The sequence below is a fragment of the Ascaphus truei genome, chromosome 19 (assembly GCF_040206685.1).
Source record: "Ascaphus truei isolate aAscTru1 chromosome 19, aAscTru1.hap1, whole genome shotgun sequence".
NCBI lineage: Eukaryota > Metazoa > Chordata > Amphibia > Anura > Ascaphidae > Ascaphus > Ascaphus truei.
The window spans coordinates 30,964,696-31,253,053 of NC_134501.1; the positions used below are offsets into that span (position 1 = coordinate 30,964,696).

At 47.3% G+C, this 288,358-nt stretch overlaps 4 protein-coding genes and 1 long non-coding RNA gene across 11 annotated transcripts; 3 read left to right on the plus strand and 2 right to left on the minus strand.

Annotated features, from left to right (window-relative positions):
* Positions 1–20,611: 20,611 nt before the first annotated feature.
* On the minus strand, positions 20,612–45,859 carry E2F4 (E2F transcription factor 4). The gene is made up of 10 exons (XM_075577072.1): positions 45,586–45,859; positions 37,170–37,279; positions 32,342–32,499; positions 31,477–31,524; positions 28,898–28,959; positions 28,376–28,643; positions 27,835–28,005; positions 27,530–27,577; positions 23,814–23,858; positions 20,612–21,642 (listed from the first exon to the last, which is right to left on the minus strand). The coding sequence occupies exons 1-10, from the start codon at positions 45,706–45,708 to the stop codon at positions 21,530–21,532; spliced, it is 1,146 nt and encodes a 381-aa protein (XP_075433187.1). The 5' UTR covers positions 45,709–45,859; the 3' UTR covers positions 20,612–21,529.
* Positions 45,860–48,097: 2,238 nt separating this feature from the next.
* Positions 48,098–105,712, plus strand: LOC142470129 (uncharacterized). Of its 3 annotated transcripts, none has more exons than XR_012789175.1 (3): positions 48,098–48,370; positions 102,428–102,548; positions 103,982–105,712. It is a non-coding gene; the product is annotated as an uncharacterized LOC142470129 (long non-coding RNA). The 3 variants fall into 3 exon arrangements; XR_012789174.1 differs by lacking the exon at positions 48,098–48,370 and adding an exon at positions 54,787–54,886; XR_012789173.1 differs by lacking the exon at positions 48,098–48,370 and adding an exon at positions 100,835–101,051.
* Positions 52,528–152,831, minus strand: LDHD (lactate dehydrogenase D). 4 transcript variants are annotated; one of them, XM_075577074.1, is made up of 13 exons: positions 152,763–152,831; positions 146,653–146,776; positions 139,104–139,340; positions 106,642–106,736; positions 106,401–106,542; positions 105,020–105,161; positions 103,035–103,194; positions 82,769–82,968; positions 74,729–74,857; positions 74,183–74,310; positions 69,600–69,690; positions 66,890–67,001; positions 52,528–54,832 (listed from the first exon to the last, which is right to left on the minus strand). In XM_075577074.1, the coding sequence occupies exons 3-13, from the start codon at positions 139,194–139,196 to the stop codon at positions 54,625–54,627; spliced, it is 1,500 nt and encodes a 499-aa protein (XP_075433189.1). In that variant the 5' UTR covers positions 139,197–139,340; positions 146,653–146,776; positions 152,763–152,831; the 3' UTR covers positions 52,528–54,624. The 4 variants fall into 4 exon arrangements, with proteins under 4 accessions (XP_075433189.1, XP_075433190.1, XP_075433191.1 ...); XM_075577075.1 differs by lacking the exon at positions 152,763–152,831 and adding an exon at positions 147,384–147,471; XM_075577076.1 differs by lacking the exons at positions 146,653–146,776; positions 152,763–152,831 and adding an exon at positions 137,337–137,399 and having other exon boundaries at positions 139,104–139,481.
* A 151-nt stretch (positions 152,832–152,982) lies between these two features.
* On the plus strand, positions 152,983–212,781 carry LOC142470136 (uncharacterized). Its single transcript, XM_075577091.1, has 3 exons — positions 152,983–153,024; positions 185,596–185,689; positions 210,582–212,781. Exons 1-3 carry the CDS (start codon positions 152,985–152,987, stop codon positions 211,507–211,509), a joined length of 1,062 nt encoding a protein of 353 aa, XP_075433206.1. The 5' UTR covers positions 152,983–152,984; the 3' UTR covers positions 211,510–212,781.
* Positions 212,782–247,742: 34,961 nt separating this feature from the next.
* LOC142470131 (uncharacterized) lies at positions 247,743–262,561 on the plus strand. 2 transcript variants are annotated; one of them, XM_075577079.1, is made up of 4 exons: positions 247,743–247,870; positions 249,198–249,324; positions 255,192–255,278; positions 255,604–262,559. In XM_075577079.1, the coding sequence occupies exons 1-4, from the start codon at positions 247,856–247,858 to the stop codon at positions 259,125–259,127; spliced, it is 3,753 nt and encodes a 1,250-aa protein (XP_075433194.1). In that variant the 5' UTR covers positions 247,743–247,855; the 3' UTR covers positions 259,128–262,559. The 2 variants fall into 2 exon arrangements, with proteins under 2 accessions (XP_075433194.1, XP_075433195.1); XM_075577080.1 differs by lacking the exons at positions 247,743–247,870; positions 249,198–249,324 and adding an exon at positions 252,572–252,673 and having other exon boundaries at positions 255,604–262,561.
* Positions 262,562–288,358: the final 25,797 nt, after the last annotated feature.

A 288,358-nucleotide genomic window follows, 5' to 3' on the forward strand; every position in this document is an offset into this window, starting at 1 on the left:
TGCCCCCCTGCCGGATCACCCACGGGTCGGGTGACCGAGGAGGCGAACACCACGGGAGCAGAATAAAAGTGAGTGGCCAAAAAGGCAGGGACATTGCGGGACCACCGAGCTCCCAGTACCTCCTAACACACGCGGCCGATCCTACAAAATGGCTGCTGGGCACCAATAAAGAAGATAAGAGCTAGCGGCTATAGGCGGAGCGGTCTATGGCTATATGCGCCACCGGGGCTATCAGACTTGCCTCCCATCTAAGGGCTGGACTGTCAACGGGATTTGCGGTGGTGGTGCGGGGCTCTGGTTCGGCTGTGTGGCATCTAAAATGGCCACCATTGCCCTGTGACAGAGAGGGAGCTGTGTGCCGGGCTTACCTTCAGCCCTGCCCATGCCCCCCTCCGCCTTCTTGCGCCGCCTTCCTGCGCCCCCGCTGTGAGGAGGGGGACAGAGCAGAGCAGCTGATTGACTGAGCTGTCTTGCTCCATGCATTCCAGCCTGCGTTTCAGCCGGATCCAAGATGGCCACCACCAGTTTGAATTAAAGGCACAGCTTCCCCAGGAAAATAAATAAATAAACAAACACAATTTTTTTTTTAAAAAACAGCCTGATCCTAACCAAGGTGCTGCTGAAGCATAATAGTAACATTCAAAAGCAGCTATACATGCCTTTGCCACTAGGCAACACCCACGCCTGAAAACCAAATCGCAGTTTTATTAAAGTGGCTCGTCTACAGAGGAGTGACACAGCAGTCACCTGCAATATTTTGACGGTTCAGGGGATTCCTTCCCCTACTTTCACCCCCTCTGTCCCTTACCCTGCCAACCTCCCTTCGCTTACCCACTCCTGTACCGCTCCGGCAACCTCTGATGCTGTCCCTTTGCCTCAGCGCACTCCCCGCAAGTCTCGCGCACCCGCACGGTCCCCGAGCCCCTGCGGCGACACTTCCCGCTCCCAGACCTCCTCAGTGCCCGCTGCCATTCCCTCACCTCCGGTGGCGGTCTTCTCTGTTCCTCCGTTTCCCTCTGCTGGTATGCCCGCGGCGCGGCGCTCCGCGCGTCTCGTGACACAGCCTGTGCGCGCACACTCTCAGTTTACAGAGGGTGCATGCACACGCTCCTCTTCTAAGGCCTGTCAATCTCTTGACTCCTCCCATGCCCTGCAAGAAATCTCTCTGTCTGACCCCTTTGTCTCCTCCTCCTCTCCTTCTGACCTATCCCTGTTGTTTCCCACTTCTCCCTCTGCTGCTCCTCTCTCTCCCATTGGTGTTCCCTCCTTTATAATCCCTGTCTGTCCTCTCTATCATTGCTCTGCATAGTTCCTGTTATCCCTGTGTGTGCAGTCCTATGCTTTGCGCTCTCTGTGTTCCAGCCTGTACCTGCTCTTGCGTATCTTTGGATTCCCCTGGCTTTGACCCCTGCTCGTCCTGGACTACCCTGGTCTCTGTAACCCTTGAACCTTGCTACGAACTCTACTTTGCTGACCTCTGGAACCCTTGGATTTGGCTTACGAACTTGACTACTCTGCTTTCTGTACCCCTGGACTTTGGCGAACGGACACAACCATTCTTACGTTTAACCATCAAGACGGTTATAGCAAGTATACTAACTATTTTCCAACATGCCCAGCAACGCCATACCACACTCCGGGCTTGCCCCCACTGCTGTGGGTGTGTGGTAATACCGTTCCCACCTCAGTATTGGGGTCTTGCCAGGTCTGCGGGCATACAGGCGTGCCATTATGCAGAGCCCAACAAACGCAGACCCCCCTGAGGTGGGTACAGGTATTACTATAGAGGCCTTACAATTTGTGAGCAATCAGTTGTCCACAGTCTCCCAGCAATTGGCCAAACTCTCCCCTCAGGAGATTCCCATGGCTCCAGCACCCCCGGTTGCCACAACCTATGCCAGCTCTGGACCCCATATTCCTTCACCTAATCGCTACGATGGGGACCCCCTCGCCTGCCGCGGTTTCTTAAACCAATGCGAGGTGCAATTTGAGATGTCCCCCTCCCTGTTTCCCACTGGTCGTTCGAAGGTAGCGTACATCTACGCCTTGCTCACCGGAGACGCCCTTGCCTGGGCCTCCCCCCTCTGGGAGCGTAAAAGCGAATTAACTCAAGATTACCCTTTGTTCAGACGCGAGTTTGAACAAGTGTTTGATACTCCTGCCCGGTGCGAGACAGCCGCATTCTCTCTTTTCCATATTTCTTAGGCCCGAAGTTCTGCTGCCAAATACGCCATTGAGTTCCGTACGCTTGCCGCTGAAACCCAATGGAATGATGAGGCACTCGCCGCCGCATACTGGCACGGACTCTCAGATACCTTGAAAGACGATCTTGCTACTCATGCCCGGCCTTCGTCCCTGGAGGAGTTGATTACCTTGACCGTACGCATGGATCAGCGTACTCAGGAGCGACGGCACGAGAGGCACTGTTCTCGCTCTCTTTATTCCTCTGTTGTCTCTCACAGGTCGCCTACAACACCCCTCCTGGCACTAGAGGCTCCGGAGCCGATGCAGGTCGGCAGTCAGCAACTTAGGGCCACGGAGAGAGCGCGACATTGTCTGAATAGACTCTGCTTCTCCGGAACACCGTCTCCAGAATTGTCCCCTGAAACCGGGAAAAGGGCACACCCAGTAAAGGTAGAAGGGCTTCTGCTGGGTACTGTCGCTCCTTGCCCCTCTCTCCCCGAAACTCTCCCAAATAAGTTTTTGCTTCCTGCCACTCTGGAGGGGCCTAACCTTTTCCTGCAGGTAAAAGCTTTCATCGATTCTGTATCTGGTGGTAACTTCCTGGACCAGAGGTTCGCTTCGGAGAATCAAATTCCTATGGTCAGAATGAAAACTCCCATTGGTCTCGAGGCCATCGATGGCCGACCACTCCAGCCAGCGTTTATCATTTGGGAGTCTATTCCTCTCACACTGACCATGGCCGATGGTCATAAGGAGGTAATAATCTTCGATATTTTTCAATGTCCTATTGTCCAATTTATTTTAGGATTGCCTTGGCTTCAACTCCACAATCTGCGCATTGATTGGACCGGTACTCTGCCCATCCAGTGGCCTTCATCTGAGGATTCTGCTCCTGTGGTGTCTCCTGTTGCGGTGCTTGCCGGCCTGGATTCCGTTCCTTCTAATCTATCGATCCTGCCAACCGTGTATCATGAGTACTTGGATGTGTTCAACAAGGTACAAGCTGAGGTTCTGCCTCCCCATCGCCCGTACGATTATCCTATCGATCTGATTCCTGGGACCATCCTGCCTAAGTCTAAGTCATACCCCCTCTCCGTTCCGGAAACCGAGGCCATGACGTCCTACATTCAAGAAAATTTGGAACAAGGATTCATCCGCAACTCTACCTCCCCTGCCGGGGCTGGCTTCTTCTTTGTGAAGAAGAAGGATGGATCACTTAGGCCGTACATCGACTTTCGCAGACTCAATAAGATCACGGTAAAGAATCGGTATCCCCTTCCGCTTATCTCTGAACTGTTCGATCGTCTTCTGGGGGCCTATATCTTCTCAAAGCTCGACTTAAGAGGTGCCTATAATCTCATTCGCATAAGGGAGGGGGACGAGTGGAAAACAGCATTTAATACACGATCAGGACACTGAATATCTTGTTATGCCCTTTGGTTTATGCAATGCTCCTGCCGTCTTTCAAGAGTTCATGAACGACATCTTCCGCGATGTGTTGGGAACATTTGTCATAGTATATCTGGATGACATTCTCATTTTCTTTAAAAACCTGGAGGAACACATTCAACATAGCAAACTAGTGCTCTCTAGGCTCTGTTCTAACCACCTATATGCCAAGATGGAGACATTTTTGTTCCACCAAACCTCTATTGCCTTCTTAGGCTACATCATCTCCAGCCATGGCTTCTCCATGGATCCAGAAAAACTAAAAGCTGTTCTCGATTGGCCGCTGCCTAATTCACTCAAGGCTGTGCAGCGTTTTCTCGGCTTTGCCAACTATTACAGGAAATTCATCAAAAAAAATTCTGCTATTGCTCTTCCCATCACCGCATTGACCAAGAAGCCGATACCACTTCCTGGCCCCCAGAGGCTATTCTTGCTTTTGAGGGGCTCAAGAAAGCTTTTGTGTCTGTACCCATCCTACGCCATCCGGACACCTCCCTCCCCTTCACTTTGGAGGTCGACGCCTCAGACGTGGAAGCTGGTGCTGTTCTTTCCCAGAGGGCTTCTCCCCAAGAAAAACTCCACCCCTGTGGTTTTTTTTCACAGAAATTTTCGTCTGCCGAAAGGAATTATGATGTTAGTAATCGTGAACTTTTGTCCATTAAACTGGCTCTCCAAGAATGGAGGCACCTTTTGGAGGGTACCAAGGAACCAGTTGCTATCCTCACTGACCACAAAAATTTGCTGTATATCGAGGGGGTCTGATGTCTGGGATCCCGCCAAGCTCGGTGGTCTCTCTTCTTTTCCAGCTTTAACTATACCATTTCATACATTCCTGGTACCACAAATGTCAAAGCAGACGCTCTCTCGTCAGTTCGCCACGAAAACCGAAGCTAATGAAACCACGGAACCTATCCTTCCTGCCAAATGTATAATTTCCGCTAACGACTTCGATGTGTTGGACGAAATCAACAAAGCTCAAGCTCACATTCCCAGCAGGTTCAGGGTACAAGAAGGGCGCTTATACGCAGCTCCACGCTTTCGCCATAAAATTTTACTTTGGGGTCACTCTTCTAGAGCAGCCGGTCATCCAGGCTTCAAAAGGACAGCAGATCTCATTAAACGGACATTTTGGTGGCCGAAGATGAACAAAGACATTTTCGACTTTACTAGTGCCTGTCCTGTATGTGCCCAGAGTAAAACGCTCCACCACAAACCATCTGGACTCCTCTTACCTCTTCCCATTCCGGAACAACCCTGGAAACATATCTCGATGGATTTCATTGTCGAATTGCCCAATTCCAAAGGAATGAACACCATTCTGGTCGTAGTAGACAGATTCTCTAAACATTCACACTTTATTCCCCTCAGGGGCCTTCCTAATTCTGCTACTCTGGCTGATGTGTTTTCCAAAGAAATTTTCAGATTACATGGTGTTCCCATTTCTTTTGTCTCTGACCGTGGATCTCAATTCATCTCTAAGTTCTGGCGTGCATTTCCCCAGAGACTCTGAATCTCTTTCTTGTTCTCCTCGGGATACCATCCTCAAACAAATGGTCAGACCGAAAGGATGAATCAAACCCTACAGCAATATCTAAGATGCTTTGTATCTGACTCACAGGACAACTGGGTGGATCTTTTGCCATGGGCCGAATTTGCAATCAATTCTCTCAAAAATGAGTCTACCCCGGAGTCTCCCTTTTTTATTAATTTCGGCTTCCACCCCAGTAGTCTTCCTCTCTCTTCTTCACCTTCGGGCGTTCCTGCGGCCGACTCTCATGTTACTACTCTACACGAATCTTGGAAAAGGATCCTCAAAACCCTACAATCTGCGGTTGCCAAACAAAAGACCAAGGCGGATCGTCATCGTCAACCTGGGCCTTCCTTCAAACCTGGTGACAGGGTGTGGTTATCCTCAAGGAATATCAGGCTCAAGACGCCATCGCCTAAACTATCTCCAAGATTTCTGGGCCCATTCAAGATCTTAGAGAAAATCAGCCCTCTCCTTGATAAAAGAAATCTATTTGCCGAAACGTTGGACCTTTGGTGGAACAATAAACTGCACCTTTAGAAAGACAGTGTGCCTGCTTCCATTCCTTTGCTCAAGTACCTCTGGGCTGTCTGGACCTCCCTGGATACAGTGCACCGGCAGATAAGTACCCCCCTCCAGCACCTACCAGCGGTGTGCATGTGCTTCTACATATGACTTAGAGAAAATCAACCCAGTCGCTTATCGTCTTGACCTACCCCCCACCATGAGAATTCCTTCCGTGATTCACGCTTCCCTCCTTAAACCCTTTGTACACAGTTCTCATTTTCCAGATCCCTCTCAGAAACCTAACCCAGTCTCCACCCTAGGACAACAGGAGTACGAGGTCCAATCCCTCATTGATTCTCGCTGGTCTAAAAACAAACTCCAGTTCCTTGTCCACTGGAAGAGCTATGGTCCGGAGGAACGTTCATGGGTACCATCACGTCACATCCATGCCCCAAGATTACTCCAACAAGTCCACCAAAAATTTCCGCAAAAACCATGGCTGGATCGCTCAGAGATCGATCCTCAAAAGGGGGGGATACTTTGACGGTTCAGGGGATTCCTTCCCCTTCTTTCACCCCCTCCGTCACTTTCCCTGCCAACCTCCCTTCGCTTACCCACTCCTGTCCCGCTCCGGCAACCTCTGATGCTGTCCCTTTGCCTCAGCGCACGCCCCGCAAGTCTTGCGCACCCGCACGGTCCCTGAGCCCCTGCGGTGACGCTTCCCGCTCCCAGACCTCCTCAGTGCCCGCTGCCATTCCCTCACCTCCGGTGGCGGTCCTCTCTGTTCCTCCGTTTCCCTCTGCTGGTGTGCCCGTGGCGCTCCGCGCGTCTCGTGACGCAGCCTGTGCGCGCACACTCTCAGTTTACAGAGGGTGCGCGCACACGCTCCTCTTCTAAGGCCTGTCAATCTCTTGACTCCTCCTCCCAAGCCCTGCAAGCAATCTCTCTGTCTGAGCCCCTTGTCTCCTCCTCCTCTCCTTCTGACCTATCCCTGTTGTCTCCCACTTCTCCCTCTGCTCCTCCTCTCTCTCAAATTGGTGTTCCCTCCTTTATAATCCGTCTGTCCACTCTATCATTGCTCTGCATAGTTCCTGTTATCCCTGTGTGTGCAGTCCTATGCTTTGCTCTCTCTGTGTTCCAGCCTGTACCTGCTCCTGCGTATCTTTGGATTCCCCTGGCTATGACCCCTGCTCGTTGTGGACTACCCTGCTCTCTGTAACCCTTGAACCTTGCTATGAACTCTACTTTGCTGACCTCTGGAACCCTTGGATTTGGCTTACGAACTTGACTACTCTGCTTTCTGTACCCCTAGACTTTGGCGCACGGACACGACCCTTCTTACGTTTAACCGTCAAGACGTTGCAAGTATACTAACTATTTTCCAACAGGCCCAGCAACGCCATACCACACTCCGGGCTTGCCCCCACTGCTGTGGGTGTGTGGTAATACCATTCCCACCTCAGTATTGGGGTCTTGCCAGGTCTGCGGGCATACAGGCGTGACAAATATTGAGTGACTTTGCTCTTTTAAAAATGTTCTAAGGGGAGCGCATGCGCGTCGGCAAGGTGAATAGTTGCCTAAAACTTGGGCTCCGCCCCCACCGGCAGTAAAAAGAATCTAAAGCGGCGGATAAATATCGCAAATCCGACAGCAGCGGCAAAATCAAGCATAGGAACATCCAAACAGGCCAAAAGGGGGACCCCGGTACTAACGGACTATTTTAATAGATCGGAGATAGCTAAGGCGGGAAGTTCAGAGTCACGGAACGCAGGCTACGATTCTGAAAGTGAGCGCAAATCAGGATCTACCACGGCCAACCCAAAACTAATAGTGGAGGAATTTAAAAAAAATTATGAAGATCTATATGATGGTATAGCATAGCCTCCCGGCCGCTATGTCTTTTCCTGGGCCCTACCAATGTAAGCCCTGTTAGGTGCTGGAAGTGGAGGGGATAATTCCTTCCTAAGGCCTTGTGTGGTTTTCAATCCTTGGATTGTAACAGAGTATCCAAGGGCGGGCCTTAGAAACAGCCAGAGAGTGCCAACCTGAGGGGTGGGTACTGATTGGACCACACACTGGATGTGAGGGCCTATCAGTATCCAGATCTGGTTTGTTATGAGTCAGAGTTACAGCCACTCCCCAAAGGATATAAATAATGGCACTGACCAGGGATTTGCAAAGAGAGAGAAGATTCCCTTGGTACACAAGAAACACCCAGTAAACCTGGAGGCCATCGACAGCTGTCCTCTACCACTTGCTTTTATTTCTCTACAAACCATACCATTCCAGTTGCGGACAGGAGATGTTCACACCAAGATGATCCAATGGGACGTCATCCATACTCCCACGGTCGACGTCATCCTTGGACTTTCATGGCTCCAATTACATAACCCTCGCATAGACTGGACCGATGCAGAGTCCTTCCAATGGAGTCCTCAATGCTTAAAGAACTGCTTCAGTTCCTCTAAAAAAAATATGCAGGATTTCTCTACCTGAACAGGTAAATATCCTCTTACCTGAAATCTACTCCGATTTCCGGGATGTCTTTAATAAAGCACAAGCGGAGGAACTACCACACCACCACCCATTCGATTGCCCCATCGATTTACTGCCTGGCTCAGTTCCCCGCGAGTGGCTTCTTACCTGTTGTCTTCCCCTGAGACGAAGGCCATGAAAGAATACATCTCTGAGAACCTCCCGAGGGGGTTTATCCGGAAATCCTCTTCTCCCGCATGGGCCAGGTTTTTCTTTGTAAAGAAAAAAGATGGGGCCCTCAGACCCTGCATCGATTATCGGGGCCTTAACAAAATCACTATAAAAAAAATCAGTACCCCTTTGCAGTTAAATTCCTAAACTCTTTCACAAACTGCAGGGGTCCACAATCTTCGCCAAGATGGATTTACGAGGAGCTTACAGTCTAGTAAGAATCCATCAGGGGGACGAATGGAAGACTGCCTTCAACACCCGGGACGGACACTACAAATACCTTGTGATGCCATTCGGCCTTTCTAATGCTCCAGCAGTATTCCAGGACTTTGTTATTGAAATTTTCAGGGACCTCTTTGGCCAATTTGTCATTGTCTATCTTGATGATATCCTAATTTTCTCCAAGTCCGTACAGGAACATCCGGTTCAGGTTAAACAGGGACTTCTACGTCTGCGAAAGAATCACTTATTCGTTAAGTTGGAGAAATGTCAGTTTCATCAGACAACGACGACCTTTCTAGGTTACATCATATCGGATATAGGCATTGCCATGAATCCAGCCAAGGTAAAAGCAGTCGTGGACACCGAAGGCCATACAATGTTCCTGGGCTTTGCCAACTACTACTGAAGATTCATATTGAACTTCTCCTCTGTAGTGGCGCCCATTACAGCCTTGGAAAGGAGGTAGTGGACGCACTCAAACATATACGTGATGGGGGGGTACTTAACTGCCGGTGCGCTGGTTCTGGGGAGCCCATTACAGCCTTAACATAGAAAGGTGCCAACCCCGCCTTATGGTGTTCTGCTGCGAATAAAGCATTCGAGAGATTGAAGTCAGGCTTCGTGTCAGCTCCTATCCTCATACATCTGGACCATAGTTTACCCTTCACCCTGGACGTGGACGCTTCTGATGTCGGGGCTGGAGCAGTACTTTCTCAGAGAAAGACACCTCAGGCCAAACTTCATCCATGTGTGTCCTTCTCCAAGACATTTTCACGGACCGAACAAAATTCTGATGTAGGCAATCGAGAACTCCTGGCCATCAAAATGGCTCTTGAAGAATGGAGGCACCTGTATGAGAGGACTGAAACCCCTTTCAACATGCTGACGGATCATAAAAACCTCCCATACATTAAAAGCCCTCGTCGGTTGGGGTCACGGCAAGCTCGATGGTCACTTTTTTTTTCTTGGTTCAATTTTATCATTTCATATCTACCTGGCTCTAAGAACATCAAGGCAGACACACTCTCCAGTCAGTTCCTGCTGGATGACAAGGCTGAAGACAGAGAAAATACTATACTGCCTCCAGCATGCATAATCTCAGCGAACACCTTCGAATCTTTGTAGAACATCGTTCAAGGCCAGTCCAACATCCCTGAGGGTCTCAACATTCCAGAGGGTCGCCTTTTTACCACACCTCCATATCTGTCACGGTAGACCAGGTCTCATCAACACATTAATATTGGGATTCTGGATTGAGCACAACAAGGGCAAAATAAATTTTTATTTATTTCTTTTCAGACAAACACACACGTCTTCACAATTACACTGGATAAACACTTACTGGGATGAGGAAACTAAATAAAATGTCCACGTAAAGAATGACTTGCAAACAAAGTCTCTGGACACCCCTGCACGCATGCAAGTGGGTGCGCGATTTGAGCCGTGTGACAATCCTTGGCTAGGGGCGCAACTTGCCACCCCTATACCTCCGCCAAAAGGAATATTTTCGTAAAGTCCTTACAGGATTCATTCTGGAATCCTCAGCTCAAACGAATTCTGGAAGAAGGGTGCTAATCTTCGTTACAATGTAGTTAACCCCTAACACTCCGGAACCGCTGACTTTGTAACTTGGACGTTTCTTGGTTGAATCAGGTGAATCTGACTAGGACTGGGCTGCAGGCATTTTTATAGGGTTAAGGGTCCTATCTTTAACATACCTAGCCAATCCTCCTGTGGGAAGTAGACATACAGTTAGGTTGCAGCCTTCTGTTTTTATGTCCTCATAAGGTTGCAGCCTTCTGTTTTTATGTCCTCATAGGTTGCAGCCTTCTGTTTTTATGTCCTCATAATAAAGAAATATTTTTGCCAGACCTGCTATCACCGTTTTTGCTGTGCGTTGCACCTACCTACATTGCATTGGATTTCTCCTGTGGGAACAACTTTTCCCACCTATCCCCGACTTGCCAGGAGCTTACAAAAAGGGCAGAAGTTGTATCCTGGTCTGCAAAGAGCATGCGCTAAGGTGGCACCTAAGCTGCTTAGCATACCGGGCCCAACCTCTTACCTGGCTACAAAGTGTGAATAGCCCATACTTTGCACCGGTATCTGGTACTTAGCTATATCCCGGCCACCCTAACACCTAGGGTCTCTCAGGCTTTTCAACTCCGGACTTCTCTAGACACTGGGACACCAATTTAGCAGGGAGCCCTTTGAAGTACGGAGATTAAAAAATCCCTCAGCTCCTTCATCCATAACATATTGACATGTTAATGGAATCATTGCCGGACTGGCAGGAAAGGGTTCCTGCCTTTACATTTTAAAACCCCACTGAAACACATGATATTTTTATATATACTTTCTGTATGTGTGAGGGACATAAAATCAATATGTAGGTGCATGTTACATTTGCAACTAACTACATTCCAACAATTAGAGTGCTAGCTCCTTCCAAGCGCAAGTTATCCACTTAATTGAATGGGCTCTGTGATGTGGGTTGCGGTTTGACCTATAATCGTTCTGGGTTACAAGCCGGCATACAATGTATCCGTGCTGGCTTTGATCGGTAACCGCAGACGCACTTCACCAATTCACATTAAGTGTATAACAAGACGGCTGGATACATTGTAGCGTTCAGGTATTTCAGCTAGACCGCAGACCACTTATTCAATTGACTTTGCGGTTTAGACGTCGGTCTACCTAATGCTTTAAATCCAGGGGATCCTTTGCGGTTTATCGTAGAACTACCAATATCTGATGAAGCGTAATCGCGTGAAATGCATTACAGTAGTCTCTCCCGCTACTGGACGATGAGTTTTATTGCATTGCTACGGTAGACCAATAAATTATTTTTTTGACACTCAAGCCAGCCTCCATCCGGTTTTGTTGCTGTGCACCGCCATCGTCTTTCCCCCATGGGATTTCTTCTAGTTACCTGCTCTACACAGACAAGTGCACGCTGACACCAGGGATCTGTGGCAAGTACTGCAATAAGGTCGTGCGTAAAATCAATACTTATTTACAGTATACTCCAGGTTACATCGACCCCTAACCCATTGGGATCCACCCGTGCACCACGGCTGTTGTTGCACCGTCGTTTTCCCCAGTTTTGAGCATATTATGGGACTCGTGTTTTTTCCTTACTAGGAGTCACATGCATTGTTCACCACGACAACACCACTATTTCCATGGCATACATCAAACCTTTAAAAATCCTCAAAAAAGCATAATATTGCTGTGGGTAGGATAATTCATCCCTGCTACCTATATTACGTTGCTGTTCTTCTGAAGCACTGATGCTGGACTCTTTGTTTACGATTAGCTACATATTGGATTCCGAGTATGCCGTGTCCCCTCTGTGCTGGAGGAACTATTTTCCTGGTTGCTAGAGGAACCAGTCTCCCGCAGACTTGCCATTCCTGCCCTAATGCCAATATCTTCACTCAATTTGGCAAATCTATTTGGATGGGTCAGGATAGAACTGGCCTGCCTCTTCTAACTGTTATAAACTACGTACCTCTTCCTGGTCCCTCAGTCACCGCTCCATCAATAGTATCAGCCAGGAACTGCTCAGTGAGAACTAAACTACTTTCAAGATTGTGAGACATTGACAATGTTCCACATTGCCTCTTCAGAACAATTTGAGATTTAAGAGACCACTTGCGCACACTTTCTACAGAGGTATGCAACCGGAACAACTGCCCCAAGTGCACATTTATGTTGCAAGATGTGCATCAAGTGGCATTCTTAATCCTGCTCATTGTTGCAACTATGGAATGTTAAGTGCAAACAATTAACTGTACTGTATTGTACCTTGTTTCACACCTTCCTTGTTTTAACTTCTTCTGGTTATAACTCCGCACTTAATCCAACTGCACTTGATCCACACATCTCAGTGCCTGCAGGCTGAAGGATTCATAACAAGCCTCGGTTTAAAGATATGCAAGACTGACAGTTAACAAATAGATAACTTGAAAAACGAACTGGGAAAAGGGTTTAGAGCTATTTATATAAAGCAGTGGTTCCCAACCTCTTTTTTTTACATTGGTGCATCCCGATGGGGGTATTTTCTCATTTTCAATCCTATTCCCTACTCATGAATCTGTTGCTAACAATAAGGTTTGCCCAATCCCAGGCAGTATTGCCATGAGCTTATGGAGTGTGTAGAGAGCATGGGTGGTATAGCGGTCACTGTTCAACCTTCCAAAGTTATGCCCCACAATGCCTTCCTGCTGTGGGTGAAAAGCATTTTGAGAAACGACTTCGGAAGCTCCTGCTGTAGTTGACAGCTTACACCCCCACGGTGCATTTTGGAGCTTTACCAAGTCTTCCCACGGGCTCAGGAACCCAGTATGCTGCCTGAGATCCACTAGTACATTTTTGTTTTGAAAAACTCCTCGGCGACTGTCACGGTAGACCAGGTATCATCAACACATTAATACCGGGATTCTGGATTGAGCGCAGCAAGGAGGGCAAAATAAATTGTCATTTATTTATTTTCAGACAAACACACAAATCTTCACAATTACACTGGATAAACACGTACTGGGATGGGGAAACAAAATAAAATGTCCACGGAACTAATGACTTGAAACAAAGTTTCTGGACACCCCTGTACGCATGCAAGCGATTTGAGCTGTGTGACAATCCTTGGCTACGGGCGCAACTTGCCACCCCTATATCTCCACCGAAAGGAATATTTCCATAAAGTCCTTACAGGATTCGTTCGGGAATCCTCAGCTCAGACGAATTCTGGAAGAGGGGTGTGAATCTTCGTTACGATGTAGTTAACCCCACACACTCCGGAACCGCTGACGCTGTAACTTGGGCGTTTCTTGGTTGAATCAGGTGAATCTGACTAGGACTGGGCTGCAGGCATTTTTATAGGGTTAAGGGTCCGTACTTTAACATATATAGCCAATACTTCCGTGGGAACAACTTTTCCCACCTATCCCCGACTTGCCAGGAGCTCACAAAAAGGGCAGAAGTTGCATCACGGTTTGCAAAGAGCATGCGCTAAGGTGACACCTAAGCTGCTTAGCATACCGGGCCCAACCTCTTACCTGGCGACAGCAAGTCTGAGGTTTGGCTACCACGTGTGAATAGCCCATACTTTGTACTGGTATCTGGTACTTAGCAATATCCTGGCCACCCTAACACCTAGGGTCTCTGAGGCTTTTCAACTCTGGACTTCTCTAGACACTGGGGCACCAATTTAGCAGGGTGCCCTTTGAAGTGCGGAGATGAAAAATCCCTCAGCTCATTCATCCATAACATATTGACATGTTAATGGATTCATTGCCGGACTGGCAGGAAAGGGTTCCTGCCTTTACATTTTAAACCACACTGGGATACATGGAATTTTTATATATACTTTCTGTATGTGTGGGGGACATAAAAACAATATGTAGGTGCATGTTACATTTGCAACTAACTGCATTCCAGCAATTAGAGTGCTAGCTCCTTCCTAGCGCAAGTTATCCACTTCATTGAATGGGCTCTGTGATGTGGGTTGCGGTTTGACCTATAATTGTTCTGGGTTACAAGACGGCATACAATGTATCCATGCTGTCTTTGATCGGTAACTGCAGACGCACTTCAATTCACATTAAGTGGATAACAAGACGGCTGGATACATTGTAGCGCTCAGGTACTTCAGCTAGACCGCAGACCACTTATTCAATAGACTTTGCGGTTTAGACATCTGCGGTTTGGAAAATGATACCCATCTTCAATGCAGCCACTTACTCGCAGGCACACTTATGCAATTAGCGCTTGGCACAGCACTAGAAGCTCCCCATTGTGTCACGAATACAGTTTGCACATTTACCATTCATTCATAACACTGCAGCTAGTTTCTGAGCTGCAATACAGGGGCAATAAAGATATGGTAGAGGAGAAACATGGCATTTTGGTGGTCACCCAATTAACCCCTTCAGTCCCAACAAGGTTTAGAGTTAACCAGCCGGGTATAATACCTTTATAATTGGCCTGGTTAACCCCTTCACCGCCACAGGATGATCTGTGCATGTGTCCTGCTGGTCTGAGAACAGAACCCTATGCTGTCCTGACCTAGCCCTGGCTACTGCTCCTGCTGCCTAGTCACCTGGCACCCTAAGTCCGCTAGCACCCTTCTAGGCGAACCTGTCCTAGCAAAGATCCCTAGCACTGCCGTAGCTACTCCCTGAAACAGTTCCCCCATTCCTGGTAACAGGTTCAGGAGCATCCGCACACAATCACCCCGCATTACCCTCTGGATGGAAGGCATCACGGGGGTTGCAAAACTTTGCCCCTGCCCCTGATGCCTCCAGCCAGGAGTAAGGTTGCAACAGCTGGGTTCTCGTCTGAGTGACCCCCTGATACTCCATTAGGGGACTGGAGTATGCTACCTGCAATACCTGCTGCATACACTCCCTGGGTCCCACTAACTTTCTTCTACCTGTCCAGACCCTGGCTAACCCGGTAGGTCCTGGTTCCCTACCCCAGAGCCCATGGTGCCACAGCAAGTGGTCTGACCCCCTGCTTTCCTGAGACTCGGACGCCCGCAGTCCCATACCTTCTAAGCTGTGGTCAGCTTTAACCGCATCCCTAAATTCTTTCCCTATTACTAACCGCCCACCCTTAGTCTCTAAGTCAGGGGAAACAGGAATAGGTAAAGGGAACAGTAAGTCAGTCACTGGTCGCGACTCAGTAGTCTGGCTTACCTGTCTGGTCTCTGAAGAGACTGCTGGAACCGTTGGTCCAAACGCAGGGAGATAGGGGTGATTCAGTGGTGATCCCTGATAGCTGGCTCCTGGGGATCGCTGCAACGGGAGCCAGCTCTGCTTTAAACACACAGGTTACATGCCCCAGGTTGCCGAGCAAAACTGTGGCATCTAACCCAGGCAATACCCCCACCTCTCTCATGCCACGTCCGGTACCCCAATCCAAAAAGACCCGGGCAACCTGGAGTGACTGCGTTCCTCCATCTGGCATGGTCACTTGCATCCCGGTGCCCAGGAGCAAATCCTTTGGCCACACCATATCTGGGCGTACCAGGGTAACGGTGGCACCGGAGTCCAGCAAGCCGGTCCCCGATGGTCACCCTCCGCAGATGGTTCTTCCAGACATCGTTGCGCTGCCACCCGACTGATGCAACCTGATGTCCTCCAATCTCCGCTGCTGGTTCCGAGGTGGCAAGTGCAGGTTCTCCCGTGGCCGTCCCTCTGTGGGTGGATTCCACAGCTGTGCTTGGCTCCTGTGTGTGCCAGTCGCACACGGGCGACCGGCCTCGCAGCTTGTGATCGTGGCCCCTGATGGGGTCCCCCGGACCGGTCCCAGTCCGGGCAGTCTGGCCTGAGGTGACCGACCTTATTGCAGGAAAAACACCGCCTCTCATGTCTAAACTCTGCAGCTTGGGGTGCGTCGCCTTCTGCTGCAGGCTTGTGGGACCACTGAGGGGTGGTTTTGGCTCCCTTGACCGGGCTGGCTGCATCTTTGGGAGCCGCTTTCTTGTTCATCAAAGCCCTTCTGGCCACATACTCATCCGTCATCGTCGCAGCTTCTACATGGGTTTTGGGTTTATGGTCAGACCATGCCCTCACGTCCGAGGGGAGCTGCTGCAGCAGTTGCTCCTGGAATATCAAGTCCAGTAGGGTATGGAACTTGGTAAGCCTATAACCCTCCACCCACTGGGTCCCATGCAAAGCCACGCGGGCTCTATAATCCACATAGGATTCCCGGGGGTACCTTTCCCCAGTCCGGAACTTGCCCCAGTATGCTTCTGGGGTGAGGGCGTACTGGGTGAGCAACATACTTTTTATATGACCGTAATCATCGGCATCCACGCGTAGAATGCCCTGCACAGTTCGTTTGGCTTTACCGGACAGCAAGGGATGCAATTGCAGCACCATGTCCCGAATGACTTTGAGACGCAGTGTCACCGATAGATTCGCGAATCTTCATTATGATGTAGTTAACCCCCTCACCTTCTGGAACCGCTGATGCTGTAACTTGGACGTTTCTTGGTTGAATCCGGTGAATCTGACTAGGACTGGGCTGCAGGCATTTTTATAGGGTTAAGGGTCCTATCTTTAACATACCTAGCCAATACTTCCGTGGGATCAACTTTTCCCACCTATCCCCGACTTGCCAGGAGCTCACAAAAAGGGCAGAAGTTGCTTCCCGATCTGCTAAGAGCATGTGCTAAGGCAGGCCTGCACAACTTGTTAAGTGAGAAGGGCCAAACTGCTCCAATGAAAAAAGATTTGGGCCGCACGGGTAAAATAATCAGCTCTCCTCTAGCACCTATCATCATCATATCTCCCCCAGCACCCATCATCATATATCTCTCCCAGCACCCCTCATCATATATCTCCCCCAGAACCCCTCATTATCAACCTTTGTGAGACTCCTCATTTCTCCCTCACCCACAAATAATACTCCCCCTCCACATCAAACACACAATACCCCCTGCATCTCACATCCCTCTCCCCCCTGCACCTCACATCCCTCCCCCCCTGCACCTCAAATCCCTCTCCCCCCTGCACCTCACATCCCTCTCCCCCCTGCACCTCACATCCCTCTCCCCCCTGCACCTCACATCCCTCTCCCCCCTGCACCTCACATCCCTCTCCCCCCTGCACCTCACATCCCTCTCCCCCCTGCACCTCACATCCCTCTCCCCCCTGCACCTCACATCCCTCTCCCCCCCCGGGCTCGCAGAGTGGGACGGGCTCGTGGGAGAGCGGACTCGGGAGGGGGAGAGCAGAAAGCTCCCGCGGGCTGCATTGTGCAGGCCTGTGCTAAGGTGACACCTAAGCTGCTTAGCATACCGGGCCCAACCTCTTACCTGGCGACAGCAAGTCTGGGGTTTGGCTATCACGTGTGAATAGCCATACTTCGCACCTGTAACTGGTACTTAGCAATATCCCGGCCACCCTAACACCTAGGGTCTCTGAAGCTTTTCAACTCCAGACTTCTCTAGACACTGGGGCACCAATTTAGCAGGGTGCCCTTTGAAGTGCGGAGATGAAAAATCCCTCAGCTCATTCATCCATAACATATTGACATGTTAATGGATTCATTGCCGAACTGGCAGGAAAGGGTTCCTGTCTTTACATTTTAAAACCACTCGAATACATGGTATTTTTTATATATACTTTCTGTATGTGTGGGGGACATAAAATCAACATGTAGGTGCATGTTACATTTGCAACTAACTGCATTCCAACAATTACAGTGCTAGCTCCTTCCTAGCACAAGTTATCCACTTAATTGGATGGGCTCTGTGATGTGGGTTGCGGTTTGACCTATTCGTTCTGGGTTACAAGCCGGCATACAAAATATCCGTGCTGGCTTTGATCGGTAACCGCAGACGCACTTCACCAGTTCACATTAAGTGCATAACAAGATGGCTGGATACATTGTAGCGCTCAGGTACTTCAGCTAGACCACAGACCACTTATTCAATTGACTTTGCGGTTTAGACGTCTGCGGTTTGAAAAATGATACCCACCTTCAATGCAGCCACTTACTCGCAGGCACACTTATGCAATTAGCACTTGGCACCGCGCTAGAAGCTCCCCTTTGTGTCGCGAATACAGTTTGCACATTTCCCATTCATTCAGAACATTGCAGCTAGCTCCCAAGCTGCAAAACAGGGGCAATAAAGATATTGTAGAGGGGAAACATGGCATTTTGGTGTCCACATAATTAACCCCTTCAGTCCCAATAAGGTTTAGGGTTAACCAGCCAGGTATACTACCTTTATTATTGGCCTGGTTAACCCCTTTACTGCCACAGCGTCCTCACCTAGGTGTTCACAATCCCACTGTTGGGCATCACCGATATAGAAGGACATAACTCCTCCTCCCTTATCTCCCACTGACTATTGGGATACGCATGGCCTCACACATTGATAATTTAACCCATGGTTAACCATGACAAAATTAACCACTTGGTAGCAAAGCAGGAAAGGGAAGCTGCATATAAAACTCCTCATATCACAGACTGTGCACATGGGGCAAACAGAAACGAAGGCTACGGTCATCTGACTTATGTTTTAAATGTCACATTACGCATGAATTTGAATGCAAACACATTTATCGTCCCAAGCCATTTACTTGCATTCATATTCGTAGCATTTTACGCCAGTATTTTGCAGGTAGTGTGCTACATTGGGCACAATATCCGCAGTAACGTTTTGTTACCATCCAATGTTACCGGTATTCCGGCAACTAAGGGCTTACAGCAAATGTCGGCAGCAGATGTGTACTAAGAGCACGAACACTTCCATGGTCTGTCGGTCCTATATTCCTGTTTAGAGCAATGTTTTCTTAAAGCAGTTCCCCATGACATTTATTTTAGCACCATACTGTAATGCCAGTTTTCACCTGAACCTAAATACCAACTTCAGGTGGCTAATGTGACACGCAGTGACACCACTTGAATTTAAAAAGCCTCATGCAAGATGCTGGGGATAAAACATTATGTTGTGTTTGCATAGGAAAGCGCTGTAGAGGGTGCAAGAAAGTGAGAACAAACCGCATATCTTGCCATGTCAACACTATTGTAAGCTTTTGGCTCTCATGACTAAACATAACATTAAAAGCCTTAAGAAAAAATACAATAAAGTTTATAACCAACTTTAAAGGGCATGACCATGAGCTCAATTGGGGAGAATTTTGTGTCTGTTGCGGATATTTGTTGATAGCAACAACTGTAATGGGTGGGGGTGGCTATATTAGCTGGGTCACTGCTTAGTTAGGAACAGATAAAATTGTGTATTTAAACAAATTGTAATAGACCTATAAACTGGCAAATTAATTTTGAAGAGCAGTATAACAAAATGCTCTATTCACTTGAAGGGCGATTTAATCTTTCAAAGGAAGTCAATGGCATTGAAAAATTGTTAAATACTTTTGTCCTTAATATGGGAGTACTTTACAAATGTCTTTCATTCATGTTTCTGGTGTAAAAATAAAATAAAAACTACACCGTACATTTGTAATTAGTTCTGCTTTTTCCAACTTATGTTTTTGTGTCTGCATCGAACAACTTCTCCACCATTTATTGTATACCCACTGTACTATTTGAAATGGAGGCGGTGGGACATCTTGGAAAAGTGTAGGTTAATTATATATATATATATATATATATATATATATATATATATATATATATATATATATATATATAATATATATATATATATATATATATATATAATTTTAGAACAGTAGTGTTGTGTGTTCAACTGCATTGGTGTGTCTGTATGTGAACCAGTGCATGATACTGAATTTTTTGACCATAGTTAACCTTTAGGCACCAGCGTGCCAAGAGAACTCAAGCAATTTACTGGGTCATGTACTTGTTAAGACATGACCAGATCCTGGCTTACGGAAGTGGATTGAGTGCGTTTCGACGTGGCTGGCCATTACACCCAGCCACCCTCTAGAAAACGAGTGTCTAGCATACCTGGTGGACCCAGACTATGCTGAAACAGGAACATCATTATGTCACTGTAAAAGGTTGCACCGCATCCTTTGGCTGTACTAGCTGGGCCAGCAGCTATAAATGGCAACGGGCACTCACAAAATAATTACCCTTCGAGTCCCTTGCTAGCTTTAAACAACTTGCAAATCAGCTGCCCGTAGCGTAGCGCATTGGGTGGAAAACTCCAGTCCTCAAGGGCCACCAACAGGTCAGGGTTTCAGGATATCCCTGCTTCAGTGACAGTCGTTGACAACCACATTTGCTGAAGCAGGGATCTTTAAAACCAGGTTGGCCCCTCTGTAGTAGGGCTACACCTTCTACGATGCTTTACTCTCTCCACTCTGTCACAACTTGCTGCATCAGTCAGGAAACCCCTCATGCTTTTCCACTGCCTGCGACCCCTGGTGCAGGGAGGAACACTGTACTCTGCCTCCAACGCCCCGTAACATAATGCTCATCCTCTGTACCCTGGCGAGTGCCCCTCCCCACTAAGGAATATCACTCAACAGTGCAAGTGCCGCTGGCTTTACTTCCCTAAAGTGCTAATGGCAAATAATTGGGTTTATTTTGTACAAAAAAATAAAATAAAAAATACAAATATAACAATGTAGCACAGCGAGAACAAACGTAGAAAAATAATTTTATATCAACATATTTTTTCCCCGATAAATGTTAACTGTCTAACCAGTGACTGGCAGGTAATGAGTGAGGTAGGCCAGGGCGCAGCACTCACGGAGACCCTACCTTATATCCCACCGCTATTGCATTGGATGATCGTGGTAAGCAGGTGGATGGTCTTGCTCCACACAGAGTCAAACTAAATGCAACCATATGAGCTGCATTGAAGTACTGTTAAACCCGGGCTGGCCAACTCCAGTCCTCAAGGGCCACCAACAGGTCAGGTTAAGGATATCCCTACTTCAGCACATATGGCTCAATCAACAACTGAAGCAGGGATATCCTTAAAACCTGACCTGTTGGTGGCCGCTTGAGGACTGAAGTTGGCCATCCCTATGCTAATCAAAACCATTCCCCTCCCCAAGCAGAGGCAGACGAGCTCACCGCAGGGAGTTTCAAGCGAAGAATACTCGGCAGAGTCAGCTTGTGTGTCCATGGGTAGAAAAGTTAAGTGCTTTAAACTTCCAGCAAAGCTCCATTCCTACAAGAAAAAGCCTTGTGTCTGGTAACAGTGGTCATACCAGTACAACGCTGAACCCTCTGTATATGTTTTGAAATAGGTGTGAGGGTATCAAATGGGGAAGGAGGAGACGGCAGATAAAGAACAGTACTCTCATTGCAGTTCTTGACGCAGTGGTATGATTCTGTGTCATCTTGCATTTAAGTGTCTCAGGTCTTATTTCTGTCACAACACAACCAGGAATCCAAAAATAGGCAACATTTCTTCATAAAGGAAAAAAAACAGTCCATATTCACAATAAGCCAGAAGGCCAAGTTCTAAGATCAGAGGTTGATGGGAACATCATAGAGGTCACATACTCCTTCACTCTCATCCAAGTTGTAGATGTAATCATGATCACCGGGAGGAGGGGAGAGTCGCAGCAGGGGAGCAAAAACTGAGAAGATAGAAACAGAAGCAGTGGTTAGACAAGAACAGAAAGCCGAGACACTGTTGTAGAGTAAGTACAGCAAGGCACATTTATCAGTAACTCGATTCTGATTTTTTTTTTTTTTAAATTTAAATGTTTTTCTTAATCTGGAAGAAAATGTAAAAACCCAATACTAAAAGTATGATTGAATATGGGGGGGGGGGGGGGGGGGGGGGGAGAAACATACAAATAATATAAAATGTTCACATCCTTGGGCTTCAGGTAGGATTTTTTTTAATGTTTTCTTTTATGTTGGATACATTTACTGCATTAAATCGGTATGCCATGGTCTTATTTGCAGTTTTACATACATGGCTGGCACGATAGAAGTTACAGCACTAATACCCACCCTCCAAAATGAATTATTTTAAGCTTAGCAGGACCTGGGGGTCTATTGGAGCTTAACTGTAGTCCCCAACCAATAATTGTATTTTTTTAATGCCAGTTTAAAAAACTCTCCACAAACCTGACCACAAGGGCACGAATTGCAACTTCCGATTGGATGGCAGTGCAAGACTTGGCCACAGGGCTTATTGTGTCCATTCTTGCAAGCTACAAAACAAAAACAATCCCCGAACTACGAGCACCATTGGACTGGTGTTTTAAAACATACACACATGAATATTTATGAGATAGGAGGCTGATTTTCAATGTGGACAAAAAAAAAGTAGCAAACAAATACCTTCAGGGAACTCTAGAACAGTGTTTTTCAACCAGTAACACTTGGGTTCCCCGGGCATCCCTACAATTGTCAGGTCATTTGAACATTTTATCAAATACGGAAGAATTTACAATGCATCTGATCACAGACGCGCTATTAGCGGGGGTTGGCGGTACCTCAGGATATTACATAGTTACATAATAGATGAGGTTGAAAAAAGACGTATGTCCATCAAGTTAATAATAATAATAATAGCATGTTCTTGTATAGCGCTGCTAATTGTACGCAGCGCTTTACAGAGACATTTTGCAGGCACAGGTCCCTGCCCCGTAGAGCTTACAATTTATGTTTTTTTTTTTTTTTGGTGCCTTAGGCACAGGGAGATAAAGTGACTTGCCCAAGGTCACAAGGAGCCGACATCAGGAATTGAACCAGGCTCTCCTGCAGCAATCTCAGTGTCAGTCAGTGTCTTTACTCACTGAGCCACTCCTTCTCCTATGCTAATTTAGACAATAGATACTTTATCCTATATCTATACAAACTTATGGATCCAGAGGAAGGCAAACAAAAAAACCCCAGTGTCATATCATCCAATGATCTCTCATAAGGGGAAAAAGAAATTCCTTCCTGACTCCAAGAATTGGCAATCGGATAAATCCCTGGATCAACATCCTTCCCATGTATACTTATTTGGTATATCCCTGTATGTATGCCTTTCCTTTCTAAAAAGATGTCCAACCTTTTTTTGAACAAATCTATTGTATCTGCCATCACAGTCTCCATGGGTAATGAATTCCACATTTTAACTGCCCTAACTGTAAAGAACCCTTTCCTTTGTTGCTGGTGAAATCTCCTTTCCTCCGACCTTAAGGGATGACCCCAAGTCCTTTGTACTGCCCTTGGGATGAATAGTTCTTTTGAAAGCTCCTTGTATTGTCCCCGAATATATTTGTATATAGTTATCATATCCTCTCTTAGACGCCTCTTTTCTAATGTAAGTAAATCTAATTTAGCTAGCCTCTCCTAAGTTAGATTGTCCATCCCCTTTATTAAATTTGGTGGCTCTTCTCTGCATGCTCTCTAGTTCCATAATGTCTTTTCTTAGGATTGCTGCCTAATATCACTTAGGGTTCCTTAACCAAAAAAAGGTTGGAAACCACTGCTCTAGGGACTGTCCGGAAGATTAATGTAATGGGTTTAGGAGAATTGTGGCGCTAGTAGGATTTTCAACAAACACATTTAAAGCTCGATTGATGTCTTCCTGTTTGCTAAAGCACTTTTCCCATTATATCTCCTTGTATTTTGTCAAGTGTATTTATTACTGCTGTAATGCAACATCTACATGGATGGCGCTATACAAAGCAAGATGTACACATATGTCTCTGTATCATATTTATGTGTTCAGAACACCAGTTTCATAGAAAGGGTGCCCTCAAACCAATTCGTTTAGGAAGTGTGAGATCAGCAACAAACTCACCTTCTGATGACATTAATTCTTCCAGCAGGTCAGAGGTCATGCATTCTATAACAGAAAGGGGATTTAAGGATTGTAGCATAGCGCAATGTGTCGTGCTTGGTGGATTGTGGCATGAGTAGGAGCAAAGAGTAAACACAGTACATTGTATTTGGTGTGCGTATGCAATAAACAGATTTACTTATGGATTATATAGGAGTGCTGGTCTTGTATAGTGTGACGGTAGGGGGTCTACAGAATACCAGGCTACACAATAAAGGTTAAGCCCTCTGGTTAGCCCTGACACCGTGGGGTCCCTGGTAGCTACATAAACCAGGGATAATACATGTAGAAAGTAAAGTGAACTCTGCTTTTTTCTGTTTTCATGTTCCATTGGCTCTAGAACTGAGATTTCTTGGGTGTCAGTTTTAGGGGGGATATTTGAATAGAAATGCAATTATTTTGTTTGTAGGAGTTTGGGGGATGAAGTCCTTTAATTCTCCCCTGTGAGCAGGCATGATTTGCTGGTAAGCGGGGTGAATTACACCGAGGGCAACCCAGTGCCCCCATGTAGCGGGGAAGGGGGCTTGGCCCGTTAATAAAGGGGTTACACCCCAGCTGGCCACCCTCTACGCTCGTATGGGAGGCGAGGGGTTAACTGGAATGATGTTCAGTACTGTTTTTATGCCCCTGCTTCAGCACCAAATGTGTGTCCCCAAGTAAATGTGTATTTTCCCCATTTCAGTGTTTGCACCAACACATACACTGGGATCCGGTCGGGAGGGGAAGGGTTGATGGTATTTTTGTGTTTATGGCCCTTTGTTCCCTTTCCCGCCTTTTCCGTCTCCATTTTGCAGTATCTCCTAGGTCGCCATTGGAGCCCCATGTAATCCTATGGATATTTCACAGATTTGGGCACGATACCTGAGAAGACCTGCAGGTGGCGCCCGAGAGGAGGAGCAGAGCTTCCCCATTGAAAGTGAATGGAGTAATGTACTTCAATGGGGATTCCTCGAGTCCGACCTCCGGAGACAAGCTGGCAGCCAGCCAGACTGCAAATCTCGAAAGCGGATATATTTTCAATAAAAAGCTTTGATCACTCAATTGGCGTGGGAACTTGGTCACGGCCAAGTTCAATCATATTAAAAATTGTATCTCCGGTCCTAGGGCAGCTAGCGGGTTAATTCTTTTTGCCCTTGCTCAAGGGGACCCCCTTACTCGACCCCAACAGGGTCCGAGGGTCAATGACGCTGAGAAAGGGTCGCGCCGGACATGAGGGTCCCAGCATTGCCCGCAATGGCAGAGAAAAGAAGCGTGGCGTTTTAACACAAAGTCCAAAAGTGTGAAAAGTGTAAACCCAGATCTCCGGTTCTGTACGGACCAGAGGGCTGAGATTTGGCCAGCATGTAGTCACTGCTCCGACATGAGTGCATGGCAAATTCCAGCCCTCTCCGATCAACAGAACGGAGTATGGGGCAATGGTTAATATGTGATTCAGCCATTGACTTCAATGTCAGAGAAATGCAATTTCCAATCCCTGTTTAAAGTGTATTTCTGTAACTCCGGCTCGGTGGGTCCCAGCGAGCTGAAAATTGGCCACTATGTAGAATCCCCTCCAGCATGAGGGTCTGGCAATTTGTAGCCCGCTTGGCCCAGCCGAACGGATTATTTTAATAGATGTGTAGAAATATACTGTATTTTATGCCTAGCATAAAGCCCGCGAAACCTACTAGCCCCTGCAGTATGTTAATGGTCGGGGGCGACACTATGGCTACAACAAGACCGCTGATCAAAGGCTCCCCCACCCCGATTGTATATGCTAGGGCGGGGAAGGGCAGGACTTGAGTAGTTCTATAGGTGTTATAAATCACACTTGCAGACAAAGGTTTTCCTGTCCAGATCTTCTTCTAGCAGACTCAGAGGCGCCAATTCTTTAGTGTGGGGTTAAGAAAATGAGACCCAAAGTAAGGAATTGTGCGCATGTGCCAGTTACCTGGGGGCAGGTATCAAAGTGCTTCCCACGTTAGCTGGCAAAGGGTCATTGGGTGCAGGTAATTGTTAACCAATACCGGACAGCCAATGTTAAGGGATAGGGCTTAAATCCCATATAAACGAGTATAAGCCCTATGCCCAGTGTCTTTGTTACAACATCTGAATGATACACGATTGCCTGATGAATGGCTTATCCAGATCCAGATTACTTCATTGCCCATTCCCCAAAGTAAGTGTATATATCCTGTGTGTTATTTGTATATTCTGTGTGTTCCCCTTTTTCAAGGAATAAACTTTCTTTATTATATTACGGTCGCATTCAATTCAACCCAGTTATTTTGTGTATATTATAACCCTGCACAAGCTCCCGTGACAGCTCAGACTCCTGGATTTCGAGCCGAAATATCCCAAATCCATTTCCCTTATAAGTATACGGTTCCCCAATGCGTATATTTTATTAAAGTGTACTTTATGTTTTATACATTTGCTATAAGGCAGCCAGGGCATCAGCATAGACGCCGGCATGTCTGTATAGAGTCCGTAGTTCAAAGAGGAGAGGATGTCCGGAGTTGAGAAGACCGTTTGGTGGGCTCGGAAGGGCAAATTGCCAAGTCCGGAGAACAAAGGGCACCCTGTGGGGACACCTTTTGTATCTGCCAGACTGGGTGGAGCCTGCCCAGTGGGTGGCAATTAGTTAGCTGGGAGAGATACCGCTCGTAGGCACTTCTCCCATTGGCTAAATCATATTTCCGGCTCGCCCGACTTTAAGCCGGCTTGGCACGCTGCCTCCTCTGATGTCAGCCCAGAGATGAGCCCCTATTTCTATTGGCTGGTGGGGAGGAATTCCCATGCTCTGATTGGTCGCTCCTCCTTCCTCCATGCTGAACATAGCTCAGCGGAGGGTAAGGAGAAGCCCCAGTCAGGGAACCAGATGATTTTGTGGCTTGAGTCGATGAAGCTAGGACGGGCTTTTCAAAGTTGCTCTGTTCCAAATAGCAGAGCAACCGGCTTAGTTTTGAAGCTAGGAAAGTCTGCCCTGCAGAGACTAAGTCAGACGCGGGGACCAAGTTCTCATTTGAGAATGTAGCAGCCACGGTCAGGAGTTCCTACCAAGAACAGTTCCAGGACGATCTGGACTAGGTCCCAGTTAGGAGTTTCTGCCGAATCTCGGTCCAGGATGTCAGAACAAGGCTACGATCAGGGTAAGCCCTAGCAAGCGAGCGCCCTGCACCTAGGAAAGGCTAGATCTCAATCCCCAGACCCCAGTAAGTGTGTATATTCCTGTATTTTGTTGTATTTCCGAGATTTTATCCAAATAAACTTTTATTTTTTTCACTGCCTTGTTTCACCTACTCAATGATCCCTAAAATATGTGTGTTAAAAGACCTGGTTTACTGTGACATATTCCTAGATATCTTCAGCACAAACCTGGCTTGGCATGGATGAGACATGCCTCGTTCAATTCCACTTTTTCTACGTTTTTAGCAGGATAACCTCAGCAAAGCATTATTGAAATAATATATTAATGTGGGCAGCCCGTATGGACAAAGCAATATGCAAGTACATTGTGTCCAGAGTAGAGACCTCCCAACTATAGGTATTGTGCAGCAGGAGTATTGGTTAGAATGGCTCAAACAGAAACTGGTAGCAGTTTAAAGCCCTCGTGCTAAACTGCTCGCCAAACGGTGACAAAAATTAACCAAAAGAACAAAGCTAACAAGGAAATAAAATGCTATGAAGCGACATACCTTTTGTTGGATCAAATAATTCTGAGAGCTCTGTGGGAAATTCCAGCACTGGAAGAAAGAAGTAACCTTGATGTATAAATACAATCACAATACTTAATAATGAACACTGTAGTTAAAGCAATGTGTTCTTGTTAGCGCAAGAGATATATAGTTATAGATATGAGAGAAAGAGATATAGAGATATACACACACATTGTTTCATTCTTTACTTAACTCAACCCCCATGTAGAATGTATTGAGGGTGAAATGTATGTTTCGCAATATTGTATTCTATGAAAGAACAGAGACGGTTCAGGAATACTCACTGTCTGAGGGTTCAGTCTTAACTGGCTGGAATGAGGTAGAGGGACTTGGCATGTCAGCACTGCTGTCCAATGAGGCAGATGACTGAAGGGGGCAAGTGTCTATGCTTGGAAGACGATTGGTTGGGGTGCTTTCCAGGCTGAGGCTTTGGTGACCAGCACAGTCCTTTGACTCTGTAACAATAAGGGGAAACAAAAAGACAAATCTTGATCCCGCTACAGTAGCTCCCATCTCACACGTCATTTTTTTTGTTCCCAATACTGGTTGGCTTCCCAATTTGGATGACTTTTTATTAAATCTCTCATCACCGGTTACATTGCATCATTAAATTACACGTATTTTGTTCACATTGAAACTAAAATGCACTGAACACCATTGAACAGGAACTGCATCACAACCAGGCTGGTTACGGTAACTTTCTTCTCTCTTGTACTGTGATTTCACATAACTAAATCTGAAACCTTCACGACACACAGCCACTCTGCCTAGTGCATACACAGGGCTCAGCTTAACACGAAAACAGAACTGGGACTGACTACACACCTCCACTCACACCAGGACTGCTTGAGACAGTAGTAGCCGGGGTGGTGGGCTGTGTGCTGCTGGGGGTGGGTGCATCATGCTGCTGAGTCAACGCTGGTCTCTTGGGCGTGCTGGGTACTGCGGGAGGACTCTGGATTAGGTCTTCTGGAGGGGGCACAGGGACAACCACAGGAGGAGAGCTTGACGTGTCTTTGTTAACCAAAAGTACCTCGATTGGACCGATTGAACTTTTCAGGTGGATCTGAAACTTCTTCTGCCCATTGACACCCTGACAAGAACACAACAATACTCCCCGTGAGCCTTCTGGATCTGGAGTAGCTTCAAACTGTAGAGCAGGGGAGGCCAATTCCAGCCCTGAAAAGCCACTAACAGGTCAGGTTTTCAGGAATTCCCAGCTTCAGCAGATGGCTCAGTCGTTACGACTGAGCCACCTGTGCGGAGGCCAAGATATCCTGAAAATCTGCCCCCCCTCCAAGGACAGGAGTTGGCCAACACTGCTGTAGCCGTAAAAATGTAACATACCTCTGGAATTGGGACTTCTAAACGTGTGCCCGATGGTGCTCGGATTGCGAGCAAGGTGTCTCCTGGAAAACAAAACCCAGAGTATATGCAACCTTATAACAAGGCTTCAGATGCAGTAATGCAACAGGTGGTGCTGTGCCCACATGCAAATAAAATAAAAAAACAAGTAACATGCAATAGACACTATGTATGTAGCGTGTGACATTGCTCCCCCAGAAAACATGACATATCTGTAATGCTAAATATTCAATGGCAGTGTTGGTGCAGAATGTCCCAATAAATTCCACATGAATGCACCAGGAGACGACAATGAAGCCTCCTACATATTGCAGCATATTGGGGAATGGAGGGATAAATTCCTTACTGTATGCAGCTAGGGAAAAGGTGTACGAGTGCTTTAAAGAGGACGTTCTTTTTAATTTGTTTACATTGGATTGAAGTAGGGGGTCTCCGGAGCTGAACCCCATTAACTTTAGCTCTGGGGACCCGTGTCCGCAGATACTTACCTCCGTAAGGGGTGCCAGTAGCCGTTCCACTAGCAGGGTTCACGTTATGGCAAAGTTTCAAAACTCCCGCGCCCTGCGAGACAATAGGAAGCCGTGACGTTATCAGGTTCGGCTTTCTATTGGTCCATGTGACGCGGTATCTTTAAACTTCAGTTGGAGCGGCTACCGACACCCCCTTCGGAGGCAACTATCTCCAGAAGCAGGGGGTCCTCAGAGCTTAAATTAATGGAGTTCAGCTCCAGAAACCACCTGCTTCAATGTCATGTTAAAAAAGTTTGCTTCTTTTTATCTGCTTGAATTGCTCCTTTAATACTACATAATATTCAAAACGTGACCATGTTCTATCACCTGTATGCTTACTGTGTATACAATGTACAGATCAGTTTACGAATATATATGGTTCCAACACAGATAATAATAATAAAAAAAAGTTCCCCACAGACTCTTCCCAGGCTATTATCATTAGTGTTATTCCTGCCAATTCAAAATATTTCTCATAAACTAGTAGGAAGGCAGCAGGTATTCAAGTTGAAGAAAAGGTTTCTTTATTGAATATACATAATCCTCCCACGTGTTTCGGTCCCAGCTGGGACCATCGTCAGGCTTCAAACTGGCACTGAAACGTGTAGGTGGAATATGTAAATTCAAAAAACCTTTTCTTCTACTTGAGTGCCCGCTGACTTCATTCAAAAACCAGATCTACCCCAGGATCAGACCCCCGTCAGCATACGGTGCAGTGCAATTCTTTTGTTGCGGTACAATGAGTATTATAATGAGTGCGACCTCTAAACTTCTCTCTCCTACATTAAAGACAGGACAGCAAAGTACTCGCAGAATCACAGAGAATGTAATCAGGTGATTCTGAACCGTTGCAATATAAAAAGGGATAGCAAGTCAATTGCACGGAGCAAAAAAAGGGTTACCAAAAAGGGGCTCACTAAATTAAGGATTGCACCTTTAAAAGGGTCTCTCCTATGATTAAAGAGAGGTAAGGTATGATTGACCTTATTGGAGCCGATAGGTACAGATGCAGCGGCCGTTATTCGAACACTTCACGCGTTATATACCTTGCAATACCCATGTCATGGCGTGTGATATCTCCAACTTTACCGCCTTCAGACGCGAGTGCAGAAAATGGCATTTTAGTGTTCTAGTTTTTAAACACATGAAATTGACACAGTAGCACAGTACTGTGCACATTACAATTCATTGCACACAAAGAAATAGAATCTATGAAATTCAAACAAAGCAACCGCGATAAACACGAGTGCCTGGGGAGATTGGCCACGTTAATGCCGCGTTAATGCCGCGTTAATGCCGCGTGGAGTACAGCAGCGCACACGAAAACAGCGCCGTGATTTGTTCGAATAACGGCCGCTGCATCTGTATATACAATCTGAAATAACATTTTAAAAATACATCAAAAATTCAACTTCAAAATGTTCTAGTAACAAATGCTTGAGATGGTTTTTAGACTTTGCCTTATATCTTTGGTGATGTCTACAATCCTCAAATCTATAGGCAATTTGCATTTTTTGATTTTCTCTTTGTTAACCAATTATGTTGATAATCAAATGAACAATTGGCTGATATTCATGAATTCAGCAGACCTCGAGGGAAAGCATTTATTTAATAAATAAAGTTAGCATAAGGTTCGCTAAGGAAGCGGAAAAATAATTTTGACTCTCTAACTGGGATTGTCCCTTTAAAACATACAAGTGTTGTGGCGCTTCACAGCGCTTGATTGATTGCATCTCAGCCATGGAAACATGCTGGCTTATATATAATTAGAATATTGTAAAATAAATCTGTGAACATTGAAGATGTGTATGTAATTGGACCAGGAGCTCCACCCACACACTTAGATTGCCCCAAAAGATGAGCACGAAACGTTGATCCCACCAATATACTGATGTGGCCAACATTATTGCAACCGCCGGCGCACTGTAGCGACACATACAACACACCCGAAGGAAAAAAGTGTCCAGTGGGTGCAATTGTGTTGCCTACATCGGTATATCCCATTGACCTATGCCGTAAGCCCATCAATATCAACAACGCCCCTGGACTAACCTCGGAAACAGCGGCAGATATCCTCGTGAGTGAGATACGCTAGCGTTTCTCAGGTCAAAGAAAACAGCAGCTTCAGTAACAGTAGATGCCAAGGAAGAGATGTTCAGATTTACCTGGATTACTTACACTTTCTCATGTAGATAGCCTGATATATATTTATATATACATAAGGGATAGGCTCACCATAAATATGCAAAATGTTTTCTTTTATTGGCCTAACGTTTCAGCTACCAACAGGCGTCTTTATCAAGGCTCCAGCAGGAACCAAAACGCTGTGTCAATAAAATACATTTGTGGCATATTTATGGTGTGCCTATTCTAGTTATTTTTGTACAGTACCTTATAGCAGCACTCTCTCCAGTAATCTGGCTTATACAAGTTACACACACTTTGTGTGCGTGCATAAGTGTACATACACATATACGCAAAATATTATACATCAATATGTCTCTGAAACAAGACGATTACTGGAGGATTCTACAATGAAGGACGTGGACAGGACACACAATTTGCACATTTGGTTTGTCTAAGCAGGACGGGACACCATCTCCTTGAAACAGACACTTTTGCATGAAGTATCTGGTATATAGCAATTATTTTTTTTACTGCAAAGCCAAGCCCAGAATATGTAGACAGTTACATGATGTATATAGACAAAGGGTGTAATTGAGGTATAGGAGTGACAGGACAAACAATGGTTGCGTTGGAAGTTTATATGGGGATATAAAGTGTGACTTTTGCCAAAGAATTGGAGTAAGTTGCACAGTTAAGATACTGTAGGGAGGGCTGGAGCAGAGCAGTATAGTGCTGCAAGTTATGAATGTGCAAGGGGACCCAGCATGGACTTCAGGAAAAGGATATCCACTGTTCTGTACATCGTCTGTGACGTTTTTGATGCTCTGTTGGACCCACACGCGCTGCTGGTCCAATTCCTGTTCTCGCTGATCCAGGTCAGCAAGCTCTGCCTTCAGATCAATGAGTTTGTCTGCAATCTCTCGTGTATTACACCCAGGACCTACCCCCCTGTGGGCACAAACCAAAGGGTTAGACAAGGGAAGCGAGGCGTTAGACAAGGGAAGCGAGGCGTTAGACAAGGGAAGCGAGGCGTTAGACAAGGGAAGCGAGGCGTTAGACAAGGGAAGCGAGGCGTTAGACAAGGGAAGCGAGGCGTTAGACAAGGGAAGCGAGGCGTTAGACAAGGGAAGCGAGGCGTTAGACAAGGGAAGCGACACCTGCATTGAAAAAGGTAGAAACAGCTTTCTCAAACCAATAACAAGCTTAAAAAGATTTAAATTGCATCAGTCGTATTGATCCCAGAGAAACCTTTAGATTACAGAACACCTACTATACTAATATAAAAATGATATTTGGTTTACAGTGATTCAGATTACCTGTCAGCTTTGCAACAAAAAATTCCAATTCATACAAGCAAGCGGGATAAACTGCCCCATATACTGCAATATTGCTCAACATAACACTAATATTGCTGCTGTTGCCAAAGTTTATAGCATTAAAAGTGCAAAACGGTTAGTGCTGTATAAAGAATGAGACATTGTCTTGTTTGTCTGGAATCGAAAAAGAGGGACTGTGAAAAGAACGGCTCCTCCCCAACTGCTCTCCGGGCATGCCCTTCTCCCCCACCGCTCCGCGGGCATGCCCCTCCCCCCCACCGCTCCGCGGGCATGCCCCTCCCCCCCACCGCTCTGCGGGCATGCCCCTCCCCCCCACCGCTCTGCGGGCATGCCCCTCCCCCCCACCGCTCTGCGGGCATGCCCCTCCCCCCCACCGCTCTGCGGGCATGCCCCTCCCCCCCACCGCTCTGCGGGCATGCCCCTCCCCCCCACCGCTCTGCGGGCATGCCCCTCTCCCCACCCTCCCCCGACATGCCACTGCTCCCAGCGCAAGCCCCTCTCCGCCCTCACCCCCCGTGCATGCCCCTCTCCGCCCTCTCCCCCCGTGCATGCCCCTCTCCCCCCGTACATGCCCCTCTCCGCCCTCTCCCCCCGTGCATGCCCCTCTCCCCCCGTACATGCCCCTCTCCGCCCTCTCCCCCCGTGCATGCCCCTCTCCGCCCTCTCCCCCCCGTGCATGCCCCTATCCGCCCTCTCCCCCCGTGCATGCCCCTCTCCCCCCCGTGCATGCCCATATCCGCCCTTTCCCCCCGTGCATGCCCCTCTCCGCCCTCTCCCCCCATGCATGCCCCTCTCCCCCGTACATGCCCCTCCCCCCCTCTCCCCCCGTGCATGCCCCTCTCCCCCCGTACATGCCCCTCTCCCCCGTACATGCCCCTCTCCCCCCGTGCATGCCCCTCTCCGCCCCGTGCATGCCCCTATCCGCCCTCCCCCCCGTGTATGCCCCTCTCCGCCCTCTCCCCCCGTGCATGCCCCTCTCCGCCCTCTCCCCCCGTGCATGCCCCTCTCCCCCCGTGCATGCCCCTCTCCGCCCTCTCCCCCCGTGCATGCCCCTATCCGCCCTCTCCCCCGTGTATGCCCCTCTACGCCCTCTCCCCCCGTGCATGCCCCTCTCCGCCCTCTCCCCCCGTGCATGCCCCTCTCCGCCCTCTCCCCCCGTGCATGCCCCTCTCCGCCCTCTCCCCCCGTGCATGCCCCTCTCCCCCCCCGTGCATGCCCCTCTCCCCCCCGTGCATGCCCCTGGTCCGCGGGTGCCCCTTTCCCCGCACCTGCCTCCCGCCGGTGCACCTCTCCCCCCCTGGTCCGCGCCTGCCTCTCGCCGGTGCCCCTCTCCCCCCCTGGTCCGCCCCTCTCGCTCCCCGCCGGTGCCCCTCTCCCCGCGCCTGCCTTCCGCGGGCGCCCCTCTCCCCGCGCCTGCCTCTCTCCCCGCTTCTTGTGCATGCGCCTGCCTCCCGCCGGTGCCCCTCTCCCCCCCCTGGTCCGCGCCTGCCTCCCGCCGGTGCCCCTCTCCCCCCCTGGTCCGCCCCTCTCGCTCCCCGCCGGTGCCCCTCTCTCCGCGCCTGCCTTCCGCAGGCGCCCCTCTCCCCGCTTCTTGTGCATGCGCCTGCCTCCCGCCGGTGCCCCTCTCCCCCCCTGGTCCGCGCCTGCCTCCCGCCGGTGCCCCTCTCCCCCCCTGGTCCGCGCCTGCCTTCCGCGGGCGCCCCTCTCCCCGCGCCTGCCTCCCGCGGGCGCCCCTCTCCCCGCGTCTGCCTCCCCTCTCCCCGCGTCTGCCTCCCGCGGGCGCCCCTCTCCCCGCGTCTGCCTCCCGCGGGCGCCCCTCTCCCCGCGTCTGCCTCCCGCGGGCGCCCCTCTCCCCGCGTCTGCCTCCCGCGGGCGCCCCTCTCCCCGCGTCTGCCTCCCGCAGGCGCCCCTCTCCCCTCGTCTGCCTCCCGCAGGGGCCCCTCTCCCCGCGTCTGCCTCCCGCAGGGGCCCCTCTCCCCTCGTCTGCCTCCCGCAGGGGCCCCTCTCCCCGCGTCTGCCTCCCGCAGGGGCCCCTCTCCCCGCGTCTGCCTCCCGCAGGGGCCCCTCTCCCCGCGTCTGCCTCCCGCAGGGGCCCCTCTCCCGCGCCTGCCTCCCACGGGCGCCTTTCTCCCCGCCTGCCCCTCTCCCCCCCTGGTCCGCACCTCCCTCCCGCCTGTGCCCCTGTCCCCGCCTGCCTCCCGCCAATGCCCCTCTCCCCGTCTGGTCAACCCCTGCTTCCCGCGGGAGCCCCTCTCCCCGACTGCCTCACGCCGGTGCCCCTCTACCCCCCTGGTCCGCCCCTCTCGCTCCCCGCCGGTGCCCCTCTCCCCGCGCCTCCCTCCCGCGGGCACCCCTCTCCCCGCGCCTGCCTCCCGCGGGTGCCCCACTCCCCGCGCCTGCCTCCCGCGGGTGCCCCACTCCCCGCACCTGCCTGCCGCGGGTGCCCCTCTCCTGGACCTGCCTCCCGCCGGCGCCCCTCTCCCCGCCTGCCCCTCTCCCCCCCTGGTCCGCACCTGCCTCCCGCCAATGCCCCTCTCCCCGTCTGGTCAACGCCTGCTTCCCGCGGGAGCCCCTCTCCCCGCCTGCCTCCCGCGGGTGCCCCTCTCCGCGCCTGGTCAACGCCTGCCTCCCGCGGGTGCCCCTCTCCGCGCCTGGTCAACGCCTGCCTCCCGCGGGTGCCCCTCTCCGCGCCTGGTCAACGCCTGCCTCCCGCGGGTGCCCCTCTCCGCGCCTGGTCAACGCCTGCCTCCCGCGGGTGCCCCTCTCCGCGCCTGGTCAACGCCTGCCTCCCGCGGGTGCCCCTCTCCGCGCCTGGTCAACGCCTGCCTCCCGCGGGTGCCCCTCTCCCCGCCTGCTTCCCGCCAATGCCCCTCTCGCTCCCCTTTCCTTGCCTGGTCTGCACCCCGCCTGTGCCCCTCTCCCCGCCTGGTCCGCACCGGGTGCCCTTCTCCCCGCGGGTGCCCTTCTCCCCGCGGGTGCCCTTCTCCCCGCGGGTGCCCTTCTCCCCGCGGGTGCCCTTCTCCCCGCCTGCTTCCCCTCTCCCTGCCTGCCTCCCACGGTTGCCCCACTGGTCCGCGCCTGTCCCTGTCCCCGCCTGCCTCACGCCGGTGCCCCTCTCCCCGCCTGCCTCACGCGGGCGCCCACTCCCTGCCTGGTCCGCGCCTGCTTCCCGCGGGCACCCTCTCCCCGCCTGCTTCCCGCGAACGCCCTCTCCCCGCCTGGTCCGCGCCTGAGCCCTCTCCCCGCCTGCTTCCCGCGGGCGCCTGCTTCCCACGGCGCCCGGTCCGCGCCCCGCCGGTGCCCCTCTCCCCACGGACGCCCCTTTGCCCCCACGGACGCCCCTTTGCCCCCGCCTGCTCTCCGCGGACGCCCCTTTGCCCCCGCCTGCTCTCCGCGGACGCCCCTTTGCCCCCGCCTGCTCTCCGCGGACGCCCCTTTGCCCCCGCCTGCTCTCCACGGACGCCCCTTTGCTCTCCACGGACGCCCCTTTGCCCCCACGGACGCCCCTTTGCCCCCACGGACGCCCCTTTGCCCCCACGGACGCCCCTTTGCCCCCACGGACGCCCCTTTGCCCCCACGGACGCCCCTTTGCCCCCACGGACGCCCCTTTGCCCCCACGGACGCCCCTTTGCCCCCACGGACGCCCCTTTGCCCCCACGGACGCCCCTTTGCCCCCACGGACGCCCCTTTGCCCCCACGGACGCCCCTTTGCCCCCACGGACGCCCCTTTGCCCCCACGGACGCCCCTTTGGCCCCGCCTGCTTCCCGCGGACGCCCCTTTGCCCCCGCCTGCTCCCCGCGGATGCCCCCGCCTGCTCCCCGCGGATGCCCCGTTGCCCCCGCCTGCTCCCCACGGACGCCCCTTTGCCCCCACGGACGCCCCTTTGCCCCCGCCTGCTTCCCGCGGACGCCCCTTTGGCCCCGCCTGATTCCCGCGGACGCTCCTCACCCCGCCTGGTCCGCACCTGCTTCACGCGGATGTCCCTCTCCCCGCCTGCTTCTGCGGATACCCCACTCCCCCCACCTGCTTCCCGCGGATGCCCCTCAATCCGCCCATGCCACTCCCCACCTGCGCCCCTCCCCCCACATTCTTTCCCTCCCCACACTCCTCCCTTCTCACCTCCTGCTACCCGCCCACACCCCTCTCCCCCTGCCGCTCCGGTGTCTTGTTCCTCTCCCCCATACAGTCCTGTGTACGCTTTTATTTACTCTGCTCTTAGTCCCCGCCCCCCTCACCACCCTCACCCCATGCTTCCCCCCTCTCACACTTAGAGAACATACTTCCATTGAATACTGTTCTTCGATTTCTTCTCAATGAGACCAATCCCTTCCAGCACATTGGTGATGTCATAAATTCGTCGTTTTTGGCGCACAGCGAGTGTGTCGGCGGCCTGTAGAGGAACAGTACATATACTTAAATAATAGGGCTAAGGGACTTCGAACAGGTCATTAGAGATGCAACAACACAGAAACTGAGTAGTGACAACAGAGAGGAGAAAACTCGAGAGCAAAAATGTAATGACAAACATAGCTGTGGAGTTCAGGAGTTTGGTGTGAAGGATCCCATAGAAGCAACAGGTTTAAACATTAAAACAGAGCACATTAATTAGTTGAAAGTCTATCTTACACAACAAAGAATAAAACGCATGCAAAATTATTTGGGATGATTGAGAAACCTCCCAGCAACTATCCACAACGGATCAATAATTGCTACATTTAGGAGTTACAACATACATTCATTCATGACAAAAAGCAGCAATACCGCAAGTGAAAAATAAAAGATGCAATAACTACTGGAAACAAAATGAGTCAGTTGCGACATTTGTAAGGGTTTTTTTCTGGGCGCTTTATATTTTTATTTTTATTAAATTTTAAAAAAAAAATTATATCTAGAAGTTAGGGGTAGCCAACTTCAGTCTTCAAGGGCTACCAACGGGTCAGGTTTTCAGGATATCCCTGCTTCAGCACAGGTGGCTCAATCAGTCCCCGCTTCGACACAGGCTTAATCAGTGGCTGTCTTCAACCTGAATTGTTGGTGGCCCTTGAGGGCTGAAGTTAGCCACTCCTGCTGTGTGTTTTGAAATCACAGTAGACCTGGAACGTCCTCACATTGCACATGCAACATTCCTGGCTCTCTGCCCCCACCCCTTATTCCGATTGGTCCTCCGATGCAAAGTTAGGAAGTGACAGGCTAAAGGAAATATCTGATTTAGAGGCTCTTAAATAGAAGCCCTTAATGGGATGCCCCATTACCCAGATGAAAGGCTGGTAATGTTAGGCCTCTCTATTTGACAAGGACTAAAGCCTGCAGTGATTAGTGTTTACAAGGCAACCTCAGCTGTTTATTTTAAGACTGCGTTTATAGTGAACGTGACAGCACGAACAACATGCAGCACTTCTATCAAGCCGGCCATAATGCGCGACCAAGAAAGACTGACCGCACGGCAGAATTTTCAACAGACAAATTGTTTTTTCGTGTCATGCGAGTGGTTCAGCCAATGAGGGCGAATCAGCCTGGGGAATATCACAGCCACACCTCCCCAAAGTTCACAGATCACTCGGGCGACAGTCGTGCGCTGCTCCATCGCGCACGCCGGCACTATACTCCCTGCCTAACGTGCAACAGGCAGCACAGAGGTGTTTTCCATGACCACTTTAAAGAGATTCTGAGAAAATCTTATTCTGAGCTTCTCTAATAAAGGACTTGGCAGCACAGGGATGTTACAAAGTAGGAGTGGTTTAGCAGCCCTGTTCTGAGCACTAAAACGGGTTTCTACTTTTTTCCCCCAATTGTTTTAAACTGACACCATATTGCAATATGTTAAATAAATGTGGACGGGTAACTGCACTTTTAAAAACAAACAAAAACCCAGTTTGCCTTGTGTATGACTATATTTGATCATTCACTGATAGTCCTTAAGACGTACACCATGTTTGTTTTTCTTTTATGTGGGGCTGATTGAGGCTGTGAACTGCTGCCTTGACTGGAACGGAAACTGAGGGCCACACAAGCAATCACATGACCCGGGAGCGGTAATGTCCACGGTACTCCGGTGCCGCAAAGCTTTCGACACCAATAGTTATGGAAGCCAATGCCATGGTTTTGTGGTTTACAAAATACTACTGTATGTTGGATTCAACATGTATAACTCATAACTGCTGTCCATTGCATATAGCAATAGGGAAAAGATGTACCTCTGGATCGCCAGTAAGTTTGTTACACTTTGCAATGCATTGCTGGCGCTCTGACCGTGTAAAGGTGAAAAGCAGCAACCTTCTAAAATGCGCTTCGAGCTACAGTATGCTCAGATAAGGACGCAGCCGTGTTCATTTACAAACTTTTCTAAAGATTAAGCTGCATCTGCAGGTATACATTTCTGGTCACTAGTTCTTCAACAGCAACGGCCCTATACTTCCTTCCAAGTAAAGATTTAAATGTTTTTTGGGGGTCCCCAGCACTGGCAACAGAACAGCACTAGGGAATGCGCAGCAGACCTCACCCGTCACCGCTGCTAAAGTTACGCCACATGATGCGGTGTGTTCACTATCACACGACTTTCCCAACCGGAGCTTTGCGGAAGTCCATGCGGGGAACGGTTCAGAGCAAGTGAGAACATTGGAGTGAGACACACAGCGGTCTGGGACATTTGGTCGCAGTCGTTTTGCAGGTAAGTGCCTTATCCTAAAACCAAATAAATGAACCCACTACCCTAAACAGTAATACAAAACTTACCTTAGAAGCGGCCGGGAGTGGGGATTCGAGCAGTGGATCTGCTGCAGGGTGAGGCGTGACGAATCGCCAGCAGACCATTGGGTTGCAGCTAAAGGACCCCAACCAAATTTCCCGTTACGCACACACAGAAGGTAGAACGTAGAGGTGCAAAGAGTAAGAGCAAGTGAACAGAGTTAAAGCAGGGAGTAGCGGAGCCGGGAATAGAGGAAGCGGAGCAGGGAGTAGAGAAACAGAGCCCGGAACGCCATTTTGTTTAATGTTTTGCATTGTTTATGGTCAAGTACATTTTTGGGGAGCAACTAGTTTAATAAAGAAACTAGTATGGGAGGTGTAACAGTCAAAGCACTTTTATTCTAATTTCATTTCAGCCCTTTGGTCAGGGTCAGGAACCACGACAGCAACGCGTTTCTGCCCTGTGGCACTAAAGACCATCATATTTTTAAATAATCTTTAGGTTTGCGTGGCGCTTTTTAAAGCAGAAATTCCCCACCAGAAGTCTATATAAAACTAACTTGGGGGTAACCAACTCCAGCCATCAGGGACACCGACAGGTGTTGTTTTAAGGATATCCCTGCGTTAGCACAAGTGTCTCAATCAGTGGCTCAGTCAACAACAACCACCTGTGCTGAAGCAGGGATAGCTGGAAAACCCGACCTGTTGATGGTTCTTGAGGACTGGCATTGGTCACGCCTGGTTTAAGCAATGTGTCAGTATCTTGTCCCCCTGAGCATGTCCTGCTCTTTTGTTGGTGTATTTTTTCTATTGCTAAAAATGATGATTTTCTTAATCTGAGCAGTCAAGATTATCACAAAAACCCGAGAAGTGAAGCTATCCTTTTCTTCTAAAGAGGAGGGGGGGGGGGGGGGTGGGCTTTATTCTCAAGAGAAGAGCTACAGCTTCTTACTGATACCTCTTGGGGCTCAGGAGCGTAAACCTTTCACTGCCAGAGCAGCAAACATACTGCAGAACCTTTATCAATGAAGTAGGTGGTCAGTAGGAAAAAATGGATAAAACAGATATTGCAACGAGTACGTGCAAATGCATCTCTGATAACCATTCATTTGTAATGGCAAAGACCATCTAAACACATGGCGTCAAGTCAAGCAAACTATGGTGACTTCTCATTCATGAAGTTAAAACCAGGAGGATAGGGAGGACTGGGTACTCGTGTCATTCATGTTCAGACAGCTTCCTAGCAATAAGCCACTTGGTATGTTGTATGGCAATTAATGCTCTCTAGGGTCATCTGAGGTGACTTCCTGACATTGAAATGTGAATGAATATCCCTCTACCCCCTTTGAAGTCATAGTTGAAGATCAGAAAATAGCCCCTCACCCAATGTACTGAATGACCAGGGATGATCAAGATGGACCTTGTAAGATACAAACATGTAGACCACAGCAGTGACCAAAACATGGTGCACAATCCTTATTTCATGCAATGACAAAAGTGGCTTACCTCACAGCTCCCACTCTCTAAGGCCGAGTCCCCGCTGGCGCTTGGCGCGGTTACATACACAAGTTTCTGCTCACGAGATGAGCGGGCACACAAGCTAGGCGCTTTTGTAAATGAAATTTTTAAACTTTCCCGCTTGCTCAGATAGTCCACAATTGCACCCCCCCCTGCGTGCGCAAGTTGCAGGACACTCGGCACTCATGCTCTAAGCATGAGCGCGCTCAGCGCCAGCGGGGACAGCCCAAGGCTGCGTGCACGCTGCCGCTGAGCGCGCTTGGCATGCTCACTGCAATTAAAAACAATCAGTACGGCCACGCTTACGTCTCCCAAGCTTGGCGAGACATACAAATATTGACTTGAAGTGTGCTCAGCAGCAGTCAATGCACACAGGACACACAGGACACACAGGACACACAGGACACACAGGACACACAGGACACACAGGACACACAGGACACACAGGACACACAGGACACGTCACCGCTCAAGCATGAGTGCTTTCAGCAGAAGCATAATGCAGAAATGTTCAGCAGCTGAAAATTAAACTAGTTTTTTTTTAATGAAAATCTAGGAAGATTGCCTCCAACGCTAGATTCAAATCTATTTAAAACCAAAAAGGATTCATCTCAAACAAAGAAAGCATTTTCCAATTTTGTCCTTAAACAAAAAGTGAAACTATTTCACAAGATAGCTCGGTTCATGTCCATTGTGGCAAAACCATTAATGCAAAAAAATGAACAATGTTCATTAAATCTAATTTAAATGTCTTAAACTGTAAAATAACTTGGATTGTGCTCTATCAATCTGACAACTGTGATGAAGTTATTTTCACAATGTATTTTACCATACATTACCAGAGACCCACACATATGTATAGTGCATCTTGCATCTGACTTTGCATAACTCTATCAGAAACTGGATACAGTCAAAGAAATTAGAGATACAATTTCTGATTTAAAGATATAGGCAGAGGTAAAAATGCCTGCCATCCAGCACCACGTACACACAAACGCAATTCTTTATCATCTCTAACATAGATGGCAACAGCAAGCAATGATTATATAGCAAGTACTACTTAATACTAACTACTGTACCACTGCCTATTCTCCTCTTAATGCTTTAACAAAATATACCACAGGCATGCACAGAAGTGAGAATGATTGGTCTGTACACTGCCTAATAAATCACTTAACCACAATTAGTAATTTCCTTACTTTCAATATTATGGGTAATATTAATACCGAGAATGTCTACACATGGACAGACCTAGAAGCTGTATGGGTTCCTGAAAGCCATTTGCATTCTTTGTAAGTTTTGATAACTTTAATTAGAACAGGAGAGGACAACTCCAGGCATCAAGGGCCACCACCAGGTCAAGTTTTAAGGATATCCCTGCTTCAGCACAGGTAGCTCAATCAGTGGCTTGGTCATTGACTAAATGATTAATATAGCAATGATAAATTGCTCAGGCATGTGAGCCATAATGTATTAGGTTGGAAGAAAGGTTTCACAGCCTACAAAATAACTGAAAGCGTACAAACACAACAGGACTGGCATTAGGTCACATATATGGGAAGCCGAGGAGCAACAACCCTACGTATATGTATACATTATATTGTGATAGATTAGAGATTAAGGCACAATTTCTCAAAAGTGTATATTATGTCCACATAAATGTCTAGGGTCAAGACCATGTTCCTCAGACACTACTTAGCTGAGAAGCAGAGTGGGAAACCGAACGAAGCGGTTAGAACCCTACCCTAGCAAAGTAACCCAGAGCTGTGTAACCAGCCCTCAGCTCACCGCTTTGATTATGCTCGAAAAACTTCATAAAGAGTAAGAGCTACTAACTCAGGACTGCTATTATCTTGTATTTGTATGGCACTAACATTCCGCAGCGTAGTACAATGTTGCCATCAGTGGACCTGCTCTGCACTGTGTGCACATTGGTGATGGTACATACATACAGAAAAAGGGGGAAGGGAAACACAAAAATGATTGTGCCCCTAAAAGAATTCACTAAACTGCACACATACATACCAATTAAAAGGGTTGTGTACCTTACCGTTCTGTAAAGAAAAAAGCAGAATGAATAGTACACAGCCAGCTGTATTATATGTATAAAATGAAAATATGAGCACAGATGTATGTATTCATACATAATGAATCTTGTAAACATTAGCATCTAATGAATATAAGCAAAGTTACATTGTAAATGCATAGCCTTAACATGATTATTCCGGCAGAACCATGGAAATTATCGTTTATTTGTAAAGCGCCAACATATTCCGCAGGGCAGTACAAATTATTATAATAGTGTCACAAATAACCAAATAGAACTAAGAACAGTAATATGTTCAACAGGTTAAGTGCCTTTTTACCCCAATACTATTTTTTGGCAAATATAATATATACATATTTTTTTTTACTTTGTGATCATCTTTTAAAGTTTATAATGGAAATGTTGGTAAACATTGTACCCTGAAGTTCTGGGCGGATTTTACCATGGTTGTGACTTAGGCCGAGTCCATAGAAGGACCGACAGTGCTGAGCCGTGCGGACGCTCCGCGATGAGCCCAGTCATCCTCAATGAGGATGACTTGAGGGGGCTTCCGCGAGCGTGTTGAGGCGCAGGGATTTTCAGCCGACATGAGAAATTGTATCGGAGTGCGCTGTCGGCTGAAAACCTCCAATCACAGCGAAGCAGCGTCACGACGTCGGCGCTCCACGGGCTATTGGCCCCATGACGTCAGTGCTCCGCCTCCCGATCGCGCACGCTGGCTCGCCTACAAGTCCATACAATCGCTCCTGATTGAGCAGGCTAGCCTCAGCGTCAGAGCAGAGGAGCGTGGTCGGTGCTTTTATTGACGCAGCCATAGGCTGTGTCCAGGGTGCCTTTTTGCTTGCTGAGGCGCGCGGAGGCTGAGGGAAAGCAAGTGCTTTCCCTGGCCTTGGTCCGCGCGCGGTTCGGGGGCGTGTCGGGGTGCGGGCCAGTGACATCACGGAGCTCACGTGACCGGCCCTGCACACCGGCAAGCAGGGAAATTTAAAATTTTCCTAAGACCTACGCTTCCGCAAGCGCGCGGAGCGTAGACGAGCCCCTACTAAAGCCGCTCTCATTGCGCCTGTAGGGGCTCAGTGCCGAGCGGAAGCGCGCCTCCGCCCGCAAGCACTAAACATTGACGCAGCCTTATCCTGTCCCTTAACACAGTCAGTGAAGGCGCCTGAATAAACCAAGTGACCTGTTCCCTTGTACCAAAGTAAAGTCTGACATTCCTCCCCATGCATAGTCCCTGTGTAAATAAAAAGAAAAGGGAACACTATAAACAATGATTTAAATGTATTTGCATTGGATTTTTTTATTAAAGGTATTTTTCAGACTTAACCTATTAAGATGTCACGTCATTAATTCAATTTAGTCCCAAAACTGCATCTTTAATATCCAGATCCCTTTAATGTTTGGCTCCATGGCTACCTTTAAATGTCCAGCCAACACCGGTGCGCAAATATGGAGAGGAACTGTAGTATGCACACATACAAAAACACACCTATACAGCTACACCGTGTACGCAGACAGGGGCACCCCCCAACTGTACGCAGACAGGGGCACCCCCCAACTGTACGCAGACAGGGGCACCCCCCAACTGTACGCAGACAGGGGCACCCCCCAACTGTACGCAGACAGGGGCACCCCCCAACTGTACGCAGACAGGGGCAACCCCCACTGTACGCAGACAGAGGGACCCCCCACTGTACGCAGACAGGGGCACCCCCCACTGTACGCAGACAGGGGCACCCCCCACTGTACGCAGACAGAGGGACCCCCCAACTGTACGCAGACAGAGGGACCCCCCAACTGTACGCAGACAGAGAGACCCCCCAACTGTACGCAGACAGAGGGACCCCCCAACTGTACCAGACAGGGGCACCCCCCAACTGTACGCAGACAGGGGCACCCCCAACTGTACGCAGACAGGGGCACCCCCAACTGTACGCAGACAGGGGCACCCCCCAACTGTACGCAGACAGGGGCACCCCCCAACTGTACGCAGACAGGGGCACCCCCCACCTGTACGCAGACAGGGGCACCCCCCACCTGTACGCAGACAGGGGCACCCCCATCTGGACGCAGACAGGGGCACCCCCCAACTGTACGCAGACAGGGGCACCCCCAACTGTACGCAGACAGAGGGAACCCCCAACTGTACGCAGACAGGGGCATCCCCAACTGTACGCAGACAGGGGCACCCCCAACTGTACGCAGACAGGGGCACCCCCCAACTGTACGCAGACAGGGGCACCCACCAACTGTACGCAGACAGAGGGACCCCCCAACTGTACACACAGGGGCACCCCCCAACTGTACGCAGACAGAGGGACCCCACAACTGTACGCAGACAGGGGCACCCCCCAACTGCACGCAGTGTATGCAGAGCGTGTACACTTTGTACTGTATATAGCTCTTACGAATATGAACACACACAACACACACGGTGCACATTGCCATACCGCCTTGAGGTCCAGCACCCCGTCCTCGGCCTCCTGCAGCAGGGACACGAACTTGCTAGTGAGGAGCCCGAGGCTCTTCTCGTGCCGGTTCGGGGTGACCGGGTGCTGCGCGGGATCCGCCATGATGGGGCCGGGAGGGGGCGGGGCCACCGGTCACCTGCTCAAACCTGCCGCGCGCTCAGGCACTGCACGAGAGCAGCCGTTACGTCCGCAGAGCACGTCGGGAGGGGGCGGGGCCTCCGGTCACCTGCTCAAACCAGCCGCGCGCTCAGGCACTGCACGAGAGCAGCCGTTACGTCCGCAGAGCACGCCGGGAGGGGGCGGGGCCGGCAGTAAGGGAGCGTCTGCAAAGTGCTGAGGGCAAGCGAAGGGAGAGAGGGCAGGGAGCGTCTGCAAAGTGCAGTCACAGGGGTGAGGTTTTGACTTCTGAGTTTAGAGCATACATCATATTAAAAAAAGTGTTCTCAGTGCGCTCAGTTGGGTCTGTAAATCTAAATTGTGAAATTAAATGAAATGCGATACAGTGAATGAAATCAATATGTTTACTATGCCAAAGACAGAGGTCATTACACTCTGCTCATAATACTCGACCTCTGCAGCATTCGACACCGTGGACCACCCTCTTCTCCTTCACAATACCCGACTAGCACCCTCTCTATCCACCTTTAAGACCCACCTTAAGACACATCTTCTTAAAGAAGCATACGAATAGCACTGTGAACATTCTGAACACAGGATACATAAAGCTTGGCCCCCTGCAGACGCACTTACCAGAATTCCCTCCTCCGTCTCTGTACGTTCTCCCTACCTACCAATTAGATTGTAAGCTCCTTGGAGCAGGGACTCCTCTTCCTTAATGTTACTTTTATGTCTGAAGCACTTATTCCCATGACCTGTTATTTATATTATTTGTTATTTATATGATATGTATTACTACTGTGAAGCGCTATGTACATTTATGGCGCTATATAAATAAAGACATACAATACAACAGGGGTGAGAAAACTTTTTAAGCCGAGCCCCCCATTTCATCCATAAAATTTCTCGGGCCCCCCCTGCCTGATGTAATCAAAATCACATGAAAAAAAAAAAAACCTTTATCAAACGATATACAATATAAATCCACATATGTCTAAATACTTACATATTTCAACAGCTCGCGCTTGCAAAATTAGGCTGCGTCCACGCTGCCGCTGAGAGCGGTGACATCACCAACTCTCCAAGCATGAGCGCAGGGTGTCCTGCATAATTTTGCAAGCGTGGATCGGGGCTATTTGTGTGTGTTTGTGTGTGGCTGTGTGTGTGTGCATTGACTGCTGCTGAGCACACTTCAAAGTCAATTCTGTTTGTCTCCCCAAGCGCCAAGCTTGGGAGAGCGTACGTGCACAAAGGCAATACTTTTGGGGGGCATTCATCCACCTCTTTGCTACCTCCCTTTCCTCTGCCCCCCCCTTTTTGTTTCTACCTTCCCCTCCCTGCTCTTTGCCTTGCTATCCCCATTGTCATCCACACTCCTACTTACATTATTATTTCTTTTCCGTTTTCAATGTTGTGTGTTCACTTTTTTTTAATTATTTCTGTACATTCCTAGTATGAGTATTATAGTGGCAGCCTACCCTTTCACTTGCAGAGGATCGCAGCGAAGCAGGTTGCCAGCGGAGAGCAGGAACACAGCGCTATTGCAGGGCAGACACCGGGAGGGGCAGACACCGGGAGGGGCGTTTGACTTCACCGTGCTCGGGCGTGCTCCTCCCCGTACCTCCGAAGCCCCTGCGCGTGTGCTCACACACCATCACGTGGCTGCCACCTGCACTATCCTGTTACTATCCTGTTCAGCCACCCGCATACATCTTTGGCTGCCCGCCCGTGCACATCTTCTTGGCCGCCCCTCGCGCACAGCTTTTTTGTCCTCCCACGCACAGCGTCTGCCGGCCCGGGCACCCAGTTTTTGCCGCACGCCGCCTGCGCCCCCCTAAATAATCTTGCGCCTCATTGCCCCCCGTTTGTGCACCGCTGCATTACAACAAACACACTCGCTCTCAATCAATCACCACATACACACACACACTCACCACACACACACACAATCCCCCCCCCCACACACACACACACACACACACACAATCCCCCCCCCCCACACACACACACACTCAATCACCACACACACACTCAATCCCCCCCCCCCCCCCACACACACACACACTCAATCCCCCCCCCCCCCCCCCACACACACACACACACACACACACACACACACACACACACACACACACACACACTTTCACCTGGGGGGCGACATGCTCTGATCCCCCATGCTGCTGAAAACTGGTGCGGGAAGCAGACAGGAAGAGAAGGAGGGGCTGTCTGTGTGCAGAGAGAAGCCCCGCCCACTCTGCAAGACACAGACACATAGAAGCAGCAGCACGGAGCTTCTGGCCCCGCCCCCTCTGCAAGACACAGACATAGAAGCAGCAGCACGGAGCTTCTGGCCCCGCCCCCTCTGCAAGACACAGACATAGAAGCAGCAGCACGGATCTTCTGGCCGCCCGTGCACAGCTCTGCCCGCCCCCAGGTTTCCCTGCAAGCAGCCCGCGCCCCCCCCTACATAATCTTGCACCCCCCCCCCAAGAGGGCGCGCCCCACAGCTTGCGCGCCGCTGATATAGATCATGAGGGACAGTTGTACACTTTCCTCCTTCTTTACCTCAACCGTGATTCACTATGAAATTAATTATTATATTAATACTGTGCACGTAGCACACTTTGGCTGTACTTCACCTTAATTGGTGAGTAAGTACATTTTAAATGAACCGCACACCAATGGGTATATAATACACTGGCTCTAACCTAGTTGCCACCTCCTACCTTGAGAAAGCGCCAGTCCTGAAGCGCGAAACGTACGTCGGGTATGACATCATTGCGTTGACGTCGTGGAGGTCACGGGTGAGATTGTTCCGGCTTGCTAGGGGGCGGATGTGTTGGATGGGTGGCGGGTGCCTGTAGCGTCAATATAATACGCACATAGAGTACTGTAATTGAGACATATTATGACAAGATGGGTATTGGCTACGGCCACATAGGATATCACTGCACACTATTAATAGCTTTGTGACTACTGTGACATATTGTGATACACTGCTGTGTGATTGTGTGCCTGGTTACCCTATACCCTTATACCTGGGTCTGTGACATATATGCTATAACAAGTTAGATCCACAGTGATACCGAGGCTGTGGGGACATGTCCATGTATACTGTTATAGGTCTCATTATTAGTACTGCATTATATATGATCTGATACTTTTCACATCACTATATGTATATCTGTATACCATATATATACAGCCACCCACTACCTACATGCTAAGCGAGGATTATTTGCTAGTGATATCATAACTAACCCTATATCTGGATACCAACTTTATTCTTTGCACCTAAAGGGTTAAAATAAATATCCATATTAGACATCACACACCATCCTCCCTAGTGAGCTATTTGTATGGAACGTCTTAGTATCTATCACCAGGGACTACACATATAGATACTTGGGGATTACTCCTTGTTCCCTGTTAAAGCTACTACACCACCCATTTTTAATTGATTTTTATGTGTTTGCGCCGTTGTTTAAGGTTTAATAAAATTTCATTATTTTCGACCTATTTAGGTTTTTAGTGGTTACTGTCCTCACACAGTCTTGGGAGCAGTTACTTTGTGTACCTATACAGCCAATCCGACATTATGTTGGGGAGTATCTAACCCCCTATATTTCAGCAGCCATAGAGTGCAACTATTGGGGATCTTTGGGAGACCTTGTGATCTTCTGGTTTGTGTTTATGTCTCACATTTTAATCTGGTCTGTAACTGTTTCATAATCCTATAATATATATTTTCTTTAACTGTGCACGCAATGTCTTGTATATAATGTATACCCTGTTCATTTATGTAACTGTATTTGTAACCATGTATTATTTGTCTTAACTCTGTGCCCAGGACATACTTGAAAACGAGTGGTAACTCTCAATGTATTACTTCCTGCTAAAATATTTTATAAATAACCCGCTTAGCATACCTGACCAAGCCCCCTTGCTCGGCGACAGAAGGTCTACCTCCCTCCCTCCCGGACATCTGCTAGGCAAAATGTTCATATATACTTCCCGGCATTTAGCACCTTCACCATGTTGTGGCCCTTTGAAGCTCGGGGCCTCTGAGACATCCTGGAGACAGCTCCACAGGGTGTCTTAGCAGTCCGGACCCACACTATGCATGACTTATCCCTGGAATGGCTGATCATGAATTAACATAGTGCATCTTTAATGTATCCACTGACCTGCCTGGCTGAAGTGTAAATGACCCGGTCGCTATGACTTTAATACACTAAAATCAGGGTTATTCTTATTCATAAAAAAAGAAAAAACACAAAAGCGCACCAAGATTGAGATATGATATGTATTGACAACAAATAAAGATAATAATATGCACTTACATATATAAAAACTTTAATGGTCCAGATCACGATCGTCACTTCTATTGGTAGGGCAACATATGGGATGAAGAGGGGGGGTAATCTCTGTCCTCAGGAACAAGCCCCGCGCGCTGGGGCTGTATTCAGAGGCTGCGCTGCGTCTCTGCTTCACACGCTTGTCGGCGTGTTGATCTGCGTAGTGCGCATGCGTGGCAAATGAGGCCCCCTATAGTAGTCCCGGAAGTGCCCGCCCGTTTTCCGTTTCGATCGAAAATGGCAATAAAAATAGCAATAAAAACATTTGTGTGAAGACTGGCTGTATGTGATAAACAGACCAGCGACACCCTTCGCGACGCGTTTCGAATAATACTCAGAAGAATACTTTTGTATTCGAAACGCGTCGCGAAGGGTGTCGCTGGTCTGTTTATCACATACAGCCAGTCTTCACACAAGTGTTTTTATTGCTATTTTTATTGCCATTTTCGATCGAAACGGAAAACGGGCGGGCACTTCCGGGACTACTATAGGGGGCCTCATTTGCCACGCATGCGCACTACGCAGATCAACACGCCGACAAGCGTGTGAAGCAGAGACGCAGCGCAGCCTCTGAATACAGCCCCAGCGCGCGGGGCTTGTTCCTGAGGACAGAGATTACCCCCCCTCTTCATCCCATATGTTGCCCTACCAATAGAAGTGACGATCGTGATCTGGACCATTAAAGTTTTTATATATGTAAGTGCATATTATTATCTTTATTTGTTGTCAATACATATCATATCTCAATCTTGGTGCGCTTTTGTGTTTTTTCTTTTTTTCTGGGACTTGGTATCGCGGTTGGAGTTTTCGTGCTGGGATCCATATTGGAGGTGGGGGCAGACACCTTCAACACTAAGAGCTGCAAGAGATTAGAGAGGAACCACCATTCCACTATCCTAAAGAGCAAGAGCGCGGACTGGACTCAATATTCTTATTCATAACCTTACGTTTAAGTTACAAATATAGTAACCATCCTGGTCTATATGAATCCCTCCTAGCACCCTGTATACAAAAAATGGGGTTGTTACGATGTTCCTAGCCAAAGTTAGCTAGTTAATTGAGTGTGTGCTGTGATGTGGTTTGTGGTTTACTTTCCCCCGGTCTGTGGTTTGGGGCCAGGATGCAATGTTGCGATCCCCGGACTCAATCGATAACCACAGACGTACTTTCCCAATTGACCTTAATTGAGTGAGGAAACCACTTTATACATTGATCGCTCTTGACGCATTACCTAACCGCAAATCACTTATTCAATTACGCTTGTGGTTTCGGCTTTCCCTTGCTTGTCTTGTGGCTAGACAGTGAGTCAATGTTGCAATGCTGGGACTCACCACATAACCACAAGCGTACTTATCCAATTAACCCTCCAAACAGCGGTAAAAGCCCCTTATTACCTAGCGGGCACATTTGAAACACATTATTACACCTTAATGAGACTGCAGCCAGCCCTGGGCTGCAGAACTGACAATCTACTGTCACTTTATATGACTCAGGGGGACCCAGCCGAGCAGAATGCCTTTATTTCATGGCTGGGGTACCCCCTCACCGATCCTGGACCTTTTGCTTGCTGCACGGCTCTTGTTGCTGCTCCCCGGATCAGTGACGCTTCCCTGGGCCCTTGGTATCGGCGTATCTGCAGGGGAGCCGCCCGGGACAATGGCGATGACCGTGGGACACCCGTGGCCAGCTGCAGTGGGGCTGCCGTTGATGGATCCCGGGCTGGCACGGGTGCATAAGGCGCAGGGGTGGGTGTGTGAGGCACTGGTGCATATGGCGCAGGGGCGTATGGCACAGGGGTGGGTGCGTAAGGCACAGGTGCGTATGGCACATAGGGGGCTGGCGCATAAGGTGCAGAGGCATAGTGCGTGTAAGGTGCGGGTGCATACCGTGTGGTTGGGAAGACGCGTGGGCGTAAGGTGCGTGGGTGGGTGCATGAGGGGCACAATGCACAGGGACGTAGGGCAGGGGAAATGTGCCATGGGGGAGAGGGTAACTCCGCTGCGGCTGTGGGTGGGATGGATGCTGGTGCGGAGAGGCTCAGTGCAGCCGTAGGGGGGGGGGTGGTCTGGTCAGCAGGAGGGGATGGTGTGGGCAGCATGAGGGGGGATGATTTGTGCGGCAGGAGAGGGTATCAGGGCAGCAGGGGAGGGTATCAGGGCAGCAGGGGGAGAGGGAATCAGGGCAGCAGGGGGAGAGGGGATCAGGGCAGCAGGGGGAGGGGGCTACTAGCCAGCGCAGGGTTTAAATAGCCTGCGCGAGTAACCTCCCCCCCGTTGGCGCGTGCAAATATCACAACCTCCTGGTGTGGGGGGAGGGGGGAAGAGCCAAACGCATGCAACCCCCTAGAGGCACAGTGGCCCTTATGTAGGCGACGGCTCCATTTTGGAACCTCTGCCCTTCTTTATGTGTTATTTGTATTATTTGTTATTTATAGATGTAGGGCGCATTAGTAAATCTGATGGAAACATTCATCAATTTCACAAGTTTTATTAAGAATATAGCAAAACCTTCTGAGTTTGGCCAATTATGTTGCTTTCTGTGAGGAAGTTTGCAATGGCGACTTCTGGGGAAGTCTGAGGCATTCTCGACTTTTTCTCCCAAATGTTCCACGTTTGCCACGTTCACGAACTTGTGAAAAGTTTTCACCCATTTCTATCAAACAAAACATAAAGTGGGCTGCAGTATGCATCTAAGTTTCCAGGCTGTACAATGGAACAAAGATGGAGCAAAAAAGGTCATTATATTTATTGAAGCAAAGAAATCCCATGGGACCTTATTCTTTCATCAATCTGGTGCAATTCTGTCCACTGATTTAAAATAAGCATTGTGTGTTTTCATAACCAGTGGGAGATTAAAAGAGGCAACGTTTGCTTTTACACATTGAATGCAGCACAATGACCCAACCTGCCTGATTATAAAACCATCTCAAAGTTTATGGTGTCAAATAGAATTTTGGTTTAATTCATTTTTAGTTTACGATCATTTTTAGAAAATAGGAGTGTTGTCTTTTCTGACAAACTGACACTTTTTTATGTGTTCATTTCTTCAGTTGATATTTTCTGCTTGTAACGAGCCCCGTATCATTTTAAGCTAATATCGCAATTTTTGGTGAAACGCACCACTCCTTTAATCCTTCGCTGCCAATATGCCTGTGATGCATTAAAAGCTCCTGGGTCCCGCCTTAAAGATCTGGAGGGTACAACATCTATACAATCATTTGAGCAAATGAAAGCCTCTAAAGCTACCCCAAACAGTGAATTCTTTAGGTACCTTCAGATCAGAGATTTTTACAATAAAACACCAATCAGACCGGCATGAACTAATTTTGAGCAGCTGTGTTCCAGAGGTACGGAGACAAGGGGACTTACATCTAGAATGTACAGGGAAGTGATCTGTCCAACGACGCCCAACGAAAACAGACTGTGCTACATTAGGCACTGGGAAGCGGACTTAGGGGAGACGTTAGAGGACGAGGAATGGGACAGAATTATCAAGGCAGCAGCAAAAAGCTCAATCGGTACCACATTAAAGGAGAACACATATAAAGTCCTGATGCGGTGGTATTACACCCCAACTCGCTTAGCTAAATTCGTTAGAGGCTACTCCCCGCTCTGTCCTAAACAGTGCAGGGAGGTGGCAGATCTGCGACACATGCTGTGGTCTTGCGCAAGAGTGGCCCCTATGTGGGAAGAAATTAGAGACTGGATACAGCGGATTCTCGGTTTGGAGATCCCCCTGGACCCGTGGGTGTTCCTGTTGGGCAGACGGGTCCAGGGTCTGTCAAATGCAGCGCACAAATTAATCGCGCATTTTGCTACAGCCACGAGGTGCGAGATCGCAGCATTATGGAAGCAGCAAGATATCCCAATTATCCCTAAGATCAGAAACAGGAGTTGGCACGTCTGCCGGATGGAACAATTAAAAAGTTTGGTTAATGACTCCGGCACAAATTACCTAAAAGTCTGGGCACCTTGGCTGGCTCAGTTAGACATCCCAGGGGTGGATGCCGCCATGATTCTTCATTGATAAGATTAGATGCGTTCTCCTTTGAAGGTCAGAAATACGACACGACACAGCGACGAACTGGTAGAGGACAGCCCCACAGGTAGAGGTTCGGAAAGCAGACACAAAGGCAGGCCTTGCCCCAGAGGGACATCCCATTTAGTATCCCCGCCAGGACTTGGGAAAGCACAGCAGCGAATAAAGAAGCTCGCCGCCTCAAACCCCGGCGCCTTCTCTCTTCCTCCTCCCACCCTCCCCCCTCCCCCCCCCCCCCGGTTCCCTTGTCTGATCCGTCTTGTCTTTAGTGTCATCTGTTGGTTGTTGTTGGCGGTTAAAAAGCTTTCATGTTTTTTTGTTTCTGTAATTGGAAGTGACACAATGGCCTGTGAAATAATGTCTGTACATGTATCTCCAATAAAAAATTTAAGTTGGGGAAAAAAAAAAAGCTCCTGGGTCAGTGAAGGCGTTCACCCCTTTCGGGCCACAGTGGACTTGCAGCTCAGCGCTTTGCAAAATCCGCCGGCCGAGCAGCACTTTTAAATTAGGATCTAGTAAGTGACAAAAGCTCGATCGAAGGATCTAGGGAAAGAACCTTCCCGGGGTTCATGAGATTTTTGGGATCCAGTGTGGCTTTGATCTGCTTCATTACCGCAATGCCAACCTCGCCAACCTCCTCCTCTAATAGTTTGCGTTTTCCTAACCCAATGCCATGTTCCCCTGTGCAGGTGCCGTCCAGAGCCAGGGCCTTCCTAGAGTGGAGAAACCAACATAAATTAGGGGTATGGATTATTTAGCTCAGCAAAGTAAGACACTTTTCAAATATGCTTTTTTCTCCCCCTTGTCAAATCCGATTTCTCTTAAGAGCTGTACACCAGTGACTGAAGGAGTTAACAATGTAGCTGGTTATTTAAAACCTAGGCACATCATCCGGGAACCGTAGGACTGATGTGATAGCACTGGCATGTTTAATACGTTCAATGATTTTTTTAACTAATAATATACTCTACATAAAAGGAGACATAGGGTGGGGGCACAGCTTTGTACATACAATCCTTTATGGCCCATTCAAGATGTCTTCCAGAATGGAAGATGTCTTAAGGAATAGCACTTCTTAATAAATATGGCTCACATAGTTTCAGAATGACCCTGTACATGGATATGCACGGGACATATGTTTCAAAGATAAAGATGTCAAACAAAAATTCAAGTCGCATACTGATATATAAGTTTGCATTTCCATAGCAAGTCTGAGTTCTGAATACAGTTTTACACTGTAGAATATATAAGGGACATCATAATTCATAACTGCGAGGGTAATGACACAATAACCTTAACTAACATAACAAGTGTTTGGGTTATTTGCTTCTTGGTTCACCCACTACCCCTACAAGGGCTTAGATCAGGGGTGCGCAAAGTGGGGGATGCGCAAGACTTTCCGGGGCCGGGGTGACGTGGCAGTTGCAGAGGTCCCGCACTCTCCCCCAAGGCATTTAAATGAAATGCCGGGGGACAGTGCGAGGCCTCCGCAACAAATTTACCTTGGCTTCCAGCGACGTTTCGTCGTGGGTCAGGTGACATTGTGTTGCCATGACAACATAAAGTCACATGACCCCGTGACGCCAGAGCCGAAATTGGGAGGGGGGCGCAAGCTGGGGAGGAGAGCAGGCAGGGGGCGCATGGGGGAAATATTGCATACCCCTGACTTAGATTACAGTGAGATGCGCATTTGTTTAATCAGACATCAATACGTATTTGATTTTTTTTCTTTTTAATGTCAAAATATTTGTAATAGTAAAATGGTTGATAAACTTTGTGGTTAATACAATTTGTTTAAGGAAACCAATGACACAGCCGAGCTACTTCAATGGTGTTGTGCGATCTAATTGGCACTGCACCTTGATGCTTTAGTATATTATGCATCAACTATTGTTGTATCTTGCATGTCAATAGATAATATACTGCCCAAACAAGGGCAGGGTTTAAGTTATTTAACCACAAGACATCACTGCAAATTACAATCAAATAGTTCTTCTAAGAAAAGAAATACTGTACACCTATTAAAAATTCTTCATATGTGGACCGATATGATTCATTTTAATGCAATCCTCTTTGTAAGGAGAACGTGAATCAGGAATTATTTAAAAATGATATTCTTTTAATGGCATTCAGTGTAGTCTTGGCATTTTTTACCAAAAATCACAAAATCCTAGAACTGGTGATAACCCAAAATATGCAGCAATCAATCGAGTTTGCCAGAAATGGCTGAATTCAGCGACCTCGGAGCTATTTTCAGGTAACAAGAATGTATTGATTTGGCTCAGATGAAATTGTTACAGAAGTGAAGTGATGCAAATTGACACATCACTGTGAGCTTTTTCACAAGGGCCACCAACAGGCACAGGTGGCTCAGCCATTGACTGCGCCAAATTCCATTGAACAGAATAAGGATTTCAGGGAAGATATGAAATGGGTTATTGATGCAGAACAACCGCCATTCCTCATCTGTCACAATTTCTGACCCTATCTCTCTGTCTATTTGTCACTCATTGTCCTTCCTTGTCTTTTTCACTTCCTGTATCTCCCTGTGCCTATGTCCCTCCTGTCACTCCGGGCCCTCGATGTAAGACCCACCCCCCCCCCCACCCCAAGGTTGGGAAATATTGTATTGTACTAACTAAGGGATCTATATGGGATGCATTTACATTTTTAAATAGATCACCATAAAGAAAATATACTGGCCATTGGCCAGTGGAGCATAAAAAAAAGGTACATTGATGGTGCACACGTAGACCAGGTGTGTAGGGCCATCGACACCTGCAGGTGTGCACCATCAATAGGATTGTCAGGTGGCTTGTCCAAAAATACTGGACACTATGGTAAAAGATGCAACCCCCACGCCCCTGAATACATTTAAAAATACAGCCACGTCACCCGAATACATATAAAATTTACCCCCACCTCCCCAAATACATATAAAATATACCCCCACCTCCCAAAAATACATATACATTTGGTCATATCAAACAATGTAGAAGTAATACCCAAATGTTCCAGGACTTGAATATTTGTTAACAGTGATCATAACATGGTCTCATCTTATTATATATTTGTGAAAGCACTGTATGCCTGTCTGCATCTCCTGTGTCCCTAGGGGAAATCTCATTGGTCCCTTGGGCCGCCCGCCCCCGCACCTCTCATTGGCCTGAGGCGGAGTGACGACACACACACACACACCACACACCACACACACATCTCCCGCTCTCTTACCCGCCGGTCCCGGAGGCTCATCTCCCGCTCTCTTACCTGCCGGTCCCGGAGGCTCATCTCCCGCTCTCTTACCCGCCGGTCCCGGAGGCTCCGCCTCTTCCTCCCCGAACATCAGCCTCCAAGTCATCGTGACCCGCGCGCACTACCTCCTCTCCCCGTGTCTCCCTGTTTCCCGTGCTTTCACCCCCCCCCCCGGCGCCGCTACAGTCAGCGGGGGAGCGGAGCGAGCGCCCGGGACACCCCCCACGGCTCTCTATTGTGTGCACGCGCGTGTGCCCCCGCGCTCTCCTCCTCCCCGGGATGCCGCTGTGTCCGCTCCCCGCACTCTCCGCACTGTGACCCGCCCGCCGCGGGTGGGAGGATGTCTCGCGTGGAATACCTGCCTCCCTGGTGGCTGTACTGGCTGCACGGGTTCCCACACCTGCAGCTCTCCCTGCGGCACGGGGGCAGCGACTTCAACCCCACGGACAGCGGCTACCGGCAGGTCAGTGCCACCCGCGGCCTGTGTGCAGGGGGTGTGTAAGTGCCACGGCCTTTGTACAGGACGTGAGTGGGTCTGTCCTTAGCCTGGTAGTGGGTGCAGCTCTGTCTGTGGGACAAGGTGCAGCCTGTGGCTGTGAAGTTCCCTGTGTCAGTGGGTGCAGCCTGTGGCTGTGATGCCCCCGTGTCAGTGGGTGCCTGTGATGCCCCCGTGTCAGTGGGTGCCTGTGATGCCCCCCTGCCCTTTGCCCCCCCGCCCCTCCCTGCCCTTTGCCCCCCGCCCCTCCCTGCCCTTTGCCCCCCCACCCCTCCCTGCCCTTTGCCCCCCTGCCCCTCCCTGCCCTTTGCCCCCTGCCCCTCCCTGCCCTTTGCACCCCCCCCGCCCCTCCCTGCCCTTTGCCCCCCCACCCCTCCCTGCCCTTTGCCCCCCACCCCTCCCTGCCCTTTGCCCCCCTGCCCCTCCCTGCCCCTCCCTGCCCTTTGCCTCCCCTGCCCCTCCCTGCCCTTTGCCCCCCCTGCCCCTCCCTGCCCTTTGCCCTCCACACCCCTTGGCCCCCCCCCGCCCTTCCACGCCCCTCCCCCCCGCCCTTCCACGCCCCTCCCCGCCCTTCCACTCCATGCCCCCTGCCCTTCCACGCCCGGGCAACGCCGGGTATATCAGCTAGTTTGAAATAAATGATCAAAAAACAGATTACTTGGGTTCAACAAAGACCTTAAACTTTAGAAAGGCAGATTTTAATAAACTGAGGTCTAATCTAGTAGTAATACAGTGGGATGATGTTTTTGCAGGGAAAAATGTAGAAGATAAATGGGCAGTCTTTAAAACATTGCTAGAAAAGCACACTTATCAGTGTATACCCGTGGGTAATAAGTATAAAAGAAATAAGTCAAAACCAATGTGGCTAAATAAACAGGTTGGGGAGGAAAATGGACAAGAAAAGGAAGGCGTTTAGATTCTTTAAGTCAGAAGGGACAGAGACATCGTCTCAGAATTATAAGGAATGTAACAAAAATTGCAAAAGGGCAATCAAATGAGCAAAAATGGATATTGGAAAAAGGATTGCAATAGAAAGTAAGGTCAACCCTAAAATGTTCTTTAAGTACCTTAATGACAAAAAAAATTAGAAAAGAAAATATAGGACCCTTTCAGTGTGAGATGGGTAGGCAGATTATTGGAGGCAAAAGCAGAGGAATTAAACAAATTATTTGCCTCTGTGTTTACCAGGGAAGAATCAAGTTCAATAGTAGTGCCGCAGGAGGAAACCACAACCTCCATATTAATGAACAATTGATTAAATAAGGAAGAAGTTCATAAGCGACTAGAAAAAATGAAAGTAAATAAGGCACCTGGCCCCGATGGCATACATCCAAGAGTTCTCAAGGAGTTAAGCTCACTAATAGCCAAATCATTATATTTAATATTCAAGGACTCAATTTCCACAGGCTCAGTACCACAAGATTGGCGTAAAGCAGATGTGGTGCCTATATTTAAAAAGGGAGCTAGATCACAACCGGGGAATTAAAGACCTGTAAGCCTGACTTCAATAGTGGGGAAGCTACTTGAAGGTTTAATACGGGATAATATTCAGGAATACCTAATGTAAAACAAAATTATTACTGATAGTCAGCATGGATTTATGAAGGATAGATCATGCCAAACTAACCTTATTTGTTTCTTTGAGGAGGTAAGTAGGAATTTAGACCAGGGTAATGCAGTTGATGTAGTCTACTTAGATTTTGCAAAGGCTTTTGATACGGTTTCACACAAAAGAGGTTAGTGTACAAAATAAAGAAAATTGGACTCAGTAATAATATATGCACCTGGATTGAAAACTGGTTAAAGGACAGACAACAGAGGGTTGTCATAAATGGAACTTTTTCAGCTTGGGCTAAAGTCGTGAGTGGAGTACCCCAGGGATCGGTACTGGGACCCCTGCTTTTTAACTTGTTTATTAATGACATTGAGGTTGGGATCGAGAGCAAAATCTCCATCTTTGCTGATGATACTAAATTGTGTAAGGTAATAGAATCAGAGCAGGATGTAATTTCTCTTTAGAAGGACTTGGAGAGACTGGAAACGTGGGCAGGTAAATGGCAGATAAGGTTTAATACAGATAAATGTAAGGTTATGCATTTGGGATGCAAGAATAAAAATGCGATTACAAATTAAATGGGGATAAATTGGGGGAATCCTTGATGGAGAAGGAGTTAGGAGTGCTTGAAGACAGCAGGCTTAGCAATAGTGCCCAAAGTCATGCAGTAGCTGCAAAGGCAAACAAGATCTTATCTTGCATCAATCGGGCAATGGATGGAAGGGAAGTAAACATAATTATGCCCCTTTACAAAGCATTAGTAAGACCACACCTTGAATATGAAGTACAATTTTGGGCACCAGTCCAAAGAAAAGACATTATGGAACTAGAGAGAGTGCAGAGAAGAGCCACCAAATTAATAAAGGGGATTGACAATCTAACTTATGAGGAGAGGCTAGCTAAATTAGATGTATTTACATTATAAAAGAGGCGTCTAAGAGGGGATATGATATATATATATATATATATATATATATATATAAATATATATATATATATATATATATATATATATATATATATATATATATATATATATATATCTATATACAAATATATTCGGGGACAATACAAGGCACTTTCAAAAGAACTATTTATCCCACGGGCAGTACAAAGGACTCGGGCCATCCCTTAAGGTTGGAGGAAAGGAGATTTCACCAGCAACAAAGGAAAGGGTTCTTTGCAGTTAGGGCAGTTAAAATGTGGAATTCATTACCCATGGAGACTGTGATGGCAGATACAATAGATTTGTTAAAAAAAAAGGTTGGACATCTTTTTAGAAAGGAAAGGTATACAGTACAGTATAAGTATACATGGGAAGGATGTTGATCCAGGGATTAATCCGATTGCCAATTCTTGGAGTCAGGAAGGAATTTATTTTTCCCCTTATGAGATATCATTGGATGATATGATTCTGGGTTTTTTTGTTTGCCTTCCTCTGGATCAATAAGCAAGTATAGATAAAGGATAAAGTATCTGTTGTCTAAATTTAGCCTAGGTTGAACTTGATGGACGTACGCCTTTTTTCAACCTCATTAACTATGTAACTATGTAATATAAAATATACCCCCACCTCCCCAATAAAATTCAGACTTACAGGTCGGGTTCGGTGGCTGCGGGGGAACCGGTGGCGGCAGAGAGGAGGGGGCAGTGCCTGTGGAGGGGGTGACAGTGGAGGCAGAGGTGGGGAAAGTGGATGCGGAGGAGCTGGCGGCTGGTCAGAGCAGTTGCCGCCAAGCCCAGCTTTCCTCCGCTGCAGGATTCTCTCTGTCCCATGCCGAGGTGTCTGAGGCTGACGCACGCCGGTCCTCCCTCTCACGCCGGCATGCACCAGAAGCCTAGCTGACTTCCGGCACTGACGTCAGAGGACCCGGCGCGCATCTGCCTCAGACACCTTGGCATGGGACAGACAGGGAGAGAGAAGCCTGCAGCAAGAGAGAGCCGGGCATGGTGGCAACTGGTCTGAGCGGCCGCCGGCTCCCCCCCCCGCACATTTACCCTGCGTTAGGAGAGAGGTAATACCGGACATATACATGTCCGGTATTACCTTTCATTTTATACCGAACGCAGGGGCAAAATACCGGACTGTCTGGTTCAAAATCAGACACCTGGCAACCCTAACCATCACTGTACTTTCTTTTGATGCTCTCCATGCCAATTGCCAGTGAATTTTCTTTATGGTGTTTGTGGCTGGACGCCCTGAATGCGAGTTCAGACATTAGTCCACACGTGTAGTTTCAGGTTAAAGCACATGTTAAGTGGTTTTATTTCTCCACAGCAGAACTAAACATTTGGGCACACTGTCCCTTTAAGGCAATACAAACCCCATAGGAAACATTGCAGCAAAATAACACCTACTCCACATTGGGAGAACTTACTAACAATCTAAGCCCTATCTATCAGGCTGGCTGTCTATCTCCAGTTTCCAACCTTTTAACATATAACACAACAGTCAGGAAACAATATTAAAGTTCTTACTGTGTTTTAGAGAGAGAGGGTTGGAAATCCATCTGGCTAGCAGCTTGCATAGGACAGCTCTGCAGTCTGAGACATCCACCTTCCACAAGCAATGCATTCCTTATCAAGGTGGCTGTCAGCTGTATCCTCTTACTTCCTGATTGCCCAACCATTCTTCCTGGGTTAACCTTCTGAGTTCTGGATGAAGTACTCAGATGTACGTTTCCCAGGCATAACTATCAGTACCTGACTTCACCCTGTCACATACCTCCCCTGTTTGTGTGTGGCTAGGGCCCCACACGGCTGAAGCCCGACCCTCCACTCCTCGCGACAAAAAAAAAAAAAAAATTGGCATTTCCATGCTCCTTCCCAGGCCTATGCTGTATATCCAAAGAGAAGGGCTGGAGGGCCATATCCAACCGGGTCAACCTCGAGTTTGTGTCCTTCATGGTGTTTAACCATTTCAAGGGTGCGTGGTCAGTGATTAGGGTGAAGTGTATCCCAGCGACATAAGGCCTCAAGGCCTCAATTGCCATTTTACTGCGAGGCACTCTTTCCTAATGACAGAATACCTCACTTCCCTTGGATGCTGATGAACAATATGGGGTGTTCAACACCATCAAATTGTTGGGACAGAACTGCTCCCAGTCCTACCTCAGAGGCATCTGTCTGAATTATGAAGGGCTCTTTAAAATTTTGGATCCAAAGAGCAGGGCCCTCTGTTAGGCACTTCTTTAACATATCAAAGGCGCTTTGACACTCCCAAGACCATCTAACTTAGGTCGGGGCACTCTTTTTTGTTAAATATGTTAAGGGTGCTGTAATCTCTGAGAAATTTGGTATAAACCACCTGTAATACCCTGCTAATCCCAAAAGGGAGCGGATCTGCGTCTTTGTCTGTGGGGTTGGGACTTCCTTTATGGCGGCCACCTTGCTGTCAAGTGGCCTTACTATACCTCCCCCAATGGCATAGCCCAAATATTTTGTAGTAGCTTTTTCCAGGGCACATTTTTTTGTATTGGCAGTGAGCCCTGCTTCTCTAAGGATGTTAGGACTGCCCTTAACCTTTTTATATGGGACTGCCAGTGCCTACTATAGATGATGATGTCATCCAAGTAGGCAGTGGCATATGCCCTATGGGGTCGTAGCACTTTGTCCATTAATCTTTGGAATGTGGCTGGAGCCCCATGTAACCCAAATGGCATAGTGACAAATTGGTATAAACTGAGAGGGGTGGTGAAGGCAGTTTTGCATTTGGATTCTTCTGCTAAAGGAATCTGCCAATATACTTTCGTGAGGTCTAGGGTGGAGATATACTCCGCTTTACCAAGGGAGTCAAGCAATTAATTCACCCTTGACATTGGGTATGCATTGAACCTGGTTACGGCATTTACCTTTCGGAGGTCCACGCAAAACCTCACCTTCCCATCTTGTTTAGGGACCAACACTATAGGGCTACACCATTCTCTGTGGGACTCCTCAATCACACCCAATTCCAACAGGTCTATTATCTCCTTCTCTACAAGGTCTTTTCGACCCTCTGGCAATCTATAGGGACGGGACTATACTTTTACGCTAGGTTCCGTCTCAATCCTATGGGACACTAAATCTGTCTGCCCTGGCAGCTCAGAAAAAACATCTGGAAACTGGTCACTTAATTCCAATAGGTCTAACCTTTGTTCCGTTGTTAACTTCTCTCCCATAGGGACCTGATGGTCATTGTAAGTACTACCCTTTGGAGGCTGTGGACCCAAATCCGTCTCTCCTTCCTGAGGGTGGATGAATAGCGATCTCATCGTTTCCAGGGTTTCAGGAGGCTTACGTGGTAGATTTGTTTAACCTTCCTGGACCCTGGTTGAGAGATTTCATAGTTCACCTCACCGGTGCGGCGGAGAACTTGGAAAGGACCCTGCCACTTCGCAAGGAGTTTACTCTCTGAAGTCAGTAATAGCAGCATCACTTGGTCCCCAGGATGGAAAACACTTATGCGGGCATTTTGGTTATACTGCCTCTCTTGACGTTCTTGAGCAGATTATAGATTTTCCTTAGCAAACAGACCTATCATGTCTAGGCGGTTTCTAAGTCTATGACATACTGAAGGGTATTCTTGGAGGGGGAGGGCTCCTCCTCCCAGGATCCAGAATACCCAGAGTCTGGCGTCCATATAGGAGCTCAACCGGGGAGAAACCTGTAGAGGCCTGGGGAACTTCTCGCACCGCAAACAATAGGAAAGAGAGAAGTTCATCCCAAGCTTGTTTTTCAGTATCCACAAACTTCCTAAGCATGGTTTTTAAAGTGCGGTTAAACCTCTCCACCAATCCATCAGTCTGAGGATGGTAGACCGAGGTCCGGACGGATTTAACCTCCAATAACTTTAGGATATCCTGCAGTAACTTGCCATGAAATTTGTTCCCTGGTCGGTTAACATTACTTGGGGCAGTCTTTCCCGAGAGACCAGCTCTAACATCTCGTGAGCTACCTTTTCAGCAGTGACTGATCTCAGGGGGAAGGCCTCAGGATATCTGGTGGCATAATCTATGACTTATGTCCCTTTGCAGAGTGTTCTAAAGGTCCTACCAGATCTACACCAATCCTCTTGAATGGGACCGATACCAAGGGCAGAGGAACCAAGGGAGCTCGCTTCTGTCCCTTTTGGCTAGTTAACTGGCATTCAGGACAGGTCTCACATAGTTTCACGATGTCACCATGTATGCCTGGACAGTAGAATCGGGACGAGATGTGGTCCGTGGTCTTATCTCTGCCCAGATGACCACCCCATGGGAGAGTATGGGCTAGGCTAAACACTGTTTTAATAAAAACTTTAGGGACTAATATTTGTCAAATGACCTCCCCTGTTTGTGTAACCTTATTCACACGATATAGGATGTCATTCAATAGTTTGAAATGAGACTCAGATGTATGTTTACCATGCATAACTATCAGTACCTGAATTCACCCTGTCACAGTGTTCCATTACCCTCAGAACATAGGTAGCACCCGTTACCAACCCTCAGGCAATTAGGCACAACGATATTACTTTATCTACTATATATTTCTGAAAGCATTGTATGTATGTATGTTTCACTGTGTTCCCTGTCCCTAGCGGCAATCTCATTGGTCCCTTGGCTCGCCCGCCCCCGCACACCTCTCATTGGCCTCACACACTCACACCACCCCCTTGGCCCGCCCCCCACACCTCTCATTGGCCTAAGGCGGAGTGATGGGCCAAATGTCCAAAAAAAACACACAGACACACACACACCTCTCTCTCTGTCCTCTCCCCCCCCATCACACTCACCTCCCCCCCTCCCCGGTGCTCCACTCACCTCCCCGCCTCCCCTCCGCTCCACTCACCTCCGCTCCACTCACCTCCCTCCCGCTCCACTCACCTCCCTCCCGCTGCACTCCCTCTCCACTCACCTCCCTCCACCTCCCTCCCGCTCGACTCACCTCCCTCCACCTCCCTCCCGCTCCACTCACCTCCCTCTCCACTCACCTCCCTCCCGCTCCACTCACCTCCCGCTCCACTCACCTCCCGCTCCACTCCACTCACCTCCTGCTCCACTCACCTCCCGCTCCACTCACCTCCCTCCCGCTCCACTCACCTCCTTCCCAGGCGCGGGGACAGGCAGTGGCCAGGGCAGCCTGCCGCTGCCACGCAGCACCTAAGATGGCGGCGGACGGAAGGACCCCCTTCCTCCCTCGCGGACTAAGTAACATGGCGGCGGCCGGAAGGAGAGGTCCCGCTCCACTCACCTCCCTCCCGCTCCACTCACCTCCCTCCTGCTCCACTCCCTCCCGCTCCACTCACCTCCCTGGCGCGGGGACAGGCAGTGGGCAGGGCAGCCTGCCGCTGCCACGCGGCACCTAAGATGGTGGCGGACGGAAGGATCCCCTTCCTCCCTCGCAGACTAAGTAACATGGCGGCGGCCGGAAGGAGAGGTGACGTGTGTGTCACTGTGTGTGTGTGTCACTGTGTGTGTGTGACACTGTGTGTGTGTGTGACACTGTGTGACACTGTGTGTGTGTGTGTGTGTGTGTGTGTGTGTGTGTGTGTGTGTGTGTGTGTGTGTGTGTGTGTGTGTGTGTGTGTGTGTGTGTGTGACACTTTGTGTGTGTGACACTGTGTGTGACACTTTGTGTGTGTGTTATACTGTGTGTGTGTGTGTGTGTGTGTGTGCCCCCCCCTCCTGTCCACTCTCCTCCCCCTCCTGTCCACTCTCCTCCCCCTCCTGTCCACTCTCCTCCCCCTCCTGTCCACTGTCCCCCCTCCTGTCCACTGTCCCCCCTCCTGTCCACTGTCCCCCCCTCCTGTCCACTGTCCCCCCCCTCCTGTCCACTGTCCCCCCCTCCTGTCCACTGTCCCCCCCTCCTGTCCACTGTCCCCCCCTCCTGTCCACTGTCCCCCGCCCCCCCCTCATGTCCACTGCCCCCCCTCCTGTCCACTACCCCCCCTCCTGTCCACTACCCCCCCCTCCTGTCCACTGTCCCCGTCCCCTCCTGTCCACTGTCCCCGTCCCCTCCTGTCCACTGTCCCCGTCCCTCCCCTCCTCCTGTCCACTGTCCCTCCCTCCACCTTTTCCTAGCGGCAAATTTAACTCACGGGCAACGCCGGGTCTCTCAGCTAGTTCAACATAAAGATTTCAGTTTGCTGCATGTGAGCGGTGTGATCCATCTTGGGTTGTATATGTGTTACATTGTTAAATATCAGGGATTGGTGAGCTACAGAAGTAGCAAGACGTACTGTCCTTTGGTGCCGTTGCCGTATCCGGTCACGTGACAGTGATGGTCACGGCACCAAAGCATTAACGCTGTGGGGGGTCCCATTCAGAAGCATCGTCCGTCCCCCCCGGATCGTGGCAGATACTATCCCCGGCGCTGCAGACTTTTGCTTGTTTATCCGTGGCACCAAGGATTGTAAATCTTGCTACAACTGTATGAACATTTCAGGGCTTGTAATTCAGCTTCTTTTAGCTTTTGTTATCAGTTCTGCCCTTTTCGCCTCCTTACCTGGCCAGCCTGTCAGTGAATTCCTTTACTCTACGAACCTCATCCTTGTCACCCAAGTCCAACACCATAATGCAGTGGAAGTTGCCATCACCAACATGTCCAGCAATGGGACCTGCCAAGATACAGCAGGGCAAGAATAAGCATTCCGTTTAGAATATACAGATCAAATACAAAGGGGCCTATTCTAGTAGCTCCAAAGTGTGGCAAACTGCTTCTAAAGTGGCCTTTCCGATCGGATTGGGATGCAGTGCTATTCTGTAAGACCTCGCATGTTCAATCCGGGTCTGAAAGGCTTTTTTAGAAGTGGTTTCACTCCGGCTTTGCCAATCCGATCGGTTTGTCAAAAAAGATTCCAAATCTATTTTTTATCACGCCACCTCAAGAACGGCGCAATTGGTATTGCGAGTTACAATCCAGAGCCTGAAACCTGGGTTTGGCTGTGAGAGCAAAACCCATACAGTAAGTCAGACTTGGGGTGGAGTTGGCACCACCTCAGGTCATTCCGCTTCTAAAGCATGTACAATCCGGGCGGTTTGGCTGTTAAATTGTGCGATTTGTCACTTTTTATAGAAGCAGTTTTGAACATGCGATTTGCAATAGATAATATGTTTTTTCCCCTCTCCTTTTATTCTGCTACTTCTGAACATGCTAAACCGCGCGTTTAAGGCACTGACAACTTGGGAGCTACGAGAACAGGCCCCTATGTGTGGTACCACTACTCTAAACTGACAAGGACAGAGAACCACTACTTTTTGATGATAGACACAGAGTATCAATACTTTATTTATTTTTTTATTGACAAGCACTTACAGTTCTACTTGATTAATAAAAAGGGGATATATTTTATGAAGACTCTTTCAAGTTCTGTTTTTATAGCATACAGCAGGGCCCCGGGTATACGGCGGGTTCCGTTCCAGAGGCCCGTCGTATAGTGAAAATCGCCGGAAAGCAGATCCGCCGATTTTCAGTGCTGCGCATGCGCAAACCGCCATTACACGCTATAACACGGATCCGCTTATAACGCGGTTTGAGCGTGGACCCCGAAATGTAAAAAACATTTTTTATTCACATGGAGCCCATTTAAGCAAGTTCGGCATGGGACTAGCAAAGCAAGCTGTGTGAACGGCGATGCATTTGCTTAAATGGGCTCCATGTGAATGGATTTTCCAGGCAAAAAGAGACACATGGTGTGCTCATTTGCATGTCATTTCCCAGAATCCCTTGCTGCAGTGGGAGCACTGTATGTGAGGTGATAATGGTGAAAGGCAGGGTTGCAGACTTGTCTAAGACATGTGAATGTGCTCACAAGTGATATTCTTTATTGGCTATATGCTAACGGTGGAGGTTTTTTGTTGCCTTTTACCCACCATAACTTACACATACACACAATACATATAAAACCCACCCAAATACATATAAAAAAAGAGCCCAATGCATCTAAAGAAATACCCCAATGCATCTAGAAAAGACTCCAGTACATCTAAAAAAGAGTCCAATCCATAAAAAATAAATAAAACAATACATATAAAAAAAACCCTCCCAAATACATTTAAAATAAACCAACCCCCAATACATATACAAATACCACCAAGCGCCCCAATACATATAAAAATTCCCCCAAGCCCTCCAATACATATAGCAATACCCCAAGCCCCCCCAATACATATAGCAATAGCCCCAAGCCCCCCCAATACATATAGCAATAGCCCCAAGCCCCCAATACATAACAATACCCCCAAGCCCCCCCAATACATATAAAAATACAGACTTACCTTGGGTCAAGCCAGGCCCGGTGTCTGCGGGGGTCCGCAGGCTAGGGTGGTCCGGCCGGAACTGCAGATTTCCCCCGACCTCTGGCAAGGCCCTGCTGCCGGTCATGGCCGGCCCCGGCTCTCAGCTGCCTGCAGGACCTTTCCTCTCTCTGTCCCACGCCGCCGAGCTTCCACTGCCGGTGCGCACCGGGGCTCTGACGTAGCGCGCTGGAAGCTGGGCCAAACTTACTTCCGGCGTGCTGACGTCAGAGCCCTGTCACGCGCTGGCAATGGAAGCTCAGCAGCGTGGGACAGAGAGAGAAAAGGTCCTGCAGGCAGTTGAGAGCCGGGGCCCGGCCGTGACCGGCAGCAGGGCCTGGCTAGAGGTCGGGGGAAATCTGCAGCGCCGGCTGGGCCCCTCCCCAGCCAGCGAGCCCGGGACACCAGCCCCGGTTCTCCACACCTCTCGGCGGCCTTGCACACATACACACACAAAATACAATATGCCCCCATACACAAGTACAATAACCCCCATACACAAAATACAATAACCCCCATACACAAAATACAATAACCCCCATACACAAAATACAATATGCCCCCATACACAAGTACAATCACCCCCATACACAAGTACAATAACCCCCATACACAAGTACAATAACCCCCATACACAAAATACAATAACCCCCATACACAAAATACAATAACCCCCATACACAAAATACAATAACCCCCATACACAAAATACAATAACCCCCCGTACACAAAATACAATAACCCCCCGTACACAAAATATGATGAAATTAAATAATATAAACTAATGATAATAATAGTTCTATTAATAATATGTTGACCTAAACATTGGAATTAATTGCTTACTCCCTGTATGTCTATGGAAATCAAAATTCCTTTATAGGTGAAAGTGATAAATAAAAAAGTAAACACACAGGTCTTACCTGTAAGATTGGACTCCATTAGGTCTTTCTTTGTCGCCACTATGATCTCAGGGAGTTTGGAAATGGGGACACACACATCTGTTGCATAACCCTAAAAAAACAACAAGACAAACTAAACCTAAAGAAATAGTATGGGCATAGCAATCCCAAAACACAAACATGTACGTTTATCATGGATGCTCTGCATAGCAGGAGACCCAACTAACAAAAATATCCCATAACAAACAGTTTCAGGCACTAACCAAGTAAGTCAATATTACATTTATTATATCATAGCCCCTCTTGTCAACACTTCAGTGGCAGCATGTTGTGATGGACACGTGATTGCCTGAGGTAGCAACCTTGTGGCAGAAACTGGCCCCCAATGACATGAACGGAAGTGTAACCCCTCCACTTCCATTGTGATTGCGTTCACTGCTCCATTGCAACCTCCCCTTAGAAAATGAGCAAAATTAATGACGTTCCCTGAACATAAGTGCCCCATAAATACCAAGCCCCTAGTGACGTTCAGAAAAGGTCTTTAGTGTGCCCTAAGGGTTAATGCCACGATGAAGGTGACGTGCGGAATTGAAATGTTGAAGGACCTTATTCAATAACTAGTAAGTCGGAAAATGTTCACCCAATACACCCACCATTACCATCTAATGCAAGATTATCTTGCATTAAACGGGCAATCGATGGAAGGGAAGTAAACATAATGATGTCCCTATATAAAGCATTAGCAAGACCACACCTTGAATATGGAGTACAATTTAGGGCACCACCCCTTAGAAAAGACATTGTGGAACTAGAGAGAGTGGAGAGAAGAGCCACCAAATTAATAAAGGGGATGGACAATCTAACTTATGAGAAAAGGCTAGCTAAATTAGATTTATTTACATTAGAAAAGAGGCGTCTAAGGCTGCGGGCATGGTAAAGGGAAGAGCGCTGAGCAGCGCTGACGCTCATGCTCTCCTGCTCAAGCAGGAGCTTTTTCGTGTCCCTGCATGAGCGTCAGCGAGCGCGCTTGTGTGCCGGGTGGGAGGCGGGCCTGGAGGCGGAGAGGGAGGCGGGGCTAGCGCGCCACGTCACGGACTGCCATTGGCTTCAGGCAGTCATGTGACCGGCCCTGCGCTTCCCTCAGCGGGAAAACTAAAATTGAGTTGTCGGCTGAAATTCCGCACGCCTCCGCATGCCTGCGGAAGCGCCGTCTAAAGCCGTGCTGATAGGGATAATGTTTCCCCTCAGCGCGGCTCAGCACGGTCTTTTTGACTATGTCCGAGACCTAAGAGTGGATATGATAACTATATACAAATATAAATAGGGACAGTACAAGGAGCTTTCAAAAGAACTATTCATCCCACGGGCAGTACAAAGGACTCGGGGCCATCCCTTAAGGTTGGAAGAAGGGAGATCTCACCAGAAACACAGGAAAGGGTTCTTTACAGTAAGGGCAGTTAAAATGTGGAATTCAATACCCATGGAGACTGTGATGTCAGATACAATAGATATGTTCAAAAAAGTTTGGACATCTTTTTATTATGGAAAGGTATACAGGGATATACCAAATAAGTAAACATGGGAAGGATATTGATCCAGGGAGTATCTGATGGCCAATTCTTGGGAGTAATGAAGGAATTTATTTTCCCCTTTATGAGATATCATTGGATGATGTATCACTTGGGGTTTTTTGTTTGCCTTCCTCTAGATCAATATTCCGCAAGTAGGGATATAGGATAAAGTATCTGTCTAAATTTAGCATAGGTTGAACTTGATGGACGTATGTTTTTTTTTCAACCTCATCTACTATGTAACTATGTAACTATGTAACCCCCTGCTGGTATTCCTAACTATTCACTGTCACATTAGGTGTATTTGCAGTAATTGCTCTGATAATGAAGTATTATATAGCAGCACTCCACCTTAGTGTCTCTGGGGTGGGGTCCCGTGGAGTCCAACTGAGTTGCTCCTATTCCAGGAACCCCACGGTTGCTGTTAAATTAACACTTAAATCTCACAGACAAGTAAACTTGCCGGGGTGAACAATATGACCACCTGGTCCACCATGGTTTCGGCAGCTGGCAGAAAGTGGCGACCTCACCTGGACATGATGTTGCGGCGTTCTACTGGTGACCGCGTTGGCCAAATTTGTTGGGTTTGTTTGCCAGCATCTGACAAAATGTCAAAGTAAATTTACCGGCGACTGTGGGGTTCTCTGAGCCGGGAGCACTACAGCGGGGCTCGGCAGCACCTCGAGTTGTACTAAGGTATGAGATGTAGTGGGAACGCTGCTTTAAGGCAATGCATATTAATGCCACAGTCTCTCAAAAAACAAACAAAAAGAAAGTTATAATATAACCTGATAGATTTAGATGAGCAGAACATGAACTAGCTTTTCTTTTTTTCCAAATATGCAGTTTTTACTGTATGTACTGTGTGTTTTTACAGGTGCATTGCTGCAGTCAGCAGAGGGACCTGTCTTACCCTGCACCCAGGCCGTAGCGCCAGAGCCGCATACCATGCCTTGTGTCTTACCCTGCACCCCGGCTGCAGCGCCAGAGCCGCGTACCATGCGTTGTGTCTTACCCTGCACCCAGGCCGCAGCGCCAGAGCCGCATACCATGCCTTGTGTCTTACCCTGCACCCAGGCTGTAGTGCCAGAGCCGCATACCATGCCTTGTGTCTTACCCTGCACCCCAGCCGCAGTGCCAGAGCCGCATACCATGCCTTGTGTCTTACCCTGCACCCAGGCTGTAGTGCCAGAGCCGCATACCATGCCTTGTGTCTTACCCTGCACCCCAGCCGCAGTGCCAGAGCCGCATACCATGCCTTGTGTCTTACCCTGCACCCAGGCAGTAGCGCCAGAGCTGCGTACCATGCCTTGTGTCTTACCCTGCACCCCGGCTGCAGCGCCAGAGCCGCGTACCATGCCTTGTGTCTTACCCTGCACCCCAGCCGCAGTGCCAGAGCCGCATACCATGCATTGTCTTACCCTGCACCCAGGCCGCAGTGCCAGAGCCGCGTACCATGCGTTGTCTTACACTACACCCAGGCCGCAGTGCCAGAGCCGCGTACCATGCGTTGTCTTACCCTGCACCCAGGCCGCAGTGCCAGAGCTGCGTACCATGCATTGTCTTACCCTGCACCCAGGCCGCAGTGCCAGAGCCGCGTACCATGCATTGTCTTACCCTGCACCCAGGCCGTAGTGCCAGAGCTGCGTACCATGCATTGTGTCTTACCCTGCACCCAGGCCGCAGCGCCAGAGCCGCGTACCATGCATTGTGTCTTACCCTGCACCCAGGCCGCAGCGCCAGAGCTGCGTACTATGCATTGTCTTACCCTGCACCCAGGCAGTAGTGCCAGAGCCGCGTACCATGCATTGTCTTACCCTGCACCCAGGCCGTAGTGCCAGAGCTGCGTACCATGCATTGTGTCTTACCCTGCACCCAGGCCGCAGTGCCAGAGCTGCGTACCATGCATTGTGTCTTACCCTGCACCCAGGCCGTAGTGCCAGAGCTGCGTACCATGCATTGTGTCTTACCCTGCACCCAGGCCGCAGCGCCAGAGCTGCGTACTATGCATTGTCTTACCCTGCACCCAGGCAGTAGTGCCAGAGCCGCGTACCATGCATTGTCTTACCCTGCACCCAGGCCGTAGTGCCAGAGCTGCGTACCATGCATTGTGTCTTACCCTGCACCCAGGCCGCAGTGCCAGAGCTGCGTACCATGCATTGTGTCTTACCCTGCACCCAGGCCGTAGTGCCAGAGCTGCGTACCATGCATTGTGTCTTACCCTGCACCCAGGCCGCAGCGCCAGAGCTGCGTACTATGCATTGTCTTACCCTGCACACAGGCCGTAGCGCCAGAGCTGCGTACCATGCGTTGTGTCTTACCCTGCAACCAGGCCGCAGTGCCAGAGCTGCGTACCATGCGTTGTGTCTTACCCTGCACCCAGGCCGCAGCGCCAGAGCTGCGTACCATGCATTGTGTCTTACCCTGCACCCAGGCCGCAGTGCCAGAGCCGAGTACCATGCATTGTCTTACCCTGCACCCAGGCCGCAGTGCCAGAGCCGAGTACCATGCGTTGTGTCTTACCCTGCACCCAGGCCGCAGCGCCAGAGCTGCGTACCATGCATTGTGTCTTACCCTGCACCCAGGCCGCAGTGCCAGAGCTGCGTACCATGCATTGTGTCTTACCCTGCACCCAGGCCGCAGTGCCAGAGCTGCGTACCATGCATTGTGTCTTACCCTGCACCCAGGCCGCAGCGCCAGAGCCGAGTACCATGCATTGTGTCTTACCCTGCACCCAGGCCGCAGCGCCAGAGCCGAGTACCATGCATTGTGTCTTACCCTGCACCCAGGCCGCAGCGCCAGAGCTGCGTACCATGCATTGTGTCTTACCCTGCACCCAGGCCGCAGCGCCAGAGCTGCGTACCATGCATTGTGTCTTACCCTGCACCCAGGCCGCAGCGCCAGAGCTGCGTACCATGCATTGTGTCTTACCCTGCACCCAGGCCGCAGCGCCAGAGCTGCGTACCATGCATTGTGTCTTACCCTGCACCCAGGCCGCAGCGCCAGAGCCGCGTACCATGCATTGTGTCTTACCCTGCACCCAGGCCGCAGTGCCAGAGCTGCGTACCATGCGTTGTGTCTTGCTGCCCACAGCTTGTTTCTTTGTTCCTGATCTTTTGCCCACGTGAAGTCCGAGCCCCCATTTAGCTGTGTTATTTCCTCTGTGGAGGGAAGAAGTCACTGACTATTGGTAGAAATATAAAAAGAATATGCACATTTCCTCTTGAAACGTGTGCAGCAAGTTTGAGAAATTTTGTAACGAATGGCGATGTGTTGCAGGCAATTCTGGCAGCGCAACGGCTAAACTAGCCATTTTGTTTTTGCAGATTCCTTGTAACAGACCACCATGATGTCTTCTTAGATACACTGCACAGTACTGGTTTAGAAACAGCAACACGCTGAAGGACAGGCGTCTTGGATGCTATCTGTGTATTTCCTCTATGCTAACCTAGCTGCAACATATGGGAAGATCCGTATTGAAAAAAGACGGGAAGCTAAAAGGCGATACAATTAGGGCATCCTTTATCAAAGACCCCTGGGTGCGGCAGGGATATGTCAGAGACATTCTTCTCTCAGTACCTGTCCGCTGAACTTGTTCCTCCAGCCCTTTCTCAGTCCCATGAAATTCCAAGAAGAGTGTCGGTAACACTGTGTAACTCAAGCCGTTAAACTTGTTACATGCATCAATCATGACATCATCCAAAAACTCTGAAGAGAGAAATCAAAACACAGAAATCAGCTGTTTGCTTTCCCGTCACCTCTAAATTGTTCATTTTTTCTCTCTCACAATTTGCCGTACTTTCTGTCTCCTAGAGTCTTGGAGATCTTGGTCTATAATTAATAAGTAGTTATATTCTATTCAACAACTTCCGGCACTACTTGGTAAATATGGGCGCCATCCCTTAAGCATCGGATGTCATGCCACATGGCCACGCCCCCTCATGCAAACCGTGATCACTCTTAGAATTCCCTTTATTCTAATGTCAATCTGTAATCCGGTGCCCGCATGGCTGGACCTGTGCATGTATCATAGAATATTGGCGGCCCAGGGAATTCCTGCCCGGAGGAGCTTTCTTTAGTATCTTTTACTTATATGGCAACAACATATTCCCCCGCGAAGTACAATGTGGGTGTAAGGACAAGAACAAAACATAAAATACATACAACTTAAAACATAATGAAACAATAGTTAATGAGGTCCCTGATTCAAGAAGCTGAACATCTTAAAGGAATGGGAGAGTGATGACGGAATGATAGGTGGTGGTGTACGGCCACTCAAACATGGTATTAATAGTGCATGCATTAGAATTTTTATTTTGAAAGGGTATGTTTCTGATAGGGAAAGGGCAGGGATTGGTGAGTGTAAGAGGGACTTATCTTTGTTTAAATAAAGCTGCCTCTAATGGTCTAAGGAATCCAGCTAGTCAATTAACCAGTCTCCACCTGGCTAAATCAGACAGCTTGAAAAGCCTCCATTTGGGAACTGAAATACAGACTCCTTAACACAGTCACAACTGTGCTGACAGAGGAGAGAGTCTTGAGCACACAGGAGGGCTGTGTGCTGACAAAAGACTTCCTGGGAGCAGCAGGACTGTAACGCCTGCATCTGGAGAAACCAGAGATGCAGGACCAGAATAGTCAGATAAGACTTTAATATATATTGCTCCCTGATAAATTGTTATATGTTTTTGGGACTGGGAACTGACTTATCCAACCAGTCAGATAGTTAGGGCCTGTAATGTTTATTTAGTCTTCAAAATGGAATAGGCTTTGATTTTATGCTTTATGTTTTGGCCAAAAGGGACAGCACTCGATACTTTATGTTGCTTGGTGTTATAAATAAACCCTGCAGAGGGCTTGTTTAAGGAAAAGAAGTACGTGTATATGTTTCTTTGACCTCACCTACAGGCCAGTCCATCACAGTGAGGCACTGGGTATGTGGTATATGGCAGAGGAAAGAGTCAATGATGACACCTAGACACCGGGCCAATGAGAGGATAATGGAGTCATCTATTGTCAGGGAGTCAAGTATAGGGTTAGGATTAGAGGCAGGGAAAATGATTAGTTGTGTTTTGGACGTGTTTAGTTTGAGATAGCGATGGGACATCAGGAAAAAATAGCAGAAAGACAATTCGTAACACAAATCTGGAGAGTTCAGAACAAGACCGGTAGATTTGGATGTCATAAGCGTAGAGGTCGTAGTGAAAGCAAAGCGACTGTATCACTTTGCCCAGGGAAGTGGTGTAAAGAGAAAGGGGAAGAAGTCCTGGAACAAAGCCATGTGAAACATCAACTTTGAGGAGGAGGGGATAAGAGAAGGCTCCAGGAGGTCAATAGCCAATCGAATGGAGAGTATGGAGTATCAAAGGATGTAGAGAATATTAGTAAGATTAGTGGGGAAATCTATTCCAGTCATTTTGCCATGAGATCGCTGACAACTTTTGTTACAGCTTTCTCAAAGAGACAACAGCTATTGCTGCTTTTGTTGCACTTGTTTGTAAATAGTTGACCTTTTCAATCATTGTATTGCAATAAGCACCTATACCTTATGTGAAGCCCCCTTTCCCTGCAACTCTTAAATGGTTTTACCCCTCTGTTGCCTAATCCTCTGTTAGGATTATACTGTACACTTCGTCACAAGTGGCTAGAGCGCGATCCAGGTTGAAGTGAATCAATGAGGCTCCACTCACAATGAGGGAGTTAGAGGAAAGAAAGTGTATCGTATAGTTATGAACAAGACATTCAAGTAGTTTGGAAGTAAATGGAAGAAGGGAGATTTGGGTAGAGAGAGGGCTTCATCGGGATTGGTGTTACAGTGGCACGTGTAAAAATTTGAAGGAAATTAGCCAGCCCTTAGAGAGAGGTTGAAGAGGTGGGTTCAGGTAGGAATAGTTGAGGTGGAGATGGAGCAAAGAAGATGTGATGGAATAGACAGAGTACCGGTTGTATTGACGAGGAGGGGAGAAGTTGAGACTTCCTCCTTAGTAACTGGAGATAAGAAGTCAAATGTAGCTTTGGGAGCAGAGACAGGAGGCGATATCTTACAATCTAATTTTAGGTGAGGCACAGGTAGATAAAGTGACTTGCCCAAGGTCACCTGATACTAGGATTCAAACTGGGTTAACCTACTTCAAATGTACATTACCACTGAGCTACTCTAACATGTAATTCTGTTATCAGGGAACAGTGCTAAAGGAATGAAAGCGCAAACAAACGCAGAAGAAAGTAGCCCCAATCTATATGTAAGGGGCTGCATGACTGTGAGGGCAAGGCTCCTTTCAGTTTATCCCTTACCCCCTTCCTTAAGGTCGCTGCAAGGGGTTGAGATTGGTGGGAGAGACGCAATGCGGCCTGGGGAGGGAGGCAATAAAGATTGTGGGCAGGGACAGGAGTAGAGATTCTGCACCTCTCCCTTGTAGGTTAATGGCAAAATATTGGCTCTGGATGTTGAGGAGCTCCTCCACAGGCTTCAATCAGAGGCTCAATCATGGGGGGAGGGATGGCTGCAGTAGCAGCTGCAGGGAGTGAGCGGCAGAGACATTGAAATATTATCCTGCCTGGTTACCGGGAATGTGAGGGTTAGGGGCCTAGGGACCAGCATATTAATAGTTAAGCCCGTAGCACTGGCCCCTGCCCATCTTTCCCTGGAGTCTACCCGGCCACCAGAGTCCAGAACTACTCTGTTTTTATATGCCCGGTAGCCCCTTGCATACCATGTAAAATGTATTCTTTATTTCTGTGTGTATAAATCTGTACTGAAGTATAAAAATGTGTATGTGCCCAAAATTAAGCATAGCCAAGGACATGCAGGGCTGAGAAACCCATTGTGCAGCCCACATATCCAGATAACTGGCTATTATTATTAATTATTGCTGCGACTGGAGAGGGAGGAGAGGTGCAGGAACAAAGGGAGAGTTGTCGTGGCTGGAGATTGGGTGGGGAGCATCCGCCCGAAAGGTGGAGAATTTGGCTTTCCCCAGCCATTCCCCAGCTAAGCACAGCGGGGGATATCCTGCCGGCCTGGGAAGCCGTTGCCGTGCTCCCGCTGTAATGCGCTGCTCCCATTGGCTCATTCGTATTTCTCTCCAAGCCGTGATTGACCAATGCGTCTGTTGCAGGGTACATGCAACCACACATGGGTTTCTTGAAAAGGCTTATTTATTGTGCCCCAAAAATATGGCACACAAAAATAAAACAGCTTCTCTTCAGCATCAGCAACAAACAGAAAATAAGTCCTGAGCAGGGCTTTGCCCTTTCCCAACAAGGGCTGTTCAAAGTCCAGGGTAACAGTATAGCAAAACAGTATAGTGAAGACAGACATTATAGCAGTAATTCTCCCTCAGCATTTCAGTATCTCTCACTGGAGCAGACAGGCTGCATGTGTGTGCAGCCTGGGGTTTTTAAAGCTCCTTGATGAGGCAGCTGGGACCAAAATAATTGACAAGACCTTCCCAGCTGAATGTTAACCCGGTCACTGCTGGACTGCAGACCTAAACATAGGTCTGCCAGGTATAGTGCTTGTCACAGTAGCTAGTGATAGGTTATAATACACACCAAAATATCTGGGTTGAATTGAAACGACTATAGTTTATTTCTTAAAGAAGGAGAACACACAAGATAATACAAATAACAGACAAAATATGGACACTTACTTCAGTGGTTTGGACAATGAAGCAATCAGGTACAGGATTGGCAATTCATTCAGCAATACAAGTTTAGATGAAGACATCACGAAAGACACGAAAACACTGGGCATCGTTTATATGGAGTTTCACTCCTTTACCCTGGCATTGAGTGCAAGTCATTGGAGGACAATTATCTGCACCCAATCCCTCCTTGCCACCTAACTTGAGAGGACACGTAATACCTGCCCACTGGGTGGATATTATTCTAATCAGGGGCTTATTTCCCTAGCCCCCCTCCCACAAGACCGGCGTCTGAAAGTCTGCTTGGGACAGGAAAACCTTTGTCCCAAGGTGTGAAACACAACACTTATCATAAAGTACCCACGTCCTGCTTTCCTTTGTGCTAGCATACACAAGCAGGGTGGGGGAGCCTTTGATCAGGGGGTTTATTGTAGACCATTTGTCTCCCCCTGAGTATTAACATACCTTATGGGCCCTAGCCTTCCCGGGCTTTTACCCTGGACCATAAATACAATACATTCTTTAATATCTACACATATTAAAATAATCTGCTCTGTGGGTCTGAGCGGGCTGAAATTTGCCAGGTCCTCATGCTGGAGGACTTTTGCCATAGTGGCCAAATATCAGCCTTCCACGACCCCCAGAACCGGAGATACAAAAAACAAGTTAAAATCCCCTATTAACTTTAATGCAGGATTCTCCGCTATAAGCTAAAAACAATTCTCTGTGTTTCATTCTCCCATTGAAATCAATGGGCTCCACCGCTATACGCTTTCAATGGAGCAACTCCGCCATTGAAGTCAATGGGGAAATTACAATTTCCTCATTTGCCCATACTCCGTCTGGTTGATCAGAGAGGGCTGGAAATGGCCATGCAGTCATGCCGGAACAGTGACTACCTGCGACCAAAATCCCAGCCCTCTGGTACTCACAGAACCGGAGCTGTAGGCTTACACTTTTCACACTTTCGGACTTAGCTGTTTCAAAGCCACGCGGCTTTCCTCCATTAGAATCAATATGGCCGGCGCCTCCATAGGAAATGCATGGGCCGGCGGCACCGTAGGATTCAATGGGACCTCCGCTCCCATTAGAGTCAATGGCGCGACCCTCGTGGCGAGCGCGACCCTTTACGGGGGTTCTTCATTCTCGGACCCGGTGGTGGTCGAGTGTGGGGGTTCCTAGTGTCTAGGGGCAAAAAGAATTTTATTCCTGGGTGCCCTAGAACCTAAGTTTCCCACGCCAATTGTGATTGAACTTGACCTAATGTGATCAATGCTCTTTTTTAGACAATGTATCCGCTTCTGTTAGTCTGCGGTTTGGATGGCTGCCAACCCGTTCCTGGAGGTCGGCATCGAGGAATCCCCATTTAAATGAATGGCTTCATTGACTTACAATGGGGAACTGCCGCTCCTCCTCTCGGGCGCCACCTGCAGGTCTTCTGATGAAAATGGGCCCAAATCGCCAGTTTCCCCATAGGATCGTATGGAGCTGCAACGGCGACCTATGGGGAGCTGCAAAATGGAGCCTGCAAAGGCGGGAAAATGGAACAAAGGGCTATAATCACTCCTTAACTATTAACCCTTTCCCTCCCGCATCGATCCCAGTGTATGTGTTGGTGTAGACACTGGAATGGGAACAATACATATTCACCGGGGGATACACCATTGGTGCTGAAGCAGGGGCATAACTACAGTACTGGACATCATTCCAGTTAACCCCTCGCTTCTCAGGTGAGAGCAGGGGTGGCCAAATGGTGTGTAACCCCTTTAACACCGGGCCAAACCCCCTTTCCCATGACAGTGCTGGTGATGTTTATTCACACTAACGTGTAGCTCACCACAAACAAAGAGCGACCGCGGTGCTGAGGTAGGGAATTGGTTAACGCCGACCCACACCCACACGGGAGCGCCTAGGATGTAGAGTAGTCATTCAATCCAGGTCAGTATTACAGATAGGAGAATAGTCAAAGTACTTGCCAGGTTCAGGAACGGAGAGTTGCGGATCGTTGGAGTACTTAGCCATGGTCAGGACTGGAGACTGGAGAATGGTCGTTCAAAGTTGGATCAGGAGAGGAGAAGTGCGGAATCCAGGAGACAAGCAGGGTTAGGCAACAAGAGGTTAATCAGCAAGGCAAGGCAAGGTCTGGAGCTAGGATGCAGCAAGGCATGGCGTCACACTAGACTATGCTCAGCAAAGACTGAAAGTAGACAGAAGGTATATACATGCAGGGCCTCCAATAGCCAGCCAGGGCGGAACCAGGAAGTACGCACCTATAGGCTGCTGGTGCACACAGGTGTGCCCTATGATGCAGACTAATCGGGGATGGGGTCGGAACTGCCGGGGGCAGAGCTTGAAGCGCCTGTCACTCCCACGCCGGTTCTGCGAGACCTTGGGACAAGAGGGGGCGGTATCAATCGCACGCCGACCTGCGTGTGTCACGGAGGTCAGGGGGCGGAGTCGAGAGCGCGTCATTCCCACGCCGGCCCTGTCTATCACCAGAGCAGGGGCGGAGCTTGGACCGGGCATCAGCAGGGAGGCTGGCCGAACATACGCGTCGTGCGTCAGAGCGGGAGGCGGGGCTGAATCTGCGGGTGGGAGATCAGGTCGCAAAAGGTCCGCGCGCGTACTGGGACCACGAGACCGCGCATCCTGAGTGTCCGTCACGGAAGGCTTGTTGGAGTGAGGAGACGGTCTGCAACCGCCAGGATGGCGAATCCTCACATTCACTCTGTCACAGCGTCCTGATTGGTTCCTGTGCAGCATCCGTGCTGTGATTGGTTGCCGGCCCGTCTACCATCATTTTCTATGGCAGTGGGCATCTATGTAAGGGGAATCCGATCAGCGTTCCAGAGCTCATTCTGATCCTGATGTGGAGGTGAACTAAGCGATGTGCTCTGAGGCTGTGATGGAGACACCCGAAGACAAGGTTGGGAGCCCAACTGAGCGGGAGATTCAAAAGTACTTTTGTGCTACAGGACTGTGAGATGCCTGAGAAGCAGAGAACAGGACTTGTGAGCAGGGAATTTTAGGTTAAGTGCACCAGAGAGGTCTGGATGGTCCCTACCCCAACGGAGACTGGACATTAACCTTGGGTTAGCTTTTAATGTGGCGCTCAGCACCTAGGCAGCTAGGATTCCCCCTGTATGCCTCTGTTTTAGCAAGTATTGCTCTGATCTGTGATGTGTGTTATGCTTGCTGGCTCTGGCCATTTGATCTCGATGTTCTGGTCTTCCGTGACAGGGAGGCCTAGTAAAAAAGGTGAAACTAAATAAGAGGATACCGAGAAAAGTTTATTCCCCCAGACGCTGTCTAATTGACTCCAACGTAACGGATAGACCTGTTACATACAAACATTGTCAGCAAGGGCAGGATGGGGAATGTTTTTGGCTTGAAGGTAAGATATTGAAAGCAAGCGCTTGTAAAAAAATTGTTACCAGTTGCATCAATAAAGTTGGGATGTGTGGGATTTTACTCTGTGTCATCTAAATCTTAATGTACTGTAATGCAGTTTGATCCAGTCTTGTTAAATCAGCAATCTCACACTGCTCATACTGCTCATCGTATTGTTTGTTGTTGTGGGGTTCCCAAGATATTTGTAGTTTTACCACTAGACTGCCTGTATGGTGGACATAAAATTGTCATGGAAGTCAGCTGTGCTCTGTCGGCCAATGGAAAGTCACAATATTATGTAGATATGACAACACTGTTTTCTATTGGTGACATCATGACCATATTTTTAGTTTATTTGTGTCACAGACCAGCATGAAAAGCTGAAATGATATATCACAGAAACAATTACAGAGGTGTAGGGACCATGGATCGGCTCAAGGAATCCCACTTCCCTCGGCTTTGGTAATATTAAAAATAAATAAATTGGGGGTATTATTGCTTTAAGGGATTTTTTGTTCTAAATAGTAAGGACAGGAGTACAAATCCCAGAATGTTAAGAAGTCAGGATACAGATTAGACTTACCAATTCTAGCAATGGGAACACCACACTGCAAGATCTGTACCGTACTATCCACTGCAGCCTGAACACTGGGGAAAGCACAGACAGCAGATACCACCGCCTCAGGAATGCCGTGTAGACCCAGGGTTGCTTTGGTTATGATGCCAAGTGTCCCTTCTGAGCCTACAAATAGGCTTGTCAGGTTGTAACCAGCAGCGGTCTTCCTGCAGAAGAACATGAATTTAAAAGACAGAGAAAACAACATGATTCGATATATAAATACCAGTGCAAAGTAAAAGGCAATGTTGGAAATACCCTCAGCTACAGCAGCAACTGAAAACTGTGTGTGTATTTATATTTATAATATAATAATATATAATAATAATAATATAATATAATAATATATATATATTGGCAGGATGACCGTGGTTAGTGAGGAGACAACACAATTCTTCTGGAGAAATAATATGCTGGTGGATTTGTCCAAAAATAGAACAAAAACAATGGGTGCGCTGTCCCTTTAAGTAAAACAAAACAAACAAAAGCCTATCCCCGTTAGGGAAGCTAACTAAACTTGGTTAAGACTATCTACCCGGCTGCTTAGCTAAGCTAGACCAGACCAACAATATTTGGTAATAGCACTTGGCTCCTTACCTGGGAGCTTTATTCCATTGGGACAGCATAAGTCTGTGGAGTCTGTGTCTGTCTGTCAGCTCTCCTCTGTCCTCTGTCCTAGCGAGACTGCTGCCCCAGAGGAATTTGCTCTTCCTCTTTTTAAAAGCAGGTGAGCTTACGAATTAGGATCATCTGTGGACTGCTTAATCAGCTGGGTTAACTCCTTGTATACTGGAAAGCAGGCATACTGCCACCTCCTACTAATGTATACAGAGTCTATGACTCTGTCACTATATATATATATATATATATATATATATATATATATATATATATATATATATACAGTGCTTGACAAATCACAGAAAAATCTACTCGCCGAACAAAAAAATCAACTCGCCACCTAGTCCCGCCCCAACCCCGCCTCTAGTCCCGCCCCCAAACCCACCGCTAATCCCGCCCCCAGCCCCGCATTTAAAAAAAAAACATAAATGAAATAAATTGAATAAATTCCTAGTAAGAACATTCGTTTTTGACATAAATTTATTTATTGTATTACATTATACTACAATTAGTCCTTGGTGTGTGTGTGTGTGTGTGTGTGTGTGTGTGTGTGTGTGTGTGTGTGTGTGTGTGTGTGTGTGTGTGTGTGTGTGTGTGTGTGTGTGTGTGTGTGTGTGTGTGTGTGTGTATAAATGTCGAATCTAGAAAAAAAAGCCAGATGTGAATGACTAGTTTCCTGCACCCCTTAACTAGTGCCTGGCTGCACCGCTTCACAATATTTAAAGCAGCAATCACACCTGGGATCTTACCTGATCCGCAGACCCTCAATGTCCAGGTACCTCATTCCCGCAATGTTATACATTGGAGGGGATGTGTTCCCTACCTGTCTTCTGGGTTACGGGGGATACCGATGTCTTCTGTGTGAAGCTTGAGTCAGATCTGGAAGAAAGCAGCATAGGTTATTTCGGTGTAGTATAGGGCAGTTAAGATATACAGGGTAAATAAAATATCCAGATCCAGATTGTGAGACAGAGAGAGGGTGAGACAGAGAGAGGGTGAGACAGAGAGAGGGTGAGACAGAGAGAGGGTGAGAGAGAAGGAGAGAGAGGGTGAGAGAGAAGGAGAGAGAGGGTGAGAGAGACGGGAGAGAGGGTGAGAAGGTGAGAGAGACGGAGAGGAGGGTGAGAGAGAGGGTGAGAGAGAGACGGAGAGAGAGTGAGAGAGAGACGGAGAGAGGGTGAGAGAGAGACGGAGAGAGGGTGAGAGAGAGACGGAGAGAGGGTGAGAGAGAGACGGAGAGAGGGTGAGAGAGAGGGAGGGCGAGAGAGAGGGAGAGAGAGACGGAGAGAGGGTGAGAGAGGGTGAGAGACGGAGAGAGGGTGAGAGACGGAGAGAGGGTGAGAGACGGAGAGAGGGTGACTGGGTGGGGGGATGGGGTGACTGGGTGGGGGGATGGGGTGACTGGGTGGGGTGATGGGGTGACTGGGTGGGGTGATGGGTCGACTGGGTGGGGTGATGGGGTGGGGTGACGGGGTGTCTGACTGGGTGGGGATTACTGACTGTCTGACTGGGTGGGGATTACTGACTGTCTGACTGGGTGGGGTGACTGGGCAGGGGGCAGGGGGTGGGATGACTGACTTTTGACTGACTGGGTGGGGGGGGGGGTGACTGACTGGGTGGGGGGGGATATGACTGACTGGGTGGGGGGGTATGACTGACTGGGTGGGGGGGGGTATGACTGACTGGGTGGGGGGGTATGACTGACTGGGTGGGGTGGGGGGGGTGACTGATTGGGTGGGGTGGGGGGATACCTCTGGTGTCCTACACGTTCTCTCTCTCACACACACACACACCACTCTCTCTCATACACACACACCACTCTCTCATACACACACTCTTTCATACACACACACATTCTCTGTGGGGGGGGGGGAGAAGCGGAGACAGCCACGGGGACCGAGGGGAACACCCCTGTCCCGCGCGTGCAGCCACAGGAGCGGAACCGGAGGGCAAGCGCGACAGGAGGGGAAAATCCCCTGCTGTCATCTCCTGCCCCGCACGAGCAGCCACGGGGACAGGAGCGGAGACCAGAGGGGAAGCGGGTTCGGGGGGGGAACATTCCCCGCTGTCATCTCCTGCCCCGGGCGAGCAGCCACGGGGACAGGAGCGGAACCGTAGGGCGCGCGGGACGGGGGAGGGCGGGGAAAACCCCCGCTGTCATCTCCTGCCCCGCGCGAGCAGCCACGGGGACAGGAGCGGATGAGGGGGGAAGCGCGAGCAGGAGACAGGGACCGCGCGCGCGAGGAGCAGCCATTACTTACCCCTGCAGAGAAGGGCTCCATTCCGCGTCAAGACCAATTGGCCAATCAGCCAGGAGGATATTTTTTTTTGTTATTTATTTATTTATTTTTAAATTTGTGTGGGGGGGGGGGGAAGCGGAGACAGCCACAGGGACCGAGGGGAACACCCCTGCTGGCATCGGGAACAGCCACGGGCACTGGAGGAAAGCGGGACCGTAGGGCAACCGGGACGGGAGGGGGGAACATCGCCCGCTGTCATCTCCTGCCCCGCGCGAGCAGACACAGGGACAGGAGCGGAACCGGAGGGCAAGCGGGACGGGGGGGGGGGGAATGGGGGGAGAAATCCCCTGCTGTCATCTCCTGCCCGACAGGAGCGGAGACTGGAGGGGATGAGGGGGGAAGCGCGGGCAGGAGACAGGGACCGCACGCGGGAGGAGCAGCCATTACTTACCCCTGCAGAGAAGGGCTACATTCCGCGTCACGACCAATTGGCCAATCAGCCAGGAGGATATTTTTTTTTGTTATTTATTTATTTTTATTTTAAAAAAATTTGCGCAGACCAGGGGAAAAAAGTAGCTGGCCACCGGCCAATTTCCGTTCGCGCCTGGCGAGTGGGCGACTGGGTTTGTCGAGCACTGTATATATATATATATATATATATATATATATATAATACATACTTTACCACCAAGGCAGGTGGTAAAAGAGACGACAGCACTCAGATGTAGAGCAAAGAAACTTGTATTCCAAAAGGTAAGACACAAAAATCCAATGTTTCGATCCACCAGAGGGATCTTTCTCAATGGGGGTGTGCTGCAGCAGCTTCCCACAGATGTGAGGGGGTGGGTCTATGACCATAAACCTCAGACCTATGAGGATGCAGCGAAAATGGCAGATGAGTATGTGGCCAGCCGAGTTGCAATGAAGGACCCTGTAGCACCCAAAGGAGCGAGCCGTGCGGCCCAGGGCACTAAGACTACCCCTCCGTGGACACACCAGCCTGCGGCAGCAAACAGCGCACCCAAGGCTGCAGAGTTCAAGCATGAGAGGCGGTGTTATTCCTGCAATAAAGTTGGACATCTCAGGCCAGATTGTCCTGACCGGGACCGGTCCAAGGGACCCCATCAGGGGCAACGCTCACCAGCTGCGAGGCCGGTCGCCCGTGTGCGACTGGCACACACAGAGGAGCCAAGTATAGCCGTGGAACCAGCCCACAGAGGGATGCCCAGCGGAGAGATTGCACTTGCCAAGTCAGGACCAGCAGCGGAGAGCGGGGGACATCAGGTTGCTCCAGTCGGGATGCAGCCCAACGATGTCCGGCAGAAGCATCTGCGGAAGGTGACCATCGGAGAACGGCAGGCGGACGGCTTGCTAGACTCCGGTGCCACCGTGACTCTGGTTCGCCCTGATATGGTGCGACCAGAGGATTTGCTCCCGGGCACCGGGATGCAAGTGACCATGCCAGAGAGAGGACCGCGGTCACTCCAGATTGCCCGGGTCTTTTTGGACTGGGGTGCCAGACGTGGCATGAGGGAGGTCGGGGTTTTGCCTGGGTTAGATGCCGAGGTCTTGCTGGGTAACAACCTAGGACACGTTACCTGTGTTTTTACCACTGAGCTGGCGCCTGTTGCAGCGATCACCAGAAGCCAGTCAGCAAGGATCGCAGCAGAACCAGCCCCTGCATTTGGGACCTACAGTTCCAATAGTCTCTACAGAGACCAGACAGGTAAGCCAGACTCAGTCGCTTTCTGACACTGACTTAATGTTCCCTGTACTTGTTCCCTGTCCCCGTGACTCAGATGTGACCGGGGGGTGGCCAGAGTTAGGTGCCCAGTTTAGGGATGCGGTACGGTCTGATCCCAGCTTGGAGGGCATGAGACTGCGGGCGTAAAGCCTGTCACGATGACACCAACTTTTATCAACACATTTATATTTCTGGGTACTTGATTGAACAGAACAAGTTGCAAAATAAATTGTGATTTATTTCCTTAATAGACAAACACACGACATCTGCAGAATACACTTGAAAACAACACTTACTGGAATAAGGGAATTAAAGAAATTGTCCTTTGCTTGCAAGCGCCAGAAATGCAACCTTGGTTTTAAAAGTCCTGTGGTTATGTTGTTATTAACCCCTTCACTCCTGGACTGGTTGCTGCTGTGCTGGAACAAAGTCTGGCATCTTTACATCATGGATCAAAATTCAGGAATCACACTGGGGATACCTGGGGAGCCACAGTTATAGACTGCCCAAAGCTATCTTTAACATGTGGATCCAATCCCCTTGTGGGAACAAAAAAAACCACGAATAGCCAAGTTACCCACAGTTCATAAGACCAGTCAAAAGGGCTGTCTGGTGGGCAGGGCGCATGGGTCAGGTTGACGCCCATGCCACTTAGCATACCTGGGCTACACCCATAACTTGGTGCCACTCCGTCTGATTTTTGACCAATAAATGTCACTAGCCTGACATCTGCTGTGCATCAGTATGCCAGTATTGTATACATTATGTGTCTCTGGGTCTTTTCATAACTGACACTCTTTTAGACAGGGGGACTCTAAATCTGTGAGAGCCTTTTGAGGCTCCGTCATAAAAAATAACTATAGCCCATTGAGAGCCCTTTGAGGCTTGGTCATAAAAATAGCTCCAGCTCATTCACCCATATCACAGCTGGATGTCCAAGTAATTCCTGCTTGGACTTACAAAAAATACCTCCTGCCGGGGGGCGTGGCTGCGGGTATGTGGATGGAAGTGTAGTGCAGCAGCTCCAATACCCACCGGCACAAATTAGCTAATAAAAGACATTCTCGGCGCAGTTACCCTAGTTTCAAGAATAGCACCACGAGTGTGAACCTCTGCGGAACAGTCACATATCACTTTTGAGGAATTATGGCCACAACAAGGCAGAAAAATAAACGAAAAACAGACGTGCGATCATACTTCACAGGGGGAAGCAAAGCAAGGCCAGAAGAGATCCCTGCAGGCACAGACTCAGACTCGGCACCAGAGATGGAGGGGACAGAACAGACAGGGATAATAAAGAAAGAAATTGCTCGGTTGCTATCAGATTTAAAGTCGTTCTTCAGGGGGGAAGTGGAGAATCTCCGCAAAGATATACTACAGATCGGCACCCGCACGAACGAGCTTGAAGAAAAAATGGAGGAAAGCTCCCGGTGCCATCGGGAAACAAATACACGGATGGGGGACCTGGAGCGCAGAGTAGCGGAGCTCGAGGACAGGCAAGAGGACAGCGAGAATCGCGACAGGCGCAATAACCTGCGCATACGGGGGATACCCGAGGAGATCCTAGATCCCGAGGCCCTGCTCAATAGGTGGATGAGCAGCATATTGCCAGGCAAAACGGAGGCTGAGCTAACAATGGATCGCTGCCATCGCGCCCTGCGTTCGCGCCCAGTGCCCAACAACCCTCCCCGGGACGTGATCCTCCGCCTGCACCATTACAGAACAAAGGAGGAGATCTGTAAGATTACACGGGCTATGCCGGAGGTAACCTATGAGGGAATCACCATGGCGATTTTCCAGGATCTCTCCCCTCTTACCCTGGCGAGGCGGAGGACGCCATTCCCCATCACAAGAGCCCTACGAGACGCAGACGTCTGCTATCGTTGGGCTTTCCCTTTCGCCCTGGTGGTGATAAGAAACGGCCGCTCCCACACCATTAAACACCACTCAGAGGGGGCCGCATTCCTCAAAAAGCTGGGCATAACAGCTGCAACCACAGGCCCGGGGACCCCGGAGGCGCGTCCCCCGCCCCCGGCTGAATGGGAAAAAGTGCCCAAAACAGCGGAGCGGCGCAAAGACAGAGCGGACACAGACGCTTAGTAACATCATACAAGACGCCGAAAATCACAGTTCAAGTTATATAAGTTCCATGTTAAGTTGCTACTTGTACCCCCACTGATGAATGCTGTTCTAAGGCCCACCTCGACCTCAGAAGGTGCCCAAGGAGACCAGAGGGAGTGAATACGCCCACCTGCACCAAACCCTGCAATGGTGAAGAAAACCCCCCAAAATGGCGTTACTAGTCTTACCTGGCAAAGAAGGGGAGAAAGCGCGGCAAGTATCATGGCGGCGGCTGTTTTGGCGGGACAGACTGGTGATCAGAGTGCGCCCGCCTCCGGCTGCGACTGTCTCCGCCCTCCTCCGGCCCCCATCTGCAAACTCACTGCTGCGTCACTTGACAGGTTCCGGCGGCGCCGCGGATACCCGGCGGAGAGGCTGTCCCACCGGAAGTGCACACGAGTCGGCTCCCGGCTCTCAGCGCGGCAAGCATCATGGCGGCGGCTGTTTTGGCGAGGCAGTCTGGTAGGCAGAGTGCGCCCGACCCCGGCTGCGACCGTCTCCGCCCTCGTCTGGCCCCCATCTGCCGACCCACTGCTGCGTCGCCCGACAGGTTCCGGCGGAGCCGCAGGGTTCCGGCGGAGGGGCTGTCCCACCGGAAGTGCGTCACGAGCCGGATCCCGGCTCCCCCCGGCGGAGGCACGCGAGCTCCACTGCCGGGGAGGGGTACGGCCGCCCAGTGGACACGGAGGGGAGACAGCTAATCAGCGTGAAGGAGTGCCGGGCGGTGAAGGCTGTCACGCCGGAGCAGCCCCAGAACAGAGTGGGAAGGGCGCGACAAGAGTGCGAGATACCCAGGAGGCAGGGGGGAGGAGGGTTGAAGGAGATGGAGGCCTAGTACACAAGGCAGGAAGAGGGAATCTAGCGGCCACCTAGGCAGATGTCAGCAAGGGAGAGGACAGGCCAGTGGAGGAAGCAGGGGGGGCCACAAGCAGAATAGAAGGAGGTCCAGGGGTGCAGGGGGGGGTTCGGCTCCGTGCGTCCCCAGTTAGACTTTACAAACAGGCCAGAACACGGCAGTTAGGCTTGGATACTAATAGACACAACTAGACATGTAGGTTAAGGGGTTTAAGGGTCGCCTGAAGTCAGACCCAGTTGGGGGAGGAGGTGGCTGCACGAGGATGTTTAGCAGTAGCCGGCGGGTGGTCGGGAGTCTGTCACCAACCCTGCCCGCAGGCATGTGCTTCCACGACAGGGAGTTGGGCCCAGCCCGCGCCCCTGTTAAAATCCTGGAATCCCATGGTCCGCAGGAGGGACTATGGTGCTGGACAGGGAGGGAGGAGGGTCCAGATGGAAGGATTTACTTTCGGGCATTTACCCTGGGGCCCTCTGGGACCTCCAGGGTACTGTTTGTGTGTTTATTAAAGGCAATGGGATGGGCTGTGGGACAGGGAAGTCCTAGAGCCGATACCATAGTTCTGTTTGTTTACATGTATTTGTGTTGTTGTCTTCTCGTTGTCCCCCCTGATGTGTTTTCCCTCTGTACCACTTTCCCCCACCACATACCCTACTCCCCTAGCAGGGCGCAGAAGAAAGGCGGCGACGGAATAAAAGAGACAGGGATCGGGATCCCCACGCCATCCAGAGGACTCAGAATGGCTCAGGAAGACACCGACGGAATCAGGTCACAAATAAAGTACTATGAATAACGAGGTCCGGTGTATCTCTCACAACGTTAAGGGGTTTAACGGTCCGGCGAAGCGCAAGCTAGCTCTCAGGGATTACAAACGACTCAAAGCCGACCTCCTCTTTCTCCAAGAGACACACTTTTCTAGGGACAGCTACCCAAAATTTTTAGACAAAGATTTACGGGTAGTACATTTGGCATCCGCCCAAGTGAAAAAGAGAGGGGTAGCGATAGCCATACACAATAGGATAGATTTCACGGTTGAGAAAAAGGTGGCAGCTAAAGAGGGCAGATTTCTAATTCTGGTGGGATCAATCCACGGGAAACCGCTTACATTAGCATCAGTATACGCACCCTGTGAAACATCAACTGATTTCTTTTCCCGTTTCTTCCGAAAACTCCAGAAGGAAGCCAAGGGAAACATGATCATAGCGGGCGATTTCAACAGGACACTGAATCCCAAATTAGACCGGTGCACGGCCGCTAGTCTCCCCCCTAAGCTAGATATTCAGCAAATCACGCAGGGATTGAAAGATTGCCAATTGGTAGATATATGGCGCGAACAGCATCCCCAAAGTAGAGATTATACCTTCTTCTCCCACCCCCATAACAGATACAGCAGGCTGGACTACTTCCTAGTATCAAACAGACTGGTCCCAGTGGTCTCCCACACAGGGATCCACGATATTTCGTGGTCCGACCACGCACCTATCGAGCTGCGGTGCACTCTAAACTTACTAGACAGACCTGGAGCAAACTGGAGGCTAAACGAGCTGTTACTAAAAATCCCAAACTTGCAGAGAGAAATTGGTGAGAGGATTAAGGATTTCTTCACTGAGAACGTGGGGAGTGTTTCTTCCGACACCACCCTATGGGAAGCCCACAAGGCGACTCTCAGAGGCTCCCTCATGTGCCTAGCTGCTAGGCGCCGGAGGGATCAGGAGAAACAGATAAATGTCCTACAAGACAAACTAGCGACCCTATCCAAGGCGCACAAAGTATCTAGGAATCAGGACACACTGCGTGCTTTGGCAGAAACCAAACAGCAGTTGAATATAAAACTGGCCTCCCGGGCAGAAAAGGAGATGAGTTGGTCCAGACGTAGGTACTTTGAGAAAGCGAACAAGCCGGACACCCTATTAGCAAATCGACTTCAAAACAAAATTCCTAATTATCATATACAAACTATTCGCACACAAGGGGGTGAGCTTACTTCTAATCCTAAGCGGATCGTGGCAGAGTTCAAAAGCTACTACGAGACGCTATACGATGGGGGTAAGGTCATACATAATCAAAAGACGAGGGATAATCTCTGGGAATTCTTAAAAGAAGCCAAATTACCGACCTTGAGCAGGGTGGAGAAAGAAGCGTTACAGACGGACTTCTCTTTAGAAGAGTTAACGGTAGTTGTAAAGTCACTTAAGCCTGCCAAAGCGCCCGGCCCAGATGGCTTCTCCAACTTATACTATAAAAAATACCTGAAAATTTTAGCCCCACATCTATTGAAGCTATTTAACTCTATACTACACGGGGCCTCGTTCCCAGCTCAGATGCTTCAGGCGTCAATCTCCCTGATCCATAAACCTGGTAAGGACCCGGCGGACTGTAAGAGCTACCGGCCCATCTCGCTGATTAATACGGATGTAAAAATTTTCTCCAAATTACTAGCTAACAGAGTGGTTATTGTCCTTCCCAGGTTAGTTCACCCAGATCAGGTGGGGTTCATCGGAGGAAGGCAAGCGGCAGACAATACCAGACGGATAATAGATTTGGTGGATTTGGCACAGAAACAGAATATCCCGTCACTGGTACTAAGTCTGGACGCTGAGAAAGCCTTCGATAGAATCGATTGGCCCTACTTGAGAGGGACGCTTGAGGCGTTTGGCTTTGAGGGACGCCTCTTGGAGGCCATCATGGCCCTATACGAGGGGCCAACGGCAAGGGTGAGACACCAGGGATTCCCATCAGAGCAATTTCAAATTAAGAGTGGCACACGCCAGGGATGCCCGTTGTCCCCCTTGTTGTTCGCCCTATGCGTAGAACCCTTGGCGGCACATATCAGAAACAACCCGGATATTACGGGCATAGCTGTAAAAGAGCAATCACACAAAGTGGCGCTCTACGCAGATGATGTGATCCTGACATTATCACAACCTCTCACCTCCCTGTCCAATGTCTTCTCAATTTTGGGGACCTTTAAACAAATTTCTGGGTTCAAAATTAATCAGGCCAAATCGGAAGCCCTCAATATAAATTTACCCAAACCAGTAGAAAAACTAATTGGACTCAATTTTAATTTTAAATGGCAACCCTCTATGATTAAATATTTAGGGGTATACATCACAAAAGAATATAAGGCTTTATATAAAGCAAATTATCCCAGGTTGTTTCGGACTCTCCGTGAGGATCTCCGGAGATGGGCGGAGTGCAGTATCTCGTGGATAGGCCGTATTCATAGTGTAAGGATGAATCTCCTGCCACGAGTGCTGTACCTTTTCCAGGCCCTCCCGATCCCCCTGATAAAAGATGATATCCTCTCGCTTCAGTCCTTAATAACAAAGTTTATCTGGAATAAGAAAAACCCACGAATTAACAAAGCAATCTTGAGGAGGCCGACCTTGAGAGGAGGGTTGGGGGTGCCATGCTTGCTCGCCTACTACAAAGCAGCCCAGCTGAGCCAGATTGTGCAGTGGCACACAGACCCGAACCTTCGGAGGTGGGTGGCACTAGAAAAAACATGCTGCACACCAATAGATATTAAGAACCTAATTTGGTTGCCCAAAAAAAGTCGGGCCGTTATGCGGACTCCTCTGCAGACCATGGTCAACTCCTTGAAGGTCTGGGACGCGGTTAAGTTCAAGTGCCATCTCACATCCCTGAACTCTCTGATGACTCCCATATGGGGGAACCCAAACTTTGCTCCAGGTATGGATAGCTCTATTTTCTCACAATGGACTCAAGCAGGGTATCTCCGTCTAAAAGATCTGGAGGGCAGGCAACATATAAAAACATTGATCACATTAAAGAGGAGAACAATTTACCAAACACTGAATTCTTTAGATACCTCCAGATCAGGGCCTTCTACAATGAAGCCCCAATTCGGCCCCGGAGAACAAATTTTGAGCAGCTCTGTTCAAGAGATACGGACACAAGGGGACTAACATCTAGAATGTACAGGGAAGTAGTGTGCCCGAAGACGGACGACCAACCCAAACTTGCATACATGAGACAATGGGAAGCAGACATGGGAGAGACATTAGAAGACGAAGACTGGGATAGGATCCTGCAGATGGCGGCCAAAAGCTCCATCTGCACCACATTAAAGGAGAACGCATATAAAGCCCTGATGAGGTGGTATTACACGCCTGCTAAATTATCTAAATTTGTCAAAGGCTACTCTCCGCTCTGCCCCAAGCAGTGCGGAGAGAGAGCGGACTTATTCCATATGCTGTGGTCTTGTACGAAGGTAAACCCGCTTTGGGAGGAGATTAAAGATTGGCTTCAGAGACTGCTAGAAGTGGAAATCCCCTTAGACCCGTGGCTGTTCCTATTGGGCAGACGAGTCGAGGGGCTATCTAACGCCACACATAAATTGATCACACATCTGGCAACAGCCACCAGATGCGAGATTGCAGCAGTATGGAAACAACCGGAGATTCCAATTATCCCCAAGATTAGAAATAGAATTTGGTTTGTTTGCCGGATGGAACAGTTGACGAGTTTGGTTAACGACACCGGCTCAAATTTTCTAAAAGTCTGGGAGCCCTGGTTGGCACAGACAGACATTCCGGGAATAGATATCACCACAATCCTGCAATGATAGGCGGTAGATGCGTTCTCCGGTAATGATAGGGATCCATGACAACATAGAGACAGAGAACCCGGAGAAGGAGCGGGATCCAGGGCAGAATAGGCCCCTAGTGAAAGAGGCAGCCAAAGAGGTAACAGTAGGAGAGAGTGGGTCAATGTTCTCGGAGAGAGAGGTCTACACTAAAATACACGCACGGCGCCCGAATGGAAGATGATAGGTGGAACACCCCTTCGAGCCTTACCACCCCCCCCCCTCACTCCCCCCCTTCCCTCCCTACTAGATAGTTAGTGTGTCTTGTCCCCCTGTTCGTCTTGTAAGTCCAGTAAGTCAAGTTTTTGGATAATTATATCAAAAAGAAAGTACTAAATGCGGTGATGTCACTGTAGACAATGGATGGTGTTACCATGTAAGATGTATTTCACCCAATAAAATCAAAGTTATAAAAAAAAAAAAAAAAAATACCTCCTGCCTTACATTTAAGATCTGCCATCATGTGTCTGTTAGAGGGTATGGCAAGCACATTTGCTTCTCAGCCTCACTATAGATATAGTTTAGTCGCAATTTTGTTTTAAATAGTCAAGCGCTCATCTGTGTGTATATTTCACTTAGTTCATAAAGTAGTGCTCTGTGCTTTACTTACGGGAAAAAAGAAGATGTATTTACATGGAGGAAATCTCGTCAAGAGTGTGAGCTTCATGGAGCAGGGACCTGGTTACCTATTGTGTTTTAAGTTATGTGTATTTTATGTTTTGAACTTGTCCTTACACTCACATTTTACTGTGCTGTGGAATACCTTGGCCCCATATACATAAAAAAAATGGTAATAATAGTAATACTAGTACTTGTATAGTAAAAAAAGAAATTAAGAAAACATTTCTAACAAATCCCAATTTAATTAACAAAAAAGTGGAATTGCAAGTATGCAAATAAATATAGTAATGCTGCTCTGTATTCCCTAGTACAGGGGGGCGGGCACCTCCAGTCCTCAAGGGCCACCAACAGGACAGGTTGTAAGAATATCCCTGTTGCAGCATAGGTGGCTCAATCATTTTGACTGAGAACTGATTGAGCCACCTGCGCTGAAGCAGGGATATCCCTAATACCAGCAAGATATCCCAGCGGTAAGGTGAGTGGCTGCAAAAAGGCTGCAACCAAATGCCTTAGGCCAGCTTCAGCGTACCTTTGCCTCGTCCCAATGGCGGACATCTGGAAGGGTTCCCAAAGAGCTGCTCCCATCTGCATGCTAAGCGTGCTAAGGGTTAACATCAGGGACTGTTTGCTATGTGTTTTGTCAGCCCCACTCTCTGTAATGTTTATGGCCCTGGACAAAGGACTTTCATAGCACAGCTGGATTGATTCAGAACCTCTTCGGTCATTATCTGCGTCGCCCCAAAGGCTACAGCCAAAGGGTGTCAGACATTTGCTGCCATTCGCTGATATTTGTTGATGTTACAGCTGCTCTGTTGCAATATGAAACACAGACTTTCTCATCCCCTGTACGCTATATTTCCATTTACACTTCCTTACAGATTGTAAGCTCCTTGGTGCAGGGCCTCTTCTAACACAATAAATAGCAGGCCTGTCCTACCTCTCCTAACACAGCACATTGCAGGCCTGTCCTACCTCTCCTAACACATTGCAGGCCTATCCTACCTCTCCTAACACAGCACATTGCAGGCCTGTCCTACCTCTCCTAACACATTGCAGGCCTATCTTACCTCTAACACAGCACATTGCAGGCCTGCCCTACCTCTCCTAACACAGAACATTGCAGGCCTGTCCTACCTCTAACACAGCACATTGCAGGCCTGTCCTACCTCTCCTAACACATTGCAGGCCTATCTTACCTCTAACACAGCACATTGCAGGCCTGTCCTACCTCTCCTAACACAGCACATTGCAGGCCTGTCCTACCTCTTCTAACACAGAACATTGCAGGCCTGTCCTACCTCTAACACAGCACATTGCAGGCCTGTCCTACCTCTCCTAATACAGCACATTGCAGGTCTATCCTACCTCTCCTAACACTTCAATGCTGGGTGCAGTAGCTGTATATTTGGGAGTTGATTCATCCTGATAACAGTGAACATTACAACGCTGCCATTGGACAGTTTAGTCTGGTGGTCGGTTACGATTGCACCAGCTTCACTAAACACTATGACAGCACACTTGCAGGAGGACAACTCAGCCAATCCACTGCCAGCTTTGCAAGAGCAGGCCATGTTTCCCAGCATTCAAGAGGATCAGAGTCAAGAAGCCGGAATTAACTTTCACCCATATACACCTCCACCATGTCCATAGCACTAGTAGTATTAGAGGTGTCTGCTGCTTCTGCACAAGTGTGAACCATGCCATAGTGATGGTGCATTTCCCATAGCGATGGGCCATGACTTCTGCTACTCTGACTGCCACCGCCAGCACCACCCACAGCACCACTACCTATAGCCACTTGACTTGAGGCCTGAGAGGAAGAAAGTGACGATGACCACCATATTGTTATCGGTTTCTGTGTGGAATGTATGCTCACTGAGGCTGCCCTCTGTGAACCTTTATTGGACTCATCTCTCTACTTTCCCTCCTTTTCCAACACTGCCTGGAAACAATCAGTTACCTTCTCTTTGCAATTTGCCACAGTCTCTTCCCCATGGGGAAATAAGAATTTGATCCTGTCTGATGCGAGGGTCTAACAGTGTAGCCTGAAGGTATTTATTTCTCCATTTCATACTGACAACACAGGGGTCATATAGCAGACATTCAAACAATTTATCAACCATTGTCACCATCATAATCAATATTACCCTCATCATTAATGTTATGCTGCATATCAATTCATGTTTTTTTCAAGGAGAAAAATTAGAGGGATGACCTGGCTTATGCAGCTTCATCACAGCACACAAGAGCAGTGACTTCCTCAAAGGGCCTCACCACCTTACACAGCTCTCTCATCAGATGTGACTTTCGTGCAGGTTGTTTTGCTCCTGCAGCCTAGTTAGAGCATTGTGGGTTGTGTACAATGAACTAAAGTGTGCCACATATTTTTTGGTCAACTTACAAAATGGTCTGCACATCCCTACACTGAGTTAGGAAACGAGTGACTATTAAATTGAGTACGTGTGCAAAACAAGGAATGTGCGTCATGTTCCCTTGTTTCTGTGCTTCAACAAAGTTGGAACCATTATCCCCAGTCACAAATCCAACTTCCAGTGCCCTGGGAGTTCACCGCTGCTGTATTGAACAGCATGACATTCTGTAATGTTGATGACACATTAGAAGCTGTGTGAGCCTTTTCTTCAAAACTCTGCATACACAAAGTAGCATGTCTACAAGACGTTTTGCTGCTGCAGACGTTGACTGTCTTTTTTGTTCTCACTGCCTTTTGTTGTGGAACAATATTAAAGCTCACCCATTGGCTAATAACGGTCAGGTAGTCACTACCTCCATGACTAATACTCAACATAAGTAGTGAGGTGTGCCATATTTCCCTCCAACTATGCAAGGGCCACAACCACAGAGGCAACAACTTTTCTGTACAGTTTGGGAAGCTCCTTGTTAGAGTGTTAGGATCTGCTTGGGATGGACCAACGTGGTTCTGCACTTTGCATAAGCTGTCCGAACCCCTGAGATTCAACAGATTAGAACTGCAACAAGTCTGTATCAAGCATTTTAGGTAAATCGCCATTCAGCACAGAGCTATTTCACTGGACAGGCAGAATTTGTTCATCTTTCCAAACATTCCGAACTGTGGGTGGCTGCAGCTGATGTCGCATTGGGGTGCTGCATATCAGGCTGCTTGTACTACTAGGAGCAGTGGCACTAACATCATTTGTCTGCTTTGCAAACTGCTGCTGCGCGGCAGAGCACTAGCACCCACACAATCACCTTCATCGCTTTTGATTATTATCCGTTACACAAAGACTATCTAAATCCTCCTCATCATCAATTGCATTATCATCATCATAAACATGAGACAATAATGAGGGTTACATAGTAGATGAAATTGAAAAAAGACGTGCGTCCATCAAGTTCAACCTATGCTAAATTTAGACAGATACTTTATCCTATATCCCTACTTACAGTATATTGATCCAGAGGAAGGCAAACAAAAACCCCAGTGTTATACCATCCAATGATATCTCATAAGAGGAAAAAATAAATTCCCTCCTGACTCCAAGAATTGGCAATCGGATTAATCCCTGGATCAACATTCTTCCCATGTATACTTATTTGGTATATCCCTGTATACCGTTCCTTTCTAAAAAAAATGTCCAACCTTTTTTTGAACATATCTATTGTATCTGCCATCACAGTCTCCATGGGTAATGAATTCCACATTTTAACTGCCCTTACTGAAAGAACCCTTTCTTTTGTTGCTAGTGAAATCTCCTTTCCTCCAACCTTATGGGGTGACCCCGAGTCCTTTGTACTGCCCTTGGGATGAACAGTTCTTTTGAAAGCTCCTTGTACTGTTCCCAGATATATTTATATATAGTTGTCATATCCCCTCTTAGACGCCTCTTTTCTAATGCAAATAAATCTAATTTAGCTAGCCTCTCCTCATAAGTTAGATTGTCCATCCCCTTTATTCATTTGGTCAATTGTACTCCATATTCAAGGTGTGGTCTTACTAATGCTTTATGTTTACTTCCCTTCCATCCATTGCACGTTTAATGCAAGATAAGATCTTGTTTGTTTTTGCAGCTACTGCATGACTTTGGGCATAAGCCTGCTGTCTACAAGCACTCCCAAGGATTCCCCCAATGTATCCCCATTTAACTTGTAAGTCGCCTGTTTATTCTTGCTTCCCAAATGCATAACCTTAGATTAATCTCTATTAAACCTCCATCTGCCATTTACCTGCCCACGTTTCCAGTCTCTCAAAGTCCTTCTGGAGAGAAATTACATCCTGCTTTGATTCTACTACCTTACACAATTTAGTATCATCAGCAAAGATGAAGACTTTGATCTCTATGCCAACCTCAAGGTCATTAATAAACAAGTTAAAAAGCAGGGGTCCCAGTACCGATGCCTGAGGCACTCCACTCACAACTTTAGCCCAACCTGAAAAAGTTCAATTTATGACAACTCTCTGTTGTCTATCCTTCAGCCGGTTTTCAATCCAGGTGCATATATTTTTACTGAGTCCAATTTGCCTTATTTTGTACACTAATTTCCTCTTGCAATTGACTATTCTACTATGGAAATTGATCCTTCCCTGGTAAACACAGAGGCAAAGAATTTGTTTAATACCTCTGCTTTTCCCTTATCTCCAATAATCTGCCTGCCCATCTCAAACTGAAAGGGCCCTATATTTTATTTTCTGATTTTTTTGTTATTAAAAGGTACTTAAAGAACTTTTTAGGGTTGATCTTACTTTCTATTGCAATCCTTTTTTCATTATCCATTGTTGCTAATTTGATTGCCCTTTTGCAATTCGTTACATTCCTTATAATTCTGATACAATGCCTCCGTCCCTTCTGAGTTCAAGAATCTAGACGCCTGCCTCTTCTTTTCCATTTCCTCCCTTACCTGTTTATTTAGCCACAAAGATTTTGACTTATTCCTTTTATACTTATTACTCAAGGGTATACACTGATAAGTGTTGATTGTGTTGGTGGTGTGTGTCTGCAGTACTGACGATGATAACTTATTGTCTTCATCTCCACCTGTGACATGACACTGCATGCCCCCCCCCCCTCCACCCCCACCCCCTCTTTGTCTTCCCTCCACTGACTATCTAACATTGCCTGCCTCTTTGTATGGTGGTCGCGGGTCATGTGACCTCTTAATTCACAGATACCAAGCTGGGTACCGAGCCTACCCCTTTCACAACTGTTCGATATAAACTACATGTAGCTGTAGTCTGATCTTTTTAGCTCTTCCTTTGAAAGCACGGCCAATGGCAAATGTAACTCGTGGTTCTGAACGTTGTGAATGTAATTGTGCTCGTTGATTTTGTGCTTCTGTTGGCGGGGGTGTTGGCATTGGGTCAACAACATCATCATCACAACAAGAACCACAATTGGTCAACGGTACTAGTGATCATGATGATGTCGGTGTAAAAGAGAGTGTTGATGCTGATGAGGAGGAAGGTAATAACATCAATGTATGTCATGTTTATGATTATAATATAGTTTGGTTATGTTGTTTATTAAATAATGCATTTACAAGGTTATTATTACTGCTTGGAGTTTTCACTTTACTTGTGATTAAATCTGACTTCACAATCTTTAACAACAATCAAAGTATCATCACTTACATCTGAAAGATTAACAAATTAATAATCACCCCCCCACCCCCACCACTTAAACCACAGTCTTTCCCAGCACAACATCAGCAACATCCTCATCATCAGAAAATTCCTCCTCATTCATCATAACAAGTGATATTTGCATGGATGAACCTGCATAAAGTACACCCCACTGCTCCTCAGTCATCAAATCCCAGTGACTCCTTCGTCTGACAGTTTTAACATCTTTTCAAAGTCTCATGCTATCAATGCCAGAGATTGTTCGGCATTCATGAATGTTTTTGAATGTGACCAGAATGATCTGCCTTTTCCAGGTGGGCTTAGCAGCAGTAACAGGCAGAGCAGTGGCTGGCGCTGGCGCTTGTGTCAGTGGGCCAGGCTTTTTCCTAGAACTATTTAATTAATATTCTCAATATTATGTTCACCCACATTAGTAATTTTAGTTTCAGAAGTACTACTAGTACTAGTGGCCGTGGCCCTAGGCTGATTTGAACTTCCTGTTCCCCTTTTATCTTAACTGGAGGTTCATTGTCTACTGGGGGGCGGGGGGTGGAGGGAGATGGACTGTAGATTGGGATTTGGTGCATTGTCATTGTCCTACCGCTTATACTTGCTGTGAGTGGTATGCACACCAGCAGCACCACCTATCACTGATTTAACTTTACCCGATTAACCATCACTGCCACCACCACTACGACAATGATGGTGATCAAAACTATGTCCACCTCTTCTTGCCGTGCCTCCACGTCTACTCTCACAACGTTTCTTCAACCCACTAAAACTGGCATTACTATTATACATGTTATTATTATTTGTTATATATATGCTTCTAATGCTATACTAGGTTTGCTGTTGCTGATAGCTAGTCTACAATCAGACAGACTAAGATGATCTGTCTGGCACCTGGCAAGTGGCACGAACACATAGTTCATCTCCCGCCCCTCTTGACACCCCTCCAAGTCTCAGTTCCCAGCTAACCACCCACCACACAAGACACTCCACTAGTTGGTATCAAATACTTGTTACTTAAGCTGCATGTCTCAGTCAAGGCCCCAGGAGCAGCTCAAGTTGTGTATGTGTATGTGCTCCCACGACTGGAGAACAGTGTAAGGGAGGGGATATAGACCCGGAGTTCATCACCGCCTTATGTAGTTTTTAGTTTTGGAACGAGCTTCTGATATTCTTTATAGTAACTCCCATTTCTTTAACTTTCTCCAGATCTACGTCTAAAGACGTGGGAGGACCAGAACGAGGATCCACCAATGTCTGGGTCTACAGCAGGCAAACCTCCCTTATGCAGGAATCGAGAAAATGTTGTTCTTTGGAGGCATCCCTGAAGGTGTTGTGAATACTTACGGAATTTTTAATGCTGAATTTATTGATTTTTGGACAGAGTATCTGAAGGATTATATAAAAGGTCCATGGAGCTGCCTCATCACATGTCAATGCTCCTTGATGGCATGGATGCACGCCCTCAAAATGCATGTTATATGATTAATAATTACATAAAAGTTAACCTTAGTAAGTAACAGAATATTTTAATATATTTGTTCAGGCTTCCAAAAATGGTGGTGGAGAGACTGCCCGCAGAACTGCATCAGAAGAACAGCTGTCAGTCACCCCTCTGGTTGCCAAAGTCATGTCAACAAATACTTTGCTTTGTGCCCCACAAAGTTCTGTGGTGTGCAGCTTTGGTGAGCCGAGAGGCAATTGATAGTTTTGCTTTCAATGCAATGTTACATGCCCATTCTTTACCGTGCTGGGGGCCCGCTAATATGTACAGATATTCCCCCATAGCTTCCTTTGAGTGTAAGAACCATGTTACCTGAATCTGCGATCTTTTCCTGCTGTGTTCAGTATCCTTCCATCAGGCAGGACCACTTCTAGGTTAATCACATTGTCCTGCATGGTGCCATATCGTACTGCATTGGTGCCCGAGGCACTGGTTGCTGCCATACCGCAGAGCGAGGCATCAGCACCTGGGTCTAAGATACAAGAAAATACCCCAGTTTTAGTCCACATTTGCTTTATAAATTTTTCTCTCGACTACGTATAGTGTAATACAGATTTGTAGGAATGAGTCGGCACAGCATTGTTCTAACATTATCATTTTCTCCTACGAGTTGGAATTCAATACTCTTTGTATTTATCGTTCAGTGATAAGGTGGAGGCTTTCTGGGGGCATCTAGGAATCCACTCAACCACCCCTCATTAATATTAGCCAGTGGGACCAGGTTCAGGGTTTCCTACATTAAGAAGCCATAAGTGAAACCCAGCGAAATAATATAGCTTAAATCAGAGGTTCCCAACTCCAGTCATCAAGGACCTCCAACAGTGCAGGTTTTAAGGCTGTCTTCTCATTAGCACAGGTGGCCCAATCTTTTTGGCTGAACCACCTGTGCTCAAGAAGGGGTATCCTTAAAACTTGCACGGTTATTGTTCCTTGGGGACTGGAGTTGGGAACCTCAGGGTTGTGTTAAGGATGGTGAGATAATTAAGTGTTTTATATTAAACGCCCAACAAACAATAACAGAATGCAACTTTTACAACCGAATGCAATAGCTACTGTATATTCATCTACTGTATACCCAATATACTGTAGCTATTGGAACAAGGTGTAATGTTAACTGCTTTTTATTCTTTTGATTATATAAAACATATGCAAATATGTATCTATGTTATAAAACAGTTGAACTAGATACATATGTGTTATATATATTAAAATGAATCTCCCTCCATTTACGTTTGTTTTTTACCTGTACCATTTCCTAGGATGGTTCACAAGGTGATGCACTCATGTGAAAGAGATTCTTATCACCGGTGCACAGCCGCAGCGGCATTGCGGTGAAGTGGAAACCCCGATAAATCAGACGTAAAAGAAGGAGCGGTACTCAGCGGACTTGTGAAAAACCGAAACGTCAATCACCGAATAAACCTTTGTACCTTGTAGTTATTGCTGTGCTACACCTATATTGGTTGTTTCATAATAAAAGTACTTTAAATAGCAGTAATAATTGTTCCATACATAAAACCGTATATATGAAAACGGAAAACTGTCCGTTTTGTCAGAGCCCAAGCCAGAATTTGTTGGAAAATGTGGGAATAATGCAGATTTTACGTTATGTAGATGTTGTATTCTGCCAAGAAGCATACATTCACAGCACCAAATCTTGTTCTTTTTGCTTCTGTGATCATTAGTCAGTGGAGTTTTTGCAACTTAAATTAAATGTATTTTTTAAAAATCTCAATTTTGGGGTCTCCCAGTGCTGAGCTGTGCTGTTTCTAGCTTTGGAGGCGCCCTAGTTCCCAAGATATTAACCTTTTTTATGTGCTCGGTAAATATAAGTAAAATAAAAAATGACCATGCGGGTCATCCAATGAGAACCTGCCAAGTCATGCACTGATGATATTGCAGATTCCTATTTACCGGGAGTGAGGCATGGATGGCAGCCATTTTGATTTTCCCAATAGGACAGGAATTACTGGCAAATGAAAAGGTAAATATTTTGGCAACTAGGCGGCCATCGGAGAAAGAAATAGTTCCCAGGGACTTCTTCATTCTGATTTTGTAAAAAAAAATGATAACAGGTTGTGTAGTTCCTATGTATTTCCTCCTACCCACACTGCCCATGGTGCAGGCTAACGCATCCAGTGATAAACTGTCCAAGCCCATGCTGATCACCGCAATACCAGTGTATGGTCACCATTTCTTTCTTAACTCCTTTTTACATCTGATAAATAGCACTTTAGATGCTGGATAGAGAGATAAACTGTAAATGTTTATGCTACAGATCATTATTCAGCTCTTACCAACTGGAAACCAGAGTCCGCTGTCTCTCAGATAACTGTTTAGAGATTTGCGTGTAACTCCAGGTTCAACAGTAACAAAAAAATCGTCAGTGTTCAAATTTAGGATTCTGTCCATTCGTGTCATATTGAAGCAGACTCCACCCTGCCAGAAGATGGGAAATAAAATTACTTTCTCTTGACTAAGTTAATGTAAAATTGAAGACAAAATAAATAATCTGTGGCCAGAGATCCTCACTGAGAAAGAAGTTGTGTTTGCCGAGCACGAGCATTGTAAGTGAAAGTTCTTTGTGTTTTGTCACAGAAATTGTATTTTCGATGGTGATGTTTTTAATTCAATGAACGACATTTGAGAGTATAATTTATTTTATTTATTTTGTGTTGAAATTACCATACCATCACTTGCAATACATGATATAATTGACTTATGATAACTAAAGTAAGATACATAAATTTTGGATTTTAAAGTATCTAAATGCTGTTACTCTCAAAAGTCTTTCATTCAATGTAAATCATAAAAATCAAAACACAATTTAAGTAACAAAACGCAAAGAAGTTTGACCAAGCTCGGCACACACCCCCTGTTTTTTTTAATAATCATTACAGTTACTATATTATATTAATCTATATACAATTCATGTGTTATATGTGTACACACCTTCCATGTTTTCCATTTCTGCCTTTTTTTAAATTATAAATGATACATTTCTAAAACTTTTGCTATTTGCGCTTCTATATTTATACTCACTTGGAACTCCTCTAGTAACAGTGGTGTGTGTGGGGGGCGCATGCACGATGTCTGGCGGCCTGTTCTGCGCATGTGCGGAGTCTGGCAGCCATTCTGCACATGTGCAGAGTACGGCGGCCGCTTCTGCGAATTGGCAGAATCCGGCGGTCGCTTCTGTGCACGTGCGAACATCACCAGACCATGACGTTCTGCATTTTCGATACAAGAAACGAGATTTTTCCCATCAAAACCCTGTAGGTGCCACCAAAGAAGTTTCACTTAAAAAAAAGTATAATGTATAGGCAGCACTGTAACGAGAAACAAGTCTATGCAATGGGACGAAAGCAAGGACAAGAGAGGGACCCTGAACCCTCAAATATCTACACAAAAGTCCAACTGGGCTACCAGCACTTATGAGTTGGAGTTCTGTAATTCAAGATAGTTTTAATGGGAAACGAGACTCTTATAGACAATTTGAGTGTCTGATACTGAGGCCCCTATTCAATATGATTTGATGCCACTACCCAGCACTTGAGAAGATCAGCTCCATTTAAATTAATCCGATTATAATCTTCTCCAACACAGGGAAGCGGTTTCACCATGACTAGCCTTGTTCAATGGAACCAACCATGGATATTTAATACAAAGAACATGTACCCTTATTGCACTGACTCCTCCTTCCAGGCCTGTTCCAGTACCGAAAGGAATAATCGGCACATTATTAGTGCTGCACATCGCTGCCATCTTGCTGACTTGTTCAACGTCCTGTGGCCAAACAACCACATCAGGTGGCCAACAGCTACCAAAAGGAAGAGAAACAGGCTAAGAAAACAATTCAGGGCTGACAATATCATTATGTATTGTATTTTATATTGAATACTTATCAGAGCCATTCTACCTGTGTAATGATTCATCTCTCCCGTGGTGCTCCCGCACAGCCATTGTAGTAGAAATGTTCGACTCACCCACCACCGCTCTCAAAGCATCTATAAACTAGGAAGATATCAAGAAGTTTAGTAGCCAATCAGTAACAGAGAATTTTAGGGCATAAATGACCCCTAATCCTCTATCGAATATATGTAAAGGTAATCAAACACACCCATAATGGCATTGCAAATCTAGGAGATTGCCCTACCTACCATTTTTAGTCCAAATAATATTATTGTGCTAAGTAAACAACACCCCCATATCTCTTTCCAGACTGCATCAAGAGTTCCAATATCCACCCGCTATTATCTTCCACACCAAGTGTGTTCTCTATCCACAACTGTATCTTATCCAATTCCACATTGCTTGCTTGCAGTATGATTGTGACAAATCTAATACAGAGTGCTTTTCCTGGTAATGTACAGGTTAATAAAAGCTTCAATCAGACTTAGAACTATGCAACTAATTTTGACAGATTTATTATAAATCATTGTTCCTGGTAATGCACAGGTTATTAAGAATTTATATTAGTGTTAGGGACCCTTGAGATGTGGTCTGCCGTGTAGTGGCTCAGGGGCTTACAACACTTTGGTCAAAATGTTAAACTAAAAGACCATTTTATTTAATAGATATTTATACATATATATTTAGGCACTGTACCGTGTATAGGTTTCACTGGATGTGCACTGAGCTCTGTCTGTGTTTCATGTTCTGTCTCTGGTTTTAACCAATTCCACAACTGCAGCTCTTCTCCACCTACACCACCACAAAATTCCACATCATGTCAACAGAATCCTGCCCTTTACCAAGGTCTTGGCCCATATTTACTAAGCAGAGATATGGCACATGGCCCCTTCTAGTGCTGCAATACACCTTATAACCCATTCACTTCAAAGGACCATCTTTCAGCGCATAGCACCACTTAGTAAATCTGGTTATCTTTAGCAATCACATATCTTTCTTAGGGGCTTATGCAGAGAGGATAGAGAAGGGAAATAGCGCCATCTTTTGGCGAAAATACGCACCAGAGAAGCTTGTCCTGCAGAGAACATGGAGAGATTCATAAAATTCGCCACAGCAGGTTTCTTTACTTTAAAAATTGCCAAACACGTGGCGAGATTGGTAAATTCGCCATGTTAAAATAGGGTGGTATGCAGGTAGCATAGATGCACTGCAACTCGCCATTCTGCCCTATATTATAGCGAGTTCAATGTAGCCAGAAAAACTTGGCAATTTTGAATCTCATCAGAAAAAAGAGGTAACGCAGCTTTCAGCATACGCCCATAACTTACTCCAATTCTGTGGCTATTTTCCTGCCGTTTTCACAACGTTCTTCTCTGCATAAGCCCCTTAATTTCTGATTCCCCAGCCCTTCATTGAATACTAAGTTTACTTTCAACAGCCCACACCCCCTTTGCTCCCAATTGTCTCTAACAAACTATTTCTGAACTTTTTTCTATCCACATCCGCTTACTGTCCCACATACATTCTCTTTACAGTATTGATATCTTTAAATAAATTGTAGTATTTTACTAGGGTCCTCCAGACATGAACATCTAATGCAGTCGTGATGCCCACAAGGCTCTTCCGTGCCACTAATCTGGACACAAAATATCATGACAAGTATGTGGATAAAGTAAAATACATTACTGGTGCAGAGAAATCACATTATCAAAGGCAGTAACTGTCAATCACGGCTACTGAAGCCATTACCTATAGATGCAGAGAGGAGCAGACCCCAGCATCCATTCCCAGTTCTAGTAGGCAGCAGAGACGTGCAGCGAGGAGCAAGCGGCGGCGAACAGCTCCACCCAGCGAGTGACGTCAGCGCAGACGAAAAATCTCGCGAGGGTTGGCCTGCAGGGACGCCAAGCCCGAGAGTGAGCAGAGAAAGTGCCGGCGGCCATTGCAGAAGCAACACGCGCCTGAGCAAAGCTGAAACCGGACTGCACCTCTTGATCAAACTGCTTGAACATTTTGGAATTGCTGTAAGTAGGATTCCGGTTTTAACACACCGGATCCTAGACCTGCTCCTGAGTTCATTATCCTTTTTAGTTATTGTTCTAATAAATATCTCTGTTTTATTGTCAGCCTTTCTCTCAGTGTTGTTAGTGGTGTAAGTCTTGTATGTGTGAGTTATATGTTTTTCATATGCAGTGTCACGCTATGATTTCTCTCTTTATCTTCCCTGCATAATACCACGATTGCTGCTGTGGAGTCTGCTGTCTAACCACCGGATCACCGTCATTGGACACTGCAGTAATTCTTTGGACTCAGCATCATTTTGGACATTTGAGGCGCCGGTCTGTATTGTCATCTCTGTGTTTTCACTAACTGTGTTTGGGTTAGGTTTTTTCCTGGCAGCCGTCCTATATTTAGTTACGTATCACATTGTGTTTATATTGTGTATTATTCACTTCACTTCTATTGTTAGCGCTATTTACACCATTCTTTTTTCCTAGTCACTGTTTTTCCAGCACAGGTGTAGCAGCTTCAATTATACAAGATTATATTATCGTAGGTTTATCACACTAGTTATTTAACACATTTAATCATGAGCACATTATTTCAAGCACGTACACGGAGGAATATCAATGTAGATCTTATATTTAATGACCCCCATACGGTTCTTGAAGTTGAACCAAAAGTGGCTGGATTTCAGCCAATTTTGACACAATTAGAAAAGACTCTAGTTGCAGAAAGCAGACAATGGTGGGAGGTTACAACCCTCAGTAAATACTTAGAGAACCACCGAATCCCACGAGGACTAAGAGTCCAAAAAGTACCAACCGTGGATACACAAAATATATCATTCATGAAAGAGTGGAATGATACCCTTGATCAGTGTTCTTTTTCGTTGATGAAAATGCTTATACATCAGCGTAAGAAAACACTGATTCAACTAGACAATGAAATTGAAGAACTTAAAATTAAACTTGACCCGTATCTAAATAATAGAGAACTTCTGGATTTGGAGCCCACGGTTAAAAAACGACTAGACCAGATTGAACTAGAAATAGTGGGCACCAAACAGAGTAAGTTCTTCAGAGATAAGAACGATTATGATACTGGCCGTCAGAGGACCTGGAATAGAAAAACTAAGGATGAACAGATTAAACAACTGGAACAGCGGAATAGTAATCCTTATGTGGGGACCAAGCGAAGTAGGATTGAGAAGAGCAATCCTACTTCTAACAATAATAATAATAGGACAAGGAAACCACATCAATTACCTCTTATACCCATTCCAGTGCCCATCCCCCAACCACAAAGGGTATTGCCCCAACATGATACGAGTCAGTATCTTAAACAAAAAAGAGCTAAAGAATTATATGACGCACAGATAGCAACAGCATCCAACATCGAGGCAAGTTTGTCTAGCAACAAATATCATGTGATATCAGAAATTGAGTCAGAGAGTGAACCTGACAGTGCGTCGTATACTCCTTTGCCCACTCCGGGGGTAAAATCCAATTTTTCTTTTTTAGAGTGGAGGAAGGAAAGGGAGCACATCTTTCCCCAGGTAGAAATAAAGAAAACCAGTCTAGAAGTACAGCCACCCATGAATTACAAAAAAAGAAAAAATGCACCAGAGGGAGAAGAGGAGGTACTAGTAGAAATAGGTTAAGCAATAATAAGACATATAAAAATATTTTTAACCTTAGTCGACACATACTAACTCCAGTAGAAAAATGAGTGTTAGGTAAGGGTCTTACATTTGCACCAATATGCGGCCCCAACAGCTTCAATATCCACATTGATGTTCACAAGTTTGCACGAAAACTAGCATTAAAAAAATATTTTTTAAAGGATGCAGTTACCAGTCAATTAAATCAGAAGTCTTTGGATGTGGATTCAACGATACCACATAGAAATTTTAAAGTAAAGTCCACTTTTTATCCAAAATTTGCCCAAGGACATCTGGTCAACTCCTTTGTGGAGATAGTAACCAGGGAATTGGAAGAGTCAAGTAGGACATATAAAATTCATAGAGATAATTTCAACACCAACGAAAAACTAGCCTTAAAACAATTGGAGGATAATAAGAGGATAGTTATAAAACCTGCTGACAAAGGGGGAGGTATAGTAGTAATGGACATTGAGTATTATCTCCAGGAGTCTATGAGACTGCTTGGTGATATAGAAACATACCCCCCCCTTTCAAGTAATCCCCTTAAACAATTTGAAATCCAGCTGACTACTTTGCTAAATAAAGGTCTCAATGATGGAGCTATAACACAACAAGAATTAGATTTTTTGGATGTACAATTTTCACGTATCCCCATTTTTTACTTCATACCAAAAATACACAAGAGCACTACACAACCCCCTGGCAGACCTATCATTTCAGGTATTGGATCACTGACTTCAAATTTATCTTTATTTATAGACCATCACCTTCAACCTCTGGTACATCAGGTCCAGTCCTACCTGCGTGATACAACACATGTCCTCCAGATACTTAGAGATCTAGAATGGAAGCCTGAGTACACTTGGGTGACAGCGGATGTCACCTCACTGTACACCACCATCAATCATGTTAAAGGATGTCAGGCAGTAGCACGCAGGTTAGAATTGGACGTCACTACATCACCAGCACTTAAAACATTTTTAGTTGATAGTATAAATTTTATTTTAACGCACAATTATTTTCAATTTAATTCACAGTTTTTTTTACAGATCTGTGGAACAGCGATGGGCACAAGGTTTGCCCCAAGCTATGCGAATCTATTTATGGACAGTTGGGAAAAAGATTTTATTTGGAACAACTGTCCATTTGGGGCTCACCTTGTGCTCTGGCGCCGTTTCATAGATGATATCATTTTTGTATGGTCAGGGAGCCAGGAGCAATTGGAGTTGTTCTTTGAGTATCTAAATTCTAACGATAGGGATCTGAAGTTCACTTTTAACTATAATAAGGAGCATATAGAATTTTTGGACCTTGGCATATATATCTCAGATAACAAAATAGAGACTAAAACATTCTTTAAGCCAGTGCAGGCTAACAATTACCTTAGGGCAGACAGCCAGCACAACCCAAGTTGGATCCGGAATATCCCTAGGGGTCAGCTCACCCGTCTGAAGCGCAACTGTTCAGATTCTGGGGAGTATGCGCTCCAGGCAGATGAGCTGAAGAATAAGTTTAGAGATAGAGGCTATCCGGAGGAACTACTTGAGGAAGCGTCTCTACAGGTAGATAAAATTGAACGTAACACACTGCTAGAATATAACAGTAAAAAACAATTGGAACATACCAACGGGGTGGCATTTGTCACCCAGTATAATGAGATGGCGCAAAGGATTAGGCATATTTTTAATAAATATTGGCCTATGCTCCTTTGTGACGACGTACTGTCCAAATGCCTTCCAGAGAAACCAAAAATTATTTTCACGAAAGCAGCAAATATAAAAACACGTCTAGCTCCTAGTTGCCCTCTTGACAATTCCAAATTAACAAAAGTAAGTAAAAATAAGGGCTTTTATACATGCACTAAATGTACAGCTTGTACTTTCAGTAACAATATGAAAACATTTAAATCTAATGTAACAGATAAAATCTATACTATAAAAACATTTATGAATTGCCACTCCACTTTTGTGATCTATTTATTGCAGTGCCCTTGTGGTCTATAATATGTGGGTAGGACAGGCAGGTGCTATCAAAGAAGAATATACGAGCACATTTACAACATTAGACGAGGTTTAGCCACACATAGTGTTTCGCACCATTTCAGCGTGCATCATAACAAAAGTCCTGTTGGGCTGAAATGTCAGGCTATAGAGAGTACACAAGTACATTGGAGAGGGGGGGATCAGCTACAACAGATCAGTAGGCGTGAAGCTTACTGGATCTATGAGCTGAAAACCCTCTCTCCGAATGGACTTAACATAGACTTCGACCTGGGTGTCTTTCTTAAATAAAAGTTGTTCATTTTTATATATAAAAATAATTTTTAAAAACATTTTAATAAGTTTTATATTTATAAAATAAGAAAAACAGTATCAAGGGTTTTGAAAAATTGAGTGTATATTTGCTAAGTATTCAATAATTTAGAAAACCTGTTTTATACAACAAACATTTTTTAATGAATTTTTATCAGTCAACTATTAGCATTTTTAATACTTGTTTAATATAAGACATTAAAATATAGATACAGGAATTAACTGCATCTTTGGTTAATTTATACATATTATATGCAGTATTGGTGCAAAACTGTGTAACATGAATAGTGGATAGGTAAACATCTATAAGTTGTGAATGAATTATGATTCAATTTACACCCTGATTGTTAGGATAAAGTGCATATGTTATATGTTTGTAGAGAGTTTTGTGTTACTTGTTGTCTATGTGTATGTTAGGCTGCCATTCGTTTAGCACAGCCATGAGTGACAGGACGAATAACCAATCACAATTGCCATATGATCAATGTAAGAGACTATTTATCTCCACCAATTGTGTCCCACCTGCTGCTACATAAGGATAGCTTGGACTGTGCTAACCATCCCCTGAAGAAGTGTGCATGCGCACGAAACGCGTTGGGTGTTTTAGAGATCATTTGGAGAGTGAACACTGAAAGGAGCAGACCCCAGCATCCATTCCCAGTTCTAGTAGGCAGCAGAGACGTGCAGCGAGGAGCAAGTGGCGGTGAACAGCTCCACCCAGTGAGTGACGTCAGCGCAGACGAAAAATCTCGCGAGGGTTGGCCTGCAGGGACGCCAAGCCCGAGAGTGAGCAGAGAAAGTGCCGGCGGCCATTGCAGAAGCAACACGCGCCTGAGCAAAGCTGAAACCGGACTGCACCTCTTGATCAAACTGCTTGAACATTTTGGAATTGCTGTAAGTAGGATTCCGGTTTTAACACACCGGATCCTAGACCTGCTCCTGAGTTCATTATCCTTTTTAGTTATTGTTCTAATAAATATCTCTGTTTTATTGTCAGCCTTTCTGTCAGTGTTGTTAGTGGTGTAAGTCTTGTATGTGTGAGTTATATGTTTTTCATATGCAGTGTCACGCTATGATTTCTCTCTTTATCTTCCCTGCATAATACCACGATTGCTGCTGTGGAGTCTGCTGTCTAACCACCGGATCACCGTCATTGGACACTGCAGTAATTCTTTGGACTCAGCATCATTTTGGACATTTGAGGCGCCGGTCTGTATTGTCATCTCTGTGTTTTCACTAACTGTGTTTGGGTTAGGTTTTTTCCTGGCAGCCGTCCTATATTTAGTTACGTATCACATTGTGTTTATATTGTGTATTATTCACTTCACTTCTATTGTTAGCGCTATTTACACCATTCTTTTTTCCTATAGATGCAGAGAGTGACCATTAAAAAAAACATTTGCTATCTTGGCCAAGTTCTTTTCTGGGCTCTGAAGTCGAACAATTTACACCAACTCCTTGTTTTAGAAAAAAAAAAAAAGGGGGCAGCTAAAATCTAGAAGGACAAAGTAGGAGATTCACTAAGATCTAATAAGGCAGGAGTGGCCAACTCCAGTTGTGATGGATTGGATAAAATGCCTATTTCTTCATCTGTAATACTTTGCTATGATTCCTTACTCAAAATGGCTTCCACAGCTACCCCTCCCATCAAGTATGGAAGATGGCTCCCCACCTAGGAATTCCACTCCAATGCTAAGACCATAAATCATAACAACAAGACCCTACAAGGACAAGACCTAACAAAGAACCAATGAGACAAATAACCTGAGACAGCTCTTTTGCATACAAACCCCCTCCCCTACAGCCCCTGTATATGAACGCAGGCTGTGTAGGAATAAAGACAGACATTATCATTCTGAACGTGTGTCAGCGTGATTTTTTCTCAGTGCACGCATTACCTACGTAGGAAAATAATCTGGACGGGGACAGATACTCTGAAGACGTTTTGGTCTGATCCAAATTATCCAAATCACAGTCCTCAAGGGCCACCAACAGGTTAGGTTTTAAAGGATATCCCTGCTTCAGCACAGGTGGCTGAATCAGTGGCCACTCCTGCAATAAGGGGTATCAGAGCCTAATCCTGCTTTACTGGCACTTAACCCAGGACCAAGTTACAATAGAATTTATCAGAGCTCTGTAAATCCTGACCATAGTATCCTGCCAACCCTCACTGTGGACTAGATGTAAATCACTTTTTATCGCTCAAGGAATAATTATAATATTTAAACATAAAGTTAAAAAAAATATTTGTTTATAGTTTCATTTGTTAACAATGTCAAACAAACCCAGGGATAAAAGTACAAGCAACACGAGAATTATTCCACATACTGTACATGATTATAGAGAACAGAAAACGATATGAAAATATAAAAATAGTTTTCCTTATGTAGCACTGACTGTATTCTCAGCACTGTACATAAAGATGTAGCCCGCTTTCATGTTCTCGGTGCCAGGGGAACCCCGAATGGGCCCCCCACAGCTTGCAGCTTTTCTTCCCACGGCTAGCTTCATCTGTAGAATTATGCAGGCACAATGAGTCCTTGACCAAGGAGCTTATAATCTCATCTTGGTATTTGAGGAATATGGGGATTAATTGACTTGCAGTGGAAACGGTGGGTTGGTCAGCGCACGGGTTTTTCGCTCACAAGATGAAAAGAGAGGATAAAGAAAGGATAAAGAACACGTGATTAGTGTTTAATTAGCCAAACAGTACATTAAGCAGTAATAGAAGGTTGTCTAATAAAGTTTTTAATAAAATGCTTGAATAAAAACCTTGAATAAAAACTTTTCATATGTTTAAAAATGGAGTTCTGTGATTAATTAAAATAATCTAAGGTGGGGGTAGTGAGATAAAAAAGGGGGGTAAGAGCGAGTGATTGGAGGGCTTTAATATAGCCTGCTGTCTGATAGGGGTAGTAGTGCTGATTGGCAGAATATGAGGGGCAGTCTTACTTTATCAAAATGCTGCCAGAAGCAATGATTAGCTTCCTCCCCCTCTCAATGGAGGCAGTATGCAAGTGACTTATCTCCCGGGTGCCCAATTCAGAAGAAAAAGGGGCCGAACACGGTGAGTAAGTAAAATAGAGTTTATTAAGTGCAAAAAAACCAGCAAACAAGAATAACACTCACGATACAGCTTGGGCAACAGCCCAGCTTCAGCCTGATCGTCCGTTCACGCTCCTCCGACCAGTGTGCTTCCCGTGATCGCGTCCGATGGCGGGACCAGAAGGGGAGGGCTTACCGGATGTCAGCAGGCTGGCTGGGTCCTTCAGGCAATGGGCTCCGGCAGGGAACTACGCGTTTCGCAGTGATGCTTCGTCAGGTTCCTGCCGGATGCCCTGTGTCTTCCCTTCTTATAGGCCAAAAACCTAGTTAATTGGTTGATTGCAATTAATTAGTGTTTCATAAAATTACATGATTAAAGCAACCTTTTCTTCAATAGTGGGTATAATACTTGTTGTACATTGACTGTAAAGAGCAATTTAAAAAGGAAAAAAAGGAAAAAAATGGAAAAAAAGCGGATGCATGATTAATACAATGGTGAAAATAAGTTAAACAATTAATTATGCACACATGTTATCACATTCTGTATAGTAGATTGCTCGGATCCTGATTGTCTCCAAAGTGGGTATGCAATTCAGTAATCAGGATAGTGCACACACATCTTTAAACAGTTTTCTTAAAATGAGTGCTGCTGCAGAAATATATTGTATTGTAACCTTGTGATTGAATCCCAAAGGATGTATGTATGGCTCTATCATTGGGTATGACAGCTCTATATCTGGTGGTTGAATAGTTTAAAAATATATAGTTGAAAGGGGGTTATGTGATAAAAAGTAGAAAAAAAAGTAGAAGAAAATTTAGAGAAAAATTTTCTTGATAGAAATTTCATTTTAAAATAGCTAATAGAATTTACAATAAAAAGTAGAATTCATAATAAAATAACTAGTAAAGTTCATGCGTGGCAAATTAGTCGCATCACATGTGTCTTCATTAATAGTCTGAATTAAAAAAATATGCTGGATTGCCCAGATGACAGAATAAAGGATATTTGTGGAGCTTTTGGTTCCCCCTTGTGGCTTGTTTGAAAAATTATTTTATGAATTGTAGTGGTATCTTTATGGTGTATAGTTTTGGATTTAAGACTTTAAAGCGTAAGTGTTCTTGTATGTGGTGCATCGGGGATTCGATTCCAGGGTCATAGTACTTGGTCGCTCTATAGCTGTGTGTTTAGTGGGTTAAGCTACACAGGTGCAGATATTAAACATATGCTTGTTGGTACAATGGGAAGTAAGTTAACACAAATACAAATATTGATGGATCCTCAAAGTTGCGGCGGTGCTGGTACAAGCGAGGGGGAGAGAAAGGAAAGTCGAAAGCGATTGGAGGAAGAAGAAGAAAAGAGAGAAAACCAAGAAAAAAAGGGGAAGAGAAAAAGGGAGGAGAAGAGGAAGAAGAAAAAGAAGAAAAACATGATTAGTACATCATGATACAGTAGACCTCGAATAGAATTCATACTTTATTCTAGAAAAGCCCCAATGTCTATATCAATGTTAAGTCCTAGGGGTGCCAGCGTCTTTAATTTGTAGATCCATAAAGTCTCCTTTTTGGCTAGTTTGGTTAACTGACTTGCCTTAAAGTCACAGGAAGAGCTGATAACTAGGATTTGAAATGGGTTCACTCGCTTTAAAAGGCAGTGACATTACAGTCACAGGGTACCTGACAATTACACCTGGATCGCAAGCACCAGACAGAACCAGAGAGCAACACAGTACAGAAACACAGTTACCACTCACCAAGAAAGGGGGGGGGGTTACGGGGGACTCCTAGCTTACTAAGTGCTTTCATTAATAGAGTTTCTCTGCTCTAATTCTGTCTCCACCTTTCCTATTAGCCTTCACAATATCAACTCCCATATACAGTATAGTACGGGTTATCACAGAGAGAAACGCTATAAATTAAAGACCCTTATACCCCATGGGTTAAATATTGAGATAGAGATTAAGGGGCCTATGCAGAGAGCAGCGCTATTTTGAAATTCGCCATTTTTTGGAGAAAATCGCGCAGAAAACAGCAGAAAATGGCGATTTCCGAAAAACGCGCCAATTTTTCTTTTCTATTTGTAAAACTCGCCTCGCGGCTGGCGAGAACCTCAATCTCGCCAGTTTTAAAAATATCCTAATGCAGAGAGGCGCGAACGGCATCTAGCGGCTGTTCGCGCCAATAAAATGGCGCGATTGTCTCCTTTTTGCCTCGCCAGAAAAAATTGGCAAGAAGCTGCCGCTCGCGGCCATTGCAAAGGGAAAAAAAAAGGCGCGAATTTGTTTTTACACGTTTCTGAAGCGCGCATCTCGCCAATTTAAACTCGCCACACGCATCCATGTTAAACATAGCAGAATTCGCACTTTTCTGCATATGGAGAATAAAACTCTCCAAAAAAGCTACTTTTTAATAAATTCGCCATTTTTAAAATTCGCTGCTCTCTGCATAGGCCCCTAACTGTTTTATAGAATAACCATTTTCTGCTCCTTGTTGATTTTCTGTAATTTTGTATCAATTTTTATACATTTCAAGTTATATTACTTTTATTTTTAAAAATGGTGCCTTTTTTCTGATGCTGCATAGTTAGAAACACATTTTTTGATCTCTCTAGGTGTTATTCTGATTTGCTTCAATTTAGATAAATACTCTATTTGTATAATATGGTCTCTAACTGTAAAGATTGAGCTTCGGTCCCGTCCCCATGATGCACCCTGTGACGAGACAGGTGACGTGCCTCGCACTGAGGTTTGCGCCCAGGCGTGAAGTCACCACACAGATCGTGCTTAGGCCCCATCCCCGTGACGCCACGGGAGAAGCTCCCTCGCGCACCTACGGGTCGTGTTGCCAGGGACACGCATGGGGTTAACACGATTACCTCCAATTACTTCACACCTGCGGTACACTCCACCCCTGCTTACCAGTGGACAGAATACGTCTGATTATTCATCCCTCACAGCCTGGTTCAGCCCTGCTATTGGCTGTCACTCCCTTATATGCTCAGCCAGTCCTCCTCCAAGTTGGCGGAGCATAATCATAGTTTGTGACTCGTGCTTGCCTCAAGCAACCTGCTGTTTACCTTGACTTGTTTCCTGCCTGCTGCTTTCGTTGTACCTGACCCTTGCTTGTTCCTGGGCCTCTGCCTTCTCTGACCCTTGACCTCAGCTTGTATTTTGACTCCGACCTTTTATATTCCTGGACCCCGGCTACGCACTACGACCATCCAACTTCTCCTACCCCGACCCGGCTACATGACCATGACTCTGCCATACGGACGCGGTTGTTGGTCGGTGTATTCAAACATCCCCCTCAGCCTTGCGGTCCCGTCCTGTTTGTGGTCAGCACCCGTTGCACCAACCCTCCTCTCCCTTCTTTGCACGAGGGGGATACCAGATACAGACACTACTATATTAGTTTATATTTTGTTTATATCTTGTTAGAGTGTATTTATATTATTGTTTCAGCTTTTTTTTTTGTAACTTTGTATTTTATCCAATTTTCTTCAAAAGGCATTACAGGCATCAGTACATAGTATGACCCGCGTTATTTTTTCTTTTAACTGCCACAGCCATACCGGTTGACATACAAACGTATAAGACAATGTTGGGGGTAAGGATAACCAAGGGGGGGAGGGGGGCCGAGGGAGAGGGTCAACGAGTTATTTTCTGCTGGTTGTGTGACAAACAATGCTTTTTGTTACCTTCCAATTAATGGATGCTCCGGCGTCGCCTGCTGATTCTGTGGCTAAATCCGTCCCCGTGTACACCTCCTTTATTTGACTCCCCAGCCCTGCCCCGGTCTGTCTCTGTCTCCTTTTTTTTATTATTAATTCAGATCATCAGAGGAGAATCCATTTAATCCTATCATAGCCAGACGGTGACATTGCTCACCCCTGGAATATCTGTCTGCGCTAACCAAGGCAGCCTGACCTTTTGGAAATTTGGTCCAGAGTCGTTAACCAAACTCGTCAACTTTTCCATCTGGCAGACAAACCAAATTCTATTTAGAATCTTTTCAATGGATGGAATTGTGTTCTAGTTCCATAGTGCTGCGGTCTCGCACCTCATAGCAGTTGCGAAATGCGCAATTAATTTAGTTCTTGCTCTGGTCTAGCTGAATTTCACGGCACAATATCCTCTGTAACCAATTCCGAATTTGTTCCCAAATCGGGGCCAGTCTGGGACAAGACCACAGCATATGCAACAAGTCCCCCGGCTCTATGCATTGTCTAGGGCACAAGGGGGAGTAACCGGGTACAAATTTAGCTTCTGTAGTTTAACTGGGGTGAGGTACCCCCTTATTAATACCTTATATGAATTCTCCCATAATGTCGTACAGATGGAGCTTTTGGCCGCTGCGTCAAATATCTTTGTCCAGTCTTCGTCTTCTAATGTCCTGCCTAAATCTGTTTCCCATTGAGTCATGAAGCTTACTGTAGTTCATGTTTATAGTCTTTACCAGAACTGATCACCTTTCCATATAATCTAGAGGTTAGTCCCTGCGTGTCATTTCCTCGCACGCAGAGCGATTCAAAAGTCGTCAGCGGAGGACGTATTGTGTATTTGGTGTAAAATGCCCGGATCTGGAGATATCTAAAGAATTCAGTGTTGGGAATGTCCTTTTCTAACTAATTTGCTCACATGTTTTGATTGTATTTCTATCCTCCAGATCCTTCAACCTCCCAATCCCACCTTGTCTCCGATTTTTAAATTCCCTCTCCTCTACAATGGGGTCATCAGGGAATGCTTTGAAGTCAATGAGCATCAAAATTTGGTGAACTCCCAAACTGCGAGTGAGTTGAGCATCGAGGACAGCGGTTTATTTAATGCTTTTAATCTAGATTTAGGGTACCAGATTAGGTTGCGAATTTATAAAGGGGCACATAGTTCACTCTCTAATGCCACCCAACTTCGTATCTCCGGGTCTGTATGCCATTGGACAATTTGACTTAATTGGGCTGCTCTATAAAATGAGAGCAAGCAAGGTGCCGCTAGCCCACCATTTTCCTTGGGTGTTTTTAGGATTTTTGCTTTGATTCATGCTTTTTTATTTCTCCAGATAAATGTAAAAATCTGGGATTGCATATCTGTCATATCTGCTAGAACTATGGATATTGGCAAAGTCTGAAATAGGTATAATAGCCGGGGCAGAAGGTCCATCTTGACGCTGTAAATTTTTCCAATCCATGAGATACTGAACGAGGACCATTCCCTCAGCTCTTTCTTCAAGGACTGCAAGAGTTTAGGATAATTTGCCTTATATAACAAATTTACATTTTTTTGTCAGGTTCACCCCCAAATACTTAATGGCTTTAGGTTGCCACTTAAAATTGAAATTAATCTCTATTAGTTTTTCAGTGTCCTTCAGGATATTTAAATTCTGGATATTTAGGGCTTCCGATTTGGCTAGATTTATTTTGAACCCTGACACATCATTAAATGTCCCTAAAAGGTCAAAAAGGTTGGTGTAACAGGGGAGTTATCCCTGTTCAGGTAATGTGCCTCTAATCCAGCAGTGTGGTGGTTAACCGCTGGTAGTCAATTAACAAACACCACCTGCCTGATTAGATTGCTTAGAAAAGCCTGTCTTTTGAGACATGAAATGAGACTCCTTAGCTCACACCTGAGCTGAACTTGGAGACAGAGCAGAGATTCCTTAGTCCACAACTGGGCTGAACCAAGGAAGGACAGGTGTCTTGAGCGACAAGCTGACCACAAGACAAAGGGGACAAGATTCTAACCTGGAGCCTGACATTTCCTGTGCACACAAGGGTGCGGTTCCAAGAGAGCAGAGAAGCTTCCCCTACAGCAGCCCAGCTAACAGATAAGACTTTCATTTATAAGACTTTTTATATCTGTTCATTTCATGCTATATGTTTGGGGCTGGGAGACATGCTTATCTAAAGGGAGTGGTGGACTGCATAGTATTTCACTAGAAATACTCCCAAGTGAATAGAAGCTTTGTTTACCCCTTGTTTGGATGGTTTCCTGATGTTAAGGAAACAGGCGCAATAAAAGCCTTATTTAATTTCACCATAACCAGTCTCCCTTGCATACCTCTGTGAGCGTCCGCCTACAGTTGGATGGAGAGGTGAGAGGCTGCGAAAGTGTCAGAATGATATCATATGCATATAATGCCGCTTTATGTGTTTGTGACTGAATTTGGACTCCAGCTATGTCCTGATTGTTCCTTATTTGGGAGGCCAGTGGCTCCATGCATAGGACGAACAGCAGGGGCGAAAGCGGGCAGCCCTGCCTTGTGCCACTCTTGATTTTAAAAAGTTCAGATGGGAAACCCTGGTGTATTACCTTTGCGGTAGGTCTCGTATATAGTGCTTTGACTGCCCTTAAGATTCCTGATGTTAAGGAAACAGGCGCAATAAAAGCCTTATTTAATTTCACCATAACCAGTCTCCCTTGCATACCTCTGTGAGCGTCCGCCTACATATGGTGTCCGAAGTGGGACGAGAGGTGGTCTTTGAAGTTAGAAGGTACCGGAGTTGGCTGTGAAATTTTTTTTCTGCTTTTTTGTCTACAAACAGTCTGCGTACAGGGAAAACGGCGGTGCATCTGCTGCTGCTGCTGCTGAAGATTGGAAACCACAAACTGCAAACCACAAAATATCCTAGGTGCAAAAATGTATTTATTTATTTATTTTATAGCATAGCTTTGATAAAGCGTGGGATACCACGGGAAACGCGTCAGAGTGTTCTTTTTGTCTGTTACTATGCTCTAAAATAAATTTTTGCACCTAGGATATTTTGTGGTTTGCAGTTTGTGGTTTCCAATCTTCAGCAGCAGCAGCAGATGCACCGCCGTTTTCCCTGTACTCTCTTCAATTGTTCCTTGGTAGGAGCACGCAGGACAGGACCAGGATATCCCCAAGGTCAGCAGTGAGTAATCCATTTACTTCATTTATGTGATCAGTCCTACACACGGTTACCTAGACCACCACATAAGACTTACCTATATGGCTAGTGCACAATCTATGGGAGTGTGTTTAACAATGGACTATCTGGAATCCTGAGTCTTATGAACTGTCTGTCCTATGCTATGAAAATGTTTATATTTTTATATCATGATCAAACATTGCCTACTCCTGGTTAGCATCACAAGTGGGAATTAACCCTCCCCTTCCCTTCTATATACAAACAGTCTGAGCAACATAAACAAAAAAATCTCATGCAGCAGAGACCAGAATTAAAGTGATACACACCCAGGCAGGAAATCTAAACTGCACTGAAACTTACAAAACCACAGATGGACTCTTTTCCCCAATCCCAAGAGGAGAGAGAGAGAGACTGCTGAAGCAGGTAAACCTTATTTGCCTATCACAATAAAGTGTAATATGGTCATTGAAATAGGGGCTTTGCCTTCCAGCCATAGTCAGGGTTCAAGAACTGAGTTAGCCCTTAAAGGGATAGGCGTTTGTTGTTTTCAAATGTTTAGCTGAAGCAGTGAATACAGATTGTGACCCACGAGCGGTACTGATTCTGCAAGTAAAGGCTGCCACACTGCATAGGACTACCAGTTGTGAATGGAGTATATGCAGAAAAATGTGAAAATTGATGCAAGACTGTGCTGAAGCAGGGGAATTTTCAGTAAACAAGTGCTGAGGGTAAAATTGCCTACATAAAAAAAAAAAGGAATTGCTGAGCTGTGTAAAAGGTATCCCAAAGTGTGAAGAGTGAATGTCATAATACCCAAAGTTGAGACTGAACTCAAGCAGAAAATCACATTATTTGGCTGAAGCAGAGAGATTGCACCTAGCAAGTAAATGGTGTAAAGCAAACAGAAGTTTTTACCTAGCAACTGCACATCCTGTATACCCGATGAGAGAAAATGTGTGCACAGAACTGCTGATATTGTAAACTTACCCAAGAGAGAGAAAAAAGTCTACAGAGATGCCTGTGAAAGCTACGACCTCTACAAGCAAAATAGGCCCACCTGTAGGACTACCACAATTGGGGGTTCAAGCAAATACAGTGGCAACAGCTGCAATAGCACCTCCAGAGGTCAGGAAGAAAATTACACCTGATAGCCCCAAAACGGAGGACAAGATGCAGCGTTCCTGTAATGAACCCTACCCCACGGAAGAGTGGCCCTTCCAGTCCGATGAGGAGGAAGACATCTCTTATGGGGAACCCAAACCGAGTCACACCCACAAAACACCCCAAGAATGGTGGGGGTGCCTGAACTCGTTACCAACCGAAAAGACCGGTCCCTATGATGACAAATATGATCGGCAGGAGGAAGAGCGGGAGCAGTGGATCACCGAATATTTCCGTCAGCTGTTACAGTTGCAAGAAAAGCCAGGTGGATCCAGTGACGCTGCTAAAATTTCGAATGAAGATGGAGACCCCAGTATCCCTGAGGGGACGGTGTCATCCAAAACAAAAAGGCGAAAAAAGAAAAGCAGTTCTTCACTTACCGTGGAAGGAACAGACACGTCCGCAGATCCTGTGGAGAAAAAGGGGGACGAGATGCCCTGCAGCCTAGAGAAAATTGAGAATTCGTCCCGCGGTTAACCGAATATCCAGAGGGCCCAAGGCAGAAGTCGTGTACCCCAAAGAAGTGTCTGTCCGGTGCCAATAGTGAGGAACCCCCAACCAACCATCCCAGGGAAGCGGAGCCAGAACCAGTGAGTGTCGATCCCTTGACCAGCCCTGAGGATGCCCTGAAAAATGCCAGGCGTGACTGTGATCGGCTTCTGGAAAATAACGTGAAGCTACAGAAAGATGTGCTCACAATGTACTCTTTGGCCAGGACAGAATTGGACGATCTCAAGACTGAGCTAGATACTGCAAACGCTACTATTTCCAAAATGGATGAAAAGCAGAGCCAATCTGATATAATGATGGCTAAGCTGAAGCGGAAGTTTGAGGAGGCACTGAAGCAGATGACAGTCTTCCAGCAAGAGGTTCACACTCTTCGCATAGAGCTGAATGCCTCACACCAGGAGGTCAACAGTGTCCGGACAGACGTAGACATATCTCAGAAAGAGGTTCATACACTCCGCAGAGCACTGGATGCCTCACATCATGAGACCAACAGCTGTCGCACAGACCTGGAAGTTTCCAGAAAGGAACTACACAGTCTCACTGAGGAGCTGGACATTTCTAAAGAAACGATTGTCAATCAGATCTCCAAGTCTCTCAGAAGGAGCTTCAAACCCTCCACCTAGACTGTCTATCTCAAAGCAGATGTGCGTAAATGGAAGGAGGACTGCAAGGAGGCCCTGAATAGTACAGAGACTGAAAAAAGAGAACATTTAAGATTAAAAAGAAAAAAATTAAAACTCAAAGAAGAAAATTTTCATTTGACAAACGACGTCAAGGAAAAGAATAAAAAGCTGCACGAGCTTAAAGAAATAAATAGACTTTTGGAAGGTGAGAAGTTTAAAGCAGAGCACCGACTGCAGAACCAACTGCAAGGTCTGCGTACGCACCTCGAGAAGGCCGAGGAGAAGCAGCGAACTCTGCAGGAAGACAATCTGCAGGCTGTTAAAGAAATTCAAGTGCTGCAGGAACGTCTGATGACCCAGTATGTCCCCGCAAAGCAGCATGAGAAACTGAAGGCTACCCTGAGCGTCACCAAAGCATCGCTAGAGGCCAAGCTTAGAACCCAGGTGACCCGGCACAAAAGGGAGCACAAGAAGGTCCAGAAACTAAAACAAGTAACTGTGGCCCGAGCAAAGAAATTCATAGTGCTTCACAATGCAATAAAAATGTGGAAGCAAGCTCAGAGAAAGCAAAGCATGCAGATAAATTCCCTGAGAAGAGACTTGCAAGTCGGATGAGATGAATGTTCTACAAGGACAAATATTCTGAAGCCAGGGTCACGATTGATGTGTGAATGGCCCCCGATAGCATTAACTCAGCCCCCTTTCCAAATCACTCCAAGTCCTATAATATTTCCTTCACTTTATTGGAAAAAGCAGCAGAATACAGGTTCTTGTGAAAGGTGTGTAGTAGTGATTTGTAATTAGAAGCAGGTAGAAAGAGATGGCCTTGCCATAGGAGAGTAACAGAGATGCGTGCTGTACTCACTGTCTGCAGGGTGGAAAAGGAAGTGAGGAGCAATGTGGGTAAAAGGAATAGTCTTGGGACAGACTATCTGTGAACAAAACAGGGGGAGGGCAGAATAGCCCATTCTGAGAAGGATCTCAGAGGCTGCAGTATCAACTCACTGATTACGTGTCTAGAGGCAAGAAATGCAACAATGTAACATATCACACAGGCACAGTGTGTGTATACAAGCTCCATGCAGCTGAAAATAAGAACTGACAGGCAGAAGCTGCAAAGGAAAGAAGGGGGTGAAACAGGGATGTGATTCTTGTTCCATGACAACAAGTATTGACCCTGACTAAGCGTCAGTGTCCCACAGCCACAAAAACCCATGAAGACAAGGGTACATTGAGAGCTGGGAATACCGCTCGTCTGAAAGACAAGGTTGCAAAATTTGAACCCCCTAAACAAGCACTAGCAAAACCTTCAGCCACCCAACAGGCAATAAAAGAAGGTACACGTGCTGAATCAAAACCAGAAGTATCCTTAGCTGATGAAGCTGAAAAGATGGGACATTCTCTGGAAGTGGGTGTGGAATTACAACTTAATCCCAAAGAGGCTGAACTAGCAACCCCATTGAGTGGGAAAAGGGCAGAGAGACAGCTTCAAGAGCAGAAAACTCAAAGGGCTGTTTTTAAACGCTCTGCAACTACTGCCATACAGTCTGCCTACAATAAGATGAGCACCCGACGCGAGGGAAATCTCATGACCGTGCACATAGCAAAAAGACTATACTTAGAAAAAGTCCTCCTCGAGCGACTGAGGAGTGCTGATCTCAAGCACCTCCGGGAGCAGACACGAATAAACTGGAGAAATGGCTCCAATCCCAGCTGGACAGAGGGTTCTCTTCCTCCATCCACTATCATTCAAGTCACAGAGATATCTAGAATGAGAGTGGAAGGATGGGCTTTGGCCGTGGCAAGCCCGAGCTTCCCACAAACAGGGGAGGTATGTAACAGGGGAGTTATCCCTGTTCAGGTAATGTGCCTCTAATCCAGCAGTGTGGTGGTGGTTAACTGCTTGTAGTCAATTAACAAACACCACCTGCCTGATTAGATTGCTTAGAAAAGCCTGTCTTTTGAGACAGGAAGTGAGACTCCTTAGCTCACACCTGAGCTGAACTTGGAGACAGAGCAGAGATTCCTTAGTCCACAACTGGGCTGAACCAAGGAAGGACAGATGTCTTGAGCGACAAGCTGACCACAAGACAAAGGGGACAAGATTCTAACCTGGAGCCTGACATTTCCTGTGCACACAAGGGTGCGGTTCCAAGAGAGCAGAGAAGCTTCCCCTACAGCAGCCCAGCTAACAGATAAGACTTTCATTTATAAGACTTTTTATATCTGTTCATTTCATGCTATATGTTTGGGGCTGGGAGACATGCTTATCTAAAGGGAGTGGTGGACTGCATAGTATTTCACTAGAAATACTCCCAAGTGAATAGAAGCTTTGTTTACCCCTTGTTTGGATGGTTTCCTGATGTTAAGGAAACAGGCGCAATAAAAGCCTTATTTAATTTCACCATAACCAGTCTCCCTTGCATACCTCTGTGAGCGTCCGCCTACAGTTGGATGGAGAGGTGAGAGGCTGCGAAAGTGTCAGAATGATATCATCTGCATATACTGCCGCTTTATGTGTTTGTGACTGAATTTGGATTCCAGCTACTGCACCGACACACTTTATTCGAGCAAATACCCGGTATGTACCTGGCAGATACCTGGAATGCGCCGCCCATCACCTCTGACAAGCCCCGTTGCATTTGCCTTCCCAGCCTGGGTTCATGCCTGGCTGATGGGCGGCTGATCTGTTAAATGATAATGATTAGGATTTAATAGGCTGCAATGCTTCGCGTGTCTACCAGATGGCATAAATTCATGAATTGTAATGCAGTATATATATATATACTGTGCAGTATTGCAGCCAGCGGGAATAAAATGCTTCAATCCCTGCTTGGAAAATACCTCAATGCACTCGGGCAGAAAACAGTCACAAACCTCAATACACCCGGGTATACCCGAATTCGTGGGACTAGCCGAGCTCGAATAAAGTGTGTCGCCAGTGTATGTCCCGATTGTTCCTTATTTGGGAGGCCAGTGGCTCCATGCATAGGACGAACAGCAGGGGCGAAAGCGGGCAGCCCTGACTTGTGCCACTCTTGATTTTAAAAAGTTCAGATGGGAAACCCTGGTGTATTACCTTTGCGGTAGGTCTCGTATATAGTGCTTTGACTGCCCTTAAGATTCTGCCCCCGTACCCAAACGCCTCCAGCGTGGCATCTAGATATGGCCAGTCTATTCTGTCAAAGGCTTTCTCCGCCTCTAAGCTTAATACAATCCCTGGGATCTTGTTGGTGTTAATATATTCTATGTCAATTATTCTTCTGGTATTGTCAGCCGCTTGTCTATCTTTTATAAATCCAACTTAATCAGGGTGGATCAGCACTTAGTCTAGTGGCCAGCATTTTTGAGTATGTTTTAATATCCGAATTAATTAATGAAATTGGCCTGTAACTTTGGCAATTTGTGGGGTCTTTGCCCTGTTTATGAATCACCGAGATGGACGCCTGGAGAATCTGGTCCGAGGACGATGCCCCCGCTAGGACAGTGTTAAACATCCTGAGCATATGAGGGGCCAGACCTCCTATACATTTTTTATAGTATAAATTGGAGAAACCATCTGGGCCCGGATCTTTTGCGGGTTTAAGATTTTTAACCACTTCCAGTAGTTCTTCCACTGAAAACTCTCTCTCTAGGAACTCTCGCTCCAACCCACATAACCTCAACAAATCAGAGTCTGCTAGAAACGGCTCTAATTCCTTACTCGTTTTAGCGTTGTGTCTCACCTTCTCCCCGTTATATAGCTTTTCATAGTATGCCTTAAATTCTTCAACAATATGCTTGGGATTGGACGTTATTCGTCCCTGTTGAGTCCTAATCGAGTGTATATTATAATTTTGCTGTTTATTGCAAATTTTATTTGCTAGCACGGTATCTGGCTTGTTTGCTTTTTCAAAAAATGGACTTTGTCAACTCAACGTTTTCTCCGCCTGGGAGGTAAGGAGCAGGTTAAGTTCAATTCGTACATCCTTTAACTCCTGCAAAGTTTCTCCTCTACCTGTTCTGTTATGGAGAATAGAGAGTTCATGAAGCTTCCCTTTTAACTGATTTAACTTTGCTTCTCTCTTTTTTTCCTTCCCGCCGCTATATTTATCAGGGTCCCCCTAATCGTGTGTCACGACTGTGCTCGAAAACATTCCTGGGAACACAACATGAACCCCAGGAGGGGCATACTGACCACTGTACGGTTTTAACCCTAAGCTTTGAGAAGGGGAGAACACAGACAGTACACGGGGGGTAATCATAACTGTACTGGTCTCTGAAGTGGGTATTTGGTAAGGAGTGTCTGGGAAACCAGAAATGACTGCAGATTCCACGACGTGGGGACTATGTGCTGAAGCAGGGATCATCGCTCTCTGGGTGACAGACTGGTTCAGCGAAGTACCTGGAAATGGGAACTCTGCGACCAAGCTTAGGGAAAAACTTGGTAACTGAATACATTTAACTGGAAACAGAACTTTAGCCGAAGTTTCAGGGGGCACAGCAGCTGAAACTTGAGCTGAAGCAGGGGTTTTATAGCAAAAACTAACTAAGGATTCAGCAACCTTGGGGAAGTCATTTAATGCAACCTCTGCTGTAGGACTTGGGGACACATTCTCTGAGGCTAGAACGAAGGCATTAGCTTGGAGGCAGCAAGAATTTACAGGAGTTAAAGCAGATAATACCTGAGAGTAGAACATAGAGAGTTTTTCCTCTGTAATAGGTGAGACAAGGGATTTTTCCTCTGGAGCTAGGGACGTGACCATGGCTGGCGAAGAACAGGGGGTTACCAAAGGGGACTCAGAGAGCTGCCCCACAGGATTTAATACAGGAATGACCCTGGGAACAGAACTTAGAAATTCAAACTGAGTACGTGGAGGTAGGGGGGATTTGTTCCCTGACAGGGAAGGCATGCAGAACTGCCTAGCAGGGGTTAAAGCAGGAAAAACTTCGAGGGCTGAAAAGGGAGATTCAGAGTTAGGAATAGAGGGGAAAAGGGACTTGTTCTCGGATACTAGAGCCTTAGTGTTGGCTAGAGAAATATACGTATACTCCAGGGGAACCTCACAGGACTGATCAGCAGGGGTTAACGTAGACGTATCATTGGTGTCAGAGTACCCGGGTGTACCATCAGGGCTAGGGACCGTGGCAGCTTCTATGTTAGGGGGCAGTGATAGTGGGTCAGTTTGGTCATTTCCTGGAGAGGGAGATACGTCCCCAGGTTTAGCGACAGGTCTGGCAGCACAGGTGGACTGCCAAGCGGCAGCGTAGCTGGCGAGGAGAGGGTCCTGTTCCTTTATGCAAATGTCCAAAGTCAGGGAAAGTACACGGAGTGTGTCTTGAGAATGAACCACCATGAAGAGAGGGTCCTGTTGTACTAGGTGAATGTCCAATGATAAGGCCAAGGCAAGGAGTGCATTTCGGGCGTTGGCAAGTTTGATAGGATGCACATTATCCCAGGTTAAAGGGGAACCAGGAGGAGCAAACACAAGCGGCCAGAGACTGTTTTAAGTCCTTGAGGCAATAAGCCTTACTAATGAGATCGTTACGGCATTGTCTTTGCAACGGGGTTAAACCTTCATACATAATCTGATCTTCAATCAGGGGTAGTATTTCGCACAGATACTGGTTTTCAAACTGGGACTGGTCTACAGGCCGGGACAGGATTTCAGACAGAAACATACCAACCCTCACCACAGGGCGGTCCGAGTTTGTGGGGCCGAGCATACTGTCACGACTGTGCTCGCCACAAACCTGGGTCGGACCACGTGGCTGAGGTGTAAAAGCACCGACCTTAGACCGCGCAGGCTGATCCGGATTGCGCAGTTCGTAGTCGTACGTAGCAGGATCAGGATAGGAGAAGACAGCATCGTCGGTGGCCACGCCAGGGTCAGGACTGGAGACATCAGGGTAAACGTTGTTCAAGCAGGAGTTCGGCAACAGGTAGTCAGGAGAGCCCCGCTTCAGCTTAGGAGCGCGGGAGTGGCCTCTGCGCGTGCGGCGACCATGGCCCATGGTACTGGTCTCAGGAGGTGGTAGACAGACCAGAGTAGCACACCGACTAGCTGCACTGGTAAACCAGTGCTTCAGCGCAAGAGTCCTGAGCGGGCTGGGGAATCCTCCGTTTCAGCGCAGGAACCAGGACACGGCCTCTCTAGATTAGGGAAAGAGTAGGCCCCAGGAACCAGGAAGCTGAAAATACACAGGGAAACCTCCACTTCAGTGCAGGAAACCAGGAACAGACCGCTGCATGAATATAGCAGCTGGTCACAGGAAACAAGGAGCTGAAGTAACAAAGAGAGTACTCAGCTTCAGCACAGGAAACAGGAACTGACCGCTGCATGAGACTAGCAGCCGGTCACAGGAACCAGGGAGCTGAAGACAACAAGGAGAGTACTCCGCTTCAGCACAGGAACAGACCGCTGCGTGACACTAGCAGCCGGTCTCAGGAACCAAGGAGACAGACAAGACAAGGCTTATGGCAGAACACAGAGACATCCAGGAAGGACTATGCTCGGCAGGGAGCATTGTGGTAAAGCAGTACTTAAAGGTCAGAGAACCAATGGCAGAAGGGGCGTGTGGCAGTATTGCTTTGGTGAGTGAATCCAGGCTGCAGTAAATATCAGGGGAAGTGTTCCAGGACTGCACATGTCTGCAAGGTAAGGCAAACATTAAACCGAGGAGCGGATTCCTTACATCGTGGCCTTGTGAGCCTCCCACAGCGTTGTGTGAGATTCCACACTGCCTTAATTAATTCCAAAAAACTGCGTAATCTCTTCCTTGATCTTTTGTGCTATATCTGGGTCTTTATGATGGATTCATTGTTTCCAGTTTGCTCCCGGGCTAGCCAATCTAATTTGTGAGCACCTCAGCTCTATAGGTGCATGATCTGACCATGAAATATCATGTATCCCTGAGTAGGGGATCTGAGGGACCAGTCTATTGGACACAAAGTAATCAATTCTGCTGTAGCTGTCGTGCGGGTGCGAATAGAATGTAAACCCTCTCTCTCCAGGGTGTTGCTCCCTTCAAATATCAACCAACTGCCTGTCATGTAACCCAGTGAGAAGCGCTACCTTCCCCTCGCCTTTGCTCCTTTTTTCTGTGATGATGTATCCAGGGATGGATCTATGGGTTTGTTGAAATCCCCTGCCAGTACAATGTTGCCTTCCGCTATTTTATTTCGTGTGGAGAAGAAAGTATAGAAAAATTGTGGGTCGTTCTCGCATGGGGCGTATACATTTGCCAGAGTGAGGGACCCTCCCCTTTATTAATTTGGTGGCTCTTCTCTGCACTCTCTAGTTCCGTAATGTCTTTTCTTAGGATTGGTGCCCAAAATCGTACTCCATATTCAAGGTGTGGTCTTATTAATGCTTTGTAAAGGGGCATAATTATGTTTACTTCCCTTCCATCCATTGCCCGTTTGATGCAAGATAAGATCTTGTTTGCCTTTGGAAGGCTGGATGGGTAGATGGATGTCCTCCATTCTGCCCGCCAAACAAATGCAGAATTAGCAATGGACAGATGTCAGAGCATTGCGCTCGAAACCACTGTCAAATAATCCCCTGTAACGCTTGCGCGAGCCCACAAGCTAGACCTGACCCCGGCACTGAGGTGGGAAGGACTGTGCCACGCACCCACAGCAGCGGGTACAAGTACATTATTTAAAGCAGATACAGCTGTTCAAATCCAGTGTCTCCACCTCACCCTGTGAGCCTGGGAAAATCCCTCATCTACTGGGGCCTCAAGAAAATCAAAACAGGGACACATTGTGCCTGGGAAACAATGTACACTATGTACGTTACCAGGGCCGTATAAGAAAAAATATTATTATTATCAAAGAATATACAGTACTAGCTGATATACCCGGTGTTGCCCGGGATTCAATGGTCCCGCTCCCCCTATCTCTGCTCCCCATTGCCCTCTCTCTGTGGGTGGGTGAGTTAGTGACTGGGTGAGTTAGTGACTGGGCGGGTGAGTTAGTCAGTTAGTGATTGGGTGGGTGAGTTTGTGAGCGGGCGGGTGAGTTAGTGAGGGCGGGTGAGTTAGTGAGCGGGGTCTCAGCTAGTGACTGGGTGGGTGGGTGAGTGAGTTAGTGACTGGTTGGGTGAGTTAGTGAGTGGGTGAGTTGGTGACTGTGTGGGTGGGTGAGTTAGTGATTGGGTGGGTGAGTTAGTGACTGGGTGGGTGAGTGAGTTAGTGAGTGGGTGAGTAAGTGAGTGGGTGAGGCATGAAGCTAGAGAGCAGGCCGGCATCCCCCCCGCACCCCCATACCTCACGTGGCAGCGGCATGCAAATAGTTAGCGTCCCGGCATCCCCCACACCTCAGGTGGCATGAAGATAGCGGTTAGGCATCCCCCCCACCTCACGCGGAGAGGAACCTTTGGGGAGGCGACAGGGAGGTACGGGGAGGGGGGGGGGAGTGAGGACAGTCAGCCCCGCTGCGGCCGCCACTGCTCTGCTCCCCCGCCGGCATGTTAAGGGCGCGCCGAGGTGTGTTTCAGGCGGGAGAGAGACGGACGACAGTGGACAGGAGGGGACGGACGACAGTGGACAGGAGGGGACGGACGACAGTGGACAGGAGGGGACAGACGACAGTAGACAGGAGGGGACGGACGACAGTGGACAGGAGGGGACGGACGACAGTGGACAGGAGGGGACGGACGACAGTGGACAGGAGGGGACGGACGACAGTGGACAGGAGGGGACGGACGACAGTGGATAGGAGGGGACGGACGACAGGGGACAGGAGGGGATGGACGACAGTGGACAGGAGGGGACGGACGACAGTGGACAGGAGGGGACGGACGACAGTGGACAGGAGGGGACGGGGACAGTGGACAGGAGGGGGGGGACAGTGGACAGGAGGGGGGGAGAGTGGACAGGGGGGGGAAAGAGTGGACAGGGGGGGGGAAGGAGTGGACGGGGGGGGGAAAGAGTGGAGGGGGGGGAAAGAGTGGAGGGCGGGGGGGAAGAGTGGACGGGGGGGAAGAGTGAACGGGGGGGTGACAGTGGACAGGGGGGGGACAGTGGACAGGGGGGGGGACAGTGGACAGGGGGGGGACAGTGGACAGGGGGGGGACAGTGGACAGGGGGGGGACAGTGGAATGGAGGGGGGTGTGACAGTGGACAGGAGGGGGGGTGACAGTGGACAGGAGGGGGGGGTGACAGTGGACAGGAGGGGGGGTGACAGTGGACAGGAGGGGGGGTGACAGTGGACAGGAGAGGTGGGGTGACAGTTGACAGGAGGGGGGGGTGAGAGTGGACAGGAGGGGGGGTGAGAGTGGACAGGAGGGGGGGGGGACAGTGGACAGGAGGGTGGTTAGTTTGCTTTAAATTTACGGGTCCCTCCTCTCCACTCCCCCTGTATCCCCCCCCATGTGTAGCTCCGGTCCCCACCCTACAGACACACACACACACACACACACACACACACACACAGTGAGACACACACACACACGTCACCTCACCTCACCTGCCGGCCGCCGCCATCTTAGTTACTCCGCGAGGGAGGAAGGGGGTCCTTCTGTGCGCCGCCATCTTAGGTGCCGCGTGGCAGCGGCAGGCTGCCCGCCCACTGCCTGTCCCCGCGCCGGGGGGGAGTGGAGCGCAGGTGAGTGGAGCGGGAGCGGAGGTGAGTGGAGCGGGAGCGGAAGTGAGTGGAGCGGGAGGGAGGTGAGTGGGGAGTGGAGCACCGGGGAGGGGGGGAGTGGAGCACCGGGGAGGGGGGGAGCGGAGCACCGGCACCGGGGGGACCTGACACGGGGAGAGGAGGAGGTGCGCGCATGGCATCCCGGGGAGGAGAGTGCGGGGGCGCGCGGCGCGTGCTTGAGAGCCGTGGGGGGTGTCCCGGGCGCTCTGTAGCGGCGCCGGGGGGGGGGAAGCGCGGGAAACAGGGAGACACAGGACCGGCGGGTAGCAGTGTGTGTGTGTGTGTGTGTGTGTGTGTGTCGTCACTCCGCCTCAGGCCAATGAGAGGTGCGGGGGCGGCCAGCCCAAGGGACCAAATCAGATTGGCCCTTGGGACACAGGCCATGCAGACAAACATACAGTCATTTCAGAAATATATAGTAGATAGTAGATCTAAGGATTTGATTGGAGGTTATTTAGATGCTCATCCGTAACTGGAGAAAGAATACAGCTGCAATTTTCAATCTTAAGTACAAACTGAGCCGATGTAAATCACTCCGGATAGGACATCTGTTTTCTTTTTGTTGTTGCTGATTTCTGGGAACCGTCATTAAGTCAGATTTGGCACTAAAATAATTCACATCCTAATCCACCACGAGAGAGCGAGAGAGAACCTATTTTAGGTAGAGCCTCAAGCACTATGTATATATATCCCCTCAAACCTCCCTCAAAATAACATATGGAGAGACACGTGCTCAAAAAGGAGCACACCTGAGATACCTGCTAATAGGTGGATTAGCAACCGTAAAGCTCAAAAGTATGGTGTGACAGGGGAGTTACCCTGCAGCGGGTTTCGCTCAGACTGCTAGAGCTGCTGTCCAGAATAGCAGTGGTTGTGGGTCCTGCTCCTGTTGGGCTTGATACAAATACCCCTCCCTCTCAAGGAACCCTTGGCTGGTCAATATAGTTCTTATGAAAATCCTTTTAGGAAATATGGGGTGTGAATCGTTTACATATTAGCATATCTCCCAGGTGTGCGCCTTCTCGAGTACACGTGTCTTTCCATATGTTATTTGAAGGGAGGTTTGAGAGGATATACTGTATATAGTGCTTGGGACTCTACTAAAGTAGAGTCTGATCTGCGACAGGAAGGAACTTACAAACCCAATCTGGCCCATCTCTAGTGATCATTACACGAGTGATCTCTAGTGATCAGTACACCTGCGATCACATAGTTGCAGGGTACAGACGTCAACATCAAAGACCAAAATCAGTGAGATCTGGACATTCTGGACCAAATATGGCATTGTAATGTAAAAATTATGATTTTTCTATGTGAGACTCCATTGAACTCTATGGGGCCGATTCACAAAGCAGTGATAACAGTGCAGTATCACGCAATAAAAGGCTATTTATCACCAAAAAACTGTCAGTGATAAGAAAGTCGTATGATAGGCCAAAAAATGGCAAACGCACCATTTTTTACCAGTAAGCGCTATTCACTAAGCAGTGATAACTGATTCGTACTATAAAAACTCACCATTTCTTTTCACCAGCTAAAGGCTGGCGCAAAAGAGATGGAGACATGCATAAAAGCATTATGGGTTTTTTTTGCACAACATTAATACAAGAGGCCGGCGGGGTTCTCCCGGTGGTCCCGGTGGGTGTCCGTGGGTCTGCAGGTGGTCCCCGAGGGTGTCCGGGGGACCTCGGGTGGTCCCTGCGGATGTCTGGGAGTCTTTGGGTGCTTCCCGCAGGTGTCACCGCTGGCCTGCGGTACCAATCCTGAGCCCCCCCCAAAAAAATTGTCCAATACATTGAAATAAATACACACCCCTCCCCACTAACACATACAGTACAGTAATGGGCAAAATTACTATTATCCAGATATGGATAATAGCGCTTTTGCCCATTTAAAATAAAACATTAAATCAGCAGAAATAAAGTAAATAAAACTTGCACTCACCCCTGCCATGATGAAGGCCATCTTCATCATCGTCCATGTCCTCCATTGCCAGAAACAATACAATAAAAAATACAATCTAATGGCCCCTAACCCCTTAGTTAGTAACCGCTCACCCTCCTCCACTACCCACCCAGGGTGCCTAACCACCCTCCCCAGGTAACTACCCCACCCATTCATTGGTACAGTGGGTACATCATGCTCATATACTATGGGCATGATTTACCACTATAGCAATAAAAGGTGAAGCGGAAAAAAAACAGGCCCAAAATAAAAAACACATTACATAGAAAACTAAACACATTACAAATGCCAATAAACCAATTGATAGGCACAGTGGGTACATCATGCCCATATAATATGGGCATGATTTGACACTATGGCAGTCAATGGTCAGCCTAAAAAATAAACAACCACCAACAATATCCAATGCAATCAAAACAATCACCAAATAAACAACAATAAACAAGTAAACACAACAAAATTACCACCATCAATTAAGCAAATACCAAATAAACACCACAATTAACAATTAAAATATCAAAACAAAACCATCAATAAATAAAAGAAAGCTCCAAATAAACACCATCAGTCAAAATACCAAAAAGAAACCACTATTAAAAAGCAAACTCCAAAACAAATACAGAAATAAACAATTGTAAACACAACAAAAAAACACCATCATTCAAAATCAAACACAACAGAAATAGCATAAATATTTAAAGCAAAAAACAAAAATACATGTAAAAGAAATATAAGCAAGCATTTGCCAAAAAAAGCACTGTATGCATGTATAGCCCTAAAAGGGGCATACATTAATACAATGACAGTCAAAGGGGAAAAACATTACAATACAGTAAAATACAAATACTGTACAAAGAAAAAAACCTGTAAAAGAAAAATAACATACATTCAATGTTTTTTCTTACCTTTTAGATGTCTTCACCCTCCGATTCCAGGGGTCTCAGCAAGCTCTTGAACAAATCCACGATCTAAAACAGCAACGGGCCACAGGTAAAGTCCAAAGTCCTTTTCTTCTTTCTTTATCTTCATCTGTTAATTGTAATCCATTTAGGGGAAGTACTGGAATTTTTTTTGGGAGGGCACAGGATTGGTACCGCAGGCCAGAGTGGACCCCCGGACACCCGCGTGAACCACCAGGAGACCCATGTGGGGCCCCCAGACACCTGCAGGGACCACCTGGAGGCCCCCAGACACCCACAAGGGACCACCCGAGGACCCCCATACACCCGCGGGGACCACCCTAAAGGCCTCTATTATCATTCCTGTGCATAATGTTTTTTTTTGCTTTTATATGTGTTAGGGGAGTATAGGGGTTGTTGGGGGCACAGAGGGTGGGTGGGTTATGTATTGGTGGGTAGTGCATATTGCAATGTTTATTGGGGCAAATGCCCCCAATAAACCTGCTATTGTGCCTTAACCCCTTTATTGCCTTAGTGGATTGCCGCTTAAGGTAATGAAGCTGCTTTGATGTAATTTTTTAATAGTGTGCGGGAGCAGAGGGTCTCCTGAACTGAACCGCTTTGATTTCTGCCTCAGGGACCCCATGCTTCCCAAGTTAAAGGCCCAGGTATGGGTCATTGGGTGCCAGTATCGCCGCCATTTTTAAATCATCTGCATCACGTGACCGGGGGATTAAAATAAGGAAGGTGATACCGGCACCCCATATCTGGGCCTGTAACTTGGGAAGTAGGGGGTCCCGGAGGCTGTAATCAATGCGGTTCATCTCAGGAGACCCCCTGCTCCCACACACTATTCATACAAATTTTATTAAAGCTGCTTCATTACCATAGCGGATAGCTGCTATGGTAATTAATTTGTTTTTATTGTTATTGGTGTTTTGATACTAGTGTACATGAGCAGGGGGTCTCCTGAGCTGAACCTCATTGGTTTCAGCCTCGGGAACCCCCTACTTCATGAGATAGAGGCCCCGTTATGGGGTGCCGGTATCCCAGTGCAGGATTTAAATCCCCCGGTCACGTGACGCGGGAGATTTAAAAGCACGGGATACCGGCACCCCATAACGGGGCCTGTATCCCGCTAAGTAGGGGGTCCCCGTGGCTGAAACCAATGCGGTTCAGCTTAGGAGACCCCCTGCTCATGTACACTATTATTAAAATCAATATTTTTAATGCATGATCGGCTGTAGTATCAGCTATCGCGTTATAGAATTTGTAGCACGACAGCACTGATACAAAAACAGGTTGCTCACTTAGGGAATCCTGCTTTTGGCTTCATTCTTACAGCGCGATTAGAAAAATGCATAGTCACGCACAAAAGCACTGATTTTATCACTGCTTTGTGAATCGGCCCCTATGATTCAGCTTGTGCCAAAATCAGTGACAGCTGGCACGTCAGGCAGCACCACTGTGGCTTTGGCGATCGCCTACTGCAGACTTTCCAGCACTGGTAGGGTTAATGACACACTAATTTTGCTCTGCGTCCCCTTGTGTCACTATATCACGGTGCAGTGTGACACTCTTTTCTTTCCTATTAGCAGACATTAAATAATCCTGTTGTAAGGTGGCATAAACCACTGCACATCATTACGAAACACCAATAATAAGCTCCACACATGTATCACTGCCAGGAAAACACTGCATGGTTATGATTCGTTTCCCCACTCGTTTCTAACCTCGTGGCGTTACTGTATAGGTTATTCAGGGCTACGATACCTGTGACTTTGTGCAGTAGGACCTCCAATAAGATCTGACACTGAGACAGGGGCTGAGGACCCTTCTTAGCCTTGAGGCCACCTGCAAAGACATGTTTTTCTCCTTGATGGCTGTGTCCCTTCCAGTCCCCCTTGCATGCAATGGCAGCGATGTTTGTGACTGTAGGAGACGGGCAGAGTTCAAGTTCACTGCTGCTTATGCATAAGCAGATACGTAAGGCTGGTAACACTTTAGTGCCTGTGGAAAAATGACTGTGCTAAAACGCAAGCAGATTCCAGAGTGAGAGCAAGACCTTGTCTGGCAATGAACGGGATAAGAAAATAGAGACCAGGCAGCCCTGCCTACTGCCCTAGTAAAAGACCAACCTCCTGTTAAAGGCGCAGTAGCACTCTGTCATATAATTGTTTTTTTATGGCAGCTACTTCATTATTTAATTTTTATAGCGATGTCTTTTATATTTAGCTTTGGTACTTTTGATTTGCAAAGATCACACAGCACTAAATACCGGACAGAACGGTGAAAAATGCGGCGCGCTCGAAAAAGTCGGTGGGGAGGTATGTTATGTATACATTCTCAGACTGTTACGTCATTGTTTCTAAATTTCACTCCACGTATGCGCCAGTTGACACTTTCATATTCTATTTCGTAAAAAATCTGCGAGGGGTTTGGGGGTTGAGCGCCCTCCCAGCATTTTTAACGAAATAGAATATAAAATGGTGCAAATTGGTGCATACGTGGAGTGAAATTTAGAAAAAAGATACACAACGGTCAGATAATTTATAAAAAACATACATGGCGAGCTATCTTAATGCTCCTCTCCCACTACTTCCAATACAATATCGTTGCAATCCTCCTCATCCTCCCACTCGCCCTCCTCATCCTCCCACTCTCCCTCACCCCCCCCCCTCATCGTTCTCTCACACCACCACCCCCTGCTCTCCCGGCATTTAATTTTAATGTTGTGGGGAGGAGCGTGGGGCCTCTGTAAACACCGCGCCTCTCCCCCCAGAAATTCTCATACCCCCCAGTTTGCGCACCCTTGCTCTAGACCAGGGGTGCGGCAAACTGCGGCTCCCGAGCCACATGCGGCTCTTACCACAGCTACATGTGGCTCTCGCAGGTTGCCGCTACCCAGCTGCTGCCTCTCTTACTGTGCTGCGGTGGGACCCCGGCCGGCGCTGGTTGGGTGTCTATTTGCCGCCCGACATCTCCCCAGCTGCTGGGCTGCCTCCTGTACTGACCCACACCGGGTCTCTCCCAACTTCCGGCGCGCGATGACATCACAGAGAGCCCAGCCCAGCATGGGACAATGAGGAGGCATGCCAGCAGCTGGGGAGATGCCGGGCAGCAACAAGAGGCCCAACCAGGGCTGGTCAGGGTTCCCTCACAGTAAGAGAATGAGGCTGCAGCTGGGGAGCGACAACCCTCCCCCCTCCACTGGCAGCAAACCCAGACACCAGCAGCCCCCTCCTCCCCTCACAGCCACCAGCATCCCCACCCTCCCCTCACAGCCACCGACAGCACCGCCCCCCCTCCCCTCACAGCCACCAGCAGCACCCCCCCTCTCACAGCCACTGGCAGCACCCCTCCCCCTCACAGCCACCAGCAAGCAGCACACACCCCTCACAGCCACCGGCAGGACAAACACAGCCACCGGCAGCACCCTCCACCCTCACAGCCACCGGCAGAACTCCCCCCCACAACCACCGGCAGCACACCCTGTAACGCGTAGCTCGCCACAAACAAAGCGTGACCACGGTGCTGAGGTAGGGAATTGAGTAACACCAACCCACAGCCATGCGAGCGCCCCTAGAATGTAGATTGGTTGTGCAAGCCAGGTCAGGAGTACAGATGTGAGAGCAGTAGAGTGTATGTGCCGGATCAGGATTGGAGAGTAGTGGATCGTCGGGGTACGTAGCCAAGTTCAGGATTGGAGAGTAGCGGATCGTCAGGGTGTGTAACCAGGTCCAGGAGAAGAGAGGTGCAGAGTCCAAGGTACGTACCAGGATCAGGCAGCGGTAGGATCAACTGGCAAGGCAAGGCAAGGCAGGACAAACAGGAACTCAATGTAGCACGGCACGGCGTCACACAAGACTATGCTCAGAAATGGGTGTCTGGAGCAAGAGGGTATATAAAGGGAGATCCTCCAATGGGGAGGCAGGGGGGGAACCAGGAAGCTGAATTCTATAGGCTGCTAGTGCACACAGGTGTGCGCGTCACTGAGGTCAGGGGGCGGAGACCGGAGTGCAAGTCACTCCCATGCCGGCCCTTTCCGTCACCAGGATGGGGGCGGAGATTGGGGCGTGAGTCCGAGCGGAGGCTGGATGAGGGCACTCACAGCACACCGGTGCGGTGGGTGGAGCCAGAGCCCAAGGGCAGGCAGAGAGGCCATGCAAGACCCATGTGCGTGAAACGGGACCGCAAGACTGCTAATCCTGGGTGGATGGTGGATCCTCACAGTATCCCCCCCCCCCTCTAGGATCGACCTCCGGGCGACTCCACGAAGGCTTGTTCGGAAATTTCGTATGGAAGATATGGACCAGTCTGGCTGCGTGAACCTGATGACGGAATCCAGGACCTTTCCTCCGGACCGAAGCCTCTCCAATGCACCAGATAATGCAGCGATCTTCTGGAAATCTTGGAATCCAAAATAGACTGCATCTCATACTCTGGTTGGCCTTGGACCATATGAGGAGAAGTAGAAGGAACAGGAACTGAATACGTGTTCAGGACCACCGGTTTGAGAAGTGAAACATGAAACACAGAAGGAATTTTCATGGAAGGAGGAAGAGAGAGTCGATAAGCAACCGGATTGATCCTCTCGGAGATAGAGAAGGGTCCAAGAAATCTGGGTGCAAATTTCGTAGAGGGGACCTTCAGCCTGATATTCCTGGATGACAGCCAGACCTTGTTGCCAGGTTTGAGGTCCGGAGCCGGTCTGCGATAGTGATCTGCCTGCGTCTTCTGCCTATTGACTGCTCTCCTGATGTTGACCTGGATCCTTTTCCAAAGGTTTTGTAAATCCCTGATCCTGTCGTCGGCTACTGAGACCCCGGAAGAAGGTTGAACCCATAATTCACAAAGAACGGAGATTCCGGGGTTGAACCACTACGCGCGTTGTTGTGGGTGAATTCTGCCCAGGGTAAGAGTTCAATGTAGAATATAAATGCGTGGTGCTAAAGACCGATAACAGAAAATATAATTGAATGAATAAAGAATACTTGTGGAAGGATCCCCTGGATAAATACTTGATTGAAGACAAAGCGCTCTGAGAAGTGTGAAACGTTGGTGGGGCTTTTTTGCCCTTTTCTTGTCCTCATGACCATTAAATAATTATTTTTTAGGGGAAACGCACTCTCCTGTTAGTTTATTTTTCTATGGACATTTGTTGTAGTGCTCCACCATTCTTCCTTTTTCTCAGGGTAAGAGTTCAGCCCAGTCGTCTTGAGAGTCAGCTACAAAACAACGTAAATATTGTTAAAGGGACTGGTTTGTCCTTTCCGTCTGACCATTAGTCTGTGGGTGGTATCCTGAGGAGAAATGAAGAGCAATACCCAATTGGAGGCAAAACGAACGCCAGAACCGAGAAATAAACTATGACCCTCTGTCTGATACTATCACCATAGGTACTCCATGTAGGCGGAAGATCTCCCTGATGAAGACATCGGCCTGCAGATTTGGAGGAATGACTCCACTCGAAGACTTTCTTGTGGTGAAGTGAAGAGACTATCCAGAGGAGGCGAGATGCCGGAAGGAATGTGACTTTGTTGGCGGACAATGTCTTTGAGTGCTCCGAAAGAAGCAGCCGAAAGGATACATTTAGGAGAGAGGATGGGCTTTTGCTGGTCCTCCGACTTTTCGTCCCTGCCTAGCCTCCCCTAAGAGCATTGCTTGCCGGATACTCCATCGGTGGGCTACAAATGGCCAGCACCGACCCCATACTCGGTGCTCTGTATTCTTTAATGTGATATGTGATATGTCTTATCCACATCTACCTGTACAACATAGTTGCACTCATTGATCTTCCGGAGTACCACATACGGTCCCGTCCAGGCAGCCATTAATTTGTTCTCCAGAGTGGGTTTAAGAACAAGTACCTGCTGACCTGGGATGAATTCTCTGCTACGGGCATTCCGGTCATACCATTGCTTTTGCTTGGTCTGAGCGGCCCTAAGGCTGTCCTGTGCCAACCCCATGAGCATCTCTAACCGGTCCCTGAGATCTACTACATACCGAAGCACAGAGGTCTATACCCCCCTAGCCGGCGCAGCTACATCCCGGGGGGCTGCTTATTTGCTCATCAAGGCTTGCTAGTCACATATTCATCCGCCCGCCTCGCAGCTTCCCCATGGGTCGCCGGCTTCTGGTCAAAGACCCAGGCTCTCATGTCTGGGGCAAGCTGCTGGAAAAACTGTTCTTGTACCAGTAAGTCCAGTAACGTGTGAAACTGTGAAATCTTGCACCCATCCACCCACTGGTTGGCATACAACGCCATGCGAGCCCCGTAGTTTACATGGGACTTCTGGGGGTGCTTCTCCACTGACCGGAATTTGCCCCGGTATGCTTCAGGGGTGAGGGCATATTGCTCCAGTAACAAGTTTCTCACATACACATAGTCACTAGCATCCTTGCGTAGGATACCTTGCACTGCCTGCTTGGCACGGCCAGACAGCAGAGGACACAACCTCATGACCATGGCACTTCTTGGGACCCGGTAAGCGTCACACTGGGTCTCAAAGTCGTTTAGGAAGGCATCAATTTCATCCGTGCCATCCACAAAACGGCTAAAACTGTGATGATCCACTTTTGGAATGTCTGGATCCCTGGCAGCCGGGTGAGCGGGGGGTGCTCTTTCCCTGGTTAGGGTCAGCAACTGTATCCGCTGTACTGGGGTAGCCCCGGCCAGAGTCAGCATCTGGATTCGTTTCGCTGTTGTGGCTCCCTCCCCCCAGGAGGCCAGGAGAGCGGGGTTCTCAGGGGGGACAAGTCCGGTAGTCGCAACAGCCAGTTCATCTGCCTCCTCTTGTTCAATATCCACCTCTCCCTCCCCAAGTCCTTGCAGCTCCGGAGCTGGATTAACCCCTTGCACTCCGGGCAGGTTGATGTCCGCTGCAGCTGCAGCTGGGGGACCATTCATTAACGGTGTGGTCATCCGGGCTTCGTGAGCCAATAAGTCCAGCTCCAACTGTGCTTTGCTCTTGTGCCCCGCCGGCAGTCCATAAACGGCACATCTGTCCACCACCTGGGTTCTGGTCAAGGCACGGTACTACTCGGCCCAATCACTCATGATGGGATGAGGGGCTCAAGGATGAGTACAGGGGAATTGTGTTATATCGCTTGTTATATCTTGCAAAACGTGTATGTCTGTTACCGCTTGTCTTAGGAGCTCGCAATCTATACGCGTGCTACCACTGTGTTACAGAGTCTCGCATTAAACTGTAACCCCAGGTTCAATCTTATCCCACCACGCTGCCACCAGTTTATTATAAGCTTGTCGCGGTGGAACAGAACTTATACCTCAAACACTCTGGGTTTAGATTGAACAAGACTTTTGGTAAAATAAACTTGCAGGTTTATTTTGTTTTTAGACAGACAAACACAGTTAAACAACTAACAATTGACATAAACACTTACTGGGTAATGGGGAATGAAATGCTCTTGATGTCCAGGAGTAGCAGTTCATTCAGTCACACAGGAATTCCGAAATCAACACGAAGCACAGGGATAAGGCTTGCAGGCACCTTTAAAGATAGGTGACCTGGGCTTTACCATTAGCCACATCCGATTGGCAAGGAATTATCTCCCCCCCAATCAGATACGGCCAAGTAACGGGGGAGAGATAGATTACCCCTCCCCTGAAAGCTCCAGTCATGCGCAGTGGACATTTGAATAGCCCCACTTAGAAAACAGGGCCCCAAATATCTGGAGTCCGCAGGTCTGGCTGAAGTGACATTGGACCGGCAAAGCTTTGTTCCCAGGTGTTACCTTTTACAAGTGAAATGATTATCACCTCTTTGCTAGACCCAGCTTGCATATTAAGCAGAGGGATTCATCCCGTTGATCAGCATGTCACGGTAGTGCTGCCCGCAGACCAGACCCGTCCCTAGACTGAGGTGGAAAGTATAATACCACGCACCCGCAGCAGAGGGGCGTGTCCGGAGTGTGGTAGATACGTTGCCAGGCCAGGAGTCTAGTAAGGTAACCAAAGGTACTTGCCATGTCCGGAGGTATAAGGATCGTGGTGATTGCCATAGCCGTGGGTCGAGGGTGCCAGAGGTCCGGGAGGTAGAGGAGCGAGCCGAGATCGAGGGGCGGAGAGAGACTGCGTACTGAGGAGTAAGCCGGGGTCCAGAGCCAGAGGGTGAGTCGAAAGCCAAGCCGGGTCAAACCTGAAGAATACGAAAGAACAAGAGCACACATGAACACTAGCCCAACTAGCAGAAGCTATGCAGATCAATGACTCCCAGGGAGAACAGGGATAATATATGTGGAAGGACCAATCAGGGAAGGAGGCATAGCGGGGGTGTGCCATGGAGCGTCTTGCGATTGGTGCAGGCTGTGATCCTTGCCTGTGTTCAGCTGTGAAGCGTGAAAGCAGGAGCGGGGCTGCAGCTGTACACGGGGGGCGTGTCTAGAAGCCCAGAGGGGTGAATAAATTACTACCGGAGGCGAGCGCTGTGTAAGATCCTCCTGCGCGCGCCCGATAAGATGGCGGCCGCAAGATGCAACGCCGGGCGGGATCGCCGAGCCCCACGCAGAGGATACACCAGCGGGAGCGAGGGGCGGCTGCAACAACCTCCGAGGCAGGTAAGGAGGTGTTGCGTGAGCCCTGCTTCCTGACACATTATAAGGTTTAAGCCCTGGTGTTACTTATCCACAGGGGCCTGGAAATGTAGGACTTCACAAAGGACCTTAATTATTCCCTCCTTGCATATACTTAGCATATCAAAGCCCCATTTGGTGAGTTGTGCCCTGCATTATAACATATATTTTAGACCTTGTATAGTTTTCTGCTATAACTTCATAGGTTACAAAATGTGTGTGGAGCCTTGGCTATATATGCACTGTCACCTCTCCAAAAATGAGCTGGATAGCTTGTTCACACGCTGAGATATGGGTTTCAGTTCTGACCCTGCAAACCTGGGCCGACAATGGGAGGGAAGGGAACACAGGATTATACACACAATATGGTTAACCCTTTCCCTCCGACATGATTTATACACATACAGGAATATTACACAGAGCTGCAGGGTGTTGCAGCCTTATTCTGGGGAGAAAACAGATGTGACAGGGGAATGGGGAATGCAAGTTATTACCCAACACACATTAACCCCTTGTGTCCCACGCATGATTGTAGGGGCTGCCAGCGGGGGAAGGGGTGACCCCTTTATTCAGGCCTGGCATAGCCCCCCCATCATGACAGTGTTGAACTCACTAATCTAGAAAAAAACCCCAGATGTGAATGACTAATTTCGTGAACCCCTTAACCAGTGTCTGGATGCCCCCGATGCACATTTTTCAAAGGCAGCAATCCCGCCTGGGATCTTACCTGATCCGCAGTCCCTCAATGTCCAGGTACCCTCATGATATATACTGGAGGGGAGGTGTTCCCTACCTGTCTTCTGGGTTAGGGCGGATTCCACTGTCTCCCGTGTGAAGCTTGAGAGTCAGATCTGGAAGAAAGCAGTATAGGTTATTTCGGTGTAGGTATAGGACAGTTAAGATATAGTAAAACCAGATCTGTGGAAGCCCAGGGCCATTTACAAAATGATCAGGGCAAAGGACATCATAGAGTCGGTCCCAGGACTCCACCTCAACACTTTTGAAACGTTGTGGAGGAATGTGGCATCGAAAGGACTAACGAACAAGCATAAGGACATTGCATGACGGGCCATACACGGGAGACTCCCCGTGAGGGCGACAAGTATGAAAGTAGACTTAGCCTCGTGAGGTACCGCCCCAGGTGCAACCCATTGGAGGAAACTGTTCTTCACCTCTTCTGGAACTGCCCCTTTGCGCAGGCCTTGTTGCGAGCTCTGGACTCTGAACTAAGGGTTTGTATACCGAGGAAGTACACTACATACTACAGTATTTGATGAAAAATGAATAATGTGTATATAAAGCGCTGATGCTTAAATATATTTAGTGAAAAATTCCTAAAAATAATTATAAAAAAACCTTAAATAAAGGACTAGGCGTCCTGCTATAAATGACCCACAGAGATCATAACACAATCACAGATAACACAATATAGTGGCGCCTAGATGAAATTTATATCACCTGAGGGATTGACCACTGATAGTCCAGCCCTCACAGTCCAAGTGAAATCCAAAATTGGCTTGCTTGATGTCTCATGACATGTGGGGATAAAAGAGACAAATCATAGTGCAACACTGGAAAACTCACTGATAAAACAAACAGTCACTAACAACATACAACACATACAAGCAATACAAAATAGCTACAATAAAAACTGATACATTTAATGAAAAAATGATTAGAGTGATAACAATCAACCATTAAAATACACTGACAGGGGGTCACTTCCGGACCCTGTCGCAACCAGCTTTAAACCCTGGGTGGGAGGAGCCACTAACCTCCAAAACAGCTGAGACCAGCTGGACAAAGTTAACAAACACATATATGTAGCAGGGTACCCCCTGACTACTATTCTGTCCAATGGGCTGGCAGTAAACCCTGGTCCTAACCCTGGGTCAGAACTTAGTGATGACATTTATCGAGAAAGAACTTTCAATGAAGTGCAACAGACTGATAGGAATAGTCTTCTTATGTCTTCTAAGTCGAGGAACTCTGTTAGATGCCTTCTTGATGACATATCTTGTGAGACTAAAGAACAGCAAAAACAAGCCAACTGTCCTAGGTTCATTACAAAATACAATCAGGCAGCATCTAGTATCAAGTGTGTTCTGGGTAGACATTGGAATATTTTGAAGAGTGATCCTATTCTTGGACCCACTCTGCCTCCAACTATACCGGTCACCTATAAACGTGCAAGAAATATGAAGAATATCTTAGCTCTAAGTCGTTTGAGAGATATCACCGTCGATTAATCTATTTCATGTGAACAACGTTGTGGTTACCATACTTGTGGGCGTAAGCGTTGTCTCACATGTAAACACTTGGTTGCTAGTAACGCCTTTCGCTCCTTTTCAAATGATAAAGTTCATGAGGTAAAGGGAAACATTAATTGTCTCTCTACATGTGTCATTTACCTCATTTACTGTTCCTGTGGCCACCAATATGTAGGCCAAATGATTTGCACAATGAGTACGAGATTTCTTGAGCATAGGAGGAATGTTATTAATGGCAATCATGTACATAGCCTGTCCAGACACTTTCTCACTCAACATAATAAGGATCCTTCATCTTTGAGAATATTGGGATTAGAACATATTCCCAGTATCAGTGTTAGGAGGTGATAGATTCAGGAGGCTCTGTCTTCGAGAGACCTTCTGGAATTACACTCTAGATACATTAGCTCCTAAAGGCTATAATGAGAATATAGATACTAGCACACTCATTTAGTCTTCCTTTTTCCATTTCTCCCTCCTTTTTGAACCCATCAATCCTAATTTTGAGAACATTTTTTCTATGTAAATTTGAATATTTTTACATTCTAATATTTTAACATTCTGCGTTATCACAATATTGTATTAATTATTTATTATCAGTTTCTTTATTATATTATTGCTATTTAATATTATGGTCTCTACATGCATCTATTGACTTTCATCTATTCTAATTTTATTATCCTTGAATTATTTGTTTTGATATTATAGAATCATCTTTGTTTACCATGTCTCTTTCCATGTGTTTATGTTAAAGTGGTGATTTTGTTTGATATTGTTATTTGTTAGCTCCAGCAGCAGACACTCAGTTTTTTACTTGTCATGGGTTAATCTTTGTCCAATCAATCAATTAAGCTAGTAGCTATTTTAGGACGGTATGATTCACCCTTGTTCAACCCCTGACGAAGTTGCATTAATACAGCGATGAACGCGTAGGGTTAAGTTCCAGCACCTAAGGACTTTGGCAGTACTCGTTTGGTATTATTATTTTTACTAATCACCTCACTATATGCCGGATCATCTGCAACAGCGGGACTTTGACTGGTCCAGTAGCGGTATCGCGACAACTGAGCCTGCAGAGAGATCTCAGTGTGGACGCGCACTCGGAATGCAGGTTCAGTAATACACGTGGACGCGAACCTGCACCATCCATGCTGCTTTGCCGTTTGTTTCCCATGAAGTTACGGTGACATCTTGCGAGTTTACCATATCCTTTATGCTAATTTTTATCCTGAATCTTGTGAGTGGCCGTAATTCACGTGTCATTTGGTATTTTTATTAAAATTACCTTTATATATTACGCTATGGGAGCCGCGCTGTCTTCTTTTGTTTTGTAGTGATCGAGGAAGAGGGTTGTTCCTGAAGACTGTCTGATAGCAACTACCAGTAGCTGTTTATTTATTATGGCATTTTCTGCTTTTGGTCTTTGTTTGTGTGTTTTGTTTGTCTTTCTTTTTGTGTTCCCTTTTTCCTTCCCCCCCCTTATCTGTGGGTTTGTCATTGTTGTCCATCACCACTTTAGCTAGCTTTACAGACACAAGTGTTACAGTTCATCAATTTACATTGTTAGAGGGTTTCCCCTACATACAATATCTGTATTATTTGAGCACTAGCTGAGAGACCCGGCGTTGCCCGGGATGTAATGTTCCCGTTCCTCTCTCTCCTCCCCCCTCTCTCTGTTTGTCCCCCATTCACATCAATCCAGTCCCCCCCCTCCCTCCCTCCTTTACAGCTTCATGTAGCGTGTGTGCGTCAGTCACTGTGTGTTTGCTCGCGCGTCAGTGAGTCTGAGGCAGAAACACAAACACACACAGACTGACTGACGCACACACAGTCAGTGTGTGCCTCAGTCAGTGTGTGCGTGCGTCAGTCAGGCTTTGTGTGCGCGTCAGTCAGTGTGTGCGTGCGTGCGGCAGTCAGTCAGTGTGTGCGCGCGGGGCGTCAAAGGCAGGGGGGGGCGTCAAAGGCAGGGGGGGGCGTCAAAGGCAGGGGGGGGCGTCAAAGGGAGGGGGGGGGCGTCAAAGGGAGGGGGGGGCGTCAAAGGGAGGGGGGGGGCATCAAAGGGAGGGGGGGGGCGTCAAAGGGAGGGGGGGGGGGCGTCAAAGGGAGGGGGGGGGCGTCAAAGGGAGGGGGGGGCGTCAAAGGGAGGGGGGGGGGCGTCAAAGGGAGGGGGGGGGGGCGTCAAAGGGAGGGGGGGGGCGTCAAAGGGAGGGGGGGGGCGTCAAAGGGAGGGGGGGGGCGTCAAAGGGAGGGGGGGGGCGTCAAAGGGAGGGGGGGGGGCGTCAAAGGGAGGGGGGGGCGTCAAAGGGAGGGGGGGGGGGCGTCAAAGGGAGGGGGGGGGCGTCAAAGGGAGGGGGGGGGCGTCAAAGGGAGGGGGGGGGCGCCTCAAAGGCATGGATTCCTCCCCCTGCATGAGGGGGGACGCAGTGGACAGGAGGGGGGACGCAGTGGACAGGAGGGGGACGCAGTGGACAGGAGGGGGGGGCAGTGGACAGGAGGGGGGGGCAGTGGACAGGAGGGGGGGGCAGTGGACAGGAGGGGGGGCAGTGGACAGGAGGGGGGGGCAGTGGACAGGAGGGGGGGGCAGTGGACAGGAGGGGGGGGCAGTGGACAGGAGGGGGGGGCAGTGGACAGGAGGGGGGGGCAGTGGACAGGAGGGGGGGGCAGTGGACAGGAGGGGGGGGCAGTGGACAGGAGGGGGGGGCAGTGGATAGGAGGGGGGGCAGTGGATAGGAGGGGGGGGCAGTGGACAGGAGGGGGGGGCAGTGGACAGGAGGGGGGGGCAGTGGACAGTGACACACACACACACACACACACACACACACACACACACACACACACACACACACACACACACACACACACACACATACACATACACATACACATACACATACACACGCACACACACACCTCAGTTGATGCGCCCTTTCTCAGTTCCGTTTGGCGCCGGAGGTGGGGAGCGACACCTACCTGTACTTCCGGGCGCCGCCACCGTCTGACTCGGCGCCGCGAGGGAAGAAGGGGGTCCGCCATCTTACGCGCCGCGTGGCAGCTGCGGGAAGCGAGGTGATTTGGAGCGGGGAGAGGTGATTTGGAGCGGGGAGAGGTGATTTGGAGCGGGGAGAGGTGATTTGGAGCGGGGAGAGGTGATTTGGAGCGGTGAGGGGGGAGAGGTGATGCCGCTGGGGAGGGGGAAAGGTGATTTGGAGCAGGGAGGGGGAAGAGGTGATGCCGCTGGGGAGGGGGAAGAGGTGATGCCGCTGGGGAGGGGGAAGAGGTGATGCCGCTGGGGAGGGGGAAGAGGTGATTTGGAGCGGGGAGAGGTGATTTGGAGCGGGGAGAGGTGATTTGGAGCGGGGAGAGGTGATTTGGAGCGGGGAGAGAGGTGATGCCGCTGGGGAGGGGAGAGAGGTGATGCCGCTGGGGAGGGGAGAGAGGTGATTTGGAGCGGGGAGAGAGGTGATTTGGAGCGGGGAGAGAGGTGTGTGTGTGTGTGTGTGTGTGTGTGTGTGTGTGTGTGTGTGTGTGTGTGTGTGTGTGTGTGTGTGTGTGTGTGTGTGTGTGTGTGTGTGTGTGTGTGTGTGTGTGTGTGTGTGTGTGTGTTATTTATTTTTTTGGACCTTTGGCCCGTCACTCCGCCTCAGGCCAATGAGAGGTGTGGGGGGCGGGCCAAGGGGGTGGTGTGAGTGTGTGAGGCCAATGAGAGGTGTGCGGGGGCGGGCGGGCCAAGGGACCAATGAGAGGGACACCGGACATCCAGACAGGCAGGCAAACATACAGTGCTTTCACTAATATAGTATAAGATACATACAGGTGCAGCAGTTTCTTGTGTGTGTGTGTGTGTGTGTGTGTGTGTGTGTGTGTGTGTGTGTGTGTGTGTGTGTGTGTGTGTGTGTGTGTGTGTGTGTGTGTGTGTGTGTGTGTGTGTGTATGTGTATATATATATATATCTCATCACGTTTTAAGTTATGCTGGGTGAAAAGGGCAACAAGAAACCTCCTCCTACCTAAGGCCTCGGCCAAGCTTCCCGCTGGTGTGCTGAGGCGCGCTGAGGCTCAGGAAAAGCGGGTGCTTTCCCTGCGCGCCATCTTGGGGCGGGCCAGTGACGTCACGGAGCTGGTTCGTGACCGGCCCTGCGCTCCGGCAAGCGTGAAAATGTAAAATTTGTTTAAGACCTACGCTTCCGCGCGCTTGCGGAAGCGTAGGCGAGCCCCTACTAAAGCCGCTCTAATTGCGGCTGTAGGGGCTCAGTGCTGAGCGGAAGCACGCCTCAGTGCGCCTCCGCCAGCAAGCAGTAACCCTGGACGAGGCCTAAGACATGTGAATGTGCTCACAAGTGATCTTTTTATTTGCTATATGCAATACAGTGGAGGTTTCTTGTTGCTTTTTTCACCCACCATAACTTAAAACGTGTGTGTGTGTGTCTGTGTGTCTGTGTGTCTGTGTGTCTGTGTGTCTGTGTGTCTGTGTGTCTGTGTGTCTGTGTGTCTGTGTGTGTGTTCTTTAAAAATTCTCAAACATGATTTCATTAAAAATATAAATGTCATGTAATTGAAAAAAACCTCACCATTTCCTAACCCAGCCAGAAGAAAATGCAGGAGTTAACATCTGCACGGGCGCTGATTGGCTGCTGCAGGCGTTGTTATGTCATGTGAAGCCTAGTACACTGTGGCATTCTGGGTGTTGTAGTTCTTCGGTCTCATCAAATGCTACAGCGCAGCTGAAAGAAACACTGCAAGTCCCACAACTCCCCTGGCTGCAAATTTTCATTAGTCTGTGCAAGCCTCCAATGACACACCTACAAACACAAAGGTCTTCATCTTTATCAGGTAGGAGCTGCCTGTGTTTGAGCATGGGCAGTGGTATTTGTTTGGAAATGAATAGAGGCCAATTGCTGATAACAGCTGGTAACAAACCCTGCTGCTTCCTATAAGGAAGGTTTGGGGAGGGGAATCTTTTAGGGCAGGGGGTTTCACCCTATATTCTGTGGACTTTCAAATGTTATGAAACTAAATATTGCATTAAGTTATGTCTATATAGGAAGATTGGCTTAAAAAAACACACTTGCACAGTGATTAAGAAGCAGGGAAGTCAGGCACACGTATTAACCCTTTTGATGCCAGAGTTCCAGCAAATTCATTGAAGAACAAATGAATAGTGGTCCCTGCAGCGGTAAAAGGGGTAACATTGCAGCCCCCTGCTATATAAATCCGATATGACCCGATGCCAGCACTGCAGGTCTTGCTTCGTTTATTTTATTTACTGTAGTTATAGAATTACGTTAATTTGAGCTCCGGGGACACCCTGCTACCAGAGATCCTTACCTCTGTAGGGTGTGCCGCTATCTCTGCAGGTAGCAGCTCCGACAGGGATAGTTGGGGCTAACATAATGTCAGATTTAAATGTCCTGCGTCTTGATGGTCTAATAGGGACTCGTGATGACATATAAATCAGCGGTGCATGCTACCGGCAGCCCCTGCGGAGGTAAGTATCTCAGGAAGCAGGGGTCCCTGGAGCTGACATTAATGTCATCCTAAAATTAAGATAGATAAAGTAAGAAATGCAACCTGGAGTTCTGCTTCAACCTTACTGCACACATTTTCTAACACACTGCTACATATACAGACACAATGATGCACACATTATATATATATATATATAATCAAAAAATAAATAGATGATACCGTTCTGTGGCTAACGAAATGCTTTTATTTGTGCGAGCTTTCGAGATACACTGATCTCCTCTTCCGGCGATGTTACAATGAATGAAGCAAGCAAAAGCTACTGTATACTATAAACAGTTGATAACATTCCAATAGACATTGTTTATAGTATACAGTAGCTTTTGCTTGCTTCATTCATTGTAACATCGCCGGAAGAAGAGATCAGTGTATCTCGAAAGCTCGCACAAATAAAAGCATTTAGTTAGCCACAGAACGGTATCATCTATTTATTTTTTGATTATTGAAGCTCGGCTAACACGGTACTGATACCTCTACATGTGTGTGTGTGTATATATATATATATATATATATATATATATATATATATATATATATATATATATATATATATATATATAATGTATGTATGTAAAAACATCACAGCTTGCACTCAATGTATTAGTCAATATAGACAGGTGCTAATCTCTAATAATAATAAAGATAACATTACCATCCTCACGTCCGGTAAAGAAAGACTGCACTCAATTCAATATAAGCGAACATCTGTATTGGGCATCAGTACAAAAAGATAGGCTACCCAATCCGACATTTCGGTCCTGGAGCAGGACCTTTCTCAATGGGGTGCACAGACAAACTGACAGACAAACATACATATACCCTCACCACACGTGACAAACACACCTTTAAGACATTATCTACAAGCAGAGAACCCGCGAAAATCACCTGTCTGATGTGTGGAGGGAGCAGTCGCCATCTTGAGGGGGGGTCTGAATAGGCTGCATACTATCTGACCAGCCTGCCTGCATATCTAACGTGCGTCCCACTCACTGGGAGGATCGCGCATGCGCTATGCGCAAATAGAATACATGCTCACAACCCCCACAGTGATTCAAAACCATCACAGTGGCACCGAATCAGCAGATCATAACTGACAATTACTCACCCAGAGTACTCCTCCTATCGCGCTGTGGTTCCAACCTCCCAGCATAACTCCTATTGCTGTATCCAACCAGATAATATCCCCCCAAATTAACGACACCTCACGCATGCGCATAACCGCAAGCTGTGCAACCCTGCAGCCCGTCTGCCTATCGTTACATCCCCTAGTTGGCATCTCCACCCCCACACATATAACCAAAGGGGCATCCTGATAATCAAAAAGACATCCTTCAACTCCCAATCTATATATGCAATATATCCAATGTGCATCATGTCTCCTTAGAACACACTAAAGTACTTATACATTGCCAATCTGTAGGGAAGACCTAGGGACCTACAGACCTACCTAAATAGCCTCTCCGATATAGGACACCCCTTAACAGCACGTGAGTTCCCCAGTCATAAAACCTGTGCAGAATAACTCCTCTAACATCAATGGGACACAAACTAACCATCCATACTACCACAAAAGGGACATACATATATACACATAAAGAAATCTAAAAACAATTTAGTCACGCCGTGTCTGTTATATATATAGACGAGCCAACGAGTATTATAAAACTTGCCTTAAACTAGCCAGTTTACATGCTGGGTACATTTCAGTAACATTTCTGCAGAGGCTAATGGCCCATCGGATTAACACAGCAGGGGTTCCTGGCAGTCCCATTCAGTTTGTGTGGGACTGCCAGGGACCCCCGCTGTTAATCCGATGGGCCATTAGTCTGTCTGCAGAAATGTGTGAAATGTTGCAGCATGTACCCAGCATATACCCAGCATGTACCTGGGTCTTTTTGAAGATTGCCCCAGGTTTGTTTTAGAATAATCGTCGGCCCTACAGTACATACTAATGAGCTTTAACATCTTATATCCCAGAGTACAACACAGGAAAGTAGAGACATTAGGTGGAAAGATTACTCAGATAATAAGTCCCGCCACAAATCACCATATGTTCCCCAGGCATGCAATTAGGTCCAGCAAAGAAATATAAAATTACACGACTCAAAAAACAGTTACAGAAAACATCCCAAATTAAGGTCCTCGTTAAGACCCTTTGGGGTCACAGTGTTCAGACTATGAATAAGTCTTGCTTCCATTTGTAGTAACAATTTGTTCCTGTTGCCGCCCCTGCTTGAAACATGCGCTTGTGCTATCGGCAGGCACCGGAACGTGGCCAGACTGTGTTTGAGATTTTTAAAGTGTCTAGCCACTGGTTGATGTTTCAACTCATCTTGGTCAGTGGTCTCCAAAAGCGCCTTCCTTGTGGAGGACCTGTGCATCGCAAGCCGCTCCTTCAACATTCTTGTGGTCTTCCCCACATAGTACAGTCCGCATGGGCATCTGATAATATACACTACATAGCGTGATTCACAATTTAAAAAGTGTGAAATTTTGATGGAAATACCACTATGTGGATGTGCATAAGTTTTTCCTAAAAGAAGGTTTTGACAATTAACACACCCCTTGCACTCGTTTACTCCAGGTGTCTGCTTCAGCCATGTAGTGCCAGTTGAATATTTATCCACGGGATCAGATGAAGTTAACGTGTCACCCACGCTATGTCCTCTCTTATAACAGAAAAGAGATGGCAATTGAAAGTTCTTTCCAATTTTTTGTCATAGTTAGTATATTCTATAATGGTAATATTCTATTTTGTATCAACCTCGAGGATGTACTGTTGAGACAACATTAAACCGATCACTGTCCTGTGCTTTATTAACCGGTGTCAGTAGTTCCGCCCTGGTCTTATTTCTGGCTTTAACAAGGGCATGCTGTATTTCTTCATTGTCATACCCTCTCTGTCTGAAGCGATCCGCCATCTTCTCTAATGCAGTGTCCACCTCCAAGGGGTTGCTGGTGATGTGCTTGGCTCCCAGCATTTGGAATATGGGAGACCCTTTTTCAATGTAGCTGGATGATGACTTCTGGCGAATAATAGGGTATTTCTGTCCGTTGGTTTATGGAAGACCCGTGTACCAAGCTTTCCACTATCCAGGAAGACCACTGTATCCAAATAGTAGAAATAAATGTGTGATACTCCAAAAACAAAGACCAATTGTTTGGATATACATAAAAGTTGATTGAACGTTCCTTGGGTGTGACCCCCCCTGAATGATATTTAAATGGTTTACCAACCCATAAACACGTGGTATAAATCACCCCTCCACTATTATCCGACTAATTGGCCAGGGTCTCCACAAGCACTGCAGTAAGAGACCTCACAATTAAGTGTCCAAGCATATAATATCGTAATGGAGATCAAGCAATGTGAAAAAGAATGAACTCACGTTAAGGTTGGTAGTATCCTCCTGGATCTTCAGTCATTCTTGCATAATGGGGGGTGTGCTTCCGTTTTTTCTGATGGCAGACAGTTCAATGGAGTAGGAAAAAATAGGCACTAATGCACCAGGGAACCAGGAGACGAATGATATCCAAGAGAGAGCGTACCCATAAAAATAACAGTATTTAATGGATCATCCAAAAACAGCTACGTCACGGGGTGTAAGAACCCCCACCAACGCGTTTCGAGCGCAAGCTATTTTTCAAGGTGCTTGAAACGCATTGGTGGGGGCTCTTATACCCGTGATGTAGCTGTTTTTGGATGATCCATTAAATACTGTTATTTTTATGGGTACGCGCTGTGACGGGGAGGAAAGGGTTAATACCTGATTTGCCATGCATTACTGTTGTTGCCCTGTCCCCGCCATTTTTATTCCCCATGTGCAGGCCATTCCCTGTCTGCGAGGGTAAAAGACAAGATGCATTGCTTGCCATACCCTCTAACCAACACATGATAGCAGATCTTAAATGTAAGGCAGGATGTATTTTTTTGTAAGTCCAAGCAGGAATTACTTGGACCTCCAGCTGTGATATGGGTGAATGAGCTTCGGTATTTTTATGACCAAGCCTCAAAGGGTTGTAATTATTTTTATGATGGAGCCTCAAAAGGCTCCCACAGATTTAGAGTCCCCCTGTCTAAAAGAGTGTCAATTATGACAAGACCCAGAGGCCCATAATGTATACAATACTGGCATACTGATGCACAGCAGATGTCAGGCTAGTGACACCTTGGAGACAGACCAGACCCAGTGGCCCCAAGAAATGGGTGTAGCCCAGGTATGCTAAGTGGCATGGGCGTCAACCTGACCCATGCGCCCTGCCCACCGGACAGCCCTTTTGACCAGTCTTATGAACTGTGGGTCACTTGGCTATTCAGGGGGTTTTTTGTTCCCAAGAGGGGATTGGATCCACATGTTAAAGATAGCTTTGGGCAGTCTATAACTTTGGCTTCCCAATTATTCCCAGTGTGTTTCCTGAATTTTAATCCATGATGTAAAGATGCAAGACTTTGTTCCAGTACAGCAGCAACCAGTAAAGGAGTGAAGGGGTTAATAACCACATAACCACAGGACTTTTAAAACCAAGGCTGCATTTCTTGCACTGGCAAGCAAAGGACAATTTATTTCGTTCCAAGGACAATTTCTTTCGTTCTCTTATCCCAGTGAGTGTTGTTTTAAGTGTATTCTGCAGATGTCGTGTGTTTGTCTATTAAGGAAATAAATCACAATTTATTTTGCAATTTGTTCTGTTCAATCAAGTACCCAGAAATATAAATGTGTTGATAAAAGTTGATAGTAAAGTGGTAAAGTGAACAAGGAAACACTAATAATAAGTGACTTAATGGATACTTAAATAAGTGAATATATAATAATAATATGTAAATACAGTTTCACCCCCTGCTCAGAACCCACTGGAAGGGGAAGTCTTCTCTCTTCGCCCACAGAACAGCAGAAAACACAAAATCAAAGGGGAGCATGGGAAGGAAACAAATATAAATTTAAGTGCAGCAGAATAGCAATGTGGAAAAAAAGCCTCCAAACGACTTGGCTCTAATAGAACGGAGCCATTAGCAGAGGAGTCTCGGAAGATCCAGCCTTACCTAGCGACGGACCCGGATCTGACTTCAGACGCCAGATGGAGCTGTGTCACAGCTGACGGTGAAGCAGAGGCAGAGAAGTGGGGTGCGTTGCGGGATGGTGAGCCAGCTGGCTGCAGTTATCCTCTCTTACACTATTGCAGTGTGATATGCCCGTTTTTATTGTTAGATTGTGAGTATATTACTTTTATTGTTATAAACTTTTTTACCTTGGTTGATCTGCGCTATGCCAGTTTCTTTCTCTTAACATTGGGCCACATCCTCCTGAGAACCTGATCCACCCAGATGACAACTTTACCATCTACCAACCACTGACTGTATGAGTCAACCCTGTTGTTTTGACTCTTACATCTTGTAAGTAGTCATTCTATTAGAGCAAAGTCTTTTGGAGGCTTTTTTTCCACATTGCTATTCTGCTGCACTTAAATTTATTTTTGTTTCCTCCCCATGCTCCCCTTGGATTTTTTGTTTTCTGTTGATAAAAGTTGATGTCATCGTGACAAGCTTTTAAAAAACTGGTGGCAGCTGGTGGTATACTGATTGAACCTATATTGCAGTTTCCTGCGTGCTCTGTAATATAGTGAGGACCTTGTAGCTTGCGAGCTCCTCAGACAAGTAGCAACTGACACACACTTCTAAAGAGCACGAGAGACTTCACTGTTCCCTTCACCCATACTCCGAAGGCACCATGAGCGATCGCTCAGGAAGGTTCAGGTCATGGACCAGAGAGAAATTTGTGGAGCGATGTGCGGGGTATGGCTTACTGACAGATGGGCGGTCGAAGGCACAACTGGAGGAGGATTTGGAGCATCATGAAGACCGCAGGGTCCTACCTGAGGGGCAAGTTCCCGTAGCTGCTGTGTTGGCTGACGCTATTCAGCCCGGAGTGAAGGAGGTCCCTCCAACTCCGGGGCTGCAAGGACATGAGGAGAGTGCTAGTGACCCCCCGGTCGTGGGTGGCTTGGCGCCAGGGGTTGCGGACGAGGTAGCGGCTGCCGAGCGTGCCATCCCTGGGCTCACTGCACTTCTGGCTACATGGGGAACGGGTGTTAGCACTGCGGAGCGGGTACAGCTCCTGACAGCAGTGCACAGAAGAACCCACAACTCCTACCTTGCAAACGGGGAACAAGGTCTTTCCCGGGCGGATCATCGCAGCCTCAGCAAGTTCGTGGATGGCACAGATGACCTTGATGCGTTCCTGAATGACTTCGAGATGCGGTGTTACACTTGCAACAAGGTCGGGCATCTCAGGCCAGACTGTCCGGACTGAGACCGGTCCAAGGGACCCCATCAGGGGCAACGCTCACCAGCAGCGAGGCCGGTCGCCCGTGTGCGACTGGCACACACAGAGGAGCCAAGTACAGCCGTAGAACCAGCCCACAGAGGGATGCCCACCGGAGAGACTGCACTTGCCACCTCAGGACCAGCAGCGGAGAGCGGGGGACATCAGGTTGCTCCAGTCGGGATGCAGCCCAACGATGTCCGGCAGAAGCATCTGCGGAAGGTGACCATCGGAGACCGGCAGGCGGACGGCTTGCTAGACTCCGGTGCCACCGTGACTCTGGTTCGCCCTGATATGGTGCGGCCAGAGGAGTTTCTCCCGGGCACCGGGATGAAAGTGACCATGCCAGACAGAGGACCGCGGTCGCTCCAGATTGCCCGGGTCTTTTTAGACTGGGGTGCTGGACGTGGCATGAGGGAGGTGGGGGTTTTACCTGGGTTAGATGCCGAGGTCTTGCAGGGTAACGACCTAGGACACGTTACCTGTGTTTTTACCACTGAGCTGGCGCCTGTTGCAGCGATCACCAGGAGCCAGTCAGCAAGGATCGCACCAGAACCAGCCCCTGTCCCCCTGCATTTGGTACCTACAGTTCCAGTAGTCTTTACAGAGACCAGAAAGGTAAGCCAGACTCAGTCACTTTCTGACACTGACTTAATGTTCCCTGTACCTGTTCCCTGTCCCCCTGACTCAGATGTGACCGGGGGGTGGCCAGAGTTAGGTGCCCAGTTTATGGATGCGGTGCGATCTGATCCCAGCTTGGAGGGCATGAGACTGCGGGCATCCGAGTCTAAGCCAAGCAAGGGGTCTGATTACTTTTTGTGGCACCGCGGGCTCCTATACAGAGAGCAATGGGCCACCGGGTTAGATGAGGTATGGATGGGGAAGAGACAGCTAGTGGTACCCCGGGAATATAGGCAGCAGTTGTTGCGGGTAGCCCACTCCATTCCACTAGCGGGGCATCAGGGGGTCGCTAGGGCGCGAGCCCGGCTGTTGCAGCGTTACTACTGGCCGGGGGGATCCAGTGAGGCGGCAGAGTTCTGCCGATCCTGTGATGCCTGCCAGCGAGTAGGTAAGGCGGGTGACCATGTGAAGGCACCCCTGAACCCGTTACCGGTAATAGGGGAACCCTTTCAGTGGGTAGCTATGGACCTCGTGGGACCCCTCATGGTTCCCAGCTGGTCAGGAAAGCGCTACATTCTCACGGTGGGGGATTTTGCCACCCGGTACCCTGAGGCGGTAGCGCTTGCCAGTATTGATGCTAGGGCAGTAGCTAAAGCTCTGTTAGCCATTTTTTCTAGGGTAGGTTTCCCTAGTGAGATCCTAACCGATCAGGGGTCGCAGTTCATGAGTGAATTGCTCCAGTGTCTCTGGGAGGCGTGCGGGGTGAAGCACCAGTGCACGACCCCTTGCCACCCCAAACCAACGGACTATGTGAGAGGTTCAATGGTACCCTGAAGCAGATGCTGTGAACATTTATAGAGGCAGAGGGAATAGACTGGGAGATTCACCTGCAGCATTTACTGTTTGCATACTGAGAGGTACCGCAAGAATCCACAGGCTTCTCTCCCTTTGAGCTGCTATATGGTCGCAGGGTACGGGGACCTCTGGACCTATTCCGTGAGGGATGGGAAGGGGAGACTACCACTACTGATGTGTCTGTGCTTCAGTATGTGATAGATCTCAGAGACCGGTTAGAGATGCTTATGGGGTTGGCACAGGACAACCTTAGGGCTGCTCAGACCAAGCAGAAGACTTGGTATGATCAGAATGCCCGTAGCAGAGAGTTCATCCCAGGACATCAGGTACTTGTTCTCAAGCCCATTCGGGAGAACAAATGAATGGCTGCCTGGTCGGGACCGTATCCGGTACTGCAAAAGATGAATGAGTGCAACTATGTTGTACAGGTAGATGCTGAGACAGGGAGAAATAAGACTTATCACATCAACATGCTAAAGGAGTAAATAGCACCGAGTGTGGCGTCGGTGCTGGCCATTTGCAGCCCACCGATAGGGGATCCGGCGAGCAATGCTCTGCCTGATCTCCTGGGGGAGGCTAGGCAGGGAGGTACCATAGAGCAGGTGGCGATAGGGGCTCAGCTGAGTGTCAAGCAGAGAGCAGAAGCCAGGGCTATGCTAGAGAAGTATAGGGCTCTGTTTTCAGACAAGCCAGAGAAGACACACATTGCAGAACACCCAGTGCTGACAGGGGATCTGAGACCTCTGCATAAGCACGCTTATAGGGTGTCAGCAGAGGTGAAGGGCAGTATAGAGAGGGAGGTGGAAGAGATGCTGGCCGTATGGGTAATTGTACCGTCCCAGAGCCCTTGGGCTTGTCCGGTAGTCCTGGTGCCTAAGAAGGACGGAACCACCCGGTTCTGTGTGGACTACCGGCAGCTCAATGCGGGCACGGTGTCAGATGCCTACCCCATGCCCCGCATGGATGAGTTGTTAGATGAACTCGCGGGGGCAAGGTATCTGACGACTATGGATCTTAGTAAAGGGTACTGGCAAATCCCTTTGACCCAGGAGGCTAGAGAGAAGTCTGCATTTATTACCCCAAGTGGCCTCTATGAATTTCTAGTGATGCCATTCGGGATGATAAATGCACCGCTACCTTTCAACGCCTGGTCAATCGCTTGCTGGAGGGTATGCAAGGGTTTGCAAGGGCATACCTGGACGACATTTCTGTCTTTAGTAATTCGTGGGACTCACACTTAGTGCATGTAGCTGCTGTGCTAGCCAGGATTAGGGAAGCGGGACTCACATTGAAACCCAGCAAGTGCTTAGTAGGGATGGCAGAGGTATTGTACCTAGGGCACAGAGTGGTTGGCGGGCATCTTAAGCCAGAACCAGCTAAGGTGGAAGCTATAGTGCAGTGGCCCGTTCCCAAAACCAAGAAGCAAGTCATGGCTTTCCTAGGCACCGCAGGGAAAGTTTGTCCCTCAGTGTAGCGCCATTGCCAAACCCCTGACTGACTTGACCCAGAAGCGACAGTCTGTACTGGTAGTCTGGTCTCCTGCCTGTGAGGTCTCGTTTCAGGCATTAAAGACTGCACTAGCCAGCACTCCTATACTTGCTGCTCCAGACTATGCAAAAAAGTTCCTGGTGCAGATTGATGCCTCAGACTTTGGCATTGGGGCTGTACTCAGCCAAGTGGGGGAGGAGGGCGAGGAGCACCCGGTAGTATATCTAAGCCACAAACTGCTGCCCAGAGAGGTGCCATATGCCACCATTGAGAAGGAGTGTTTGGCCATAGTGTGGGCTCTAAAGAAGTTACAGCCTTATTTGTATGGCAGACATTTCACAGTAATGGAGACAAAAAAACAGCGCACAATGCAAATAGTGAAGTATGAAAGTAACAAGTGTATATTAAAATAGGGGATAAATACTCTGCGTACATCAAGGTATTAGGACATAAACATTAAGTGTGTTAAACACACAAGTTACCACTCGGCCGCTCATACAGGAGTCAGGAGTATGTTTCCCTTGGCAGGCGTCTGGGACAGCAGCTGCGATGCTTTTCCTTCCTAGGAACACCTCTGCATTCGGTCACCGTCTCTGTGGGAAACTCCCCTCCGGCCAGCTGGGCTCCAGACGGATCGAGCAATCTGCAGCCTGCAGACGCACTGGGAGGGTCCCCGGATTGATCAGTGAGGACCTGGGTGGTTCACAGAGCTCTCCGTTTAGTGCAGCCACAAGCAGGGGTGAACTGGCTGACTGGGAATGAAACTCCAATATGTCGCGCTGTTGCTCCGTTGCGGGACGCTGCGGAGTGACGTCACAGTGGCAATAAAATTGGTCCAAGTGTTTTATTGCTACTCTATCCTATGTGTGCAATTTGGGCACTTTAGAGACTTTTTTCCGCTTTTGCTGTGTACTTTTGAGCACTGGCAAGCAATATAAATGTGTTGATAAAAGTTGATGTCATCGTGACACGCGCTCTCTTGGATATCATTCTTTTCCTGGTTCCCTGGTGCATTAGTGCCTATTTTTTCCTACTCCATTGCACTGTATCCAAATAGTTGATTTCCTTTGTGCTGTGACATTCTGTGAACCTGATGGTCGATGGTATCCCATTGATATGTGCTACAAACTCAATCAGATCATGTTCCGTCCCCTTCCAAAGCATAAAGATATCATCTACAGTTAGGTCCGGAAATAATTGGACACTGATACAAGTTTTGTTATTTCAGCTGTGTACCAAAATAAATTCAAGTTACAGTTACATAATCAATATGGGCTTAAAGTGCAGTCTATCAGCTTTAATTTGAGGGTATTGACATCCAAATTAGAGGAAGGGTTTAGGAATTACATATCTTTAATATGTAGCCCCCTCTTTTTCAACGGACCAAAATGTTACGCTGGTACTGCCCGCAGACCAGACCCGTCCCCTCTGCCGAAGGGGTAAGTAGGGATACACGCACCCCCAGCAAAGGGAGCGAGTCCGGAGTGTGGTGTTAAGCGTTGCCAGGCCAGATACTGCTGCGGCACAGTTTATTCGAGCATTTGCCCGTTCTGTGCCGCAGCAGTAGCCTGGCGCGCGCCCGAGTGTGACGGGCGCGCGCCGAAGCAGCGGAAGAGCGCCCTCCGATCGGGGCGCTCTCCCTCCCGCTGCCGGGTCCGCCGGGTCCCCCGGAACCCCCTGCCGCCGTCCCGCAGATCGCGGGACACCAGGGCTCCCTCGGGGAGCCCTGGACGCGCGTGCAGGGGGCGCAGGCTCCCGAAGACGCGTGACCGCGCGTCTATGACGCGCGGCACGCCGAGGGGCGGCCACTAGCAAGCCGGGAAATCTCCCGGCTTGCGGATCTGGCCGCACTGCGATAAAGTGTGTCGCCAGTGTATAAGTAACGTAGACAATACTTGCCGGTACTGGGTATAGGAGTAGAATAGTAATTGCCTTGCCGAGGTCAGGGAGCGGAGAGATGAGGAAGGTTGAAGTCCGAGCCATGATCGTGGGATGCCAGAGAATATGTAGTCCAAGGAGAGCCAAAGTTGAGAGCCAAAGGGGGTAGTTGGTCGAGGTGTGTCAAAATCTGTAGTAACCGAGAGTACACCAAACACTTCCATACAGAGACTATGTCGAGCGATGAGTGAGGGCTCATAGATGCTAGATAAGACCAATCAGGGATGGAGGCGGGTCAGGAGGACTGCAAGGAGCCTCTCTGGATAGATGTGGCTGATACAACCCAGGTGAGCACTGGTAGCACTCTGATTACACCCGTGCGGTGCACAGGGGTGGAGCCTCATAGCAGGAGTGGAAGTAGAAGAGAAGGCTGGGCGTGTGCTCTGTAAGCTGCGTGTGCAGCGTTGGAGGAGGACACGTGTGCGTGCGGGACGGAGGACCCGCGCCTGCCACTGAGAAGGAGGAGGAGCGGTGGGGCCGCCGAGGGAAGGGGCCCTGCGGCGACGGAGGAGATGACGGCCCGTGGAGGGAGGTAAGTGGAGGTTGCGCTGCGCTTCCTGTATCTCCCTGAGGGTAGTCTGTGTGTTGCGCGGACGGCGCTGAGAAATCAGATTCCTAACAGTACCCCCCTCTTCAGGAAAGGTCTCTGGACGGTCCTCAAAAGGTTTCTCTGGAAACCTCCTTCTGAAGGCTCTAAGAAGAGCCGGAGCGTGAATGTCCTTTAAAGGAACCCAAGACCTCTCTTTGGGTCCAAAACCTTTCATTGTACCAGGAACTGGAGTTGACCCCTGGACACGCGGGAATCCAATAGAGATTGAACCTCATACTCTTCATTGTTTTGGATGGTCACTGGATACGGCTTGCGGGTCAGGTCTGGGAAAAAATGACTGGAGATGAAAGGTTTTAAGAGAGAAACATGAATAACACTGGGGATCTTCATACTGTATGGTAGGTGGAGGCAAAATGCCACAGGATTGATCTGTTCTAAAATAGGAAAAGGACCCAGGAATTTAGGTGCCAATTTTGGGGATGGTACCTTTAAGTGGATATTTTTAGAGGAGAGCCATACCAAATCGCCTGGCCTGTACCTTAACGCAGGACGACGGCAGCGATCGGCCTGAAGTTTAGATCTGTGGGAGGAGTTGAGAAGGGTCGTTTGAATACTGGACCATGCTGTTTGGAGAGAAGAAATGCGTTTGTCTACGGCCGGTACCCCAGAAGGAATGTTGGAGATGGGTAAGCAGGGAGGGTAAAACCCATAATTTATATTAAAAAAAAAAAAAAAAAAAGTGACTCACGGGTGGCTTCATTCTTGGCAGAATTAACAGCATACTCTGCCCAAAGGAGGAGTTGAGTCCAATCATCCTGGGAATCAGATATAAAGCATCTTAGGTACTTCTCGAGGGCCTGGTTAATCCTCTCCGTCTGTCTGTTTGACTGTGGGTGATATGCAGAGGAGAAGGAGGAAGAGATGCCCAATCTCTTAGTGAAAGTTCTCCAAAACTTGGACACAAACTGGGACCCTCTGTCAGAAACAATAGAAGAAGGGATCCCATGAATCCGAAAAATTTGATCCGTAAAGATATCAGCGAGGGCGGGAGAGGTGGGCAGTCCCTTAAGTGGGATAAAATGAGCCATCTTAGAGAATCTATCCACGACCACCAAGATTGTGTTCATTCCTCTGGATTTGGGTAACTCCACGATGAAATCCATAGAAATATGGGACCAGGGACGGTCGGGGACTGGAAGAGGTAGGAGGAAACCTTGGGGTTTTTGACGAAGTGTCTTGTTCTGCGCGCAGATAGGACAAGCGCGGGTATATTCCAAAATATCTTGGTACATTTTGGGCCACCAAAAATTCCAACGAATAAGGTCGAAAGTCTTCTTAAACCCTGGATGGCCTGCGGATTTCGAAGAGTGACCCCAGGTCAGGACTTCAGGGACAAACTTGGAGGGTACGAAGAGTTTGCTGTCGGGAACCACCAAGTCTTTAGGAATGCGTCTGAAAATGCATAATTTTATCAAGGTTCTTGAAGGTAGATGTGGCGAGAATCATCTCCTGTGGGAGAATGGTCTCCAAGGACTCCTCTGGTCTCTCCTCAGGGGAATATTGTCTGGAAAGTGCATCCGCCTTTACGTTCTTTGTCCCGGGAATATAAGAAAGGTGAAAATCAAACCTGGAAAAAAAAAAGAGACCAACGAGCCTGTCGTGGACCAAGGCGTTGGGCGTTCTCGATGTAGAGAAAGTTTCTGTGATCCGTGAGGATAGTAAACGGTTCTTTTGACCCCTCCAGGAGATGTCTCCACTCTTGGAGAGCCATCTTCACGGCCAAGAGCTCCCTGTTACCCACGTCGTAATTCCTCTCAGCCGGTGAGAATTTCTTGGAGAAGTATGCACAGGGATGTAACTTGTCTTGGGGGGGTAGGTCTCTGAGACAGCACTGCCCCTGCGCCGCAGTCGGAGGCCTCGACTTCCAACACGAAGGGGAGATTGATGTTAGGATGACGGAGGATGGGTGCGGGTACAAATGCTTCCTTGAGTACCATGAAGGCGGAGTGAGCCTCAGGGGACCAAGCAAATGGATCAGCCTGGATCAGCCCCTTTCTTCGTAAGAGCTGTAAGGGGCGCCACAATGGTAGAAAAATTACGTATAAACTTGCGATAGTAATTCGCGAAGCCCAAAAAGCGTTGTATGGCCTTGAGAGTATCGGTCTTGGCCATTCAGTCACTGGCTGAAGTTTACCGGGATCCATCATAAAACCCTCGTCAGAAATGATGTAACCCAGGAATTGGGTAGAGGTCTGTTGGAAGGTGCACTTCTCCAGCTTGGCGTACAGATGGTGTTCACGGAGGCGAGAGAGAACGTAGGAGGTGTGACGAATATGATCCTGGAGGTCTTGGGAAAAAATCAGGATGTCATCCAAGTAATAGGGGAAATAGGGTGCTCCACCCCAGTAGAACTTCATCCAGATATCAAAGCATAATAGAAAAGCCCCATAGTGAAGTGAACGGGAGTGGGTATCAGTAAAAAATGACCTGTAAGTCACTCCAACGGATATAAGCAATATAGCATCCACTGAAAACAATCCAAATAAGAGTACTCAACTATAACAGTCATGAGGAATAATTGTAAGTCTCTTACCCACTCCAATAATCACTGGTGATCCGTAGTGGCGTGCCAGCCATGAAGAGGAAATCCAATGTAAGTAGAACACGAAGCAAATAGCGCACAGCCAGGGAGTCACGCGGTAGATAAAAAGTAAGTTCCATTTATTTCAGTGCATGACTGATAAAATCATCACCCCTGAGGGGAAAAAACACACAGCCTCCTACGCGTTTCGGACGAGTAGGTCCTTTATCAAGGAGTATGGGATATCAAGCAAGTAGGTGCCTTAGATACCCCTAACTAAATCTAGATAATTCAAAACACTCGCGAAAAATCACACTGACCCCTCAGTGCGCATGCGCGTAATGTCACCATATCCGGCGCAATGCCGGTAGGTAGAAACGCCCCCTGCTTGTTCGCACATGTTCACCATGGAGACAGAATGAAACAACAAAAATCACACGCCTGTGACCATGCAATAAGTTCCGTCCCACGTGGCATGCCTTCAGGTCACCGATTGGCCCGTGCGCGCCGCCATTTCGCCAATGGGAACAAAGGCTGAAGTAGAAACACGCCCACCCCTCGGTACCTTCCGGAATCGCCATGAATGGGCGCAAATCAAGCCACAATAAACAATAGTCACCCCGTGGGCGAATAAAATACCTGGAATCCAGAAGTGAATATTCCTATCCTACTCGATGAACAAACGGGGTGACTCATAAAGGGTATCTGACACCAATTGCTCCATATCCCATAGATAGCAAATATAACAAAAAAAGTTTTTGCTAGCGAGAGAAAGGGGGATTTACTCAATGTGTTGGACCGCAGGGAGGCATATTGCTACAAACTAGAGCCCCCTGCGGTCTCAACATAGAGTGGAATCTGAGCCACTTCTTGAATTGTTGAAATGGGTATTTGAGAAATCATATATATGCTGTATGTCATTAATCTTAATGTATTCTTTGCCCAATATGGGGTTTTCCCTGACTTTTTATACTGTATACTGATAGTACAAGTTGATGACGTGTATAAATATTTACCATGCATACCACTTGCTTTGGATACGTTAAGACTATTCATTTAAAATGTCTGATATAACTACTGTTAGAAATCATTGTAAGGCAATACTGTTGATTCATTGGTTCATCACTCCAGTGGGATGAACACTTATAAATATATAGCAGAACAATTTGTTATATTTTAATTGTTATGTCGATTTGCATTGTTATGTTTTTGTAATGATTGTGGTTGTTGTACTGCTTGTATTAACTCCGTTGTCATTTAGGTGTTAATGCATTGACAAGGGATGTATTTGTTGTTATTGTTATATTTGCTATCTATGGGATATGGAGCAATTGGTGTCAGATACCCTTTATGAGTCACCCTGTTTGTTCATCAAGTAGGATAGGAATATTCACTTCTGGATTCCAGGTATTTTATTCGACCACGGGGTGACTCTATTGTTTATTGTGGCTTGATTTGCGCCCATTCATGGCGATTCCGGAGGGTACCGAGGGGTGGGCGTGTTTCTACTTCAGCCTTTGTTCCCATTGGCGGAATGGTGGCGCGCACACGCGCCAATCGGTGACCTGAAGGCATGCCACGTGGGACGGAACTTATTGCATGGTCACAGGCGTGTGATTTTTGTTGTTTCATTCTGTCTCCGTGGTGAACATGCGCGAACGAACAGCGGGGCGTTTCTACCTACCGGCATTACGCCGGATATGGTGGCACCTCGCGCGACATCACGCGCATGCGCACTGACGGGTCAGTGTGATTTTTCGCGAGTGTTTTTAATTATCTAGATTTAGTTAGGGTTATATACTACTTGCTATATCACCTACTTGCTTGATATCCCATACTCCTTGATAAAGAACCTACTCGTCCGAAACGCGTAGGAGGCTGTATGTTTTTTCCCCTCTGGGGTGATGATTTTATCAGTCATGCACTGAAATAAATGGAACTTACTTTTTATCTACCGCGTGACTCCCTGGCTGTGCGCTATTTGCTTCGTGTTCTACTTACATTGTCATCCAAGTAAACTATTACAAAAATGTTGAGTACTTTATGAGAAACGTCGTTGATAAAGTCCTGGAAGACTGCTGGGGCATTACATAACCCGAAGGGTATTACAAGATACTCACTGCACACACTCACTGCACACACTCACAGCACACTCTCACAGCAGGGCTGCTGGCAGGGGGGATGGGTGCCGGGCTGGGGTGCGGGGCTGCTGGGGGGGGGAACCAGTGACAGACTGGGGTTCGAGGCGGGGGGGAAAGGACTGGTAGAAGTGAGGCTGCTGGGGGAAGTGCAAGGGGAATGCTGGGGTAAGTACGATGGCTGCCGGCGCCTCACTCCACCTCTTCCCCCCTCCTCCCGATCGGGTGCGCTGCGGCCATTTAAAAAAATAATTAATTTGATCGGGTGGCCCCTGATTAATAAAATTAATTGGATCGGGTGGCCCCCGAGGACCGCGCTATAACGGGGCTGAGCTGTATTTGTATTTACATTGTACACCGTTTTAATAAAGGAGTTTTTTTTTTTCATGTGATTGATTACATCAGGCAGGGGGGGGCCCAAGAAATTTCATGGATGAAAAGGGGGGCTCGGCATAAAAAGTTTGCTCACCCCTGGTGTATAGTTTTAGCCAAAGTGCTACTCATATGCTTCTTTAAGCAAGTGTGTCTTGCTGTTGAGGGGTAGTGCATTCCAGAGGTGAGGGGCAGAAAGTGAGAAAGGTTTAAGGCGAGAGAGGGCTTTAGATACAAAGGGGGTAGAGAGAAGACATCCTTGAGAAGAACGCAAGAGTCGGGATGATGCATAGCGAGAAATTAGGGCTGAGATGTAAGGAGGGGCAGAAGAGTGTAAAGCTTTAAAAGTGAGGAGAAGAATGGAGTGTGAGATGCGTGATTTGATCGGAAGCCAGGAGAGGGATTTCAGGAGGGGAGATGCGGAGACAGATTTAGGAAAGAGTAGAGTGATTCTGGCAGCAACGTTTAGGATAGATTGTAGGGGAGACAGGTGAGAGGCAGGAAGGCCGGACAGCAGGAGGTTGCAGTAATCGAGACGGGAGAGAATGAGGGCCTGAGTCAGAGTTTTAGCAGTCAAGTAACAGAGGAAAGGGCGTATCTTTGTTATATTGCGGAGGAAAAAGCGACAGGTTTTAGATACGTTTTGAATGTGAGGGGCAAATGTGAGAGAGGAGTCGAGTGTGACCCCTATGCAGCGTGCTTGGGCTACAGGGTGAATGATGATACTTCCAACAGTAATGTGGAAGGAGGTAGTAGGGCCAGGTTTGGGAGGAAGTATAAGGAGCTTTGTTTTTGCCATGTTAAGTTTCAGTCGGCGGATGGCCATCCAGGATGATATTCCAGGGAGACATTCAGAAACTTTGGTCTGTACAGCAGGTGTAAGATTAGGGGTTGGAAGGTAAATATGTGTGTCGTCAGCATAGAGGTGATATTTAAACTCAAAAGATGTGATTAGGTCATCTAGAGAGTGTGTAAAGAGAAAAGAGAAGGCGTCCCAGGACAGAGCCCTGGGGTACCCCCACAGAGAGATCAATAAAGGAGGAGGAGGTGTTGGCAAAAGAGACACTGAAAGTACACTGGGAGAGGTAAGAGGAGATCCAGGATAGAGCTTTGTTACGAATACCAAGAGTATGGAGAATGTGAAGGAGAAGAGGGTGGTCCGCGGTGTCAAATGCTGCAGAGATGTTGAATAATATGAGCAGAGTGTAATGACCTCTGTCTTTGGCAGCATTGAGATCATTAGTTATTTGAGTGAGGGCTGTTTCAGTGGAATGTGCAGTGCGGAAGCCAGATTGTAGAGGGTCTAGGAGAGAATAGGTGTTGAGAAAATGTAGCAATCGAGAGAAGACGTTGAAGGAGTTTGGAGGCAAAAGGCAGGAGGGAGATAGGTCGATAGTTAGAAAGACAGGTAGGGTCAATCTTGCTGTTTTTGAGTAATGGTATAACTGTTGCATACTTGAAGGAGGATGGAAAGGTACCAAAGTAGAGGGAAGAGTTCAAAATCTGTGTGAGCGTAAGGATTATAGAAGGAGCATGAGGTTTTATGAGATGGGAGGGAATGGGATCAAGAGGGCAGGTGGTAGAGGGAGAAGAGGAGAACAGCAGGGACACTTCCTCCTCCGATACAGAGGAAAAAGAGTCAAGGAAGGCAGTCGAGGGTGGTCTGAGTAGAGAGTCAAAGACAGAGAAGAATCGGCGTGGGTTAGACTTGAGCGTGTTGATTAGTGATGAAAAGTAGGTTTGTTTAGCTTGAGAGAGGGCAGAGTTGAAACAGGACAGCATACATTTGTAGTGAAGGAAGTCTGCGAGTGTATGAGATTTCCTCCAGAGGCGTTCAGAGGAACGAGTGGAGGAACGCATCATGCGGGTGTTGGAATTTATCCAGGGTCTGGTAGTTAGAAGGGCGAGGACAGCAGAGAGAAAGCGGGGCATATAGATCAAGAGACGAGAAAAAGGCAGAGTTGTAGTTCCTGACCAAGTTGTCAGGGTCTGAAGCAGGGCTAAGAGAGGAGAGGGAGGAGTGTAAAGTGGAATCAAAAGCTGATAGGTTATAGAGCGCAGGTTTCTGCAGAAAGGAGGGCTAGATGGAGATGGAGAGGGGGAGAAGCGAGAGAGAGAAAATGAGATGAGGTGATGGTCAGAGAGAGGAAATGGAGAAATCAGTGAGAGAAAAGTTTTTTAGTGAAAACCAGGTGTACACTACCGACACACTTTATCACACTGCGGCCAGATCCGCAAGCCGGGAGATTTCCCGGCTTGCTAGTGGCAGCCCCTCGGCGTGCCGCGCGTCACCGATGCGCGGTCACGCGTCATCGGGTGCCTGCGCCCCCTGCGCGCGCGTCCAGGGCTCCCCGAGGGAGCCCTGTTGTCCCGCGATGTGGGGGAGGGCGGCAGGGGGTTCCGGGGGACCCGGCGGACCCGGCAGCGGGAGGGAGAGCGCCCCGATCGGAGGGCGCTCTTCCGCTGCTTCGGCGTGCGCCCGGCACCCTCCGGCGCGCGCCAGGTTACTGCTGCGGCCGAGAATGGGCAAATGCTCGAATAAACTCGGCCGCAGCAGTAGGTAGTGGCCATTCTTGTGGGTGCTTGCTGCAGTCCACTGTTGAAGGCCAAAAGAAGAGGATAGAGAGAGAAAGGAGAAGAAAAGGGAGTCTGAGGAGAGAAAGGAAGAGAGCCAGGATTCAAAGTGAGAGAGACAGGCAGAAGGGGATGAGTAGAGGTAGGTGGGCGATAGATGACCGCCACGTGGACAGAGAGAGGAGAGATCTGGACTGTGTGAGCCTCAAAGCAGGGAAATGCAAGAGAGTGGGGAATAGGAAGGGTTCGGTAACGGCAGAGAGAGGAGAGCAGGAGCTCCACGTCTTCACCCCTGCCATCAGGATGCGGAGTGTGGGAGAAAGAGATGCCGCCATAAGAGAGGGCGGCTTCCAGAGCAGTGTCAGACTGAGTGAGACAGGTCTCAGTTATAGCAAATAGGAGAAGAGAGTGAGAAAGAAAGAAGTCATGCACAGAGAGGCACTTGTTAGAAAGGGAGCGAGCATTCCAAAGGGCACAGGAGAAAGGGAGAGATGAGGGAGGGTGACGGGATGGGTATGAGGTTAGAGGGGTTGACACCAGAAGGAGTAGAGGTTGCATGTGGGAGGCGAGGACAAGAGCATGTAGAAATAAAGGAGGGACCAGGATTGGGAGAGATATCCCCAGAAGCAAGGACGAGAAGCATGGATAGAAGAGGATGTGTGAGGATGATTTGTAGGGGTGTGTTTTAGTGCAGGGGATATAGACTCAATATATTCATATGTCACTCGGTCACGCACGACCATATATATATCGCCTCCAATGCACAGTCCCACACCTAAAGGGCTCTCAGGCACCCAACCACCCTTGTCTCCCTAAGTAGTCCCACCCAAAAGTGTGTAGGTCAGCGCTGCCCACTAGAACTGAGGTGTACGTTGGTTCACTTGGAGAGGAGAGGTACCTGCCGTGTGTGTCCACACCCGGGCGCGCAGATGACAATGATGGAATCCACGGATCTGAAGTGATGATTCGCGATGCCTCCGCCTCTATGGTGGGTGGGTCCCTCGTGGATGGTACCACCTTTAAAAGTCTTTATATAGCTGGGTGATCTGGTCCCAGATCACCTATGGCCAGCGCAGCTGTGTCTCTATGTGCTAGTGCTACAGGGGCTGTGTCCCTATCTATGGGCCTATCCCTACAGCAACCACAAGCTACACAGGGGAGTCACGGCCTAGCTAGGGCCTAATAGGGGATATCTGGCCTACTGCAGGTGCCACAGACACCTGCACATACCTCTTACCCCTTCCATGTCCCAGCTCCGACTGGCGTGGCTGCAGCACGCGAAAAGTATCATTTTTCCTCTCAGCATAACCTTGCAGCACTATTGGCTAAGCCTGCTCATATGCTACTACAGCCCTGAGGGCTGCTGGGACTTGTAGTCCCGGTCTCTCTGCTGTGGAGCACTATGATCGCCACCGCAACTATTCGTGCTTGCGTATGTGCAGGATCGGAGTCGCGCCTGCGCAGCTATATACAGGATGGCGGTGCCAGTCCCTTCCTCCACCACGGGACTCCGGCGACTCAGTCGCCACATCGATCAGGCCTGACCCTTCCCCGCCACGTTCCCTGCACTTGCCAGATGCGTGCGCACACTGCGGTTGGCACCCGCACGATCCCACAACACTCTGCACGTTTCGCCGCAGAGGTAAGCGGGGGAACTGGGGAACCAGGGGACCCAGGCTACATTCATATAATTTGGAAATCTCCAAGTGTTTGGTCTTGTTCTACCTAGCCACATGTCTGGGCGTACCATCGCATGGTCGGAAATAATTATCTCCCTATCTTGTTTAGTAAGTTTGGTGTTATGAGGAATGCATCAAATCTTGAGAAGGAGTTGTGCACCTTGGAGTAGAAGGAGAAGTCCTTCTCTAGTGGATGAAGTGCCCTCCAACAATCTACCACCCCTATTGCTTCTTTAATCAGTTTCATATTTTTTGTTTGAATATTGTTTTTGGGCATGCTGCCTTTGGAACTTGATCATGTCTTGGACTGCGTTCCAGTCTCCGCCCACTATAATATTCCTGTTTTGTGGTCATTTGGTCTGTATACATTGCCTAAGAGGTATTCTGCTCCTCCACTCCTGACTTATACCACTACAAATCGTCCCTCATTGTCTCCCTCTGTGTTGATTTCTAGGGTGAGGTTCTTATTTATAAGAATAGAAAGGGAGATCCAGAAGCAGGAAGAAAACGGAGCACAGCAGTTCCAAAAAATCTGGAGCTTAGGCAAGATATGCAGTTAAAAAATAACTTTTATTGCTTGGCAGACATCATGGTGGTATACAGTGCAACCTCTGACCGGTTTCGTGCTAAAAATAGCACTTTATCAAAGAGTGTCTGCTAATTAGGAGAGTTGTTACAGTTTAAATACATCCCCACAACCGGAAACAAATTTACACGCAAAAGCGCGATGTCTATGGTCTACAGCGACCCCTTGTGGTAGAAAAAAATATATTCACAAATATCAATACATTTCAAAACAAAGGGACCATAAATCACTAAGCAGTGATATATGGATATAAATGTAACAATACAACAGGATGAATGGAACAGAAATTAAACTTTCTTCATAATTGCATAATTGTTTATGTATCCTGATTTGTATGATCTAAAACTCAAAGTAACTGATTTATAATATCAAAACACCAACAGAGCATAGGAATAAGGAAACTAGATTGAATTAAAACTATATATATATATATATATATATACTAGCTGAGAGCCCCGGCGTTGCCCGGGATGTTTGTTGTGTGGGGGTGGCATTTGGGTGGGGAGTGGTCCACGCGGCCCATGGCGGTGTGCGGTGGTACTGCTGCTGTGGCTGTACTGATGGTGATTGTATCGGTGTGCTGATTTGGGAGGGTTTGGTGCTGATGTGGGGGTGCGGATGTGGGTGTGCCGCTGGGGGAGGTGCAAAGGTGGCGATGTGTGGGTGCTGATGGTGTTGATGGGGGCTGGGAATGGCGGGGAGCCGAGAATGCCAGTGTGCTGGGGGGGGCATGGGATACCGGTGTGCTGATGTGGTGGTGCTGGGGATAGTGTGTGTGTGTATACATGTTTGTGTGTATACATTGTATGTGTGTGTGTGTGTGTATACATGTGTGTGTGTGTGTGTGTGTGTGTGTGTGTATGTGTACGTGTGTGTGTATACATTGTGTGTATGTATACATTGTGTGTATGTATATATTGTGTGCATACATGTTTGTGTGTGTATACATGTGTGTGTGTGTATACACATGTGTGTGTATACACATGTGTGTGTGTATACACGTGTGTGTATACACGTGTGTGTGTATACATGTGTTGGTGGGGAGGAGGGGGGGAGTGGTGGGAAGGGGGGGAGCTGGTGTGTATACAGGGGAGGTGGTGGGGAGGAGGGGGGAAAGGGGGGGAAGGGGGGGAGGTGGTGGGGAGGGGGGGGGAGGTGGTGGGGAGGGGGGGGGAGGTGGTGGGGAGGAGGAGGGAAGGGGGAGAGGTGGTGGGAAGGGGGGAGGAGGTGGTGGGAAGGGGGGGGGTGGTGGGAAGGGGGGGGGAGGTGGTGGGAAGGGGGGGGGAAGGTGGTGGGAAGGGGGGGGTGGTGGGAAGGGGGGGAGGTGGTGGGAAGGGGGGGCAGGTGGTGCAAAGGGGGGGAGGTGGAGGGGAGGTGAAGGGCGTGGGGGGTGGAGGTGAGGTGAAGGGGTAGGGTGGAGGGGACGTGAAGGGGGGGTGGAGGGGAGGTGAAGGGGAGGTGGAGGGGAGGTGAAGGGGAGGTGGAGGGGAGGTGAAGGGGGGGTGGAGGGGAGGTGAAGGGGGGGGTGGAGGGGGGGTGGAGGGGAGGTGAAGGGGGGGGTGGAGGGGGGGTGAGGGGAAGTGAAGGCCGCTCCCTCACCCGTCCGGCCGCTCACTCACCCGTCCGGCCGCTCCCTCAGCCGTCCGGCCGCTCCCTCAGCCGTCCGGCAGCTCCCACGTGGATGTGAGGCGGGAGGCAGCTTGTTGTGGCCGCTCCCCCGCTGTGTCCCGGGCGCTCGCTCCCCCGCTGACTGTAGCGGCGCCGGGGGGGGGAGGGGAGGTGAAGGGGGGGAGGTGAAGGGGGGTGAGTGTTGGGTGAAGGGGGGTGAGGGGAGGTGAAGGGGAGTGAGGGGAGGTGAAGGCCGCTCACTCACCCGTCCGGCAGCTCCCACGTGGATCTGAGGCGGGAGGCAGCTTGTTGTGGCCGCTCCCCCGCTGTGTCCCGGGCGCTCGCTCCCCCGCTGACTGTAGCGGCGCCGGGGGGGAGAGGGGGGGGGCTGAAAGCGCGGGAAACAGGGAGACACGGGGAGAGGAGGAGGAGGTGCGCGCGGGTGTGGAGGCTGATGTTCGGGGAGGAAGAGGCGGAGGCTCCGGGACCGGCGGGTATGTGAGCCCCACCCCACGGGTTATACATGCTGCTAATGTACACCCCCCCTACTGTGTGTGTGTGTGTGTGTGTGTGTCCCTGTGTGTGTCCCTGTGTGTGTGTCCCTGTGTGTGTGTCCCTGTGTGTGTGTCCCTGTGTGTGTGTCCTTTGGCCCGTCACTCCGCCTCAGGCCAATGAGAGGTGTGCGGGGGCGGGCCAAGGGACCAATCAGATTTCCCCTAGGGACACCGGACATCCAGGCAGGCAGGCAGGCAGGCAGGCATGCATGCAGGCAGGCAGGCAGGCATACAGTGCTTTCACTAATATAGTATATATAAGATATATATATATTAGTCACATATCTTCCTAAAGTATAGGTTTAATTTAAAAAGACGTAATTAGAATATATGTAATCTAAAGAACTTCTAATATTTATATATGAATATTCCAATGAATGCAATAGTTAATGGCACATCAAATGATCATTCTTAGAACACAAGATAAATGCACCTCCACTTACTCACTACAAGGAACATTTATGACCTCATTACTGGTAAACCTACGGTATATGAAACATCACATAACGAGTTAAAACTAAATGACAGCAAAGATTACATAACAACTCTACGTTATAATTGCAATAAATTACCTCTTACATGATCATATAAATAGAGGTCTAAATATTACAAGAAATAACAACCAACATCTGTGCAAATGTATAATCCAACCCAAAAATGTTTTTAATATAAAAAATGTATCATTAAACTATATATCTAGTGTCAAAAAAATAACTATAATAACCACAAATATTATAATTGGTTGGAAATACATATGCACCTGATGTCTATATACATAGTGAGAGCAGATGGGTTTGTATGGCTCTGATATATTTAATCATACCAAAAAATGTTTTAACTCCCAGTCTGTATTTATACCACTTGGGGCACAAGCCCCAAGAGTATAAATCCAGTACATTTTACGGCGATTCAACATGGCTTCTCTATTACCTCCTCTGATGGGTATAGGAATATGTTCAAGTGCACTGAATGAAAAACCACTAAGAACCATGCTGACAAGCAGCGAAATGTCTGGAGACTGGGTATCTCTGATCACTCTTTCTTATGGATCTAAGATGTTCTGTTATCCTAATTTTTAGAGGTCGAACCGTTCTATCAATATACCTGCTCCCACAAGCGCAGTTGAGAACATAAATGACATAATTGGTATTGCAAGTCTTTAGTTTATGTTTTATCTTAGTGTGATGACATTCAACTGATGAAATCGAACGAGCATATTTACAAACTGTACAAAAACCACATTTGTGGAAGCCACTTGACACTGTGATCTTTTTTGTGTCAGTTTTAAGTAAACTTGGGGACAAATAGTGACCAATGGTTTTTGCCTTCCAGAAAACAAACCTGGGGTTATTCTTAGTAAACTTCTTAAGATCTTTATCCAATCCCAGTGTTTCTCCACGATACTGCGGATTTGGTTAGCTTGTTTGCTAAAATTGGTAATACATAGAGGCGCGACATCTGAATGATATGCAACTCCCCTTTTATTACTGAAATTGCTTTTCTTGGTACGTAATAAATCTGATCTGTCAGTATGTAGAGCTTTTTCGAAGGCTTGTTGAATCACCTGGTCATCATATCCCCTAGCTTTAAATCTACGGGTGAGCTCCTCGTATTTACTGAGAAATGTTTCATTATCTGAACATATTCTTTTTAATCCTAAAAATTGGCCTTTGGGTATATCCCTCAAAAGAGGTTTGGGGTGTCATCTGTTGGCCATGAGGAAGGAGTTGTGGGCATTGAATTTACGAAAAAGCTCAGTTTGAATACAACAATTCATATCGATGTATAAATAAAGATCTAAATAACTAATATTATGTTTGTGGAAAGAATATGTGAAATGTAAATTGTAATCATTGGTATTAAGGTAAGTGGAAAATGATAATAATGATTGGGTATCTCCCTGCCAAATTATTAGCAAATCATCAATATAACGCAGATAAAAAATAATATTGGGTCGATATGGGTTGGTGTCACCAAAAACATAAATACAGTAGATTCCCAGAAACCCATAAAAAGATCTTGGTCTGTCAGGTGGGCAGACTTGAGACTTATGGATCTTTGGGAGGGTGAAAAATAGGTATGACAGGGTGCATTGGTGAAAGAAAAGAGGCCTCTTGATCGTTAAGTACCCGCAACTCCTTCCCCATGTCAATCAAACCTAAGAGCTCCACAAGATAAGTATTAGTAGGATTGGTTTTGAGTGTACAATATGAGTTAAGATCAGTTAGCTGTCGAAGGACTTCTTTTCTGCAATCATCAGTAAGCATGACAACGAGTAAGCATTGTCTGCGCTCTTGATAGTAAGATTGTTATTTTTTCTTCGTACAATTTTAGCAGTTCTTCTTTAGAAATATTATTGTGTGGAACAGGTATATCCCCTTGCCAATAATTGAGATCATGTTCAATCAATTTCTTGAATGTCTCTAAATGATGACCTTGATTGTAAACAGGGTAAAAAAAATATTTATTCTTAAATGGAGAATGTTTGATATTAGTAAGAAAAGAGGAAGGATCTATTACATCCACTGGATCACCTTCTAGTAGTTCAGAAATAAGATCACTAAGATCTTGTAAAACACCCTGATCATAGAAGGAAAGTGGGTACTCACTGACCTGGTCAACTGGAGGAGTTGGACCAAAAAGGGCCAAGTCCTCAGGTGGAGCAGAATCAGGGAAACCCACATCTTGAATAGAAAAAAATTTGAAGTGAGAATTTCCTGACTAATCTCTGGCGATCTATGACAGTAGAGAATAACTCGAAATTATCTTGGGGAGCAAAATTCAACCCTTTAAGTAAACTCAAATAATCAATGGTTAACCCAACACCTGAAATGTTTGACATTGTTGTCAGAAATCAAAATATCCTTCTTTTTGTTGCCATTCCTTCTTCTGTTCTCGCGTCTAGTCCTCTTAAATAATTTTTTGACTCTGTATGTTCATGAGAGGATGACAAAGAGTCCCACCTGCCAGAGGAGTTTTGGAGACTATGTTGGTCTTGACAGACCTGATGATTTTTCTGCTGATCTTCCTCTCTGACAAAAGAGACTGTTTGATGTCTGTTGTCACTATCTGAGGCATCTGAAATGCAGGAAGCTTCAAAATACTTCTTTTTAAGAATGGACTTCTTGGGTGTAGATTTCTTAGATTGATCTGTATCTCTTAATTTTTTTATTTTTTAGAATTATTAGATTGGCGACCTTGGTTCCACATTTGCATGGGTTTTTGCCAAATATAAATTTGTTTGCGATCGTAGTCGGAGGGATCTCTTACTCATTTTTTCAGGTATTTTTTAGCATCAATTCTTTTTCCATGGTGTTAATATTTTTAAGCAAACTCTTATCATAGGTATCAAAGTCCTCCATATCTTGACGTTTATCAAGATCTGATTCAAGGGTTTTAATGGTATTTTCCCAAACTAATTTTTCTTCAAATTTGGATTGCACAATCAGTTCCATTAGTTTGGCAGAACAGTTGTCTAATAAGTATGGCTACTCCTGCTTTTTTCCCTACGGCCGGGGAAAAGATGCTGTGTCCCACCCAATCTCTTTGTAGTTTGCTACTCTCTTTTGAATCTTAGTGCGTTAGTTTCCTGTAGGAATGCTATATCTGCTTTTAGTTTTTTTTAAGAAGTTTAATACTTTTCTGCGTTTTATGGGGTTGTTAAGCCCTTTGCATTCCATGTTATTATTCGTGTATGCTTTTTATGTTTGGGTGTTTTAGATACTTTGTGTGCATGTGTTCCTTATTCCTTTCCTGGTTCTTGTTATTTGTTATATTCTGGGGATTCTTACACTCTTCTGCTTGTTTCCAACACTTTTTTTTTTTTTAACCGGCTTGGCAACATGATCTAACCCGCTAATTATTAACGATTAACGCCTAACTTTTAACTTTCTTATCTCTTTTGAACTTCACTTGTTTTCCAGAGGAGCTCTTTCTGTCTTCCTGTGTTCCTCCTTGAATGTGCACTCTATCTTCTGCGTCCCTCCTGGGCAATATTTTGTTCTTATTAAATTTCTATATTGCTTGTATGAGATTTGCTTGACCCCTTTTTTTTTTTTTTTTTCTAGCTACTCCTCAGATGTCTTGACCTTATTTATTTATATGTTTGTCTATTGTTTATTTCTTTGCCTGGTGAACCCCTCTACTTGTGTAGTGTGTATTGTGTAGTTTGAATTTGTGACCCCCCCCCTTCTATTGTCTTGATTGTGGTGTTTATGTTTGTGCATTTGTGTACCTGTATTCCTCTCGTCAGAGGTATAGTTTCCCGTCACTGTCCCCCTTGGGGATCAGTCATATTCTCGTTGCTGTGTCAGCTCGCGATGTCTGTTTCGATCTGGTAGCAGTTTTGGTCTCAGCTTGTTCTGCTTACATTGCTGCACTTCAGATGCGAGAAGGAGAGCACATAATTTAAAAAAATACACGACTGGGTTAATACAGGATGTTAGCGCACTGATACAGTTATACCTTTGCCTCTCAGGTCCGCTTCCCTCACTTCATCCCCCTTCTTCCCCTCTATTTCCTCCCCTCCTCCTGCCTCTTCCCCCCTTCATATATACATTCCCCCCTCCTCCCTCTTCCCACCTTCCTATATGCCGTCCCCCCCTCTCCCCTCTTCTCCTTGTAATAATTTTGAGGTATAATTGATCAACTGTCTGTTGCTCTTCTTCGCCTGACTCACCCCCCTTTACCGGTTTAGGTGCTGTTTTACGCATAGTCTGGGGTATGAATAGTTATTAGGAGAAAGAGTGTCTCTGTCGTCCCAACTTGCGCTGCTGCAATCCTTGGCACTCCAGGGGCTGAGGAGTGGTCACGTCATGGCGGTTTGCTGGAGGGGCCGTGGCACTCTGTAGCCACGGCTCCTCTGGCAACTACAGGGTTAAGGACTCCGTGGGATCAGAGTTGGGAACAGTTCATTGAAAAACATTTCCCCATTTGGAGGGCCCCTAGGAAATGCAACATGTAAATAATTCACCTAAAAATATGAAAGCCGTCAAATCTGCCAAATATTCGTATTTTTAGATTTAAAAAAATGTTTAAGTTCTCTTGTACAATGAAAGAAATAGTTTTTAAGCTTTTCACTCCTTTACTCGCTGTACTGGAACTATTAGAGGCGGGGCAACAAGTGCTGTCAGGGGTCTGTTCCTGTAATAGGTCCCGTGTTGGTGAATGAATCCAGATGTAGAATGGCAGCAGGCACTCAAAAACAGATGAAAAAGATTCCTTTATCGGATGTCTTGGCTGGCTTCTAAACACTTTGGATATGTAATTCCAATAAAATAATCTTTTTTTTATTGCCCCATCTGTTTTTAAGTTTGTTTGTGAACATGGTGAGCTGAGACGTGTAAGGGGTGGGATTTCCGGACGTTTGTAAACATGGTGAGCTGTGACGTTGTCACGGGAGACCAGGTTTTATTAACACCTTTTTATAGCGGGATCATATGATTGAGCAAAGCAAGGAGGTAAAATAAATTGTGTATATGTCTTTTCCTGAAATAAATTACAATGTAACACAATTTACAGGGTTGACACACTTGCTGGAAACGGGGCTAACGTATAAACTTGTCCTTTAAATGAAAGTCTCAAAAATTACCTCGGAGCCCTTTCCAATGACCGGGAGGTACTCTCAAAATCCTGGAACTGATTTCGATATGCAATGCCAGCCGCAATCGCTACGTTCTAAAAAACGTGACTTACAAAATGTTCTCACTCAAAATCTTTGAAGCCAGCTCGCGTCTATTCAGTACAGAGCATCTTTGAATTTGCCACTGTTGGTTTGGCGCTTGGAATCTGCACTCCTGATTGGCTGCAAAGTCCTTATGGGTTTCAGTGTACCATTCACCAACCTCTACAGCCTATCAGAGCGTGGAAATTTCCCTGCCAGCCAATCACCGATTTGCAAGTATTGTAAAGCCAGGAGGGCACTTTTTTCCATTCCAACCTGGCACCTCTGCCTCTTTGCATACCGAGCCTCCCGTGGCTCCAGGTTCCACAGAGTCTGGGGTCTGGCAAATGGTGGCTGGATAGCCCTGTGTTTGCCCAGGATGCAGGTACTCAAGCAGAACTGCAGTACCCCTCCTGTTTGAACACCTTGGCATCCATGAGGCTTTCAAGTCCGGACTACGCAAACACCCATAGGCACCAAGCTTGGTAGCCATCTGGTCTCTCGGAACCTATGACTTGGAAATCCCACAGTTCATTCACAAGTTATCAGTACATATCTCTATTAAACATAACTCTTTAATAAAATATACTGTGTCCTGTATCTTGTGTGCTAAAATGTGTAAGTCCCTATTCTGGTGTCAGGGATGGAGTAAGGGGCTATACTACTTATACTCACTAGCCTCATCCTTGCCACTCGCTAGAAATAACTTTTTAAAGTTTTTACACACAAGGAATCACTCTCAGCTTTATCACCTAGCTGGAGCACCCCCTGAACCCCTACACCTGGTTTAGGGTATCTGGGCATGTATTTGGGCACCTCTCCTTATACTTGGGACTCCACTTTATGGTTGCAGGTTTACATTAACCCCTTCATGCCCTTTTACCTTGTCTGGATGATGCTGCAGCAGGGATCCTGGCGGTGAGTTGTAAGAACGTTTTCAGAGTCAGAGTTTGACCGGAGCAATGTGCTTGGCTGTATCCTAGAATCTCACTCGATTCCCGGATCCAACTTTTGGGGTATTCCATAACTCTCGGACCCCGATACATAGACACATTCTGTGAAGACTTTCTCCAGCAAACCCACCCTGAAACTTACCGCCTAGAAATCTCACGGCCCCAGCACCCCAGGAAAGGCAAAACACAAATAAATCTTTAATGTCGCATAATTTGCACACAGTCACAGTAATGCATTTCTGACATCTGGGTCCAAGTACTGACACTCTAGGACCTCGACACGTGGATCAGGGGTAACCAAGTGAGCTTAATCTTTATTAGTGAGCCTGGTTAACCCCTTCACCGTCACAGACGTGTAAGGGGTGGAATTTCTGGATGTTTGTAAACATGGTGAGCTGAGACCTGTTAGCAGTGGGATTTCCTGACATTTGTAAACATGGCGAGCTGAGATCTTAAGGGGTGGTATTTCCAGACGTTTGTAGACGTGGTGAGCTGAGATGTGTAAGGGGTGGAATTTCCGGACGTTTGTAAACATGGTGAGCTGAGACCTGTAAGCGGTGGGATTTCCAGACTAGAACTTATCTGATGACACTATGTGTTTAACAAGAGTTTGTCCAGCCAGAGTCGCTCTCTCTTTCCCATTCTCTTCTCTTTATTATTTCCTTGCTAAGGGTACAAATATAGGTGACCAGCGCATCAGAAACGAATTTCCCATTCTCTTCTCTTTATTATTTCCCTGCTAAGGGTACAAATATAGGTGACCAGCGCATCAGAAACGAATTGAATCCCTTTTCACAAGGTATATATCTCCGCTTGGACCACTCCACTCTATTGGGGTATTAGTACAGCATCCCTGGCAGGGGATAAGGGACTAGTACCTAGTGCTCACTGGGCTAAGGGTACAGAAAACCATATATGTGATTTAAAAAGAAGACGTCCTTCGAGATCAACTGATGTTGAAGGAGCAGTTCCTGCTAGCATTCCCACCTTTTTGTTTTAATCTATAGAAATCGGGGGGTCGTTAAAGCTGAACTGCATTCATTTCAACTCCTGGGACCCTCTGCTTTGCGAGATACTTACCGGAGATGATACTTACCGGAGATGGTGCCACTGTTACTTCTTGGAGGTTTCAAACCCCCTCGTCACGTGGGCCAATAGGAAGCCGCGACTGATGATGTTGATTTTAAACCTCTAGGAAGTACTGGTGACGCCTCTATTTTGTTTCAGATGGAGGGGATACCATCAGTGGCACTTTCCCCAGTAAGTATCTCAGGATGCAGGAGATCCCTGAGCTGAAATTATCGCGGTTCAACTTCAGAGACCCCCTGCTTCCTACACATGGAAAATAAAATCTAATTTATTTAACTGAGATACTGATCCTATATTTCTATTGATTCAGAGGAAGGCAAGAAATGGAATCAGACATGTGGTTGCGACCTTTTGATGCAGCCGCTCCGCCGCGGGAATCAGCCACCGGGCGTTTCGCCAACCGGGTAAGTTAACTTGTGGTATTAGCTGTTAGGTTAGGGGGTTAAGAATAGGGGATTTAGGGTAAGGGGTTAGGTTTTTAAGGTAGGGAATTAGGGTAAGTAATTAAGGTTTTAAGGGGAAGGGAATTGGGGTAAGGGGTTTTTGGGTAAATGGATAACGTTTTTAAGGTAGGGGTTAACGTTAGAATTAGGGGTTGAGATTGGTGTTTTTAGGGTAAGGCTTACCTTGGCAGCGAAACGTCCGGTGGAGAGAAGTCCCTGCGGCGAGGTGAGTGGCGGATAAATGCCGGCGCTGACTTTGTCGCGGCAAACCGGTCACGACCAAATGTCGTAAACTGGACACAAAAAAGGCCCAGTGAAACATTATACAACAACTGCAGTAATGGCAATCAGATTTCTCTGGATCAACATAATTCCTATTTTTATATATTTGTTATATCCCTGTATACCTTTCCTTTATTTAAAATAAATAAATAAGATACCTAACCTAGATACCATAGCTACATCTAAAGTTCCACATTTGGACTGTCCTTACAGTAGCTACTGGGAAAAGATAGTATAGTACATAGGGGTATAATGTGGCACAAGGAACACACAGGTAATGCACTCACATTTGTACAAAGTATACAGGCGTTGGAGACTTTGTACAAATATGAGTGCATTACCTGTGTGTTCCTTGTGCCACATTATACCCCTATGTACTATACTATTGTGTGCTCTCTTTCTTTTACTACATCCCCGGGAGGTACACTCAGAATGTATGGACACATCTAGCCCACCTGACATACAGCTCCAGCAATACCAGCATCAGAGGGCTTCCATTATCAAAGGGCTCTTGTCAGAGAGAGAAGGATCTCTGACACGTCTGTTACTATTCCATTTATTGTGAGTGAGACCGATTTAGAGACTATTGTTTGCACGTACATTCATTCATTTATTGGTCTGCACTATTATTTCTTCCACTTTTTTCCCCTGCATATTATCTCGAGATCTGAGCGCTCCTCCCACCTAGAAGACATCGCAAGAATTCTGGACCTGGACAGTCCTTTAAGGGTGTAGAGCTGCTGTTTATATTATTCACTTTTTTGGTGAATGATATTGTATTCACTATATTTATTTATATATTCTTTGAAGTTCACATTTACATATCACTTTAATAATTTATATCACTTTAATTAGTTCACTATTAGAAGCGCCCGGTATCATTTTTCTTTGTTGCATTTAGCATAGGGACCTGCTATTGAGGCTTGCCTTGACGTTGGTTAGCAGGCTTGTCATTATTTGATCAAAAGATGCAACCAAAAGTCTCCTTTGTCTTACAGACTTAGGTGTCACTATGTATATTTACTTCCCCATTTATTGTTAGCCCAATGGGAGAAGCGCAGGGATTCACTTTCTGTTTTTCAACATATGTATGGCCAATTTTTTTCGCCAGCAGCATGCTCCCTACATAGAGAAGCGCTGTGAATGAAAAAAAAAAATTAAAAAAAAATATGTATATACAGTATGTATATGTATATATGTATAGTTGTGTGAAAAAGAAAGTACACCCTCTTTGAATTCTATGGTTTTACATATCAGGATATAATAACAATCATCTGTTCCTTAGCAGGTCTTAAAATTAGGTAAATACAACCACTGATGAACAACAACACATGACATATTACAACGTGTCATGATTTATGTAACAAAAATAAAGCCAAAATGGAGGAGCAATGTGTGAAAAACTAAGGTCACCTTAGGATTCAATTATTTATTTATTTATTTATTTATAAAATATTTTACCAGGAAGTAATACATTGAGAGTTACCTCTCGTTTTCAAGTATGTCCTGGGCACAGAGTAAAACAAATAATACATGGTTACAAATACAGTTACATAAATGAACAGGGTATACATTATATACAAGACATTGCGTGCGCAGTTAAAGAAAATATATATTATGGGCGTATGAAACAGTTACAGACCAGATTAAAATGTGAGACAGCCTTAGATTTGAAAGAACTTAAACTGGTGGTGGATGTGAGAGTCTCTGGTAGGTTGTTCCAGTTTTGGGGTGCACGGTAGGAGAAGGAGGAACGTCCGGATACTTTGTTGAGCCTTGGGACCATGAACAGTCTTTTGGAGTCTGATCTCAGGTGATAAGTGCTGCAAGTGGTAGGGGTGAGCAGCTTGTTCAGATAGCTGGGTAGCTTGCCCATGAAGAATTTAAAGGCAAGACAGGAAAGGTGAACTTTGCGCCTAGACTCTAGTGATGACCAATCTAGTTCTTTGAGCATATCGCAGTGATGTGTGTTGTACTGTAGTTGCATTGGGGAACAAAACGACAAATTGAATTGTAGAGGGTGTCAAGTTTGCTAAGGTGGGTTTGAGGTGCCGAGCCATATACTATGTCTCCATAGTCAATAATTGGCATTAGCATCTGCTGTGCGATACGCTTTCTGACCAGGAGACTTAGGGAGGATTTGTTCCTGTAAAGTACCCCTAGTTTGGCATAGGTCTTGGTTGTCAGGGTATCAATGTGTATCCCGAATGTTAAGTGGGGGTCAAACCATAAGCCATATTTAAAACTAGTGACAGGGGTTAGGGTGGTGTTAGCGTTGGTTCTAATCAGGAGCTCAGTCACTGGAAGCTTTGCAAATTTAGTCTTGGTCCCAAATACCATTGTTACAGTCTTGTCAGTGTTTAAAAACAGTTTGTTTTGGAAATCCAGTTTTCGAGTCTCAAAAAGTCAGTATGTGTTGAAGGTCAGAGAGGCTATGGCTGTGTGCATATAGGATTGTGTCGTCTGCATACATGTGTATTGAGGCTTCCTTACAAGCTGTGGGAAGATCATTAATGAACACTGCGAAGAGTAGGGGCCCCAGAACAGAGCCTTGCGGGACACCACAGGTGATATCAAGGGGGTTGGAGTTAGAGCCTGAGATGGACACATGTTGGGATCTTCAGGTAGGACTGAAACCAGTTTAAAGCATGCTTCCCTATTCCAGAGCTCTGGAGTTTGTTAAGCAGGATAGCATGATCAACTGTGTCAAAAGCCTTTGCAAAATCTAGGAATACTGCACCAGTGAGTTGTCCCCGTTCCATTCCACACTGGATTTCATTGCAAACTTTTAGCAGGGTAGTTACGAGGGAGTGTTTGGGACGAAACCCAGATTGGAATTGGCTAGGGAAATTTGTCTTGGTATAGAAATCGCTTAATTGGAAGTGGACACATTTTTCCATGACTTTGGATACAATTGGGAGAAGTGAGATTGGCCTGTAGTTTGAGACAGTGTTTTTGTCCCCACTTTTGAAGATTGGGACAACTCTGGCAGTTTTCCAGGTCTTAGGGATATGGCCTGCAGACAGGATAGAGTTGACTATGGACGCAATTGGTTTGGCAATGGCTGGGGCACCAAGTCGTAGGAACCTAGATTGTAGTAAGTCAGGTCCACATTGGCTGCTTAGTTTTAGTTTGAGGAGCGCTTGTATAATCTCCTCTTCAGATACTGGACCAAATTGAAAATTGTGGGCAGTGTTGGGAGGGGGTGGGACTATAGGGGTACTCCCAGGATGAGATTCAGGTTTGTGGTTTGGGCTGCGTTTCGCTAATAAGTTAGTGGCACACCCCACAAAGTAATCATTGAATGCATTTGCAATGTCAGTGGGGTTTGTCAGAGTAATATCCCCCTTAGTGATATTACTTGGTTGTTGATGGTTAGGAGGCTGGAATATATTATTGATAACCTTCCAGAAGTTAGCTGGGTTTGATGTATTCTGGTGGAGATTGTCAGAGTAATATTGTGCTTTTGCATGCCTTGTTTGCCTTGTGCACATGTTCCGCATGCATCTGTAGGGATTGAGATCCTTGTTAGTGCCAGTTACTTTGTAGCTTTTCCACAAGGTATCCCTGAACTGGTAGAGTGTTATAAGGTCAGGTGTAACCCATGGAAGGTGGGCCCCCCGTACCCTTATTTTGCGTAGTGGAGCATGGGTATCGCAAAGTTTTAAGAACTCGGATTGGAAATAGTCGAGTGCAGAATCAGGGTCGGGAATTAAATCGATTCTGTGCCATGGGCAGTTGGTAAGGTCATCCAGAAACTGTTGTGGGTTAAAGTTTTTAAATGTTCTAGTGAGGAGAACTTTAGGGCTTGATTGGGGCGGTTTAATTTTCCTTACACAGTACACTGGCGACACACTTTATTCGAGCTTGGCTAGTCCCACGAATTCGGGTATACCCGGGTGTATTGAGGTTTGTGACTGTTTTCTGCCCGAGTACATTGAGTTATTTTCCAAGCAGGGATTGAAGCATTTTATTCCCGCTGGCTGCAATACTGCACAGTATATATATATAAACTGCATTACAATTCATGAATTTATGCCATCTGGTAGACACGCGAAGCATTGCAGCCTATTAAATCCTAATCATTATCATTTAACAGATCAGCCGCCCATCAGCCAGGCATGAACCCAGGCTGGGAAGGCAAATGCAACGGGGCTTGTCAGAGGTTAGGAGTGGCGCATTCCAGGTATCTGCCAGGTACATACCGGGTATTTACTCGAATAAAGTGTGTCGGTGCAGTACACTATTGCATGGTCACTGATAATGTCAGGAAGGATGCCAGAGGATTGGATTCTGCTGGGGTTTGAGGAGAGAATCCAGTCTAGCAAGGAATGGTTATGCGATTTCAGGTTTATCCGTGTGGGTTGGGAAATGAGTTGCGATAGGTTAAGTGACTTGAGTTGTATCTGGATTTTGTGGTTTTTAGGGTCAAGCCAATTGAAGTTGAAATCCCCAAGAACTAGCAGCTCACTCTTCTCATTCAGAGAGGAAATGGAGCCAAGAAATTGGGTGATATCAGTCAGGGATTGTAGAGGGGCTTGTTACGTCGGTGCTGCCCGCAGACCAGACCCGTCCCCTGTGCTGAGGTGGGACGTAGGGATACACGCACCCGCAGTAAAGGGAGCACGTCCGGAGTGTGGTGTTAGTGTTGCCAGGCCAGGTATAGTAATGAAGACAATACTTGCCGGTACCGGTAGTAGAGGAGGAGTAGTTATTGCCGTTGCCAGGATCAGGGATAGGAGAGTTGCGGATGATCGAAGGTATAAGCCATGTTACAGGGATGCCAGAAGTTACGAAGTCCAAGTAGAGCCGAAGTCGAGAGCCAGAGGGGGTAGTCGTCCAATCCGCGTCTATACCTGAGGAGTCACTGAGAGAGTAGTCAAATGCTTCCATACAGAGACTATGTCGAGCGACGAGTGATGGGAAGCACAGGCATAATAAAGCTGGGCAGGCCAATGGGAAAAGGGGGCAGGCCTGGAGGACTGCAAGGAGTCTTCCCTGATAGGAGGGAGGTGTTACAGCCCAGCTGAGTGTAATCCTTGATTTGCATGGAATTGTGTGATGCTTGGGGGCGACGCCTCACTGCAGGAGCAGTGGTTAAAAGTGTTCTGTTAGGGATGTGCTCTGTAAGCTGGGAATGCATGCACATAACGTCTGCGGCTGGCGTGCGTGTAGGTGTGCGTGCAGGAGGGCGTGGGCGCGCCCGGCGCTGAGCAGAGGAATCGCCGAGGGGAGTGATCCCGCGACGGCGGCAGGGGCGAGGAGCCGTGGAGGCCGGTAAGGCAGGATTGTTTTGTGTGTCCAGGGGCTCCCTGCGGAGAGGGAGTGCTCCGTGTGGGAAGCGAGGAGAACGCCGATTCCTGACAGGGCTTTAAGGGGTCTGTAGATGCCAGCAAGCAAGATTGGCTTAGAAAAGGGGAGGCAGATTTTGCCAACGAGAATTTCAAAAGAGGGTGGGCTTGGTGGGCAATTTAACAGTGTAAATTGTAAGGTGTCTGCAATATAAAATAACACCCCTCCTCCTCTCTTTTACCTATCTCTCCTAAAAAATGGAGTATCCCTGAATGGCGATATTTGCATCAGGGGTTTTAGGGGATAGCCATGTTTCTGTAAGAATGATGGCTTTGGGTTTATGCATAAGGCACCATGCCCTTAGTTCGTCCAGTTTGGGCAGCAGGCTCCAGATATTTATATGGGCGACAGATAGCCATTTTTGGAATTTAAAGGTGGAATTCTCAGGGGCATGGGACAGAGCTGAAATGGGAGGACCTGGGTTAGGTTCAATATCACCTGCTAAAGAGAGTAACAGTACGAATAGGAATTTGGGTAGTTGTTTGCAGGTTGTAAATTTGTGGTGTTTGCCATTAGAGTGAGCAGTGGTTGGTGTGCTGCTTTTTAGAGTTCTCCACAAACATTCAGTAGATAGTGCATGGCTTTTGAGTAGTCCAGGGTGAATGGTGATGTTGGGTGTGGGCCAGGATGGAGGAGTTTGTAGTGGATAGAGGGAGTAACATCTCCATGAGGAAAGGAGAAAGAAAAAAAGTTAAGATAAATAGCAGGTTCATGATGCCAGGGGTAGGCAGTGCTGCAAGGAGCTGTTGTGAACAAAGTGAGTGTGTGCAGACTAAACAGCAGGGGTGTGCCTGTTCCTTGTCAAATGTTTTGGTGCATTGCAATGCTAGAGTCAATTCAGGGTTTCAGTGTATTGTGCAGTCAGTTTTGGGAGAGGCTGCAGTGGAATAAGTTGTAAAGGGGTGGGGGGATAAAATATGCAGGTTAGCAAGAATGGGATCATAGTGTGATCTGAATAGCTTACCGTTTGTTGTCGTGAGTAAAAGAGTTTGCAGAAAGATGCAGTCCCCAGTCACCTCTAGTCAAACTATAGTCTAACTATAACTTGTCACTTAAAAGCTCACTTTAAATGGCTCACTATATCATGGCAATGCAGTAGCTTGTAGAACCACCTTTAGCAGCAATAACTTGAAGTAATCGTTTTCCGTATGACTTTATCAGTCTCTCACATCGTTGTGGAGGAATTTAAGCCCACTCTTCTTTACAACGTTGCTTCAGTTCATTGAGGTTTGTAGGCATTTGTTTATGCACAGCTCTCTTAAGGTCCAGCCACAGCATTTCAATTAGGTTGAGGTCTGGACCTTGACTGGGACATTGCAACACCTTGATTCTTTTCTTTTTCAGCCATTCTGTTGTAAATTTGCTGGTGTGCTTGGGATCATTGTCCTGTTGCATGACCCAATTTCTGCCAAGCTTTAGCTGTCGGACAGGTGGCCTCACATGTGACTCTAGAATACTTTGGTATACAGAGGAGTTCATGGTCGACTCAATGACTGCAAGGTTCCCAGGTCCTGTGGCTGTAAAACAAGCCCAAATCATCACCCCTCCACCACCGTGCTTGACAATTGGTATGAGGTGTTTGTGCTGATGTGCTGTGTTTGGTTTTCGCCAAACGTGGTGCTCTGCATTATGGCCAAACATCTCCATTTTGGTCTCGTTTGTCCAAAGGACATTGTTCCAGAAGTCTTGTGGTTTGTTCAGATGCAACTTTGCAAACCTAAGCCGTGCTGCCATGTTCTTTTTACAGAGAAGAGGCTTTTTCCTGGCAACCCTTCCAAACAAACCATACTTGTTGTTAGGAATCAGGGAACAACTCTCTCAAAGAGGGTTCCCCTCTTACCTTCTCCCGGATTGCAGCCCACAATCCCCCCCTGTGCACGCCACCGAGGAGGGCATCCTCTTCCTTCCACTGCCACCGCCACAACATGCGCGCACGCAGGGGGCTTCCTGGAGGCTTGTGGAGTGAAGCTCCACCCCCACCCGGGCCTTGCACTCTCTCCCCGCGCAGTGCACACGCCTGACGCGCGTACACCACTCCCAAGCCACGCGGCAAGCTCATAAGCTGTTCTCTCTCTCCCACAGCTGACAGACAGTCCCTGCCCATGCAGGGGTGGTGCCTCCGTCCCACCTTGCAGCCCTATTCATTCAGCCCTGGTACTTAGTTCCTACTCTCACCCCACACCTTGCTGAGCATAGTTCCTGGTGTTCCCACGTTCATGCCTTGCCTTGTCCTTAGTGCTTTCACCTTGCTCTCGTATTCTCTTCTGTGTACCGACCCGGCTTGACTTAGGACCCTCACTGGAAATCGACCCCGGCTTGCCTCCTGACCATCCGACTTCTCCAACTCTCGGCTTTCGGACACCGACAAACCACCCAGCTCCAACCCACGATCACGGCTCTCGGCACCGACCACTCTCCTGGTCTTCCCTACTGTCCAGCAAGTATCTGGTCTAATGCTATGTCTTCCGTTCAGACCCGGCTACGCTTACGATCCACCTTCCAGGTGTGCCTCCGCAGCTGCTGTTGCGGGTTTTATCCTTCCCACCTCAGTTCCTGGGTCCCTCCTTGTTCGTGGTGAGCGCAAGCGTTACATTATGCTCAGCCCCATGAACATGGACCCTGGTGAGGCAGAACAATCCAGTGCCATGGGCCGACTCTACCGAGTGGAGGTGCAACTCCTCTCCTTGTCTTAAGAATGACTCTGTCCCAGCACCCCCCATGGCTCCGATGCCACGGCGGCAGCAGTTCCGCTCCCTTCAGACCTTCCCACTGCCTCTGAGCTGCACCTGCCTACTCCTAACCGCTATACAGGGGATCCCCACGAGTGCAGGGGGTTCCTTAACCAGTGTGAGATCCAGTTCGAATTAACCCCGTCACGCTTTCCCTCTGCACGCTCAAGGGTTGCCTACGTCATCGCTCTGCTGACTGGTGACACACTGGCCTGGGCGTCCCCCATCTGGGAACAGAGACCCGAAATCATGCATGATTATCCCCGCTTCCTCCGAGAGTTCAAGCAGGTATTCGATACGCCTGGTTGCAAGATCACGGCGGCTTTGTCTCTTTTTCATCTCTCTCAAGGTGGTCGGTCTGTCGCCCGGTATGCCCTGGAGTTCCGGACCATCGCGGCCGAGACCGCCTGGAACAACGACGCCCTCTCCGCAGCCTTCTGGCAGGGACTGTCCGAACCCATCAAGGACCAGTTGGCAACTCAAGAGAGGCTCACTAGGTTGGAGGACCTTATTGCACTGTGCATCCGCGTGGACCAGTGTCTCCAGGAGAGAAGAGTCGAACACTCGCTCCCTCATTCCAGCCCTTCCCGGGCTACCAGCCGCAGTCTTGTTCCCTTCGTTCTCCAACTTCTAGATGAACCAGAACCTATGCTGCTCGGAAGTCACCAGCTCTCCGCCTCTGAGAGACAGCGCCGACGTGATGGTGGTCTGTGTCACTACTGCGGTCATCCCGGTCATCTGCTGGCAAGCTGTCCCCTGTGGCCGGGAAACACCAAAGCCCCATGAGGTACGAGGGGGTCACATTGGGTACCATTTCTCCTTCCCCTCCTTCTCTGGAATAACTCCCCACTCGGGTAATGCTGCCAGTTTTCCTTGGCAGGGACAACTTCCAGATCTCCACTTCCGCATTCATCGATTCCGGGTCTGGAGGAAATTTTATTGATCAGGACTTCGCCACCAAGAACAATATTCCACTCCAATCCAAAGCCATGCCCATTGGGTTGGAAGCTATTGACGGACGCCCACTCCAACTGGCCTTCATCTCGTTGGAGACTTGCACACTATCCTTCACCATGGAGGACGGTTACCAGGAGGAGATCGTCTTGGACGTGATCCATACCCCATCGGTGGAGGTGATACTGGGGCTTCCTTGGTTGCATCTGCACAACCCACAGCTAGATTGGACCAACAAGGGACCCGTACGATGGAGTACTCTGTGTCTCAAGACTTGTCACTCTCCAAAACAGATGATAGCCGGAGTGGAATTACACGCGGAGGACAAAACCTCTATTCCAGTGGTCTACAGGGACTTCATGGATGACTTTGACAAAGTACGTTCGGAGGTGCTTCCGCCCCATAGATCCTTTGACTGTTCCATTGACCTTCTGCCTGGTGCGGTTCGGCCCAAAAGCCGTTCGTACCCTCTTTCCATGCCCGAGACCAAGGCCATGTCCGAATATATCCAGGAAAATCTGAAGAGAGGGTTCATCCGGAATTCTTCCTCTCCAGCTGGCGCCGGGTTCTTCTTTGCCAAAAAAAAGACGGGTCCCTTCGCCCCTGTATCGACTACATGGGTCTTAATAAGATTACGCTCAAGAACCGTTACCCCCTACCGCTCATTGCTGAACTTTTTGACCACCTACAGGGGGCAGCAATCTTCTCCAAACTTGATCTTCGTGGAGCTTACAATCTCATCCGCATTCGTCAGGGCGATGAGTGGAAGACTGCCTTCAATACCCAGGATGGGCACTATGAATATCTGGTCATGCCCTTTGGCCTCTGCAATGCCCCGGCAGCCTTCCAGGAGTTTGTTAATGAGATCTTTCGCGATCTTCGCAACAGCTTCGTCATCGTGTACCTTCGATGACATCCTCATCTTTTCCAAGTCCCTCTCTGACCACATTCAGCACACCAAGCTAGTCTTGTCGCGTCTTCGAGAGAACCGTTTGTACGCCAAGTTGGAGAAATGTTCATTTCATCAATCTTCCATTTCCTTTCTGGGATACATAATTTCTAGTACTGGATTTTCTATGGACCCAGCCAAGCTCAAGGCCATGCTAGAGTGGCCACAACCCACGTCTCTGATGGCCATACAGCAGTTTCTGTGGTTTGCGAACTATCCTATTTCCTCGATTCTAAGATGCCATCGATTCTAAGACGCACTCTTGATTTAATAAAAAAAAATTGGGGGAAAAAAAACACTATACTAAATGTGCAGAATTTTTTTTCTGGGGGGACTGAGAGGGGAGAGAGGGAGGGGGGGGAGAGAGAGAGGGGGGGGGGAGAGAGAGGGAGGGGGGGAGAGAGAGAGGGAGGGGGGGAGAGAGAGAGGGAGGGGGGGAGAGAGAGAGGGAGGGGGGGAGAGAAAGGGAGGGGGGGAGAGAGAGAGAGAGGGAGGGGGGGAGAGAAAGGGAGGGGGGGAGAGGGGGGGGAGAGAGGGAAGGGGGGGGGAGAGAGGGAAGGGGGGGGGGAGAGAGAGGGAAGGGGGGGGGGAGAGAGAGGGAAGGGGGGGGAGAGAGAGGGAAGGGGGGGGGGGAGAGAGGGAAGGGGGGGGGAGAGAGAGGGAAGGGGGGGGGGGAGAGAGAGGGAAGGGGGGGGGAGAGAGAGGGAAGGGGGGGGGAGAGAGAGGGAAGGGGGGGGGGAGAGGGAAGGGGGGGGGGAGAGAGAGAGGGAGGGAAGGGGGGGGAGAGAGAGAGGGAGGGAAGGGGGGGGAGAGAGAGAGGGAGGGAAGGGGGGCGAGAGAGAGAGGGAAGAGAGAGATGGAAGGGGGGAGAGAGAGAGGGAAGGGGGGGAGAGAGAGAGGGAAGTGTGGGAAAAAGAGAGGGGAGGGGTAGAGATGAGGGGGGGAGAGAGGGGGAGGGGGGGGAGGGGGGAGAATTGGGGGGAGGAGGGAGAGAGATAGGGGGGAGAGGGAGAGAATGAAAGGACACACAGAGATAGACACACAGAGATAGACACACAGACACCTCCTTCTGCACGTGATTTGACAGGGGGGAGGAGGGGGGCTGCTGTGTCTGGCTGCTGTGAAGACAGAGCCCTGTCCCTGGTATCTCCACTGAACTCTGCACCTCATGGAGGGGTTGGGGGGGGAGGAGTGATCTCTATGCACGGAGGGGTGGGGGGTCTGTGATTGTAGCTATGCTGTTTGCAGAACACAGACCGGCTGCATCTCCAGCATATCTCTCTGCACGAGGGGGAGGAGGGGGGCCCGTGATCGCAAACATTTTTGCTGCACACAGAAAACTGACAGGCATCTCCAGCAGCGCCCCTGGCTGTTTTTTTTTTCTTCCAGTGCATCGATTGTTAGACCCAGACCTATTTCAGCCACGTGAGAAAGGAAAAAAACCTGCGTCTTACAATCGAGGAAATACAGTATTACCGCAAGTTCATCAAGAACTTTTCGTCCATGGTGGCTCCCATCACCGCTCTGACTAAGAAGGGAGCTAATACAGCAGCCTGGTCACCTGCGGCCCTTGAAGCCTTTGAGTCCCTTAAAGTCTTTTGCTTCCGTCCCCATCTTGCGTCACCCAGACCCCAGGTTTGCCTTTACCTTGGAGGTAGACACATCTGATATCGGCGCAGGCGCAATTCTCTCACAAAGGCAGTCCCCACAGGCCAAACTCCACCCCTGCGGGTTCTTTTCGGAAAAAAAATCTTCAGCAGAACAAAATAAGATGTCGGTAATAGGGAGCTCCTGGACATCAAGCTCACTCTACAGGAATGGAGACATCTTTTGGAGGGAATGGAGACCCCCATTTCAATCCTCACCGACCATAAGAATCTTCTATATATTAAGAGCGCACGCCGTCTAGGAGCCCGTCAGGCTCGATGGTCCCTTTTCTTCTCGAGGTTCAACTATCTCATCTCCTACATCCCCGGGTCAAAGAACCAAAAAGCGGACGCACTGTCACAGCAATTCCTTTTCGAGGACAAGTCGGAAGACGTCGCCAAGATGATCCTTCCCCCCAAGTACGTAATTTCGGCCAACTCCTTCGATATCCTGGATCATGTTCTGGCAGCACAAACTAACCTTCCGAGAGGCCGTGAGGTGCCGGTTGGTCGTCTATACGCGGCTCCGCGGTTTGTAAGGAAAATTCTAGAGTGGGGTCACTCATCAAAGTCAGCCGGTCATCCAGGTACCAGTAGAACCTCCGACCTCATTAGCCATACCTTCTGGTGGCCTACCATGTTGAAAGGTATCATGGAATTCGTTAAAGCCTGTCCAACCTGCACCCAGGTCAAGACAATTCGTAACAAGCCTCAGGGCCTTCTGCGACCACCTGTCAGTACCAGAACGTCCTTGGAGTCACCTCTCTATAGATTTTATTGTGGAGCTCCCTGCCTCTAAGGGGATGAATACCATTTTAGTGGTCGTGGATAGGTTCTCCAAGCAGATCCATTTCATCCCTCTCAAAGGGTAGTCCAATTCCACTATCTTGGCAGACCTATTCATCAAGGAGGTATTCCGCATTCATGGGGTCCCACTCTCCATCGTATCCGACCGTGGGACACAATTTATTTCTAAATTCTGGCGGGCTTTCGCCCTAAGGATGGATATCACTCTCCACTTCTCTTCCAGGTACCATCCGCAGACTAATGGGCAAACGGAGAGGACAAACCAAACGTTGGAGCAATACCTTCGGTGCTTTGTCACGGACAGCCAGGATGATTGGGTAGATCTACTCCCATGGACAGAGTTTGCGCATAACTTTCTTAAGAACAGTTCCACACAGGAATCTCCCTTTTTCATAAACTACGGGTTCCATCCGGTCTGGCTTCCCATTTCTTCAGTCCCTTCCGGGGTCCCGGCGGCAGATGACCAAATTAAAGATCTGCAGGGATCCTGGAGGAAGATCCAGGAGGCACTGGTGAAGGCAACCCACAGACAAAAGGCAAAGGCAGACCGCCACGGTCGGTTGGCACCTGTCTTCAAGCCAGGAGACAAAGTCTGGCTCTCGTCCAGGAACATTAAACTAAAGACCCCTAGCCCCAAACTGGCCCCCAGGTACCTGGGCCCGTTTTCAGTGGTGGAACAAGTTAACCCTGTGGCATACCGTCTGCAGCTCTCCTCATCCATGAGAATACTCTCAGTTTTCCATATTTCCCTTCTAAAACCTGTGTCCCAAAGCCCGCGGTTCCACAACACACCAGCATCTCCTAAACCAGTGAGGGTTCAAGGTCAGGAGGAGTTTGAAATCCAATCTATTCTCGACTCCAGGAAGACAAGGGGATTGGTTCAGTATCAGGTCCAATGGAGGGGCTTTGGACCAGAGTAAAGGTCCAGGGTACCACACCATCAAATACATGCCCCCAGACTACTGAGACTCTTTCATGCCAAGCACCCCGACAAGCAATTTTGGAGTCATCCTGAGGCCGCTCCTATAAGGGGGGGGGGGTTCTGTAAGGAATCGGGTGTGATGGCGAGGAAAGTGTTAATACCTGATTTGCCATGCATTACTGTTGTTGCCCTGTCCCCGCCATTTTTATTCCCCATGTGCAGGCCATTCCCTGTCTGCGAGGGTAAAAGACAAGATGCGTTGCTTGCCATACCCTCTAACCAACACATGTTAGAAGATCTTAAATGTAAGGCAGGAGGTATTTTTTTGTAAGTCCAAGCAGGAATTACTTGGACATCCAGCTGTGATATGGGTGAATGAGCTTCGGTATTTTTATGACCAAGCCTCAAAGGGCGGTAATTATTTTTATGATGGAGCCTCAAAAGGCTCCCACAGATTGGTCTGAGATGTAACTCTTGGGTTTTTTGCAATTTCTTTGAGCATCTGACCTTGGGGTGAATTTGCTGGGACGTCTACTCCTGGGAAGATTGGCAACTGTCTTGAATGTTTTCCACTTTTGAATAATCTTTCTCACTGTAGAATGATGGACTTTAAATTGTTTGGAAATGGCCTTATAATCCTTCCCAGATTGATGGGCAGAACAATTGCTTCTCTAAGATCATTGCTGATGTCTTTCTTCCTTGGCATTGTGTTAACACACACCTGAAGGCTCCAGACCAGCAAACTGCTAAAACTTCGGCTTTTATACAGGTGGTCACACTTGCTGATGATCAGTTAATCAATGGCATTTGAATAGCAGCACCTGTCTGCTACTTAGCATCTTAATTCCTATGGAAGCAGTAAGGGTGTACTTAGTTTTTCACACATAGCTTCTTCATTTTGGCTTTGTTTGTTAAATAAATCATGACACGGTGTAATATGTCATGTGTTGTTGTTCATCTGAGGTTGTATTTACCTAATTTTTAGACCTGCTAAGGAACAGATGATTGCTATTGTGACAAGTGCGAAAAAAGGGGGGGGGGTGAGGCGCTTCTAATAGAGGTGCAGTGATATAAAACCTTAAAAAGTGCTTAATACATGAATAATATGAGTGAATATAGTAAATGAATTGGTAAACCAGTAAACTTTGCAGCTTAACCCTTAAGGAGAAGATCCAATTCCTCCTTTTGTTGATTGCAGAAAGAAACTTGTGGGAAGCGCAGATGTCACCGTATATATATATACTTAGGGTGACCAGATTTTGAAAATGAAAAACCGGGACACACAATTATATTATTATTTATTTAATTTTTTTTTTTTTTTTTACATTAACAGTTTATTTATTGTATTACACTTATACTTTACTACCATTATTCCTTGGTGCGTGTGTGTGTGTGTGTGTGTGTGTGTGTGTGTGTGTGTGTGTGTGTGTGTGTGTGTGTGTGTGTGTGTGTGTGTGTGTGTGTGTGTCAGATGGCCTCACTAAATCGAACAAAAAAAAAAGCCAGATGTGAATGACTTTCTGAACCCATTAACCAGTGTCAGGACGTCCCCTCTTCACAATTTCTAAAGCAGCAATCCCGCCTGGGATCTTACCTGATCCGCAGTCCCTCAGGGTACTATACTGGAGGGGAGGTGTTCCCTACCTGTCTTCCGATGTCTCCCGCGTGAAACTTGAGTCAGATCTGGAAGAAAGCAGGATAGATTATTTTGGTGTAGGTATACGGCAGTTAAGATAAGACAGAAAGAGTGGGTGACAGACTGAGTGAGTGAGACAGAGAGAGACAGAGACAGAGACAGACACAGAGAGACAGAGACAGACACAGAGAGAGAGAGAGAGACAGACAGAGAGAGAGAGACAGACAGAGGCAGAGAGACAGTGAGAGACAGAGAGACAGGAGGACAGGACAGAGAGACTGGAGGACAGGACAGAGAGACTGGAGGACAGGACAGAGAGACAGGAGGACAGGACAGAGAGACAGGAGGACAGGACAGAGAGACAGGAGGACAGGACAGAGAGACAGGAGGACAGGACTGCCTGACATTTGGGTAGACTGCCTGACACTTGGGTGGGTATACTGCCTGACACTTGGGTTGACTGCCTGACACTTGGGTGGGTGGGTGGTTGACTGCCTGACACTTGGGTGGGTGGGTGGGAGACTGCCTGACACTTGGGTGGGTGGCTGGGATGACTGCCTGACACTTGGGTGGGTGGGATGACTGCCTGACACTTAGGGTTGGGAGACTGCCTGACACTTTGACTGCCTGACACTTGGGTGTGTGGGTGTTAGACTGCCTGACACTTGGGTGGGTGGTAGACTGCCTGACACTTGGGTGGGTGGAAGACTGCCTGACACTTGGGTGGGTGGGTGGTTCGACTGCCTGACACTTGGGTGGGTAGGTGGGAGACTGCCTGACACTTGGGTAGACTGCCTGACACTTTGACTGCCTGACACGTGGGTGGGTTGACACGTTAGACTGCCTGACACTTGAGTGGGTGGGTGGGAGACTGCCTGACACGTGGGTGGGTGACTGACTGACACGTGGGTGGGTGACACGTTTGACTGACACGTGGGTGTGTGGGTTGGTGTCTGTATACATTCTGTCACTGACACACACAGACACTGGGAGGGGGGCAGTCACACACACACACACACAGAATGGGAGGGGGGCAGACACACACACACACAGAATGGGAGGGGGGCAGACACACACACACACACACACACAGAATGGGAGGGGGGCAGGCACACACACACTGGGAGGGGGCACACACACACACACACTGGGAGAGGGACATCACACAGTGGGAGGGGGCAGACACACACAGACACACAGACTGGGAGGGGGCAGTGACACATACAGACTGGGAGGGGGGCAGTCACACAAACACTGGGAGGGGGCACTCACACACACACACAAACTGGGAGAGGGGGCAATCACACACACACACACACACACACTGGGAGAGGGGGCAGTCACACACACACACTGGGAGGGGGGGCAGTCACACACACACACTGGGAGGGGGGGCAGTCACACACACACACTGGGAGGGGGGGCAGTCACACACACACTGGGAGGGGGGGGGCAGTCACACACACACACTGGGAGGGGGGGCAGTCACCCACACACACTGGGAGGGGGGGCAGTCTCACACACACACACTGGGAGGGGGGGCAGTCACACACACACACACACACTGGGAGGGGGCAGACACAAACACAGACTGGGAGGGGGCAGTCACACACACACTGGGAGGGGGCAGTCACACACACACTGGCAGGGGGGCAGACACACACACAGAATGGGAGGGGGCAGACACACACACACACACACTGGGAGGGGGCACACACACACTGGGAGAGGGGCATCACACAGTGGGAGGGGGCAGACAGACACACACACAGACACACAGACTGGGAGGGGGGCAGTCACACAAACACTGGGAGGGGGCAGTCACACACACACACACACACACACTGGGAGGGGGCAGTCACACACACACAGACTGGGAGGGAGGGCAGTCACACACACACAGACTGGGAGGGGGGCAGCCCCACACACACACTGGGAGGGGGGGCAGTCACACACACACAGACTGGGAGGGGGGGCAGTCACACACACACAGACTGGGAGGGGGGCAGCCCCACACACACACAGACTGGCAGGGGGTGGCAGTCCCACACACACAGACTGGGAGGGGGTGGCAGTCCCACACACACAGACTGGGAGGGGGGCAGTCCCACACACACACACACACACACACAGACTGGGAGGGGTGGCAGTCACACACACACACACACAGACTGGGAGGGGTGGCAGTCACACACACACACACACACACAGACTGGGAGGGGTGGCAGTCACACACACACACACAGACTGGGAGGGGGGCAGTCACACACACACACAGACTGGGAGGGGGGTAGTCACACACACACAGACTGGGAGGGGGGCAGTCACACACACACAGACTGGGAGGGGGGGGCAATCACACACACACAGACTGGGAGGGGGGCAGTCACACACACACAGACTGGGAGGGGGGGGGCAATCACACACACACAGACTGGGAGGGGTGGCAGTCACACACACATAGACTGGGAGGGGGGCAGTCACACACACACAGACTGGGAGGGGGCAGTCACACACACACAGACTGGGAGGGGGGCAGTCACACACACACAGACTGGGAGGGTGGCTGTCACACACACACACACAGACTGGAAGGGGCGCTGTCACACACACACAGACTGGGAGGGTGGGGCAGTCCCACACACAGACTGGGAGGGGGGCAGTCACACACACACACACTGGGAGGGGGGCAGTCACACACACACACACACACACTAGGAGGGGGTCAGTCACACACACATACACACACTGGGAGGGGGGCAGTCACACACACACACACACACTGGGAGGGGGGCAGTCACACACACACACACAGAGACTGGGAGGGGGGGCAGTCACACACACAGACTGGGAGGGGGGCAGTCACACACACACAGACTGGGAGGGGTGGCAGTCACACACACACATACTGGGAGGGGGACAGTCACATACACACACACTGGGAGGGGGGCAGTCACACACACACACACACACACACACACACACACACACACACACACACACACACACACACACACACACTGGGAGGGGGCAGTCACACACACACACACTGGGAGGGGGGCAGTCACACACACACACACACACACACACACACACACACACACACACACACACACACACACACTGGGAGGGGGGCAGCCAAACACACACACACTGGGAGGGGGGGCAGTCACACACACACAGACTGGGAGGTGGGGGCAGTCACACAGACTGGGAGGGGGGCAGTCACACACACACACAGACTGGGAGGGGGGCAGTCACAGACACACAGACTGGGAGGGGGGCAGTCACACACACACACACACAGACTGGGAGGGGGCAGTCACACACACACAGACTGGGAGGGGGGCTGTCACACACACAGGCGACATGGGGCTTACCTGTAGTGCCACTGTAGGGAGCCAGAAGTAGTGAGGCTTTTTTCCAGTCTGCCGGCAGTTTCAGTTGCCAGCTGTGAGCTTTCCTTCTGAGAGAGACACACACACACACACACACTTCAACTCACTACATCCATCCCCGATACTAAGCCCCGCCCCGGCATATCCTGACCTCCAACCAATCCCCTGTTTCTACTCTAAAGCCCCACCCCCCGGCATCCTGCTATTGAGGAAAAAAATAAATACTCACGGACGCCGCATCCTCCTCACGCTGCCCCCGCGCACCGCCACCGACTCGCGCACGGGACCAGTCATCAGGGGCAAAACCCGGGACATTTCCGGGACGGACTGTCAACCGGGACAGCCGAGAAAAAAACGGGACTGTCCCGGGAAAACCGGGGCGAATGGTCACCCTATATATACTAGCTTCGCCCGGTGACTGTAATATTCATTGAATAGATTGTATAAAAAAAGACATTGTAATGTGACATAGTTATTTATTTTAATCCTTCAATACCTGTGAGTAAACAAAGGGGGTGGGTGTCCTGGGGTCTATCTGGGGGGTGGTGTCCGGTGTTCTCTCTGGGGGGGGTGTACGGTGGTCTCCCAGGGTCGAGGGGGGTGTCCGGGGGTCTCTCTGGGCCGGGGGAAAGTGTGTCTGAGGGTCTCTCTGGGGCAGAGAGGGGGAGTCCAGGGGTCTCTCTGGGGCGGGGAAATGTCCGTGGGTCTCTCTGTGGCCGGGGCGGGGGTTATGGGGGGCCTCTCTGAGGCGGGGGGGTGTGTTGGGGGGGGCCGGGGGTCTCTCTGGGACGGGTGGGGTGTCCAGGGGTCTCTCGGGGGGGGGCAGGATTGTCTCTGGGGGGTGTCCGGGGGTCTCTCTGTGGGGGAGGGGTGTCCGGGGGTCCCTTTGGGCTGTGGGGGGGTGTCCGTGGGTGTCTCTTTAGCTGGGGGGGTGGGGTGTCCAGGGGTCTCTCTGTGTCCGGGGGGGGGGCGGGGTTTTATCTGTGGGGAGGATGGTGTCCGGGGGTCTATCTGGGAGGGGGGGGGGTCAGGGGGTCTCTCTGGGAAGGGGGGTATCCGGGGGTCTCTCTGGGGGTTGGAGTGTCCGGGGGTCTCTCTGGGAGGGGGGGAATCTGGGTGTCTTTCTGGGACGGGTAGGGTGTCCAGGGGTCTCTCGGGGGGGGGCAGGAGTGTCTCTGGGGGGTGTCCGGGGGTCTCTCTGTGGGGGAGGGATGTCCGGGGGTCTCTCTGGGGGGGGGGGGGATCAGGGGGTCTCTTTGGGGTGGGGGGGTGTCCATGGGTGTCTCTTTAGTTGGGGTGAGGGGGGTGTCCAGGGGTCTCTGTGTCCGGGGGGGTGCAGGGTTTTATCTGTGGGGGGTGGGGGGGATGGTGTCCGGGGGTCTATCTGGGAAGGGGGGGTCAGGGGGTCTCTCTGGGAGGGGGGGTATCCGGGGGTCTCTTTGGGGGATGGGGTGTCCGGGGGTCTCTCTGCGAGGGGGGAATCTGGGGGTCTCTCTGGGAGGGGGGGGTTGTCCAGGGGTCTCTCTGGGAGGGAGGGTGTCCAGGGTTCTCTCTGGGGGGGTCTCTAAGGGGCAGGGGGGGGTGTCTGGGTGTCTCTCTCTGGGGGTTGGGGTGTCCGGGGGTCTCTCTGGGAGGGGGGTTGTCCGGGGGTCTCTCTTTGTCCGTGGGTGTCTCTTTAGCTGTTGGGGGGGGGATCCGGTTGTCACTTTGGGGCGAGGGGGGCGGGTGTCCGTGGGTGTCTCTTTAGCTGGGGGGGGGTGTCCGGGGGTCTCTGTGTGTCCGGGGGGTGCGGGGTTTTATCTGTTGGGGGGGGGGGGTGGTGTCCGGGGGTCTATCTGGGAGGGGGGGTCAGGGGGTCTCTCTGGGGGTTGGGGTGTCCGGGGGTCTCTCTGGGAGGGGGGAATCTGGGGGTCTCTCTGGGAGGGGGGTGTCCGGGGTACTTTCTGGGAGGGGGTGTCAGGGGGGGGTCTCTAAGGGGCAGGGGGGTGTCTGGGGGCTGGGGTGTCTGGGGGTCTCTCTAGGAGGGGGGTTGTCCGGGGGTCTCTCTGGGGGGGGGTCTCTAAGGGGCAGGGGGGGTGTGTGGGGGTCTCTCTTTGGGGGGGGTTGTCCAGCGGTCTCTCTGGGGGTTGTGTCTGGGGGTGTGTGTCCGGGGGTCTCTCTTTGGGGGGGTGTTGTCCGGTGGTTTCTCTGGGGAGTCTCTGTGTCTGGCGGTCGAGAGCCGGCGTATAAGCTACTGTAGGCTGCTTGAAAGGTGCGCTCCCACCCGCTGCCACAAACATGCCCCCTCCCTTAATAGGTACGCCTCCCGCCCCCCTACTCGTGCTGTAAGAAGTGTGCTGGACATTAGAATGTCCATAACATGGCAGGTGAGTGACATTGGAAGGTAAAAATAGTTGCGCTGACCTACAAATCCGCCGCAGAACATACAATGAAAGTTTTGTGGTGCTACGTTGTGCCGTTTGTGAGATTGTGATGCTTCTGACATACAAACAGAATCCATCTTAAAATTATAGTATAGATACACACACACACACACACACACACACACACGGCCCATAGCGTAATATTGTTTTCGCTTTAATAGATAAAATTAGAGGGAATCAAGCTCACTCACAAAATTCATATAAAATCAGGCATGTAGTGATACCATATCACAATGTATTGCGGAGATCCCGGTAAATCACCCGTATCTTCGGTGGTGTAGGCACCCAGTTAGTCCTCCTCCTCCTCAAGCTGTGCCGATGGAAAGGTTTCCTGTGTAATCATGACTGCAGTCAGAGGAATCAGGGCAGCATGCGCTCCGTGCAAACAGGAACAGGGGAGGATCAGACCAGCCGGCTTCCGGTCCACCAGTAGTGATGTAATGTCACTTGCGTCGTCGTCCTTACGCCTTTGACAAAGTCTCACGAGGAGACGAAACGCGTAAGGACGACGACGCAAGTGACATTACGTCACTACTGGTGGACCGGAAGTATTTGTTCTAATTTACACAGGTTGCTGTGACATAAGAGGCATTGCTAACATCCTGCTGGCTTTCCCCATTGCTTTGTTGAATCACTTGGCTGCTTTTAAATCGGCTGAAATAATGACTCCCATGTCCCTTTCCGTTACAGTAGTTGACATTATAGGGTCATTAATTGTTTTCTGCACTTTTTGCCATTGCATTGCAGTTGCCCCACCCTCGACCATTCCTCTAATCCAGGGGTGCGCAAACTTTTCCCTGTGCGCACCCCTGCCTGTTCGCCTCGGCACCTCGTCATTTGATGTCTGGGTACCAGGACGATGCAGCACTGGAAGGGAAGGCAAGTGTATTATAGAGGCCTCGCACTGTCCCCCGGCATTTAATTTGAATGCCTGGGGGAGAGCGTGGGACCTCTGTAACTGCTGCACACCCCCCAGAAAATCTTGCGCCCCCTAGTTTGTGCACCACTGCTCTAATCTACTTAAAACATAATAATTTTGTTTACCCCCCTAGAGTACCAGGTTGTGGATATTTTTTCGTCATCTGCAAAATGGCATCCTTTCCCTTCCAAACCATTTGTCAGTAACAACGATAGTACAGAGCATTACAGATCTCCCGGTTACTGCACTGGTCACCGTCCCTCTCCTCTGGATGTACAGTACTCTATTTAACACAACTCTCTGTTGTCTATACTTCAACCAGTGTTTTGTCCATCATTTAATCACCTTAGAATCCAATCCCAAGCTTTGCAACTTGTTTGTCAGTCTTCTATGTGGGACAGTGTAAATGGCCTTACTAAAATCTAGATATGGCACCTCTACTGCTCTACCCTGGTCGATGACCTTAATAACAGTAGAAAAAAACCACAATTATGTTTGTTAGATAAGATTTCTCCCCCCACCCCACCCGCAGTAAATGCTTTGCTGCTTTGGATTTTGTAAATGCATGGACTTTCGATATCCAGCGATTTTATTTATTTCAGCAATGTTCTCCATTAATTTCCCACCTGCTGGTGTCGGGCTCACTGGCCTGTCGTTGTTTACCTGTCTCCTCCCTAATTCCACTTTTGTCTGGGAGACTTTGCTTGCTCTTCTCCAGTCGCCTGCAATTACATCTGCTAATAGTAACTGGTTAAATAGTTCTGTTACTGGTGTTGCCAGCACAAACCTAAACCCTTTGAATATCTTTTGAATGTGTTTGGTCTGGCCCCATTGACATACAGTATACAATTTCAGTTTTGAAATTTCCAGTAGGACTTTGTTCTCTGTAAATACTTGTCCACTTCTTCTCCAATTAAATTCCTGTTACCCAACTGTGGTCCTTCTCCTTCAGCTGTGAAGACTCAAAAAAATAATGAATAAGGTGGTCACCTATTACTCTCTCCCTCAACATGCCTGTCCTCTTCTGACTTTAGTCTTGCTATTCCTCCTTTTGTTTTTCTCCTTTTACTTATTTACATAAAACATACTTCGTCCCCCTTCCTTACTGAGTGGGCTATTTTCTCTTCTGCTGGGGCCTTTGCACAACTGTTGTATGTGCTTAACCTACCTCTGCCTAACCTGATGTACTGTAGTTCTCTATCCTCCTTCCTCTGAGTTTGCTTATATTACTAAAAGTGGTCTCCAGCCTTTTCGCCTCTTTTAAGAACCATATCAGCTTTATTGTTCTTGTGCTTTTACTAACCTGCCTGACACACCGATTGATGATCACTGGGAACCCAAGTTCTGGTCCACAATTACTCCTGATACTTTGTCCCAAGTTGTAAGTATTGACCATGGCAATGTTTGGGTTCTTTTTAATGCGTGGATTACTTTCTGGGTTATTTTTTGTGTTAACAGGGGGTAATACCATCTGTTACATCATAGAAAGAGAGAGAGAGAGACCGGTCAAGGGTGAGACAGGACATAATAGGGTCCAAGGTTTCGAGAATTGTCTCCTGTGGCCAAGAGGAGAAGAAGGGATAGGTACAGGAGGTGAGAGGAAGACAGATGGACAAAGTAGTTTTTATTTGCCTGTATCTCCCTTCTTTACAATCTATTTAAAATGCTGCTGCTAGAATCATATCCTGCTCTTCTAGACTCATACTGTATGTGCTTCTTACCTCCTGAAATCTCTCTGCTGGCTTCCTATTAATCGCTGTATAAACAACAAAATTCCGCTCTATTCCTTTTTAAGGTTCTACATCTCCATATCTCATTACACCACTATTTGCGTCTTGCGCTCAAAGATGTCCATGTTTGTATCTTTTACCTCTACTGGCCTCTTAACAGGTCTTAAACCTTTTACACTCCTCTCCTTACCTCTGAAACCCTCATTCAGTCATCTCTCCTTACCTCTGAAACCTTCTGCCACTCCATATTTGACAAGCATTTTTAAATCCCATCTGAAAATTCACCTCTTAAAATACAGTAAGTATTTCATTAAATGATTTGCCTTTTAATAAATACACTTGTACTCTTACTGTCTGGAAGTCTTCCGATATACCACTTAGAGTGTAATCTCTTCAGGACAGGGTCTCCCTTTAGCTTGTTATCATTTGCTTGCTCTTATCCCCATTGTTGTACTTGATTTTGCCTTTTTTTTACATTTGTAAAGCACTACGTACATGGTGCTATATAAATAAAATTATACATTGATCTGGATCATTCTTCCTATATGATATTGAAATAAATATTCATTTAAATACTCATAACTCCTCTCCGTGTAATTTTCACAAAGACCACTTTCTTAGGTATGTATTGCTCTGGAACCCTTGCCTAGTTAGTGGTCCGTGCTCTAATAGTTCTAGGTTTTGGAGAATGATTGATTTGACGTAGCTCCAGAGACTCTTAATCATGGCAGCCACTTGGAAGCTAGAAACATAGAAATTAGTGGCAGAAATGGAAACGCTTGGCCCTCCAAGTCTGTACATATTCCTATTGGTGTAAAATCTCAGACCCTATTAGATCATTTGCATTCTTTCATACAGTATTTGGAATAGCTTTGTGTAGATCTCAAGGATTTTGAATACAAAAAAAATATATGTATTAGACTATGTTGGAAGGCCAGTGCAAAAATACACCTTACTTTCCATGAACAAGTCATTCCACACTTTTTTCTCCTCAGGCTCACACCCTCCAGTTCCAGCACAAATATTTCATTTATTAAAACAAAAATTTCAAAAAATAAAACATTACAGCAAATGAACACCTTGACTAAAATTGTATTCTATTTCAGCAGATGGATCTATGACCGGGAATCTGCAAGTCAAGCAATGGAATATAGTAGTCAGGAAGAGTACAGCAAAACCTCACCCACAATCAAGGAGGAATACACAAATTCAGTTTCCTCGGAAAGAGCAAATCTCGCAACCACCAAAGAGCATAATCATGAAGAAGCCGAAGAGTCCTCTGCTTATCAGGAGAACATAGAAGAGACAACTACAACAAACAGTGTTTGCAAGAAAATTCTTACAAAGTACATCTGTGAGGCCTGTGGTAAAAGTTTTCTGGAGAAAACAGAATATACAGTCCATCAAAGAACACACATTGTTGAGAAGCCATACACATGCACTGATTGTGGGAAAATTTTTGCCCAGCGCTCACGTCTATTCAGACACCTTCGGGTCCACACTGAAGTGAAACAATTTGTGTGCACAGAGTGCGGAAAAGGCTTTAATCACAGCTCGCATCTTGTTACCCACCAGAGAATCCACACAAGTGAAAAGCCATATACTTGCAATGAATGTGGCAAACGCTATAGTGACAGCTCAAATTTTACAAAGCACCAAAAGGTTCATACAGGAGAGAAGGCCTGGCACTGCACTGTGTGTTGGAAGTGCTTTTCTAGCAGTTCACAACTGCGTGCACACCTGAGAGTCCACACCAGAGAGAAGCCATACGCTTGCAAAGATTGTGGGAAAAGCTTTAGTAACAGCTCCAATCTTGTTACACACCAGAGGGTCCATACTAAAGAAAAACCATATGCATGCAAGGTATGTGAGAAATGCTTTAGTAGCAGCTCCAATCTTATTACACACCAGAGAGTCCACACAGGAGAGAGGCCCTATCTCTGCATTGAATGTGGGAAAAGATTTAAGCAGCGCTCAGCTCTTGGTCAACACCAGAGAATCCACAGCGTCCAAATTTCCTTTGTCTGCACTTAATATGGAACGTGTGGACTCAAATTATGTTAGATATAAGAGAAGGCAAACAAGAAATGTGCTACGTCTTCCCTGGATGTGGATACAGGTTAGGGGATTAGTTCTATATTGCCGAAAGCAGCTGATACGGTAGAAAATCCCCATTTACTTCAATGGGGATATTTGGCAAAAAACAACCCGACTGCTATGGACTAAGGTCCTAAGTCGTCTTGTACGACACCAGCGAGTTCATGCTGGAGGGAAGTCCTCTAGTCCTGAATGGGAGAAATGTTAAGTGAAGAACTAGTATACTGTGCAAGGAATAAAACTACACTTGCCAATCGTATAGCGAAGACACTCAAAATATAAATATCATCAGCGTCAACATTTTGTTTCCCAGAGGAATACGATTTAAGAACAGTTCAACTCTTGCAAGATGCAATAAAAGAGAAGGAAAACCCCCAAACCTGCACTAATGGCAGTGGAAGATTACGCAATAACAGTGGTTAGTCTACGTTGTCCGGTGACCTGTAGTTAAGTAGATAATTCACTAATTCTTCGTGCTTTTTGGAATTAACATTTTGCTGGCGAGTACAGTTACGAGCATTAACACGAGGGAAATGGGGAAATGGAGAGACATAACATGGCACGTGGCAGACATCACTTTGCAATCTCTTCATAGCTGATGGGCAAGCTGCCTTCCTTTATTTGTCGTTCCCTTTCTACTTCTCTGTTCATCTAATGCCCACACTCGGAAGCACAGAAAAGCCACCGCGGAACTCCGGATATTTTGCTGTTTTGGTCAGCTTGTGTCGGGATATACTCTCTATACATCTGAGATAGTTGGCATCCTATGTGGCAAGGCAAGGTGTACGGGAAACATCATTGTGATGAGTGGCGTTCCTTCTATTCATTGGGTTAATCGCATTGACTTTATTTGCCGAGGACATGTTTTCCTTACAAAAATATAGGAATGGTGTTGGTGAAAGATCACCGGTTCAGAAGATATCTAAAACAAAAACCAAACGGTTTGCTGCAAGGGAACAATTTGGGGGAGGGGGGTGTAGATGGACCTGGATTGAGGTATTTCTTCTTTAAGTGATATTTATGGCAAGATTGCAACTATTGTTATCAGAAAGCAGGTGCATCAGGGAAGCCCTGTGGAACTTAAAAATATTTATTTATTTAAAATCTGAAATGTCTGCCAATATACAGTATTATGTCCATGAGTGGTTAAGATACATATTTCAGTTTTCTTTAGAGCAATAAAGGAATCCTGGATTTTATTTGATGATCCCTAATGTGTATGAGCTGTGTTTTTATTTGATGAAGTATCAAATGTATATCTTTGCTTTACAGCAGTAACACAAATGACATAACAGGAATAAGCACTTTATACATAAAAGTAAACATTGGGAAAGGGAGCCCCTGCCCCAAAGAGCTTACAATCTAATTGGTAAGTAGGGAGAACTTAGAGACAGTAGGAGCGTGTTATGGTGAGTGCGTCTACAAAGGATCATGGTAATTGCATATGCGATGTATAGTATCAGCCAACGGAGCTACCCAAATGTTTCATTAAAGAGGTGGGTTTTAAGATGGGCCTTTAAATCTGGAGAGAGAGGGCGCCAGTTGGATATTGAGGGAAGGGCATTCCAGAGGTGTGGGGCAGTAAGTGAGAGAGGTTCTAGGCGGGAGAAGACTTTTGATACAAAAGGGGTGGACAGCAGATATCCTTGAACCGGTATAGCGAAAGTAGGGGGGGGGGGAGGGGGAGAGAGAGACAACTCTTGCTTCAGCCAAAGTAAGGTAATAAAGGAAGGAACAAGCACACAAGCAAAAACGGAGCAGGAAGGACCCAAAATCAAAAAATGAATTAAAAGGGCACTTTAATGTGACAAAGACCCATCCAACGCGTTTCGAATGTCACAACGTTCTTTTTCAAGGATAAAACACAGTGTACAAACATCCATTAAATACCCTCTTACCTGTATGCAATTTCATGCCAAAAAGCGGAACACGATGGCGTCATGACGCAATGCGCATCATTGCGCATGCACAGGACGGTCTGGTGCCGTTCTAAGGGCAGAAACTGTCATGCAGGCAGTAAGGACATCTTTGTTGTGGGCAATGCATAGAACAGACTGAACAAAATAATATACATAGCAATAGCTACCAAACAGATCGCCGTGACGTCAAGAAGCTAAACATATAGCGACATCAATGGGCACAAAAAGCAAATGCAAAATATTGAAAACAAAATAGAAAAATTAGAAAATGTCAATTTAAATGAAGCATAATAAAAAGAACAATAAAGCAAATAATAAACTCCTTAATTAATTCTTAAGGAGAAAAACGATATGATTAAAAAATGCATATAACAACAACCATATAAAGCTTAACATAAACCAATTAAAAACAATGATTGAAATAAAGAACAAAAGATATATATAAGACAATGCTAGGAAAACAGGAAGATACAGGAAAAGGCATAATAATATACTACAAAAAATCAATAATTAATAAAAAAAATATGACAAACATAAACTGAAAAAAGCAACGCAGAGTTAAATATACTATATGTGATGTAAAGGGATTACAAGATAATATTCCCCATAACAATAAGCTGCTGAATTAATTTAGTTTAATTAATCAAAGAAAGTGGGTTAGTTGCCAGTCAATATTCAAACCCATAGGGAAGCGTGTTTGGAGAATGAAGATCCAATACGCCTCCCTACGGTTCAAAAGATTGACACGATCACCGCCTCTAGGTTTACAATTAATTAATTCAATACCCAAAAAGGAGAAATTCCTGGTCCCTCCCCGATCACATTCGGAGAAGTGTTTGGAAACAGGATGATTTGTGTCTTTCAATTTTATGAGTCTTAAATGCTCTAACATGCTGACCTTAAGAGCTCTAATCGTTCTTCCCACATATCGTTTGCCGCAGCCACATGTTATTAAATATATCACAAATTGACTTTTGCAATTTATAAAACTATTAATATAAAATTCCTTGTTTTTTTCTCTATTACCAACATGTGACTGCGGCAAAATATCCTTCAGAAAACTTTTTGCTGGCCTCATGTATTTACAAGCGCTACAGGACCACACTTGAAAGAACCTCTGGTAATGTAAGATTTACTGCTCCTGGGAATAGTTAAGTCACTGGGAGAAACATATGATCCAATTGTTCTCGCTCTACGATATACAAATTTAGGACCCGATTCAATATATTTCTTAAGGATAGGGTCCATATATAGAACGTTCCAATGTTTGGAAATGATGGAGTTAATTTTTCCACTTTGGTTATTAAACTGGGAAATAAAACATGGACATTTATCAATAGATTGTAGCTTCCCATCAATATTTTGCTTATTCGCATATTTCTCTGTACGTACACAAATTTGAGAATTCTCCATAAAACTAGTGGGCAACAATGATGCCCTCTCTGTATTTAAGGCATTATCAAAAGCATTATCAATATAAGATTGAGTATAACCTCTATCTGAAAACCGTTTTACCAGATCCTCAGACTGAGACAGAAAGGCACCAGGAGTGGAGCAGTTCCTTCTCAGCCTGAGGAACTGTCCCTTTGGGATAGCTTTAATCACATGAGATGGATGGCAGCTATCCGCCCTAAGGAAGGTATTTCTTGAATTTAATTTCCTATAAACATCCATTTGGATCAATTTATCAATATCCACAAACAATTGGAGATCCAAAAATTCAATGTGATGAGAATGAAAGTTTAATGTGAATCTAAGATTATAATTATTATCATTAATATTAGAAACAAAGGAGTGAAGTGCAGTGACATCCCCTTTCCAAATTATAATAATATCGTCCACAAACCTTTTATAAAAAACAATATTGTGATGAAAAGTCCAATTTTCTTTATTTTGTACACCAACCTCTTGTGTGAAACCGTATCAAAAGCCTTTGCAAAATCTAAGTAGACCACATCAACTGCATTACCCTGGTCTAAATTCCTACTTACCTCCTCAAAGAAACAAATAAGGTTTGTTTGGCATGATCTATCCTTCATAAATCCATGCTGACTATTACTAATAATTTTGTTTTCCATTAGGTATTCCTGAATATTATCCCATATTAAACCTTCAAGTAGTTTCTTGGATGTATGCCAACTCTTGGATGTATGCCATCGGGGCCAAGTGCCTTATTTACTTAAATTTTTTCAAGTCGCTTATGAACTTCTTCCTCAGTTAACCAATTGTTCATTAATATGGCGGTTGTGGCTTTCTCCTGCGGCACTACTATTGAACTTGATTCTTCCCTGGTAAACACAGAGGCAAAGAATGTGTGCAATACTTCTGCTTTTTCCTTATCTCCAATAATCTGCCTGCCCATCTCACACTGAAAGGGTCCTATATTTTCTTTTCTCATTTTTTTTTGTTATTAAGGTACTTAAAGAACATTTTAGGGTTGACCACTAGAGCCACCAAATTGACCGCCATAATAGGAGCGTCTATCTGGTTAACCTCAGGATTGCTCCCCTCTTCCTCTGAATCACTCACGAGGGGTTTGTCCCCTGAGCCCCCGGCAAGGGCATTAGTGGCCACAGCTATTACCACATCAGTGACCTCTGACAAGCCGGCCTCGTGCCGCGCAATGTCCTCAGCAAGATAAACCTTTTCTCAGCCAGACCATAGCTCTCGCAACAAGCTACAATATCGGCCCGGGTCCAGTTACGGTAACGTCCAGCTCTTCTGGATATTCTGGATTGGGTCGACTAACACAAAGGGGAATGTGAAAGCGAGGTGCATCGGACTATGCACTGTATGTCTGCAACTACCGGTTCTGCAGTCTTGAAATCAAGACTGACTCAGAACTGAAAGTCCTGCAAGAATTTCAGAACTGGGCCTAGTGATCTCACCTCTATCACCAGAAAAAAAGCCTGTCACATGGGACTAGAACTTTTAACACCGATGTGACAGTAGGGGGTAGCCGTCCTTCATTAATAAAGGTCACGCCCAGCTGGCTGCCTCTAGAAACTGTATGTCAAGGGCTGAAGTGTTAGCTCTTGGGTCTAGTTGTGTGCCCTAATGTATTCTCTTGTATTTCTGTTCCCATGTTATGGTCCCCTGCAGGAATGTAAGCTAGGGATGCCAGGTATAGTTAGGATCCCTGTTAGAAAATAGCTGCAGGACAGGGACTTTGGGAGCAGGAGATTAAGGTGGATATTAAGGAGCAACTAGGGTTAAAATTTGTATTAAATGTTGCTGACCGGGGTAGCCGGTAGTATTGTTATGGAAAAAACAACAAAAGGTAGCGCTAACCAATGAGTGATAATAATAATACAATATATAACACCTTATGTGTTGACAAATAATCACACATAAGGGGCTGCCTGGTGATACAAAAAACTGACCCCCTGGTCAGAACAAGTACATAGAAGAGAAATGTGTATCTAAAGGTGCCTGGAATAACAATAAAATATATAAAAGGATATATAAAAACCAAGCCTGTTGGATGGTCGGGAGTGGCTCCTCAGGGTGTGCAGATGGATAATGTAAGCAGGCAGTGGATATATCAGAGAGTATCCCCTCTCGATGCTGTTAGCCGCTTCCTGCTCATGGGCGTCTCTGTTGAAGTGTGCACGCCAGCCGGCGTGCAGGATCTCACACAGCGCACTGGAGGGGACGCACAGCTACTCCAGTTCGGCAGTAGCAGATTCGACTCACTGTCACGAGCGACCAGATATCTGAATAGCAGCAAACGCTGATTCTTTTTTTTCGTGGAGGGAAATCGCCAAAACACAGTGGTGCAGAGGTGCTAAAATCGCCACCCTACGCGTTTCGAAAGCTATCCGCTTTCTTCCTCAGGGGTATAGTTTTTGAAACTCGTAGGGTGGCGATTTTAGCACCTCTGCACCACTGTGTTTTGGCGATTTCCCTCCACGAAAAAAAAGAATCAGCGTTTGCTGCTATTCAGATAGCTGGTCGCTCGTGACAGTGAGTCGAATCTGCTACTGCCGAACTGGAGTAGCTGTGCGTCCCCTCCAGTGCGCTGTGTGAGATCCTGCACGCCGGCTGGTGTGCACACTTCAACAGAGACGCCCATGAGCAGGAAGCGGCTAACAGCATCGAGAGGGGATACTCTCTGATATATCCACTGCCTGCTTACATTATCCATCTGCACACCCTGAGGAGCCACTCCCGACCATCCAACAGGCTTGGTTTTTATATATCCTTTTATATATTTTATTGTTATTCCAGGCGCCTTTAAATACACATTTCTCTTCTCGGTAGTATTGTTATGTTACCCGCAAATAGTGTACAATACATATAATATAATAGTGTACAATACATATAATATAATAGTCTACAATACATATAATATAATAGTGTATAATATATAAGGGACTGCCCAATCAGAGAGCTCTCTGTGTCCGCTGAACACCAAGGTGGCAGAGGGAGAGATCAGCCAAGCTGATGCTGGGGATCTTACCTCCCTGAAAGCCTCCATGCAGGCTGAAACGCAGGTGCCATGTCTCTGTAACGCCTGTATGCCCGCAGACCTGGCCAGTCCCCAGTACTGAGGTGGGTAAGGGTATAACACGCATCCACAGCAGTGAGGGCGTGCCCGGAGTGTGGTAGTAGCGTTGCCGGGCCTGGTGAGTAAGGGTTAACGTAATACTTGCTGAGTCCGGGGTGCCAGAGGTCAGAGGGTAATGTCCAAGTGCCAGAGTTCAGGGGTTAGAGAGAGCAGCATAGTGATGTCCGAAAGTCAGGGTTCAAGGGCAGGAGAAGGCAGCGTAGTCAAGTCCAAAGCAGAGTTCAAGTTCAAGGCAAGGAATCCAAACGGGCAGGGACAGGAACCAGGGCTGAAACAGACAAGGGAGCTAGGCATAGACACTGCACACACAGGAGCTACAGGAAAGCTATGCAGAGCAAGGACTGAGAGGAAGGAGTGGGGTTATATGGGAAGGAGGGCCAATAGGGATGCAGGGAGGAGCATAGGTTTCAGTGGGTATTTGCAGGGATAGGTCAGTGAGAGCAGGGGAGGAAACAGGGAGGTAATCAAGAGTTTTAGCCTGCAACCAACGGGGGGCGGAGACAGAGCGAGGGGGCGGCAAGTAACTAGAGCGGGTGCGCGCACCCTCTGTAACCCTGCTATGCGCGAGCTCCGTGCGTGCACCAGAGTGTGGGGGACGACCAGCGGAGGAGGTGCACGGGAGAGAAGACAGAGGGGGAGGAGGAACGGAGGAACCAGGTAGGTAACGGACAGGGGTGACAGAGGCACGCCGAGGAGCGCGTGACCCACGATAGGGAACCCGCGATCGTGAACGCGCGCGCTTGTTGAGGGGACCACGCGCGTGCGCAGAGTGTGAGCCTGGGCGTGCAGATCGAGATGTGGAGGAACGGCTGAGGGAGGAAGGTAGAGATTGGGGACATAGGGGAGCGGAGGAACTAGGCACTGTGGAACCTGGGGTGACGGGGACACGCTGAGAACTGCGAGTCCCCCGATCTGTTACAGTCTCATGGTCACCAAAATGGCGACCAGCTATGTGCCAGCTTGGCCCCAGGTAAAGTAGCGGGTCCCAAACCCCACCGGAGTGCCAGTAAATCAGTCACTCTCAAGAGCTGACACTCTAACATCTGAAAGTCAACTGAGGACCACAGAGGGAGAGATCAGCCAAGCTGATGCTGGGGATCTTACCCCCTTGATAGCCTCCGTGCAGGCTGAGGATGGTGCCACCTGGGTGCCATGCCTCACTGTCACCAAAATGGTGACCAGCTGTGTGCCAGCCTGGCCACAGGCAGAGAAGCGGGTGGAAAACCTCGTAATTCCTAGTGCCCCCCGATCGAGTAACCCCAGTCTGGGGCAACGCTCCCCAGCATGGACATCCTACGAGAGACTCTCCCCTGAGATCGAGCAGCCAGCAGCCATGCAGCAGCCCCAGAAAAGACGCAGTCAGCGGTCCCTTCAGCCGCTGCAAGCGGCACAGCTATGGAGCTTCCAGACGGGCAGCAGAGTTCAGTCATCGGGCAGGAGGACCAACCGGTCCACCAAGATTTGTTTTTTCATTCAGGGGTCGCAGGCATTCGGCAGGCGATCGGCCTGGGGGTCCCCTGTGCTATGGTACCTCTAAGGCAACCTAATATGGTCTGCCCAGGGCACTGGTACCCATGGACGGGGATGCCGGTGAAGTTACCAGGAGAGGATGCTCATGTGACCCCAGTCACAGAGAGCCAAGAGCGGTCTGTTACCCAAGCAGAGGTGCAGTCTACACTGTTGCCCACCAAGGTGGTTTTTCTCCCCAGCTTTGGGATCATCCCTCCCTTTCATTTGGAGCCCACGCACATGGAGGACCTCGAAGGGACCAAGCAGGTAAGTCAGACCATGCCCGACCAGTGTCCCCATGTGTATAATGTTCCCCATTGGGATTTTTTAACTGTGTGACAGAAAGTGAGCTACCGGAGCTCAATGAGAGGTACTGGGAGGTGGTGTAGGCAGATGACGATTTTCCTGCAGACCAGGGTATGCGTTTTGACTGGGTAGCAGACCCAGGAGCTCCGGCTAGTACAGAGACAGCAAGGGACCAGTTAGTGGTTTAGGGCAGGCTCATGGAGCAGGGGGAGATTGCTCCCCAGCTCGCAGCTCCCCTGTGGGAGTGGAAGCGAGAGATTGTAGGGAGATAGAGGGTCCCTGTTATGGATGAGCCAACCGGGACCCAGTGTGTTGATCGCCCGGTAGACCCTGGGGGTCAGCAGCCCCTTCACAAGACTGTGTTTAGTGTCCAGGTGGAGAGGGAGAAGATAGAGGAGGGGATCAGGGATCTAAAAGGGTACTAAGGGTACTGCAGCCGCAATGATTACACTTCAGTTAGGGGTGCAGGAGGTTAATCCAGCTCCGGAGGAAGATGGACAAGGGGAGGGAGAGGGCGCTCACTGGGATAATGGTGAAGGACTGGGTCTGGGGGGTACAGGAGGAACTGTCCCTATAGTTCCAGTAGTCCCTGTGGCTACGGGACTTGCTAACCCTGGACTCATAGCACTTCTTGCCTCATGGGGGGGGGGGGAAGGAGCTACAGCAGAGGAGTGAATTAGGATGCTGGCAGCTCTACATGGACAAGTGTCCCCTCACTCTCACTTGGCCAATGGAGAACAGGCTGTCCCACAATTCAATCATCACAGTTTTAATAGGTTTGTCTGTGGCACTGACAAAATTGATGGGTTCCTCTCAGACTTTGATACACAGTGTCTGAGATAGCGGGTGCAACAACGGGACAGGGTGCTGCTCATACACCCCTTGTTATCTGGACTGACTAAGCAGACCCTGCAGTCCATCCCACGTGAAGATCAGGATGACTATGAGAATGTGAAAGCTTTGCTGCTGTTGCAGTATGCCCTCACCCCAGAAGCATACCGGGGCTAGTTCAGGACAGGGGAACATTACCCCAAGGAGTCCTATGTGAACTATGGTGCCTGCATGGCACAGCAAAGTACTCAGTGGGTGGAGGGTTGTGGTGCTACAAAATACCACACTTTGCTGGACTTGATCTTCCAGGAGCAGTTGCTCCAGCAATGTCCCTCGGACGTGAGGGCATGGGTCTTTGACCGCAAACCTAAGACCCATGTGGTAGCTGCCAGGATGGTGGATGAGTATGTGTGCAGTCGCATTCTGATGGATGAGAAAGGGGCTCCCAAGAAATCGGCTGTGCCAACCAGGTGAGCCAAGCAGACCCCTCAGTGGGGACACAAGCCTGCAGCAGGGAACAGTGTTGCAAAGACTACAGAGTTCAAGCATGAAAGGAGATGCTACCTCTGTAATAAAGTCGGTCACATCAGACCTGACTGTCCGGACCGTGCCATGTCTGGTGGACCCCAACCGGGGCAACGCTCTCCAGCTGCGAAGCCAGTGGCCCCCCTGTGCGACTGGCACACACAGAGGAGTTAAGTCCAGCCACGGAATCAACCCATAGAGGGACGTCCACCGAGTGATCTGCGCTTGACCCCCAGGAACCAGCAGTGGAGGCAGAGGGACATCAGGTTGCGCCAGTTGGGCTGCATTCCAGTGATGTCCGGCAGAAACATCTACGGAGATTGACCATTGGAGATTGGCAAATGGATAGCTTGCTGGACTCTGGTGTCACCTTTACCTTGGTCTGACCTGATATGGTCCGACCAGAGGATTTGCTCCCGGGCACCGGGATGCAAGTGACCATGCCAGATGGAGGACCGCTATCACTCCAGGTTGCCTTGGTCTTTTTGGATTGGGGTGCCGGACGTGGCATGAGGGAGGTGGGGGTGTTGCCTGGGTTGGATGAAGAAGTTTATCACGGTAACGACCTGGGGCATGTAACCTATGTGTTCACAGCAGAGCTGGCTCCTGTTGCAGCGATTACTAGGAGCCAGTCATCAAGGATCACAGCAGATTCAACCCCCGTCCCCCTGCATTTGGGACAAACGGTTCCAGCTGTCTCTGCGGAGACCAGACAGGTAAGCCAGACTGAGTCGCAACCAGAGACTGACGTACCTTCCCCTTTACCTGTTCCTGTGCCCCCTGACTTAGAGACTAAGGGTGGGTGGCCAGTGTTAGGGACAGAATTTAGGGATGCAGTGAAAGCTGACCCCAGCTTAGAAGGTATGAGACTACGGGCATCCGAGACTCGGGAAAGTGAGGGGTCAGACCACTTTCTGTGGCACCCCGGGCTCTTGTATAGGGAGAAGGGTTCTACTGGGAACAAAAAGGCGACTTACAAATTAAATGGGGATAAATTGGGGGAATCCTTGATGGAGAAGGATTTAGGAGTGCTTGTAGACAGCAGGCTTAGCAATAGTGCCCAAAGTCACGAGGTAGCTGCAAAGGCAAACAAGATCTTATCTTGCATCAAACTGGCAATGGATGGAAGGGAAGTAAACATTATTATGCCCCTTTACAAAGCATTAGTAAGACCACACCTTGAATATGGAGTACAATTTTGGGCACCAATCCTAAGAAAAGACATTATGGAACTAGAGAGAGTGCAGAGAAGAGCCACCAAATTAATAAAGGGGATGGACAATTTAACTTATGAGGAGAGGCTAGCTAAATTAGATTTATTTACATTACAAAAGAGGCGTCTAAGAGGGGATATGATAACTATATACAAATATATTCGGGGACAATACAAGGAATTTTCAAAAGAACTATTCATCCCACGGGCAGTACAAAGGACTCGGGCCATCCCTTAAGGTTGGAGGAAAGGAGATTTCACCAGTATCAAAGGAAAGGCTTCCTTACAGTAAGGGCAGTTAAAATGTGGAATTTATTACCCATGGAGACTGTGATGGCAGATATAATAGATTTGTTCAAAAAAAGGTTGGACATCTTTTTAGATAGGAAAGGCATACAGGGATATACCAAATAAGTATACATGGGAAGGATGTTGATCCAGGGATTAATCCGATTGACAATTCTTGGAGTTAGGGAGGAATTTATTTTTCCCCTTATGAGATATCATTGGATGATATGACTCTGGGGTTTTTTGTTTGCCTTCCTCTGGATCAATAAGTAAGTATAGATATAGGATAAAGAATCTGTTGTCTAAATTTAGCACAGATTGAACTTGATTGCCTGCGTCTTTTTTCAACCTCATCTACTATGTAATTATGTAACTCTCTGGGACCTCCAGGCGTTTGTCCAGCTGATGGTGTGCCCTGTGGTACCCATTCTGCCCTTCTCCCCGACTGGTAGTTGCGGTTCCCGAACCCACCATCCCCGGGTTTCGGGGGGAGAAGGGTAGAACGCAAAGTTCTTGGATGGCACCGAAGATATCGATGGGTTTCTAGGTGCATTAGAGAACCAATGCTCGTTGCACGAACTACCGGAATCTGCATGGGTGAAATATCTGTCCCCACAGCTGAGCGGGAAGGTGCAGGAGGTATTCCGGGAGATCGACCGGGGAGATGCCGGCGATTATGACTTTGTTAAGGCCAGGTTGCTGGCCAGGTACACGATCACGCCGGAGTCCTATGTGGAAAAAGGCGCAGGGGATTCCTATGTGGAGATCGACTCTCGGCTAGCCTATCACAGCTGTCGGTGGGTAGCCGGATGCGGAGTCACCATATTCCAGGGCTTGATGGACCTCATTATCCATGAGCAGTTTTTGCTCAAATGTGTTCCAGAGGTGCAGAAGTAGGTCATAGACCAGAAGCCGGTAACGCACCAGGAGGCCGCCACAATAGGAGATGAATTTGTGACCATGCAGCCACATTTCAAGCATAAGGTCCTGACCCTTGCTCCAGTTGCGGCGGCCAAAGAATCTAAGGAGCTGACTCTTGTGACGATAGCCTGCCACAGGTATTAAAGGTTACACAAATCACTGGGTTGAACTGAACGAGTCTTAGATATAATAAAGTATATTTATTCCTTTGGATAGGTGAACACACGAATAATACAGTAACAGACAAGAAGTACACTTACTTTGGGGTTGGGGAATGAGAAGTATATCGCATAGCAATTCTCTCGCAATCAGGTAGCATTCAGATGATAAATTGAAGACACAGGATAAAGGGGAACAACAGTTTATAAACCTTTTGTGCCCTATCCTTAACATTGAGTGCCGTGGATTGGTTTTCAATTACCTCCAGCCACTCGTTAACGGGATACACTTTTTGACACATGCCTCCCGGCTAGTTGGTATATGCGCAGTAGAGCTCTGGGGTCCCATTTCTATAACCCCTCCTCGATATCAGGAATGCCAGCCAGTCTACCAAACGGAATATCTGGCAGGAAACCCTTTGTCGTGAGGTGTGAAATGGAACACTTGAAGACTGCTCTGGTTTGAGTAATCTCCACCCTCATGCAAACAGTGGAGGTGACAAAGTCCTTTGAAACATACTCAAGTCCTAGACATTGGGTCGCCTTTCTGGCCATATGCTACCCTGGTATGCAAAGGAATTTCCTCTGGGTTTTACCCATACCTTGAAATACAGTATGTTGGATAAAACATGAACATATTAAAATATCCTGTTCTGTTAGGTCCAGCAGGTCCAAACTTCCCAGTTCTCAATGCCGGAACTGGGACACCCTATGGTCCAATTTGCGACGTGCTACGACCTGGGGAATCGGAGATATACAAATACCCTTAAAACCGTTTCACATTTTAATACACAAATCTCCGCTGTAAATTAAATCACGGTTTTTCACAAAATCCCCATTGAAAACAACGGGCTTCGCCGCCATAGACTTTCAATGGCAAACCGCCGCCGTTGGTGGCTATGGGAATCCCCGCCATAGACTTTCAACGGGGCGATGCCGCCGTTGAAGTCAATGGGGTTTTTCCGCCGTAGCCGGTCAATGGGGTTTGGCCGCCATTGGAGTCTATGGGAAAAATCCCGAACTTTCAAGGGGGTCCATACTCCGTCGGGTTGGTCCAAAAGGGTCAAGGATGGTTCTGCAGCGATGCCAGAGCAGTGGCTACAGATACTCCAAACCCCGATCCTCTGGGCGCTCCAGAACCGGAGCTATGGATTACCAAATTTCAGCTTTTGACACTTAGCCGTTTTCCTGAGCTGTTTCTGCCGCCGCCATTGAAACCTATGGCGCGGCCCGCTCTTCTCGGTTCGACCCTTATCGGGGGTCCAGGATACGGGGACCCGGTTGTGGTCGAGTGGGGGGCGGTCTAGGAACTAGGGACAGAAAGAATTTTATTCCTAGGGGCCCTAGAACTGTTTATTCCCACGCCACTTGTCGTTGAACTTGACTTGTAAGTGATCAAAGCTCTCCTATTGAAAATGTATCCACTTTGCGGTTAAGCGGTTTGGACGGCAGCCAACTCGTTCCTGGAAAGCTCTCTCAAGGATTTCTCCATTGAAGTCAATGAGCCCATTGACTTTCAATGGGAGACCGCCGCTCTCCCTCTCAGACGCCATCTGCTGGTCTTCTCAGGAACAGGACTCAACAGCAAGATTCGCCATTGAAAGACATGGAGTTCCAATGGCGGCCTATGGGAGCCTGCAAAATGGTGCCTGAAAAGGCGGGAAAGTTACACAAAGGGCTATAATCACTATACAACTATTAACCCTTGTGCTCCCGGATGGATCCCAGTGTGTGTGTGATGCAGGCACTGATTAACCAGAGGTTACAATAAAACAGGGGGAACAGGGGAATACACATTTACATGTCATAACAGGAGTTAAATCACAGTTCTGGGTCTCAGCCCAGTTAACCCCTTGTCTCCCGGATGAGGTCAGGGGATGGCCAAATGGGGTGTAACCCCTTTAATCCCGGGCCACCCCCTTTCTCCCTCTACACCTCCCCTTCTTAATGGGTGTCCTGTGGCCCACTGGCCCTAACGGGGAGTGGGGCACTGCTGGCACCATTAATGAATTCAGTCTCAGAGGGATAGTCCTGGCGTGAAAGTCCATCAGCATTGCTGTTTTCACTGCCCTTTTTGTGTTGAATGGTAAATTCAAATTCTTGCAAAGCCAAGCTCCATCTCAGCAACTTGGCATTCTCCCCTGATACCCTCTGTAGCCAACTGAGGGGATTGTGGTCTGTGATGACCGTGAAAGCCCTCCCATATACATAGGGTTGAAGCTTTTTGAGTGCCCACACAATGGCCAAGCACTCCTTCTTAATGGTGGCATATGCCACTTCCCTGGGGAGCAGTTTGCGACTGAGATACACCACAGGGTGCTCTTTCCCGTCGTCCCCACCTGGCTCAACACAGCCCCCACACCAAAGTCTGAGGCATCAGTTTGTATAAGAAAATGCTTGGTATAGTCTGGGGCAGCCAGTATAGGGGCTCCAGCAAGCGCAGTTTTCAGGGCCTGGAAAGCAGTTTCACAGGCAGGAGTCCAGGTAATAAGCACAGGCAGTTGCTTCTTAGTCAGATCAGTCAGGGGTTTGGCCAGGGTGCTGTACTGTGGGACAAATATCCTATAGTACCCTGCGGTGCCCAAAAATGCCATGACCTGGTTTTTGGAACAGGCCACTCAACTATGGCTTCTACCTTGGCTGGCTCTGGTTTGAGATGCCCTCCACCCACCCTGTGCCCTAAGTACAGGACTTCTGCCATCCCTACCATACACTTAGTGGGTTTAAAGGTAAGCCCAGCCTCCCTGATCCTACCCAGCACTGCAGACACATGTCCTATGTGGGATTCCCAGGAATTACTAAAGACAGCAATGTCATCTAAGTAAGCCCTGGCATAGCTCTGCATCCCTTCCAGTAACCTATTGACCAGGCGTTGGAAGGTAGCCGGGGCATTCTTCATCCCAAATGGCATCATCAAGAACTCATAGAGGCCACTTGGAGTGATGAATGCTGACTTCTCCCTAGCCTCCAGAGTCAGTGGGATTTGCCAATAGCCTTTGCTCAAATCCATGGTGGTCAGATACTTTGCCCCCGCGAGTTCATCTAGTAACTCATCCATGCGGGGCATGGGGTAAGCATCTGACACCGTCCCAGCGTTGAGCAACCGGTAGTCCACACAAAACCTGGTGGTCTTGTCCTTTTTAGGAACTAGGACTACTGGACTTGCCCAAGGGCTCTGGGACGGAGTAATTACCCCTAGGGTCAGCATCTCCTCAATCTCTCTCTCCATACTGGTCTTGACCTCTGCTAACACTCTATAAGCGTGCTTATGCAGAGGCTGCAGGTCCCCGGTGTGTACTGGGTGTTTCGTGAGATGTGTGGTCCCTGGCATGTCAGTGAAGAGGGTGCTAAACTGAGCTAGCATGTCCCTGGCTTCTCCCTTCTGCCTAGCACTCAACTGTGCCCCTATCTCTACCTGCTCTACAGTGTTTCCCTGCCTAGCCTCCCCTAGGAGATCAGGCAGAGCATTGCTCGCCGGATCCTCCGGCAGTGGGCTACAAATGGCCAGCACTGCTCCCATACTCGGTGTTCTGTATTCTTTCAACATGTTGATGTGGTATGTCTTGTTCCTCTCAGGCGTTACCTGTACAACATAGTTGCACTCATTCACCTTTTGGATAACCGAGTACGGTCCCGTCCAGGCAGCCATCAGCTTGTTCTCCCGAGTGGGTTTGAGAACAAGCACCTGCTGTCCTGGGATGAATTCTCTGCTACGGGCCTCCTGGTCATACCATCGCTTCGGCTTGGTCTGAGCAGCCCTTAGGTGGTCCTGGGCCACCCCCATGAGAATCTCTAACCGATCTCTGAGATCTACTACATACTGGATCACTGAAGCATTAGTAGCAGTAGCCTCCCCTTCCCATCCCTCACGGAACAGGTCCAGAGGTCCACGTACCCTGCGGCCATATAGTAGCTCGAAGGGGGAGAAGCCTGTAGATTCTTGCGGTACCTCTCGGTAGGCAAACAGAAAGTGCTGCAGGTGAATCTCCCAGTCTTTCCCCTCTGCCCCTATAAAGATCCGAAGCATCTGCTTCAGGGTCCCGTTAAACCTCTCACATAATCCGTTGGTCTGGGGATGGTAAGGGGTAGTGCGCCGGTGCTGTACACCGCAGGCATCCCAGAGACAATGTAACAGTTCACTCATGAACTGCGACCCCTGATCGGTTAGGATCTCACTAGGGAAACCTACCCTAGCAAAAATGTTCAGCAAAGCTGCTGCCACTGTCTTGGCACTTATGGTGCCAAGCGCTACCGCCTCAGGGTACCGGGTGGCAAAGTCCACCACCGTGAGGATGTAGCGCTTCCCTGACCTGCTAGGAATCATGAGGGGTCCTATCAGGTCCATCGCTACCTTCTGGAAGGGTTCCCCTATTATCGGTAGGGGTCGCAGGGGTGCCTTCACACGGTCGCCCGCCTTACCTACTCGCTGGCAGGCATCACGAGCGTCAGAAATTGCTCGCATCTCGGGATGCCCCCGGCCAGTAGTAACGCTGCAATAACCGGACTCGCATCCTAGTGACCCCCTGATGTCCCGCTAAAGGAATAGAGTGAGCTACCCGTAACAATTGCTGTCGGTACCCCTGGGGCACTACTAGCTGTCGCTTACCGGTCAATCCCTCCTCTATCCCCGGGTTTCCTTCTTCTCTGTATAGGAGTCCCTTATGCCCTAGGCAGCGCTCAGTGCCCCCCCCCCTGCCTGAGATTCGGACGCCCGAAGTCTCACACCGGCCAGGGTAGGGTCTGCCTTCACTGCCTCCTTAAACTGGGCTCCTAAATCTGGCCACCCCCCAGTCATGTCATTGTCAGGGGAAGGGGACAGAGTGAGAGGGAACAGTAAGTCAGCCTGTGGTTGCAACTGATCCTGGCTTACCTCCCCGGGCTCCTCTGCGCCCTCCGCTAACGTTGGTCCCAAAGGCTGGGGGACTGGAGCGGCCGCGCCGGCATTGCCACGGTCTGGCTCCGGGTAACCGCTGCCACTGCAGCGGGCTGGGGCACACGGTCGTAGGTGCAGGTCATCGGTCCCAGGTCGTTGCCCAAAAGAATTTCAGCATCCAAACCGGGTAAAACTCCCACCTCCCGCACACCCTTGCCCACACCCCAATCCAAAAAGATTCGGGCCACCTGCAGGAAACGTCGCTCTCCGTCAGCCACAGTGATCTGCATCCCAGGTCCTGGGAGCAATTCCTCTGGCCGGACCATATCAGGTCGGACCAGGGTCACTGCGGCTCCTGAATCCAGCAAGCCGACTGCTTGCCGGTCACCGACTGTGACCGGGGTAAGATGTTTGCTCCGGCCGGCTGTCGGCTGCAGGTCTGCACTGAGATGTCCTCCGCTCCTGGCTGTAGGCACCGATGAAACCGGGATAGGGGCGACATGGGACGTCTCGCTGGGAGTTGTTTCCATGACCGGTCCTGGTTCTTTGGTGGAAGCCACCCGCACGCGGGCTATCGGCTTCGCAGCTGGGGTGCGTTGCCCTCGATAGGGTCTGTTGGAACGCAGGGGTTCCGGGCAATCTGGTCTGAGGTGACCAGTGCTGTTGCAATTGTAGCACCGGCACTCATGCCGGAGCTCTCCCGCCTTCTGTGAACCGCTGCCCGCAGCGGCTTTTGGGTCCACTGGGGGGTACTCACAGCTTTCTTGGCCGGCACCGGCGTGGTTACCGCTTTGGCTGGTACCTTGGCGGTCATCTGGGACCGGCTGACCACATAGTCATCGGCCATCCTCGCCGCCTCTGTGTAGGTCTTGGGTTTTTTATCATACACCCAAGCTCTCACCGCCGGCGGGCACTGCTGCATGAGCTGCTCCTAAAAGATGAGGTCCAGCAGGCGTTTGTAAGTCCTGGCCTCAGAGCCCTCCACCCAGTGTAACCCGTACAAAGCCATGCGGGTCACATAAGTGACATAGGTCTCCTGAGGGTGCATCTCCTCTCGCCGGAATTTACCCCGGTAAGCTTCAGGGGTAAAACCGTGCTGAAATAGCAAAAGTTCTTTCAGGTGGTCATAGTCATCAGCGAACTCCTCTGTAAGCGCCATCAAGGTCTGTTTGGCCAAGCCGGAGAGTAGCGGGTCCAGGCGTGCAACCCTATGCTCGGGAAGCACCTTGTAACGCCGGCACTGCGTCTCAAAGTTCCTTAGAAACATGTCGATCTGGTCAGTGCCTTCCACGTACTTGGTGAGACTGTGCTTGTCCAGTTGGAGTTCATCTTTGCGGGGTTGGACCGGGGGGCAATAAGCGGGTCTGTTAACTGCCATTGAGAGAAGCTTTAGCCGCTCCTCCGCTGTCCATCGGTCTCCCCACGTGGTGATCAGTGCCAACATTTCAGGGGTAAACGGACTGGTGGCCGCAGCTATCAGTGCCCCTCTTGTCGCACTTGTCCCGGGAGGTGCACTTGTCCCCTCCCCGGGATCCTGCCGCTCTGGCACTGGGTTCAGTCCCTGATTTCCGGCGGCTGTAACAGGGCGAGCTGAATCGTATCCTGAGACTCTGCAAGCTCGGCTTCATGTGCTGTGATTGTGGCAATCATGTCCTCGACCTCCTGGTCCACATATTCCAGTCCATATTCACGGCACTTGTCTTTTAGCTGATTTCTAGTCTTCAGGTAATAGGCGTTCTCCGCTTCACTCATGGCTCTGGGTCGCAGTAGGTGAGGTGGTGTGACAACTTGCGTTACTTGTTGCACTAACGTGTGTTCAATATCTTTAGACCCAGGAACTCGCAATTACCATCAAGTTCCTACTAGATCACAGTACCCCGCAGAATACTGTAATCCAGGTCCAGTTCGATCCCGCCGCTGCCACCAGTTAACTTTAATAGCCTATGACGATAGCCTGCCACAGGTATTAAAGGTTACACAAATCACTGGGTTGAACTGAACGAGTCTTAGATATAATAAAGTATATTTATTCCTTTGGATAGGTGAACACACGAATAATACAGTAACAGACAAGAAGTACACTTACTTTGGGGTTGGGGAATGAGAAGTATATCGCATAGCAATTCTCTCGCAATCAGGTAGCATTCAGATGATAAATTGAAGACACAGGATAAAGGGGAACAACAGTTTATAAACCTTTTGTGCCCTATCCTTAACATTGAGTGCCGTGGATTGGTTTTCAATTACCTCCAGCCACTCGTTAACGGGATACACTTTTTGACACATGCCCCCCGGCTAGTTGGTATATGCGCAGTAGAGCTCTGGGGTCCCATTTCTATAACCCCTCCTCGATATCAGGAATGCCAGCCAGTCTACCAAACGGAATATCTGGCAGGAAACCCTTTGTCGTGAGGTGTGAAATGGAACACTTGAAGACTGCTCTGGTTTGAGTAATCTCCACCCTCATGCAAACAGTGGAGGTGACAAAGTCCTTTGAAACATACTCAAGTCCTAGACATTGGGTCGCCTTTCTGGCCATATGCTACCCTGGTATGCAAAGGAATTTCCTCTGGGTTTTACCCATACCTTGAAATACAGTATGTTGGATAAAACATGAACATATTAAAATATCCTGTTCCGTTAGGTCCAGCAGGTCCAAACTTCCCAGTTCTCAATGCCGGAACTGGGACACCCTATGGTCCAATTTGCGACGTGCTACGACCTGGGGAACCGGAGATACACAAATACCCTTAAAACCGTTTCACATTTTAATACACAAATCTCCGCTGTAAATTAAATCACGATTTTTCACTAAATCCCCATTGAAAACAACGGGCTTCGCCGCCATAGACTTTCAATGGCAAACCGCCACCGTTGGCGGCTATGGGAATCCCCGCCATAGACTTTCAACGGGCGATGCCGCCGTTGAAGTCAATGGGGTTTTTCCGCCGTAGCCGGTCAATGGGGTTTGGCCGCCATTGGAGTCTATGGGAAAAATCCCAAACTTTCAAGGGGGTCCATACTCCGTTGGGTTGGTCCAAGAGGGTCAAGGATGGTTCTGCAGCGATGCCGGAGCAGTGGCTACAGATACCCCAAACCCCGATCCTCTGGGCCCTCAGGAACCGGAGCTATGGATTACCAAATTTCAGCTTTTGACACTTAGCCGTTTTCCTGAGCTGTTTCTGCCGCCGCCATTGGAACCTATGGCGCGGCCCGCTCTTCTCGGTTCGACCCTTATCGGGGGTCCAGGATACGGGGACCCGGTTGTGGTCGAGTGGGGGGAGGTCTAGGAACTAGGGACAGAAAGAATTTTATTCCTAGGGGCCCTAGAACTGTTTATTCCCACGCCACTTGTCGTTGAACTTGACTTGTAAGTGATCAAAGCTCTCCTATTGAAAATGTATCCGCTTTGCGGTTAAGCGGTTTGGACGGCAGCCAACTCGTTCCTGGAAAGCTCTCTCGAGGATTTCTCCATTGAAGTCAATGAGCCCATTGACTTTCAATGGGAAACCGCCGCTCTCCCTCTCGGACGCCATCTGCTGGTCTTCTCAGGAACAGGACTCAACAGCAAGATTCGCCATTGAAAGACATGGAGTTCCAATGGCGGCCTATGGGAGCCTGCAAAATGGTGCATGAAAAGGCGGGAAAGTTACACAAAGGGCTATAATCACTATACAACTATTAACCCTTGTGCTCCCGGATGGATCCCAGTGTGTGTGTGATGCAGACACTGATTAACCAGAGGTTACAATAAAACAGGGGGAACAGGGGAATACACATTTACATGTCATAACAGGAGTTAAATCACAGTTCTGGGTCTCAGCCCAGTTAACCCCTTGTCTCCCGGGTGAGGTCAGGGGATGGCCAAATGGGGTGTAACCCCTTTAATCCCGGGCCACCCCCTTTCTCCCTCTACGACCCTCCCTAGTCAACCAAGCCAAGTGCCGGAGGTGCTGCAGGGTTTGCCCACGAGCTCGATGATCCAGTGTAAACAGCCGGGCCATCTGCGGGTGGACTTCCCCAACTTTCTCGGATCCAGTAACCCGAATCTGGTGCATGACGTTGGTCCCAACAGCGGAGCAGAGAAGCCATGAAGCAGGTCTGCAGCTGACCCAGCCAGTGGAAGTGGACCTGAGGGACATCATGATGCAGCCGTTGGGCTGGAGGACAACGATGCCCGCCAGAGATATTTGCGCCTAGTGACCATAGGCAATCGGGAAGCGGCCGGCCTGATGGACACTGGCGCTACGGTAACTCTGGTGCGACCTATGGTCAGCCCAGATCACCTGTTCCCAGGGATGGGGATGCAGGTGAAGATGCCGGGGAGAGCTCCCAAGTCCCAACAAGTTGCCCGGGTGTTAAAAAATAATAATAATGGTTTGTTCTTGTATAGCACTGCTAGTTTTTACTTAGCGCTTTACAGAGACATTTTGCAGGGACAGGTCCCTGCCCCGTGGAACTTACAATCAATGTTTTTGGTGCCTGAGGCCCAGGAAGATAAAGTGACTTGCCCAAGGTCACAAAGGGCTGACCGGGAATTGAACCAGGTTCTCCTGCTTCAAACTTAGTACCTGAGTCAGTGTCTTTACTCACTGAGCCTCTCCTTCCCCCATATGTTCCTCGACTAGGGAGCCGGTAGAGAAGTCCGGGATTTCAGAGTGTTGCAAGCCTTGGACACCGACATCCTGCTGGGCAATGAATTGGGGTGCTTCATTTGTTCTTATGCAGAAGAGGATGCACCCGGAGTCAAAGGCTTGTAGTTGCCCAGGCGAAGGTGCCTTTGGCGCTGCCGCCCACTGTCACGGGAGACCAGGACTTTTAACACATTTATAATTATACCAGGATCATTCACTAGGGAAAACAAGGTAGTAAAACAAAATGTAGTTAATTCGGGTAAACCCACGTACACACAATGAATACACAAAATACACACTTACTTGGGGTCTTGGGGTGAAATCTAGGTTCCAATAGGTGCAGGGCGTCTGCTTCAGAAAGTTTATCCTCACCAGGATATACACCCGGGCTTCCTGGTTCTCTTTTCGTCCAAAGATCCTAGCTGCGACCGCTACGTTCAATTTTCAGAACTTGGTCCTGATGCCTGACTTAGTTTCTGCAGGGCAGACTTTCCTAGCTGCAGAACAAAGCCGGGTGCTCTGCTATTCATAACAGAGCAACTTTGAAAAGCTCGCCCTAGCTTCATCAACACGTCACCAGATCGTCTGGTTCGCTGAGTTGGCTACCTCCTTACATACCCCCCGCTGTTCTATGTTCAGCATGGAGGAAGGAGGAGCGACCAATCAGAGCATGGGAATTCCTTCCCACTAGCCAATAGGAATAGGAGCTCATCCTTTGGCTGACATCAGAGCAGGGGGCGTGCCAAGCCAGCTCGGGATGCCCCATGGGCAGGCCATATGGATTGACCAATGGGAAACGCACCAACATTCTGCGGCTTCCCCCAGTCAACCCATTGCCACCTACTGGGTACTGGGCAGGCTCCACTGAGTCTGGCAGTCCAGAGCCCTCCCTGCAGGGGGTCTCTGTTCTCCGGATCCGGTACTCTGCCCATGCCACTTAACACCCCGACACCTCCCAACATCCCGTCTCCTCTTTGAACTCCGATGTCTATCCAGACTTCCCAGCACCTATATGGATGCCCGGGCTGACTGAATAGACATTTATAGTAAATGCACCAAACATGATAAAACATACTTTAATACATAGGATAACTTGGGGAGACCCATATTGGTGAGGGAAATAGGACTGGAATATCTGGGCTCGAAAACCTGGAATCTGGGGGACACTGGGCAGCCCCGGTGTAATTCAACCCGCGTACCGGCAAATCATGCCTGCACGCCGCGGAGAATTAGGGGACTACCCGTATCTTTGGCATCTTCACTCCTGCACACAGAAAGTTTCATGAGTCTGGGGCAAAGGGAAGTAGGAAACTGTCCTGCGCTCAAGTCGTCAACCAGCACTAATAGTGTCAATATAATCACATGAAAAGAAACAGGGAGTTGAATAAGACCAAAAATGAGGTCAGAGCTTGGGAAGGTTAACCTTACCTATGATAAGCTCACTTCCAGACCTCGGTCCTGTCTTCCTCTGTACTCTGATCCAGGCGTGCAGCCTTCTGTGTGTATGGCAGGCAGAAGGAATCCGGCGCCACAGCCAGTGACTGAGTCGGAGGCACTTCCGGTTTGAATGAAAAATCTTTATTCAGCGCACAATGGAACACAGGCTACACCACAGTCTCCCCCTCAACGCGTTTCACGCTCGAATCAGCGCTTCATCTTGGAGTGAGGAGCTGTGGCCTGAGCCTGCACATTTATAATAAAAAAAGCCCGCGAAAAAACGGGTTAAAAATATGTTAACCTATGAAGTACCAGTGTCCTAACATATTGTAATAGTGCTCCACAATCCTAATACCATAATTACTTGCTTTGAATTATATGCACATAAGCCCTAGTTACACTCTAAATAGCAATAAGGAATAGTGCACTACACTTGTAAATTATCATAGGAGAAATAAAATAAAATACTGTATGCAATATATCTAATGATAAAGGAACAATGAGGACTGTTAACAAGTTTAACCCCTTAATAAAGACAAGGTCTAATAATTAGACCTTATCAGTTTAACTCTAATGTTAATAATAACATATTATAGAGTAATACAATTGCTAAATGGATATTAAGGTCCTAAATGTCAAGAAAAAGAAAGGAAAGAAAAGAAAGGGGAAAGAAAAGAAGGGAGAGTGTGGGGAGGGATAGGAGGGAAAGGGAGGGGGGAAAGGGGGGAAGGGGGGGGGACCTGCGTTGCTTCCTTTGAAGAAAGGAAAGAAAAGAAAGAAGAAAGGGGAAAGAAAAGAAGGGAGAGTGTGGGGAGGGATAGGGGGGAAAGGGAGGGGGGGAGGGAAAGGGGGGAGGGGTAAGAGGATGAGGGGGGGAGGGGAGGGAGGGGAAGGGGGGGGAGTGAGGAGGAAAAAGACACAAAAGGATATAGACAAGGCTGAGACTTAATACATGAATCTTAAACATTAATACCAAATGATGAAAAAATTCCATAGTGAATCACACAGCAGAATCAAAAAAATGCATCACAGGAAACAACGCAGGTCCCATTCAATATTTAGCCCATTGGGTTGCAGTGTTTTCAGCGTGAAGATCCAATGTGCTTCACGCTGATGTAATATTTTAATACGGTCACCACCTCTGCGGGGCAAAGAAATATGTTCTAACCCCACACATTGTAGTGATCCCACTGAACCCAATGGACAAGTATTGAAATGATAGGATACTGGATGCAACATATCTTTATTTCGTATGAGCCTTAGGTGTTCAAGAACACGTATCTTAAGAACTCTACTTGTACGGCCCACGTATTGTTTGTTGCATTTACATGTTAAGAGATAAACGACAAAATCTGTCTGGCATGAAATATAAGATTGGATTTTGAACCTGCGTGTTCCATCTCTATCTGAAAAATGAGTTGATGTAATCATATTTGGACAAATCTTGCATCGTCCACATTTGTATGAGCCTAAAAGTTTAGGAAACAGGTAAAGGGGATTCCTATTTTACTTTAAAGGACGAAGCATACTGGGAGATAATTTGTTACCTATAGTGGCTGCTTTACGGAATACCACCCGTGGACCTGAAGATACCAGTTTATGTATCAGAGGATCCAGGGCTAAAGTGCCCCAATGTTTCCGAATAATAGATCTGATGGCATCTGCCTGGTCACTAAAATTTGTGACAAAGTATGGCACATCCGAGCTCTCAACAAGACTTTTCTGTCTGGATTGACTTAAAGTCATATTAATCAGAGACTCTCTATCAGTAGAGAGAACTGATTCATAGGCTTGTTCCAAGTCATGGGCCTTATATCCCCTTGAAAGGAACCTCCCTTTCATCTCATCCGCCCTTCGAACAAAGTCCTCCATCGAGGAACAATTCCTGCGTAATCGCAGGAACTGTCCTCTTGGGATTCCTTTGATCAGAGGGCGGGAATGACAGCTTTTGGCGTGGAACAAAGAGTTTCTGGCATTGTCTTTTCTAAAAATGTCAGACTGAATTTTACACTCCATATTGATATAAAGATCAAGATCCAAAAATTGGATACTATGTTTGTCATAGCTGTGTGTAAAATGAAGATTCAAATAGTTATCGACCATATACTCAAAGAATTTTTTAAGATCATCTTCCCCACCACTCCAGATCAATAGCAGGTCAACAATATAGCGCTTATAAAACGCTATATGATGACAGAAAGGGTTTAAATCTCCAAACACATAGGACGTCTCCCACCAACCCATAAACAGGTTGGCGTAGGAGGGGGCAAAGGAAGTCCCCATAGCCGTCCCACGTGTTTGGAGATAATAAACCCCCTCAAACAGAAAAAAATTATGTGTAAGTGAAAATCTGATACTATCCAATAAAAAGGCTATATGTGCTGGAGAAAGTGAAGAGTGTGATTGAAGAAAAAATTCTACCGCAGTGAGACCGTGATCGTGATAAATAATATTATAAAGAGAAGCTACATCTAGGGTAACCCAGATGTAGGAGGGGTGCCAAGTGATGGAAGCTAACAGTGATAAGAGATGCTTGGTGTCTAGAAGGTGTGAAGGTAGGTGGGATATTAAGGGTTGAAGAAAGTGATCTATATATTGGGAAAGGGGCTCACCCAAAGAACCTATACTAGAAATAATGGGCCTACCCGGGGGTGCAATAAGTGTTTTGTGAATTTTGGGAAGGTGATGAAAAATGGGAGTGATTGGATCTGGAGTGGTGAGGAAGTCTCGTTCAGAAGATCTAAGAACTTGTAAGATCTCACCTTCATCCATCAAATCGCTGAATTCCCTCAGGAACTGTGGGGTAGGGTCTCTCTCAAGGATTTGGTATGCCTCTGGATCTTCAAGTTGCCTTCGAGCCTCCAGCACATAGTACTCTCTGTCAAGAACAACGGTGGCGCCTCCTTTATCGGCTTTTCTAATCAAAATAGATTCATTATCTGAGAGAGATTTGAGTGCTACTCTCTGCTCCAAGAGACAGCAAGGAGTAGGGAGTGATCACAGGACCATACTAATTGAATAAAGTGTTTTAAGTACATAAGTGAGGTAATCAAAAGGTGGGTGCAAACTGTGAACTGAAAGTGAATCAGAAAAAAGGGGAGGGGAAACACAAAATGGATGTGCCCCCTAAAAGAATTCACTTAAATGCACACCACCCAAGTATAAAAATTAACGTTTATTAAATCCTTAAAACATATATTACCAAAGTAACGTGTGATGTGGATTAAAAATGTATTAAATCATAGCTATCAAGCAACCGTGTCATTGGTTATTCATACTATCCCAGTACCAATAAATATGGTGGGATGTAGAAGACAGGGAATGCTATGAGTAGGGTATTAACCCCTCTGGGGCAACGATGAGACCAAATGTAGAGTTGTATATAATTATATTCAGGTAGGTGGCCACAGGATTGAATATCCTATTACTGCTAAATATAGCTCCCCTGCACATTTACATAGAGATTAGTCTAAATAATAATGCTGGCATGTGATGGTATAGTAGCTGTATCATAGAACTTCCAAACACAGCAGTGCTGACTTGAATACACAGCAATGTGATGTGAAGACGCCTCACATAAAGTGCAAGGATAGCAGGCACACTGACCGTGAATTGAATTAATAAATAGTTAACTCATATGGTCTTCACAGTTACACCCAGGATACTGCAAACACTACATTAAAAACAGCTCCAAGTAGGAGACTGACAACATTGCGCGTCCAACGCGCGTTTCCCTCCAGCAAAGGAGTATGAATAACCAATGACACGGTTGCTTGATAGCTATGATTTAATACATTTTTTAATCCACATCACACGTTACTTTGGTAATATATGTTTTAAGGATTTATTAAACGTTAATTTTTATACTTGGGTGGTGTGCATTTAAGTGAATTCTTTTAGGGGGCACATCCATTTTGTGTTTCCCCTCCCCTTTTTTCCTACTCTCTGCTCCGAAGTCAAATTGTCTCGATGGAATCCCATTGCTCTGGTTCCCTTGTCTCCTATCCCTTGTGCAAGAAGTGACAGATCTCTCTCAACTGATTTCTGAAAGGTATCTATAAATTGACCCTTCATATATAAAGGAAAAAACATGGACCTTTTCTTTAGGCCTGAATCAACACTTCCTAAAAAATCCACAGAATGTTCTATGGTATTATTCTCGTTGAAGAGATCTGTCAAGTCTTGTTGGTGGCATAGATCTTGAAAACCTAAGGAGATAGGGACAGCAGTGTTAACATCATATACAGGTAAAACAGTATTCCTTAGCTGATAATCACTCTCATGCCCTATTTTGGATACAAAAAAACGTTTAAGGGTAAGTTTGCGAGTGAACTTATACATATCAACTATAGTGGAAAATAAGTTGAACCGTGCATTCGGTGCAAATGATAGTCCAAGATAGAGACAGACAATTCTGCTTGGGAAAGAACATGTTTAGAGATGTTAATAACATTACTATTAGAAATGTCTAGGTTTTCAATCTCTTTGCTGGCATCCCAATGTGGGTTCTTTCGCTTGCCTCTTCTCGTCTTTCCCCGTTTTTTGGAAGTTTCTGACTCTCTAATTTGCTTGAATACGTCGTCTCATTAAACATCATATTATCTTCCCCAGATGATGGACAAAAGTCACTCTCTGAAAAGGAAACTGTATGTGTAATATGATCACTGTCCTTAGTAGCTTTAAGTATAGACTTGTTCGCCGCACCTTCTTTCTTAGACTTTCTGTATTTGTTGGGTTTGCCCTGACCTCTAGCTGTAGGTTTTGGCCAGGCATAAATTTGTTTGGCTTCATAGTCTGCCTTGTCTCTTTCGAATTTGGTTTGCTTAGTTAACATTATAATTTTCTCTTGTTTGTTCAGTTTGACTGCCACCTTAGAATCAAGTTCCTTAAAGTTCTCCATTTTGCAAAAAGCCTGCAGTTTCTTCTGTAACTCAGTTACTTGTTTAGAGACCAATTGATATTCCTTGGCTTTATGCTGAACTATAAGGTCCATTAATTTAAAGGAATAGTCATCTAGAATTAGGCACCATTGACGCTCAAAGTCCCCCTTGTCAAACCCAAAAGAAGGTGTTTTGGTATGTCGTAAGCCTCTTGGTATGCGTTTGACGCGACAATAGTTCTCCATTGTAGTTATTTCCCACCAGACTCTCTGTCGGTGTAATAAACATCTTTCCAGCTTAGAGAAATGCATTTTAAGATCCGCTGTGTCCTCACATAACAAATCAGTGGTGTTGTTAAAAATTGCCTCAGCCCGGTTGGAGCGGTGAGATATATTGCAACAGCTGAATAAAACATCTGAATCTGAAGCAGGTTCAGTATCCATAGTGGTGTAGCCTGTGTAATTAGTGTAAATGCCAACAAGGTCAAATAACAAAGTCCTGTTCCTCTACCTAGGTAGGGTAGGATTATGACAGAAAAACCAGATATAATGCCCTTTAAAAGATAGTACAGCCGAGCTGCTGACAGATAGGGTCTAGCAAAGTAGGAAACTGTCCTGCGCTCAAGCCGTCATCCAGCACTAATAGTGTCAATATAAGTCACATGAAAAGAAACAGGAAGTTGAATAAGACCAAAAATGAGGTCAGAGCTTGGGAAGGTTAACCTTACCTATGATAAGCTCACTTCCAGACCTCGGTCCTGTCTTCCTCTGTACTCTGATCCAGGCGTGCAGCCTTCTGTGTGTATGGCAGGCAGAAGGAATCCGGCGCCACAGCCAGTGACTGAGTCGGAGGCACTTCCGGTTTGAATGAAAAATCTTTATTCAGCGCACAATGGAACACAGGCTACACCACAGTCTCCCCCTCAACGCGTTTCACGCTCGAATCAGCGCTTCGTCTTGGAGTGAGGAGCTGTGGCCTGAGCCTGCACATTTATAATAAAAAAAGCCCGCGAAAAAATGGGTTTAAAATATGTTAACCTATGAAGTACCAGTGTCCTAACATATTGTAATAGTGCTCCACAATCCTAATACCATAATTACTTGCTTTGAATTATATGCACATAAGCTCTAGTTACACTCTAAATAGCAATAAGGAATAGTGCACTACACTGGTAAATTATCATAGGAGAAGTAAAATAAAATACTGTATGCAATATATCTAATGATAAAGGAACAATGAGGACTGTAAACAAGTTTAACCCCTTAATAAAGACAAGGTCTAATAATTAGACCTTATCAGTTTAACTCTAATGTTAATAATAACATATTATAGAGTAATACAATTGCTAAATGGGTATAAAGGTCCTAAATGTCAAGAAAAAGAAAGAAGAAAGGGGAAAGAAAAGAAGGGAGAGTGTAGGGAGGGATGGGAGGGATAGGAGGGAAAGGGGGGGGAGGGGGAAGGGGGGGGAGTGAGGAGGAAAAAGACACAAAAGGATATAGACAAGGCTGAGACTTAATACATGAATCTTAAACATTAATACCAAATGATGAAAAAATTCCATAGCGAATCACACAGCAGAATAAAAAAAAATGCATCAAAGGAAACAACGCAGGTCCCCCCCCTTCCCCCCTTTCCCCCCTCCCTTTCCCTCCTATCCCTCCCCACACTCTCCCTTCTTTTCTTTCCCCTTTCTTTTCTTTCCTTTCTTTTTCTTGACATTTAGGACCTTAATATCCATTTAGCAATTGTATTACTCTATAATATGTTATTATTAACATTAGAGTTAAACTGATAAGGTCTAATTATTAGACCGTGTCTTTATTAAGGGGTTAAACTTGTTTACAGTCCTCATTGTTCCTTTATCATTAGATATATTGCATGCAGTATTTTATTTTATTTCTCCTATGATAATTTACAAGTGTAGTGCACTATTCCTTATTGCTATTTAGAGTGTAACTAGAGCTTATGTGCATATAATTCAAAGCAAGTAATTATGGTATTAGGATTGTGGAGCACTATTACAATATGTTAGGACACTGGTACTTCATAGGTTAACATATTTTAAACCCATTTTTTCGCGGGCTTTTTTTATTATAAATGTGCAGGCTCAGGCCACAGCTCCTCACTCCAAGACGAAGCGCTGATTCGAGCGTGAAACGCGTTGAGGGGGAGACTGTGGTGTAGCCTGTGTTCCATTGTGCGCTGAATAAAGATTTTTCATTCAAACCGGAAGTGCCTCCGACTCAGTCACTGGCTGTGGCGCCGGATTCCTTCTCCTGCCTGGGGCAAATGGAACATGAAAAGTGGAAAAGCAGGGGACACTTTAACTTTTGCATTTTATAATACATGGCACCTGGCTTATGGTGCTATGTGAAAAGAAAATAAAGTGCGCAGCTAACTAATTATGTGACGTGATGATTAGGGTTAAAGAAACATAACCTGCAGCTGCGATGGAGGGGGGGCTCAAAAACCCCCTACACTAACAGATAAAGACAAAAAAGACACAGCGCACAACGCTCATAGTGCATGAAACAATATAATAAAATGTACAATTGAGTAAGGTGAGTAATGTGCGTACATCAAAATAGATAATCATATGCAGTTAGGGATAATGTTACCCAACGCCTCAGGAAACCGGAAGGAGTATCCTCACAAGGGTTAAAGCGCTGATGTCTCGGATGCAGGATCCTATTGGTAAGTAGGTAAGTAGAACGCCTCTAATAAGTTCTTTTTCCCCAGAGCACGAGTCCAAAACTACTGCTGCCACTTGCAGTTCTTTGCCAGAGCACAGCTCCACACCGGCCGGGTTCTCTCACTCCCCTCTGTGCAGAAGCACTTCCGGGTCGATGACGTCACCGCGGGGGGGAGCGCTGGTAATGGCGCCGTTCAAACTCGATCAGCTCAAGTGGTGGGGATTTTTTTCATTATTATTAAGATTTTTAACTTTTGTCTCTTTGTCCTTTTAGCTTATTTTATAGGACATGCCCTTTTTAATATGTACTAGGGCTGTTTGTACTATCTTAATGCTCCTTTATTATTGATCGGTTTTGCATACTTTTCATGTTTCCTATTTCACTTTGTTGGTGATATTTATTGCCTATTAGAATAGCCTCCTTGGTCTGCATGGCCACTAATGCATTCATGTACGTTTTTTACTATGTGTAACACTGTTTTTTTCTGTTTTAGTCTCATCAATCGCGTGTGGTTAGCTATGTTTGTTGTTAATAAAGTTTATTTAATGTTTATGTTCTGTTGCCACTAGCTACCAGTGACGCGCGAAACCGGGACTATTAACCCGCCCCTACTACTTCCCCATTGGCTGTGAGAGTAGATAGCTTAGCCAATGAGGTACGATCGTGTAGTATTTAGAATTGATCCGGAACCACTTTAATTTATTCCCTGATGAAGAAACCCACGGGTTTCGAAACGCGTTGGATGACTGGTCAAGAGCTCAACCTCTAATTTACTACCCCACCACTTGAGCTGATCGAGTTTGAACGGCGCCATTACCAGCGCTCCCCCCCGCGGTGACGTCATCGACCCGGAAGTGCTTCTGCACAGAGGGGAGTGATAGAACCCGGCCGGTGTGGAGCTGTGCTCTGGCAAAGGACTGCAAGTGGCAGCAGTAGTTTTGGACTCGTGCTCTGGGGAAAAAGAACTTATTAGAGGCGTTCTACTTACCTACTTACCAATAGGATCCTGCATCCGAGACATCAGCGCTTTAACCCTTGTGAGGATACTCCTTCCGGTTTCCTGAGGCGTTGGGTAACATTATCCCTAACTGCATATGATTATCTATTTTGATGTACGCACATTACTCACCTTACTCAATTGTACATTTTATTATATTGTTTCATGCACTATGAGCGTTGTGCGCTGTGTCTTTTTTGTCCTTATGGTGCTATGTAGCTGCCAGGGACCCACGGTTTACAGGGGTAACCAGATGGGCTTTACCTTTATTGTATTGCCTGGTTACCCCCTTACCGTCACACCCACCACCCCGATCATCGCTCTCCAGCTTTTGGAGCGAATGAGAGCTGAGGACCAGGGGGAGACCTGGCAGGTAAGCCAGCACGAGCCTGACCCTTGTCCCGACATTTCCCCTGACTGTGTGACTTGGGCGACCGACTGGAGCTGAACTAGGAGTTCAGGGAAGCGGTGCGATCGGACCCCGATCTGGAGGACAGGAGACTTTGGGCGAACGAATCTGACTCCGAGATCGTGTCAGATCGGTCCCTGCAGCACCGTCGGCTCTTATATCGGGAACAAGCCCCAAGTTCTCCGGTCAGACGATGGACAGGTAGGCGGCAGCTAGGAGTGGCCCGTGTTTAAGAAACAGTGGTTGCAGGTAGCCCAGGTGATCCTGCTGGCGGGGCATCAGGGGGTCCCTCTTACCAGAGCCCGGCTACTGCAGACTTTCTACTGGCTGGAGGCATCACAGGAGGTATAGGCGTTCGGCCGCGCCTGTGATGTCTGCCAGCAAGTAGGCAAGCCGGGTGACCATGCGAAGGCTCCCCTGAGACCGCTAATGAAGATAGGTGAACCCGTCCAGCACGTGGCATTGGATATCCGCAGCCTGCTGTTTGGAGATCCGGCGAGCCAGGCTCTGCCCGATCTCCTGGGAGAAGTCCGGCAGGAGGCTCAGTGGAGCAGGTGGGGATCAGTCCCCAACTCGCGGCTCTCTAGCGGGAGCAGGTGCAAGAGATGTTAGAGGAGTACCGGTCCTGGTTATGGATAAGCCAGGTAGGACCCATCTAACCGATCACTCGGTCAACACCGGGGATAATCGGCCCTTCCACAAGAACGTATACAGGGTCTCTGTGGAGGTGAAGCAAAGCATTGAGGGGGAGTTTGAGGAGATGCTGGCCCTAGGGGTAATTGCACGATCTCAGAGGGGCTTTGCCGGTTGTCTTGGTGCTCAAGAAGGATGGGACCACTCGGTTCTGTGTGGACTATCGGCAGCTCAATACTCAGACTGTGGCGGGTGCCTATCCACAATACCTAAACTTGATGTTACTCATATGCTGATCATGAAATAGGGCTATTATGAGGCATGATTTAACAAAAATAGCAATAATTCCGGTGTTATTTCCCTCTCTTCTCTTTCTCCACTCGAGCAAAAGATCTTTTTTAGGGTCTGGATAAGGGTAACCCTAAGACATACTTACTGTCACATTTTGAAAAATAATGCAACATTATACTACAATAACATGATTTTAAGCTATACTAATAAGATGTCATTTGGACATTGTTTTAGCATAGAAATCGCATTATGCATACCATGTGAACTTAGCATAGCATATTAAATGTTTTGCTCCTTTTTAGAGCTTTGTGGAACTCTGCCACAGCGGTGAAATTGAGATGTACTGGGGGTGGGTTGGAGTACCAGTACTTTCATTGTCACACCCATTGTACCACTTTTGTTTTATTTTCACAATTTCAACTTCCTTAGGGTGACTAGATGTCCCGGTTTAGCCGGGACAGTCCCGTTTTTTTAATGTCTGTCCCGGCTACCCAACATTCTTTAAAATGTCCTGTTTTTTTTGTGGCTGTCCCGGTTTTGACCATCAGAGCAGGGGGGAGGGGTGGCAGCAGAGAGCAAGAATGTAGGAAGGAGAGCAGGAGGAGAGTGGAGGCCGGTCTGACTGCAGCTGCAGAGGGTGGGGGCGGGGTTAGTGTCAGCGGAACCTCAGCAGTGAGAGCCGGAAGTGAGGTGCCTGCTGCCAGGGCCCAAGATGGCTCCCTCCCCCCAACTATGCTTCACAGTGAAAGGGGGGATCCACCCCCTGCAGCTGCTCCTCAGAGCTGGTGTCTGTGCAGGGTCAGTGTCTGTGCAGGGCCAAGGTCAGTGTCTGTGCAGGGCCAAGGTCAGTGTCTGGTCGGGCTCAGTGTCTGTGCAGGGTCAGGGTCTGTGCAGGGTGAGGGTCAGTGTCAGTGCAGGGTCAGTGTCTGTGCAGGGTCAGTGTCAGTGCGGGTCTGTGCAGGTCAGTGGCTGTGTGTCTGTGCAGGTCAGTGGCTGTGTGTCTGTGCAGGTCAGAGAGAGAATGTGGGGGGGTATGGAGAGTGGAGGAGGGTGGAGAGAATGGATGAGGGAGAGGGGAAAGAATGGGGATGAGAGAGAGAATAGAGGAGGAGTTTGAGAAAGAAAAAATGGAGGAAGAGAGAGAGAATGGGGGGATGGGGGAGGTAAGGGAGAGATTGGGTGGGATGGGGTAGGAATAGGAGAGAATGGGGGTAGGAAGTGAGAGAGAGAATGGGGGACGAAAGGGAGGGAGAAAATGGAGGGAGGAAGGGAGAGAAACTGGGGGGGAGGGAAGGGAGAGAGACTAGTGGGGGTAAGAGAAAATGGGGGAGGGTGAGAGAAAATGGGGGTGGGGGGGTGAGAGAAAATGGGGGGGGGGGTTGAGAGAAAATGGGGGAGGGGAGGGATAGAGGGAATGGGGGAGAATGTAGAGAGAGAATGGGAAGAGGTAGAATGAATAATACAGCATCAATGGTGACACGATTAGATAAATATCATTATAATATTCATGTTTTAGTAATGTCATTTGTTGTATTAATAATTTTTTTGTGTGTCCCGGTTTTTCATTTTCAAAATCTGGTCACCCTAAACTTCCTTTAACCCTTTCCGGACGAATGTCGGAGTATATCCGACAAATAGTTTTGTACTTAAGGTCCAATGTCTGATCGGGAGGAGGGAGGGGAAGATGTGGAGTGAGGCGCCGTCAGCACATCCCCCGCATTCCCTTTGCACCGCACTGATGCTCCCCCCCTACGCCGACCTGCCCACCCCCAATGGCCTGCGCCGGTCCGCCCACCCCCAAAGGCTTGCACCGATCCGACCACCCCCAAAGGCCTGTGCCGATCCGACCACACCCCCAGCCCTGCGCCGATCCCATCACCCCCCCAGCCCTGCGCCGATCCGCCATCCCTGCGCCGCCGATCCGCCCACCCCCCCCAGCCCTGTACCGATCCGTGCAGTGAGTGCGTGCAGTGAGTAGTGTGTGAGTGCAGTGAGTAGTGACTGCGTGCGTGTGCAGTGAATAGTGAGTGCGTGTGTGCAGTGAGTGCGTGCATGTGTGCAGTGAGTGCGTGCGTGTGCAGTGAGTAGTACGTGCATGTGTGCAGTGAGTGAGTGTGTGAGTGCAGTGAGTAGTGACTGCGTGCGTGTGCAGTGAGTAGTGAGTGTGTGTGTGCAGTGCGTGCGTGCATGTGTGCAGTGAGTGCGTGCGTGTGCAGTGAGTAGTACGTGCATGTGTGCAGTGAGTGAGTGTGTGTAGTGAGTAGTGAGTGTGTGCTGTGAGTTTGCTTGCAAAAAAAAAAAAAAGAAGCTGTTTGTGGGTTTTTTCCCCGAAAATTAAATTAGACCTGCTGGCGCACTTAATGAAAATGTAATTGGACCGCAAAGGGTTAATGAAAAATGAGTTTCCCCTGTCCTATATTTACCCCATAAATATTGCTCAAATCTGTCTAAAATAAAGTGTAAAGAGCTTTGCTCCAATGTTTAGTAGATCTTTTAAAACCAGGCACTTTGGTACTTTTTTCATACCACATGGAACCTTTAAAGTCACACATACCATATACCAGAACCACAAGCAGTATCACCGGGAGTGGGAAAGGTACTTTGGCACTGTGACACCGCTGTATTATTCACCGTTCCCCCCCCCCCCCCCCCCCGAACTGATATAATAACTAATTATTAATGCGTTACCTTGAATCTCCGAAGCATTTTTTGTTATTAAGCTGCTGGATAAAAACAGAATTATTAATTATATTCACTGGTAATGTTGCTTTATTTTGTGACAAAGAAATGTATGCTCATATGAAAGGAAGTGTAACAGTTTAGAGAAGTGACTGTAACACGGAGCTGTATACATGTGGGTCCCCAGATCAGTTTTCCTGGCCTGGCTTTGCCCCTACAAATCTCATTATAAATCCACCATTGTGGCAAACAGACAAAGAGATGTCATGTCCTACGACCGCAATGGATGCTGGGAGTTGTAGTTTTCAGCGGCTGGAATCCGTGGGAAAAAGTAGAGCGATGCCTGTTTGAAGCACTCCAAGTTCCAGCATGCAGCGCGCCCGTCTCTTACCATGGAGAACACCGGAAGTAGTTATGCGAATACCCTTTTCTCCGGTTTTAATCCGGAATCTCGCGGCGGTTACCGCCTCTGGTCAGCTTGGGGAGCTGGCGGTAGAGGAAGGCGCTTGGTAACATGTCGGCTGCTCGGGTGAGAGATACTTGCTTTAGGACTGTGTGTGGCAGCTCCGGGAAGGGAACATTATAGGGATCCGTTTCGCTATGGGACCCTGGTCAGGGAGATGGCATGTTTATAATCTGAGGCATCTACTGATCACCCTATCACATGGGTAATGTGTTACCCCGGGGGGCGGGCAGAGTCTGACAGTAATGGAGAGGGAGGGGGAGGGTCTGCTCAATGGGAAGCAGCTTTTGTAGCTAGTATGTCTTAGGCCGCGCGTATAGTGCCCGGGACGGGTGACGTCACCCCTCGCCGCTAGTGAAAGTTATATTTCGCTTTGCGGCGGCGTCACAGGCGTACTGGCATTTGATTGGTTCAGTCTGTCACATGAGGCGACAGCCCTTGAAAAATCAAATATTGCCAGCTACCAAAATTTGTGACGCGACGTCGCTCCGTTGCATTGTTGCTGTCGCGCTTATGATAAGCGCGCGCGGCGGCGGCGGCAATGCATTTGTTTAAGGGCAGTGTCGCCGTTACGGGCACTATACGCATGGCCTTAAACCAGCAGTCCAAGCTGCCATTACCCCCCCCCCCTCCCCTTTAATATGTGCATCAATACAATCTGCACTCAGTGATAAGTATTTAGATAAATTGCCGATCCGTCCGTTCTCCTGTGATGATTCAGCTCGGGCAGTGGTGGAGTTAGAAATACACTACCCCAGGGCACTTGCATATGCCGGCCGTTTCCTTTCTGCCGCCCTCCTTCTGTTTCGCAGCATCAAATGACGCCACGGACGTCACCAAAGTTACGGCGTCTCCTCACACGGCGTCAAATGATGACTTTGGTCACCTCCGTGGCGTCATTTGACGTTGCGAATCAGGATGAGGAGGGTGGCAGAAAAGAGACAGCAAGGAGGTGCCCAGCATATATAAGTGACCCCATCAGGACTGATAGGCGAGAGAGTGAATGTGTACCCCAAATGTTTGCAGTCTATGACCTAGTGGGAAATCTGCCACTGGGCTCGGGGATTCACTGAAGAGGAGTATTCTGCAGTGTAACTTTGTAAATGGTTACTATAGAAACAAAAAAGTCTGTTGCATTATAATCCATTAAAAATCATTCAGAGTTGTTTTTAAAAAAAAAATTGCTACAATTATTTTCAGTCCTTACTACGCACAGGACGGGTGCCAGGGGTGAAATTTTAGGCGGCCAGGCGCCCAGCATTTTCTGCCAGTGCGTGTGTATTCAATGTTATTGGCTGCCTAAGTATGACTCATTTATTCAAGATTCACTTTGTGTTCTGGGGGGGGGGGATGGTGAAAGATGTGTAATAAAGCTGAGATTATTTTGGTTTAGGAGCCGATACATTTTGATGACATCGCAATCTTCTTCTCCGAGGAGGAGTGGGAGTACTTAGAAGAATGGCAGAAGGAGCTTTACAAGGAAGTTATGTTGGAGAATTACAACATGCTGATCTCTCTGGGTAAGAAGTTGTTTCCCATGAAGTATATACATAGACGGACACAATGATTTTGCAGGAAAGTATCCCATTTTCAAATCTGGTGCCAAGTAAACACCAGGTTCATTAAAACACCTTTTACTGAGATTTTGTGATTTTGATGAATCTTGTGCTTTAAAAATAATAATAATAATAATGATGATTTTTCCTGAGATTTGTAACTGGCAGACCTGAATAAATAGACCTTTTGGAGCATATGTTTGTCTCCGGATTTGTGGAAATCTGTAGTGACTGACCTCCACAGATAAAATAAATGCCAATTTATATTTACCACTGCCTTTAATATACTGGTCTCCTTTATTTAGGAGAATATAGTCATTGGTAATCTTTTTATAGATTTTAAGCACTTTTTCTTTGGTATACTTGTCCTCATCTCTTTTGCATCAGTATATAGCTGTGCAACCTATAAGCATTGATTTACTATGTAGTAACATCTTTAACATAAATTGTGTAGTTTCTGGATAATTCACCATTAATTATGGAGAAATACACAACATCAGGACTAAATCCAAATCAAGTCAAGGTAATTAGTGATTTGTCATGGGAGACAAGGACTTTTAACACTTTTTACCTTTCTGGGATCATTCACTAGGCAAAACATGGTAATGGAATAAAATGTAGTTTATTTGGGTAATCCCATGTACACACAATGAATATACAAAATACAGACAGAATACACACTTACTGGGGGTCAAAAACTAGCCTCAAATAGGTGCCGGGCGCCTGCTTCGGAAGGCTTACCTTGACGGGGAAATCGTCCTGGTATTCTTTTCGGGTAGAATACCTGACCGTGACCGCTACGTTCTATTCTGAGAACTTGGACTTCGCGTCTGACTTAGTCTCAGCAGGGCAGTCTTTCCTAGCTTCAGAAACAAAGCCGGTTGCTCTACTATTCGTAACAGAGCAACTTTGAAAAACCCACCCGCGCCTCACCGACTCAAGCCACAGAATGTCAGGTTCCCTGATCGGGCCGCCTCCTTACATACACTCTGCTGAGCTATCTCTAACATGGAAGTAGGAGGAGCAATGACCAATCAGAGCGTGGGAGGTTTCCCTAGCAGCCAATCAGAATGGGAGAACCTTGGAAACATGCAGTGGGCTACAGAATGCATTGAGTATTGTAGGTTCATGTATTTCCTAGCAATTTTTTGTACGGCATTCTGTAGCCCACTGCATGTTTCTAAGGGCATCCACTAGTACACATGCAAAAACCTTTTTCAATTGTTATCACTGTTTCACCTCCCCATTGTGGAATTTAAGGGTTCAAGTGATTATTCACGTTTTCAATTTTTTGGATAATCTATTTACACTGTGGTTATTGAATATACTACTTAATATATTGGAAGATATACACGGATCTGTTTGGTTTCTTCACATATCTGCACTTCGCACATCGTTCCTGGGGACCAGCGCCAAGGAGGACTTTTCTCCCTTAATGATATCGAGAGAAAAAATATGAATGTATATACCCATAATTACTTTTAGCCTTGTCTTCGTTGCCACTAAGACCACATTCTTGGGTACGTTGTTGCCTTGAAAACCTGGCCCACTTGTGCACCCTTGCTTTAGTAGATTTATGTTTTGGAGGTAAAGTTGATGTGGCATAGCTCCAGGAAGTTGGTTTAGTGATTTATCACACACTTGCTAACTCAAATTCCCGCTTGCTTGTCCCTGCGATCCCTGGAGCCCCCTCCCCCCAATAGCGGTCTTAAATCAGACCCTTCGACGTGTCGAAAAACCATCCCGACACATTTCACTCCAGCTACGGATTACGGTAAATCGTGCAAGTCTCTCGGTCCGAGTTTAAATAGTGGGGCATTGTGATAGCAACTTAGGATGCTTATTACAGGTGTTATTTAAAATGGAATCCAATGGCTCCATCTTGTGGTACACACAAGCAATCCAGGCGCGCTGTCAGCATGATTACAGCAAATGCGTAGTGATGTATTAATTATTGGCGCATATCACAATTGGATATGCATTTAGTCTCAAAACCGGATATATATTAATCCATTTAATGGGATCTCACCATGGATGGTAGTCCCAATCAATACCGTTGGCATGGCTGGGGCAAGAATTTAGTCTATATACATGAAAATCAACGTAAAACTCTTGTCCGTTTTCATATGAAGACTTAATCAGAAGGATTTGTTAATCAAAAACAGGGATAATAGTCTGTGAAGGTGGTGTATGTCAAACCTTCATTTAGGCCATTTGAACTGTGTTTTTAATTTAAAAAATCCATTCAGCCTCCATTCTAAGTAGTTTATTATCGGTATCGCCTCCCCTCATTCTCTTGAGGTGGTATATCCTGTAAAAGTAAGATGGTTAATATTATCATTATCATATCATTATGGCATTGATTCACGTGTCAAGAAACCGAAGAGAGCTGTCTAAGAGGGGATGTGGTCATTTATATAGAAATATATTCGGGCACAGTACAAGGAGCTTTCAAAAGAACTATTCATCCCAAGGGCAGTACAAAGGACTCAGGATCATCCACAAGGTTGGAGGAAAGGAGATTTCACCAGCAATAAAAGAAAGGGTTCTTTAGGCTGCATCTATCCTGTTCGCACGGTGCGAACAAAAGGCCAGACCTCAATGAGACCATAGCACGCGCAACGGATTTTTCACGAGACATATTTTTTATGTTTTTGTCCCGCGACGGCCGTGTCACATGGGTGGTTCAGACAATGAGGACGAACTGCTCATGTGATATCACGTATCCCTGTGACTGGATCACAGGCCACAGATCGCTTGCCCGACAGGCGTGTGACGCCATGTGCACCCAGTATATCCGAAGCCTTACAGTAAGAGCAGTTAAAATGTGGAATTCCTAACCCATGGAGACTGTGATGGCAGATACAAAAGATCTGTTCAAAAAAAGTTGGACATCTTTTTAGAAAGGAAAGGTATTCAGGGATATACCAAATAAGTATACATGGGAAGGATGTTGATCCAGGGAATAATCCAATTGCTAATTCTTGGGAGTCAGGAAGGAATTAATTTTTCCCCTTATGAGATATCATTAGATGATATTTCTCTGGGGGGTTTTTGTTTGCCTTTCAATGGATCAATATACTGTAGGAACGGATATAGGATAACATTTCTGTTGTCTAAATTTAGCATAGGTGCAACTTGATGGATGTATTTCTTTTAATTTTTTTATTTTTTTTCAGCCTCATCTACTATATATTTTACGTAATCGGTGTGTCCATTTAATGTCTGACCGAATTCACATACTCGAGAATTATTCTACATAATTCCCTTGCGGTCTTTCCTGCATATCTTTTCCGCACTCCAAGCTGATCAGGTATATGACATTAATAGCCCTAGAGTTAATAAAGGTGTCTATTCTTAGCTGTTATTATTTGGTGGGATCATTGTAATTAGAGGCCTTACAGCAATGGCACTTGAACATGGCTTTTGTTGAGGAGGTGGGTCATTTAGTGTGGCTCTCTGGTAATGACCATGTACCAGATCGTCCCTCAAATTCCTGGAGCATCTACTTGTTTACGGTCATCATAGAGAACATGCAGATATTTGTTTTTATCCCTTGTCGTTTGAACTCCCATTGTTGGTTTTCACCACCTGACTTTAAATTTACTTTAAAAAAAAGTTTGTTTCCTGACTCGCACTAGGCTTGGGCGATAACTGTATTACATTCTTATAGTCAGTGTTCGACAAACCTATACATTTGCTCGCCCCGGGCGAGTGGATTTAACATCGTGGCGAGCTCCTATTGGCCCAACCAGCACACGTTTGGTACTAGGTGGCGAGTAGATTTTTTTGTGTGGCGAGTAGATTTTTTGGTGATTTGTCAACCACTGCTTATAGTGATAACTTTATTACGATTAAATGCCCAGTAAAAAAACAAAAATGTAAATGTCTCTTAACCCCTTCCTACGGTGGGTTAAGAGATATTGGGGGTTGAAAGTAAGGGCTTAAGACACGGAGGAGGAAGGGGTCAACGGAGACATGTGAAAGGGTTAAGAGACACTGGAGGGGTTGAGGGAGGCATGTAAGACACCGGGGAGGGGTGAGGGAGGTGTGTAAGAACTGGGTAGAAGGTAGGGGCGTGTAATGGGAGACAAGTACTTTTATAACCAGGGATCACTATCACCAGACAGGACACAATAATTGAATAAAACTGAGATTATTCTGGCAAGCCAGCAAACACACAAAATAAACAATATACACTCACAATCTGGGGGGAGAGGGGGGAGTCTCAAGCCTCACTCGGTGCAGGAGCCTTCTTCAGTAGAATTATCCTGTCTGCTGCTTGTCGTAGGCTTCTCTGTGCTATCCGGCACAAAGCACTTTTGAATCTCCCGCTCAGCTGTGTCTCAGATCAGCTCCACGCACGGTCTCTGCTGGTCGGGCTTCTCCGGCGTTCCTCCGCTGAGCGCAGTGCTCATTTATGCTCTTTTACACAAAGCACTGTCAAAGCCCACCGGCGCGTCTCTGATCGCCTCCACACTTGGTCTGGTTCTCTGCACCGGCCGTTCTCCTTACATAGCCCCCGCTGGCAATGCTCAACATGGAGCAAGGAGCGGCGGCCAATCATAGCGCTGATCGTGACCGGGTGGCCAATCACAGGCGAGGGCACGAAGGGAGCTCGCCCGGTTACACCGGCTTAGGTGCCCAGGACCGCTCCTGGATGACGGATCGGCTGGGCGGTGGAAGTTTTGAAAGCTGCCTATGGGAATTGCGCTGGGGGACTAAGTCCCGGCAATGGCTTCCCCCAGCCAGACCCAAATCGCCCGTTGGGACAGCGTCTGCGGGGAACAAAGGCTCCCCACTGAGAGCTCGTCCTTGGACCTTATAGCCAACACTTTCCTGTCTGCCATTTATCACGAACCACTATTTCTTTGTAAGCAGCACAGGTAATTGGATTACTGTGTCTGCTAGCAAAGGAATCATTACACCTTACTTTTTACACACCGGCTGCCTTTTCAACTGCATGGGGAACAGGCTACACTTAAACATGGGGAATATATTTTCCTTTACAGGGACTAAAGTGTGTTTTTATATACATGTACATTCCCTGTTCCCAAGTTATAGTTTTCCCCTTCCAAACATTAGACAGTAATCAGCCCTTTTCTGGAAGGGGTTACACAAAGCAAATCATACATTGGCCAAAATAAGCTTTACAGAGGTGGCCATTATACACAGTATTGGGTTAGCCAGCAGGACTTCACCTTTATTATGGGAGGCTTGCTACCCCTACCGTCACAGGGTGTAAGAGACTGGGAGGAAGGTAGGGGTGGAAGAGACTGAGTAGAAGGGGGGGGAGGAAGGGGTGTTCAATAAAGGAAAGCATTTGATCTATTTGGCACCACAGTTTATTTAGGATTGCTGTTTGAATGGGGGAGCAACAGATTACTGTACGCTCCACGTGGTGAGCTGAATGAATACACAAATACCTAAACATTTTTTTTACATTATATGTATATTTTGCAAGAAAATATAGGATTTTACTAGCATTTTTATTTTATGGGATTTTTGTATAAGCAAAATCTGTTTAACGGATGGGACTTTCTGTTCTATGAAAAGGGCTTATTTGGAATCCGGCCTTAGGCAAAGAGAGATTCTGCTTTGTTTACTGAAAATGCTGCCTGTCCATATTTGTGCCTCTTGTCATATTGTTCATTTATTTTCTGTGTACTGAAAACCTTGACCACTTTGCATGGCTGTCTGTAGTTCTTAAAGACCCCTTTACAGCCGAGGGTAACTCCCTGCAGTGAACTCTTGAGGTTAACATGTAAAGGTTTTTTTTTTCTTCTCCTAATGTTACGTTTTAATGCATGCTATATATTTTTTTCTAATAGGTCAGCCTCCAATAATATCAAAAATCGAAAAAGGTCATGAACCGTGGATGAGTGGCTGTTGGGGAATTGATAAAAAAAACTGCGAAGGTAGGTAAAATTTCTATCTAAAATGATGCGAGTATCTGGTACAAAGAATAGATGTAGTGGTCCAATTTACAGACAATGTGCTTGGTAGATATTGTGTGTTGTCAAATTTGATGGCAATACATTAGAACCTATTTTATTTTAACATACATTTCTTTTTGGATCATGGTTTTTTTCCTCACTATTTTAATGCATTTTAGGCACCTGGCACTGGAGAGGCAAAAAATGTGTAAAAAATAAAATGGTCTGGTTTGTATTTTATTGTACGTTAATGGTGGGGAAGGAAATATACTTTAATGCTTAATTTGTGTGCATTTTTGTTACACAGGTGATATTGGTTCCGTGAGTGATATTCAGCTACGCCCCTTGAAATTAGACTCTCAAGATGTACAGTTATCAAATGATCATATTTCACCATCTTCTCTGAAAGATAATGATCTCAGGAGAGGGTGTCAATCTAAATCAATTCGGAGGAACAATGTAAGGGAGATGTTGGAGAAATGTACTGAGCGGACTTTAAAAAATCACAAAGAGCTTATTATACGCCTGCATAAATTACCAGCAGACACAAATCCAAACACTTCCGATGAAAGAAGCTCTGAAAACACAAGTAAATCAGATCCATATACTAATCGTGATGAAAATACAGCTGAGAAGTCAAGTATCGGCACAATACCAGATCTACAGACTGAGAATTCAAGAGGTCAAGTCAATGTCAAGCTAAATAAGTGTGCTAAATCTGCCAGTAACTACACAGCAAGCCAGAGGGCAGTGAAGTTATCTGTGAAAAAGATTGCTGCTGAGACAAGGGGATCATTAAAGGTTACAGAGAGCAAAGAAATTAGTGAGAGGATCATAAAAGCAACACAACGATCAAAAGCATGCTCTGATTATGAGAGAGGTGACAAAAAGGATCAATGTAAATACAAAAATAGCACAAAACTGAGTGAGAATAACCGAAAACACAGGGAAACACCAAGTACAAGTTGTGGTCATAAAATAATTACAGAAAGAATAGAACAAAACAAAATAACACCACAAGGATCAAGTACATGCCCTGACAGTGGAATGCCGAGCAATGAAAACACAAACCGGATCGTACATAGATTACATACCTTTTTAGACGGTGCTATAGTTAACAAGAAGTTTACAAATGGCAAAGAAGGTAGTGGAAACGAAACTACGAGGTTAACACAGATGCCAGGTACTGATGAAAACATTACCCACTGCTCAGACAAGAATGGAAATACAAAACAGAGATCATGTAGCGGTGCTAGAAATGAGAATAGCACAGAAATCATCACAATAACGAAGGGTAGGAAAAAACTAGAGAAGTTTTCCAAGCCAGAAAGAAGTGTCAAGCATGGAAAAAAGTATGGATCTTCAAGGGTCAAACAAAAACATACTGAGCTGGATATAGTAACTAAGGTACCACAGGGGACACATGTATGCATTAAATCTGAGTTTTGCACATGCACTGAGAGCATTCCACTGCAGAAATCGCAAGCTGAGATCAGTGTTGGGAAACACAAGGACCTTAAACAGAGGAAAACAAAGAGGCCAGATAATCGAACTAGTGACATTTCTTTTTCCAAAAATGAGAAAAGCACTCAGAGAAATCCTATTTCAAAACCTCATGTGGGTCCTGATGTTACAGACATTAGGGACAGCAAAGGTGATTGGGGAAGCCTAATTATTAAGACTACAGAGCATACAAAATCTGACACTGAGAAAAACAAGAGACTGTTGGTATGCACTGATGCCAAGAAATGTAGTGAGTCGAACAGCATGATTGATATAAGAAGACGTCAAATGGATGGCCAACATTGTAAAGAGAGAATCAAGAAAAAGGATAACCAATCAGATCGGCCTCTAATAAGCAGCATTTGCACTGAGAGAGGACGAGACAAAAACAAAAGTCAGTGTGAAACTGAGGCAGAGGAAAATAAAGGGAGAGAAATAATGGAAGTAAATATCGGTGTTGATATTCAAAGAAGCAAAATAATACAATTCAGTCATAAGGATGCAGAGAAATCATATGTTTATACGAAGTCACTTACCAGTACTGCGCATAACAAAAATACTGCAGAGAACCTGGTATTTACATGTTCCCCATCTAGGCCTACCAACAACAAACGTATAGTCTCAAGAAAACGGAGCATGAGTAAGGAAGATGCATGTAATAAAAATGCTGCCAATGATGAGCTAGTAATTCGTTCACATAAACAATATCCTCTCGCCAAAAGGAAAGACAATATTCAGAAAAACTTTAAAATGCATCCAGTTGAAAGGCTTCATGAGAGTTCTAATGCTAAAGACATGAAGATATGCTGTGGTCGCAAATTAAGCCCCAAAGATGATGAAAATGCTAAGCAGAACCTGTGTATGTGTACTGATAACAAGAAGACTACAGGGGAACATTTTGTGAACAATGCAATACCAAATATATGTTTTCATGGTGAGAGAACGAAAAAGTCTATTAACACCTATGATGGTGATAAAAGTGTACCGAATAACACTGGGATAAAGAAGCAGCCTCATAGAATTAATGAACAAGACAAAGGTAGTTGTAAAGATAAGTTCAAGTTGTGTTCTTGTGTTCAAAAGCATTCAAAGCCAAGTACAGGTACCAAGAGAACAGCAAAGGTGCATGAAGAAACTGAAAGCAAGACTAAAAACAAAAGGAACAATGGGCTAAATACAACAGACAGTACAACAATAAGTCCAGCTAGTAAGAAATGTGTTCTTGAAAATATTGGAGTGCCCAATGCGAAGAAATTATGTACAAGTCTTGTAATGAATGCCAACACCCAAGCAGATATGACTAAAAGAAAGATTTCAAGCCCTAGTGAGAAAACCCTTTGCAGAATTCCAAATCGTACTAAGAAAATACATGATATTCATTATTGCCGTTGTGAAAAGACCTGCAAAGTGAAGTATAACTTAAGTTCAACTAAGGAATTAAGTGCTTCTAATAGGGAAGGCAAAACAGGTATTACAGAAACAAAGAGGGGTGTAGTGAGTAGAGCACACCTAGAAAACAAGTATTTTAGAAATATTGCAGGTCAGAAAACCTATAAAAGCAGCTGGACATGTAAGAGATATCAAAGGTTGAGGGCAAGTTTGGTATCCCAAGACTGCAATAAATGTGGGAAAAGATTCACTACAAAAATAAACAGAATTCGACCTCAAAAGATTGGACAAAATGAGAAAAGGCCTGTAAGCAGCAATAAAAGTGCTGAAGTTATAAATCCTAAAATTCCCATCAGTTACAAATGTAGGTCTTGCATTATATTTGCTAAGAAATTTAAGGATAAATTTAATAATACATGCCCAATACTACCTATAAGAGGGACACATGCATGTACTGTATGTGGGAAAAGATTTGTTCAGCATACATTACTTCTGCAACATCAGAAAACTCACATAGATGAAAAACCCTATCTGTGTAAAAAGTGTGGCCAAACTTTCATTGATAAAGAATTATTTGTCACACATTACAGAACACATAAAGATGACAAGAACCATAAGTGTACTGAATGTGGGAAGTCTTTTGCTGATAATTCAACACTTCTTATACATCAGCGAATACACACAGGGGAGAAGCCCTTTAGTTGCAATGAATGTGGGAGAAGCTTTAGTCAGCATTCAACACTTCTTTCCCATGAAAGAATTCACACAGGAGAGAAGCCATTTAAATGCTATGATTGTGGGAGAAAATTCTGTGATAGGTCAGGGTATGCAAGTCATATGAGAACTCACACTGGGGAGAGGCCCTTTAAATGTGCATGTGGTAAAGCATTTACTCAGAGCTCAAATCTCCGTCGACATGAGCGACTTCACATAGCATAGAAGCCCTATATGTGTAGTGATTGTGACAAAGACTTCAATGAGCATTCGAAACTAATATCGCATGAATTGTACATCTGAAAATAAGAATTCAAAATGGTAGAAATACAGAAGAAGGCTTGAAGATTATCTCTGCAACAGCTTCACTTAAGGAAATCAAATGATACACCATGATACAGTAGAGGAGACATTTTAATTGAATTTAATGTGCTCTTGCTCTTCGCTTTGCTTTGAGTTTACACAGGAGAGAAGCCATTTACATGATCTAAATGTACGTTTAAATTGCTATAAGTTAATCTTTTGCTTATTATGAATTAGAAAGCTGAAGTGAATCCAGTAAAAGGTGGACATTTAATACGTGTAACTATCTAGTATGTCAAAACAGGCAAAATACTATTTACATGAGAAAAATAAAGGCCAATTCTTGGTAAATAACTGCCAATGCTCCACTTGAAAATAACTCTGCATTTGCTACAAAATCTCACTTATTTGAACAGTATGGATTCTTCATGCGTAGTCTCTGATTAGACTATGATTAAAGAAGGAGAATTGAAGACAAATGGTGCTCAAATATAAGTGTGTGCACTGCACATATTTTTCCTCATAGGCATCATTGAAGTATAAGTAAACACACTGCAACCATCCATAGAATAAATGTCCATAAAGATGAATAGAGGGACAAATGACCTAGCGGTGTCCACTTGAGCACCACAACAAATGGCCTTTGTATAGGAACCCATCTCAAAGCTAAAACATCCCCTATTGTATGACACAAGGTAAACATATAAGGGCTAAAGCCAATTACCTGCCCCTGGGGGTAGCCAAAATGAGTCCGGTGTTGCAGTATTCTGGAGTGTGCAATCCTGCAGAGTAGAGTCAACGAGAAGAAGTGTGGAGCAACGGAGCACAGCAGCAAAAAAGTGGATTTTTTCAATAATAACAGGGCAATTACAAGATAAAAGTAGAAGGTATTTAATCCATCAGTTCACAAAAAGAAAGAAACAAACAAACGCACCAACGCATTTCATCCCGTAGGACTTTGTCAAGGTGTGGTCTGCATTTTCACCCCCACTCTGAAAGTGTCACTGTGGTTAGATTGCTTTTGACGTTCAGCACGTCAAATCTCACTAATGCCGCACACGTGATGCATTCAGCGTGGAGTCACGTTTGGTGGTGGTAAATTATTTAAATAACCAACACACTTGGATTACTCACACTCTTTGAAAAAGCGCCTGTACGCGCAAAATGCGTTAGTGGTTCTTCCTGCTCAACGCCATATCATCTGATCAATAAAGCGTTTTAATCAATTTTTGCATCGTAGCCCCTACTTTTTGCATGCTGTGCTCCGCTGTTCTAACCTTCTGAAATCTCTACATGATGCTCTTTGCGTGCAGCATGCACTGGAACCCGGACAAGCATCAAATCGTGAGTCTTTCTCATTTCTTTGCTGGATGTTAGACGTGTACACAGGCTGGTGTACTATGCTCTAGGGTGTGTTTCCACATAGGCAGACGAATGAGTCAGGGCTGTTCATATACAACCCTTATTCTTTTTCACCTACCAGAGGGATTATTATTCATCGTATGCACTAGGCATTTTATGAGCTCATTTACTGTGACCGGACATCACAATCTAGAGCTATGAAAAAGAAAAAAAAGCGCAACACCCTCATAGTACAGTATTGAAAATATTTAATGGTAACAAAAGGAAAGGGGTATGGTAATGAACATGTTAAAAAAAAATCAGCAGTTTAAAAGCATTGAGGTATAAAAACCATGAGCCTGGACATCGGGGTAGGTTTTCACTTCAACGTCCAGCCTTGTATGGATGATGGCAGGCAGACTCAAGACCACCACAGATGCAGTGCACAGTCTGTCGCAAGATGGCCCAAATTACAGCAGAGCAGACTCTAGCAACAATAATAAGCCCAAGGTCGGCAGGAGCACCAGGCACCAACTACAGGTCACTGTAGTTAAATTGCTAAACAGACAGCAGCCTAGATCAATACCAGCTCAGATGCAGAATAGCAACAGTCACGTCCAGACCTCTCACTCAGCCCCAATAAACAAGCACAGGTATATAGTCACCTCTACAGGGCTCGCTAGTGGAGCACCAGAATGCTCATGATCAAGAAGCTCCTCTACGAAATGTGTTGGATTTAGTTTGTGCATAATTGACCTCTTGATGTATTCTTCACATATCCTTTGATGATACTAAGGTTATATGTGTTACTGCTATTGCTATTTTGCAACTTATTCATTGTGGGCGTTCCTCTTCTCTTGTCTCCCGGTTGGGGGTGACATCACACGTGAGCACTCCACGCGCTGCATCTGTGGTGGTGTATGGTCTGAGGAAAGGACTAGCTTGTCCTGAAACGTCACGCTATGCTTGTACCTGCTCTGATACAAATACAAGGGAATACATACCAACTTGGGTCTGGGGGAGATACTAGCCTCAACTAGGTGCAGGATGCCTGCTTCAGGAAGGCTTACACAGTGCTCCACGTCTAGGAACACACGATACTCTTTCGGGAGAGCCACCGTGCTCTTCCCACTGGTTTCAGCTCTGTTCAATTCTCAGAACTTGGATGCGAGAACTTGCTCCCAGCACTTGTCCTCAGCTTGGCTGGGCTTCTCTAGCACCCCCAATGCCCAGTGCTTTGCTATTGCGAGCAAAGCACCTTTGAAAAGCCTTTCCTGGGCGCAGAAAGGAAGGAGCAGATAAGATAAGAGCATCAAAAGAAAAAAGGCGCAATTGTTTGGCAAAAAGCGGTTTGTTTATAGTTAGAATGGAAGATATAAAAGCACACAATGCAAATATACAAAAAGAAAATAGATAAACTACAATGAAAAATTAATATAGATATACTGCAATAAAAAATGAAACGTTTGCCTGCTAGGTAAGGACTGGTGCCGATATGCCTAAAGTAGAAATGAAGTCTGTATATGAAACTCCAAAATGAGCCTGTGGTGTTTCTGAGGATGAAAGTTGAAACTCAGCTTGCCAAATAGATGCCGAATTAGTGCTGCTGCTATGCTGTTGAGCGTCTCCTGGGGTGTTTACCTAAGTCGCCTTGCTTCAAAGCTTCTAAAGCCTATGGCTGGCTGGTGCTGGTTACCTCCTCACAGGGCTCACAGGAAATGACGTCAGGCTAGAAGTCTCCAGCGTCGCAACCAGTATGACGCTGGTGCTTGTCACTCCACGAAGATGTAAAAAGCAGCTTGCGGCTGTTGTCCTATTCATTCAGGCTCAGAAAAAATTAGGGCTGCTACGTGTCTGGGGCCACACAAGAGTAAGTGTGTGTCCACCCAACTGAAACGTGACCCACTGTAACTCCTCCTACGCGTTTCACCAATAGAATGGCTTCGTCAGGGATACTGGGGGTGGACACTCATGGTGTTTAATACCCGAAATTGATTAATTAAATTTTATTGATAATAAAGTAATTTGCTTAATGATTGGTTAAAGGTAATTGCTGAATTGAAGGGATGAACACATAGAGATCAACACCCAGTATTTGGTTCATGTCACAAAAACTACAAAGAGGATTTATACAAAAACAAGAAATAAATATATAATTATATATGTATAATTCGATATGTGAGAAAAACTTGTAAACAGAGAATTTAAATATGTGTTTGAAGAAAGGATATATATGTAATATAAACAGTATGTACATACATTAAAAACACAAATATTTATTACAAGATAAATGATATCAGAGGAAGGACCAAATAATAAACACAATAAAAAAATATATATAATTAAATAGTGTAATCTAAACAATTTAAAACATATTATTGGAAAGCTAAAAGATCTAAGTCTTCATTAAGACACCCTGGTTGCATTGTCTGTAATCTAAAAATCCAATATGTTTCTTGCTTACGTAGCCTCAATAATCTATCCCCTCTATGGTCATCTACTTGGATATGTTCAATACCTATTATAGAAAGATCATTGATATTTTTATTGTGAGCATAAAAAAAATGTCTAGGTACACCATGGACTAAAAAGCCTTTTATAATGTTCCTCCTATGTTCACAATGTGCCACTTAACTAGGTAGGCGGAAGAGACCCCTATATAACTAGCACTCAGGTAAAGACACAAATAGCAGAAGTCATAGGTACTAATAAATGTATGGGAATGAGAATACCCACAAAAACACACAACGCTAAAGTTTAATGGTTAAAATAGTATTAAATGCTAATGGATTAATATATACCACCCCCAAAATAGGTGGAAGGGGGAACAGTAAGGCTCTGGCACTCGGTAATGATAGATGGTATTACAACTGGTGCCTAGGAGGGGGGGGGGGTTATAGTACCGAAAGAGGTAATAGGTGAGGATAGGATGACAGATGTATATATATCCTTATACACCCCAACCCACCCTAAAGAAAAGTCACCCCAGATTAAACACACAGGCTAACAGCAGCAATATCAGGGTATGGTAATAACTACCTCTGACTCATAGGGCCCAATGCTAAGCACCCTATATGGTAGAAGCCGCTGATTGTTGCCTGATGGTAGATAAACTGTAGAATAATTGCAGCTGTGTGTGTATAAAAGCTGCCACAAGGGGTAGTGACTGGTGCCTAAGGTTCCTATAAACGCAACGCAAATAAAATAGAAGTAGTTCGTGTAGACTGGACTACTAAGTAGCTAGGAATAAAAATACTGTGGAGTAGGGAACCCTGGTGCAGGTAGAACACGTAGTTCGCAGGTTCAGGGAGTCCTGTCACACAGTATGATAATGGCAATATTAAATATCTATATGCCAAAATCCAGAAGAGCGCAGTGTGTGATTTGAGAGCACTGCTGCTCAGGTGTACCGTGAGGGCAGAGGTCTTAGGAGCTGTTTAAGCTGAATAACAAAGTGTATGTGTACACAATATATAGTGCAGGCAGGTACCTCTAAAACCAGATGGAATAGGTAAATCTACTGTGGTAGACATATATAACATAGGGAAGGTATCCGATGTTGATGCAGATAGCACAGCTGACATAAACAATTCGTGCCGAGTTATAGATATATCGTGGCTGTGTCAGACAATGCACTTATCGATGCCCATCCGGCGTGGTGTATTCATGAACACCACAGAACATTCAAAATGCCGGATGGGACACTAACCTTCTACCTAAAGTCTAAGCGCGGCGATTTCCCCGTTTAGAATACCAAGGGAGACCGCCGTGAACAAGCCTGCACGCTGACCCGTGGCGGTCTCCCTTGGTATTCTAAACGGGGAAATCGCCACGATTCAGCTTAAACAGCTCCTAAGACCTCTGCCCTCACGGTACACCTGAGCAGCAGTGCTCTCAAATCACACACTGCGCTCTTCTGGATTTTGGCATATAGATATTTAATATTGCCATTATCATACTGTGTGACAGGACTCCCTGAACCTGCGAACTACGTGTTCTACCTGCACCAGGGTTCCCTACTCCACAGTATTTTTATTCCTAGCTACTTAGTAGTCCAGTCTACACGAACTACTTCTATTTTATTTGCGTTGCGTTTATAGGAACCTTAGGCACCAGTCACTACCCCTTGTGGCAGCTTTTATACACACACAGCTGCAATTATTCTACAGTTTATCTACCATCAGGCAACAATCAGCGGCTTCTACCATATAGGGTGCTTAGCATTGGGCCCTATGAGTCAGAGGTAGTTATTACCATACCCTGATATTGCTGCTGTTAGCCTGTGCGTTTAATCTGGGGTGGCTTTTCTTTAGGGTGGGTTGGGGTGTATAAGGATATATATACAGCTGTCATCCTATCCTCACCTATTACCTCTTTCGGTACTATAACCCCCCCCCCCCCCCAGGCACCAGTTGTAATACCATCTATCATTACCGAGTGCCAGAGCCTTACTGTTCCTCCTTCCACCCTTACTATTTTGGGGGTGGTATATATTAATCCATTAGCATTTAATACTATTTTAACCATTAAACTTTAGCGTTGTGTGTTTTTGTGGGTATTCTCATTCCCATACATTTATTAGTACCTATGACTTCTGCTATTTGTGTCTTTACCTGAGTGCTAGTTATATAGGGGTCTCTTCCGCCTACCTAGTTAAGCGGCACATTGTGTTCAGTCTCTTCTACCCCTGGCTCCTTCTCTCATTGACTGTTGCAAGAGCAATTCCCTTCCCCCTTTTCCCTCCTCCTATGTTCAACAAAACGGTCCTTCAAACTCCTTTTAGTGGGACCAATGTATTGTAAACCGCATGAGCAACTCAAAAGATAAATAACATAGATTGTATTACAATTAATACATTCTTTAATAGGAAATTCCTCACCGGTTACATGTGAATTAAATGTTTTACTTTTATTTTTAAGGTGTTTGCAAGTCAAACAATTTGTTCAGCCACATTTATAAATGTAATTGTAATACAATCTATGTTATTTATCTTTTGAGTTGTCCATGCGGTTTACAATACATTGGTCGCACTAAAAGGAGTTTGAAGGAACCTTTTGTTGAACATAGGAGGAACATTATAAAAGGCTTTTTAGTCCATGGTGTACCTAGACATTTTTTTAATGCCCACAATAAAAATATCAATGATCTTTCTATAATAGGTATTGAACATATCCAAGTAGATGACCATAGAGGGGATAGATTATTGAGGCTACGTAAGCAAGAAACATATTGGATTTTTAGATTACATACAATGCAACCAGGGGCTCTTAATGAAGACTTAGATCTTTTTGCTTTCCAATAATATGTTTTAAATTGTTTATATTACACTCTATTTGGAGCTTGAATTAATAGCTACAAGGGAGCAGTATGATATCATAGGCATTACTGAAACATGGTGGGATGAAACTCATGACTGGACAGTTAATTTAAAGGGGTATTCTCTTTTTCGGAAGGATCGAACAAATAGAAGGGGAGGTGGAGTATGTCTATATGTTAAACCAGATCTAAAACCTATTATAAGGGATGATGTCTATGAAGGGAATGATGAAAATGTAGATACTTTGTGGATAGAAATTAGCAGTGGAGGTAAAAGTATAAAGAAAATGTTTGTGGGAATATGCTATAAACCACCAAATATCTGTGAGTTTGAGGAAGCTAAAATACATTTGCAAATGGAGAAGGCATCAAAACTGAGTCATGTTTGCATAATGGGGGATTTTAATTATCCAGACATAGACTGGGGCAATGAGATTAGCGTTACAACAAAAGGAAACAGGTTTTTGGGGGTGCTTAAAGATAATTATATGACCCAAATTATTGAGGAACCAACCAGGAGAGGGGCAGTACTGGATTTGGTCATATCAAACAATGTAGATGTAATAACAAATATTAAAGTCCAGGAACATTTGGGTAACAGTGATCATAACATGGTCTCATTTGAAATAAATTATCAAAAAACAGATTGCTTGGGTTCAACAAAGACTTTAAACTTTAGAAAGGCAGATTTTAATAAACTGAGGTCTAATCTAGTAGTAATACAATGGGATGATGTTTTTGCAGGGAAAAATGTAGAAGGTAAATGGGCAGTCTTTAAAACATTGTTAGAAAAGCACACTTATCAGTGTATACCCTTGGGTAATAAGTATAAAAGAAATAAGTCAAAACCAATGTGGCTAAATAAACAGGTAGGGGAGGAAATGGACAAGAAGAAACGACAGAGAAATCGTATCAGAATTATAAAGAATGTAACAAAAATTGCAAAAGGGCAATTAAATTAGCAAAAATGGATAATGAAAAAAGGATTGCAATAGAAACTAAGGTCAACCCTAAAAAGTTCTTTAAGTACCTTAATAACAAAAAAATGAGAAAAGTAAATATAGGACCCTTTCAGTGTGAGATGGGTAGGCAGATTATTGGAGATAAGGAAAAAGCAGAGGTATTAAACAAATTCTTTGCCTCTGTGTTTACCAGGAAAGAATCAAGTTCAATAGTAGCGCCACAGGAGGAAGCCACAACCTCCATATTAATGACCAATTGGTTAACTGAGGAAGAAGTTCATAAGCGACTTGAAAAAATTAAAGTAAATAAGGCACCTGGCCCCGATGGCATACATCCAAGAGTTCTCAAGGAGTTAAGCTCAGTAATAGCAAAACCATTATATTTAATATTCAAGGACTCCATTTCCACAGGCTCAGTACCACAAGATTGGCGTAAAGCAGATGTGGTGCCTATATTTAAAAAGGGAGCTAGATCACACCCGGGGAATTACAGACCTGTAAGCCTGACTTCAATAGTAGGGAAACTACTTGAAGGTTTAGTACGGGATAATATTCAGGAATTTTTATACAAAAAATGCAATGACCCAGCGCTTCAGGCTACAACAATACCCTAGTCCAATGATTAGTCCATATAGATATGGAAAGTTCTTTTCAATATTCCAGCTGATGGAGCGATGGTGATCCAATTGCTGGCTGCTGTTCCGAACTCCTCCTAGTATGTAATGGACAAAAAGGAAAAGACCATTGCGCAGCCACAAGAATCCATAAATAACTCCACAACAGATTAAAGTAATGAACTTACAGACTTGCTGTGTTATTGTTCCTTTGAGACAATCTGTGCTTTTAACCTCTTCTCTTCCAGATATCACGAATCCCACGTGTTGTATGTCTATCCTCCAGGTTTTCTGTCTGTTCACAGCATTACCACTTGGTCATAGTTCCCATGTGTTCCCAGAAAGGAAATAACATGAAAGATGATGGTGCAGATTGATAAAAATTTATTACAATAAAAATAAAAAACAGCCAAGGGCTTACTCACATAAACCAGGCTGTGTAAAAACAGCTGACAACGTGCCATCCGCAGCTTGATACAATCAGGGAGGATGGCGCTATTGTTGTTTGCAAACCCTAAAGTGGCGTCTAACTCTCAGTAGTTACTCTGCGAGATTCGCCCCCTCTATTTGCTATAGCTTCCTCTATCTCAGCTTGAGGTGGCCAGCACTGCACAATGTGCTCTGCTCACCTCTCTGGGTAACTGCCGTCAGCCCGCGCTAAGCCTCGTGATGTCACACTCTGGCGTCTCTCCTGATCTCTATGCTCCTGCTTCTGAAGACCGTGTCAGTTCTAGCTCCTCCCTCTCCATACGCGTTTCGTGACGCAATGTGGTCACTTCATCAGTGGATGAGGGGGGAGTTGCTACCTACTGATATATATACCCTGGAAGGTGATGAATACTAATTGCAAATTAATTGATTAAAAGCGAATAAACTGATTAAAATTGCACACATCTAGTTACATGATAAGAGCCACTAGGGAATCATCCCTGGGATTAAGTGGCAATGCACCAAGCTCATAGACTCATAGACATAACATTTCTTGCCATTCCACATTAAAAAATAATAATGAAAACAATTATTACATGATTGATCATTACATACAGCAGTGGGGGGAAACTTCAATCTATCAAAAAGGAGGCCAGATCGAAGTCTATATTTAAACCATGCGGTGACAAGGTTTTGAGGGTATAAATCCAGAAGGTCTCCCTTCTGGATAAATGGGTCAGCCTGTCACCTCCTCTCCAATTGGCCTTTGGGCATTCTATGCACCTACATGTCAATCCCTCTGGGTTTTGGTTGTGTTTGCTTTTAAAGTGGTTTGACACACTATGAGTTTCCAGACCCCTTTTTATGTTGTATACATGCTCTGCCAGTCTACGTTGGAGTTTCCTCCCTGTTCTCCCCACGTACTGCAACCCGCATGGGCACTCTAATAAGTATACGCAGTACATACTCTTACAGTTTATAAAAGTGTTTACATCATAACTTTTACCTGTTACATTTGATTGAAATTTGCTGCCTTTAACACTGAAAGAACAACCTATGCATTTGTTGCATGTAAAGAAACCTTTCAGGTTAGATAACCACATGGTGCTACTTATTTTAGGCCCATTGAGGGGACAACTAGGTGATAGTTTACTTTTCAAGTTGTCAGCACGTTTATAAACAATTTGTGGGTGTTCTGGCAGGAATGTATTCAATATTGGGTCTCTAAGGAGGATCCCCCAATGCTTATTTATAATTTTCTTTATTTCTGGGGCCATACTATTGAATTTGGTGATAAAGGGGATAAATTCTCCTTGAACAGTGGACGTCTTTTTACTGTTATTAGGGTTGATAAGACTAGACCTATCTATATCTTTAACTGCACAGATAGCTTTATTAACCCTTTCCCTGCTGTAGTCTCGCTCAAGAAATTTTTCTCTAAGGGAGTTCAATTGGTTTGTGCAAACATCCTTCTGTGAGCAGTTTCTTTTTATTCTTAGGGCTTGTCCCTGTGGGATATTTTGTATCCATTTTGGATGGTGGTGGCTAGAAGCCAAAAGATACGTATTAGCATCCACCTCCTTATGGTATGTTTTTGTTTGTATCTGATTGTTTTCTACATACAGGGTTAAGTCTAAGAAATTGATACTTATACTACTGCAGGTAAATGGGAATATTAAAAGGATTATTATTCAAATAAGCATTGGGGGATCCTCCTTAGAGACCCAATATTGAATACATTCCTGCCAGAACACCCACAAATTGTTTATAAACGTGCTGACAACTTTAAAAGTAAACTATCACCTAGTTGTCCCCTCAGTGGGCCTAAAATAAGTAGGACCACGTGGTTATCTAACCTGAAAGGTTTCTTTACATGCAACAAATGCATAGGTTGTTCTTTCAGTGTTAAAGGCAGTAAATTTCAATCAAATGTAACAGGTAAAAGTTATGATGTAAACACTTTTATAAACTGTAAGAGTATGTACTGCGTATACTTATTAGAGTGCCCATGCGGGTTGCAGTACGTGGGGAGAACAGGGAGGAAACTCCAACGTAGACTGGCAGAGCATGTATACAACATAAAAAGGGGGCTGGAAACTCATAGTGTGTCAAACCACTTTAAAAGCAAACACAACCAAAACCCAGAGGGATTGACATGTAGGGGCATAGAATGCCCAAAGGCCAATTGGAGAGGAGGTGACAGGCTGACCCATTTATCCAGAAGGGAGACCTTCTGGATTTATACCCTAAAAACCTTGTCACCGCATGGTTTAAATATAGACTTCGATCTGGCCTCCTTTTTGATAGATTGAAGTGACCCCCCCACTGCTGTATGTAATGATCAATCATGTAATAATTGTTTTCATTATTATTATTTTTTATGTGGAATGGTAAGAAATGTTATGTCTATGAGCTTGGTGCATTGCCACTTAATCCCAGGGATGATTCCCTAGTGGCTCTTATCATGTAAGTAGATGTGTGCAATTTTAATCAGTTTATTCGCTTTTAATCAATTAATTTGCAATTAATTTGCAATTAGTATTCATCACCTTCCAGGGTATATATATCAGTAGGTAGCAACTCCCCCCTCATCCACTGATGAAGTGACCACATTGCGTCACGAAACGCGTATGGAGAGGGAGGAGCTAGAACTGACACGGTCTTCAGAAGCAGGAGCATAGAGATCAGGAGAGACGCCAGAGTGTGACATCACGAGGCTTAGCGCGGGCTGACGGCAGTTACCCAGAGAGGTGAGCAGAGCACATTGTGCAGTGCTGGCCACCTCAAGCTGAGATAGAGGAAGCTATAGCAAATAGAGGGGGCGAATCTCGCAGCGTAACTACTGAGAGTTAGACGCCACTTCAGGGTTTGCAAACAACAATTGCGCCATCCTCCCAGAAGCCTGCCTACCTCATTGTATCAAGCTGCGGACGGCACGTTGTCAGCTGTTTTTACACAGCCTGGTTTATGTGAGTAAGCCCTTGGCTGTTTTTTATTTTTATTGTAATAAATTTTTATCAATCTGCACCATCATCTTTCATGTTATTTCCTTTCTGGGAACACATGGGAACTATGACCAAGTGGTAATGCTGTGAACAGACAGAAAACCTGGAGGATAGACATACAACACGTGGGATTCGTGATATCTGGAAGAGAAGGGGTTAAAAGCACAGATTGTCTCAAAGGAACAATAACACAGCAAGTCTGTAAGTTCATTACTTTAATCTGTTGTGGAGTTATTTATGGATTCTTGTGGCTGCGCAATGGTCTTTTCCTTTTTGTCCATTACATACTAGGAGGAGTTCGGAACCAGCAGCCAGCAATTGGATCACCATCGCTCCATCAGCTGGAATATTGAAAAGAACTTTCCATATCTATATGGACTAATCATTGGACTGGGGTATTGTTGTAGCCTGAAGCGCCGGGTCATTGCATTTTTTGTATAATTGTCTGTAATGAGTTTGTGAGGAATTTGTTTGGCAGAGACCCCGTGGCAGCTTTCGCTTAGCAATAAGCTTATTATTCACATATTGTATTTACACTTTATATTTTTTTGCGCTGAGTTATAGGGTATATCTTTTTTTAGTTTATCAATATTCAGGAATACCTAATGGAAAACAAAATTATTAGTAATAGTCAGCATGGATTTATGAAGGATAGATCTTGCCAAACTAACCTTATTTGTTTCTTTGAGGAGGTAAGTGTTACGCTGTGCTCACCACGGACAAGGAGGTACCCCGAAACTGAGGTGAGATGGGTAACAAACTGCACCCACAGCTACGGGGACACGCCTGGAAAGTGGAAAATAGGCGTCTGGAACCGTCTGGGAGTATAAGATAAAGTAAGATACTCGCCAGACGAGACGGGAGGTTCCAGAAGATAGGTGGTACCGAGAGCCTGGGGTCCAGAGCCGGGAGGTAGGTCGAAATCCGCAAACCGAGGTAAAGGGGTCGGGGAGTCCAGGAGGTCAGGATACAGACCAAGGGTAGAAGACCAGAGCGGATCCACAGCCAGGCCGGTTCGGTACGCAAGGGATCACTAAGAAGACAAAGAGACAGGAACTGAGGCAGGCATGACCGTGGTTAACACAGGTCATACAAAGCTATGCTCAGCCAAAGAGTGAATGGCTGAGCAAGGTATAAGTAGGAGGAAGGACCAATAGGGAGAGGGGGAGTAACTAGGGAGCGGCCCAAGGGAAGATAGGGATTGGTAGGGAGAAACTTACCAGCTGTGCTAGATGTGCAGCTTGTGAGCGGTGCACGCGCATCAGGCGTGCGCCGCGCGGGAGAGGCGCACGGCCTCAGCTGGGGGCGGGAACTCCTCCTGAGGGAGGACGTAAAGGTCCTCGGCCGTGCGCGCGCATGCGCGAGATCAGTAGCCGCCGCGGGGAGCGGAGGAGCAGGAAGATCTCGCCCGCGGCGGCGAGGCAGAGCTGGAGCGGAGGTAAGCAAAGTCGCGGGAGGAACCCCCTTAGAGAGAGGTGTGCCCAATGTCATGCAGTAGCTGACAAGGCAAACAAGATCTTATCTTGCATCAAACGGGCAATGGATGGAAGGGAAGTAAACATAATTATGCCCCTTTACAAAGCATTAATAAGACCACACCTTGAATATGGAGTACAATTTTGGGCACCAATCCTAAAAAAAAGACATTATGGAACTAGAAAGAGTGCAGAGAAGAGCCACCAAATTAATAAAGGGGATGGACAATCTAACTTATGAGGAGAGTCTAGCTAAATTAGATTTATTTACATTAGAAAAGAGGCGTCTAAGAGGGGATTTGATAACTATATACAAATATATTCGGGGACAGTACAAGGAGCTTTCAAAAGAACTATTCATCCCAAGGGCAGTACAAAGGACTCTGGGCATCCCTTAAGGTTGGAGGAAAGGAGATTTCACCAGTATCAAAGGAAAGGCTTCCTTACAGTAAGGGCAGTTAAAATGTGGAATTTATTACCCATGGAGACTGTGATGGCAGATATAATATATTTGTTCATAAAAAGGTTGGATATCTTTTTAGATAGGAAAGGTATACAGGGATATACCAAATAAGTATACATGGGAAGGATGTTGATCCAGGAATTAATCCGATTGCCAATTTTTGGAGTCAGGAAGGAATTTATTTTTCCCCTTATGAGATATCATTGGATGATGTGACTCTGGGGTTTTGTTTGGATCAGTAAGTATAGATATATGATAAAATATGTTGTCTAAATTTTAGTATAGGTTGAACTTGATGGACGTACGTCTTTTTTTCAACCTCATCTACTATGTAACTATGTAATGTCTTTGCTTCACTTGACCAAGCCTAGGAGTACTCAAGATGGTTTGGTTCTTTAATCAGGCTGTCCCCTTACATAGGTGTAACGGATCGGGGGACTCACGCTTCCCAGCGTGTCCCCGTAACCCCAGTTCCCACGACACCTCACTTCCCCTCTTCCCTACGTTCTCACTCTTTCCCATCCTCCTCTCATGGCCGTTCCTCCGCGGCGCGGTCTGCGCGCCCTGACGCGCGTTCGGGTCACGTGCGCGGCTCCCGCACTGTGCGCGCACGTTCCTGGTCGCTCGTTACCCTCCGTGGTGCGTGCATTCCTCAGCGTGCCTCTATCACCCCAGCCCTTGTCTTACCTGGCTCCTCCACCTCTCCTTCCCTTCCGCCTCCAGTGCCGAGCATCTCCCCGGCGGTGCGCCCCTCACGCACTGTGACACGCGCGGTGTGCGCGTATAGCGGACTTACAGAAGGCGCGCGCACCCGCTCCAGTTATCAGCCGCCCCTGAACACTAGCTCCGCCCCCCGTGGCTTACAAACCATCTCTCTGGAATATTTCCCTGTCTCCTCCCCTTCTCTCTCAGACCTATCCCTGCAAACACTCACTCAAGTTTCTGCTCCACCCCTCATCCCTATTGGTCCTCCTTCCTTTATAACCCCACTCTGTCCTCTCAGTCATTGCTCTGCATAGCTTTCCTGTAGTACCTGTGTGTGCAGTGTCTATGCCTAGCTCCCTTGTCTGTTTCAGCTCTGTTTCCTGTCCCTGCCCGTTTGGATACCCTTGGTTTGAACTTGAACACTGCCTTTGGATTTGACTACTCTACCTTCTCCTGCCCTTGAACCCTGGCTTACGGACATCACTATGCTGCTATCTCCAACCCTCAAACCCTGGCTTACGGACATCACTACGCTGCTCTCTCCAACCCTTGAACTCTGGCACTTGGACATTACCCTCCGACCTCTGGCACCCCGGACTCAGCAAGTATACGTTAACCCTTTCTCACCAGGCCCGGCAACGCATTACCACACTCCGGGCACGCCCTCACTGCTGTGGGTGCGTGTTATACCCTTACCTACCTCAGTACTGGGAACTGGCCAGGTCTGCGGGCATACAGGCGTTACAATAGGACACCAAGGTCTGTCTAACATGGAACAGGGACTGAGGACAACCAGCACACGGATCGTACTGCAACCACCACTCTCAGATGGGAGGCCTGCTTGTTACACCCGTCAGAGAATGGGGGGGCGTATCGAGGGGCTCAGGTAGCTGTTGATCGGGAAATTTGAACTGGCCAATGGGAACCGTGCCTACGACCAATGGCTTCCCCCTGCCAGCCCCATACCTCCCGCGGTGTAAGCTCCACAGTGTCTCAGAGAACAGTTTTCCCTGCAGTGAGCCTGAGCTTAAGACACCCTAGGACACCCTATGGGAGATTGGGGGGGGGGGGGAAACGGGTTACATAACACTATCCCCTTATTCCAAATACCTGTGGTAAACATCCCAACATGAGTGCTCGTGCAGGACGGTTCTAATCCTGGGGGCGAGAGCAAGTCGCAGAAAGATGTGCGGGTTATGGAATGCCGACAGACGGTCGGACAAAGGGACAGCTGGAGCAAGACCTGGAGGACTACGAAACCAGAATGGCTCCACCGGAGGGGCATGGCTCCTCAGCCGCTGTTGCAGCGGGCAGCAGCCAGCACGGAGTGCAGGAGGTTAATCCAGCTCCGGAGATGACCATGGGGAGGGAGCAAGTGACCACCTGAATATTGGTGGCTTGGCACCAGTGGGTGGACCGGGCGTTGCGGCGACCGGACTAATCACCCCTGCACTCACTGCGCTCCTGACCACATGAGGAGAGGGGGCTACAGCAGCAGAGAGAATCCAGCTGCTGGCCGTGGCATTGGGAAGAACACCCCACTCCCACCTCGGCAACGGGGAACAGAACATTCCCAGAATAAACCATCACAGTTTCTGCAAATTCGTGGATGGTACTGACCAGATTGATGGATTTTTGAAGGACTTCGAGATGCAATGTCGACGGTACAGAGTACCTCAACGGGAATGGGTTATGCTACTTAACCCCTAGTTGTCCTGTCTGGCCAAACAGACTCCGCAGGCTATCCCAGACGAGGATGGCGATGACTACGGTCACGTGAAGAACATGTTGCTGGCTCTGTACTCCCTCACCCCAGAAGCATACCGAGGCAAGTTCAGGACTGGCGAGAAGAAGCCTCAAGAGTCCTTTGTCAATTACGGTACCCACATGGCATTGCATGGGGCACAGTGGGTGGAGGATTCTGGGGTCTCTACATTTCCTGCGTTGCTGGACTTAATGTATCATGAATAATTGCTGCAGCAGTGTCCCCCGGAGGTGAGGGCATGGGTGTTTGACAGAAAACCCAAAACTCATGTGGATGCAGCAAAGCTGGCAGACGACTATGTAACCAGCAGGGCATTGATCAACCCGAAACAAGCTCCCAGAGGAGTGGCCACTCCGGCCCAGGGAGCCAAGACGACCCCACAATGGACTCACAAGCCTGCAGTGGGAGGTAAACCACCTACCCCTACAGAATTTAAACATGAGAGGCGGTGTTACAACTGCAATAAAGTTGGTCACATCAGGCCAGACTGCTCGGACCATTCCAGGTCCAGAGAATCCCAGCAGGGCCACCATTTCCAAGCTGCGAGGCCGGTCGCCCGTGTGCAGCTGGCACACACAGAGGACCCAAGCCCAGCCGTGGAAGCCAACCCCAGAGGGACGTCAACGGAAGAGCCTGTCTTTGTCACCTCAGGACCAGCAGCGGAGATCGATGGATATCAGGTGGTGCCAGTCGGCATGCAGACCAATGACATCCGCCAGAAGCATCTGAGAAAAGTGACCATCGGAGACCGTCAAGCGGACGGCTTGCTGGATTCTGATACCACTGTTACCCTGGTACGCCTTGATATGGTGTGGCCAGAGGATTTGCTCCCGGGCCCTGCAATGCAAGTGACTATGCCTAATGGAGGACCGCGGTCACTCCAGGTTGCCCGATTCTTCTTGGACTGGGGTGCCGGACGTGGCATGAGGGAGGTAGGGGTATTGCCCGGGTTAGATGTCAAGGTTTTGCTTCGCAATGACCTGGGGCATGTTACCTGCGTGTTTACAGCAGAGCTGGCTCCAGTTGCAGCGATCACCAGGAGCCAATCAGCCCAGCTAACAGCAGCTGCAACCCCTGTCCCCCTGCATTTAGGACCAACGGTACCCGTGGCCTCTGCGGAGACCGGGCAGGTAAGCCAGAGTAAGTCGACTTCTGATACGGACCTACTGTTCCATTTGCCTATACCCAGTCCCCCCGACGTAGCAGAGACCGGTGGATGGCCAGAGTTAGGTACTATGTTTATGGAAGCGGTGCGATCCAACCCCAGCTTGGAGGGCATGAGACTTTGGGCATCCAAGTCTAAACCAGGGGACGGGTCGGATTACTACTTGAGGCACCGCGGGTTACTGTATAGAGAGTCAGGGACTAAGGGTTTAGATGAGGTATAGACAGGTAGACGACAGCTGGTAGTGCCCAGAGTATAGTCAGCAGTTGTTGAGGGTAGCCCACTCCATTCCACTAGCGGGGCATCATGGAGTCACTCGGACGAGAGCCCGGCTGTTGCAGCGTTACCACTTGACGGGGGCATCAAGGGCTGTTGCAGATTTCTGCCGGTCCTGTGATGCCTGCCAGCGAGTGGGTAAGGTGGGCAATCGTGTGAAGGCACACCTGAACCCGTTACCGGTAATCGGGGAACCCTTCCAGAAGGTTGCAATGGACCTTGTGGGACCTCTTATGATTCCCAGTTGGTCCGGGAAGTGCTACATCCTCACGGTGGTGGACTTTGCCACCCGGTACCCTGAGGCTGTAGTGCTTGCCACTATAGACGCGAGGGCAGTAGCTAAGGTTTTGCTTAGTATTTTTACCAGAGTAGGTTTCCCTAGCGAGATCCTAACCGACCAGGGTACACAATTCATGAGTGTAACGCTTGACTGCCCGCAGACCTGGCCAGTCCCCAGTACTGAGGTGGGTAAGGGTATAACACGCACCCACAGCAGTGAGGGCGTACCCGGAGTGTGGTAAGATGCGTTGCTGGGTCTGGTGAGAAAGGGTTAGCCTGATACTTGCCGCGTCCGGGGCGCCAGAGGTCCAAAGGTAGAGATCCGAAAGCTATAGGTCAAGGGCAGAAGAGAGCAGCGTAGTGAGGTCCAAAGCCGAGTCAAGGGAGTAGCGAGGTCCACGAAGTCTAACGAGAGCCGAGATCAAATCCAAGGGTATCAAATGAGGGCTGGGACTGGAACGAGAGCTGCAACACAAAAGAGAGCCAAGCATAGACCTCCGTACTACAAGAGCCACAGGAAAACTACGCAGAGCGAGGAAGGAGAGGGCAGACAGGAACTATAAATGTTGGAGAACCAATGGGAGCAAGAGGTGGAGCGGGGGCTTGACTGAGCGGTCCCAGGGATAGGTTTAGATGCCTGGTGTGGTGTTCCCTAGTGGGAATAGCCTCCAGCTGATGGGAGGTGGAGCCAAGGCTGCAGGAGGAGTGTAGAAGAGTACTGGTGCGCACGTGCCCTGTAACAGTCCCACGCGCGTGTCCCGGCAGCGTGTGGGCGGAGGCGGCGTGTGCCGCGGAGGAGCGGAGCGGCGCTCGACTGGAGCGGGTAAGGAGCTGGCGGGGAGGGGGCCTTGGACAAGCGGCCGTACTGGGAGCCGGGGTGACGGAGACCCACTGTAAGGCGCGTGTCCCCCGATCCCTTACAATGCTTCGGACCTTTATAGAGGTGGATGGGAAAGACTGGGAAATTCACCTGCAGCACTTGCTGTTTGCGTACCGAGAGGTCGCGCAATAATCTACCAGCTTTTCTCCCTTTGAATTGCTATATGGCCGCAGGGTCCGGGACCTCTGGACCTACTCCGTGAGGGGTGGGAAGGGGAGGCTACTACTACTGATACTTCTGTGCTTCAGTATGTAGTAGATCTCAGGGACCGGTTACAGATGCTCATGGGGTTGGCACAGGACAACCTTAGGGCCGCTCAGACCAAGCAGAAGCATTGGTATGACCGGAATGCCCGTAGTAGGGAGTTCATCCCAGGTCAGCAAGTACTTGTTCTCAAGCCTACTTGGGAGAACAAGTTAATGGCTGCCTGGATGGGACCGTATTCGGTAGTCCGGAAGATGAACGAGTGCAATTACGTTGTACAGATAGATATGGATAGGAATAAGACGTATCATATCAATATGGTCAAGGAGTATATAGCGCCAAGTGTGGCATCGGTGCTGGCCATTTGTAGCCCACCGATGGGAGATCAGGCGAGCGATGCTCTGCCTGACCTCTTAGGGGAGGCTATGCAGGGATGTATAGTGGAGCAGGTGGAGATCGGGACTCAGCTGACTGTTAGTCAGAGACTAGATGCTAGGAATATGCTAGAGCAGTATAGGGTTCTGTTCACGGACAAGCCGGGTAGAGCCCATATCACAGGTCATCCTGTACTCACAGGTGATCTGCGTCCTCTGCATAAGCATGCCTATCGTGTATCAGCAGAGGTTAAGGGCAGTATAGAGAGGGAAGTGGAAGAAATGCTGGCCCTAGGGGTCATTGTACCATCCCAGAGCCCTTGGGCTTGTCCGGTAGTCCTGGTACCTAAGATGGACGGAACCACCCGGTTCTGTGTGGACTACCGGCAGCTCAATGCAGGGATGGTGCCAGATGCTTATTCCATGCCCCGTATGGACGAGTTATTAGATGAACTCATGGGGGCAAAGTATCTGACCACGATGGATCTCAGTAAGGGGTACTGGCAGATCCTGTTGACCCCGGAGGCAAGAGAGGTCAGCCTTCATCACCCTGAGTGGCCTTTATGAGTTCTTAGTGATGCCATTCGGGATGAGGAATGCCCAAGCTACATTTCAGCGCCTGGTCAACCGATTACTGGAAGGGATGCAGGGGTTTACAAGGGCATACCTGGACGACATCGCTGCCTTCAGTAACTCCTGGGACAATCACTTAGTGCATGTAGCTGCGGTGCTAGCTAGGATTAGGGAAGCAGGGCTCACTTTAAAACCCACCAAGTGTCTCGTGGGGATGGCAGAAGTCCTTTACCTGGGGCACAGAGTGGGGCGGGCACCTTAAACCGGAGCCGGCCAAAGTGGAAGCCATAGTGCACTGGGCCATTCCCAAAACTAAAAAGCAAGTCATGGCATTTCTAGGCACCGCAGGCTACTATCGCAAGTTCGTTCCCCAGTACAGCGCCGTGGCCAAACCCTTGACGGACTTAACTCAGAAGCGACTGTCTGCGCTGGTCGTCTGGTCTCCCGCCTGTGAGGTTGCGTTCCAGGCTCTAAAGACTGCACTGGCCAGTGGCCCGATACTGGCTGCCCCAGACTATGCCAAGACGTTCTTGGTGCAGACCGATGCCTCGGACTATGGCATCGGCGCAGTACTCAGCCAGGTCGGGGAGGACGGCAGTGAACACCCCGTGGTATATCTGAGTCGCAAACTATTACCCAGAGAGGTGGCTTATGCCACCATTGAAAAAGAATGTTTGGCGATCGTGTGGGCCCTACGCAAGCTACAGACCTACCTATACGGTCACCCATTCACCACAACCCCTTGAGTTGGCTACAGAGGGTGTCGGGTGAGAATGCCAAACTGCTACGTTGGAGTCTAACTTTGCAAGAGTTTGATTTCACTATACAGTATAAAAAGGGCCGTGAACAAGACAGTGAACACGGCAATGCCGATGGCCTATCCCGGCAGGACAGTCCTTGTGAACTTTTTACCTCAAGAGCTGCAGGTTAGCCCAACCACCGGACGAGGTGGCTGGGGCACAATCTGCACTTTGAGGAAGGGGAGGTGTGACGATCAGGGGTAATCTGGCCTGTAATAAGGGGGTTATACCCGGCTAGTTACCCCTAATTCGTGTGGGAAGAGAAAGGGTTAATGTATCATGTACTATGTATGTGTATTCCAAAGCCCTTTTATTCCCTGTGAATTCAATTCCCACGTCTAGTTAAGCAGGCAAATGAGGTAAAGTGTTTTGTGATCTATGGGTAAGCACTGTGATGTAATTTGTGAGTCAGCCCTGTAAAGTGTTCATTGGATTATGTGACTGTATGTACTAATTTCTCAGATAGCAGGCTGGTAATGGGATTTGCATGTGAGTTACATTTGTATGGAGGGGCTTCTGATTTCATCAGGTGAGGTTCCTGCAGATAAATGTGCAGAGGACAAGCTGCAGAGCCATAAGGAGTGGTGATGGGCCAGATAACATTAAGTATCTTCCATCAACCTCTCCTATGGGTTAGACAATGCCCAGCCATTCAGCCCTAGACTTGGTGTCACCAGGGGAGGAGGGGGGGGGGGGCACACCTGCTTCTTCCCATTGTTCCTTGCCTGTTTTTGATAGGACTTCATACCCTATAAAGAGGCAGGGTGCCCCAACCCCAGTAGTGAGAGTTGTGCGGAGTTCGCTGTTCGTAGTTAGTGGTGCGTGACTCTAATCCAACAAGGGAGAAGTGCTAGCCATTGTTATTCTTGGATACTTCACCCTGTTATTTTACCGTAAGTGTTATTTTCAAGAGTTATTTGTGTTACAGTGTTGTGTTTGCCCGAAAGGGAATAAATCTTCAGTTTATTTTATCCTTTTGTCCTGTTCAATCAGTGCTCAGTATATTCGGCGTGAATTAGGTCTGGTTTACCGTGACATTTGAGGTCCTAGAGTGTCAGCTCTTGGACCCAGATATCAGAAATGCATTACTGTTGGATCCGGCAATTGAGTGAGATACTCAGATACAGCCAAGCACAGTGCTCCGGTCAAACTCTGACTCTAAAAACGTTCTTACGACTCCCCGCCAGGATTCCTGCTGCAACATCATCCAGGCCAGGTAAATGGGCATGAAGGGGTTAATGTATACCTGCAACCATACACAGGGTCCCTAGTATAACAGGGGGTCCCTGGTATAAGGAGGGGTGCCCAAATACATGCCCAGGTACCCTGAACCTGGTATAGGGGTTCAGGGGGTGCTCCAGCTATGTGATAAAGCTGAGAGTAATTTCTTGTGTGTAAAAAGTTTTAAAAGTTATTTTCTAAAGTGGGACAAGAATGAGGCTAGTGAGTGTAAACAGTATACCCCCTCACTCCATCCCTGACACCAGAATAGGGACTTACACATTTAATCCCACAAGATACAGGACACAGTATATTATATTAAAGAGTTATGTTTAATAGGGATATGTACTGATAACCTGTGAATGAACTGTGGGTTTTCCAAGTCATGGATTCCGAGGGACCAGATGGCTACCAGCTTGGTGCCTATGGGTCTGTGCAGAGTCCGGATTTGAAAGCCTCAGGGATGCCAAGGTGTTAGAACAGATGGGTACTGCAGTTCTGCTTTAGTACCCACATCCTGAGCTAACACAAGGCTATCCGGCCACCATTTGTGGAGCCTGGACAGCGGATGGGCTTGGTATGCAAAGAGACCGAAATGCCAGGTTGGCGCATGCCCCATTGCAGAATGAAAAAAGGTGCCCACCCGGCTTTACAATACCGGCAAATCGGTGATTGGCTGGCAGAATTCCCACGCTCTGATAGACTTCGCTCAATCAATGATCCTGGTATAAAAAGGTGTTGATAGACCTGGTCTCCAGTGACAAGATTGGGCTTGACTGGGCCCAGTATGATGATGGCATCTGTGATCAGAAGCACCTACACTCAGACCCTTCCGGAGGGGGGGGGGAGGCGGGGGTGAGGCTTTTGCAAGGCCGGGAAGTGAGGATGGACACTGCAAAACTCATAATTTTTTATTAGAAATATATAATATGTAAGTTGGGCTTAAGGTTAAGATGCTTATCACGTATGAATATGGTTTGTGTATAAAACATATTGGTTAGGAAGCTTAACCTCACGTAAGGAATGGTGATACAAAAAGGTATTGCTCCATATAGAGTTGCCCCTTCCAATGTTACAGAATGAGGATGATATTAATATAGAAGAGACGCAAGCTTGGGCACGACGCAGCCAGAAGTCAGAGACCTGTGCATGTTTCACCCCCTAGACTTATGCCAAGTTTCTCACTACACTCCCTCCCCCCATGTTTTCTGGCCACTGTATCTGGTTGAAATCCTGCACTGGATTTCCCTGGTTTGTTTATCCCTCCAGTTTAGTCCCACCCGACCGCTGACATTATACCCACCCTGGATGGTACAGAGCCCTACAAACAGGTGTCCGCCTTCTCAGTACAGTGTACCTTGTCACCCTATAGTTCTAAAGAGTAAAGTATGTATACCTTACAGCTGTCTTGTTGATTGTGAGTCTAACGGCTCCTTATTCATCTGCATTGATGGTGTGCTGCAGTCATACTACATTACTTTTGCTACTAGCACCCTCCCATCCACTATGTGAATAAACTTAGACACTGTCACTTACACAGATTGGTCACTTTGGCTAAGTGCATACAGTATAGGTAGCACATTATCCTATAAGCAGCTTCATGAATATAGTGCATAAGGGCCACAGATTGGGATTCATTAAAGCCTGATAAGGGTTTCGGCGATTCAAGTATCAACTACTTGAATGTATTTAACACAGGATCAAGCTTAGATTAGACAATCTTCCCTCAAAATTATCAAAGGAAAATGTACTATGTGAAAGACAAAGAAGGTTTTTTTTTTACAAAGCTCAGATAAAGGGTATCGGAGTTCGATCAGCGTCAGCTACCGCTGACTTGAGTGGCAATTAACACAGACTGAGTTTAAATAACCGTTATAGAAGCTTTGTGAATCTTCCCCAAAGTATTATTGTGCCGGTGAATAATAAAGGTATTATGCCCGGCTGGGTGCCCCTGAGCCATATTGAGGAGTTTGAAGTGTCAGTTTTGCAACCCAGTTATGGCATGTTGTGACTGTGAAGGGGTAACATCATTAATAAAGGTTTTTGGCCCGGCTGGGTGCCCCTGAGCCATATTGGGGAATTGTAAAATGTCAGCTCTGCAACCCAATCGTTGTGTTGTGTGATAAAACTGTATATGTGTGTCTTATTATTCCAGGAGTGTTAAGCAGCGGACATTTCCCTGCTTCAGCACAGACCAGAATAGTAAGACCGGGCAAGGAAATTAATTACATTCAGGTCCCCCGGTATATGCCTGAGAACCCCACAACCAGGGGGGTTCAGAGCAAAGTCATTTTTAAGATTATGTGTATAACTGTGGCTGTGTTTTCGTGTAAGCACGTGAAAGGAAAATGGTTTTAAAAGCCAGCAGCATAGCAGGCGGATTTTTGCTAACTTTCGCTTGGGGTTGAAAGAGCTCAGGATCCCGAAGGTGTTAGTTGGGGTAGGGATCCTCAAGTTGCCCCATCCTAGTGTAAAGTCCAGGCAGTTTGGCAAATGGTGGCCAGCCCAGACTTAGTGTCGCCAGAGAGAGGTGCTGGGTCTCGTATGCTAAGGAGCAAAGGTGCTAGGTTGGCGTATGCTCTTAGCAGAATAAGAAGCCCTCTCTGCCAGGATTCAAAAGTATTGGCAACTCCAGGATAGTTGGGAAAACATATTCCCACGAAGGGATTGGCTGCACTAGTTAGAGATAGGGACTTAAACTCTATAAGAATTCATGCAGCCCATCGGGAATCAGATTCACCTAAGATTTCATCAAACTTCATAAGAATCATCTAAGATTTCGTAAGATACAAGGATTCCAAGTGCCATTAGAGCGGTGGCAGAACGAAAGAAGCAGCTCCGTCGGAGTACACAGCAGTTGCAGGTAGCGCTGCTGATCGAGGACACTTCCAAGCAGTTTCGCGAGCAACTCCCGCTCCTGGGAAATTGCTCCTAAAGACTGTTTATCAAGATTTCGTTTTGGGAACAGTTTATTTCGTTTGCCCCATCCCAGTAAGTGTATTTTGATTGTAATTGTGTAACATTGTGTGTATGTCCATTCCTGAAATAAATTACAATTTATTTTATCTCCTTGATTTGCTCAATCATATGATCCCGTGTATAAATGTGTTAAAAGTGCTGGTCTCCCGTGACAATTATGTTCACCCAAGTATATAATTATCGAGTAAATATATAGATGGCCAACGCATATAACTGTACATAATGAGTTGTGCTTCAATGGAAATAACTAAGCGATATTATTATCATGCAAGTAGACAGATTTAGGTGCATAACATGTGGAAAAGTTTATGCCAAGCTTATGAGATAAAAGAAAGCCCATGTAGGATAAAAAAATGACAGTCTTGCTTTGAATGTGGGACATGCTGTATTACATTTTATGTGCCAGGGAACTCACACAGGAGAGAAGCCATATACATAAAAAATGTAGCAAAGCTCAGCTCTTAGCTCCAGAGAAACCACACAGGGGAAAGGCCAGATTGTATATACAGAATGTGGTAAAGCACTATTGTTGTCATATCTTCAATCATTGTCAAGAGGACAATACTAATGCAAAATAAACAAACATTTAAAATCTAAAATAAAAGGTTTGTATTAAGAAAAAATTACAGTGTAAAATAGCAACAATAGACACTGAATACAAATATAGTTACAGAACCACACAAATAACAAGCACAACTGAGACAATAATTTTGCTGGAGCACCAATGTTCCAGGGCTCATAACGTGACATTACCTAAAACAGGAATGGACATTATGTTCCCTGAGTTAACATGTCACAGATAGCAGGTCTAGTGTAATCAGCTTCCTTAGAAATATTCACTCACCCATAAAGTAACCATTTTATGTATATGTATCCTGTGAAAATGAGTCTGAATTCCTTTTGCTGTGGTGTGCTTGTTAGTTACTCAGATTTAAATCCTTAAACCTATCACTCCCATAAATTTACTTAAGTCCTACATAGCCCAAGATGCTCTAAGCTCCATTAAGCCACTTACACTACATTAAAGCAGCAGTCCAAGCTGCCGTTTAAAAAAATAATGTTCTCTTTAATATGTGCATCAATAAAATTCACACAATGTTAAGTAATTAGTTAAGTTGCCGATCAATCCTTCTCGTGATCGATTGGCGAAGACTAGGCCCGGCGGTACACTAAATGACTGCAGAAGAGTATTGACTCAGTATCTGTTGACGTTTTAAATGGTTGCTATAGAAACAAAAATGGCTTGTTACATTATAATACATTAAAAATGTAATTGAGTTGTTTTTAAAAAAATGCTACAAGTATTTTCACATAGTACAGAACTGTGACAGTTCAGGGGATTCCTTCCCCTTCATGTATCCCTGATGTCACACGCTTACCTACCCTCTCTGTCCCTTTCCCTGCCAGCCTCCCTTCTTGTATCCACACCTGTCCCTCTCCGGCAGCCTCTGACGCCGGTCCCATGCCACGCCGCGCGCCCCGCAAGGCTCGCGCACCCGCGCGGTCCCCGAGCTCCTGCTGCAGCATTCCCCACTCTCATGGCCCACTCGGTATCTGCACCCATGTCCTTACCTCCGGCGGCTGTTCCCTCCGTTCCTTCATTCCCCTCTGCAGGTGCCCCCGCGGGCGCTCCGCGCGCCTCGTGACGCAGCCTGTGCGCGCGCACTCTCAGATTACAGAGTGCGCGCGTACACGCTCCTCTTCCAGTGGTTTCCAGTCTCCTGACTCCTCCTCCCATGCCCTGCAGGCGATCTCCCTTACTGGTTCCCGTCTCCTCCTCTTCTCCTCCTCACCTATCCCTGCTGTCTCCCACTTCTCCCTCTGCTCCTCCTCTCTCTCCTATTGGTGTTCCCTCCTTTATAACCCCTGTCTGTCCTTTCTATCATTGCTCTGCATAGCTTCTGTTATCCCTGTGTGTGCAGTCCTATGCTTTGCTCTCTCTGTATTCCAGCCTGCTCCTGCTTATCTCTGGATTTCCCTGGTTTGACCTCTGCTCGTCCTGCACTACTCTGCCCTCTGTTGCCCTTGAACCCTGCTTACGAACTCTACCTTGCTGACCTCTGTAACCCCTGGACTTGGCTTATGAACTTGACTACTCTTTCTGGATCCCTGGACACTGGCGCACGGACACCACTATTCTTACGCTTTACCATCAAGACGTTGCAAGTATCACTAACTATCTTCCAACAGGCCCAGCAACGCCATACCACACTCCGGACTCGTCCTCACTGCTGTGGGTGTGTGGTAATACCGTTACCACCTCAGTATTGGGGTCTTGCCAGGTCTGCGGGCATACAGGCGTGACAAGAACTGATTTATATATGTAGGATATTGCATTGTAGGTTCGTTTGCAGCTTTAACATAACGTTAAGAGCAACGCTGTATCCTCAAAGGACACATAACATTAAGTCATGTTTTCTTCCATAGAGAACATAGCAATCATTATAATGGGTGTTAGTGATAATGGCTTGCAAAAGGTGTGCAAATAAAGTGTTATCCTAGCATTGCCTATCCTCTAAAGGCCGTTAAGGTGAATGCAAGGACTTAACATTACATTGTTTACGTTATACCTAAACTTGATGTTACATGCTGATCATGAAATAGGGCTATTATGGGGCATGATTTAACTAAAATAGTGATAATTCCGGTTTTATTTCCATCTCCTCTGTTTCTCCACTCGAGCTAAAGATCTTTTTAGGATCTGGATAAGGGTAACGCTAAGACATATTATTGTCACATTATTGAAAGATAATTCAACATTATACTACAATAACAAGATGTTAAGCTATACAACAACAAAAAAACAAAGATGCCCAAAGCTACTTCCAATATGACAAAAATACACAGTGCAATACCTATATATTCTCTTGAAAAGGGTAATTTCGTTCAACACTTTGGCCAAAGTGTCTTAAGCCTGCTAGCCACTTCAAGGCATGACCGTTAGCAGGTCCTAACACTCCCTGAGTTCAAATTCTTATTTACCTGTATAATGACAGGAAGAATGATCAGCATTGGATCTGTCGACAGAACAAGATATGGCCCTCTATGGGGCCGGCCCCAGTCACTGCATTCGCGCGCCTGCAGAAAGCGCGATGCGCGACCACCTTTGCCAAAAGACAAGAATTTTGACCTTTGGTGCGGTGGCCGAGGGATGGCCATGTCATGGCGGCGGTTCAGCCAATTAGGACAAACCAGTCCCAGCCATGACAAACCAGCCCCAGCCATGCCCCCCCCCCCCCCCCCCATCGTAATATCCTGCTCCTCTCTTGACGCACGTCCCAGACCACAGATTGCGGCTCAAACTGGTGCCCACTCCGCCAGGCCCTCCGACGACCGTATGCGTGCAGTGACTGGGGCTGTAGCTTTAGAGATATCCATATTTTACATATAGGTGGTGCCGTCTGACCACTGTGATATACATTGCAGAAGGAGGAAGGCAGCAAAAAGATAAGTTCCAATGGCGGCCTATGGGTGGCAAATTTCTAAAACCGGCCCTGAATGTTAGTATCTTCCCCTGGGCATGTCCTGCTCTTTAAAAAAATAAATTAAATCTTCATTTTAACCTCCCAGACACAGAATACTTCAAACACCAATATCTATTGAACAGTGCATCAGATTAAAAAAAAAAACAGCTTTGGAATGGGCAAGAAAAGACCTCTTAAAGCGATCAGCTTGGACTATTGCTTTAACAAGGCAAATTTTATAATATATGTATACGATTACCTTTAATGAAAATGTATTACCTAAGCTGCTGATCAATTTGTTCTCCAATGATCGATCAGCAAAGATCATGCATTCCTGGGTTCACATAATGGCCGCCTTTCAGTTTCAATCAATCCTTCAGTCAGTGTAACTCAGCAGCTACAATGTATTCTAAAGATTTATATTTAAAAAAAAACACGCAAAGCATATTAAATGTTTTGCTCCTTTTTAGAGCTTTGTGAACTATGCCACAGCGATGAAAGTGTGATGGTACTGGCGGTGGGTTCGATTACCACTAATTTCATTGGCACACCCATTGTATCACTTTTGTTTTATTCTCACAATTTCACTTTCCTTTAATGAAAAATGAGTTTCACCTGTCCTATATTTACCCCATAAATATTGCTCAAATCTGTCTAAAATACAGTGTAAAGAGATTTGCTCCAATGTTTAGTAGATCTTTTAAAACCAGGCACTTTGGTACTTTTTTCATACCACATGGAACCTTTAAAGTCACACATACCATATACCAGAACCACAAGCAGTATCACAGGGAGTGGGAAAGGTACTTTGGCACTGTGACACCGCTGTATTATTCACCCCCCCGCCAGAACTGATATAATAA

Bases quoted from the DNA above. Each gene is read 5' to 3' on its own strand.
- LOC142470136 (XM_075577091.1), top strand. From the start codon at position 152,985: ATGACACACCTACAAACACAAAGGTCTTCATCTTTATCAG. The intron at 153,025-185,595 runs GTAGGAGCTGCC...CTATTGATTCAG, and splicing joins AAGGTCTTCATCTTTATCAG to AGGAAGGCAAGAAATGGAAT. The intron at 185,690-210,581 runs GTAAGTTAACTT...ATTCTATTTCAG, and splicing joins CCGGGCGTTTCGCCAACCGG to CAGATGGATCTATGACCGGG.
- LDHD (XM_075577073.1), bottom strand. From the start codon at position 115,124: ATGAAGCTAGCCGTGGGAAGAAAAGCTGCAAGCTGTGGGGGGCCCATT. The intron at 106,737-115,010 runs GTCAGTGCTACA...ATATCTTCCTAG, and splicing joins TGTACAGTGCTGAGAATACA to TTTATAGATGCTTTGAGAGC. The intron at 67,002-69,599 runs GTAAGACCTGTG...GTATCTTGGCAG, and splicing joins AATGGAGTCCAATCTTACAG to GTCCCATTGCTGGACATGTT.
- LOC142470131 (XM_075577079.1), top strand. The intron at 249,325-255,191 runs GTAAGAAGTTGT...TTTTTCTAATAG, and splicing joins CAACATGCTGATCTCTCTGG to GTCAGCCTCCAATAATATCA. The intron at 255,279-255,603 runs GTAGGTAAAATT...TTTGTTACACAG, and splicing joins TGATAAAAAAAACTGCGAAG to GTGATATTGGTTCCGTGAGT.
- E2F4 (XM_075577072.1), bottom strand. From the start codon at position 45,708: ATGGCGGATCCCGCGCAGCACCCGGTCACCCCGAACCGGCACGAGAAG. The intron at 28,644-28,897 runs GTATGTTACATT...TGTTCTTGTCAG, and splicing joins TAGAAGTCCCAATTCCAGAG to GGTGTCAATGGGCAGAAGAA. The intron at 21,643-23,813 runs GTGAGTTTGTTG...CTATCTTCTCAG, and splicing joins AGAATTAATGTCATCAGAAG to TTTTTGCTCCCCTGCTGCGA.